The sequence below is a fragment of the Numenius arquata genome, chromosome 22, assembly GCF_964106895.1.
Source record: "Numenius arquata chromosome 22, bNumArq3.hap1.1, whole genome shotgun sequence".
Taxonomy (NCBI): Eukaryota; Metazoa; Chordata; class Aves; order Charadriiformes; family Scolopacidae; genus Numenius; species Numenius arquata.
Window position 1 is genome coordinate 3,269,159 of NC_133597.1, and position 262,325 is coordinate 3,531,483.

Sequence of the window (262,325 nt, forward strand, 5' to 3'; positions counted from 1 at the left end):
GTTTTGAACTGTTTAACGAACCCAAACTGAACTGCATGCCAAACCTGTAAATCCCATTCACACGTCGGAACGGCTATAGCGTGGTTTGCATCACTGCATGCTTCGTGAAATGCTGAGAATCTGTCTTTGGTCAGCTTAAAAATCATACTCCCTGCTCCTTGTAAAACAAACGTTTTCTTTTTAGCTGCTGGCAAGAAATCAGATCTGTCCTTTGTCTACTCATGTAGGAAAAAAAAAACAACAGTTCTTGTTCTTCCCTTTAGAAATATACAAGGGATAAGTTCATGTAAAGATTGACAGAGGTTGAGCAGAGATGATTTTGGGCCTGATGTCAGAGTTGGAGCCATGAGCCCTTACAGAGTAGGGAGGAGTTGCTCTTGTTTTAAGAGCCAATTGCACAAAGTACCATTTTTCACCGGCAGAGCGTTGCACTGCCAGCACAAGCCAAAGTGTTCTCTTCCAGGCTGGCAGGAGCTTCCCCTTGGGACACACGGAGGCCTGTCCTGGTGCACCTGTATGAGTATACTGTCAGTATTAGCTTCTTTCTTCCATTCTTACATGGGTGGGATCTCCCCTCCTCACCCTCAGCCGTACGGTTCCTTTGGTTATAAACACCTAGATTTCCTCTGATGAACTCCCAAACTAGAACGCTGCCTCACACCGATGTGGCATCTCTTACCTGATCCAGCCAGAAAGAGAACTGGGCTATAGCCGGAGCTTGGTTGTTGAAGGCCCTTCTTCCCTTCAATAAATAATAAAAAGAAAGATGCACAGTTTTTATCAGGCTAATGATGACGCAGAGAAGCCTTTATGCTGGATGAAAGGAACGGTTTCCAGAGCAGGAGATTGCAGGGAGCTCCGAGGGATGTTAGAGAAGACCCAACCCATTTGAACCCAGTTTTATGGGCAGTACGAACAACACGCTGTGCTCTGTCCTGTTTGGGTTTTGTTTCAGCTGGCCACCTGATGCTACGTTGATCATCCTCACAACTAGGGCATTACTCCTCTAGAAAAATCATGGTGGGGTCAGGGATCCATTATCTTCTGAGAGCAGTAACCTGAAATACCAGGGGATTCCTTTTTTCCTCGCTAGCACACCTACTGTATGGCAGACCTCAGGCCACGTCTTGCTGCGTGGAAGGAGCTGGAACTCAAATGCACTATTCAGGAGTCTCACTTTCTCCTCCCCCTCCCCCCCTTTAAGCCATAAGATTACCCTTTTTTAATTTCCAGTTTCCAGTGTAAGGATGCATTTTAATTTTCCCCTGGCTGGTGATTGATTGATTGTACATTCCCTTATTCAAACTGGACAGCAGAGCAAGACAAGGTTCTCTGGTTTGTTTGCCCCAGCCCCTCCTCCCCAGTGTTTTGTTGGGGTTGTTGGTTTTTCCACCCCCCCTCCCACGTACAAGATGAGCAAGGGTTTCTTATCTTGGGTACAAAGACGTAGCGTAGCAAGCATTCTTTCATATCCTCCTGAGAAGTGATTTCTCTTCTGCTGTTACAGGGTATAGTTCATGGACAAGCAGAAAAGTCAGGTATCTGGGTACTTCCTGGGAAGGGGAATTCCCTTCTTCTGTAGAAGGGCAAATGCTAAGCTGGTGTTTGGTCACTCTGGTTTCTTGAACATACCTTGACTGTAGGGAGGGGAGATATCTTTACCATCCTGTAGGTGGGATCAGAAAGATGGAATGTAAACCTCAAGAACTAAGAAGTCTAGATGGTTTTGGTCGGCTTGCAGACAGCACGATGCCCATTTCCAGTGTTTTCATAAAACTTAGATATTCTGATTTATTGCTACTGTCCCTGTTATGAGAAGGGGGGTCTGAAGCCCAGCAGCTGACCCTTGATTATAATCTCAGTGCTTGATGGTATCTGGTATTGTTTTCTCCCCCTGTTCCCCAAAGAAATCCCTTAATTCCTCCCCTCTCCCCCAAAGGTGCCAACTGACAAGCAGATGTACTGCAAAAGGGATACTGCAGCCAAAACACTGCTGTTTTATTTTGAATTGTCTTGTGGAGCTCTCTTCATACTAGAATATTTTTATTTTCTTTGTACAACATACAATCATGTACTCTTAACAGAGATTTACTTTAAAGAGAAGAAAAAATCTGGAAGTATTCTTTAAAAAATACACAAAAATCTTTATTAATAATCCTGTATTTTTACTGATCATGTTTGAATGTCTAAAAAGACTTTATTGTTCTAATTATCCAGATGTATGTTTGTAAAATAGCTCTTTTATGACTTAGCTGATAAGGTTGTATGTTTCTGGAATTAAATATTGGTCACTTAAAAAAAAAAATCTGTTTTCAGGATCTGGGAAATAGAAAATTTAAGCGTTTCAAATATCATTAAATAAGCTTAAAGGAAATACATTTTGTCTGCTGGATTTTTTTTGGAGATTGTTTTGCTTTAATTGCTGCGAGCGTTTGGCAGGACAGGCTGTCCTGATAGGCAAAGGGAGCTTTCGTTTGGTACAAATGACCTTTCAGAATCTGTTGCGAAGATGTGGGACCCCCAGTTCTCCCAGTTCACGCGATTCTTATTGATCTCTGCCCTGAGGAGGGAGCGAGAGGCTCCTGCCAGGGGCACTGGAGATGCCCTGCTGTGCCGAGCTCTCCTGTGGGCACTGCCCGGGCCCCGCTGATGGGCAAAGGGAGCCAAAATGCCGCTTTCCTGCTCTGGTTGAGGTAAAAGGGTCCTGTAGTTCCCACACGCTGACTGTTTTCCCCCCTGCTGGGCTGTCTCCCGCTAGTTTCAGAGGATATGCTTGGGCCACTCGAGCAACTTTGGTGCCGGTTGATGAGTTCACTCTAACCATCCGCATCTCATCCCCGTGCCAACCTCCTGAACAAACACTGCAAGGAAGGGATGCTTCTGGACGGGATGGTCCCTGCTTAAAGAGCTTCTTCTAGCAGCGTATCTCATTTTGTGTGTTTTCTCCAAAGGAGATCCTTTAAAAAAGAAAAACACCCACAGCAAAAAAAAAAAAACTCAGAACCTACTGAATCTCAAGAGTTTTTAATCAAGTCTTTAAAATTCCGACGTTGAAGGCATCGTGACTTTCACAGATGCTTAAGCGCCTTGACCGAATTCCTGCTGATTGGAGCGGGATAGTGAATATCTAGTCTTTTTCCAAGGTCAGACGAGCCTCCTGGAAGAACTGAAGTTCCAGCTCGGTAAGTAACCGATGTGTCTGTGCCCATGGCACTCTGGACTGGTGCTGCTTTGCTTCTCTGCGTTGATCTCAACAGCAGTCTTATGTGAAGGCTGTCATCGACCAGGGGGGTCTGCACATGGTATATAATATAGTGAGTATCGTGCTAAAGCAGGGCAAAAGACAGCTTATGAAATAAAATAACAGCGGAAAAGTGCTTGTTTGGGAGCTGCCTTTCAGAGGATGCTGGTGGTCGGTTCCTCGGCGAACGCGATCTTTATTGTACAGGGAAGAACGTCCCCGTGTCTGCCCTTTAGCGTTGACCAATAAGGAGGAATTAGCACAAAATAGCAAGAAAGCAAACAAACCTGCCGCTTGATCTACGCTGCGGATGACACTTCGGGACGTCCCCCGCGGTAAGTGACGCCTTGGTTGAGTTCTGCAGAGCTCGTCGTGCGCCTGTGGCCCTTCTGTTTGGTTCTGCGATCGCTACGTATGAGCTGGAAGTGGAATTTTGCCCTTTGGAGTGAATTTCCTCCTTGGGTGCAGCACCCACCGGAACGGTTTTTGTTCCCTGGGACTTCACTCGTCGTGTGGCTAACAGCAATGTAATGAACGCTTGAAAGAGTCTGTCTGTGTCCCTGTGCTCCAGCACTTTACCTGCTGTAGGGGCTGCTTTTTAAGTTTCTACCATTGTTATAGTCCTAAATCCAACCAGAACCGTTATCCGATGAAATTAAATTCAAGTTGATTTTATTAATTTATAAGCTCATTCTTATTTTTGAAATGGAACCTGTTGTGGCAGTTAGGAGCTGTCAGTGTGTGGCCTTTCAACATGACACTAAGCTTGCAAATTTTTATCATTTAAGCCTTGCTGGACTAATTTTTCCCCTGAAGCGTAACCGCAAGCGTTGGCTCTTCAACTAGAAGGCTGCGGCTTCATATCAAACGTTCACCAGAGTCCACGGGGCTTAAACCATAGTTTCCTCGCGTTCTGTAAAGTGAACCTTCTTCCTTATATATGTCTTTTGGTTTTTAAACTTTATACCTTTTGAAGAAGTTTGGTTTCTCCCAGCAAGCTCTTTCTGAGGCTGCCTTCTCTGGGCTGTTCAGGGACGGTGCCTGCGCGTGCAGCAGGAGGAGACGCTTGTTTTTCCCTCTCCAGGCTGCTCTGGTTTGCCACACGGGAGTTTCTAGAAGGTGAAGCTTCCCCCCTGCGCTGGGCAGCCCTTGCCGTGCCTTCACAAGCCGTGGGGCGAGCGCCGGTGGGGACAGTGACAGCAGCTGCGTTCCACCGCTTTGTGAGGCTTGTCGTTTCCACGCTTTTGCTGGAGACTTTCCCCTCCACCAGGACCAAATAGGAATTTGAAAGAGAAGTGGAATGGAAACTTGCTGTTGAGGGAACTTGCAAATTTTTTAATAGGGAACATCTGTGCTGCGAGTTTTGTGCCAAGGCCTCGGTTTTGTTGTATTATCTGCAGAGGATGCTTTACATGAATCCCATCATTTAGTGAGATTCCTGTCTTTAGCTTTTGACTTCCCTGGAAAATGATGCTGGTAAAAAATAAGGGAATTAAGAACAAGCACCAAAACAGAAAACAAACTGAATCAGGTATATTTCTGAATGATGAGAGTCCTCTTTTTTTTTTTTTTTTTTCCTTCTGCAGTATGTACGTGAAGCTTCTTGAGAGATTACTTTATTATAATTGGTAATCTGAGCGCCATTATGCTTTCCTAATGATGCTGCTCGTGTTTTGCCTATTTAAATATTATTTTATATATTCCCTTTACTGCGCTGCTGTAAATAAATGATTCAAAATAAACAGCCCAGAGAAATCTGAGCTTTGTGTCTTCTCCTGCAGCCTGTGCCCTTGAATCCCAGGTAGTGATGGGAGAGAACCGTGCCACATCTTCTAGGGCTCTTTGGCGTACGCGATCATGGAATTAATCTCTCCTTGCTGCCTGCCACAGATAGGGAAGGCAGACACAAGAGAGGATTCAGAGAGTATTATTTCTGATGGGTTTGTGTCGTTTCTGGGTTATGTTATTTAAAGTATTGTGGTCATGCAGCACAGCTCCCGGGAGCCTTGACGTGTTGGGTGATGCTTGTCCGTGACTGTATCTGATGTGGTGGTGCCTGGCAGCTCTACCTGGGACTGAGGATTCTGCCGTGCTGCCAACTTTACGAGACCCATTTATGGGCTGGAGAGCTTGGAGTCTAAGGGAAATTGCAGCATCTTTGGGGTTGCTAAGATGCAGCAGCGCTACCTTGTTAATGCATCTCCTGTGCCATTCACCCGCCAGGCTTTTTTGAGAAGTGTCTCCCCATGTCTTTACCTCGCTCCAGGGGTGTTCACCCAGAGGTATGTGTGACTGTTGCTCGCACACCAAGCAATTCCTGCGTCTTCTTGAGCAATGAGAATGGCAGTTCCATCCACCCACCACCACCACTCCACAAATGGCAAAAGATGACTATTTACTCCATTTTGTTCCACCTTGGTGTTTGCCGAAGACCGTCTATAATTTACCCTTTCTTTTTATCAACTGGTCAAGGCATTTTCGGTTGTTGTTGCTGCTGTTTTTCTTCCTCCAAAATATTTACCAAGGTTGGCATAACATGGCAGTTGTCCGGTCCCTGGCACGTATTCTTTGCCAGTTGGTCTGATTATCATGAGGGTGAACGTTATCGCCAGAGAAACGGACCCGGGCAGGGCACAGCTCACACACAGAGAAAAGCGGGATGCCTTTGCTTTACGCATGATCCGACGTCTAGATGGTAAGTGCGTGAGTGTAATTCTGCAGCCTGGGGTTGATACCTAGCGGATGTCTGTGTTAAGGCGCTGCCTCGATAAATCTGCAAAAGTTTTTAGACACCTGTGATTTAAAAAGGTGGGAGAGAGACTTCAGAGCCTTTCTGCAGAGCTGGACATGCTGCAGATTGGTTTCCAGCCCCATCAACTGACTTTACCGCTTCTTGGGAAGTAGTTCGAGGAGAAGGGTGTTCCTTGAGATGACGGCGCAGATCCCTCCTGCGTTTCTCCGTATCGCGAGCCAATAAAGGGGCTTCCTTCTGCTTCTGCAGTCAGCGAGCATCTCCCTCTCCCCCTCTTCCTCACCAGATGGGAGTTTACAGCTGCAAATCATCAGTTGGGCTTCTGGCAGAATGAAATGCCCAAAATATCTCTGCCGCTTTCTTGCACCAGTTTGTTTGTTTCCAGATGTCTGCAGCTTATTCAGCGTGAAGTATTTTCCCTGATCAATATTTTAACCTTCTTGTTGATATTTACTCAGTGCTGCTAAATAAACTGTATTAAGTGGCGCTCCATGGATGGGAGAGTAAATCTACATTTCTATCAGCTCTCTGGGGGTTTTGCAATAATTCATATTATCTGAGGTTATTGTTAAACTAGGATATTAATGAGCACATCTTCCTTCCTTCTGTCTCTTGAAGCTTCAATTCAGGTCCCACTTCTGGTGCTAAAACATCATCTCAGTTCTGAATTGGCCTGGAAAGGAGAAAGCTTTGTTTCGGGCTCTTGTCAGCTCCAGTTTGAAAGAAAATTTTCTCTGTAGTTTTATAAAGATGTATTTGATAGAACTCCATCTGTTTCCCTTTGACCTTTGTGATGAGAAGGAAATTAAACCCTTCTCTGTGGGCCTTCATTGCATCTTTAAATCCTGCTGGAGGTGTCTGCTTCTCCTACTTCTACCCTCTCCTCTTAAAACTCCAAAGTCCACTTAGACAGCACTGAGCAGAAGCGATGCCCTCCCTTTTCTCCAGCAGTTCTGCTGTTTGTTTACTATTCAACACAAGAACTTGATTATAGAACTGCCTACTCGATGTTCTGCTGTGCGTGCCCTTTACCTAGTATTTCACCTCCAAAAAATTACTTTTTTTAGCTTTTTTTTTTTTTTTTTCTTTTGGCAACTTCTGCCCTGGAAGAAACGGGTTCACGATGTTTCGAAAGCCCCTCTGACACATTCATCATCATCATTTTAGCGGATGCACGCAGCCGAAGTCAAATAGCCTCAGTTGTAGCTTATATTGAACTCATCCTTTTTCCTCTGCAATTTCTTTATTCCGCCATAATAAAACTACCCCTGTCACTGCTGAGCTATTGCTCATCTGTCTCTCTCCATAAGAGGGGCTCTGCATCTGGCCTGGAGTTGGCGAAAAGAAAATGCTGATGTGAGGTAGGACAGTATCAGTCCACCTTAGAAACAAACAAACAAAAAAATACAAGGGAAAAAAAAACCCCAAACCGAAAGCATTTGTTCTCTGCTGCTGGTGGTGTTGCAGGTGGCAGCTGCAGCACACCTGGAACGGCAGTGGCTGTGGGTCTCCCCCCTGGGTCACGCACACAGGAGAGCTCGGTAGCTTTGCCGGTGTTAGCGAAGGAGCAGGGAAAGACCCCAGTCTCGGCTTCCCTTTCCTCTCAGTAAAGCAGATCCTCCAACAGCACGTGTCCCTGCGCCAGCCTTCCACATCAGAGGCGTGTTTGGGTGGCCGCCTGGCTACAGCTGCTCCTCTGGGACTCTGCTCCGCACCTGGAACACGCTTCAGAGTCGGGGGGGTTGGATTCTCAGCGGGTCCAAGTCTTGCTCTTCAGGTGACCGTGCTGATCCATGCCATCCTGTGCCTGAGCCGTTGTCTTCTCTGCCTTCCTCCCTTAACTCTCCAGGCAAGTACCAGCGCTGGGAAATGTCGTGCACTGTGACAAGGGGAAAAATCAGAACAGGATGCCCGGAGCTCAGCTCAGAAAAGCATTCCCTGGCTCGAGACAGCCTGGAACAAGGACTGGCCAGCCCTGAGAGACAAGTGAGTCCAGGCATCTACAGTTCCTTCGGTACCTGGAGAGAGAAGAGGTGACCCTCTGCACGCTATCTCCCTGAAGACCGGAGGTTTTATGAATTGGTGGGGATTTAAGGGCAGACTAATTTGCCCCAGAGTGAGTCACAGCCTGAGCAGAGTCTCCAGGGCTGGAGTTCCCTGAATCCATCTCAAAGTCGGGGAAGGCCAACACTCCTCCTGGGTTTAGAAGGTCTGTCAGTCCCTCTCAGAGCCCAGAGCAGCTAAACCAGCCCCTGCTCCTCTCCGGGCTGTGTCCTTAGTCCTTGGATGAACCTGCTGGTGAGACCTCTGAAATCAGTTTCCTTCTTCATTTCTTCCTTTTCTTAATTATTTCTCACCTGAAAGTCTCTTAATCTTTTGCTTTCACCAGATTTCAAAGAGAGGTGGGGTTTGGGGGTTTTTTTTCGGTTGGTTTTTTTTTTTTTTTTGTGCCTTGCTTTTTAAATGACTGCTTTTATTTTTCTCTAGTGTGTGAATGGAATAGAGACAGGAGAAAACATCCTTTGATGGCAGTAATTACAAGGAAGAGAACACCAGAAAGCAAGGAAAACTGAGATGCAAGTGAAGATAAGCCCTTTGCAAACAATCAGTCCAGTATTTATTATTGTCTGAAGAGGACAGATCGTGTGAAAGCACGGGGCTCTGACCAAAGGTGGTCTGGGTTTAGCTCTGAGATTTGCCACGCGAGCCTCGTGGCCGCACTGGAACCGTGCCATTGCTCCAGCCCTCTGGTTCCCGTCTCTAAAACGGCAAGGCACAGGCTTTTTCGAACCGTAATTTAAATGCTCCCATCTTTCAGGATCATCTCACTTGTGTGTACAGCACCTCATCTGAGAGGGCATGTCATCAATCTCTTCTGGAAGCGTTGGGCACTAACTATACGCATATATTTATGAGATTAAATGGTAGTTAATGGAATGGGTTGCTTTCAAAATCGGGGATAAGCAGAAGAGTGAGGATGGAGGCTGTTAATAGGTACAATATGGCACAGAAAGGACCTGAGACTGAGTGACCCAGCTGCTGGCTGGACCCTAACGGTGCTAGCCAGGAATTTTGGTAAATGGGGACACATCACTGTGTTTCAATCGAAAACGATCACTGCGATTGTGGCAGTAGCTGTTTAAAGGTCAGTCACGCCGGTGCGACATCTCTGGGGAACAGGGCTGTGAGGCAAGTCCTCTCTCCCCCGGAGCACCCGGGACATCTGCTTTCCTGGCTGCAGAACAATAAACCAACGGAACGCCGGTGGCGGCCTCCACGACTCTTTGATTTCACATAGGCTGGAGCAGGGGCACATCCTCACCCCGTGAAAAGCCTCGGATCTTCACGTGCAGCGGGGAGGGAGTTACACAACACGGGCTGTGGACCAGCCTCCTCGGATGGGATTACGAGTTATCCCCCTAAATTTTGCATCAGGATGGCAGATGCCATTTCTGACTTCAGCTCTTTTAAATTCACACACATTTTCTTTTGCATAAAAAAGAAAGCAAACAAACTGTTCCGCAAAATGTTCCTTATTTATCTAACTCATCCTACTAACTTCTTTGAGCCATCTAAATATATATATATAATTAGATGGGCTTTTTTATGTAACTACCACACGATACTTATTCCGCTAACTGGTTCTTTCAAAGCTGTTCTTATCTATAAAATTATCTAATTTGGACATTTTCTATTACCAATAGAAAGTTGTTATGAACCTGAAGAAAAAAATCTGGCACGTATAGAATAGATTTCTTTATATTTCAATCAAATGAGAAAACTTGCCTTTTGCAATGTCTTTTATCCCCAGAAATCTCTCAGTACTTCCTGCATTTGACTGACTCTTTTTTACAGTGGTACTGTTATTTACTCTTCTGCTGAAACATAGCCACCTATGGAGACAAACGTAGCAGTTGTTTAAATGATTCACGACTCGACTTCACGTCAGTTTGAGATCAGAGCCCCTCTTAGTGCAACTGGGAGGGAAAAGATAATTTAATTGCTTAGATATATAATATGCCGTGAGGTAAGCAGTGTGATTACTGATGGTGGCTATTTCCCCCAGATGTTTGGCCCTGTCGACGTTGGGTTATTCCATGGAACAAACAGCCTGTTGTTGGTGAGAATAGGGGCAGAGTGATCCTGCAGTGTTTTGAGCTCCCGTTTTGGACAATTAACTCATTTTCTAAGACCATCTGATTTCCCCCCTTAAGGGGTGACCTTAGGGAGCGTTTTAGCAGTGACTCCCAGAGAAGCAGCTTTCAGGTGCAGGGGGGACCGGTGCTCGGCTCTGAACACCCCCGAGGGTCCCCTGAGCCCCCAGGACAGACACTGTCTCTCTGGCTTTGAAGTATCTGTACTTTCCTGAAGTATCTGCCTGAAGTATCGCTATCTCTGTGCCCCCGAGCGTAAACGGGATCCCGAACCCTCTGTAATCTTTACATTTATAGTCTTAACAACAATAACAACAACAGTTCCTTCCATAAACGGGATTTTCTAGGTCATCAAACTCCCTTGCTTTTTCAGGCACCTGTGTCAGATAACCTCATTCATAAAATGACCAAACTCTATTTTAAAACCAGTCGGGTGGTTTCCCTCCTCTCCCCACACACACTTCGTAGCAGAAGGCGGTTTGGAAACCTCTCTCCTATGGGCAGAGTCCTTTTTATTTCCAAACCAAACCAGATTTATTTGCCGACAGCTTCTACCCCATTTGTTCCCTCGCTGAATTATTTCAAGCACAAGGATCCCAAAAGGTTTTAAATAAAACACAACTGTCTCAGAAACCGGAGAGAGCAAATGAAGTTGGAAATAATTGGAATCCAGCTATCTTTGCTCCAACTTAGTGGTGAGACTTGCAGCGGAAGAGCCTGAGCTTTGCAAGAGCAAGGGAGGAGGAAAGAAGTGGGGGGAATGGGAGCAGGAGTGGGCTCAGCCACGCCGTCCTTCGCTCTGTCTTGCAAGACTCAGGGGATGGGACTGGTCCTGGTGACGTGGTGGGAGAGGCTGTGCAGCCACGCTGTGCCGCCGTACCTTGGGCTGGAGGTTTGCCCGTCACAGGTGAGGTGAAAGGAAGGCTTCTTTGAGTACTACAAAGCTCCACTAATTGCACGGAGGATTAAGGGCCCTGCAGAGGTATACCTGAGCTGTGGAAAAGATGTGTAAAAAAGCAGTGTGGGCTGTGCAAGTGAAGCCCTCCGAAGGCAGGAGATGGTGGGAGAGACGAGGAGGATGTACAGAGGATGCCCTGCCTGGCTCGGGTGTGCTCAGCTGAGGTAAGAGGGGGGGCTCTGCCTGTCTCCCACATCTGGAGTTTGCACAGAGGCAGCTCTCGGTCCAGAAGAAATCACAGAATCACATGGGGTTGGAAGGGACCTCTGGAGATCATCCAGTCCAACCCCCTGCCAAAGCAGGTCCACCCAGAGCAGGTTGCACAGGAACTTGTCCAGGCGGGTTTTGAACGTCTCCAGAGAAGGAGACTCCACCACCTCTCTGGGCAGCCTCTTCCAGGGCTCTGCCACCCTCACAGGAAAGAAGTTCCTCCTCATGTTTAGGTGGAACTTCTTATGTTCAAGTTTTTGCCCATTTCCTCTTGTCCTGTCCCTGGGCACCACTGAAAAAAGACCGGCCCCATCCTCCTGACACCCTCCCTTTAAGTATTTATAAGCATTGATCAGATCCCCCCTCAGCCTTCTCTTCTCTAAAATAAAAAGACCCAAGTCCCTCAGCCTCTCCTCGTAAGGGAGAGGCTCCAGGCCCCTCATCATCTTTGTAGCCCTCTGCTGTACCCTCTCCAGCAGTTCCCTGACCTTCTTGAACTGGGGAGCCCAGAACTGGACACAGTGCTCCAGGTGTGGCCTCCCCAGGGCAGAGCAGAGGGGGAGGATGACCTCCCTCCACCTGCTGGCCACACTCTTCCTGATGCCCCCCAGGATGCCATTGGCCTTCGTGGCCACAAGGGCACATTGTCTGCTCATGGGCATCCTATTGTCCACCAGGACTCCTAGGTCTTTCTCCTCAGAGGCGCTCCCCGGCAAGTCAGCCCCCAACCTGTCCTGGTGCAGGGGGTTATTTCTCCCCAGGTGCAGCGCCCTACACTTGCCTTTGTTGAAGTTCATCAGGTTCCTCTCTGCCCAATCCCAGCTCTGTCAGCCAGACCTACACATTCCCGTCCCCCCCCCTCAGGTCCTCGGCTGCCACCCGCTCTGCCCGTACTGGGACACCAGCAGAAAGCACGGCTCCCCGCGGCACTCAGCTGCGGCCCATGCGGCTGCCAAGCTGGACCTCGAGGGCCACAATCTTAAATTAAAAGCCAGTGCAGCCCAGGCGTAGGGAAACGCTCTTCTATTCTGAGCAAATAATAAACGCTCGGAATGGCCTGTTGGGCAGGGTCGGTGGTGTAAAGGCACGGGGATCAGTCACAAAGCGGTTGACTTGTAGCTGTTGTCCTAAGGGAAATGATGTGTAAAAGGGATGAGCTCAAAGCACCCTGTGCCTGTTACCTATGTATCTTATGAGTAATTTGTCTCTGAAGCAGAGGCGGGGTGGGGTTTTTTTTTGTTGTTGTTGTTGGGTTTTGGTTTTTTTTTTTTATTCCTCCTGTGAAGCTGATTCTTTTCCTCCAGCTTATTTCATCTCAGCAGGAGGGGAGGATGAATTTCTGACAAAGAATAGTTCATCGCTCCTAATGCAAGAGTCCAGTTAATTGATGGTTTTAATGCTTTGCTTTTTCGCGCTATTAAAAACAAACAAACAAAGAAACAAACAGACAAATAAACGGGAAAACAAAACAGCAGCGTGGCAGAGCAGGCTGGAGCGTTCCAGCCTTCAGGGAATGCGGGGCTCAGGGAACCGAGTGCCTGGCGCTGCATTTCTCAGCCCTGCACCGTAGGAGAGGTCCTGCCTGTCCCACTCCTGCCCAGGTGTTTCCAGGTTTCCCAGCGCCAGGTGATGTCTCTTGCCGAGCATGCGTTCCCCTTCAGGCAGCAAGGAGGAGGTTGACGTTTAACGTGAAGATTTCGGGAGCTGTGGGCAGAAGTCGCTCGCCCTGCGTCCTTCTCAGGCAGCGCAGGAGGGGAGGACGCACGGGGAGAGCCAGGGCCCTGGCGAACAGCAGGGAGTCCCAAAGCACTTAAGGATTTGGGGAGAAAGATCCCCCCCAGGAGCGCTCAGTCCGGGCTTAGGAAACTGGTCACTTTTGGAAGCAATAGTTGCAGTGACCCACTCCTCAGCCCCCTGCACCCCAGCTCCCTCCATCCCCGCTTCAGCCCTCCCTCTATCCCCAGCCTCCTGCCGTTCTGCCATCCTCCTCCTCTCCATCCTCCTCCTCCTCCTCCTCCTGCCTTCCCTCCATCCCCCTGCCCTCCCCGCATCCCGGCTCCCTCCATCCCACCCCTCCGCCCTTCTCTCTCCGCCTTACCCCTCTCCTCCCTCCCTTCTCTCCCTGCCCCCGCACCCCCCACCCCCGGCAGCCCCTTCCCGCGGCGCCGTGCCCCGGCAGCCCCCCCCCCCATTTCGTGTGTCCCCCCCCCGCCCCCTGCAGTTCCCCCTCTCGCCGCCGGGGACCCGCCGCCGCCGGAGCGGGGCCGGAGCAGCCGCGGGCAGAGCCGCCGAGCCCAGCCCAGGTAGGAGCCGCCCGGGGGCCGCGGCGGGGACGGGGATGGGGATGGGGATGGGGACGGGGGGGGGGGGGGGTTGTCGACCGTTCGTCCCCGCGTCCTGGACCGAGGGAGGGGGTAGCAGCGTGTCCTCCGGTCGCTCGGAGGCAGCGTCCCCCCCGCCCCGGGGAGGGGAGCGCCGGCCGGGGTCCCCCGCGGGATGCTCGCCCCGGCCCCGGCTCCGCCGCCCGCTCCGGCCCCCGGGGAGAACCGCTGCGGAACCGGGGGGGTCGGGAGAGGCTGGGAGCCCCGGGCAGGCTCGGCCCCCGGGGGGGTTGGAGGGGGGGTGGTGGGGGTGGTGGTGGTGGGGGATGTCGAACCGGAGCCGAAATGTGCCGGCCTGCGGGTGGTTGGCGGCGGCGGATATGCTCCATCGAGCGCTCTCAGGGCAAGCACTTGCCAAAGGACTTTCTTACTAGCCCTTCGCCGGGGTGTGTGTGTGTGTGGTGTGTTGTTGGCGGCCGCAGTGGTTTTGGCGTAGGGGGAGAGTTGCAAAATGTCACGCTGGGGGTTTCGGGGAGCTGAAGTTCAAAGAGTGTGGGGAGACGGGGGATGGTGTGCGTGCGTGTGTGACTCTGGATGGGTATAACTCCTAGGGATAACCTGGAAGCGATTCCCGGGATGTCTCCGGTGTGGGGAAGCGTGTGGTGGACCATCTGTACGGGGGAAGGGGAGCGGGGCTGGCTGGAAGGGATGTTTCCCCCCCGCCCCCCCCCCGGTACTTGTGTGTTGCCTGTGAGCTGGAGTCATCGGCAGCGGGGAAAACGCTGTTTAGCAGATATTTTTCTCAAGCTTTCGATTGGAAAGAAAAGGTTCATTGTTCTGGAATGCGTTTCGGTGGAGTTGTGCTTGTGAATAATTTGTCTCAGAATATAGGAGGCACCTCGGTGTGTGCGCAGACGTGCAGGTTTGACGCTGACACGCTCTCCCCTTTAATGAACAAGCAGCGGTGTTTCTGGGCAGCGGGGGGAACGCTCCACGCAGAAACCTCTTCCTAGGCCCAACTTTATTCCGTGTTATTTATGCATAAACTATGGCATAGCCTGCAGCTCTCTGCCCGGGAGCCCTGCATAGGTGAGAGATGCTGCAAGTGCTAGTCAGCTCTCGCCATCTCCCGGGTTTCTTTCTTTCCCAGCCCGCTGGGCTTGAGACCTCAAGGTTGTGACCCTCGGGAAAGTTAACCTAACACGCAGGAGGTTTGCCTTCTCTCCCACGCGAGCCTCCTTTGCGGCGAGGTGCTGCTCGCTGGAGGATCCAGAGCTGCACCCTGCCTCCCTGGGGGCCTTCCCTTAGCCAGAGGTGCTGAGGGAGATGCTCGCTCTGCCACTGCATCCCGAGCGGCGCTCCTCTGTTCCTGGGCACCGGCTGCCCCACGCCGTGGCAGCAGGAGATTCGCCCCCCTCTCCCCCCCAGCAGGAACTGCTCCTTTTGCCTCTCTGAGGCGAGACAGCCTTCTCTCTCGGAGAAGACGTTCGGCAGCCGCATCCCGGCGGGATGTGCCCACTGCGGTTAGACCGGAGCGGAGCCTTCCCCGGCCAGGCAGCCGAGGGGCTACGGCATCGGGGAGCCCGCATCCCCATGGAGTTGCTGGCGCTCCTGTAGAGCTGCCGGCAGCAACCAGCGGCTGCTCCTGCGACCAGCGCCCGGCTGTTTAGGACGTGTGTGCTGGCAGGTAGGAGGTGGATGTTAACTGTGCTGGCTGCTTCCCTGCCACGGCTTGCTTCAGTCTTCGTTTCGTAGCGGGGTAGAAGCGTGCTCTCTGCAAGCAGTCTGCAGTGAGGCTCCTACCGTGCCAAGGCGTTTTTAAAGTCTCTTGATGCGAGTCTGCGTTCGTATTTATGCATATTAGGCTGTGTATTTGAAGGGAACCATCTGGGTAGAGAAATAGATGGGAAGCGGCTGAACCTTTCCCCGTTGGTTTCCATTTCGGGGTTGGGCCTGATTAGCAGAGCCAGAAGTTGGGAAAGTTGCTGTGTGGCTCTTTCTGGTTTGCAGGTGCTTCTTTCCCCAAGGCTGGTATGAATTAACACCCTGAGAGGAGAGACTGGTACCCAGGATGTGGGGAAGAGGGAGCTGACAGGCTGTGCTGAGCAGAAAGAGGGCTTTAGAGTGTCAGCACAGCAAAGGAGAATGTTCTTTTTTTTTCCCTCCTTTAAATGGCCATTTCTCTTAACCCTTCGTGGGCTGGCTCCTGTGGGGAGGGAGAGCAAGGCTGAGAAGGCATCAGCATCTCCCTGAGAGGGGTCACCTGTGAAAGGTTGGCTCTAAATGGGAGGTTTAGAGCAGTTGCCCGTGGCTCGGAGAGAGACACAGAGGCAGTGCTGCTGCTGCTGCCGCCTGCAAGTTTCTTGCTGGAGATTTCTTTTGCAAGCTGTGCAAGGAAAATAAGCCAAGGAGCCGTGTGGGCTGGCAAAGGCCTAAATGCCCAGATGCCAAGGAGCGTGCAGTAATCTGCGGGTGAATGGCAAACGATTCGAGGGAGCTGGTCTTCAGAGAGCTCATCAAAGGAGCAGCAAGGCAGGTATGTGCAGCGCTGCCTCCGAACTCTCTATTCTGAAAGCTAAAGTGTGTCAGGAAATCCCATCTCCGCTGTTGCGTGTGTGCGCTCACGCTGATTTCTTTGCTTGATGGAAAAGCAGGGAGTGAACTTAAAAACTCACCCGGGACTCGGGGGAAGCTCCCCAGCTCGATGCTGGCCGATTGCACGAGCTCTGGTGGGAAGGCATCTGGCTGCAATGTAGGATCTCTGCTTTCTGCCGCAGCAGCTGCTTTGGCCACGTTGGTTTAGATTCCTCTTTCTCTGGGAGAAGCAGCTGGTTCCGCGTGTGCCACAGATGCCAGAGGAGACCCAGGAAAGGCCTTGGGCCCCTTTGGCTGGTAGGAGAAGCTGTGTGTGTTTTTACTGGGTGTGCTTGAGCCTGCCCGGGGAGCGAGTGCCCGCCTGGGTGGGTGGAAGGATGGGCTTTGGTCTCAGTGGAGGAAGAGGAAGGAGGGAGAAGCAGGGGAGAGGAGGAACACGGGGTGACAGAAGTGATAAAGGACTGGGAAGGAGCAGATGCGTGCTTAGAATCGGATATTGCTGGGCCATATGGACAGAGGAGAACTCCCTCGTCCAAGAAATTTCATTTGCTCCGAAGATGGTTTAAGCTTTATTCTGTATTCAGTCGGGACTAAGCACGTGCAGGTGGTCAGTGTCTTGCCCTTTTTAAAGGCTTGCTGATGTGCCTGGTTTGGGGATATTGATTCTTGCTGACTTGGGAAGGGGGGAGATGCTCACGCGCAGCACTTGTTAGGGTCAGAATTTAGTTATTTTTCATGCTTGCAGGCAGGCAGGCAGAAGGCGAGGCAAAAGTTTCTGGAAGTCTTCTCAGAAATGTTTTTCTGCTCCGGGCAAGAGGCTTCCAAGGCAGCGTATACAAGGCGGAGGTATCTATTAATACAAGGAACCTCTTGCTCTGCGTGAATAGGAGGAACACGCTGAAAATGTGGTCTAACAAGATGGGAACAGCTTGAAGGGTGTCTCTTGGACTCGAAGGAATGACACAGAGGAATCGGTGTGATATTAGCGACTTCATGATGAAAGCTTTATACAGGAGCGGAAAACTGAGCTTTCAGCTGTGTGCAGCAAAGAGGCTGTGGTGGTACTGCAGAGCTGTCGCTGTGCACAGGAGACTACCAACTCCCGTTTGTCTGGCTGTACCCTCTCAGGGGAACTATTAACACAGTTGTGGGTTCTCTGACAAGAACAGTGGGGGACTTGGAGAGCTAGAAGAAGTTGTAAAACCTGTGAGGAGGAAACGGAGCAGTGTTAAGGATCCCCATAATAACTTTTCATCTTATCTGTGGGACGTGGCTTGGAAGGACAATTTGTGGTGTTAGTGTAACGGCGCTTTTCACGTTGTTTGTTCTGGTGCGTGTGGAAGACTCGGTGTGCGACGGTAGATGGGGGTGGCTGTGGCGGGTAATGAAGGTGGAGGAAAATGCAGTGAGGACCAGCTTGAACAGGGTGATTTCAACGTTGGTCAACAGTGAGCGTCTGATGAGTAGAACTCTTGGTAAGCTTTGGGCAGTTCAAAAGTTATCAAGGCAGTAAACCCCAAAATGTTTCCTGTACCTTAAAATGCTCAACTAGTGTTGATAGGAGCTGATGTAAATAAAGAAGTGGGATGCCTTGGGTACTTTTCAGCCATATGTCTGCAGGTGCCCTACAAGAGAGATGAGAAAGAAGGCTTAGCTGTGATTTACACAACCCTGTGGGAGACCTTATTGGGGCTGGGAAAAGTCTCCTGGTGTTCCTGGGTGACACAAGCAGCGCTGCGTGGGTGGTGTGTGACACGGCTAAGCGACTGCGGGATGCCGAGATGCCTCCAAGGGCAGTGGTGGTGAACGGAGGCTCCCTGAGCCCCGGGAGGTACGGGGGGAAAAGGGGAGTCATTTCCCCACACGGGGATGTTGAGGAAACCCCGATTGGCAGTGAATTAGCAGTGATTGAATTGTTTAAAGAGGAAGTAATGGACCAAAGGAAGAAACCTGGGTGTTGTAAATCAGCGGACTTGGGGATGGTTCTTCCAAGGGCCCTGAAGTAAACGAAGTGTGAAATAGCAGCAGGTGTTAACGTGGAAGGGATGACTCTTCCTCCTTGCTGGGAGGTTCCCAGGGCAGGAACCCGGGCACTCAAAGGGAACTGCCAAAGACCACAGGAGTGGTTTTGCCACACGATACCTTTACAGGAATCAAACCCGAGGAAGCGCTAGGATATCAGGCAGGTGAGTTCTGTTTCTGTTTTCTGCCAGCTGGGAGGGCCTAATTATCACTCAGATATTTGGATGGGTCTAACTTGGAGGTCAGGTGGCCGTAGCTTATATGAGAAAGACGGGTGTGCAGTAGGGAATCCTGCCTTCCTAATGCTGCTTGCAGTTTGGAAGGCTAATAGAATGGGAACTGAAAATGTACCAAGGGACCTAATTTATTTGGATTTTTCATTAGATCCACCCAAAAGGGACTATTTTAGGAAATAAATAGCAGAATGTGGGCAATAAGTAGCTGCAGGGTAAGGGGCAGAGTTCGGTGCCGGCTTTCCTAGTTAAGCCGTAGAAAATAGAAGTGTAATGGAGGAGTGCTGATTGGAGCACAGATAGGTGATTATGTGAAGGTGCCTCACACTGAGGCTAGGCTTATTTATTACCTTTAATGATTTGGAGGTGGAAATGGATCAGAGCTGGGTTACAGAGAGCGAGTGTGCCAACAAAAAGGGTTTGCTTTTGCTGCTGAACATGTGGAAGAATTAAGAGACAAGGCTGATGGATTTGAGCGTGCTGGTGGTTCAGGGTGTAACTCAGACTTGGGCGCTATAAGCACATGAAAAAGGAAAAAAAAAAAAACCTGAGTGAATTTTTCCCTGATTCTGTAGCCTGTGGAGCTTCTGTGGGATTCTAGCAGGAGAACGTGCAGGGGCGTGAAGTGATAACGTGGGGTTTGTGTGCGTAGCTGACAGTGCCCCGTGTCTGTGTGGGCACCCTGTGGGTGAAGGGGAGCCCCGGAAGATGCTCTGTGCTGGCAAACAGTGGTGTCCACCTTGGGCATGCTGTGGTCCGGGGGCTCCGTGGAGAGCGGTGTCTGCAGTGCCGCAGCAGTGACGGTCAGCTCTTCCCAAAGCTTCTCGTGGCTGCCGGAGCAGGGATTCGTGGCTGCCGGAGCAAGGGTTGAGGGCATCCAGGCTGTGTCAGCATCCAGCTGGACTGGCTGGCCTTAAAATGAGTGAAGGGGAACTTTCCTGAGTCCTAGTGAGCTCCTTCTTGACCGTCTGGTGGGACCTTCCCCTGAGTTTTCCAAGGGGGTAGGTACCAATGCTACTGACTTCTCAGGGAAGAAGGAGCCGGGATATAAACTGTCCATTGACTTGGGTGACTTCCTACCCGGATCCCACAGTGCCTCTTTTCCCAGAGACTGGGGAAGAGTTTACGGTGTTTGACAGGGAGTGTTCCTGTGAAGTGCAGTTTTCGAACGGTCTGTGGTCTCGCCGTGGTGGGAGGGAGATTAGAAAGCCCAGCGGGTTCGTATTCTGGCTTGATTGCAAATCCCCGAGCCGGGTCTCAGTCGGGTGGCAGGGTAACAATATTTATTCTGACCAGCTTTTGCGTGGAAGCGGCTGCATAATGCAATACCCCAGCGATGTCTCAACTGAGCACCCGGTGAGCCATCCAGCACAAGGGGATTTTCATCTCTGCTGAGATCTCCTGGCTTCAAAGTCTGCAGAATTTATTTGCATCCTTCATGAGAGAGAGAGAGAGAGCCAGGCACATGTGGGTTTTTTTTTTTTTTCCCCCGAGTCTCTCTGTTCCTTCCCCTTCTTCCCCGCTCGCTTTTCAGTTTGTTTATTTGGTTAGCTCAGCATCAGCACAATGATGTGGAAATAAAGCAAAGGAGCTTCGTGTTGGTCTTATTGCATATGCATAAATGAGAGAAATAGATCACACTGGCAATCCCTAGCTAGGCTACAGTTAATGGAAATTCTTCTGTGACCTTATAAACCCTGCTTTGTGAGGATTTATAATGAGTCTGCAAAAATTCATTCTGGGCGCAAACAAGTCATCTGAGGTCTTAGACCCTGTGAGCACAAAGTAATAATAATAATACTAATTTCCCACCCACTCAGGCATGTGCTCAGGTCCTTAAAGATTTTGCTGTTTTTAAAAAGCAGGTTTTTCCTTGCTGGGGCTGTCACGGTGTGTGTGTGTCGGGGGGAGGAGGAGGAGGATGAGGAGGATGGCGCTCTCTGTGCAGCGTAACGCCAGTTCCCCTGCATCGCCTCCCTTGGGAGAGTCGCTTTGGGTCCTTCCCGTGGCTCTCGCTGAAGCTGTTTGCGTCATTAACATTGCAGGCTGATGAACTGTGTGATGGCACCTCAGCTGTTTCAGCAGAAAATCGGCTCTTTCTACAGGATCGTGGCTCTGCACCCTTCTCCCCCTTCCTACACGGGCATCTGAGTCTGATATCAAAGATAGCCTGGGCCTGAGCAGGAGGGGATGGATCGTTAAAAACCCCTGCAACATTTTGTTCAGCCTTAACATTTTGGGTTTTTTGTTGTTTTTTTTTAACCTTCCACTGAAAACCAGAGAGATTTTGGTTCAATGACAGAAGTTGACATCTTTTCTGAAGAATGCCTTGCGTTTCGATGCTGAGGTCCTGGGTTTTTTTTAGCGGCCCTGCTCAGCGACAGAGGGATTGCAAGGCTGCTTGTCACTGATGTCTGAGTCCGTGCTGGGATTCGTGTTGGGCATCAGCCCTGTGCTTTCTCTGCGTGGGCTATGATGGAGCAGCGAATCGCTGTGTCTGATAGAGTTGTTCTTAATGTGGCTCGTCTTGGGTGAAGAAGTGGCAAGGCTGGGAAGTGACCGAGCCCGGCTGCAAACACGCTGGTGAGGTACAGGACATCTTGTAGGTTGTTCATGGAAGCCAGTGCTGATCTCCAAACTGTTACATGTGCCAAATCTGCTTTTTTTTTTTTTTTTTCACCCAAATGCTTCATTTAAATATATTTTACTCTACCCATACTCATTGTTTGCCCTTGCTCTTCCCTTGTTTGGTGTCTGCTTAGTCTCCGTTTCTGCTCCACCTTGTGAGTGCTCTGGTAACATCTGGTGTTAAACGATTGTATGTGTGCATGGACGGCTTTGGAAGCAGGCTATCACATCTCTTTTTAGACTGAAAAACATTTGGGGCAGAGACTGTGCTAATGTTCACAGAGCATCTGGTCCTCTCTAGGTCCAATTCATCACTGTCTTGCAGTTTGCGTTATTGTTCACACCAAGGAAAAGTGGGTGTGGAGCTGGAATAATAATGTTTCACACTCCCTTTGCATTGTTTTTGATACCCATTTTAACCTAGCAGAAAAGGCATAGAGAAATTGGGTAGTTGTCGACTGTGGTTTCGGCTTCCAAATAACATGTTAATTACCCTTACTGAGAAGATGACCACTGTGCTCCATCCTGTGTCAACGGCAGATTTAAAATCAAGGTGGGATTTGGAAATTCTGACTTAAGGGTTCAAATCATCGCGTGGGAATTAGTGGGTGAGGGCCCGTGTCAGGCGGCCCCAGGGCTCAGTGCAACGGTTCCCTCAACCTTCTCATGCTGTACAGATCTTCCAAACGCAACTCCAGCATGGCTGGAGCATCAGTGGTGTTTTCCTGAGGCTGCAGAGAACCCTGAACAATATCTCTGTATATTCCCCGGTTGTTTAAAAAGGGGAGGGTGGGAATACTAGTCATTAAATGTTGGATGTCAACGTTGTAGCTTCTTTAATGAAACCTAATGGCATAAACATAGGAAGCATTTAATGTTACATGGTATATCTGAAGTTTTGTGTTTGGGAAACAGGGCCTTTTGGTGTCATGGCAGTTTGACTTCCCAAGGGTCTTTGAAGAGATACGTCTTTCAGTGATTTGGACTGACGTGCCTTTTGTTCTGTTCCCGCTGAGTGTTAAATAAGATTTAAGTCTCCTCAGTCACTGTTTAGTTACTGAAGAACATCACAGCCAACACAAATGCAAACAAAACTGTCTGGATGTTTGTTTATGCAACAGATCATTAGAAAGTCTGTAGGAAAAAAAAATGTTCTGGTCTGTTAGATAATTAATCTGCATTTTAAGAATTGTCTAAAGACATATTTGCAAGCTAGTCCATTGAGCTGCTGCTCATCTAGTCAATAATCCCCATATTTAATGGTCCCTAAGAATGTATTTCCATAATGTGCTGTGAACAGTTGAGAAATCTGCATCTTTTTTGTCTTAAGATGTCAGTGCTTGCACATTTTCTGTGACAAATTTTTTTTTCTGGCTGTTGGTGAAAATTCCAGAGACATTAGCTTCCCACTGGTAGGGCTGGGGGATAAGGAGGGCGAAGGCTTCTTAAAGCGAACCCCTGGGTCCAGATCCCTTCGAAGGCTGGATGAGTTTGCAATTTCCATCTGGCGGCAGACGCCAGCGCCGAGGCGTGAGCCTGCAACGTGCTGGCAGCGTTGCCCAAAACGCCCCTCGTGGCTAGCGGCGTGGGAGAGGGGGCTTTGTTGGGCTCCTTGTCCCGTGGGTGTCGGAGAAGCAGGAGCGTGTCTCGGAAGGAGGATGTGAGCTATGCCCTGAGCAACACCCGTGTTGTAGCGCTGTTGGAAGGGGGGTGAAGCGCCGTGGTCCTTGCGTGGTAGATGGATCCTGGCAGGAGCCCCGAGCGCGGATGTTCTGGCACTGCTTGGCTTTGGCTGATGGAGCCGGTTTGGCTCCCGGGAGCTGGCTTAGCTGCAGTAGCACAAAGTGTGGCGTGGGACCTGCGGCTGTGGTTGGGCAACGCGTGCCCTCTTTCTGCCCGGCGTCCTGACAGCAGACGAGTTCACTCACGGATGGTGGACCGGGTTCTGGTTTTGGGGGAGTCTGCAGCATAACCAGCTACTCGTGTCTTCTGAGCCCAGGTGACCCCTCTCCCCGTATTGTGACAGATGAGAGGGTTTGAGAAAGGGCGTGAAGTTTAAGTCAAGTTAGCTTGTGTTTCTAGTGGAAAAAGGCTAAATGTGCAGACAGCTCTTGCAGCGTGGCTGGCGTGTGATAATTTACTAATCCACGTTAACGAGAGCGGGGAGTAAAACCCACACTTCTAGAGAGGAACCCCTGGGAGTCGCCGTGTCAAGGTGAGAAGTTGGAGCTTAATTTCATTATCTTATCAATAACTGGCTGGTCTTGTGCCGTGTTGTGAATTCTCAGGAGTGTTAATGCTATCTTTGGCTGTCTAAGCAAAGAACTAATGAATACAAGTAAGAAGAGCGTTGCGTGCAGTCATGGTATCTATACCTTAAAAATGATGTTGGCAAACTGGTGAGAGATAAGAGGAGCTACAAGGATGATGTGAGGTCTGGAAAGCATGCTGGAGAGAGAGAGAGAAGGAAGCTCAATCTGTTTCTTCTAACAGAGAGAAGGTGAAGGGGATTTGATCATTGTCTGCAAGTACTTAACTAGGGGAAGAGACTTCTGCTAGCCAAAGGTATGAAGGAAGGACATGGTTCTGTGGCTGGATGCTCAAGCTAGATAAATTCAGATGAGAAAAAGGTGTGTTTTATTTTTGTACAGCTTTATATTTAAGCACAGGAGCAATTACCCAGGACTCTTGGTACATTTGCTGTTTTTAAATTGAAATGATACATCTTGCAGAGTTCCTTTAGGTCAATTGCAGTCTGTGGAGGCTTGGTGCGGGAAAACTCAGCATGAGTCAGTAACAACTAAAACAGGATTTTCAAAATGGTCATTATCGTCCTTCAAATCGTTCATGATTTTGTTTTTCTTTTTTTTCCTCTTTTTTTTCTCTTTTTGGCAGGGGAAGCAAAATCCAGCAGGGCTTTGGGTTGTAGTTTAGAAGGGATTGGGTTGATGTCAGCTGAGCCCATCTCTAGGTCTTGTCCAGAAGCTCAGGCTGTAATAGCACAGTGCTGGGGGTCCTAGTATGTGCTGAGCTGTCACCCTGGCTGAGTTTTTGGCTTTGAGGATGAGTTCTTTGCCTGGACAACAATTAAAGAATCCCCTCTTCCCACTGTTGTTAGGAAAGGAACCGGCAGCACAAGCTTTGTCCAAAAACTGACCTGCTTCTACCATGACTTTGTAGCTGGGACTTGAAATGTCTTGGCCAGAATTGCTCCTTATGGAGGGCAGAAGGTGGCTAGAAACCTGCCGTTACCACTGCCAGGCACTTGGGATGAATGGAGTCGTGTATTTACTGTATGAGGTGGGGAAATTCTGTTCTTTGGCCAATGATGTAGAATCCTAGAGGTTCCTGTGCACTACATTTCAAAACAGTTTTTTTCACCCCTGGGTGGCCTGTCTTCTGTCCCTGACTGACTTCTCCAGCAAGCTTCCCCCTCTTCCCCTGGTTTCCTTCTGTCTGGGAAAGGTGGTGTTTGGACATACTCAGGGTGGCTGATGGGGTTCTGCTGTCATCAGACTCACTTTCCTCTTACTCTTCCACGGAACACACCAACCTTCAAAGCCTCCGGCGTGTGCCTGTACAGAAACAAAGGATGCTGCAACCACAAATCCCTTGTGCCACCACCTGAGACATGTTCAGCAAACTCAGGGAGAGAGATTAAGAGGCGTCATTACCATTCCGTCGGTGGCTGGCGTGTTAATTAGGGCGCACGGTACGCTCAGGAAGGTTACTTTCACCTAATACCTAGCTCCTCACCAACCGTAAAGCTGCAAAGCAAGGCAGAAGTGGAAAAGGAGCACTGGCAACAAAATGCAGTGACACATTGCACCTTGGAACAAAGTGTGTTTCACGAGTGATTGTGGCAGGGGGGTATCTCCAGGCTGTTGAGCCCGTGCCCTCTTGTAGGGCTCTGCTGCCTCTCCCTTCCAGGTGGAAGGAGTTGCCAGCTGGTCATCCTGCAGCCTTGTCTTCTCTCCTTCCACCCCTTTGGCTCATCTCTTTGCAGAATCAAAGGGTATTTCCTTCCGGATGGCGGCATCTGAATTTTTTTTTTTTTTTCTTTCAATGTTTGATGTTGGTGCGTTGAAGAAAATTAAATTAGGGTTGTATCAGTACGATGGAGAGATTACCATTTTGCAAAAACGCATTTTGCTTAAGTTAGTAATATTGTAACTGTTAATTGAGTGTTCATTGATTGTCTGTCGCTACCTTGATGTAATCTGTTATTCTCCTTTCAGGCGGATGGCCTACCACCGATTAAATAGTGTAGCTGCTCTTGCACCACTTAACTGTCTTGACTGTTTGGTTTTTTTCTCCCCCAGTGATACCATTTTACCAGCGGGAAAATTAGCATCATCATCTCCTCTTTGGAGTGATCTCAGCCTGCATGCTGTCCCTGTTCTCTCCCAAGTACCTTTAATGCACCTAATACTTCAGGGTCTTTAAGTGGCCTGAGACAGGAATTTAAGCAGGGGATGCGTTTGAGCTCGGTCCAAGAGCTGTTGTCTGCGCGGATTTAGGGTCTGAGTTTCCCCAGAAATTGCTTCATTCGTTAGAGTTTCTTTGCTGCTGAAGGTTCGATTATGGAAGTGAAAGGTGTTTTATGGGAACGGGGGCGGGGAAAAAAAAAACCCCCAAACCCGACTCTCTTATGGTGCCTGTCACGCAAATGGCTCCCCGCTCACTCAGGTAAGGGTGGGCAAGTGGTTCGGGGTAACGGCTGTGTAACAATGAGGCTGTGTGTGCTCATGGAATGCTTTTCCCTGGAGACTGGTCGCAGCCTTTTCCAGCGCTTCAAGGGAAGCTCTTCAGGCTCCCTGGGGAGGCTGTGAGCGTAGAGGTGAGGACAGATTCCCGTGGCGGGTACGATGCTGGTGAGCACGGGCAAAGGCTGGGGCAGCAGCTTGGCCAACGCCTTGGTAGCAGGTAGGAGAGAAGGGGTTTGATGTAGCCCCCGCATCCACAAGTCCTTGAGTCCTCTGAGTGCTTTCGTAGCACAAACTGGCAGCGCATTCCAGTAATCCCCTGCACTAAATGATGCTCCTTGCCCGTATCCACTGTGTGATCCAACATGTCCAACGTAATGGCAATTTTTTTTTCCTCAAAGGATGAGACTCGTGGCATCACTTGGTGTGGTTTTGCACATTCGATTATTTCTTCTCTGCCAGATTTTTGCAGGAAATCTTGTAAGATTTGCAGTGGGCTTTCCTGAAGCCATGGGGTGCTCTTTAAGATCTTTCCGCCGTGTGCTTGGTGGACTTGAGCACTTTTGAAAGATTAATTAACCCTAGGTGAGAGAGTATGATTGAGCATTTATATAGGGGGGAGGGAAATTAATATTCTTTTTGCCATTCTGAGTATGTTTAAACTTCTGCTTTTGGCTTGTCTGACTTTGGAATATCTTCTAACTGGTACAAATGATAGAACAATTTATTTTAGATGATGAGTTATGAGAATATTGCTCATACAGCCAGAACACGACATGTTCAATCACATCTTCATTGCACGGGTAAGAAAAAAAAATGATTTTTGTTTCTTGACATGTTTATCCTTTGGAGACTGAGTCAATTATCATATTGTATAAGAGTTCATGCTATAGCTCTTAGGTCTCTGGAAATATCATCATGTCAAAAGGAAAATCCTGCAGGGTTTATTCCAGTTGTTACCGAGTTGGGAGGACAGCACAAGTTAAGAGATATCTAGAGGTGGCATTCAGGCACAGGAAAAAGACTTAATAAAGGTGTGGTGTTATAATATGTAGGTTAGAGCCTGTTAAGTTCTATGGAAAAGCTGTCATGGGGAAGCAAATTTGTCCTCAAATACTTTTTTTTTTTTTTTTTTTTTTTGGTTTATCCTGCTGTGCCAGGGCTGTGGTGCGTGGGGCTCGGGTGGGCTGAGGGGGTGGCATGGGGAAGGCAGAAACAGCAGTGTGCATGCACAGCAAGCTTGGCAGGGCTGGGTGTATACCTGTGGCAGGGGGGTTAAAGCTCCAAAGAGAAATCAGTGATGTCTTTTTTTTTTTTTTTTTTATTTTATTATTAAATTTGCCTGTTCAGTTTTTGCCTATTTCACTGTGCAGCTTTAAACTTCTCTTCAGGGCCACAAGAACCAGAAACTTGCTTTCCCTTGGCCTGTTAAAATGAAGGTGGAGATTCAACTCTTGAGCTGGGGATCCGGGGCTTTTAGCCATATATCAGGAATCATGAGTTGAGTGATCAAATCAGCTTTGCCTTAAAGCTCGGTATAGCCCTTAGCTGAGGCAATTGATGGAATTTGTGTGTGGCTGGCAGTAGTCTGCAGGGTTCATCCTGCTGCGAATGACATGGGTTTGAATTGTTCTCCTCTCGGCGCTGGTAGATTTGCTGGTTGTTTGGTGGGGGGCAGTGTGCTGGAAAGCCTCTCCTCGCTTCTCTCTGCATGCAGAGCATGGACAAGACTGTGCTCCTGGAACGTGGCAGATAAAGATGGGTCGATGCTACCGGAGGTGGAAATGCAGTTCTGAAAGTACAACTCAAAGCAGTTTTCCTCCTTGAGTGTATGTCGAGCAAATTCCCAGCCACAGCAACAGAAATATCTGAGTCCCGTTTGCAGACACTGGCGTTAATACAGTGCAGCTGATATGCTCCATTTGCTTGCATAAATGCGGCTTTTAAAGCTGTCACATATGCTAGATAGAGCCACTACCCCTCACCTGCTTCTTCTTGGAATGGCCGTGCTTAGCAGGGATTCCCAAGACGGTGGAGAGGATGGTTGTATCTACGCGCTTGTGCATATGTCGGGACTAGAAACCCACCATTTCCAAGCTGGTGTGTGTGGCAGCACTTCAGATGAAACGCTCAAAATGCAGCTATACGGATGGAATTTTTGAGCTATATACCTTGGCTCAAGCGCTCCTGTTTCCGTAGCTTTGTTTACGTGGAGGTTTTGTGCTGGCTTTTGATTTCCCCATTATTGAGGTTGTTATGTTTTTATAGTGTTGCATTACTCATTGGTTCCTTTTATTCCTTTCAAGTTTGCCAGCCATGACTAACGAAGAGTTTTGCTGGATCCCTTTTATGGAGCGGGGACTCATGCTGGGTTAAGGTGCGCCTCTTCTTTTCCGTTCCTTTCCCACCACCAAAATTTAGCCCGGGAGGGGATGGTTCAGGAGTGCTGGTGTGGTGTCCAGTTTCACGGAATCACGGAATTGTCAGAATTGGAAGGGACCTCTAGAGATCCCCTACTCCAACTCCCCTGCTGAAGCAGGGTTGCCCAGAGCACATCACTCAGGACTGCATCCAGGCGGGGCTTGAAGATCTCCAGAGAAGGGGACTCCACCACCTCCCTGGGCAGCCTGTTCCAGGGCTCTGCCACCCTCACTGGAAAGAAGTTTCTCCTCATATTTAAATGGAACTTCCTGTGTTCCAGCTTGTGCCCGTTGTCCCTCGTCCTATTGCTGGAAACCACTGAAAAGAGTCCGGCTCCATCCTCCTTCAACCCACCCTTTAGGTACTTGTAAACATAGATAAGGTCTCCCCTCAGCCTTCTCTTCTCCAGGCTAAAGAGCCCCGGCTCTCTCAGCCTTTCCTCATAAGGGAGGTGCTCCAATCCATTAATCATCCTACGTAGTTGCCCTTCGCTGGACTCTCTCCAGTAGTTCCCTGTCTCTCTTGAACTGGGGAGCCCAGCACTGGACACAATATTCCAGTTGTGGCCTCACCAGTGCAGAGCAGAGGGGGAGAATGACCTCCCTTGCCCTACTGGCCACACTCTTCCCTACGCAGCCCAGGATTCCATTGGCCCTCTTGGCAACAAGGGCACATTGCTGTCTCATGGAAAGTTTGCTATCCACCAGGACTCCCAGGTCCTTCTCCTCAGTAGTGCTTTCCAGAAGGTCCACCCCTAACCTATATTGGTGCCTGGGGTTCTTCCTCCCCAGGTGCAGGACGCTACACTTGCCCTTGTTGAACCTCCTTAGGTTCTTCTCTGCCCAGCTCTCCAGCCTGTCCTGGTCACGCTGGATGGCGGCACAGCCCTCTGGAGTGTCAGCCAGCCCTCCCAGTTTGGTATCATCAGCGAACTTGCTGAGGATACACTCTGTCCCCTCGTCCAGGTCACTGATGAATATGTTGAGCTGGTCTTTAGTCAGAGTAGTGCACCCCCTGGTAAAGTAAAAAATGTCCTGCCTTGAGATGAGGGGATTGTCCTTATCCCTTCTCTTCACAAAGGCATTGCAGGAGGATGAAGTGAGCGGCCTGGGACAGAATGAAAGGACCCTGGGGCAGAGCTGGGAGTTGAACACGCATCTCCCGACCTGCCAAAATCAGCCCCGCTCATCCCACAGACCTGCAATGCCACCTCCCAAATGCCTGCTGTAAACATGAAGTCACCGCTCTGAAATTAAATCTTTGTGCACGTTTCTTCTGCCAGCCTTTGGCTAATTTTATTTCTTTTTTTTTTTTCTTTTCCCCCGTACCTCCTTCTCTCTCTGTCACATATAGCTTGTCTAGTAAGAACCGCATAATAGACTTTTAAAGGCCGCTTAATGATGCAAACTTAAAAGCGCAGAGAAGGCATGGTGAGACAAAGCAGAGGAGCTTGCACGGGGCCGGGGAAGATAGCAGGCTCCTATCTAATCTCCAAGAGCCTCCTGTCGTGCAGGTGAGTGTAGGAGGGCCCCCGCCAGAGCCGGTGATAAACGGTGCCTGGGAGGGCTGTGATTACCGCTTTGCATGTGTAGCGATGCTCGCCCCGGGTGGCCCCCTGTGCATCCATTCCGTATTCTGCCTTTTTAAACTTTTTTTTTTTTTTTTTTTTTGTAATGAAGAGGGCTGTGTTTGTCACAAGCATCCCGGAGACGAGGAGCTCTGCTGCTTTTCAAGGCCAAGGCATGCTGATAAATGTGGAGCCGAGGGTCCGTTTACGGGACAAAGCGGCTTGAGGGTGGGAAAAAGCAGGAATATCTGCAGGTAGGGCTTGGTCGTGTACAAAGGGCATGTTTAGTTTGGAGAAGAGGAGGCTGAGGGGGGACCTCATTGCCCTTTACAACTCCCTGAAAGGAGGGTGTAGAGAGGTGGGTGTTGGCCTCTTCTCCCAAGGGAATCATGACAGGACCAGAGGGAATGGTCTGAAGTTGCGGCAGGGGAGGTTTAGATTGGATATTAGGAAGAATGACTTTACTGAGAGAGTGGTCAGGCACTGGAACAGCCTGCCCAGGGAGGTGGTGGAGTCGCCATCCCTGGAGGTATTTAAGAAACGTGTAGACGTGGCACTTCAGGGCATGCTCTAGTGTCCGAGATTTTTGGTTTGGGTCTGTTTGTGGGGGGGTGTGTGTGTGGTTTTTTGTTTTTTGTTTTTTTTTGTGGTTGAACTCAGTGATCTCAAAGGTCCCTTCCAACCATGAAGATTCTGTGAAAGCTGGTTCCTGGGTGTCCTTGTGAAAACCTGGATCTAGGTAGAGAAGTGACATGCCAGGAAAAGCTTACTGGATCCCAGTGACCTTCTCAGCCGACTGTGAATGCCTTCTGTCTGTCTCACTAGCTGCTTCGTGAGCAGCCAAATTAAATGACCTAACCCTGAGTGAGATGGGCTGCGACAGCGCAGGGCTGAGCAAAGCCAGAGTCTCTCTACAGAAAGACTTTACCTGTGGTAGAGACCGGGAAGATCCCCTTCACTGCTTGGATTTTGCTTTACATCAGCTTGGTTGGAGATAGAGGTCAAGCATGATTGGGCTGGGGAACCTCTGAACCCTGCTGGTCCTCAGCAAGGAAACCCAGCCCCACTTCTTGCTCTTTCTCTCTTGTTTGTCCAAAGCAGTCCCCAAAGTCCCAATTCAGAAGAGTGCATGGGTGGGTGGGTTCAGGTGCTATGCTTTGGGTACCTCTTTGGGAAGCTCTTTTGAACTGGGACATGAATCCGTGAGCTTTTCTGGGCAGCAGCTGTCCTGAACCTGTAGAACACCTAAAACCAGAGTTCTGAGCACCAGCAGGGGATTCCGGTTGCATGGGATCCCAAGGAAGGGATTAAATGGTTGGAAAACACTGATTCCAGTTTAAAAAAAAAAGAATCTATGAAGTTCAGTTTTATAATGACAGACAAGCTGGGTTCACTAACGCTTGTGGTATGCTTTGGGGTCGTGGCATTTTGGGATCTTGACAGCGTTAGGAACAGCAAGTGCTGCAAGTGGATACCGTTTGAGAGGTCTTTCACTCCATCTTCAAAGAAAAATGGTTATATATATATATTCATAAAAGATGTTTTCTTTGTGACAATTTGGATCCTTATGAGCCTGTGTCTCCCTTCTTAACTGTGAATAATTTGGTGTGTGGAAACAGGTCACTTTGGACAAGCAGGTGTTACTTAATTTCTGTTAAAAATTTCAAATACACTTTCTATCCTTAAAAAAAAAAAAAAGGCAGTGGAAAACAGATTGAGATGACTCTTTTTTAATTAAAGGAAGTTGTTGACTTGTGTACTTGGATGTTCCCACTGAGATGACTAGCTTGTGAGTTTTAACTCACTGCATGTTTTTTGTTCACTTTTTTTTCCCCGATTCTCTTCCTGAACTTTGCCCTGTGGGTGGAACTAGTGTTAGTCTTGTTAGAGCATCTGAAACTTCTAATTACTGGAGAAACAGCTCTCAGTGGATGGGAATTATCAAGTCAGCTGCTGTGTACGTGTTGGCGCTTTGGTTTTGTGTTTTTTTTTTTTTTTTCCCTAGGTCTAGATGTATCTACTTAATTTAAACAACAGGGAGCATGTTAAGTGTGGCTTGATTGGTGTGTCTGCATTACCGGTCTGCTCTAACCCAACAAGGTGTGCTTGTGTGTGTGTGTGTGTGTCTTCACGTTGTGTACCCGCTCCTGTCCAAGGGAGCTCAAAATTGTTTTGTATTTGGGGTTTTGTTATTTTGCAGCCGGAATGAAGCAACATGGAATTTTATTTTAAAAAAGCAGAGAGTAACGTGGAGCCGCCGGGAGCCGTTACTCAGTGAATACGAAAAGGCACCAGTCCTAATGACGACAGGGAAAAGTTCTTTATGGGATCTGGGAGCAAAAGGCAGGGAACAAATGGATACAGCCTGAAGAGCATAGGATGGAATTCATCAGGGAAACAGGGCTTGCAAATAATTGCATATGCAGTTGTTAATGTCTCAGGTGATTAGTTAGGGCCTGCTGTCCCATCCTTCTTGGGCAAAGGGCCTGTAAGGAGTAAAAAGGAGGTTGTGTGAACTAAAGGGAGATAAAGAAGTGACACAAAGGGTGTAACGGCATTATAGAGCAGCCTGGAAGAATGAAAAAGAGGAGGAAAGTATTGTAATGGAGGCATCTATCTGGATTCTAGCTCTTTGCAGTCAAGCGGTTATTGGCGAGATGCTTAGTGTGTGTGTGTGAGATCAAGCCACGTGAAATGGGGAGGACAGTTTGCTGCCTTGTTTTCTTTTCCCATCTGTCTATGAGGAAGGTAAGGTGGTGAGTCCCGTGCTCCTTGCAGTACTGGGCATAGGATGGTGTGCTGGGGCCCTGAGACAGACAAACCACAGGACCCCGCAGTTCCTTGGAGTTATGGGGTCAAGGAAAATCTCCATGCGTAAGGAGGAGCTGGGTGCAAAGAGACTTTTCAGCAATTCTCCTGCAGCAACAGGCGTGAGATTGTGCCCGTCTCATTTGCGGTGTGGTTTCTCAGGGAGCTTTGCTTCTCTTTCATTCGCTTCTCCGATTTTTTTTTTTCTTTTTTTTTTTTTTCCCCCGTCTATTACTTTGTTGAAAAACTAGCCTGTGTGTGCCATGGCCCTGACTGCCGCGGTTGCTAGGTCCCAGCTATCTGGCACGGTGCTGCTCCCCTCTCCTTCTGGTTTCCCAAGGCCACAAGCCAGTGTTTCAAAGTTGGGAGCTTGAGGCTGAACTCCCAACGTCCGCGGTTAAAGCACAGAAATGACACTTTTGACTGTTGCATCTCTGATGATAACGAGCTGGTCTGAAACAGAAAGCGGTTCTTTGGGTGCCCAAATCTGAGTACTGGCCTCTGCCTTCTCTGTGGCCGGCACGCAAGGGAAAATCAGGCCAGAGCCTTTAAGAGAGTGGCTGTTTCTAACCATTGCCATTTTGGTTGCCGGTTTGAGACTCTAATACACAGAACTCCTATTTGTGCTGTTGCTTTAGCTCCGCCATATGCATAGGCTTGGATGGCGATGCGACGACAGCAAATTTCTGAGCTGGGCTTGCGGAGGGCAGTTAAAATAAGATAGCCCATCAATTCCGTCCTGTAATGTTTGATTTATTAAAGCATGGAAACCTGCGGCCATCTCGGCTCTGAGCACATGCCCACAGGAATCAAAGAGAAACACTCTCAAAGAAAGGGAATGAACTCTTCTCAACGGCATAAATTGCAGCAAGAAAAATTGAGGCTGGACATCAGGAAACATTGTTGAACAGTAAAAATAGTGAAGCACTAAAATAGATTGCGAGGGGAGTTTGCAAAGTATCTGTCACTGGAGATTTTAAAGAGCAGATTAGACAAATGGCTTGGAAGGATTGAGCTTGTTGGATAGACGGGGGGACTAACAGAGCTCTTCATTTACTCCCTGTTTCCCACGCTTCCTTCATCAGTGCCAGGGCTGTACCGAGAGCGCTTCGCTTAACCTCTGCGTGACACGGTCCAGTTCTGGGGCACGCAAACCCCTGGCGACAGGGAATTTGGGGTTCCCGTGCTCTTTCTTAGTAGCGTATTTTTACCTTTCTGACCACTGAGGCGCCCGTGCCAGGTATTGACAATAATACATGAGCAGTAGCCCCGGGCTGCTACAAACTTGTGTTTAATTCATAGCTCTGCCAGAGACCTGCCGTGTAGCCTTGGGCAAGTCATATTAACCTCTTGGGCATGGGCCAAACCAAGCACCATGTAGAGGCATCCATGTTAGGGGCTTGAGATGAGTGATGTTCTTTTACAGTCAAGGGATGATTGAGGTAGTGATGATAAAGTGGAAGAGATCTCGACTTGTATCCCATGATTCCTGAGAACAAAAGCCGGGCCAAACTTTACAGTAATAAACCCATTTTTGCTCTGTATCGAGACCTCTGCCACCCCTTCTTGTACCTGCTGGGAGTGGTTCTGCTCCCCGTGGCGTGCAGTTCTTTCTCTCAAGCAGGTTTTATGTAAATTGGGATGGGTGTTCTATGAAAACGTTATATCTCAAGACTTTCAGGGCCCCTGGAAGGAAAAAAAAAACCACCCATACATTTGGAAAATTAAGTATTTCTGTCAAGAGCATGATAAATCTTTTGCTGTTTAGAAGGGTGAGAGATTAAAATTGCAAAATAGGCAGCAAGGGAGCAAGTCGGTGTGCGTGGCAGGGTTGGCTGGGTCTCCCGACTGCAGAGGGGCCGTGAGAGGGAATCAGCAGAGAGACAGAGCTCGTTCATATTCAGAGGAGTCTGAGAGCCCTGGCGTGGCATGGCTGGGGTCCTCGTTTGCACGTTCAGGGTAACAGCAAGCCCTTCCCGTGCAATGCTGAGCCTGCTTGTGTCTGTAGGTATTTGACTGACTTAACGAGTGTTTTCCCGTGATAGGAGAGCGCTGAGAAGACTGGAGGGCATATATTTGTGTGCTTTCACCGTCTGTTTTCATCTACAAAATCTCTACGAAGATAAATTGCGGAGCAAGTTGAATAGTAGATTACAGATGAAAAAACCCCACCAGTTTACAAATATCTAAGCGTGGGGAGAGGGAAAGGAGAGAGATGCACGGGTCGCCTGGTGGTCTGCTGAGCGCTGGAGTTTACTGCGGAGCTGGAGGTTCAGATGTGCGGTGGGGTAACTTCTGACTTGTCCTCCCTTTAAAAGGAAAATCACAGGGTGTTTTATTTGATCTGGAGAGACTGCATTCTCTGTCTTAGCGGGCTGTGTTAGCCCTCTCAATGTACAAAGCACAAATTATATCCTCCCTGTCTTAAGAAAACCACTTCTGTTCAGCCTTTGCTGGTCTGCTGGATCCCTAAGGCCAGGTTTTTGCTATATAAAGCAGAAGACATCGTTGCATTTTATTTCAGGCTGAAGTACATTCTCGGAGAGATAGCTGACGCATTAACCTGTCAAGCATCCTTACTGTGGTCGCGTTCAGTTGTGTGCCCAGGCCCTCAGATGGGGAAAAACCTTTGGAAAACCTGGGTTATAATCTCTGGGACTGCGGCGAGGTGATTTTGGTCAGGTCAGAGGCTCTGGTCTGAGACGTGAAGCTGTGGCTGGGTCCAAAGGGTGGGCTCGGAGCAGGGTGGCAAAGTGGCAGCGTGGTATCCCCATTTCACAGGGGGGATGGAGCAGCCGGTCCGGAGTCACTTGAGGACAATCCCCAGCAGATGCCAGGAGCTGATTCTGCATCTTCAGGGGCCTCTCCCTTTTCCCACTCGGCGGGAGCTTTGGGGGCCGAGTTCACCCCACAGAGGGGCTGGGGGGACCCCATACCTGCCTTCCCAGCCCTCCGCAGGGTAGTGGCAAGCGGGGTGCCAGGCGGCAGCCCCCTTCCCTCCCCTCAAGCGTGGCCCTGGCAGCTCCAGCGCCTCCGTTACTCCGGCAACAAACTGCCATCAGACAGCACCAAGCAGCTGAATTCAGCCCCTTGTTCCGGGGGGGAAAAAATGCTCTCATTGAAGGCGAGCCAGAGCAAAACTCTCCTGCCTTCCTTCTGCTGAGTGACACCGACATCCATTCGTGGGCTCATTAGGTGGGGGGCGCGGGGGGGAGAGGCGTCCCACAGAGAGGGAGCCATCAGGGCCACCGAGTCGCTTGCTTTGTACCATGTCCCTGGTATTTGGAGGTGGCCGAGGGGATGTCGAAAGGAGATGAAGGCTGGGGGGGGGGTGTGTGTGTGAGAGTGCAAGGGAGCCCAGGGATGAACAGAGTGGGGAGACGCTGGGCAGAGGTAAGAGCAGGGAGAGCCGCCGGCAGCACCGAGGCAGAGGATTCGGCGCAGGAGGGAGGTGGAAATTGTGCCCTCATCCCACCAGAATAAAGTCTCGCAAAGTGCTTCTTTCTCTCTTTCTCTCTGCCTGTTTGTCGGCTTAGGGTGGTAACAAAGGCAGTTGTGGCACTGGGGATGTGCTGCTTCTCTGGGATCGAGGGAGCTGCCCAGAATGATAATTGGGTCCTTGTTAATTTTTTTTTTGTTTTGTTTTTTTTTTTTAAGACGCCAACAGGCTACTGCACAAAGTAATTAACTGGACAGATGGATACAGCAGAATTTGTAAACGTCGACAGCAACAATAAGGCACTTTTTTTTTTTTTTTTTTTTTTTTTTTAAAGGCCTTGTGTCAGCAGAAGGGCTCCAAGTTGGGGCTAGCTTTCAGGGAAGCAGCTAAAATGAATGAGACTTAAACAAATTAATAATCTTGATAGCTGCATATGATGCAGGTGCCTGGTGATGGCTGCGAGGATAGCCAAAAGATGGAGGGGAGAACAAAAAGGCCAGGATTTTAATATACCTCCTTGCCTGTGTGTATATTTTGTTTTGTCTATGCAGAGCATCCCCTCTTTGTGCGTGTCAAGCTGTAGTTTCTCACCGAACGTGTGAGAGGACTGAAAAAACACGGTTGCTGCAGTACCAAGCCCAACCGTGTGTTTTTCAGGTTGTTACCTGTACTCTGGGGCTGTCGGATCTATTTCGAGATGTCTGTAACCGGTGATCAAAACGCTTGTTTTGCTCCCGCCCGTAGAGTTTGGTTAAAGAGCGAAGGGCGTGTGTTTCTCCCACGCTTGCGAACCAGCCCTTTCAAACGTCTCAGTCTTTTCAATTCTTGCCCTTTTCTGGTGTCGTGGGGCACTGAGCTCCGCAGGTTTAATTACGTGTGGGGTGATTCTTTGTGTTGAAGAAATGCCGGTCGCTTCCTACAGCAGTAGCCTCCCAGTTGATGGCCTGTCAACGCCATACCGAAGGCATATAAAATACAAAGTGGAGGGCACGGCCGCAGGCAAGCACCTCAGGCGGAGCTTGGACCGTGCTGCATCGTGCAATTAGTCTGACCTAAACGAGAGCGAAGTACTGGCGTTGATTTGTGACGGGTTATTGTCTCTGTGTTCACGTCGGTCCATCCGGGAAGAGTTGGAGGATGCTGTCCTCCAGCATCATCGGCATCCCGGGAGATGTGTTAGAAGTTAGGCGAGAAGCCCATTTTCCCCTGACAGCTCAGCGTATATCATAAGAACATCCGTCCCCCAGATGAAATATTGTAGGCACAGGGAAAGAAACTTGTTGCAGACGTGTCCCTGTCAATACAGCCAGCAGACAGGTTTTCAGGCTTGTTGGCAGCTCCAGCCCTATTCCCAGCTTGATCCATGGTGCTGGGCTCCGCTGGCGACCAGGTCTGGGGGGAATGGTTTGTTTTGGAGGGGTTGTTTGCCCTTTTTCTTTGTTTGTTTTTAGCAGCATAAAAGCATAAATAAACCCTCCTGAGGGCTGGAATAGTGTGGTTTGTGGCATGGGATTATGGTAACGTCCCAGTAAGCGCAAAGTCGCCGCGCAGATTTTGATGCCGCAACCCAAGGAGGACATCTCCCTCATCGTCTACAGGCTCTTCCTTTGCTTTAATTAGCAGGCAGGAATTGGGACAAGTTGTACCGACGGCGTAAGTGGGGGGCATTATGGGGAAAGAAACTGCAAAAAACTGGCGTTGTTATTAGCGTGGCAAACTTTATCAGGGAGAGAGGGCGAGTGAAAGGCGAGAGGCGGGCGCTGTGCGGCGCCTCCTGAATTGGAACCGACCCTGCCTGGCCGAGACACCCTCCCGCAGCAAAGGGAATACGAAGCATTTGACAGATCAGACCCTGTCAGGGAAACAAGGGACAGTGGTGGGGGAAGCCTGCCTAAATCGTGCTTGGCTAATCAAGTTAGCTGTTTTATGGGATTGCGATTAGGGCTTTCGATACATTGATGATAGAAGAAACCTTTCCTATGGTTTTCCTTTCCTTTCCTTCTTCCTATGGAAGAAACCTTTCCATGGTTTGTGCTCCTGGTTTCCTTTTTCTTCTCCTTGTACGGTTATTCTGCTTTCCCTCCCCTGAGAATAATTTTTTTTGTTTTTTTTTAATTTTATCTTTTTTTTGAGGATGTTGCATTGGAAAAGGTTTGGTTTTCTTTTTTTTTTTTTTATTAGGAAAAAAATAAGAGTCCTGTGTTTCTCCCCTGGGGAAAAAAAAAAGAAAAAGAGGAAAAAGAGACACATCACGATTTCCTGGGTTTGGATGCAACAGTTTGAATTATTGTTGAAGGTTTGTTTTTGTTTTGGTCTTTTCCCCTGCCCTGCTGTAGGACTGGAGAACCTTATTCTGATTTAAATTGTGTCGTCTTCAGCAATTTTGGAGATGAATTGAGAGTTTCTCTGACTTTCCACTTTCATTAGCTTGAAAGTGCTGTTTGCAATGAGGCTGCGTGTTGGGCTGATGGGCCAGGGATTACACATCCTCTGCAGAAACAGGGCAGGTGAGTAGTGCCAGGGTCCCCCTCTTGTCCCCTCAGAGGATTTTGGCCGGGGGTCTCGTGGGCAGGGGGGCTCTGCCAGGGATTGTCCTCTGCTCCGTTCCCGAGTCTCCATGTGAGCAATGAATTCATCTTTTTTCACGTATCTCAGCATCTGCCTGCAGACCTGGTTGCCACAAGATATCCTTGAGTTCAAAGTCATCCAGATTGGGCACTCGCAGGGATAACAGGAGAATCCAAACGGAGAAGAGCAAGAATTATGCAGTCTGATGGTTTTTTGTTTTATTTTTGTGTTAAGTGGGTTGGTTTTGGTTTTTTTTTTTTAAAGGGTGGAGATCTTTCTGATGCTGGACATGGCAAAGGCTAGACATAATTCAGATTGGTTATTAGGAAAAATTTTTACACTGGAAGGGTTATTAAGCCTTGGAATGGGCTGCCCAGGGAAGTGGTTGAGGCACCATCCCTGGAGGTTTTCAAAAGGCGGGTTGACATAGTGCTTAGTGACACGGTTTAGTGACGTGGGGGCTTATTTTGTATGGTTTTCTTTTGGTGTGTGGTGGGGGTTTTTTTTTGGTTTTTTTTTTTTTTTTTAATCAGAGTTAGGTTGATGGTTGGACTAGATGATCTTAAAGGTCCCTTTCAACCTAGACGATTCTATGATTCTCCCTCAGGACAGGTTAATCCGGTTTTCCCTGCCACTTGTTCCAAATCTTCCAGTTTTGGTCAGAGACCACATCTAGGACTGGACGCGCCAGCACTTTCATCAGCAATTTGTGAATTTTGAGGGTGATCTCTTAATTTGTAGAAACTGAGATCCAGCAAACTCATGGCCCACTATACTTCATATAAACAGCAGGGAAGTGAAACAAGCTTGAACTCCTTTCCAGCTTTGGTAGCTGTAAAACCAGCTTTACAACAAACTCTGTGTCGTGGATGAATTGTCTCCAATTAGACTAACTGCTTGTATTCCTTTTACGGGAAGAGCCTCCGGCCATTCCTGGGTGACTTTACTCTTCAAAGCAAGATGATGTGAACAGGTGAAGTCCCATTTATCTGAGGGCTCTCTCATGAACAGTGGCATTGCTGGGAGCACAATACCAGTGTTGCATCCCTTGGATTTTTGTGCTCTACGCCAAAATGTTCAGGTCACTGGTTTGTAAGACAAAAGACTCCTGACTTGAACATAACAGCTCTGCTACAAACTGCTTTAGTTCATTACGGTTGGGTAATTAATAGATGCTCTTTCAAACCTACTGAAGCTCGGAGCTGTCAGGCAGGGAGCAGGGGTAGGCTGCGAGCCTGTCTGCGTAACAGGGACACAAACCACAGCTAAAAACTGTCCCTGTTCACGCCGAGGCCAAGCACGGCTGAGCTGGAGGCAGCCTGGGCTTGTGGCACTGCCTCGGTCTTGGCGTTGCCGGCGTTGAGTTGAAACTGGTCCTGGAGCTGAAGGAAGCGTGCGTCTGCCCAGGCTCTGCTCCGCAGCGCCGGGAGCAGGGGAGGGTGGTGGTTGGAGGAGCGGGGAATCAGGGGTCAGAGACACCAGCATATACGTACATAGCACCCTTGATGGGCTGCTGCTTGTGTAGCACTGGGCTCTTTCTTGCACTTCTGCAGTTCGCTGCACTTTTTTGCCCGTAAGTGAATAGATAGCAAAGGAATGGGAATATCCTAAGGAAAACACAACAAGTGGGGAAACATGTTTCCAGCATCTGGAATAAACCTGAGTCTGTCCATTGACACGTTTTCTGGGTGAAAATGTGGAGGTGTGTAGCCCAGTAGCAAAGAAGGGCCAGGCTGGGCATCAGCATCCAGGCAGAGGAGAGAGGTTCTGAGCGGTTATTACAGGAAACTTCTTCAAGCCATTAAAGTGGAAGGGAAAGCAGTAAAATTTTACGTGTAAAAATGTATGAATAGTATAATCAACTGGAGTATTAGCTCTTATTAGCGGGCTAGAAGTATTGCTGTGTCCCTGAATTGAGGCACTTGCCTTCTAGGTCGTGGGGACAATTGCCCTGGGGAGAGGAGGCAAGTGTGGATCGTGTCCCCACTGCTTGTTAGCCCTTTCCCTCTCTGTCTGCTCTGCCAATTTGTGTGCAAAACCAGGGCAGGGATAGCTGCTGACCATGAGCGTGTTTGCACCTTCTTTAGATGGGGCTCTCCTGTCTTGCCATGCTGGAAATGTGTATCCCCATCACCCTGCGGTCTCGTCCCTGTGGGCTGGGGAACCTCTTCTGCCCCAGCTTGGGGCTGACCCAGCCAGAGAGCACGCGTGACACAGAGGAACCCCAATTATCCCATCTCTGCCTCCTGCTCTGCGTGGGCTTGAGTAAATCCGTGAGAGTTGGAGGAGGCTCCAAAATGGCAAAAATACATACGTGGAAGAATACTTGCAGTTTTAGAGATGAAAAACAAAAGTCGCATTCCTCCTTCTCGTGGCCTCTTTTGCCTTCTGCTTTTTTTTTTTTTTTTCCCCCCCTTTTGGTAAGGCCTTTTTTTCTCCAGTAACCCCAAATAAAGGAGTTAGAAATTGAGTGTGTTACTTGAGGGGCTTGTGGGAAAAAGTGGAAACTTCTTCGTGAGGGGGCTGAATTGCAAAAATTATCAATTTTTGGAAGAAGGCCATTCTCTTGACAAAAACTATTTGAGAAATTTTCCCCAGCTCTAGCTGTAATGTGTTTTGGCCACCATCCTGTGTAATCACAGTTCATTATTTCTGAAGCACGGATGCTGCCTCATCTGAAATATTCCTCACGTGAGGAGCGATTATGCCTCTGTCGGGCGGCAGCTGAGACCTGCTCTCCCCCTTCTGACTCTGCTGGCAAGACGCGATGGCTCCCCTCTACCCCGGACATCTTGGCTCTGCAGGCAATCCGGGAACAATCTGCTGGTTCGATGGAACACAGCGTGCTTTGCCTGGTAAAGATGGGGCTTTGCAAGATTTCAGGGTCACGGGGATGCTATCAAACCCCCTTGGTCATACCTGCATCACGGTGTAGCAGAGCGGGGCTATTGAGCTTGTGCTTTGAAGCAACAAGGAGCTCTGGGCAGACCTGGCTCTGTTCCAGAGCCCGGCTACTGTCTTTCCTCACCTTGCTACCCCCATCCCTCCTTGTATGAAGCTGTGGAAAGGTTAAGGAGTCAATTAAAAGGGGAAAAAAAATTAAAGAATAAAAATTAAGGCACGTGGTTCTGCCCTGTTGCTCTGAAGGAGTGTTCCTGCCTCCCTCCCCTCTGCCCCTTTTCCTGCCACCACCTCCCTCTGTCCCAGAAAGGGCTCCAGTTCCTCTGCCATGCTCCTGTGTGTCCTCTGGTTCCCCAAACCCGACCAAAGGCACCTCTGCCGGGCTGGTGGAACGACTTGCGAGACCTCTGCCTCTGCAGCAGGGCCAGAGACAAGAGTTTTTCTTTGACTCTTGGTGGTGGGCTGGTTATACGATTTAAAGCTATTTCTTCTCCTTGAAGCAGACATGAGCATTTTGCAAATGTTTTGAAGTGCCAGTGACAGCAGTACAATACCGGTACCATTCTATTTAGTTGCTTACTCTACCTCTCCTGCCTTCCTCCTCCCCTCAGCCTCCGCTCCTCCCCGAACACCTGCCTTTTATCCAATTTAATTTTCACACCTCCTCCTGCTGCTGCTGTGTCCTTGCCAGTTATCTCTGTGGTTCTGCAGTGGGTGTCTCTTTCCTTTATTGGAGCGATTGCCGTGAAGTCTCCCATCCCATCCCAAACTGGCTTCCATGAGCCCGGCAGAGCTGACTCTGCCACATCGTCCCTCTGTCCTGGGGGAAGACACCTCAGATGCCCACCAAGAGAGCACTAAAGCATAAGGTTAACTTCAAATTTGTGCTTGAAGTCATGTTGATGTCCCTTCATCAGTTCGGTCACGTGTGTGTTATCGCCACACTGGTACCGTGGAGAGAATGGCACGTTCCTCCTCTGCGGACTTGTCTGGTGATTGCTGTGAGTGCAGCTCCTGTTGCAAAGGCATCAGTACCCACTACCTTGTTTGGGAAGGAGAAGAAACTTTATTGCTCAGACGTGTTTAACAGCTCTCTTTGAAGCTTTGATTATGAATGTGGGGAGAGTGGTTAGCGTGGGTTTTCTTAGTGGGGCATAGCCATTTCCATTTTGACCATGGTACCTAACGATTCTCTTACACACGTGCATCTCTTCTGGATGGCAGTGACCACCTCACGGTTGTTTTAGTATGGTTTCATCCTTAAGACACCTTGCCTGCTTATAGTCAGACCTCTCTGTGTTTATTCTCCTCCTCGCCCCTGCTAGCCCTGCGGAGCCAGCACAGCAGCTGGAGGAGAAGTCATCATCTGCTCTGGCTCGGGCATCACCAGAACTGCTAATGAGGTCTCAGCTGAAGGGCCAGGCAATTGCCCTTCTATATCCCCAAAAACAGAGCCAGATTCTCCTGGGCCCAGTGGCCTCACAGGCTGCATTTGGCTTGCCTGATCTTTATGACTCATAATGGCCAGAAAGGAAAAGACCCAGCATGAATCTCCAGCTCCCATCAGAGTTTGCAGGATTGGCAGTTCAGAAGAGGAGAGAGAGAGGGAGAATGATGTGCTCTTAACAGAGAAATCTGGGCTCATTTGGTCAGAGTAACTAATGTGCCACCAGGGATGCTTGCTCTACCATCCCATTTTTCAGGCTGCTGTTACCTTTTAAAGAGGGCTGGGAAGGCAGAGTCTGAACAGCAAGGCCCAGAAGGGCAGCCTCATCTAGCGAGGAGCATCCTGTTCGTGATTAACCTCTGGTGGAGGATTTCTGAGCACCTTGCTAAGGTAAAAGAAAGGTGCTCAGAAAACCTCAGCCAGAGGTATAATAGCAAACAGGATGCTCCTCGCTCAGAGGGACATTTTCCCTTTCAGTTCAGCGCCCAGTGCCTCACCAGAGAGGTTGCAGGCGCTTGTGGAGGACTCTGCCTTGCCTCCACAGAGGATTTTCCCAACGCAGCTGGACCGGGACTAGAAGAAATGTGAGGGAAGTGTTGGCACTACTCTGTGTAAATGTGCGGGACCTCATAACCGTTGACCTCGAGGCACAGGTGTGGTGCAGAAGAATGAAAAAGATTCAAAGCGTGACAGTTACATCCATGTATCCCCTTTTAAAATGGATAACTGTATCCCCCAGCTATTTTTCTGAGTACTGCTTTTCCTCTGTGCGTAATATTTAGCACTTGCATGAAATAGTGCGACCTGGCCATCACCCGGAGGTACCATTCTGGTAGAAATCCTCCAGGATTTGTAGTTTGCTGCTGAGGACACAGTGGCGTAGAGGGGTGGTGACACCTCCTGGGGTGGAGAGGCCCCGTGGAGGAGCATCCAGGGCTGAGGTCTCTCCAGCCCGCTGCCGCTGTACTAGCGATCTCTGTCATTGCCTTGTGTCTGCAGCCCCGTGCTGATTTATTCAATAAAGGACGCGGTCCGAGGTGATTATGAGGGACCTTGACCAAAACCACCGAGGTTATCCTAACGGGGAGGAAGAGAAGATGGCGGCAGCACAGCAGGGCTGTCTGCAGCTGGTAACCTGCTGTACATCTCCAGAGTGCCCTTTCTAACTGAGCAAGCAGGGGAAGGGGGGAAATTGCTGTCTTTTTGCTAGGATGAAAAGAAAACAAAGTATGGATGGTCATAATTTAGTGGGCTCCTGGGTAAATTTGTATTTCATTCCGATTATTGAGTGCATTCCCTAATTGCAGCAATAAAAAGGAATAGTCCATCTTCTAAATGCAAACGGTAGTGCTGATTGTTATTTAATTAGTTGATTCCAGTGGTCGAGGGGTGAGCTTGGAATTACAATTGCAGCTTGTATTATTTCACTGAGATTGCCGAATTAATTAGAACAACGGGATTCTTCATTGTTGACGTCTTAAGAACTTGTGACAATAACTTTTAAGCTGAAGGAATAATAAAAGGCCATAATGGGTTGTTCTCCTGACACACGCAGCACTGCAGGGACACGTGAGGGAACTGTAGCTCCCCCTGGCATCCCCTCTTTCCTGTTCCACTGCCCTTCCCTCTTGTAGAAGATGAGATGTTTACTCCGAAGTCTCTAGCCTTGCTATGGAGAGCATTGGAGTAGTGTTGTAGGAGAGAAGGAGCAGCTCTGCCACTCTGCAGCCATATGATCAGCTGTGCTTGGAAAACCAATAGCTACAGTGGGCTAAGGAACAGGTTCAGGAACCTTAAAGATCATCTAGTTCCACCCCCCCTGCCACAGGCAGTGACACCTCACATTAAACCAGGTTGCTCAAAGCCCCATCCAACCTGGCTTTGAACACCTCCAGGGATGGGGCAGCCACAGCTTCTCTGGGCAACCTGGGCCAGGGTCTCACCACCCTCACAGGAAAGGATTTCTAATCTCAATCTCCCCTCTTTCAGTTTAAAACTGTTCCCACTCATCCTATGGCTCCCCTCCCTGATCAAGAGTTCCTCTCCAGCTTTCCTGGAGCCCCTTGAGGGGCTGGAAGGGGCTCTAAGGCTCCCCAGAGCCTTCTCTTCTCCAGGCTGAACAGCCCCAACTCTCTCAGCCTGTGCTCACAGCAGAGGGGCTCCAGCCCTCGGAGCATCTGTGTGGCCTCCTCTTGCCCCACTGCAACAGGTCCATGTCCTTCTGATGTTGGTGGCCCCAGAGCTGGAGGCAGCACTGCAGGGTGGTCTCCCCAGAGCGGAGCAGAGGGGCAGAATCCCCCCCCTCGCACTGCTGGCCATGCTGCTGGGGGTACAGCCCAGGGTGTGGGGGGCTTTCTGGGCTGCCAGCACACATTGCCAGCTCATGTTGAGCTTCTGACCCACCAACACCCCTAAGTCCTTCTTGCCACGGCTGCTCCCAATCCATTCTCCACCCAGCCTGGATTTGTTCTTTGGATTGCCCTGACCCATGTGCAGGACCTTGTACTTGGCCTTGTTGAACTTCATGAGGTTTGCAGGACCCTACCTCTCAAGCCTGTCCAGGTCCCTCTGGATGGCATCTCTTCCCTCCAGCGTGTTGACTGCTCCACACAGCTTGGTGTGGTTGGCTGAGAGGAGCATTGCTCATCTTCACTTCATCATGCTTTCCTTCTCCTCTGTGGCTGTGGATTTAGGGAAGGTCTGGGGCAAGGAAACCTGGTGCGGGAGAGTGCTGGTGCTACTACAGGGGGTGACCTGGTTGCTGCATGAATTTGCCAGGCAGGCAGGAGACACGCTCTGCAACAACGTGCAGTGGCGTAGCATTTGTGCGGGGCGATTGTGTTAGCATCTGAGGAGGCTTGCTAATGGGATCCAGAGACCAAACCCTACATTGTTAGACAAGTTCACACAAAAAAAAATTAATCCTTTTGCTGCATTTGATGTGCAAGGTTTCCTCTATGATGAGCAGACAAAAATGTGTGGATGGATCATTGAGGCAAAACCATCAGGAAAGACAAGGTAATTTAAAGTCAAACTTGAGTTGCTGACGTGGGTTAATTCCTAAGTATCGTGGAAAAATAGCCCGTGGTATTCATTGTCACACAGTATAATTGAAGCTGAGAGTGGATATTTATGTGGCTTATCAGACATTTTACGGAGTTGTAAGTGTAAAAGCATAAATGAATAGAAAGTTATAAATTCTTATGCTTCAGGATATGACCTAACTTCTGCTTAATGAGAGCTGAGCAGAAACTTAACCTCGGGACAAGCTGTCTCTCCTCTGCCTTTGTGCTTTCTTCCCAAGTACTCGGTGCTGGCTGCTCTCAGGCCCTGACAACCACACCAGGGGGACCGCTAGTCTGTCCCAAGGGAGGCTGGGTCCCCGGTGGGAAGTGGGATGTTCACCTTAACGATCTGCTGGCCCTCTACCCCAGAAGGTGCTGCTTTTCAAAGCATCCCACTGTGGTGGTTTTATACCACTGAGGGGAAAAAAAAAAAAAAAAATCAGGAAAAGCGTGTGCCCCGTTCTCATTGCTGCACCGGTTGAGGATGGTTTACATCCATGTCAGAACGTTGGTCAAGAAAATAAGGTCGTGCCCTCTCTCAGCACCATCCAGACTCACTGCCTGGGAATGCAGGCTTGTGGGAAAGTGCATTTCCCTAAGGGCTGGTAATGACCTGCAAAAAACATTCCTGAAGTGAAAAACTGAGAACCCTTTAAAAACTGAGGCAATTTGCAAGTGTATCCGGGAAACTGATGGGCAAGAAGAGTTGAGGTTTTGCTCTGAAAAAGTTGGCTTTATTGTTTTTTCCTCTTTTTTTTTTAATATATTTTATTGAAAATGTGTTTCATATAATGGCCTTTCAGTTGGTTTATTGTGATGTAGCTTTTATTGTAGCTGACTGAGTATTTGTGGGGATATTACAGCCTTGCAGTAGAAGAAAACACAAGACAGGTTTTCTCAAAGTATACGGGGGGCATTATTATGTTAAAGTAATCATCTTTCCTGACCAAACTTGGCTTCCTCTTTCATGGGTGCTCTGCAGAGAGTTGTTCCTTTCTTGTGTATGTCTTTGTATTGTCAGGATTAATTTTTCGGAGGGACAAGTCTTCATAAACTGTTATCCACTTCTTCCTTTTTACAGGCAGGAGGTTAGATTTTTTTTTTTTTTTTTTTTTCCTCTCCCTGTAGAAATACTGTGGTTTGAATCTACTACATTGCTCGCTTTCTTCTCTTCCAGGGCCTGCTACCAACTTCTCTGTTTTCCTCTCTCCTTTTATATGAGTTTTCTGTGTTGACTGGAAGTATTTTGAGGTGGCCTCCTTTCCTCCTTCGTCGCTCCTTTGTGGGAATTTGTAGGGATGGAGGGGAGCTCGTGAGAGGCTGGTGTATCCAGAGTAAAGCAGCTGGTATGGCTGCAGTGGTCCTGGGACCTGTAGTGACAGCATCGGGGCTTTTGTGTCCCTCTCTGCTCCCTCAGGGCTGTCCAAGCACGGGGCTGGGAGCCCCTCTGCCCGGTCTGTAGGTGTTGAGATGGGCGATGCTGAACAGAGCGAGATGGAAAATGATACGTATGAACAGTATGGCAAATATTCAGGTATTTACCAGGGTGCTCCTTGGCAGGCATTTGTCTTCATCTACTTAACATCGGGCAGAAATGCATCCCCTGCTTTCACAACCGCCCATCCTTCTTTCCCTCCAGCATCCCCCTGCCCCTCTCTCTGGCATGGCTTCTCTCTCCTGCTCATCCCAGGGGCTGTATTTCACCTGCCGGCAAGACCTCTTCACTCTGGCTGTGCTTCAGCTGAGCTTTTAGCCAGGCATGAGTAAGTGCCTGGATCTCAGTTGTGGCCAGGAGCTTAATGAAGGAGAGCTGTGCCAGAGCAGGGCCTGAGCCGCTGGGAGATGGGGCAGCGTGTGCAGCCCCAGCCCCGCATCCTCCGGTACCCGTGGCAGCGAGCATCCCCTGTGAGAGAGGAGGAGGCTTTTTGGGGTGTGGGAGCTAGGAGGAGGTGAGTCTGTGGGCTGAGGAGGAGGGAATAACATTGGGGGCAGGAACAGGGTAGAAATCTGTGTGCGTCCCTGCAGGTTTCTTGGGAAGGGCTGAGGAATAGCGGGACTCTGGGGGAGCCTTTGGGAAGGACGGCGTGGAGAGGAGGCTGTTCAAGAGCCGGGTGGGTGGGTTTGGGCAGACCTGTCCCTGTCAGGTCTGCCACCCTCTCTTTTGGCAAGCTGCAAAATCTCCTGAGCCTAATCTTTAGTCCAGGAGCCAGGGAGAAAGTGTGCACCCGTGTGTGAATGTACAGGGAGAGGGTGGGCTGCGATGGATGGTTGGTGTGAGGGCATGGCAATGGGGAGTGCAAATGATAGAGAGAATACAGTTTCCCCCACCTCCCTCCAGTTTTGATGTTAGAGTGCTTCAAGCTCTGTTTGCTTGCATCAGAAGGAAAAAGCTTGTGGCATCGGTTTCTTCTCTTTAGTCAAAATTGGTTTGAAGTACAGGGCAGAAGGGTTTGCAGTATCTTCTCTTTGTAGTCTGGCTTCCCCCTTCTCCTGTCCCTTCTTCACTTCTTAATCCATTTTCTCCTCTTAGCTTCTACTTGTACCTGACAAGCAAATGTCTCTTCTCCTTCTCCACAAGTACCTTTTTTCTCTCCATTCACTGATTTTTCTCTTCAGACTCCAGAACATCTCTAATCTCTCTTCATGCACTGATAAGTAAAATGAGTTCTTTTTTTTTTCCCCAGCCAGCAACAGCTCAACTTGGACAGGGCTGAAGGGCAGTTTTGCTCAGGCTGTGATTGACAGGGGATCTTAGGGATACTGTGGGCTGTGGTGATATATTTCCTTCTTTCCCCCTCCCTTCCTCTGGGAGTTTGCCACCTGCAGAAGAAAGGGCAGCCGAGCTCCATTCCCGCAGTGCAAAGAGCAAGGGGAAGGAGACACCAACCCGACAGGGGCATGGGTGAGATCAGCCTTGCTGGGCATTGGTGGTCATGAGTCCATCAGCCCCGGGAGCTGTGGAGATAAAGAAACCTCAGGGGAGAGGGAGGTGAACTGGAGAGGTGAAGAAAAGAGAGCAGCAGCAAGGAGAGGAAAAAAAGAATGGCACCCTGGAGATCTGGAAAAGAGCCAGAAAGAACAGTGTACAAAATACCAGGGAACTGACAGTTAATTTGCAGTCTCCAGGAGATGAAAAGGAAAAGAAAAGGGGGGGAAAAATGTCTTTGTTGCAAAGAAGCAAGTGATATGGAAGAGAGTTGATAGTGGTGTGGAAATATGTGGCATCTTCCTGACTCCTAGGTTTTCTCCTTTTTCTGCTGCAGTAGTCCTAGGTGTCCTAGTCCTGGTCAATGCAAATTGCATCTTCCCAAGGATCTGAGGGAAACCCTTGTCCAGGAGCTCTCCCCTGCCACCACGGGGAGGTTCTAGGTTAGACAAAGATGATGGAAGAAATACAAGAGCTGAAGCTGGACCCTGAAGAGGAGGCTGTTTGCAGTTACAGGGCGAAGCTGGGACTTGGGGTGTGTGTTTTTGCTACAGGTTGGATTTGAAGGGGGTTGTGCCTCCCCCCGTGGTCACCTGCCCACTGAGATCAAAGATTACCTGTTTTGACCTGTGTTTACCTGTGGGGAAGCATGGTTTCTTGTTTCTGTGTCTGCTTCTGCCCCTGAGAGGGACAGCACTTTGCCCTCTGGTCTGGCTTCAAGCTTTTCTCCTACTGCCTTCCTGTACAATAGAGTTTCTGGATTTGCTGAGCTTTTGCCCAACTACACTCCAGGGTGTGTTCCTCAAAGAACCACTGGGAGTTGTGCTTGCTTACCTTAGAGCTAAGATTGACTTTCAACCTGTGCTACGAGTTCAGGTTTTGAGGGATAAAGTGGAGCTTGTCTATTCTGTGATGGCAAATTTTGTGTTCTTCCTGAAGGTGACACGTGTCCCCAGAAGCAAGAAGCCTAAAGACAAGATGTGCCGAGGGGGAGGAGGAGAGCAAGCTATGAGAAATGCTATTTCTTTTGTCCTTTGAGTTGAGAGTTTCCTACAACCCTAAGCTGGAGCTGTCGGAGCGAGCAAGTGGTGAGGCATATGGTGACACACCTCACATCACGCTGGTCCCTGCTGTTCCTACCAGGAAAGCATCGCTGGCAATTACGAACAACTGCTCCAGCACTGCCTGCCTCTCAAAAGGCTTCCTGGCAGCTGGATCTTTGTGGTCTCTGCTGCAGGACCGGTGCTCCCCGCTGGAACAGCAACTGTTCCAGCCTCCCTCCTCCTCCCAGGACCTGCTGTAGAGCTTGTGGGCACAGAATTGCTACCTGCCTCCTCAGCTCCCCATCTCCCAGCTCTCCGGGACTCCTCAGCTCCCCATCTCCTGGCTCTCCGGGACTCCTCAGCTCCCCAACTCCCGGCTCCCCGGGACTCCTCAGCTCCCCATCTCCCAGCTCTCCGGGACCACCAGCTGCTCTTCTGTTGATGTCAATGACCCTCCCAAGCCTGCATGTCCCCCTTCACTGTAATTGCCATTTGCAGAATAATTGACAGATTCCGTATTTTTGGCTTAGATGCAGTGCAATTTCCTGGAAGAATCCCCAGTTAGGTTAATGGGATGCCTTAGACTGGATGCAGCCGTGGTAGTAGGGAGAGACTGGGATGCAGTGGTGCTCCAGCTTGCTCAGTGCTGGAATTCGAGAGGAGCAGAGAGGATGTGTCCAGGTAGTTCATTCGCTGACCCATCAGCCACTGTCTCCTTTGACAGGAATATAGATGCAATGCTTCTTTCTCACTCTGTCTGAAATTGCTTTGTAATAACAGTAGGAGTTGGAGAGGCATTTTTATTGATTAGACAATTGAGGCTATTTGTCTTTACAAAACCAAAAAAATAGAGGTGTCTTTTGCTTCCTACGTATACATTATACATATTTATTATATGCAGCAGTCTCTGTAATCAAGCTGATGTTTATGATGGACTGGATTGAGATGGTATAATGTCAAGTGCTTAGGAAACCTGATGTAAATATGCAGAATAACAAGGACTGGAGTCCAGGCAGCCCATGGAGGGAGGGAGGCCAGGTGCTGGCTTCTTGCACGAGATGTGTGATGCGAGTGAAAAATTACTTTTGAAATGTCTGCTCCTCTGCTCTCTCCCAGGAATGCACCAGTGATTTCTAAGACGTTCCTTTGATCAAACACCATTTCAGCTATTGGAAAATGTGTAGCTGCATCTGTCTCTTGACCCTTTCTGCCAACGGTGCTGCATGATTGCATAGTGTCAGTGTTTCTCTGAGGCTAAGGCAGGAGGATTCTGTGGTGCGGGTATGTCTGTGCACAGGAGGAGCATCTCTGATGCACTCGTCTTAGTCTGCTCTGCCTTTGGCACTTAGGTCCTCTTGTTTTGTGGCTTTCTCTGCCCTCCCCCTTGTTTGGCTTTATCAGCTTCTAGGTGGTACCCGTGACGTGCCAGTCCCAGAGCGTTGATACGGATCTCATCTTTTTATTTGTGTGTCTGTACTAGCTCATGTGTAACTGAGTGCTTGGGAATTAATCTCTGACTGCGTTTACTCTGATAGATTTTCGTTTGGTTTTTTTTTTCTCCTTTTTTATTTTTTTTTTTTCATTTCTCCCCTCCTCCAAGTGGGCACACGAGCATTTCTCTGCAAACAGAAACACGTGTGTGATGGAGCTTGGATGCCTTTAGGCACGTATGGACTTTCTGAGGTCAGCCACTGAATACGGTTTGTGTAACCTTTTCCAGCAGTCAAATAGGAGAGCTCTCTTAGCTGTGCATCTGATTGAATCTCTAGCCTTGGGTTGGCAAAAGGGGCTTATTTTGGCAGGCATTGCACTGGAAATAGCACGTGTTCTTCAGGGGGCCATGTCTCCTTGGTTTCACACTTGCAAGCTCCCTTACCTGCCTTCCCAGGCAAGGAAATGCAGTCCGGGAAGAGACCCAAGCCTCCCCAAGAGTGGGGGAGTGAGTGGTTTGTCCAGATAGAAACGAAGCAGCTTGAATTTGACTGAATTATTAAGCGATCATTTAAATTTCAACACTTGATGCTGAGTTGTTTGTTCCGGTTCCGTAGGGCTTCTTTAGGAAGCTGTGGCATACAGATTGGAGAGGAACCAGTTCACCACGAAGTGCCTTTGTAGGTGTGTTTGTTTATATGGTATCTTAGGTGCACAATATGTCTGTGTACGCCACAGCCACCTTCGTCTTGAAGAAGAAGAGGGCTTGGTTGAAAACACTGTGTGTGTGGCACATATGTACGCGTTGCTCTGTTCTCTCTGTGTGATGTGTTGAAGGAATATTGGATGGAAGCCCGGACGGGGACCTTATGAGACATGCAGTCCCCGCAACCACCGGTACCTGCCTGGGTAAAACTTAGCCAAGCACCATCTCAAAGCTACTATTGTTTTTCTTCCCTCTTGTTAGTTTTTGGGAAGGCTATTCTAGATCCTTGCTGCTCTAATGGATGGGAACGCCTTCAGAATGCCAACCTAAATTAATTCAGAACTTGCTTAGCCCCATTAGTTTTTGTGTCATTATTATCCTTGGACATAAATAGTCATATGGAGGAGTTGTCCACTGAAGTAATCTTCATCTGTAATTGTGCAGTAACGTGCTCATCACAGTAGCATGTGTGTGCAAGCTTATTTGGGTTGGGTTTTGCTTGAGAGTCCCTTTCAGCATGAAGTACAAAAGGTGCCCTTGCCACTGCAGCTTTGCGGGGGGTGATTTACATTTCCACAGAGTCCCCCTTCAAAAGAACTCATCAAACTTTCCCAGGTTACAATGATAACGAAGAAAACCAATTGATGAGAAGGAGGTATCTTGTGAGAAACATTCTTTAATGGAAAATGTCTTTTTTTGATGTGACAAGCTTGTGTGTGTGTGAAGTAATGCCACAGCTTTGATTTCTGCATGGGTTCAAAACAATCAACTTTGTCATGTCCTAGAAGCGAGGAAAGGAAATGATACCAGTAGAAACGAAGTGGAATGTCTGCTGCTTTGGATGGAAGTTGTCTGACCTCTGTCAGAGGGCCAGAGGAGGGCCAGTCAGTCATGCACTTCACCTGCCTGCAGCTTTTAGACCGAGCCCGTAAAAAAAAAAAAAAAAAAAAAAAAAAGATGGCTGGAAAAATGTCATCTTCCTATATCTGAGAATCTTTTTCATTTGAAGGGTTGCATAAAACACCTTCGGCAAACAACAGGGTGGCGTGTGTGTGTGTGAGGTCGAGGGCCGGTGATAGAAATGGGCTGGTGGAGGGCTGAGCGGGGCCACCAGCAGCCACTTTGTGCAATGGGGAGAGGCAGAAGCCACCGTTTGGCTTTCTGCGGTGACTTGCAGAGATTGGAGCGCTGGCTGCCTTCTACCTGCGGTGGTTTAGGTCTTTATTCCTAAAATAGTCTTTATTCCGCTATGGTGTCCCTCGATTCTAGTCTTGCGATGTCTGCCTTAATTGGGTACTGCAGCAGTTATACATGTTAAAATAAATGAACTTTTTACTGCAAAAGGGGGAAAGAAGAAAGACAGATGATCCCTCAGCAACAGCTGTTTGGAGAAAGAATCCCACAGAAGGTGCTTCCTTCACTAATTAGAAATCTGCTTTCCTTTAGGAAGGATAACGTCTACATTCTTGACTCCTGTTCTTGCTTCTAATTACTTCTTGGAGAAACGAATAAAGACACGGTTTCGCATGTTTTACTTAGAGTTGCTGAGGCAGAGAATGTTGAGTGGAAATGTCTTCTGGAGATGGGGAAGAAGAAAAGAGAATGAAATAAAGATGTCAGGTGGCACTTTGCGTTTGAGGAAGGGGGAGCTGTGTTTATTCCAGCAAGAACTGCGTGAGCACTGGGTTAGAGGCAGTAGTGGAGCTGATGTGTGGGATCTTCTGGGTCTCTGGGGAGAGGATGCTGCTCCTTAGAGAGGACAAATCTGTGACAAACAGGTACTTGCGAAGATCACATTGTGAGATTGCCGACAGCCGAACGGGTCTGCTGTACAGCCAGATGGCAAAGATTTCCCTCTCCCCTTGGAAATTACAGCTTTCTTGCACACTGGCTTCCCTGTGTTATTTAAGTGAAAAAAAGAAAAAAAAAACAAAAAAAAAGGCTGCGGTTGTTGCAGTAGCTGTGTCCAGCCATGGGGGAATGAGTGATGCTGGGCCTGCTGCTGTCAGAAGGGATGGCGGGACAGAGGTTTGAGGAAGAGGAAGCAAATGCCGAGCCTATCTATGCGTGAGGTTGGGTTTAGGCTTACGGAGGTGCTACTGGAATCGGGAAGCGGCAGGGAGGTTTAAAAGGGCTGCTGAGAGGAGCCTGTTGCAGGCTGTGGTGGGTGGCGGGGAAGGGAAGGTGCAGCAGTTCTGCAAAACAGCCGCCGTGGGAGGGGAGGAAGGTGAGTCACGGCGAAGGCACCAGAACCTGCGGGTCTCAGCCTCCCCCCGGGCTGCTCAAGGGTCCTTCCCGAGGAAGGAAACAAACGGGAATAAGCCCGGATACATCCATAGCTGGTTACCATTGCCTATGGTGAGAATTAACTCTGTAAACCACTTTGGGGTTCTGATTTAGGCATTACAATACGGAGGGGCTCCACAAGCACTCTTTGATATCTGGTGAATAGAGCAACTTCTTGTCAGAAGTTTCCAGTAAATACATCACAAAACAAATGCTTAGAAAAATGGAAGGTTAAAGCTAAAACTCTAAAAACAAGTCAACATGCTAGTTTGCCGTCTTGTAAAAAACATGCTTTGAATGTTTTCCGTGAGGAAATAATATTGTTTTGAAAGGTGTTTAATCTCTTTATTAAGGTTATAAATATTAGAATTGGAACCAAACATTTTATTCAACCCGAAACAGGCAGTTGTGTGGTTTTCCCCGACAGCTGATGAGTGGTTTCAGTGCAGGGTGTCTCCTGCGGGCTGGAGGGGCTCCCAGGAGAGGCTGCTCGGGCTGCTCTCGGGTGGAAAAGGCACGCAGGGGTTTGTTGGCCTGCAATGGTGGCGATTTGAGCACAAGCCTCTCTCTGTCTCTGCTGAACTTTTTTCAAGCCTTGAGCAGGTGTTAGTTTTCAATCCAGCAATTCAATTACTCCGGGCAATAAATTTCAAGGTAAGTGTTGGAAGCTCCGTCACTTGAAGTACCAATGTTTTTCTTTTTTTCTCCTAGTCTTCGAGGTAGTATTATCAACCGTGGAAGTAATGAAGCCTGGTTTCCTATGGATTTCTTTCTCATGGTTGGATTCTTTGATAACTAAATAAGAGCGAGCTTTGAATGAATGCCCCAGCCATAGAAAAAGCTTCAGAAAAGCTGTATTGTGTGTAAATTCTCTAATAAGAAACGAGCTTGTATGGCATCCTGCCTGTCCCTGATGATGCTGAGAGGCTGCCTGTTGTCTGTCAGCGATTTTTGTGGAACTTTAGGTATTTGAGGGAGCTGGCTCTGTCAAACGTGGCTGCAGGTGGCCAGTGGGTTCAGTTATGGTAGTGGGAGGCTGATAGACTCAGCTCAGGGGAGCTGGTTTCTGTGGGAAAGCGGGTTAGAAATACAGGTGGGCAAAGAACAGTTTGGAAGACGTACCTTTGATATGACCCTGGTGGAGTCAGTGACACCGTTTCTGGACTCTGAGAGGAGGAAGGAGCGTTTTTTCCCTCTGGGAGCTGGTTTCTTCTGGGAGTGTGTGAATAAACATGTCCATTAACACGGCGACAAACAGGACTTGGCATGCAGGGTGGGTGAGCGTGGGACTTAAATTAAAACTGCTAGTTAACCATGACCAGTGGATGGGATTAAAATGCGACGGCTGTTGTGTTTGGCGAGTACCATATCCCCAGTTACCAGAGGGTTAGTTAAATGGCATGCAGTATATTAAAAAATGATCCATTTCTCTGCTGCAGACGCAATCTTCCTAAAATCACTTTACCTTTCCAGCGTTAGTCATTTTCAGGAGTGTGCTTAAACAAAAGCAGTAATGAAATGTGTATGTGTGTCTGGGCAATAAGAAGGAAGAGCAATGAAATACGGATTTCATCTCTCGCCCAGGAGCCCTACAGACGAGTTCCCGTCTGCAGAACCTGTGCTTTGCCAGGTGAATTCCCCCGGCTCTCAAGCTGATGGGGTGGTGCTGGCGTTCTCCAGCTTTGATCTTTAGCATCTTCCGTGGTTTAACCCCAGCCAGCGACTACGACCGTGCCCCCGATCACTCACTCCCCCCCTGCCTCCCCCCGGTTAAGGATAGGGAGAAGAGGGAGAAAAAGGAAAAAACACTCGTGGATTGAGATAAGGACAGTTTAATAAAGCAGTAATGGAAGAGAAAATAATAATAGTAAAAAAATATAGGAAATTTATGATGCAATACAGTTGCTCACCACCTGATGCCCGATTGCCCAGCCCGTCCCAAGCAGCGATTGTGAACTCCTGCCCCCTGGAAGCATAATGTCTATGGTATGGAATATTCATTTGGCTAGCTTGTCCTGCCTGTGCTCCCTGTCAGCTTCTATGGGAAGCTGAGAAAGTCCTTGACTTAATATAAGCATTACTTAGCAACAACTAAAACAATTTATGTTATCAACATTATTTTCATACTAAAGTCAAAACACAGCAGCTAGTAGGAAGAAAATTAACTCTATCCCAGCTGAAACCCAGGCAGCATCCAACGAAGGAGTAAAAATCAGGGGGCAAAATCGGTATGGGAGACCAGAGAGACAAACCTTTCTGTACAAATAACAAGTGATAAGCTGATAACTGGTAGCCAGGTATGCAATTAACACAATTGGTTAAATTAACTGATGGCAGAGATCCCCTTTATGTAGAGGTTTGCTTCAAGTCCTTGTGCCCTTTCTGAAGGCTTGCAGGGAATAGCTGTGGAGGATAGATAGACGTCTTCAGAAATTAACAGTGACTTTCAAGCAGAAGAGATGATTAATGAGAATTTATTGCTCTTGATGGACAAATGAAGCACCTCCAGTTTTCTTGTGAGTGATGTTCAGCTTTCTTTTCTCCAGTAAATGATTCAGCTGCTCAAACTTTTCTAAGAACAATTAGAGGTAAAGAGAGGGGAGAGAAGGGAAGAACTGGCCCTTCTCAGCTTGATTTATTATCTAACTCTTTTTTAACAAGATTTCCAGTGTTGTAAAATATTAAATACATCCTTATATTCAATATCACGTTTTGATACATTTCATGCCTCATTTGCTACCGGAGTCAAGGACAACTTCACATTTTTCATGGCACAAGGCCCAGATTTGTCTATTTATTTATTTTTAATCACTACATTTTTCTTTTTTTTTTTTTTTATTTTTACCTGTATCAATTTGGATTAAATCTTGGCAACCATAGCAACCTCTTCCACTGGGTGGTTTCAGGTTTCCAGAACGTGGGAACTTTTTGGCTTGGCTTATCCCCCACGGACTGCTGTGCAGTAAACATCTATAGAGGATCGTGGCTGGTAGGGAATGGGCGGGATGTGGTTTTGTGTCAAATGTCAGAGGGAGGCAGGCAGCTCTGTCTGTCACCAGCAATGTCACTTTTAAATAAAAGGCTATTTTGTTTAACAGCTCACGTGATATAATGAGGGGGATTAAGTGGAATTTGTTGCCACAGTTAAAGGAAGATGCATGTAACTCCTGTTAATTAGGAAAGGCTCAGTATTTGTCTTTGCCTTGATCTATGTGGGAGTTTTTTTTTTGATTATTGTTTCTCACATTGGGGAACAACAGCTGAATTCTGTTGCCTTCTATATCGAGTCAGCAGTACACAGTGACTCTGCAGGTAGGGATGGCAGCTTGGGATGCAGCAGAGCCAGCGCTGCATCTTTGTGATTGGAACATGGGCTCGATCCTATTTCAGTTGCCGGATCTTGGGTGCATCCTTTTAAATTCCCATAAGCCAAGGAGCTTACACTGGACTCCTTTAACAGCTGGGCTCTGTGGAGGCAGAGTGGTGGTGTGTCTGTTGGCTGGGGGTTAGATTTCTGGGGGGAGAGCTACACTCTCATACACATACCTCACCCCGGATCCATCCCACTTACCTTCACTGAGGTGTCTCGTCTCCTCCTTAAGGCAATGTAGAGGAATTGGACTGTGTTCCCTCTGGAGGTGATATCTCAGATGTGAGTCATCCTCCTGGGCTCAGGGTGTCTGACTTTCTCTTTACAAAATCCTGCTTTTTCTTCCTACTGGCAAGGTGACTCCAGTTTTTTGTCCAAGAAAGTACAGTAAGAGCCATTTGCAAGTAACTTTGGAGCTCAAGAAACTCTGCCTAGAAATAAGACAGACAATTTTGAACAGTGAGAGTAATTAGAAACTGTAATATCTCCCCAAAGGCTTGTGGTCAATTGTCCATGAACGGCAACTTTACATTGCAATTGGATGCTTTTCCTGAAAGATGTGTTGAAATTGGAATGAGCTCAACAAGGCCCATGGCTGGCTGTTTTGGAAGGGGGCCTGGACAACCACAGGGGTCCTTGCTGATCTGTAAGTGGGAACTGGTTTAGCAAAAGAGTCCAGTGTTCGCTGATTTTTGGTTTTTTTCATCAAGCTCTTTTGAACTGCTTCAGCTTTGCCATTGAAGCCGAGTTCCTGAAAGAATGGCCAAGAGTCACGGAAGAGTTTGGCTGCATGGAAAATTTTACAGCTAAGCTATTGGTGGTGTTGCCCTCCTAGTTCTCAGGAGTGCACTTCTCCTTTCAGAAGTGGTCAGCACCCAGAGACTAAATCCTCTCAAGTTGAAGTGATAACATCTCCCAATGGACAGGCATCTAGCTGCCTTTAGGGACGGGTGGTCACCAAGGCACAGCACCCTGAGCGAGTGACTTTGAACCTCGGGTGCATTGGCAAAAGAGTCTGTGAAAGACGAGTGTTTCACAAATGACAAACAAGCAGATTTTCTCCAGAGGAGAGCTTGTGTCTGTACTGGAGAACTTCTAAGACGTTGATCAAAAAAGCTTCAAAGCCCTTCTTTTTAAATGAAAGTATCAATAGGAGTCAGGGGCCTTATTAGTTTAGGGGCTCTTAAGAATCCCACTAGGTGCTCGTTTGCCTCTTTTGGTGGCTGATATCCTTTGAAAATCTGTCCCAAAGTGCTTGAATCACTCCTGAAAATGGAACTTGCACTTCTAAATTACGCAGTTGCTTGAAAGCATTATCCATAGCATTGGCTTTTTCTAATAGCCACATCAATTAAAAGCCTTTCTGCATCTTGCTGTCAGCAGGCCCTTGTGTATGGTCGGGAGTGCAGGAGTCTCACCCAGGCTGCTTTTTATGATCCCCATGCTTTGCAAATGAAACAAAATTTAGTGAGGGAACCTATCTTTGTTCCCCTCCTTCCCATACAGGAAACTAATTGAAAACAACATGAATGTTAATGATGCATTTCGCATTTGGAAGTTAGAGGGGTGATTAATACATTGTACGTTGTATATTAACACCTTCTCAGGGGCATAATGAAGACAAAATATATGCTCTGAGACGAGGTTGTTTATTTCGCGGTGTGTTTCCTGTGTTCCGCCATCCCTTTTCACATTGAAATACAAGCTTTCCAATCCAGAGGGTTTTGTTTCAAAGCATAATTTTAAATCAATCAATAAACTTTTATGTCTTAATCCTTTTTTTTTTTCCTTCCCCTTTTGATTGGGTAGCTGAAACAAAAGGCACAAAGTGAATGGAGATGTGAGGAAGGCAGGAAGAGGAAAGAAAAGCAAAGGGGACCATGTGAAGGGCCAGTGATGTGACAGGTTCCTGAAGCTGTCTCCTCTTGATGGTGGTGGAAACGATCTGTTATTGGAGAGAAGACTAACTAAAGGTAACCTGTTAGAGTCCAGGGAAAGCTTTTTCCTCTCCTCTGCTCCCTGACCGATGGCTGTCTCCAGAATCCTTGTAATGCTTTTTTTTAATTATTGTGATAGATTGCTCTTGTGAAGTCTCTGGCAATGGCTGGAGGCTGAAGCTTTTGATTAATCTGTAAGGGAGTTGGATGCACCGAGTGCATCCATGTGACAAGCAGAGATCCGTCTCTCCTCTGTCCCCGGTTGGTACTGGAATGACGACTGCTGTCTTAACTGGGCTGCTGTGACCCGTGACTTGTGGAGCACCCACGCATGTTTCCCTGTGCGTGTCCCCCGTGTCCATCCTTCGAAGGCACGTCTCCTTCCAGAGCTAAGCTGGGGCTTGGGCACTGTTGTGGCTAAGGGGATTTGGCCCAGCCTTGCTGTCCGTGTCCCCCTCCCCTTCTTCCCTGTGCCAATCTCAAATCCTCTTGGCTTCCAGGAGGGCTTTAAAGAGGGCAGGGCTCTCTCTGCGGCAGTGACCTGTCTTTGGCACGGGAATGCCCAGCGTCAGTGTAGCTGGCACCGAGCACCCCCCTTACAGCCCGCTTGCAGCCTTGGCGGAGGTTTCAGCTGAGCTGTGGCTCAGCAGCAATTTCCTGCTCGTTTTGCAACTTTGCAGTCTGGAAGAGGTCAGAAGTTGCCAACTGTCATGGGTTGCGTTGCAGATTTTTTGAATGGGCTTGTAATTTTAACAGAAAGTTGCAGTTCCCCGAGTCCTGCATCTTTCATGCTACGTCTGCTTTCCTTTTTCTAAACCGGAATAAGTCTCTTGTTTATGACAAACCTTAGGCACAACAAGCATGGTCAGAAACCAGAAGGAAATTAAAAATTCCAGATATATTGGTATTCATACATTACTTCATATAATATGGGTTTTGGGGATTGTTGCTTTTAGCATGATTTTGTGTAGGGACACTGGAATTGTTTGTTCTGCTTGTGTTTTGGCTGGGGTTGTTTATGCTGGAAAGGCTTTTTTTTTTCTTTTTTGATTGAAACGTGTCTAGTTCAGTGCTCACGTAGAAGCGTGGCATCTGCTGAACTTCTCATAGATCTGCAGGGTCAGTGAAGTTGTGACCTGTGAAAGCTTCTTAAGCCCTTCAGGTGGGAAGGCAGGACGTGGGTGTTGAAGGGCTTTGAGTATCAGACGATGCAAGAGAAGTCGGCGGGTCCACAACCACGTGATGGATCAAAACCTTAGCACCAGCTGGCAGCTGAAGCTGTGGCTGACGTCTCTTAGCCCTTCTGGCTAGCCCAGGGAGCAGAGCCTCACAACTCATGCGGATCACTTCAGCCACTCTCCGTGACCAGGCGTGGTGTCTGCCTCTTCCCGTGGTCTCACGGGTTTCCTGAGGACCACGGAAGGTGATGAGCATCTGCCTATTTGTGTCCCTCAGACTGCTCGCAGTATTAAGCTCTGGGAAATGACTCTTTAGCGAGATCTATCCCTTATGCTGTAATATGGTTGTCGTAGGTGGAAGCATGTGGTGGTGGCTGATTGTGTAACTCACTCTGGGAAGGGAAAGAGATCACGCGAGCTGTAACACGTCTATAATTAAGTACAATGAATAGCTATAAAACAACCAACACTTTAAAATGCCATTCTTGGCCACAACTGAATTATTTTTCTCCTTTGGCAAAGTCATTAAAGGGAAAGGTGGGGGGGAGAAGGAGGGAGGAGAACCATGTATGTATCAATCCACTCTGTGTGTTTGCAACCTTAATTTATTATTTTTTTTGATGAATGAAAATTAAAATCTGAGAATGGGTAAAAAAGTCCTGGTGAGAATGGCTGAGTTCCTCCAGGCTGTTGGCAGCTTCTTATTAATAGCACCTGGCACTGCTATTCCCACCGGTTTGGCGATAAAGAACCCCGATTCTGATGTGTTTCTCAAAAGGGGAGGGGGGAATCAACCCACAGTAATTACTACTTTGCAAGTTCAGTATTTATTGACTTTCTGAATGGTGATGGAAATGTGCTTTATATATTATAACACGCAAAATGGCTTTTTTTCTTCAGAACTTGACATTTTTTTCCTGTTCTTGCTACCCCCTAACCCTTTTTATCTGCCATTAAGCCATGTGTTTGCATGAAACCAGCTCCGTCTCTCTGCTTTGTCTGAAATGAGAGCAGGCTCAAATTAAGGCCCTCGAGCTTCTTGAGGGCACGTTCTACCTGATTTGCTTGGCTCTGTCTCCCTACCTTAGGAGCAGTATCCTGTGGCTGTGTATATGATCTTAACCTACCGTGGCCTGGCTGTATCTTAAAGGGCTTCCTTGTTTGGGTCTAATTAATCTTCCATTAGTAACACAGCCCAAAAGATACAGTTAAAGATTTCAGTAGCCCCATATAGAAAGATCTGAAATTTAGAGTGATGGTACCAAGAAAAACCGTGTCATCTTTCAGAATGGTGTAATAGAACAATTTTATCCTCCTTCTGTAATTTCCAGGCCAGCTGTGGTAGGAGGCAGGATTTACTGCTCCTCCTCTCTGGCAGGCAGGGTTGTTCCCTTGACCTTCTGCTCCAGCAGACAGTCGAACCTGGACATAAATCTGGGGCTATTGCTTCTCCCAGTCATCTTGGTGATCTCACTGCTCACTGTTGCATATCTGTCTGTCTGCCTCCCTCTCCTCTTGTGCTCAGGTCCCAGATTTTTGGGGGTCATGGAGCTGTGTCCTTGCTTATCTATGGCTTGCAGGGTGCGGGAGAGACACATGAAGGGGAGGGTTATACTTTCACAGCTTGAGCAGCATATTTTGTGGGTAACCTGGTGTGGCCTGAGCAAAACTTGCTGGACCTGAGAACATGGATGAGGGATAACTGGCTGAGGCTGGGTTACAGTGGACTGGAAAAAGGAAATGGGTGCAGGAGCCTCCAGGAGATGGTGCAGGAGCTGCCAAGGCTTGGGTACCATCTATATTCTTGAAGTTAATGATAATTTCCTGTATAGTGATTATTAGTTAATGATTAATGTAAGGGAAACCATTTTAAAGGAGGGGATGTAAGGTCCTGAATTGCTCAGCTGCTTGTCACCAGAGATTTCTCAACCCTCTTCTTCTGGCACAACCGGAGGCCATCCTTCTCTGCTCTGGAAGTGTCTGTGTTGCATCGGCCTGGTGGCCAGCTCTCAAAAGCCTGTAAGGATTGCTGATGGCATTGCTCAATGATCTTGAGGACATCAGATGGGATGATCTGATGACTGCATCAGCAGTTCAGGTGTGCTGGAATGGTCAGGCAGGAGCCATAAGTGACTGCTCTTACAACTATTCACATACAGAAATTTCTCTTTGGCACCTTGATGCGGTAGCACAGAGTAACTCCAAACTCTCATAATCCATAAGCGTGAGTTCTCATGTACAGCCTCTTTAGCAGACTGCAAGAGCTGCCTCCAGAACAATAACTCAGGTAATAAGGAGTCCCTAGATTCAGTTAGTAATAGCTTGTAATGACTCCCAGAGAGTGGATTTCAGCCTCCATAATCCTCCCAGCCGTACCCCCCTTCTACAGCGGTGTCTGGGAGGAACCTCACCTGCGTCACGAGCAGCCTTGTTTTTTTTGTTGAAAAGCTGAATGCAGCGGTGCTGGTGGGGAGCAAAGGTACAAATTTGGGGGGGGTGGAGGGGAGAACATTCTGGGAGATGGAGCAGTGCATGGTTTTTGTGATGGAGTTGGGCATGGCGTGTGGGGAAACGGCACTGGGGCATGGAGGAGGCAAAGGGCAGTGGGCTGGCTGGCTGAGCAGGTAAGGGCACAGACCTGAATGCCTCTTTAGAAACCTTGATCAAAAAAAAGTTCAGGCTCGGAGACTGTTAAGACCAGGACGAAGGCTCAGATCAATAGGCTTTGAATGAATTCCTATAAAAAGGAAGAATTTGGTTTTGACTTTGTAGGCACACTGCAGGAGAATCTAATCCATTGTCCCCAAAGGAGTCGTTCCGGCCCTCCTCTCATCAAGATACAGAGGGGTTTTAAAACCTGCCAGGTTTTAGTGAGCTTGGAAAAGAAAAAAGGAGGGGGGGGGAAGGAGGCGGAAATTAAACCACAAATGTTCACAATAAAATGGTGATAGAAATGGAGGTGGACGGGGAAGACGAGAGCGTCTCAATTTAGCCTCAGGAGACCAGTAACTTCCCGGGGCATTTTGGGCCGTTCTCAAAAGTCTTTTTGCCTGTCTGCCGCAAAAGCCCGGGCAGCCTGAAGTCAACCCAGTGGTGCGGTTTCAGCGTATTTTGGTGTCAAGCCCTGCGAATCCCACCCAGGCAAATGGCCGGGGGGGTCCACCCCCCCCATCTTTTGAAATCAGAGTTGTCGGAGCCTAGAGGCCAGGCACAGAAGCGAGCTCTCTGTTGGTGAGCATAGGACTAACTGTTTCACGGGAGCAGGGCCTTGCATCTCCTCCAGTCAAGCTTCTACAAGCTCGTGTTCTGCAAACAAGTAGGTTTTCCACCTTGAAGCTGAGCTCTGTGTGTGTGTGTATGTGTGTGTGTATGTATGTAAGAGCAACTCGGTTTATTGTTGTTTTTTTTTTTTTTTTTTTTAATAGTGATGTTTCATTTTTCTGTGGTGCCTCTCGGCTGTAGCTCCCGAATCTCCTTACAAAGAGAGGTTTGACCTTGTCAGGGTGTGCATACTTTGCTGGGTTCTCTGAGAAAGAGTTGAAGGCATCTTCTCTCCATGTAGTTGGTAAGAAGTCTTTACAAGCATGTCTTCGTGCCTCCGTACTCAGCACTGGTGAGGCCTCACCTCGAGTGCTGTGTTCATTTCTGGGCCCCTCACTACAAGAAGGACATTGAAGTGCTGGAGCGTGTCCAGAGGAGAGCCACCAAGCTGGTGAGGGGTCTAGAGAATAAGTCATATTTTGGAGAAGTTAGGAGAAGAGGAGGCTGAGGGGGGACCTCATTGCCCTCTACAGCTACCTGAAAGGAGGGTGTAGAGAGGTGGGTGTTGGCCTCTTCTCCCAAGGGAATCATGACAGGATCAGAGGGAATGGTCTGAAGTTGTGGCAGGGGAGGATTAGATTAGATATTAGGAAGAATGACTTTACTGAGAGAGTGTTCAGGCACTGGAACAGCCTGCCCAGGGAGGTGGTGGAGTCACCATCCCTGGAGGTATTCAAGAAACGTGTAGACGTGGCACTTCAGGGCATGCTCTAGTGCTCGAGATTGTTGGGTTGGGTGTTTTGTTTTGTGTGGGGTTTTTTGGGGTTTTGGTTTTTTTTTGTGTGTGTGTGTATGGTTGGACTTGATGATCTCAAAGGTCCCTTCCAACTGTGAAGATTCTGTGATTCTGTCTTTGAATCCATGTTGGGACTTCCAGGCAAGCATATGGCGTAACCGAAAAGACCTTTTTGAAGCTCATTTGGGTAGGTCCATGCAGTACCAAGGCAAGAAGAACTAATAGGGAATGATTCCACTTTTATAGAGGGGGAAACAGTGGGAAGACAAGACAGTGAGTTATTTAAGGATAGGGAACAGGGCAGTTGCAGAGCTAAAATTGGATTTCTGGAGTTCCGATTCAATAGACCAAACTATCACGCTTGTGCGTGTTATCTTTTACAGGCTCACTAGCAGGCACAAACATGTACCCACCCACACAGTTTTAATCTCAGTTGCTGTGTCAGACATTGCTGATGGGTGAACCCTGAAAACTCCATGAGGCAATTTTAGAGGCATTGCCAGAATTTCCCTGGCTGTTAGTCTAAGAATGTCCCCCCCTTGGGTCTACCAAACTGAGCTGGGAACCCTTGGAGAAGCATCTGTTAGTTCTAGCTGCGGATTTCCTGGGAAGTGGATTCCCCCACAGACTGTTGAGCTGTAACTTTGTCCCTTCCGGTCCCATACAGAGCTGAAAATGGGAATGAAACCGTGAAACTCGTGCCTCTTCCCTGTGAGCATGCAAAAATCTGGGTCACGTTTTGATGGGGCATCTAGAGTACACAGGTGAGACTAGATCCCCGTTGAACTTGCCCAAACCTACCTTGTTGGCAGGTGGATCAGGTACTGCCAAACCTAAATCATGTTGAAATGCACATTGATTATTTGTGGTTGTTTTTTTTTTTTTCTTGAACCTTCTGGACTCCCACAGAGTCCAGATACCGGGAGGTCCAAAACTGAAAGAAGTTTGCTAGCTATGTTTCATGAAATCTTGTCTGTAGTGTTATTTGCTGGTTTTAGTGGGAGGACGGGATGTTTCAGGGCTTGCAGTGTTATCCAGTGATTTCAGTTCAACGTCCTGTCGACCGTGGGCTCCCTCTGTGATTTCCGGACAAATTGTTTTATCTCTTTGGGTCTCAGTTTTCCCATCTGCGAAGTGAGGATGGATAATTGTACCGGGGATGGGTAATTGTGAGGAGCAGCAGTACGTGAAGCTGGGCTGAGAAGGGCTCCTTGCATCTGTCACCTTCTAACTCCTCCTGGTGGGGAGTAGTATTGGGTTTATTTGGACATGGCTCTTCAGAGAAGGGCGAACTTGGACTCCTCTCTGAACCCCAGCAAATCTGCTGTGGGATAGCAGCCATTACCGCCAAGCTTTGATACTCTTATTTACACATGGCAGAAATGAATTGTAGACACAGCGGATGACTAAACAGATTAGTTACCACGTCGTTAATTACCTTCATCCCAGCACTGTTCTGGACGATGCTCTGAGGCAGAGCAGTGACCTGACGATACCAGTGCCATGTCGCCTGTCCTGTGCCATCAGCGGGAGAATTATTAGAATCGCTTGAACTGGTAAATCACTGGTGACTGCTTTTGTTAAGTGAGAGAGAGAGCGTCTCCATAGAAGAAAATTTCCTTGCTAAGCTGTTTGGTTTGTGTTTACAATGAAGTATTCGCGTTATTGGTTTCGGAGTGACTTTCGTACGTCCTGCCCCACTGTGGAGGGGAATAGGAATGGCTGAGCCGACTGCACCCAGGACAGAAAGCCCTATGAAATTTGATGGAGTTGAGGATGTTGTTAAAAGACGCTATCTTCTCATTTTAGTAAATATTAGTCTTTTCTGTGAGTGCTGGCTGAAAACTTAAATTGTGGAATCTTAATGGCAGCACCTTCTAGTGGGCCCAGCACTGTTGAGAGGGCTGGGCTGTATTTCGGGTTCCCCTCCAGGCTTTGGTTTGCTGTGAGGAGCAGGGCTTGTCTTGGTTTGGATGACAGGAGCATAGTATCCGGGGACAAGGATTTTGTCTGCAGCCTCAAGGATCTCATTTGGAGTGCTGCTGTAGTTCAAATAAATGACCAAGTCCAACGAGGCAGGGGATCGGGGTGTGGGTTTATTGAGGGTGGGTGGAGGGAAACACATTCCAAATGCAGCTGGAAAAACGCTGCTCCAGGTTTCCAGCCTCCGGGTTATTCCTGGCCAGAGCTAATGATGATATATGAGTCTTACAGAACACTCTTCATCCTGAGACCTCAAAAGCCCTTCACTGAAGAGGTCTGCAACATTATTCTCACTAGGTACAGGAGGTAAAATTAATGCATTAAGTGATAAAGTAGTTTAGCCAAGCAGCAGAACTGGGGATGAAACCTGGGTGTCCTGGAACAGCGTCATGCTTTGCCTCGTAGGAACCGTTGCCTTTGCCAGCTCTTGGACTTCTCTGGTGCTTTGATTACTAAGTCAAGCCCTGCTGGTTTGAAGGGTCAGCAAACTTACACCTCTTGTTCATGCATGCGTCCCTGTAAAGTGCTCTTAACCCTATCTCCCAGCATCTGCGATGTGCTTACAGTGACAAAATTAAACACAAATTTATCATCATCATCTTCCTTCTGCTGAGCAGCTGCTGGGGATACCACACGCTAGTGCTTTATCTCTTGTAAATTGCTCGCAAAGCCTGGGCAGGGGTGTTGCAAATTTTTAGACTTTCTTTTTTTTTTGGGGGTGGGGTGGGGGGGTGGGCTGGGTGTGTGAGAGCTTCTGCAGCACTCTAAAGAGCCCTGTGGCTGTTTTGAGACATGGCCCCGTGCTCCCCATAGGGTCCCATATCTCTGTGCAGTGCTGTCTTGTCTCGTTCTTTGCCGGGAAGTGACTGCAGGCACAGAGACATCCCTTTTCTTGTTTCTGGCTCTGGGGTAATCTAGGTTATAATCCTCAAATTAACATGGTCAAACCAAGTTTAAGGGTTGAATTATATCAGTGAGAGAGTCCAACACGCTGGCTGCTCCTGAAATGCATCTGTATTCCTTTCTCCCTCTCCGGCTCCTCTCCTAGGGTGCAGAGCAGCTTTGTGACCCTCAGCCTTTTCTCTGTTCCCTGCCCTGTGGCTCTCAACTATTAACAGTTAAAGCCTGTTTCTTGCAGCTTGTGGGTTTTTTCTATTTTTTTTTTTTTTTTCCCCCTGCGTGGATCTTGATAAGCTGTTTCACATGAACCCAGATATCTGCCAAGTGCATACCTGGCTCTCTCCCTCCTCTTTGGCTGCAGCTAAGGCTGTGCCACCCTCGCTCAAGCACATGTGTTAACTGTGGGCATTTTTCTCATCCCCCAGGCTGGTTTCGGTTCCCTCAGTCCTTTCCTCTGCCGTGTGCTGTGCAGGCGGGCTGTAGGCATCTCCCTTGGTTTGATTTTTAAGGTCCCTTCCAACCTAAACCATTCTATGATTCTATCCTGGTCTAGTGGGAGGTGTCCCTGCTTATGGCAGGCTGGTTGGAATGAGGTGATCTTTGAGGTCCCTTCCAACCCAAGCCATTCTGTGATTCTATCCTGGTCTAGTGGGCCGTGGCAGGGTGGTTGGAATGAGGTGATCTTTGAGGTCCCTTCCAACCCAAGCCATTCTGTGATTCTATCCTTGTCTAGTGGGAGGTGTCCCTGCTTATGGCAGGGTGGTTGGAATGAGGTGATCTTTGAGGTCCCTTCCAACCCAAACCATTCTATGATTTGGGCCTCAGATTCTCTCCTCTGTATAAGGCCACTGCTACCCTAGTGCCAGGGCAAATGTGTTGGGCCATGAGGCAGCCAGGTACCCAGCAAGGAGGGGGTGGATCAGCACCGGTGGGAGCAGGACCCTGCAGAAAGCCAAAAAAATTGGGAAACTCCTGCTGCATTGGAGAGGAGCTGGCGCTGCCGTCCCTCCGGGAGCAGCCCCTCCTGATCCTCCTCTTTTCCTTGGCTTCCCCTCGGTCGCCTGGTGCGATTCAAAGGTGTTGGCTCTTCTGCCTCAGCTTCTTCCTCGCCCCGGGGAGGAGTGGTGTCTCTCGGTTGCGCAGGCAGTCTGCCACCGCTGCGGAGAGCCCGGGCTGTGTAGGTGGCTGCCTCTTGCCTCCGCCGGAGCGCAGAAGCCGGCGGCGCGTGGGAGAGAGCGGGCTCCGCATCCCTCCTGTGCGCTCCCCTGTGCTTAGCGCCGGTGAGCTCACCCTCCCGAGATGCTAATGTGCCACACACAGATGGCCTGAACAGTTTGGGGAGCAGACTCTCTTCGTTTGTGTAAAGGCAAATAGGCCTTGAAGTGACTAAACTGCTACAGCAATAGTGATGGCGGGGAGGGGGGCGGATTCAGATTTTTTTTTTTTTTGGGTTCGTTCTTAGGCTTGGTTCCTTCAGTTGGGGCTCCAGAGGCTTCGGCACACGTGAGGAAATCCTTTGCGTGTTTGCGCTTCCCCGGTGGCATCCTGAGCTGCTCAGCTCCTGCGGTTTTGCTCTGAACTGTGGCATCATGTCACAGTTCGTCCGACGTCTGCTGATAGTCACTTGGAAGGGGATATTGCCTCTCTGTTGGGGAAACTTCTTGTTCATTAAGGAGTTTATCAGTTGAAAAAGTCACCGGGGTGGAAAGAGCTATTTCTGCCCGGGTGGAAAATCCCTGCCGTTTATTTTGTGAGCTAAAGGTCAACTTGGCAATCTCCCTTATTTAGATAAAATATGAAACCTTCACTTCTCTGCTGTAAGCCTGCGCTTGCTGGACCGCTTTTTGGTATTTCAGCCTGCCTGTAGGAGGGAGCAATGGATTGGGGAGACTCTGGTGCTCCCTAGGTTTCTTGCTCACTCGGAGGCTTTACTCCCACGTCGACCCTACGCGCAGAGGTGGCTGCAGCCGACCATGAGCTGATTAAACGCGATGCATCGAAGTTAAAGAGAGCTTGAGACTACCACTGCAGCTGTGATCGGCTGACAGGATGCGGCACTGCCCAAAATTCTAGTCAGGCTAAAATCAAATTAAACTTTCCCAGCATGATATTTTTAGGAGGGGGGAAAAAAAATTTCAAAAAGAGACGGAAAAAGAAAAACCCAAAACAAAAAAGCCCCCCACGGAGTTCATCTGGTGGATGGAGTTACATTAAGCAAATGGAAATTAAAGGCTTTTCATAGAGATCTTCAGTATAATTTGATGGAAGACTTTAATTATTTCAAAGTGCCTAAGAAAAGGAGCTTGGAAAGATTTGGAGGGGGTGAGCGCTCATAAAAATATCTCTCTTCACAAGCATTTTGAGCTGTTGTTGGACTGAAAGGCTGCTGTCAGCTCAAAAAGAGGGATTTGAAAATCCTGTGCCCCCCATCCTCCCCAGAGACCAATTCCTGCATGAGTGGCAGTCGGTCTCGTAAGAGAAGGCCAGGGAGCTGCGAGGAGGCGGCTGAAGGAAGAGCAAAGACTTCAGTGCTGCCGAGCAGCTTTCTTTATCAGCCTTCACAAGGCACGTAGGATGAAGAGGGCTCCTGGCCGTTAACGTGAGGACGGCGGGCTGGGGTTGATTTGGATCTCTCGTGGCGTTTCGGACGGTAGAGCCAGAAAGAGCATCTTCTCCCTGGCACCCCGGGGAGATGGTCCATTGAAGTCATAATGCTAAAGTTGTCACTCATCCAATTCTTGCTTGGACAGCCCAGGAATTAATGGGTCTTTGTCTAGTGTCCAGGTTGACATAAATTCAAGTATCTGGAGACCAGCCATTCTTTCCCCGGGACTTGGATGCTCTTCTGTCTCCAGCCTGCTCACTTTTAGGCAGAAATGTGGCCTCCTCAAGCTCTGAATGCTCAGTGTTTTCAACAGATTCTCTTCCCCAGACGTGCCATTTTGAGATACCCCTCTCCACCTCCATACGAACCTCTCCAGGAGGGTTGGCTGATGGTGTTGCAGGAAGCTGCAGTCATCATGGGGGCAGGACCGTGCCAGCTTGTACATGGGATAATAGCACTGCCCTCCTCTGCAGGGATGCTCTGAGGATAAACAAGGCCAAGGAAGTTCATAGCAAAGGAGTGGGAAAAACATAACCAACTTAGTTAAATAGGTGAGATGGGGAGAAGAGTGGGATCCAGTCCCGGGGACTGCATTATCTAGCAGTAGAGGGCAGGTACTCATTTCTCCTGCCTGTGGTGGTGGGTGTTTGGCAGATAACTGGCAAAAAGGCAGCCTCGGTAGCCATGGGGATGGGAGAAGGGGGATGCTCAGATGCAGGCAAGGAGCCAGGGCAGGAAAGGAGGACAGGCACACATTGAGCTTGCATGGCTTGTGGGTGAAATGGTCCCAAAGTGGGGAGCCCTTGGGATAAATGTCCACACCAACTATCTAGAAAAATGAACTCCGTTTCTAGGAGGCTTGAGTGACAACAGTCATACATCCTGCTTGTGGGGAGAGAGGGAGAAGGCACCACAACTTAAGAGTGAAGCTTGGTCTGAAGGGGCATTGCCTTTGTCTAGCCCTTAATGAGCAGCTCCCTGGGAGTGCTGTTGGGCAAGATCCTGTAGGATGGTAGGTCTGAGGCTGTTCAGGGACCAGGGTTAATCCAGCACTTCAGTAATAGGAAATTATGCACTGTTTATTGCTGAGAATGTTGGTTGGTTGTTTTTTTTTGTTTTTTTTTTTTTTTTTTTCCTTGACGTGTCAAAGGCTTTCTGCACCGCTCGTTCTTTGCTGCATTTTCATCCCTAAAGCTGCTCCTGGAAGAGTTTGTGCTTGGCCAGGCTCCTGCCTGGTGCCGCTGCAGAAGTTTGAGCGGTTAACCCTTTCTGTCTTGTTCTGCCAGCACCAAACCCCCCCTCCTCCCACATCCCATCTCCTTGTGCCGACGGGCACTTGCGTCACTGGGCGAAATTAGAGTCCCTCAGGAACCCCGTGGGCCCCCGCCGCCAACGTTCAGATCGGTGGCTGAAATCCAGGTGTGAAATAGCCTTCCCGAGGTGCGTGTCGTCTCGGCAGAGATGCTGCTTTGGTAGAACAGCCGTTTGAGCGCAGACAGCGCAGCGGTGGATGCAGAGAGCTTCCGACGCGACATGTCTTCAGGGCAGGGACTGTTCCTATATAACAGGCAGCAACCGCGAGGTGATGGCAGTTGGTTGTGCTTTTAATTTAAGGGTTTATTGGCGCACACCAGGCTTGTCCTTGTTCCGTTAATAACGGCGTCTGCACGCTGGGGTCACTGTCTCACCACGCTCTTTGAGGATTTGTTGTTTAAGCAACGGCGTTTGAGGGGGGTGGCAGAGAGAAAACGGGCCCCCTAATGTTAGCGATTGAAATTCTGGCAAAGCAGGCTGAGAGGTGGAGGGGAAGGAAGATCTGCTGCGCGTGGGGCTGGGGGAAGAGCTCAGGCTGGAGGTCTGACGAGTGACTGCCCCCATTCACCTTCAAAATGCTCGGTGTTATCTCTCCCTCTGGGTATTTGTCCCTCTTCCACCAGCAGTATCTAAGCTACTTTTGGAAAGGAGTAATGTGGAGTTTAGCATTAATAGCTTTTCTTTTGGGGGCAGGAGGAGATGCAGAGGCTGCCAGGCTGCCATTTGATGGCAGTTAGCAACAATCAGCTGGGCTGATGGCTACTGGGCAGCTGGAATAGTTGGAAGCCTGCTGGGCTCAAAACTGGTTCAAAACGAGTTGCTGCTGAATCACAGCCGCTCAAAACTTCTTCTGCTTGGAGAAAATCCGAGCTGAAGTGAGTCCCAGAGGGTGGAGGGAGAAAACCCAAGTGGTTCCTGTAAGCTGGGGAGTTAAGGCAGCCTGCCGTACAGTTTATGCCTCACGGCTGAGTTCACTAAGCTCTAATTGATGATTTTCCCTATATTTGGGGCATGCATAGCATCTTTCCCTTGTGGATTCCTTGGTGCCTAGTGGGAGTTGAGTTAAGCTTGCAGTCCTTCCCTCTGTGAGGAAATCTTTCTCTCCTCTACTAGACTGCTATTGCATGAAACTCATAGAAACCGATAGGTTTATGAGGCTCCATCCCCATGAAATTTGGTTGGAAACTGGCCGTCATGGTCCAGGTTGATTAGGGGGTGGGCACATTGAAGGGTCTTGAAATCACAGCTGTCTAAACCTCTCTTTCTCCGGTGCTGAGACCAAACCAGAAGTGTCCGGATCAGAAAGAGCAAACTCAGGATGTTGGATGACTGAGTCCTGTTGGGTCATCTGGCCAGACGGGCTGTGAATTCGAGCTTAAGGATAACAGCTGCATTAGAATACGGTGCTGGATTTTGGATGGATTATAGGTCAAGATGCAAACACTGAAGCTGGGCTAAGGCTGGTTAATGAGGACAATTTATGCTTCTAGCTGGAAGAGAATGATGTGATCAGGGTTTTCAGAGTGCTCAGCATGGGCATAACTTAGTCCCTTTGTACTTTCCTCATTTAACTGGAATTGATGTTAAGCCAGTGATGAGAACAACTGAAAAGCCAACCCTGGAAAGGGTTGTTCTTGCTTGGTTTGGAAATTGGATATTGCTGATGAGGATGAGCACTTTGGGAGCAGTTTTGAGAATGCTGCTAAGTCAGGAGCACAGACAGCCTGATTATAGCTAACTTGGAGCAATGGAAAGGCAAGGTGGTCAGAATGAATTTGTTCTGTGAACAAATCTGTTTTTCACACCGAGGCAATGTCCTGTGCCTTTGTAGGCCTGTGTGTTATGCTTTGTTAATGAAGCCAAGTGCCCTTTGCTTGCTCCACATCAAACCCCTGGATGAAATCCACAACTGCGGTGTTATTTTTCTGCTTGTATATAGGAAGGGAATTCTTGCGCTGAAGTAAGAACGAAGTGAAGGTCCGTTAAGTGTCTGAGATTTATCCCATGCTTAACTCTTCACAGTGATGGTAAAATGGAGGCTCCGTTTGAATCAGTGGTGAAATGTTTTGCTGGGTGTGGGGTTTTACTCTGGGCTTTCCTAAGGCTAGTTCTCACGGCAATTCAGGAGCGCAAGTCCCATCAGGACTTTTATGTATCTCTGCTGGCCTTGAGCGTAGAAGAGCTTAGATCTCTTGCAGGAGTGACTCTGCCTGGGCAAGGTCTCTGTAAGTGAGGAGGGCCGATGGCATTTGGCTGGCTGAAGGGAGGGATGGTAAATAACTTATGCGAAACCACATGTGAAGTCTGGAGTTGTCCAGGAACTGTGTATGCTATGGCCATACCTGAAGCGAGGTGGCCAGATATTTGAGAAGCAAAGGATAAGCTGGACACAGAGCAGTTATCTTGAGGTTTATGAAACTTGAGTGGTGCTTTGTTCGAAAGCACTTCTTCCATCGTCAGACAAGCTGCTCTGTGCCTGTAATTCCCTGTGAGGCAAAACACTCCCAAGCCTTAGAATAAATACATTAAAGGCCGTGAGACAGGGAGAAGAGCATGGTAAGAAACTGAGAGATGCCAGAGCGAAGACTGTGGAGAGCCATGTCTCTTACTGAATTTTCTGCACTTCCATGAGAGGGAAACCTGAGCAGCTTTTCGCCAAGGCTGTGTGTGTGAAGATTTCTCTGGTCTTTTGCCTAGTAATGTATCGACAGGCCTAATAAGAAATTTCCTGTTGTCGGCAAACATTGCCTCTCTTCTGTCCTTCACCGTCACGGCTCTGAGGGTGCTCCTCCTGCTGAGCCAGGGAGGTGAGGGCTCATTTCCCAGTGAGCTCTTTTTAAAAAATCTCCATCAGATTAAATGAAAAGCCTATTCCCTCAGGCTCACATCCTCTGCAGTGACCCAGTGAGGGAGTTTAGTGATTTTAAAAAATTTTTTTCTTCCTCCTGCCCCCCTAAAACATTATATACTTGCACTTGTCTGGGTGGTATTTCTCATGTGGCCAGGACTCCCCTCACTTCTCTGCTGCTGCCTGGTGTGGGGTTTGGCCCGTTGTTGCAACAAATAAGGGAAAAATGCCAGAGCTGCCCATTCTCCTCTGTCCCTCTGGGACCTGGACGTTTCATCTCAGTAGCACAGTAGCACTGCACCTCTAATTGGATGCTTTTTAGCGTTAAACTGTTAATCAAACACTCAGGTTGCTGGTTTGAAATCGGTTTTGTGCCGCTTATGCTACAAGCAGGATTAAAAGCTTCTCTCATGCAAATTAATTCCTTTTAAATGCAACATCACTTACCAGTTTGGACTCTGGTTCTGCTTTCTGGTGCAAGACTATTGCTACAAGGCAGTCCATTACTCCAGCAGCTCTATTTTGCGCCTGGATGTTGTGTGCAGCTCTACTGGCGCGTGTATGTGCTTCTCCCAGCTCCTGTGTTTTCCTGCTTTAGTTTGGCAGGTTTCCTTGCTCTCTTGTGCAGGCTTCTCTCCTCTGCCCCTTCTCTGTCTGCTCTCAAGCCTATCACCCCTGTGCTTTCTTGTGCATGTTCTTAGCTTGGCATCTGTCCTCTTTCCCACCTCCTTTCAAATGCATATGCTTAACTGTCTTCCAAATGCACACCCAAAGAGCCTTGCTCCATTAAAATATACAAACCAAGTCTTACAAACATCATCTCCAGCCATTCATAAATTACCTCCTCCTTGCCTCAAAGTACAGGCTTTTTGAGCTTGCATGTATCAAAATGTTCTTTGGGTGATAGATGGGAGATTAATCTATTTATTTCACTTACAGTTTTGGCAGCTATAAAAAGAAGCAAAACTAGCTTTTTGGCCATAAACCACTTCTTGCAGGTTGATTTGGTAGAGGCTTCTTTGTTTTCCTTTCTTTTCCCTCTTGAATCTGCCAGAGACTTTAAAGTGAAATAAATAGATTAATCTTCTTTCTGTAGCCCAGAGATCAGGTTGATGCGTTTAAGAGCTTTCTCTCCCCTTAGACTTCTGATATGTTCATGGATCCGGTTCATATTTTAGAACTTCCTTCATGTGTAAAGAGACTCAGTGGTAGCAGTAATTCTTCACTAACAGCAAATAGGGGTTAGTGCTTGTTGGATTTCTTTTCTTCTGAGAGCGCTGAAAATTTTCCATCAAAGTGTTTTTGATAAAAGGAAATTTTGTGGAAAAATATCAGTCTTTGTGTTGGGGTGGAAAAAAACACCCCAAACCTGAAGATCTTCAAAAGAAAAAATTGGTATTTTGCAAGACCATGTGTCTTCAAGGTTCAAATGCTGTGAGCCAAATGGCTGAAAGCAGGTTTCCAAAAGTGTATATACTTATCAAAACAGAACTGTGAGGAAGAGTGGCAGAACTGGAAAAATCACCAGTTCTGAGGAGGGGAAAATGGTTTTCTGAGCAGCTCAGTTTTCTGTGGTGAAAGGGCATACACTGAGTGTGAGGAGATCTCGTGGAAAGGGTTTCTTAAAGCAGTTTATTCTGGACACAGTCCTCGGCACATTATAGAGCTGGGTTTTTTTTCTTCCAGTGTGTGCATGTACACGACCCAAGAGAAAGCAGTATTCGGGCTGAGCTTGTGTCCTGCCACCTGCTTTCGAGGAACACATTGACATGGGGCTGTGTGTACCCTGCAGTGAATGGAGCTGCTTTGCTTTGCGTTTCCATGTGTGCTGTAGGACAGGGATGTTGCAGGTGGGTGAGCTGATGTCCCCAATTTCACAGGGTGGCTTGTGCCCGGGTCACACGTTTGCGTTGGGTTTGTTCTCTGTTGGAACAAAACTGAAACTTCAAAACTCCATTTTTATCCATTTCTTGGTGTAAAACAATTGTTGGTTTAAAGGCTTTTTCTTTTTCCTGGTTAAGCTTTTTACGAAGCCAAGGCTCTGACTGTTTTTATTTATTCGGAGTCCCCCACAGGCCTCTTTGCAAGGAGAGGGATGTTGAGCGATTGAGATTCTGCTCACCTAGGAGTTTCCCCGTGCCACCTCAGCTGGAGGGAGCGGTTTGTATTCCCCCTTCCGAAAACACTGGCTGGTAGTGGGGCTGTGTGTGTATAGCCGTGCAAGCGAGCCGCTCTCGCCCGCACCGGAGGAGGTTTAATGGAAGTGATGACCTGCAGAGTGGGTTGGAGTCTTCTGCTGAATAAATGTGGCGTAATGTTTGAGACGAGAGCCCTGGCCCCTTTTTATACGGGAGAAAGGGCTGGTGCAAAGCTGTAACGCTGGTGCAAGGCTGTAACGCTGAGGCTTTGGCGAGTGCCAGGTGTGGGGAGGCAAACAAAGCTTCTCTTGCTGCTTTTTGTAGATGATTTGGCATCAAACCTCCCCAGCAACTTTATCCAAGGCAAACAGCCCTCGGCCTTGTAATTACCGTTATGCTTAAAACGGTTAAAAAAAATTGAGGTGATGTCACAACATCCAGCTCCTGGGGTGGGAGGAGCGGTGCTGGTGTCACAGCTCTGGCCCCTCTTGAATGGCAGCTTGCTGTCCTTCTCAGCTGGAAGAAAATCTGCCTTTCTCCTTCCACCTACAGACACTCCCTTTCCCCCAGGCTTGTCGCGATTTTTCCTTTAAGATAACAGCTTCAAGCCAATTAAGAGTGTCTGAAGTGGGTAGGGCAGACATCGCTGTGTGAGACCACAGTGCTTTTAACTGCTATTGTTTGTTAATAAAAATAAATTGTGGGCACCAGGGAGGAAGAAAATCCCACATGATCTTAGTTTTCTCTGCTCGTTGTCTTTTTTTTTTTTCCCAGTGAGAAGAAAATTGTCACAGCCAAGGGAGGCTTTTTGGGAGATGATGTCGGGGTCGTGCTGGGATGGTTTGGAAGGATACCGGTCCCATAGTCCCCTCGCACGTGTGCCCCCCATCTCCTCGGCTCAGCCGCTCTGTGTGCAGTGTAAATCATCGCCTAGAAGCTCCGATGCCAGGCTGTGATGCCAGGGGCCGAGGCACGGGAAAAAACGGCATTTTTGATGCCGGGAGCAGTGACTTCTGGCAGAGGGATGGCTAAAAGGCAGCATCCTCCTCTTTGTCACGCTGGGGCTCATCCCTCACAGCTCCCCGCTGTGGCAACGCGGCTCAGGGGGCTCTGCCGGGGAGGCTGAGGCAGGGTAGCACTAAACAGCCCTGTCTAATGGTCCCAGAGCTGCCCTGTATTGGGATGGTTTTGCTTGTGGTGCTGCGCACATCCATCACGTTAAGCGCCTTGGTGTTTTTTCCTCTCAAAAACCGTGGGGCTTTCTTCATTGGTGCATTGGGGGCTGGATGGCTTTGCTGTGCCCGGCGAAGCAGGGCAGAAAGACAGGGGACAGGAGCACGCAGATTTGCCCCCTTCTGCGTGCCCGATGGGTTTTGCCGGTGTGGTTGTACTGGCAAAACCTCCTAGAGAGAATCAGCTGGAACCCCTTCCTAGAATAAACTAAGCTGCCCCGACAAATGAGTGTTAATGCTATCAAGTCGATGCCTGTAACGGGACTTTTGTCAGCACTGACTTGGCTGTGCCAATAAAGCTGTCAAGTATTGACCAACTCGGGGGGGGACGGGACCTGGGAGGTCGTGTGATGGGGCTGCGGAGGAGCGGAGAATTGAATGGAGAGCCCTGCGACTCAGCCTGAAACTGTGGCTGCTGGAGTCTCCCTGCGTTCCCAGGTCTGTGGTTGATAATGCTGGGGGAAATCTAACTTTGAGATAGCTGAGCCTATATGCGGCTTGTATGAGGAATTAGGGTGGGTACACATTGCTTTTATCTCTGAGCAATGATAGGAAAAGTTGATCAGGCTTTGCTAATACTGGGGAGGATTGAGAAGGGTGAGACAAGAGAGAACTCAGGATTGTGGAGAGAGAAAGTTAAAGAAAATAATCCACAGGAATGAGAAATGTCAGGAATACGTTCGTCCTTCTGCTTCACTGCCTCCAGAATTCTTTTCTCCTTGAAGTTTCTTGCTTCTTTTTCTGGAAGTCACGAAGGGGGGAGGGAGAAGAGAAAAAAGAGAGAGATAAAAGAACACAGCCAGGAGAATAATAATAAAAAAATATCCATTTTATATATCAGCTGAGCAGGTGTTTATCACTAATATCACCTTCCCTTGAATATCATCTACTCCGCTGCTAACTGACTGACCCTTGCTGGAGCCGGGCTGTCACTGTGGTGTGATGGGGAGTCAGAGGTCCTTTTATCCCCTTGACACCTGGGCAAGAAAGATACCGCTGGTCCGTCTCTCACCTCAGATGAGTTCATCCCTGGCAAGCCACGGCGTGAATATTGCGAGGGCAATGCGCGAAGAGGAAAGGCATGGCGGGCTGCAAGCAAAGCAGGCTCTTTAAAGCTGATGAAATCTAAAAGGAGACATAGTTTTTATAGGAACATAGAAATTGCTAGACTGGAACAGAACTGTGCTTCATATTGTTAAGTATCCTTTTTTAGTGCGAGCTGCTTCCAGAAGCAGCGTAAGGAGGCTTGCCCCAAGGGGGGATTCTTCTAACCCTCAAACATCAGGAGTTAACCAGTGCCTTGCAGCGTGAAGGGTTTACGTGTCATCCAAAAAATCTTATTTTCTCTTTTTTAAAACAACTTTACTATTGTAATCCTAGCTACTCATTCTCTTTATAAATGCCTGATCCTTTTCTGAATCTTACTGAGGTTTTGACTGCAACAATACCTAGTGGTAATGATTTACCCATGCTAATTATGCGTTTTGCAGAGGAAAACATATTGTTCGTAGCTTTAAATGGAGTGATTTTTCAGTTTAATTGAACTTACATCTCTGTGTCCCTGGGGCAGGCTTGCAATTTAGTTCCTCCTCTCCCCCTGAGACACACAGGCACTTTCTCAAGCCCAGCAACAGTCACCTGTTGGAATGTTTTTCAGGTTTTTTCCCTCTTGTCAGTTCCATTTAAATTTGAGCCTCTCTGCAGATGAAGCCTTGCAAAAGGAAATAGCTCTCTTTGCTTGTCGAAAAGGCTCTGTTAAGTTGTTTGTTGATATTTCCTGACAGTTTTTCAGAATTCCTTGCTGCTCTGCAGCTGTTAAATTTGTTGTCTCAGCTGTGAGGATTACTCTAGCTTTGCTCGAGCTGCATTTTCTCACCATTCATCAAGCTTCTGGTGATGCACAGAAAGATCCATCAACACCAAAGCCACCTCCGAAGTAGCATTTGGGTAGAAGTCTGCCTCCCGATTGCCTGGATAAGATTGCAGTTGCTGCCAATTCTCAAAGGGTGTTTGCGGTTTCTCGGTGAGCTTGCAGACGCTGGCGTAGGGGTTTTGCAGTAGAAGTGAATGGAGGTTGCGTGAGGATAAAGCGCGCGATGGGGTCCTTGAAAGCCCGCTCCTGGCACTGCTTTCCAGGACCGTGGAGCCAAGTGCCGGTGCAGCTGGAGATGCTGTGCTCTGCCTCGCTGGGATGCAGCCCATCTCCAGGGCTACCCAGCTTGCTGGGGCCAGATGGGGCAGGGCAGGTGGCAAACAGATTTTGCGGGATGGTGGTATCTTTGGAAGCGTGAACAGAAATAGCAACGCACCTGGATTTCTTGAGTGTCCTTGGCAGGTTGGGCAGAGGGAACAAGAGGGAGAGCAGAGAGGTGGCTGGTGTTCAGGGGTATCTTCGCTATTGGTGTGGCAATAGTGAGAGTTCTATTCTGTGATTTAACATTTTATTCTGCCTTTTGGCTTTTGCTGTATTGTCGCAGATTTTTTTTTTTTCTGCAAAAATCTCAAAATATCAGGATGATGCAGCGATAGCAACGAAGAAGAGTAGCATCTCACACAGTCATTAAAAATGTATAAGTAGTTTCAGAAGCAAGTTGCTTCCTCTGAGAAGCAAATCGTCCATAATTCTGCTTGGTATTTGGAGACTTTTATCTCTAGAGAGAACTCAAAACTATTCAGTATAGTCTTGATTTATTTTATTCTCTTGAATTTCCAGAGCTGAAGATGAAAAAGGGCTTAACAGAAAAAGAATTTCATATTTGTGCTGTATGGAGGAGAGAAGCCAGGGACCAGTCCATGATCCAGCAATTCCCATACCACCCTGAAGGACCCTAGGAAACTCTTTTCTAGCCAGCCCAGTCCTTTTGGGGGTGGCAGATTCAGAGTGCTTTATGAACAGCTGCCCATCAACCAGGCTCACTTGCTACCCTAGCACACCGCCAGTGCGATAAAGAGGAATCATTAATGCAAGAGCTGTAAATATACAGGCTGACAAAAGTTCTCATGTTCTTGGTGGAAACGGTAGTAAAAGGTGGTGGTTTGATTTATTTCCCGCAAGCTGTGGTGAGGGTGAGCTGGGATAAGTCATCTTCACATGCACAAGAATTAGTGCAGCAAGTTGCTAAATATCCTTGTTCTCTTAAGTGTTTTCTTGGCTTCTAAGGCTTCCTGCTTTGTCTTGCATGAAAGAAGGATGTCATCTTCCTTCCCTCTCTGTGTGGAATTTTTGGGCCGCAGTGGAGTCGATACCCCAGTCGTACCCGTGATTCATTACTGCACTTGGGCAGAAGCATGTTTTATGGCTTCTCATGGGGAGATGAGGGAGAGACAGATGCATCTTGCAGCTGTAAAGAAGCAAAAGCTGTTGGGAGGATGGCTAGCTCAGCAAGGCAAAAATTACTTTACAATGAAGGGTAAGGAGTTTGAATTGTTTTTATCACCCTTTCGTGCCTGAATTCAGAGAGTAGGAGGCAGGAGGAACTTGGGGACTGGGGAGATGAAGAGAGCCGTGACGACTGAAATACCTTTGTTCCTTTGAGAGTGGAAACCTTGATGTTAGGCTAGGAATAAAAATCCTCTCTCTCTTTTTCCCTCTCATCCTACGTCTTGAATTCTGGGGTCTGTTCCCACTGCTTGGCGGGGCAGGTGTGATGGTGGGGAAGCGTCCTTGTGTCGCACTCCCTGGGTATTTTGCAAGCACCTCCATCAACCAGATGGTCTACGGGTATGGGTTGCGAGGAGCCTGTGTAGCTCTGCTGTTTGGCGAACCCCGAGGTGTATTTCTATTGCTGACAGCTGTTCCTTGGGTTCATGCTCAAAAATCAAAGTACTGGGAAGCCTTTCTTAGCGATGGGTAATGCGTTAGGTGAACGCAGCATCCCTCTGTGCTCCATGTTCTAGGTAATTACAACCCTGCCGCTCACGTAGCAGAGCACAGCAGGTGCCCTGTACTTATTATTTAGCTTTGCTATTAACTCTAAGCTGGTGATGCAAAGGCAGCTGCTTCTCTGGGAATCTCGTAATTTGCCTCTTCACCGAACCAGGCTGCAAACAGGAGAGGTGGCTTTGAGGTCTGTCCCTCGGAGCTGAGAGTCGTGGGACCCTTTCCCAGACCTTGGTCGTTTGCCTGCAGTTGGTCACCCTCGTGCAGTTTGTCTTTGCAGAGTCTAAAATGAGAACCACTCATTTTAGCCTGGTGATCCCATAGTGCTTTGGCAGAGAACGACGGGGATGTTAACTCTGGCATCCTCCTCAAATGGCAGGCAGGCATTTCCCTCCACTGCTTTGGCTGGAAAATAGGGGCTTTTTATCTGCCTTTGCTTGCCATAATCCAGAAGCACAGTTATGCTGCTGCCCTGCTTTTCCCTCACAGTGGCTGCCTTTTAGATGCAGATACAGAGGCTTTGCTGCAGGTGGGATCGTTGTATTTATCTGCACAAAGGCATGATCTTAAAACTCCTTGCCAGATGATATTAGATGGATGTGGCCAGTGTTATGGAGGAGAAGCGCACACTGGTGGAGGAGGAGAGGGGAGTGGGGAGTGTAGCCAAGGGCTGTCATCTCTCACTGTCTCTACCAGAGGAACGAGCTCGGTGCTGTAGCAGGGAAACCTGCTTTTAGCACTGGCATCTTCTCAGGCCTGGCTCTTTTGGCATCTCTGACCCCTCTGTGTGTGGTTGGTTCTCTTACTCCTCCTCATTTTGTGGGAGAAATGCTGACAAGTCTTTGTTTGTCCCACCTTTCCCTGGGATCAAGCCATACTCCATGGGCTGTTGGTCCCTACGCCCTCCTTGGCAGAGAGAGGAAACACATCTGAGGTCCTATATCAGATGCTTTCCTAGTTGAGAAGTAGCTGTTAATTGCCACCAGCTGACAAGGGATGCTCAGGATGCGCACTGAAAGGACCCTTAGGGTAGCGGTGCAAGAAGTGGGACCTAAAGTTGGAAAACAAGACTTGGGGAGCGGCTTTGGAGCTGATCCTGAGAGCGACGCAGCTCCTGGGGGTGCAGACCTCCTCTTGAGGTCCCCCCCAAGCCAGCTCCATCTCTGGCTCCGCAGGGGAGGGCTGGGAGGAGATGGCTGTGTGCCACTTCAGCGCTGCAAGCGCTGGTTCCACAGCCTGGGCTGTAATACTGGTGTGAGTAAATTTGACGTGATCCTGCTGTTTTGTCAATAACTTGGAAAGTTTTGAAATAACTGCTTCAAAGTGCTCAAATGATACGTTGCTCCACAATCCGTCTCTGCTGCTGCCAACGCTTCTAAGTAACCAATTTACCATGTCCTTAACCTTTTAGGGCTTCTCCTCCCTAGGCATTACTCTGTAACTCCCACTAAAAAAAAGGGAAAGTCACCATTGCCCTTCTCAGAGGTGGCTAATGATTTCCAGGTGGTTTTTGGCAGCTTCTGCTTTTTAAAAATGTGTTGAACGTGCAACTTCTGAAATCAGGATGCTCTTCAAATGTCCGGCTGACATTCGGGCATGGGATTCCTTGATTTTTCTCAAAACGGAGAGAATTGGGAGGCAGAAGGCAGGGCTGCTGGTGGGAACTTCCCAAGAGAGACGTGATCCAGAAAGAGATCAAGCCCTGGGGAGTGGAGATGTGCAAGGGCTCCCTGCTCAGCCCCTGCCTTGCCTTCGTTTCTATGGCCACGTCTCAATATTTCTTCTGCCTCCCTTCCCTGCCTGTAAAAAGGGGATAGCCCCTCTGGGGAGTGCTGAGATGAGATGGAGGAAGTCTAAATGTAATCTCAAAATAGATGAATTGAAAAATTACAAGTAAAAAGCAACGTCTTTCTTGAACAAAACTCCTGGTAGCTTCAAAGGCAGAGTAAAGACTTTGCCTGTGTCAGGACTTCAGTATTTGGCCCAAGAATTAGACAAATGGAAGAGTGTGGGAATGTTTGCCAGCAAATTGGAGAAGGGAAAGATAAGGTAACAGATGAAATACTCAAAATCAGCCTTTAAGGACATTGCTGCCTGTGGAGATAATTTTATCAACTTGAGGGACAACCATTTCTCCTATAAAGTAAAATCTAGCCTCTGTGCAGCTGTTTAAAATGGTGTTTGTTAAAAATCCGTTTAACTGTTCTGTGGGACAACCAGGGCCAATATCTGTACTAGTAATGGGTTTGTGGATTCTCCACCTACTGCTCTTCATTTTGACAGTGTTTCAACTTGGAAAGTTAAATCTCTTGTGTGTGGGGGTGGTGTTACCTTGTAAGAGGAGAGGAAAAAAAAAAAGGCCTTGCTCTTGGTCCTGTCCTGAATCCTCTTGTGCGTGAAAGGGAGGGAAGGAGGTGGTGACTGTCGTTGTGGCTGGAGCAATACTAAGAAACGGTTTCTAGTTTGGTGGCCAAAGTGCCTCTCTTGTCTCTGACTCCCATCCCTCAAATTGTGTTTTGGTATGAAAATGTTTTGTTCTATCCTAAAGCCAGAAGTCAGTATTATCTTTTAAGTTGCATGCTGCTTTGAGTAAAAAATAAATAAATAAAAAATATATATAAAAAGGAGGAAGGGGAAAAAAAGAAAAATTAGAGATGTGACTCAGTATTGATTTTCACTTGTTTTTGTGGAAATGCTAAAAATGCCAAGATGAAATATTTGGAGTTTTCCTTGTGTTTCTTTTCCTTTTTTTTTTTTTTTTTGTTAGAAGCTCTTTGCCCAGCTTGACTCCAATTCCTGAATAATTCATAGTCTGTAAATAGCTTCCTCCTCCTCCTCCTTTGGTAAATAGACTCTTTGTCCCAAGTGTTTGGCAAGCTTGAAGCAGTGTCATCCTGCTGAGTCGCTGGCTCGAGAGCTGAGGTGCTCACGGCGGCCTGTGTTCTCTCTCTGCAGAGTTATGTCATGCCCAGACCACCAAAGGGCTCCATGAGGATTTATAGAAGATGCCCCGTGTCTTGGCGCCTCTGGTGCTCCTTCTGCTGTGGCTGATGAAGATCGCTGCCAGCCCCCATTCCCTGAGGATCGGTGAGTACCAACCTTGCTCTGACCTGCGTTGAACCATCCTTCTACTTGGTGTTTGGACCACTCTGTGGTAGAAACGCTTGGAGAAGGGACGCCAAGCCTCGCCTGTGGTGGCTGGGCTCCCTGCCTTGGTGGTGTGAGGCTGAAGTTCTTCCTGAGCTACAGTGTCCCACCTGCATTGTGGAAACGTTCTCTCCTTCATCTTGTCAATGAAATGCAGTTTATATTGAGTGTACGTATTTGCATTGATTTTTGCGGTGGTAATGTTACCCGATGGGAATCTCTTTCTGTATAAATTTGAAGTCAAAGGCACTCCTCAAAGAGTCACTGAGGAATGAAACTTGCTCCCCCCCGCTATGCCCTACTCCCCTTGATGCTCTCCTAAGCTCCATGCAAAAGGAAATAGTTTTTTTGTCACAAATTTATTTGTCCCCACAGTGATGAGCAAGGAGTGTTTGAGCCCAAACTGAATCTAGTTAAGCAGTGCCACAAGAACATTAATAACTCCAAAATGCTCCATTTGTAAGAGAGTCCTATGCATTTGGTCTCCTCTGGGCTTTATTAAAAAGTGTTTAGGAAGAGGCACCATCATCTTTGCTCTCTGCCTGTGTGGATTAGGGAAAAGAAATGCATCCAGAAACCTTGTAAGGGAGCTTGTTTCATAGTATTGACACTTTGCTCTGTTGTTTAGAAAGGAAACTGCTTTTCCTGACTATTCTCTCTGGAGCTACTAGCTGGTTTTATTAACTATTTGTTGCAGATAAGAAGCAAATCTATTCCTGTCCCCATTTGCAACTTTCGCAGGTGACACTTGAAGTAAAATTACTTCTCCCCTCTGCTAGTGGAGCATGGAGCGGCTCAGAAATATGGCAAGGGAGCATCTGTGCTGGCAGGAGCCTGGGAAGGGTGGCTGGGTGTTTTATATCCCCAGCATCCGTGATTCATGTGGAGCACTCATGCTGCATAGACTCGGCTCCGCAGACTGCATTTCACGTTGATCGGCAGATCCTCCACTTGAGCCAGCGGATGTGCTGGGGGTGGATGGTATATTATCAGGATGCTGAAGGTGAAAGATCCTTCGTTACACCTTGTGCCCCAGCCATACCCCCCTGTGGGGAAAGTACTGCGGGTGCCTGGGAGCGTGAGGGGAAGGGAACCTCCCTCAGCAGTGCACGGAGCAGCACCAGTCTGGGAGCTGGTGTGGTTTTCCACCTCCACAGCGCGACCCAGGGTGAAATGCGAAGGTGTTCGAGAGGGATGGTACACGACCGTATGCCTCTGTGCTTAGCGGAGACGCGTGGTGGGGAATAGCTGAGTGCGGGGTGGTTAAACGTGAGCCTCTCCTCCTTAGCATCGTGTACCTGCAGAGGTGGTTTGACTGCTGTGCGATGCTCTGCCAGTGCTTTGGTCTCCATCCCAGACACTGCTCCACTGGTGGTTTTCAGCTCTCTCACTCTGAGGTCATGCTCTCTTGGACCCGTCTCTCCAGTTTTAAAATCCTTGTGCATTTAGGGATTGTTTGCTTTTGACTTCCCTTTGCAAAGATAATGGACCTGCTCCAGACACAGTTGCTCTTAAAGCTTACACCACTGCTGCCTAGTCCAGGGTGGAAACGCTGGATTTCCTTAGCCTGCACAGGGCAAGGCAGGGGAAGTCTGTCTGTTGAATCCTCCTAGGACTGGAAAATGTGTATTAGGATGTCACAAAGACAATGTAGAAGTCAAGATTTCAGAGGAGTAATGGTGTTGAGGGAATGGGAAGGAACTTCGCCGATTCTTCTAAAAGGCGCTGGAGGTCGTGGCTTCTGTGCCAGATAGTATTAAATGTAAGAGTGGCCAGAGACCCTGCAGTCAAGTCACAGGTGTCTCCAGTCACCTCCTGCCTCCTGACAATAGGACACCAGCAGTCCTGACCTTGGACCATGCTGATTCCCCCACATGAGCCTAAAGCAAGAATTTACCGAGGGAGAGGAAGCTCGGGTAGGTATGTTAGTACATACCTACTGCTTTTGCTTTGCTCGTGGCCACAGAGCTAACTTCTCTGAAAATGCTGTCTGAAGCAGATGGGCAAAGAGCTGAGGAGGGGTTTGGGGGTTTGGTTTTGTTTCTTCAAGACACAGTTTTATTTTAACAATATATCCAGCAAAAAAAGTTAATAAAAATAAAGTAGAAAATAAAAGGAGAGAAAAAATATTACTAGAAGCTCTGAAATCATTCCCAAATGCATGCTTTTGGCAAGGCTGGGGGATATGGTATCTAGCAACATAAATCAATGCACTGCATAGGAAAGGAAAACAGACCAGCATGAACATTTAAATATTCAAAGGAAACGCAAGCTAACATTTAAAATAATTCTGAAAGCCATCTGGTAGTGGACTGCTCAAATGCACAGTTAGATGATCAGTAATGTGAGGTGAACGTAGGCAATGCCATGTCTGGTTTCTTCACCAAGTTGTTAGAAGAGATTATTGCCTGCGGCGCTTGGCTTCCAGGGTGGAAGGAGGCTCGGTGGTGCTGAGTCAGGGGCACTTGGCTTTTAAACTAAGCACTGAGCTTCCCTGCTGATGCTTTCTTGGGGTTTCGGGTGGATCTTGGCCCTGGTATTTCTCGGTGGAGTTTCTAGGCAGCAGATCGCTTAATCTTTGAGCACACAGTGCCAGGGAGCTTTGCTAGCCTGGATGGGACCAGCAGCGAGTGTTGCATTGCAGTGAGCTTTAGAGGCATCATCTATGCAAAAAAAAAAGTGAGCAGAATGTGGGATACAGGGTGACCTTCCCTGTGCCTTTGGCATGCATAGGAACAATCTGTAGACTATCGTATGCTCTATTTCTGTCCTTGATACACAGCAAAAAACAATGGTACAAACCTTTTTTTCAGCCTTTTTCTTCAGCCTTAAACTCCGTGTATTCCCTTCTGCTCTGATCCTGGAGAAAGTCTCATAGTTCACAATGTTCTGGAGACCTTTGTGGGGAAAAACACCGACCCACATGCTTCATCCAAAGAGGGTCTTTTTTCCAAGAGTGGTGTTTTGTTTATCGGTCAGCTTGCTTGGTCTGCCTTGGTGAGGTATTATCTCCCTAGATGCTCAAAAGTCAATTGTGCTCGGGGATGAAGAAGCAGACAGGAATGGGCATGTTCTCGGAAGTTTTCAAGAGTTCCAGGAGGTATGTAACGAATTGCCTCGAGACATCCTGTAGCCCTTGAAAGAGCCAACATACGTCCTACCAAGATGTCCTGGGAGCAAAACCCAGCCATTGGTGCTCGCACAACGTGTGCCCTTGCACATGCTGTCCTGCATCCAACCCCACCAAAAGCACCAAAACATCAGCTCCCTCCTGCCCAGCCCCATGGCGGGCAAGGGGAATAGCTACAGTGCTCTCCAGGCCAGCATCTCCCCTAGCTCTGGTTTCCTGCAGCATATGCTGGCTGTAGAAGTAATTCTGGGTTTGTTTTTTGTTTGTTCACTCGTGCTCAATAAAGTGTCAGGAAATTTACTTGAGTTATTTACCGAGTTATTTACTTGGTCTTATAGAGCAGACCGTCAGAGCCCTAAATTGGTATTCTCTCTCTAGATTCATTGGCTGTACTAACAGCTCGTTTAAAATTCATATATAAGCCAAAGTTGTAGTTTATACATGGCATTGTCCTAACCAGCGATAGGCTCAGTAGCACTGACATGCAATCTACTGACAAACTCCTTGCAAGGCCTCCTTCAGCTCTGCAGCTCTTTAAAGTGCTCTTTTCTGTCTGTCCAAATCCCTTCCCTCCCTCCGCCTCCCAACTCTGCCAACTTTTTACAAAAGGTGCATCTGTAGCATTAGGGGTATTTTGTTTGGTGAAACTTGGTGGTCTTCTATCCTATACCCAGTGAACATCCATCCATTACTTGCCCAGCTGCTAATTGAAGCAATCTGCACTGCTGTCCCAGTGCTTGTGGTAGGGTTTCATCCACCAGAGAAGCAATGAGCGGTCAAAGTCTCCACGAGTCCAAACTGATGGTGGGGTGTCACTAAAAGTGCCAGCCTGGGACATTTGTCCTTGTGTCTGGGCATGTTTCCAAAATTCTGGAATACCTAAAGGGCTGTGAATCTCCTACATCTGCTCTGACCGTGGAACTATAATGTCAAGAAAATGTTCTTGGGATCCCCCAGAGCACGTGGGAAAGCAGTGGCATTTAGCTGTGCGCGCTGAAGTAGGTGGGAAGAAGCAGGCTGGAGACATGCATCCAGCTTTTTCTGCATCACGCAATCGTATAGTGCCCCTCTATTTCCTACCTGTCGCTCTGTCACAGACGTATTGAGCAGAGCATCATTTGTGTGGCCTTGCACCCCTGCGTAATTACCCTCCCGAGGTGCTTATCATACTTGTGTAGTGAGCTGAAGGCCCCGTAGCTGCACGGTGTGCTTCTGCCCTGTGCAGTGCGGTTTGTATACTGGTGTACACTGGTGTGTCTGAGCACTGGTGTGCCTGAAGCGAGGAAGCAGCGCTGAGCATTAAAAATGCGTAAGGCAAAAAATGAATGATAATGGCAGTGGAACAGAATTGTGGACCGGTTAGTTCAGTTTCCCCAACTCCCAGAGGATATGCATAATTCTCCTAAAGGCACAGCAGAGAAGATCCCACAAGGCAGCGTGTTATTTAACATTAAGATTTGAAAGGGTGATGGAGCCGCTGCTGATGACGGTGCAGTCAGTCCCCTGGATGCTGTAGATGAAAAATGGGGATGTCAGCCCCCATGGGCAAGTAGAAAAGCTTCCACCCAGGTGTGCGGTCCGAGATGGGGAGAAACACGACTGCGACCATTACGGCAGGTGGGGAGAGCTGTGGCTTTGTGGTGGCTTGGCTTGTGCCAGCCCCAGCCCCCTGACTGCAGTGAGCTGGCACGGCTTGAAACTCCCCTTCTCTCGCCTGCGCGGAGGCGGAGGAGTGTGTTTAACACAGACAGACAAAGCACAAACTCCTTTCCTGGCATATCCGAGGCCTTTGTGGATGATACCCATGCAACCACAATTAACTGCTGTCCACCATTTGGCTCTTCCCCAGCAGAGAGATGGCCTTACCCTGGCTTTGAACCCGGCAAGGCTGCTGCGATCAGCTTAAAGCAGAGAAACGATCTGCGAGTCTCACATGGTGGTGCTGTTGCTGGAAAACCTTTCCGCTTGTAATAGCGATTGGTGTTTAAGAAAACAAAGCTTCTGGTGGGGGTTAGGTGACTCTCTCCCTGGCCAGCTGTCCCGCCGGTGGTGGGAGCAGAGGTTTTAGGTACTGCCTGTGCGGGAGGGGGCACAGCTAATGACTCCTCGCCAGAAGGCAGCGGAGTGGAGCGGAAGAATTGGGCTGGAAACAAAGCAGGTTGCTGAGAACACGTGTGGTTAGCTGGCTCCTCTGCGCGTGGACCTTACTGTTTTTAAAGGATTAAAAGTAATCCTTAAAAATCCTTGAAAAGAAACCACTGCGAGCTGCGGGGCCCCAGCGCCCGAGGCTGTTCCCGCATGCCTGGTGGCGGCAGCACTCGTTGGAATAATGCTTTCAAGTCCCGCCGTGTTTGGACTGCGATAATACCAGCCTGGCTTGAGGAGTGGGGTGGGAGGAGGATGGATGTTGGGGTCAGGTCGAGGGGTACCTTCTGAGCACGAGGGATGGTGGAGGAGTTAACTGTAAACTGTTCACCAAGTTGCATCTGGAGAAACAAGGCATGAACGGAGGGCTGTCCCCATCCTGCGGTGCCAGGAGCAGGTGTGGGCTGCAGTTTGGTTGACATTAAATGTGGGCAAATAGTTTTCTGTGTGTATCTTGGGTGTCTTAGTCCCTAGGAACCCAAGCTAGAGGCTTTCCCGGGGTGCTCCATGGCTCCCCTCGTGTCCACACAGTAGTTGCTCGTCTCCTGGAGACCTGCCCACTGGTGTATCCAGCCCTTGGAGCTCGGAAGTGCTACTGGCTGCCTGAGTTCAGTTCCATCCCCTGCTCCATTCATGCCTCACTGGGCTCATTTGAGCACTCATATCTAGGGTTTGGCCTATATTGATTTTTATCTTATTTTTTTTAAAAGACTTTCACATTTCGTTCAGGACTTTCCTAGAATCTGAGTGCCTAAAGAAACGGAGAACTGTGGAGGAGGAGAGGTATCCACATCTTTGTTGATGCATGACTTATTAAATTTGTCTGGCTGAAACATTGTAAATGTTTAATGTTCCCCAATATTAAAAAGGCCCAGTTGAGTTCATTAAGGTGAAGTAGATTCATAGTTATTTGTCATTTGCTGCTGAAGAGTAGTGAGAAACAGAGAAAACTACAATATTCATTTATTAACTATTTGCCCTTTTAATTTTGTTTTCATTATTCTTCTAGGAGAGTGATATTTTATTTATGTTTTCTGATTTACGTGCATAAATCTTTATTTTTAAAAAGGTCACCGGTGTAGATGTCAGGCCCTTTCGAGCAATGCCTTGTCTAGACTTGCCCTTTGGTTCTTTCCAATTCTCCCAGGTACTGCTGTTTTACGGTGCTGGGAAGAGCGGCCAACAGTTCCCCATCTCCTTGCCATACCTTCCCTGTCTTGAGCGGTCTTGTAAAGGCAACTCATCCATGGAGGCTACTTCCAGGCTAAAAGGAGCCTGTTTTTCCAGAAAAAGGCAACTTAAGCTGTTCAAAGAGGGGTTGCACGCTGCCGTGGTCTTTAATCTAACCCCTTCTTTGAAATGATCAGGTGAAAAGTGGTTTTCTTGAATGCTTTTGCTGTTGGATGCTAGGGCAGGGCGTTCAGGCTCCTTGCAAATGTTGGTATTTGAGGAGGTGGTGGTGGCTGGGTGGTCACCTTGTGTGGGTTGGGTTTTGCGGGCTGTTCCTGCTGGATCTGTGAATGGGTGTTTTCCTGGGGATGCGCCGGGCAGGTTCTCATTAGCACCATGGAAGTGGGGAGGGAAGCAAGGGCTTCTGAGCGAGGAGCCCTGGGAGAAAGTGAGCGGGAATTGGGTTGAGCTGCAAGCGAGTTCTTGAGCAGTACTTGAGGGATGCAGAAGTCCTGCCTCCCTGCTTCGTTTTGCTTTGATTTTAAACAGCAAGTGGCTTGTTTGGCATACTGACTGAGGACTGGATACCAAAGAGGGAGGGACTGATGGGTTCCTCCACCACAGAGGTTTCTACGTGAATTGCATGTGGACAATGTTGAATACGTTTGGCTTAAAACCGACCGAGCTGCCTGCTCCAGGGAGCCTTCATGGAAGAGAGAGGGGCTTGGGGCAAAGCGGGGTGACCCGACTTGTGTGACTTGGGCATCTTGCCTTCCGTTGATGGCCCTGTGGGGGAGAGGTGTCCATGGCATGTGGCAGGCAGTCTGTTGCCCACGGGGGTTGTCCTGCTTGCCCGGACCCTAGGGCAGGTAGTGCCCCTCGCCTTGCCTGGGAGATCCGTGTGGTGGGGCTGAGTGTCTCTCCAGGCTGCCATTTGGCCACATAAAGCATAATGAGCTCCTGGTCTCTAGCTAAAGGAATCCTGCACTGTAATAATATGAATAATAAATGATAAGCAGATTTATATCTTAGATCAATGCTACAGGGCATGGAGTGAGGAGAGGTGTGGATTCAGCCAGACAGGCCATCTCTTTATGTGTTTTGTACCTCTGTGGCAGAGTTATTTTTACTGATCTGCTCCTGTTAATTAATGTCTGGGAGGCAGGCTACATCGTACATCCCAAGAGGCCTTAAGCTTTGTTTTGATTCATTATATATCCACATACATATCATGTAGGTATAGATCTCTGTGTGCAGAGCATGTCGATGGCAAAGTCAGCTGGTAGTTATGGAACAGAGCCATGTTGCTCAAGTAGCAAATCGGCATAGTGCTCTCCTTTTTTTTTTTTTTTTTTTTTTTTTTTCCATTTGCTTGTTTAATGAAAGTTATTTGCTCGCTAGCACGGGTAGAGCTGTGGTGTGCCTGGGCACAGCGGCCGGCTGCTGCCCCGTGCACTGCTGCTTCGTAGATCTGGAAGGTGACTGGGTTCGAAGTAGATGCTAATTCAGCGAGAAGAGGAAAATTTGCTTTAAGGAGGGGAGCCAGGGAGAGAGGGACTGGTCGCTGGAAAGGTCATATATATATATACGAGATATAGATATGTATTTCACAGGCACAGTGCTGTGCAATCACAGGGGAGCGACACAGGGCAGACACGGGCAGGGGCACGTACAGAGTTTTGCTGCAGAGGTCTCATTTTTGACTTTTGTTCCTGAATGTTGAAGATTCTCCCTGAGCCAAGGATCAGGATCTGAGCACCTTATAACCTTTTTTATATCTAAATACTCTTACTGCCCCTGGGCAGCACTTTGTGTGTTTGCCGCTGAGCCATTTTTAATACACATCATTTTGTTTCATGGAGTGAAAGCTAGTCGTAGCAAGAAGTACTCTTTCATTTCCTTCATTATTTTTTCATATATATATATATATATGAATAAAAAAGTCAATTACATGAATGAAAGATGCTTGGTTCCCTGCCTAAACAGCTGCCAAAATTAATTCCAACTCTGAGCCAAACTCGGCAAAGCTGGAATTTCTGCAGAGAGCTCCGGTGCGGCGTGAGATAGGCTTGTGCATTAGTCTGCATTACAGATTACTGCTGCCCAGCCCCGCGCCCTTGGCTATCTGTGTGGGCAGTTGAGGAAGGATGGATTTCACACGCTCTGGGGTGAGCTTGACTCCCCTGCAGAATAAGCCTGAATTAAACAGCCTTAGCAGCCCTTTGCTGGAGTGGGTGCCATCACGCTGCAAAGCAGTGCTCGCTAGATAGGGAGCAGCTGTCTTGGCAGCTCAGAGCACCTGAAAACTTAGTGCCAGCGTCAGCAATACTTTGAGCTTCAAATTTGTTCCTCCCCGTGGACCAATTAACTTGCATTTAAAGAACTACCTGAACTGGAGATTTTTTTTTTTGGGGGGGGATGTGGACAGGAGCTGGGTTGAGTTTCAAAATGTGAATAAGCACGCAGGGGAAGGAAGCCCTCTGTGCTTCCTCCGTCCAGGCAGCCTTTGGGAGGGCAGGGAGCAGTTATAAGGCTGATCACTGGGGATGGGGCACCTGTGGATATATGGCTGAAGAACATGGTGGCTTGCTTTTAGGGAGATGCATATCTGTAGAGACTATAACCAGTGGTTTGGAGGTCGTTTTCAGGAGGTGAGGTGCAGGGTAGCCTTGCAGACTAAGGCAGTGGCCCAGGTTTCTAAAGGTGAGGTGAGATAAAGCCAAAGTCATTGCCTGTGAGCTGTTATAACCTTTTGGAGAAGACAAGCTGGAGGATGGCAGATGGGAGGAGGAAGACAGCAAGGCAACTCCAGCTTGTAACAGTCTGTTGGAGCAGAGCTGAGATCCTCACACTGAGTCTAAGGTAGGGTTTCTTTCTGTTTGAAGCGATATGCCTTGTGCTCAGAGGTTTATTCCTCGTTCTCCCGCTGTGTAGCTCTTGGCAAGTTCACCTGTCCTTGCTCTGTAGGTGGCTGGACTGCAAGCTCAGGGGCCAGCTCTCCTGGATGTAAGGTGTGCAGCTCTCAGCTCCCCGAGGTGTTAAAGCCCTCCTGCTAGCATTAGGCACTGCCGGGCTGCTGGGCAGCCTTCCCAGAAAAGGTGCTTTTGACCTGAAAGGGCACTTATCTCAAGTGCCCCTCTGCAGCTAATTGCTTGTGGCTCAGTTTAAGATAAACACATTCCTGTAAAGCTAAAAAGCCCAAATTGTCCTGGCTTGGATTCAGAAGCTCTAGCTCTTGATATCCAGGTGTTTTGAACCTTATAGCATTTTAAAAAGCCCCAACCCCAGAAGTAGAGACCAACCTGCTGACAAAGCGGGTGAGACAGATCCTGGCTCTGGCATCTGCGAGGGGTAGGTCCTGCCCTTCCCTGCAAAGCCTTGCTCCTGGCTTTGTGCTCCTCTTCCTCTTCTTCTCCCTCACAAAGAGCTCACAGTGATGAGATTGCTGGAAAAAATGCTGAGGAAAAAGGGAAGGATGGAAGAACTTCAAAGAACGAGTTTTGCTTTTCTGTAGGATGTCAGCTATGAAAAGCACCAAGCTGTAGGCTGTGCTGGTGGGCAGGGGAAGCAGGGTGCGTGTGGGAAAGAAGGGGGCAACACCCAGGGCATGATCTGTACCTAAAATATCTGGGAACAGGCAGGAGAAATGGGTGCCCTAAGTCCGCATGTTGTTTGTTGCTGGGAAAGCTGTCCAACAGGATGATGTCGCGTTAGGGTAGCATCGTTCCCCAGAGCCCTTCTTTGGGGTGTTACCTCTGGAGGAGAGATGAGTGTGGGAGGCCTGAGAGGCAGAAGGTGAAGATCCTGGCTGGAGGAGAGCTCCTGAAATGAGGAAGACCCAGGAGATGGATGGAGACAAGTGCTCATAACCATTGCTGGTTATGCCTGAGAGTGGTAACCTGGGGCAGTGGCAGGGCATGGACCACAGGGCTCTCGGGGTTGGCAGAGACCTCCCTGCGGGGAGGGACGTGCAGACCTGGTGCTCGTAGGGATGGGGGGAGCGAGGGAGCTCCATGGGCCATAGATAAAAATGAAATGCTAAGCTCAGCGGGCAGAAAAGCAAAGGAAGCAGATGCTCGTGTGTCAGCAAAGAGGTGGACTTGAGCACGGATTTAGAGGGGAGCAACAGGGGTGATTTGCACTGGAGGAGCAGCTCTTAGCCCGTTGCCAGCTCTGACTCGACCTCTGCCAAATGAGGACGGTGAATGTAAGAAGGCTGCAGGGAGGGATGGCTCATTTTCCCAAAGACACCACTAATGAATTCCTCTTGCACCTCCAGACGCTGTAGGGGTTTGAAGAGGCTAAATGGAACTTTATGTGAAAATGATGGCTGAATGTCAATTCTGCTGTCGAAGCCAATTTGGGAGCTGGAAAGTGCTAAAAGAATTAAGATTGTTAAATGGAAATAAGTCTACTTGGTTGAGATGAAATAGGGTTTAAATGAGTGAAATTATCTGTGGATTACCCTTGTTGGAGTACTGCCTTATTTAATAAACTGAGTTTTAATCTGCTGCAGGGATTCCTGAAGGCAAAGCTTAGCCTACGTGGGGGTACATGTATGTCATGAAGGGGAAGGACCAGCTGTGCTGTCATCCTCCGGAATGGAGACACAAGACTAAAGGGTGATTATAGTTTGCCCGTGAGCGCTTTGCCCTTTCACGATGGGCTTGTTTGCTGCTTCGTAAGGGGTTTGGTCTTTGTGCAAGCTTCTTGGGTAGTTCTCTTTTGCTGCAGAAAAGGTTAGGCGATACCTGTTCTGGATACTGCGTGTCCCTGGGGAGCACTTCTAGCACAGGGCCATGCAGCACTTCATGCTTCCCAGGGTAAATGTAGTCAGACCTTGAGGGCTGGAAAGGGGTCCTGCAAGGGGACCATCTCTTGCTGTGTTTAGGAGGGAAAGAGAAAGTGCTGGAAATCATCTCAAGGGCTGCAATTTCATTGCAAAGTGCGAGTCTACTAATTATTAATGGGCACTGATTATCTGCTTCTGCAAGAGCAGATCTGTTGCAGAAGAGCACCTAGGTGCTTTTAGCTAACTTTTAGCTGGCCACCTCACTTAGTGCAGATGTCACCTGTCTTGTCGCATGTGTTTCTGACCCATCTCTCTTTAGTGATGTTCATGAAAGCATAACTGCTCCAGATGCTTCTAAAATTGTCCACGGAGGGAAGGACCTGATCTTAGTGCTGAGCACTTTGATCTTTCAGCGCTGTGGGACTCTGCTCTTGGTTGCTGGAGCTTACGGTGTGCAGGAGGGACACATGGCTTAGAGGGGAAGGTCTGAATGTGGGGTACAAAAGGCTAATGCACAAGGAGGGATGCGGCTTGATTTTCCTCTTAGTTGTGGAACTCTGAGTTTTCAGAATATCTTATGTTCTGTACTTGGAAGATTCAAGGATTTTCAAGCTGTCTTCAAGTAGTTCTTGGAGAGAAATCAACTCCAAAGTCATTGGTGGGTTAGGAGTCTCAGAGGGGATGCAGGAGAACCAGGATCAAACTTCAGCCCCCATAGGAGTCCATGGCTAACCTGTCTGGGTTATACTCCTATCTGTTTAAAGACTGTGTTCTGTAAATATTACATCTTTGGTAGCCCTTGTTGTCGTCGTTGTCAGGAGAGCTAAGAGAACTGGGTAGCAGGCAGCACTGAGCCATTGCTTGCCAGAGCCTTCCCATCCTATGTTTTTGCCCCTTTTCCTGGGACTGTCCTGATAAGCTGATCTCTATAAATGCTGAAAGCTCTTGCATCTCATGCTGCTAAAATTGTGTTCGAGGAGGAATTTAGAGCTGTGATAGGAGGAAGAAGGCAAGGAAGGAGCCCTGTTTGCCCATATTTTTTTCTCTTGCTGAGGGGATTGCTGTTCACTACCTCATATTGTAGAACAGAACAGACTCAGAATGTGCTGTGTTCTCTGGAATTATTCCTGGTTTCATATCGTAGAGGTGCAGGCCAGGATGAATGCCTGAGATCTAGCCTGAGGCTCATCCTACATGAGCTTTAAGACTTCTGTGATCTTCTTGCCAAGCCCACGGGATAATGAAGTCTAAAAAGTCATAATGTGGTTTCAGCTTGTGTTTGTCTGAGGATCTCCACATTCATTACGGTTTCCACCCCCTTCCCAACCCTGATTTGTGGTTCTTCTGCTTGGAAAGAAGAATCTGCTAGCCTGTATCCAATGGGATCAGCTGCCCCATCTCTCTGCTAGAGGGTTTTGTAGTCTCCAGCACCTTACAGAATTTGTGCCTATGGAGGCACGTGTGTTCATGCCATAACATTTGACAGTACATTTGGTGGCTTCTATCTAATTTTACCATGGCAGGATGCCCCTAATCATACTCCTTCATTCACCTCACGGAGTGGTTTCTGGTTGTGTTCAGCTGCCCCACACACCTTCCCATTTGACCAGCGGCAGAAGTCCGTTCTGTCGCTTGGCTTCGGCACTTCAGAACGTTTTGTTCTGCATCCCTTGCACAGAAGATAGCTTGGCAGTTGCAGACCTTTAGCATTTATTATCTGTTGTGTTTCTGTCCGTTTCAGCGGCACGTGGAATTTTTTGGCCTGCTTGTTTCACTGGGGGCCCTGGTACAGTGGGAAAAAATACTTCATTATTCCAGGCATGCTCAGAAATATCACGATCTTAGCGATCGCACAAGACAAAGCAAAAGAACGGCTGAGTTGGCAACGAAATATCTCGCAGTACTTGTGCAAAGGCTTGGGTATCCCGTGCAATGGCCACCCCAGATGCCTCACCAGCCCCAGTTGTGCTGCTTCGCTGCAGAAGCTGGTGTTGGGCTTTTGGGGCCAGGTGAGGCTGCAGTGGCTTTGCCCCGGCAGAAAGCAGTGCCCCAGTTCTCAGAGCTTGCCTCAAAGTCTCCAGCATGACCAGTCATTAAGAGGTAATGCTATGGGATAGCTGCCTGCTGGGTCTGGCAGACAGCAAGCACTGCGGTTGTCCAGTTTGGCATGGCTGAGGAGCGTCACCAGGGTAGGACAGGGGTCTGAGCACTCGGGTTTTGGAGCAGAAAGCTTGTTTTCATTGTATTGGCTGTGGTTGAAAAGCCGGTGCTTCTCTCATGCGTTTAAATCCCATGGAGCATCTCATTAGGAACAAATGATGCCTCAGGCTAGCGGAGCTATAGAAATGTAATCTTTATTAAGCACCCTCAGTGGTCAGAGTTACTTGATGAGCTCCAGAGTTTTATTTGCAGGCAGCTTGGGTTGTCGTTTAGGAGGAAAGCGCTTTGAACTCCCTCCCTTCGCCGTCTCTAGGTTACTGTTTTCTATTTCTGTGTGTTTTCAGTCCCTACAGCCCTGCAAATACTGCTGGTAAAATTGTTGACACTGGGAACAAAATGAATGGAAGGGACTGGGTGTGTATAGGCCAGGACCACGCAGCCATGCTTGGGGAAGGGGGATACAAGGTGCCTGCAGGGCATCCTGAGTTGCCCTGAGCAGGACGCAGGCACAGCTGTTTCCATGGGAAATGGTGTACGGAACCCACAAACTGGTGCGGGAACATCTATGGGAAGTTCTGTCTCCGAGTGCTTCATTGCTGCAGATTTGGGGCAGGAATGGCCACCGGGAGAGCAGCACCTCCTCTTGGAGCCATCCTCTCTGCCCCTCCGTGCTGGAACATAGAGTAACCCGCACGGCTGGTTGTCTTTCATCTCTGGACTTCTCAAGTTCTCCACAGGTGACAGAAAATGAGCTATAAACTATAAGCGCAAAGACCAGTGAAAACCAAAACAAATTTAAAACAGCATCCTGCCAGATGTTTTGCTTTTTTGCCGGCTAGCTGGAGGGAGAAGGAATAAACAGCTTGGAAAAATAAAGCAAGACGTGGGGTGTGAGCGTGAAGGTGTTGCACACCTCAGCTGCACAGCTAACCCCGATGGTTGTTTGAGGCTGTGCTGCTGCACAGGGCTGTACGGGATAGTGCCAGATTGACGTGGAGGCAGCCCCAGCCTCACCCTCTGCTTGAGTGATATCAGGGCATCTCAAGGTAAGTCCAGGAAGAAAAAGGGAGAGAGGGAAAATTAATTTGTGGCCACTGTAGTTGGCTTTATGAAAAGGAAATGAAGTGAAGGCAGGAGACTCGGGAGTTCGCCTGCATCTGTCTTGTCAGGCATGTGAAGCTGACACAACGACGGAGACATTACAGACTCCTGTGTAAATACAGGCTCTTCTTTTTTCTTTTTTCTTTTTTTTTTTTCCCCATAACATGTCTCATTTACTTAATAGCCTGTAATTGCTCTGGAGGAGCAGTCACTGTTTATCAAGGAAGAGCCACTTGGTCGTTTCAGCCAGTTCTAGCATTCATGGGTTTGGAGTTTTTTGGCGTCGGGGTAGGTACAAAGTGCGGCAGCAAGAAGGGCTCAGTCCCCCAAGCTCTGCGCTGCGACGGGGACCTTTTAGGAGGAATGCATTTGCCACGGCAGTGAGGGCAGCTGTGCATTGCTAGAGATGGCTGTGAGCTGGTCGTGGTCCCTCTGCTGCCTTCGCTTCTCCTCCTCCTCGTTGCCTGGCTCCTGCCCTGCTGGAGGGCAAACTGCAAGGGGTGGGTGGCTGCTTGTTTGTCCTGGGACTGTCAAGTTTATTGCAAGGAAATGGGAAGCACTTTCAGGCATTTGCTAGCAGCACAGAGAGTCTTTGAGCAGAAGTTCTTGCCACTAGGCATGCCTTTGAGAGACGTGTCCTGACGCTTAGGGAATCAATTAGCCTCGAAAAGATTTGGTGGCTTGGTTTACAAGAGCACTGGCTTTGAGAGTTTCATTTCCTGCTGCTGAAAGCAGCCACCTCTAGCATGAAGCATAGATGCTTTCTAACACCAAAAGATGAAGTGAGAACAAAAATGAAATAAAATAAAATAAAAAAAAAAACAGAGCAAAACTCTGGGAGAAACGCAAGAAAGAGCATCTGTGTGACTAACACCCGAAGCCCTTCTGAAAAACAGTCATTTGCTGAATATAGCCGTACGCTTTTGTTTTAAATGTCCTGGCTCTATTCTTTGCTCTCCCCCCACCTCCCATCTGGAACCAATCCAGCATTATTCATGCTTGGAAAGGCAGAACTGGCTCTCAGTGCTGAGCTGCCCGAGCTACAGCCAGCACCTGCAGGGAAATGTGCAACAGGTTCCTGGGCTGCTTGTTTCTCCCCAGCCTTCGGAAGGGAGAGCAGAGGGATGCTGTACGGGGGTGCAGGTGATGGGGATGTGCGTCCCCGCCTGCTCCGCTCCCACGGGTCGGCGCAACCTTTCAGGGCGAAAGCTCCCCGCTCTTCTGGGAGCTGCCGGGGCTCAGGCTCCGCTGTGAAACGTGATAGTTCATGGTAGTTTTCTCCTGGTACTTGGAATATCATTGCTTCTCTGCTGGTTTTATAGATCTCTCTGCTACAGGTGAATTAAGCAGGTTCTGCAGTGCCGTGGGGAAAGGTGTCTTTAGCTTCCTGACCAGCAGTTTCTAACCACCAGGAACACGCTTCCCAGTTTTGCAGTGGGCTTGAGGTGGGGGGGATTTTGCTTTCAGTTGCAGAAACGGAAAACACAGTGAAATTACCTGCAGGCATTACTTTTTCTTGCACCTCTCCTCTTTTGCCCTCCTGCTTCTGGCAACAAGCTTCAGCCAAGCGTATACCTGGGTGGGTTTTGAGACATCTGGCCTGTCTTGTAAGATATAGCCATTTCCAGGAGAAATCCCAAACTCTGCCTTTCCCTTCTCGGAAAATCTCTCCCCACGTAGTGAATCTGAATGTGTTCAGATAAAAGCTGAGAATCTGGAAACGTAAAAAATATTAGCATTGTTTTCGTGTCTTTTTCTAGGCAAGGTATCGGTGCCTGAGTGGTAAGACCAAGTGGATTTCTTGTTGTGCAGAAGAGTCTGTCTCGCAGAGCAGCAGGGGCCGATAGCTGCGGTTGTGATACAGGGTTCTGCTCCTGCCTGGCTTTTTTTTTCTTTCTCTCCTTTTCTTCTTTTTGTAAGCCTGGGCACGACACACACATGCTTTAGATTTCAGTCTCAGCTAGCTAATCTGCTTTCTGACCTACAGAAGAAAATAGCCAGTAATTATTTGTTTACTTTGTGCATTTCAACTGTGCAAGGGCTTCCTTAGAAGAGCTAGGTGATTAGTAGAGGAGGTTTATTTTGTTTTCCCTCTCACATTGTCTTTTAATTTGGTAGGACTGGATTTCTTGGTTTCTCTTTCCCCACGTTGTTCCTCAAAGTCAATCTGACCCTGCTTTGCACTGTATTTCCGTGAAAGCTGGAAGGCGCTGAGCATCTTGCAGATGACAAAAACTCTCTTTTGGGCTGGGATTATTCAACTAATCTCGTGATTATGGTGATAATCCCTTTTGCAATGGTGTCCCTCTCCAAGGAGCTCTTTCCTCGGGGACTTCCAAGTCCCAAATCACATTTTCTCCTAATGCGGAAGTGCTCTGTATTAAATTAAGGCTCTCTCAAGGATCAGAGGTGTGCGAGTCCTCTGGTATTTATATCTTTGGAGTCTCTGGTGTATCATCTGTTGCTTTATTGACCCTCTTAGGGCTTGGGGTAGGGATGGAGGCTCCTGTTGGAGAGGAGATGGCTTTTCAAGCTTGACCCCCGTGTCCTTGCAGTAAAGAGAGCGAGCCAGAGCTGACCCACCAGCCCTGGTCACCATCAAAGCCCGGTCAGTACTGCCTGGGGGTCTGCCAGCTTGCTGGCTTCAGAGGTTGGATGCTTTTTGGTTGGGTTTTGCTGCTGCCTCCGAGGGCAGGCAGGGAGGCAGGGAGAGCGGTGCTGCTCTCCGAGCCGTAATCCCTTCCCGCTCCTGCTGCCAGGTACTTGGCGGCAAATAAATATTTTGCTCACAACTCATTGGAGGTGGCACCTAACCAGATGTGCTCTCACTTGGTACGGGAGGAGATTTATTTGGTTGTCCATTTATAGCTTATTATTTTCTTCTATCTCCCCCCCCCAAACTTAATAGCAGTTTGCTATCCACCAGGGTATACATTTTCTTCTGATTAAGTGCCATTTAGCCGTTGGCTGCTTGCTCATTTTACTTTTATAGACACATTTACAGCAGCACAGACAGAGGCACAAGCGCCTAGGAGCAAGGGTAAGGAGAATGGAGAGTCGCAACAGCTTGATTAGATTGGATTTTAATAAAGTTTCCAGCTAAGCTGCATCACAACTATTCCTCGCGGTGGAGATGCTGGGGGTGCGGGGCTTGCACAACTTCTCACTTGGTGGGACAGCCAGCAGGAGGCTTCTCATGAAATCCTTGACCATCAGGGATGTCTGAGTTCTGCGTAGCTTGGAGCTAATCTCTCTAGGGTGAAGAGCGATTTCCCAGCGTTTGGCAGCTGCTAATTAGTTGCAGATGATGAGATAATTTATAAAAATTAGGAGCGATTTTCTTCATTGTGCTAATATCGCTTGGCAATAAAACCGCTCTTTTAAAAGGGTGACTTTTCTCTAATGTAGGGATCAAGGCTAAAAATATACATGTGTGTATATCGGGAGAGCAAGAGACCATGATTCTTAACCACACGCGAAGAGGTATTTCAGAAGTTCATTTGAACCATAAGAATGAATTCAAATTGAAATGCAAATTTCAGCGTCGCTTAGAGCACTGTTTGGAAAAAAATGTTTGATCGTGTCACCTTGGTGGCAGGGCAATAGGAAAAAAAAAAAAAACAAACACCAAAACCTCTCCAGCATGCTGTGGAAGGAGGCTTTAGCGTGGAGCAGACAGCTTGCATTACGTGGGGGGTTTTGGCAGTGAATCAGCAAAAGGAAGGTCGCTTTTCTCCCCCTTCCCCGGGAGTGACAGTGAGTCACTGCCAGTTCATAACGTCAGGCAGGAGTAGCACTTGCAGGGAGCAGTGGGGAGGGTTGCAAGAGGAATAACGATTTGTGAGGAGTGCCCGGGGGAAACAACATGCGTGAACCAGGGGAAAACATGGAAGCAGAGCAGCAGGGAAAGGCTCAGCCTTATCCGGGGGCTTCCTGTGGCTGTTGGAGTTGAGATGCAGTGGTGGGATCCATTCCTCGTGGAGGTGGGGTTAAGACGCAGTGGTGGGATTTCTTCCCCGTGCCACGTCGGTGTTTGAAGGGGAGCTCCTCGCTTCTGAGTGTCAGGTGATCTTTGCCTCTTTAGCTGCCCCTTAAGCCTGTGTGTGCGTTTTCTGGCTGGGAACTGAGAACAGGGCTGTTGCTGTTGATGTAGTTGTTTGGAAAAAGGCGTTCATTAGGCTGAGGAATGAATTTTCTGCAAACTCAGGTGGCCTCCAGGACTCCATCGGGTTTCAGATGATTTTGTCACAGCACTAATCATAGAATCACAGAATCTTCATGGTTGGAAGGGACCTTTGAGATCATCGAGTCCAACCACAAAAAAAAACCCCCAAAAAACCCCAAAAATTGAACCACCACAAACAGACACAAACCAACAATCCCGGGCACTAGAACATGCCCTGAAGTGCCATGTCTACACGTTTCTTAAATACCTCCAGGGATGACGACTCCACCACCTCCCTGGGCAGGCTGTTCCAGTGCCTGACCACTCTCTCCGTAAAGTCATTCTTCCTAATATCTAATCTAATCCTCCCCTGCCACAACTTCAGACCATTCCCTCTGGTCCTGTCATTATTCCCTTGGGAGAAGAGGCCAACACCCACCTCTCTACACCCTCCTTTCAGGGAGTTGTAGAGGGCAATGAGGTCCCCCCTCAGCCTCCTCTTCTCCAAATTAAACATGCCCAATTCCCTCAGCCTCTCCTCGTACGACTTGCTCTCCAGACCCCTCACCAGCTTGGTGGCTCTCCTCTGGACACGCTCCAGCACTTAATCCCTCAGGTGAGCGGCGGCATTTCGATATCGGCAAACAAACTGCATTTCTGCAGAGATAACCCGATTTGGAGTCAGGCACGAGAGCAGGAAACAATTCATCGGCTCCTAATGGTGCCTGCAGGTTTCAGGTGGGGCTGGATCCAGCCGTGGTGTGGAAGGGAGCCCGTGCCCGGGGTAGGACTCCGCAAGCCCTGGGTGTCCAGAGGAGATGCATGTACAAGCCACACAGGTTCCCAGGTTTGGCCTGTGATGATGGCCAGGGTTTCCAGCTGAGATGGAGCACCCTCAGCACCCTGTGCTGTACGCTGTTATTTACAGCGAGAGGCAGCGTCTGTGCCGGTTGGTTTACGGGAAGGCAGATCATGAGCAGAATGGAGAAGGTGGAGAAGGTCGGTTCCTCCGTGTCTCTCCTGGGAGGAGAAGCAGAGGACGCTGAATGAGCCTCCCATAGGAGCCACGTCCAGGACAAGCAGCAGGATCATAGAATGGTTAGAGTTGGAAGGGCCCTTAAAGATCATTGAGTTCCAACCCCCCTGCCATGGACAGGGACACCTCCCACTAGAGCAGGTTGCTCAAAGCTCCATCCAGCCTGGCCTTAAACACTTCCAGGGATGGGGCATCCACAACTTCTCTGGGCAACCTGTTCCAGTGCCTCACCACCCTCACAGGAAAGAATGTCGGGTTTGTGCAACAGGTGATTGATGTGTTGAGCTCAAAGGGTGTTTTGAGTACAGAAAGTTTTCATAGATTTAAGGGGAAACTAGGCAAGCACAGGGAAGAGAAAAACACTTCAGAGTTATTAAATATATAAACAACATCAGTTTCAGAAGTTTCCTAACCTGAGAGTAGCTGAAGGCTGGGAGGCTATTAGTAGGAATTATTGGATGGACTTCTGGTTTGACAGTAACATTTGTTCCTGCGATCTAGATCTGAAGCGGAGGCACAGAGAAAATGAAAGGAATTGCCTGTAGCAAGCTCTCGAATTAGCACCTACGTCTCCCAGGTCTCGCGCTGGTGTACTGTCCATCAAGACTGAAAGGTGTTGGAATCCGGCTGGGCTCTTAGCAACACGCACGGGGAACTGGTGGCAGCGCTGAGCCGTGTCTGTGAATGCGGGTGCTGGGGGCCAAGCGGTGGGTGCCAGGGGATGGGGGTCGGTTTGGGGGTGTGCAGTAAGAGGACAGGGGGAGAGGTTTGCTGTGTGCCGAAAATGTTGATGGTGTCCGTGTGCCGAGCCATTGCCGCTCCGACCATCTGATGGTAATTGCGTGGGAGCCTGCGTGCACACATTTAGGACAGAAGACACAGAACTTCGTGAGCATGAAATTGCCTTCCAAGATGGGGGGGGACGATGCCGGAGGGCAAGAGTGTGTGAATGGAGCAGAGCCCCGAGAGTGCATCAGCGTGACGAAGAGGAGGATAGGCAGCCGTGTGTGCAGGATAGCGGTGAGCCGGCGCTGGGTGTCCATGTGTGAAATAAAGCTGCGATGGAGCAGGCAGGAGCAGGAGATGCGCAGGAGGAGCGGGACTGGCGGCAGCTGCTTGCTGGCAGGAGCCAGGTGCCAGAAATGCCTGTCTGCTCTAGGGGTAGCAGGAATTGCCAGGGGAACCGTGCTGCTGGGGTATGTCTTGGTGCAAAGCAGGGCTCAACGTCCCTTGGGATCTCAAGGTTGGAACGAAATGGAGACGCCATATACCACCAAGGTTCAGCCAGTGCACGCTGCGCCTCTGTCCTCGGCCACAGAGCCACATGGGCTGTTACAAACTGATCAGCAAAGCCTTTTGGAGGAGGTATTTGCACAAGCCTAGCACTGGAAGCTGCTGCTTGAACTTGGGTTTGTGGAAGCAGAATTAGTTTAAACCTGAGTTTGTTTTTTTCTTACGTGAAACAAAACACCCTTCTTCCATTTCCGTAGCTGTATGTTCATTTCTGCTTTTTAATGCCATCCTTAAATATCTGCTTCATCTCTAAGTGATTCGCTCTTGCGCTTTATGGTGGAGCTATCTTGCTCTCCCAATCTCTCTTACCCTCTCCATGCATCAGTTTTAGTTGCCACTTTTCTAGGAAAGCATGTTATGTTCCTTCCACCTCTATGTAGATGTTGATACGTAATTCTTTCCAGCATTTTATTATCCTCCCTTGGAACCCTTCTAATTTAAACTTCTTTGGTTTTATAGTTTTGGGTGCCTTGCTTTATCTCTCTGTATATACACATAGAGCTGTGAGCGCAACCTCATTTAGACCCCATTAGGAGGACTTATATCCTGGCCTAATCTTATCTGTGAAATGCCTTTGAATCTTTCCTTACTGCAAGTCCTTTTCTAATTCCGTCTGTCATACATCTTTTCTTCAGCCTTGTTTTTCAAACCAGAGGTCTTTGGATGGTGTTGCCTAAAGCTGCATGGCCTCAGGCTGTGGTCTTGTCCAACATGATGTGCTGTGTGAGGTCAGCTGGGGCAAGACGTGGACAGGAGACCACCACAGCAGAGCTACAGTGCTGGTGGGAGGTCGTTCAGCATGGTCTGTAGTTGAACCAATGCATGGTGTGCTGGGGAGCTGCTGTTACCTGTTTGTGGATGCTTCACATGCATCCTGATGCCAAAGGCCCAGGAAACAGGTGATAGGTGCACTTAGGAACTTTCCTACCTGGTGCTGGGAGGAAGCATGTCCTTTTCTCTTCTCTGGAGTTTTTTTGGTGTCTGTCTTCTTGTGTCCACCCTGTTGTTGGATACCTCATAGTTGCTGGAGACAGTATGGAGTCTTGTCTCTTGTAGTCCAAATGAATGATCTAAGTAATGGTCATTAACCTAAAAGTCAACGGCAAAGCCATTAGCCAGGTTGCCCTGGGATTGCCATCAAAAGGACCTGGTTTTAATTTTCTGGCAAAGGCTTCGTGAGCTCCTGCCCTAAGTATGTAGCTCTGCCATGTGTTGGTAACCAGCTTATGCAATAGGTGGAATCATCCCCTTTATACATAACGAGCTCAGGAGGATCATACCGCCTGTCTGCTGGCTAATGGGGATCTTTCTCAGGATAAATTCATCTCGCTGCATGTACCAATCCTTTTGCTGCCGTGATGCTTTGTATAAGGTAAAAGGCTGCTCCGCTGTAACTCATCACAACACAGTGACAAGGGTCCATTTTTGCAGCACGGTTTGAGTGCTGGAGCCTTCATTGCTTTGCAGAGAAAGCGTGGACCAAATTCAGGCCAAAGGCGTTGGAGGTTGTTTTCTTTATCGCTGTACATTGTGAATCCTGGCATCCCTGCTCACAGACCTGCTAGCTGAGCGTTATGTTGTGTGGTCACTGAAGTCGGAGAAGGGAGCTTCTCTCCCCAGTACTGTCTCCTTTGAAAACCTTTTTCCAGCTCCTCCATGGGCTTGTTATCCCAAGCAGAGGAGCTGTCGGTGATGCCTGCTCTAGGAAGTTTGTGGGTAGCAGGGAGGTGTGTATTTGAAGCACAAAGAGGCTAGAAGCTGGCACGAGTCCTTTCCTCGCTTTCCAATTTGACAACTGAGCAGGAAAGCGGCTTTGTTCATCACTTCTGCAAAAAGCCTGGATGGTGTCTGTCTCTGGCCTCGTTGAAATGAGGTGGATCTGAGTGACTCCTATGTGTTTAAAGGAACAAAATGGGGGGCAGGGGGACGTAGCTGACGCTTGTACAGGTCCACCTTTCCAAAGAAGGATTTTGCATCTGGCTTTTTCATGGAGGCAAGTCCATCTGGGCCAGGGAGGGAGACCTGCTGCGGGAAGGTTAGTAAAAACTCTGTGGCAAGGGAGGCGTGTGGATCTGAGAGCACGTGCCACCGGCGTTGGGATGTCTGTATGAAATGGGTCAAGCTGCTGGCTGTGGGTTTCGGCTGTGGCTGGACAAAGCACAGGAGGGAAAGGTGAAGCAGAGAGATAATGAGGAGGGAACCAGGCCATCTCTCGTTAGCAAATCATGCTTGCTTTTTAAAGGGAAAGAACAAAACATCTCAGTCCCCTTGCCCTTCAGGTCAATAAAATGAACACTTACTAATGGCTGAATCAGAGACTCAACAACTTCATTACACGAGTAAAATCAATCGCCATTATCTAGCTCTCTTCCTATTGATCCATGCTGCAGTATGTCAACATGCTCTGGCAGATGGCTACGAGCAGACGTTGGTCTGCTTAATATGTCTGCGTGCCGTTTGTGCTGAGGCCCATTAGAAGGCACGCTGAACAGGTCGGTCTCTTCCTGATGGGTCAGACTTTCCTTGGGTCTTCCATCTGGGGTCCCTGCAGGTGACTCCCCATGCCAGCACGCTGCTGAGCTGCTGGCCAGAAGGTGTGCTGGAGCAGCGGGGCCACAAGCTAAGCAGAAGGGTTAGCTCGCGATGGAAGAAGCCACACAGCCTTGTGAGAAGGGCTACTGAGGCGATTTTGTAGCTTCCGGACTGCTGCTGGGAGCCTTGGATGTAAATGACAACGTAGCTAATAAGGTCTAATTGGCTATTAAAGGAGGAAGCGGCCCCAGAGATGCTAAGGGCCAATTAACCCTGGGAGCTGGGAGCGTGACACTGTGTCGCTGTGCAGTGATGTGTGCACGAGCCTTTCATAAATGGATATAGAAAAGGAGCAGTGGAGGTCCTTACCAAAATCCCTTTGAAATGACTCGGGATATTTCAGGCGTCCAGCAAGCGAAGCGTTCGCTTGCTTTTTTAGCGGACTGGAGCCTGGATTAGCGGCTGACTAGCGTGGGCTCCCCCCCAGCGCAGATCTTACAGAAACCTGTGGGGGTCTGAGGGGCCGTAGTGAGACGAAACATCTCAGGTGCCTTTTTAAAAAAAAAAAAAAAGTCTGCTTAGCTCTGAGGAACTAAAAGCTGGGACAGATCCATGGGGAAGCCTTACTCCGGCACGTGCTGGCGGTGGGAGGATGCGGGATGCTGTGATTGAGGCTTAGTGTGTGGTTAAACCAGGGGATGGTCACGCAGCTGGGGACCAGGAGGGAGGCAGCTCAGCTCTGACAGGAGACGGGCCTTGGAAAGCTGAGATGGTTTCTTTAGCAGCCCAGTCCAAAGCTTGTTGAAGTCAACAGGGGACCGTGGGCGGCTCAATCAATCATTCTGCCTCAAAACCTCCTCTGAGATCAGGGCCCTGGGGAGCCGGTGTTTTGACACGGACTTGTCACTAATTTGAATAAACAAATTGCATCTAATGGCTTTGTCCTCTAATTGATGCCACTGCCTTCTTATTAAAGGATAATGGAGATACATAATGTTGCAAAACAAGCTACCTGTTTTCATAGTCTATTTTTCTGCTAGGAGCATGGAGACAAAAAATGGGATTGGGTGGATTTGACTAGGAATTGGGACCCGTCAGTCTCTGCGTAGTGTGGGCCATGTGGCATACATCGGGGTCTACTGCTTTCCAAATCTTTCTTGCATGAGGCTGACTTTGTGTATTGCTGTTGTGATGGTGGTCTTTCTCCTGTTCCTCTTCCTCCCATTGATTTTATTCCTTCTGATTCCTGCATTTTGGCTGCTCTGAACTTTGGCCATTCTGCACTGCAGTGAGTTCAGTCCAAGCTGAAGACAAGTTTTGACAGTAGGACTCGGCTCGTGGAGTCGGAGGAGTGGCAAGGATGATACTGTTTGTCTTCTGCTGGGCTTTTTGCAGAACAGAGAGAAGGGAACCGTGACTGTAGGGTCTGCCCTGCAGTAGCACACCATGTTCCAGAGGAAGAAATAAGACTGATATACTGCTAATAGCACAGTTCTCACCATAGTTTTCCATGAAAAGCAGAGCTGAGCAGAAGGGAAGTGCTGCTGTCCTCATTTCCTCATTTCCTGATGATCCCCAAGGACGTTTTTCTCTTGTTGTGTCCAGGAAGCAGATGAGAAGAAGATCTAGTGCTGACCTCAGCAGTATAGACAAAATCGATTAGCGTGTTTAAACCTGTCTAACCATCTTTTAGTCTTGTCTGGGTCACGAGACTGCTATTGATGATCTCTAGTTTATGCCCTTGCTGGTTTGGGAGTGAGCTGGCCTGAGCTGGAGTTACGGCTCCCAGGAGCCGGGCTGTCTGCTGGGTGCCGAGACCCACGGCAGTCGCTGGTGGGCAGGGGCCAGCCCGACAGGTGGGGTCTGCTGAGCCCCCACCACGGCCCTTGGCAGGGGCAGAAGGGGGTTCGGAGGCTGCTTTCCATCTTGACTCGGGTACGGAGGAGACAAAAGCTTCTTTTAGCCAGATAGCCTGAAGCGCTTTGCTGAAATAATTTCTGTTACCTTTTATCTGCCTCAAAGGAACACTTAAAAAAATCATCCTGCCCATAGCGGGTAGCCTGATGAGGCTAATTTGGTGGTATGAAAACACAGCCACTTGGAGCTTTCCGTTCCATGTTCTGGCTAATTGGATATACTTCCCCTGCTAGCTTTTGCCCGCTGTGCAGTGTTGCGTGTGTTCAAACACCCTATCAGGAGCAGGAGGTGTCTATATATGTGTGCATTTTGGCTAATACATTTGTGGAGGTAGGAGTCGATACTATTAATTGTCAGCCCAACAGAAAATAGGACGTACCATCTCCAGCTGTAAAGGCAGCATGGACCTCGCTGGCTCCTCCGCCTTCGACAGCCCACAAACACCGGCGTGCGGGGGTAACATCACAGTCTGCTCTTCTCCTTTGGCTTGCGGTTTTATTTATTTTAGTAACCCGTGTTTGCAGGCAACAGTGGAGAGGTTTCGAGGGGAGGAAGGAGAATGTTCTCCCAGGGGAGCAGGGGCTGGGAGTCGCTCGCCGTGGGTGGTAGCAGACGGCGGTGGCGGAGCGGGGATGTGAGAGTGGCAGGACTCCAGGGCTCGTGCAAACACACAGCAGCTCTGGGTCACTGCCACTTCCAATTAGTGGGCAGAGGGGATGATGGCATCCCAACCGGGGGAGATGAGGCCGTGCACTTGAGGGGACCGCTCTGGAAGGGTGGCCGTAACTGTGCAGCCGATGCCGCCAACCCTGCCCACGTGTGCATTTACAGCTGTCAGGGCGCATTGTGTTCCCCATAGAGATGGAGTTGATGGAACAGTTTGTGTGTGTCTGGACGTAGCATGGGCTGAACGAGACCTGGCCATGCACTGGGTACAGCTTGCAGGTCTAGGTGTCCAAGTAGAACTTCCATCCCTGCGGTTAACCCTTTGGTGTTGCCTTTCCACCAGCACTGAATTGCTTTTGAAAATAGACTTTGTTAGAGGCTTGCTTGAGGAGAAAGGTGGACCAGTTTTACTTAGGAGATGACAAAGCTTCTGGCCCAGGGATAGGACAAGAGGAAATGGGCACAAACTTGAATATAGGAAGTTCCACCTAAACATGAGGAGGAACTTCTTGACTTTGAGGGTGGCAGAGCCCTGGAACCGGCTGCCCAGAGAGGTGGTGGAGTCTCCTTCTCTGGAGACGTTCAAAACCCGCCTGAACACGTTCCTGTGCAACCTGCTCTGGCTGGACCTGCTTTGGCAGGGGGTTGGACTGGATGATCTCCAGAGGTCCCTTTCAACCCCATGTGATTCTGTGGTTTGCCTTCAGGATGGAAAATGTTCTCTGTGGCTCAATGCTAGAGGGACAAGACAGGACCTCAGAGCACCAAGGAAAGTTTACTCCCCCACGAACAGATTGGTTTGTGTCCACTCACGGATGCTGCCACTGAGTGTCCTGTCAGCACACACACCTTCTAGCACAGACGTCAGCTGTGGGGAAAAGGCAGAGAAATTCAACAGGCTCTGGCTGAGGTTTTCACCTAGGCAGCAAATAAATTGGCTGGTGATGCTATTCTCTTTTCTAAATTGGCCGTACCTGGAATACAGCCAACTTTCTCTTTCTTTCCCTGGGAGACACCTATTGCTTCTCCAGGGAAATCTCCGAGGGGACCTGGGGAACAAGCTTGGCTTGTGGTTGTAGCAAGCAGCGGGATGTTGCAAAGGTTAATTGCGTCCAGCTGATGTGCTACTGAAAACCAGCATTTTAGGCTGAAAAATTACTGCAAAACTGAATCCCTGGTGTTGCCGTAGCCTCTGCCCGAGACACGATCGCCTTCCCGCCTCTCCCTCTCTGTAGGGGTAAATGGGCACATCATTTAGGTGCCTGGGCAGCAGTTGACAACAACAATCTCATACATGCTCATACCCAAGCCCTCCTACGGGTAAAAATTCATTCGCTGATGAGCCTAAGAATATTATCGGTTGCGCCTCTAATGGCCAAGCACATGTTGCAGATTTTTGCTTAAATGAAATCCGATGTATTCAAAAGCTGCACAAATCTCTTAAAGAAAATGAGGTCTTAGCAGGAAGTCTAAAACCAAACAGAAGGCTCTTTATTGACCATCGGATGCTGTTTTCGAAAGGATACTGCAGGTGGCTGTTTCTGTGTAGTAAAACATGTAGGGTTGATCTGTATGTGGTTTTTCAGACAGTTAAGAAAGCAATAAAGTTAAATTGGTAGAACTGTCTAATGTGATTACAGCAAGATGGGGATAAATGTGGCTTCATTAGATCTTGTTTTGAAGTAGGAGACTGTCATTTTCTGATGGAAGACTGAGATGACAGGGAGTACTGGTATTTGAAGTGCCTTTTTTAAGAATGACCTGCTCTGTCTTTTTGACATCAAACATATGTATGCAGAAAGAGAGCACTGGTTTATTTTTTTCTGGTGCAGCAAAAAATTGAAAGCTCCATTTTTAGTCTTAAGTTTTCTATCAAAGGGTTTCATGAGGGAGGCGGGGGAAAAAAAACCCCACCTTGGGTAGAAATGCTTGAACATGTTGTTTATTATGGGGTTGTGTGCAGAACCTGGGCTTGAGCTGAGACCACAGTTAGGTGCAGGCATCCCCCACGTAGTGGCTGCTGTGACCCCAGGCATAGCCTGCACATTCCAGCTGTGGAAGGATGAGGTACTGCTCTGTGAGGTGCTCCTCAAGGGAGGAGCGTGAGTCCACTGGTGAAGGCGGCTGCTTCTTACAAGCTCATGCATTCAGGGTATCCCAAGTCACATACCATTAATGGTAGGTTTTAGTTTTGGTGGAAGCTCCTGAGTTGGTGGCATGTGCAGGACAAGCCACAAACTTAGATCTGATGTTCCTGTCTTTGAGGTTTCAGGTTTTGGGGAGATACGGGCTATGTCTCAGGATAAGTCCAGTCCTTAACCACCCTGGAACAAGGAGGCTTGAGTTGTAAAGATGGTTTTCTCTAGTGCAGATGGTCTCCTTGCCATCAGCACTTCGTAAGAGGTCTTGAGCTTGCCCCGTTGGTGCCACACATACCTGCCTTGCCTCTTCTAGGGAAAGGGCTCAAGCTGATGCTCAGCTTGAGGCTGGTTTCTTTGCCTCCTGGCTCTAATCTCACTATTGGTTATGAATTGATTCACAGGGACTTCCCACTGTCCCTGGGATGTTAATTAAAAGATTTCTAGCCTTAAAAATTCCTTTGCGCTGTTGGTCTTCTGCAAGAAGCTACGAAGTAGATTGGTGTTTATGCTATTAATCCCCTGGTATCTCCAGGAGACCAGCACTGGCTGGAGCCATGCACAGATTGATTTTTCCTGGTGGTTGGGAAGAGGGAGAAATGCAATATCTGATGCCCCCTGGCCAGGAGATGAAATCTAGGAGGCTGTGGATAGAAAAGCACCAAGGAGGACAGGAGAGAAAAGGGATGGCTCAGATCCCGTTATAGCAAAGATGATATGCCATCAAATGAGTAATGCTGATGGAAAATGTAGCAAGTGACTAATGCTGCAGCCAGAGTAATTGTTTGGAGGACTGGCATTTCTAGTATGAAAAGATTTAGAGTGAGCTTTCAGTAAATAAAGGAGAAATTGGTCCTGAAGTTCAGGGCCAAGATCTGGCAGCTGAAATTGAAAAAGGAGGGGGGTTGTTTTATGTATTTTAAGGAAAGAAAATAATTTTTCGAACTGCATTTCACTTAATTGAATACCAACAAGAAGGGCTGGACTGAAAATATTTATTCCATAGAATAAACAGAACAAGTAACACCTCAGCTAGGCTGCTCATGGCAACCAGCCCTGGCCATCAAACTGTGCCCTGCAGAGCTAAAGGGGACCTTCCGCATCCCTGCAGATGTAATCCCATATAATTATAATTTCAGTCCCCCCTTTTTGTGCTGTTACGAACATTAACTAATTCACTCCTTGGGCAATCTCTGGTGTAACTGCTGGTGCGAGACTGCTTATGCGAGGTTTTCTGGAGTTCGCTGTGTGCGTGGTGAGAGCAATGGCAGCTTTTCTGGGCGGTGGATGCTTCCCTGCGAGCTGGGATTAGTTCATTTCCTTCACGGATGCTGGGTAGCCAGGGCAAGGTAGAAATCCCTTTGTGATGGGCCGGCTTTGTTGTAGTCCGTAACTGGGATTTGAGGCTGTCTAGAAGAGCATGTTTGTGTAAACTAATGAACCCATTTTCTTGCTCCCTTTATCCATCTCCTGATCTTTCTGCTCTCTTCTTCAGCAGTACCTTTTCCACTGGGTTAAATCAAAGTGCAAAGCTCTGGTTATCTGAGTGAGTTAGTGACCCTCAAGATACTTTATACCAGGGCAAATGGGATGCCATCAAACATCGGCTTTTGACCCTCGTTCTGTAAGGGGTTTACCTATTATGTGTGTGGATGGGTGCAGAAGAATGGATTCGTTAACGGAAGCAGAGCAAAGCCAAGCCATGTTCTAATGAGCCGCCATTTGGAGCTTTTATAAAGGTCTGTGGCGCTGCTTGTGGCTTCCAGATGGGCAAGGGTCACCCTTTTGTCTTCCTCATTTCTCCCCAGTCTCCTCTGGTCAGGATCAAGAGAGCAGTTTAATGGTGAGGACAAGGTCTGGGCCTGGATGCTCAGGTCCATGATGTCCCAGCTGTGCCTCAGGCTTGTGCGGGGACCGGATTGGGAATGGGGCTGTCTCCTCCCAGCCACGCAAAGACCAAAGCCATTGGGGGCCTGATACCAGGAGCTCAGGGGGTACCTTGGGTATGCAGGAGCCGGCAGGACGAGAGCAGATGGTGGTTTCCATTCAAAGCACATACTCTCTTGCACCCTTTGTCCCTTTCTGCCCGCAGCGGGAAGGACGGCGTTTCCAGCGGAGAGGAGCTGGCAGGATGCCTGTCCCCCTCTGCCTTTGGCAGCCCATGGGTTAGGAGCGTGTCACGGGAACCCGCGAGCGCGGAGCTGAGCTCCGGGCTGCTGACGCTCTGATTAATACTGCAGCAGGGCTTGTTATGCTGGAGAGGAACCTTTACTCCAGAGACATTAAATATTAATAGCAGCAATAGAGACACGGATAAACAAGAGCGAGTTATAAACTGTTCATTTTGAGGGCATCGGTGTTAACTCTGGCAAACTTGTGTTACAGCCAGCTCGGGAACATGGGCCAAAGGCTGGTGCTGCATTTAAATCCCTGGATTTCCACCTGTCCTTAGAGTTCCTGACTGTTTGCCCAGCTCTGCCATGCAGAGAAAACCCTTCCTGCCCACGATCAAGCCCCCGCAGCGAAGTGGCAAGGTCTTTAACCTGACACCGACGCTCTTGCTTGGTCTGAGCTGGGTCCGTGCAGTGTGTTTGCTCATTCCGCTTCAGCGCCGCTGCTCTGCTCAGGAGTTAGTTCCCCAGGTTCCTAGACAGCTGAAAACTTACCTTCAAAAAAATCAGGCATCTTTCAGCCTTGTATCCTGGATATTATAAAGTATCCAGGTGGGATCATGTCAGCGCATCAGGGATGCTTTGGCAGGACGAGATGGGCTGGTCTCAACTGGTGCTGAGAAGCTCTGCGTTGCTGGAGCTGTAGGTCTTCAATTCTCTCAATGGGACCTCTATATCCTGTGCCCAACACAGACCACCTTATTTATTCGAAAATCCTCCTGACGCACGGTGGTACTTTAAGAATCAGACAGGGTTTTGCGTGTTTAAAACTTACCACTTAATGGTGGAAATGTCTAAGGCTTTTGTGATAATAATACCAGGTGTGTGGGCTGGGCAATCATCGCATAACTCGAGGAGCTGGGCATATAGGAAAAACACTAAATATTTCCAGTGCAAAGTGAGAATCAGTAAAAAGCATTGTGTTTACTACTTAGATTAACCAGCTTTCAGATGAGAAATGATTGTAAACCCATATTTTAGTAATGCAAAGTATTATTGACTGAATTCAAAGTGCAATCATTTATAACATGTCATGTCAACGTTTTTACTGTAATTTCTAATACATTCTTCTTCCCAAGGGGGGGAACAGGGGAGACTGCTGCTGGCTGATGTGACTCACTGCAAGCAGCTGCATTTTGGTGTTTTGTATGTTTTTTGGGTGCGCTTTTTGGCAGCACCCCCATTATTTAGGGAGGAGCACTGGGACCCAGAATATATAGGGAGATTCAGAGGTGCATGAGCCTTTGGGCCAACCTGCCAGTCTTTAAGATGCCTCTTTGAACAAGCAGGTCCAGAAACTGCTTCTTGTTGAAGAATGCGAGGCTGGAGGGAGAGTTCCAGCTCCTCCTGCAAAGTAAGATGATGAAGGACTGATTGTGCAAAAACCACCTGGGCAATGACGTGATCATCTCGCTAGGTGACTTGGGAAACTCCAGTGAAGCAGAACCATGGAGCTGACCAGCTGTTGGCACGCAGAGCAAAAATAATAATAATTAATGTAAAAGTAAACAAAACCCAACCAATGGCTGCGGAGGGAAAAGAGCAATAAAATGAGCATCGCTCTGCCATCCAAAAGCTGACCAGTGGGGTTTAAAATCCCCTCTTAATAATGTATGCAGCAGCAAGGAAAATCAGACTGGGAATCTAAAAGTTTAATATTGGGAAAAAACTAGTCAAATAAATCTTTGTTTAAAAATTTGCTCCCCTTGTAAGAGAATTATATTAAGTTTCTTTTTTTTTTAATGCCATTGGGACAAATGCATAATTTAATCATTGGATTTTAGCATGGCCAGACTCAATATATTAAGGTGGCATTTGTACAGACCTTTTCAAGCATTAACAGATGGTGAAGAGAAGATACGGAGTTTTTTGGCTCAAGATGTAATTAGTCCATATACACGCGGTCCTTATACTGCTCGACTGGGTGGCACCACATGCTAAAGCACTGGTGAGATTTCTACATGCTCCTGGAGAATAAGTTAAAGGTGCTAGTTCCCTCCCTGGGTAGTCTATACAGTAAGTGGCTATAAACACATTGCTAATCAAACCACGCTTAAAAGTAACCGGCAGAACTCCATCACAATAGATTATTTGTCTTCAAAGCCTGTGTCTGTCTTTTATTGACCTTGGTATTTACACGGAATATGAAGGATACTTTCTAGCCCTTTTTTACACATGGTTGATAACCCATATTGATGAATCTTACCCTAGGCATCTAGCATTTTTATAAAAGTTTCAGTAATTAGCTTGGTAAAGCAATACTTCATCTTCTGTTTGGTGGAGCTAGTAGCTGGTATGAAATGGAGTCGCTCTGCACGCTCAGCCTTTGCTGAGGACAGCTTTGGCCGTTGGAACAAACTATAGAAAGCCTGTGTAGTCTCCCTCTTTCTGTGTCCTCAGATCAAGAGTTGGTTCCTTTCTATGAGGTCCATCTCAGCGGGTTGTAGGATGTTGGGTGTCCTGCACGTACAATCTGACAGGATGGTGCTTCTGGCCGACTACATAGTAATGCCATCTTCTCATGGTGTCTAAACCCAAGAGATGTGACTCGTAGGACTCCGATGCGTGGTCAGACTATAGCAGCAACTCTCTTCCCATCGCATAGACATGCTTACTGCTTGCTTGGTTGGGTTAAAGGTCTGCCATTAATTAATTGCTGATGGTTCAGTCGTGTTGCTTGCAGCTGGAGAGAGCTAGGTTGCATTAGGTGATGGTAACGCAAAGCTGGGAGGCAGTGAGCTCCCCAGGTTCATTCCCTGCTGGTGCCATTGGTTGGGTGGCAGCAGATCCACTGGTCTGACGTCTCACCATCCTTCCTGCCTGAGCTGTTCTTGGCCCCTGGCAGCTTCCTCCACCTTTCCATGCACGCCATTGCAGGTCATGGAGTCCCACTTTATGGCTGATGGAGAGAGACAAGTGTTTTACAAAATTGGATGGCATACTTAGAAAATGGCCCTCGTCACTTATATTTATGTTATTAATTCACTCTTCTGTGATAATTGGCGATTGTACAAGGCCCCTGTCATCTGTTCTGGTTAGAACACTTGAATGTAGTTTGTCTTAACATAATTTATGGCAGTGGCACTTTAAGGGTAATTGAGATTGCTGCAGCAGTTTCTTGAAGAAATTCTGAAGGGTATTTTGGGTGATGGTGGGGAATGAAGGGTGCAAGCAGGCTGCAGTTAAATATCTGACTTGTTTTTCCCTTGCTACTTGCGATGCTGGCAGAAACATCTGGAGGTCGCCTGTGCAGAACATCTGCCTCCACCCCAGAGAGACACATAACCACCTCCTTCTGCACAGTATAAAACTTACTGTCTTCTCTCGAATGAGACAGCTTAAAAGGGGAAGAAAAATATGGAGCAAAGTGTTTGGCTAATGCTCGCTTTCAGTGCACCAAGACTTGCTATCATTATTTCTTCCAGGATGGCTTTTGGTGGCATGGTTTGGAGATGGATGGAGCTATTGTGAACATCGTGATGGGAGTTCAGCAGTGTGGAGTCAGAGGGAGAGGGCTGTGAATCTCTTGGAAGTGTATTTCAGCCAAGAGCCTACATAGGCAACAGATGTTGTATTGGTTTAATGGTTGATTTTTATAAATCCATTTCACCCTTGTTTGAATCTGTTGGTAAATTGCTGCTGTTTATAGCCACCGTGGTAACACGTGAATAGCCCCATTTACTGTTCGGTGCTGTACAAATCCAGGCAGGGAGGGAAACAGAAGTTCTTGCTGTCAGATGGTGAGGCACCAAAATAAACCAACCCAATTAGAGTCAGATCAGGTAGAGCGTTCGTGTTAGCTCATGGCTTGAGATGTTCGTTTCAATTCTGACCATTACAGTGGAGATTTACGGACAGAGCCCTCTGCCCACGGAGCTGAAGAAGTCATTGACATCTCCAGGCTCCCTTGAGAGCTCCGGCATCACCTTTCTGTATACTTGGTGTTAGCTGGCTAAAGATATTTGTGCTCTAGTTTATTTTTTCCAGGAGCTTAATCTGCCCAACCTTTTCTATTTGGAGCTGAGCTATCTGTGCCCCTTGCATCGTGTCCACCCAAGCAGGGCTGAGTTGGGGCTGCGCCTCATGTGCCCCACGCTGCCAGGGAGCCTGGGGGCTGCTCTGCTCTGTCCCAGGAAGGTGGTGGGACAGCTGCTCTTCTTTTTCCTCCTGCGAGGCTGATGGTGATGCCACCGAGCAATGAATTTGAGCACACAAATTGCACAGGGTTTGGGGATTTTTTTTTGTGACCCAGCAGATTCAAAGGGGGAAGAAGCAGTCCGGAGTGAAAAGTTGTAAGTTGGGGAAATTGATGAAAAAATTAGATCTGAGAGATAGAATCACAGAATGATACAGGGTTGGAAGGGACGTCTGGAGATCATCTAGTCCAACCCCCTGCCAGAGCAGGGTCACCCAGAGCAGGTTGCACAGGAACGAGTCCTGGCGGGTTTTGAATGTCTCCAGAGAAGGAGACTCCACCACCTCTCTGGGCAGCCTGTGAAGTTTCTGGGCAGACCAGAAACTCTCTCTGTGTGTTTTGTGACGAATCCACAAACTGAGGAAGCAGAACAAGGAGAAAACTGAGCTAGAGAAACCTCTGTTGTTCTCTCCTTTCCCGCTCAGGAATCAAAGTCAGGAAGGCTCCATTGGCTGACAGAGCAGGCTTTTTAAAAATCATGGTGTGAATGTTGCACGCTTGCAATAAAAGCAAGAACATCAACAATAGCCATGCCTGGAGTCTGAATTATTGTAATGCCATTTGTCTTGGTTATTGCAAAATATAACCTGGTGCAGAGCTTAGCTGAAGGGATCATAAAGTTTGTGTGGAAAGAGCTGGAAACAAAACGGAAGAGAGTTTTACAAAAAAATAAATAACTAAATTGGCCCTGGCTGAGAAGGGGGCCATGTGAGAGGGACGCTGTGATTGTGTGCCCAAATTGAGGTGCTGTCATCCAGAGTCCTGGGCCACTGTCTAGTTCCTGTGGGGCACAGAGAGTGGGCATGTGTCTGGGCTGTGGAGGAAGCCACGCGTGTGTAGGGCCAGCAGCCCTCGTGCCACGTCTTTAGTGCCGACTGAGGGACTTAATCCATGTCTTCCGTGGGCTCCTGTGAGCAGCCCGTGAGCCTCTGCCCTTCCGGCATCCCCTTCCTTTCTCGCCCTCCTCATCTCAGGATCTGGGCGGCTTCTGGCAGCCCCTTGGTCCTGCTGGAGCTGCACGGGGAGGCAGCAGGCGAGGTGTGGAGGAGGAGGAGGGGACCGAGAGGCAGGGCTGAGCGCTGGCATCTGCGAAGCGGCTTTCATTCAGTCGGTGATGCCAAGGGACAGGGTCGCTGCTGCCGAGCCTCCCTGGCCCTGATGCTCGCTGGGCTGGTGGGTGAGATGGAGGAGCAGGTTTTCAACGATGGCATCAGCGGGATGGAGAGCTGGAAGCCACAGCCATCCTCCCCGCTCCGCTTGCCCAGGGAGCGGCCAGCGCTCTCGGAAGGCTGCCTGCAAACGGGCTGCAACTGTGCCAGGGCCCAGAGCATATGGAGGAGCCGTCGAGTGCTACCCAGCAGCAGAGGAAATTAAAAATGTGTGGCAGGCAGTCAGGGAGCAATGGCTCTGGAGTGGGGGACAGCCAGGCTCGCGCTGATGCCACCTGATGTCCTGTACAAGGTCCGTGCCTTGGTGGCTGTGCCAGCCCTTCCCCTGGCAGTGCCCCTTTTATTTGTTAATTTTTTACTTTTTTTTCTCTTTTTTTTAACCCACCTCCAAGCTTGCACGTTGAACTCCCATGCTTCAGGTTAAACCGTAGGCAGACCCATTGCGATGGAGTTATTTTAAAGGGGAAATCATTTCCTCACTCGGAGTGTTCTTTCCGAAAGCGGCGTACAGAAAGTTCCCGCACAAAAGCATGGTTTGGTTGATGTTGAATGAGAGTCAACCTTCGCTCATGAGTTTGTGCGTCTTATTTTGCCTCCAGTGGAAACAAGAGGCACCCTAAGCAGCTGGTCCAGGTTCTATGTGAGGTGACTTTGGGTTAAAGGGGTGCATTTGTAAGAAGAGGGGCAGCCTTAAAAAGGCCTCAGAGACAGAAGATCTGGGCTTCTCATCTATGGCATAGGAGTCTCTAATATTTGTACCCCAAAATGGAAAGGAGGAGGTGATTGCCATGCTGCTTCCTAGGTTGAAATGCTTCAAAGAATCATCCCAAAATGAAATTTATCTCATGGAGAAAACCTGTTCTCCCCTGTTCCCCTCCACATTTATTTATATTTAATAACAGCGTGTGCTCCTCTTTGGATCTGTCCCAGGCTGAAACCAGGCTATAGATTTTGTAGTACTTTGTAATGGGAAGCCTCAAATGAAATTAAATATATTTATTTCAAGCATCTATGTAGACAGGCTACCTGGTAGCAGGGATGAAAGAGGAGATATCATTTATTTTTGGCTTTAAAAAAGGGGTAATAAAAGAGATGTTAGGTGATGTTACTCTTGTGGTTGCCTCAGACTGTTCTTTGCTGCGCAGTGGCATGCTGTGATATGTAATGTATATATTACTTTTTCTGCTTATACACAGAAAGCCGCAGCTACGCTGTAGGGTCCTTTTTCTCTGGCATCTTGTCCCGCGTTAGCTGGCTCAACTGACTGGGCTCCTTTGAAAAATCATAGGTTTAAATTCACCGCTTGCCCACCTCCCTGAGTCTCTGCTTTCAGGAGTTGCTTTTAATGGAAGCCAGGGTGGCTTTTCACAGCAAGAAAAAGATTTCAGTGGTGTCAGCAGTGGATGTGCGGATACAGGCAGCATTAATCCTCTAGTGACAGCACCTCCAGTTAGGCTGTTGGTCCCACGTAAGTCTTAATGTGTGCATAAGCCTGAGACCGCTTCCCTGGTGAAGTCCTAGGGTCGGCACCGTGCTTTGGCTGGTTGGCATTCAGAGGTGGAGATCAGGTCCAGGTCAAGTACAGAGCCGTGTCCGTAATTGCATCTGTAAGGAAAAGTATTTTCTATTCGTCGTTGTTGAGCTAATTATTTACCGATTGTAGTCCCGCTCCAAAATTCAATAAAGAATGAAGCTTTCTTTGGCTGTTTTCTGAGAGAAGGTGCATTTTGACAGCTTTCCCTTGGCCCTGCAGCAAATAATAGCAATAACAAATCTATAGTTCTGCTCGTCGTGTTTTCTGTTATCTGGATCTCTTTACTGAGATAACACGGGGAGCAAGAAATGTAGTGTTCTCTCTTTTTTCCTTCTGTCTATGCGTTTCCATATTTTTAAATTAACCTTATCGACTCAAGTATTGCAAACACTGCTGTGCGAGCTTGGGGATGCCAGGTCGCGGAGGGGGGGCTGGGAGGCTGCCCAAGCCTCGTGGGGGGAGCAGAGCCCTCATGCTCTGCTCTGCCAGGAGCCTCTTCTCTGGATGGGTTTTTGCACCTATAACCTCCAGCTTCATGCATTTTCATATAGGGGGGCAAAGTCTGTTTACCACCATTTTGAAGATTTTTGTCCTTTTGCAATCAAAATGCCCAATTGGGTCATTGGGCAATTGCCCAATTATGGGCTGATAGCGGGTGGCCGTGTCTTTGCCCTCTCTGCTCCCCAGGGCCAGTGCTGGCCCACACTGTCAGGGGGACATCCCGTGGGCTCTCAGGGCAGGCATGTAGTGGATGAAGCTGGGAGGGATCAGGGATCATCCCGTGCTGTCCCCTGTGCCCAGGAGTCACCTCCCTGGGGCATGAGAGCACTTTCTCCTGTTTCTGTCACCAGCGCAGGTCCATCTCTTGCAAACTTTTACCCGTCCCCACTGGAGAGTTGAAGCTGTGCTGAGGCTTTGTAAGGCACGTGATTCTTTTTTTTTTTCTTTTTTTTTTTTTCGTTTTTTACCTTTAAATAAGCAATATATATTCAAGACTAAAATTAAAGATACGCAGGAAATGAAATTGCTAGCATTGCTTCTGCTTGGTGGGAGACTATTTCCGTCCCTGCTAATGGAGGGAGGGGTCCTGCTCTCAGCTCCGGAGTGTCTGATGTGGGGGCACAGAATTAGCAGCAGCCACAAAAAGAAGAGAGGAGGAGAAGGAATAACTAAACAAGGCCAGGGAAAGCCTCTGAAGGTGCTTGCGTATTGGCCGTGTTCAGGCTGTGCTCCATCCCGTGGGGTTTTCCTAACATCTGGAACAGCTGGACACACGCCCAGCCCCTGGATGTAGGATTATCACCAGGAAAACTGCTGAGGAAGACCCCACCACCCCGCCAAAGGCTCTGCGTGGCTGATGGATTAACTGTGGCAAGGGATAAACCTCCTTGCAAGCTTTCCAGAGGAGCAACTGATGCTACTGTAGGCCCATGTAAGCTGACAGGCTCTTAATAGAGGGAGAACCCTGCCGTTCCCCTGATACTGAGTCCATGTTCTTCAGCTGCCAGAAAAGGGTCAGGGCACAGAGGAAGGAGGTGAAATCCCAAACAGGTTATGAGTCCTCCATCCTCTCCACGGGAGAGCAGTGGGTTTTGTTGGCTTCCCCTGCAGAGAGACTGCTGGAGCCCTGGCAGATCCCTGCCAGAGCTGTGCCAATCTCTGTCTCCTGGGGTGGGAGGAATTAAGAACATCAGGTTAAATAAGCTTTTTTGGAAAGGAAAATCCTAAGAGTGAACGAGCTCAGAAACTTAAAGGCAGGGATTCAAGTTTCTACTGCTCTTGATTAATTTAATGTGAAATACAAAGAGCGGGGCTGGGAGGGAGTTCTGGAGGGACTTCAGGATTGTCTCTAAAGGAAGCCCACTGCAATAGCCTGAAGGCGACACAGAGGCAAGCAAGCTCTGTGAGGTCTATATAAGAGTGGAAAACTGGCAGATTTCTGGCCAGCTACTGAAAAATCACCTCGGGCAGCTGATGCTACATGAGAAGGAAAAGCAAGGAAGGACCCTGAAATACTTGCTGGCTGCAGGCTGGCTTGGGGGATAGTCAGGTTGATGCTTCAGACCCTGCCTTTGCTCATCTTCTAAAAACTCTCATCCCTGGGCTCATCACCTGGCTGTGACCAACCCACGGTGGGACACCAGGCACTGCAGAGCCCCTGCTCCCAAGGGAGAGCTCTGGGTGCCCGCAGGTGTCCTGATCTCATGGAGAGTGGGTAAACCCCCTGGCAGTGGCTGGGAAGATTGCGTTATTGGTGTGAGCCACCGGAGCACAGCGCTGGGAAATGTAGAAGAGCTTTATGTTTTTTCTTGAAAACTACGTTAATGTGACAGTTTTAAAGAAAATAAAGAAATAGGGCTGGAGGTGAGAAAAAGCACATATATAATTTCTCAGTTACTGCTCCCATAGCTTTTTCAATTTGACTGTTTCCCCTCTGATGTGTGAAATCTGAATCTGAATCCAGGCTTTCTCTGCTCCCTCCCTGTTGACCTAGTCAGAAACACTGAATGCAAGAGAAAAAAAAAGAACAATAAATTGCTTTATGTAGCTCCAGACAGGAAAACCCTGCATTTACCCTCACAGGCAGTCTTTCCCATCTGTTACCTTGCTGTGCTGCCTCTGGGTTACCTCAATAAGAAAACTTAATTGAGGCAATGTCATGTCAGGAGAGAGTGATACATCCATTTTCACAGGCTCGCTTTTGTACCCTGCTTCACTCTTAGCAGAACTACACTGGGCTTCATGTCTTGCAAGATTTTTCCCATTGTCTTTCTAATAATAACCTCCTTTCATAATATTTTTCATTCATACACAGACAGACGTCTTTCAGTTTTAATAGCTGTGTTGCAGTAAGTGTCCTGTGCGAAACCTCGTGTGTTTAATGCATAGATGCATAATGAGGGAAAATCTCTGCTGCTCGCGGGTTGGACTAGATAAAGTGTGCGAGAACAGAAGGATTATCCCCCTGCTTTTTCAGACGGGGAGATGACATGAGGAGACTAATGGGAAGTTTTTAAAAGTAGTTAGGAGACTTTAACGGGCTGTGAGCGTTTCCTTCCTGTCGTTATAACCCAAAGGAGGGAGCTGGTGTGCATTCAAAAGTTATAGCTGAGCCTGTCCTGAATGCGTTCTGCTCATTGATGGCTGGGGCTGGACCTCCATCGTTTTTAAGCACCTTTGTAGCACAGGAAGCACAGCTATAGATAGTTAATTTAGCTGCCTTAAAGGCTCCCCTTCGCTCGTTCCCTTTTCAGGGGCTGCATCATCTAGGGAAGAGCGGTATGGACAGGCAGCCAGCAGCTCAGCAGTCTGTCTCTTGCCTTTAAAAAACACTATTTCCTTTAAAACTAGTGAACTTGCCTGAAGAATAGATCAGAGATGGTGACGGCGTGCAGATGAAACCCTCCTGGCTCCTCAGTGTTTGTAGGCTCATGACGAGGAGCAGAAAATGGGAGGGTTTGGCGCTATGGTTTTGGCTGGTGTTCCATTCATACCTTGCCCCTGTCAGCTCCTGAGAGCCCCCGGGCATCCCTTTGGAGCCAGGAGGGCGGCAAGGTGTGGGAAACTGGCTCTGGTGGGTAGCACAGCCCGGTCCAGCACCTCCCCGCGGCATCCTTCTGCGCCGAGAGGTTTCTTCAACTGCTTTTCAGGGACAAGTCTGTTCCTGTCACTCTCATCCCTTTTCGGAGTCAGTATTAATAAATGGCAGTTGAGCGAGTGGGGGGGCTGTGTTTATCCCGTGGATGCCAGGCAGACAACGAACCTTGCCTTGCCCAGATGGCACAGGCTCTCCTCCAAGCAGATAAACAGGGCTGGTGCCATTGAAACGGGCCCAAACGCGCCGAGTTACAGTGGTAGTATGGCAATTACAGCGCCTCCAGTGACCATCTGGACACACAAACTGGTTTTCTATTTGTAAAACCTCTCCTATGTCTCCGATATTAGCCATGTATGGGGATGCTAATTGATTTAATTGAAGCTCTCAGTGTTGAGCCGCGGGTATTGCCAGCCTTTTCAGTCTAGGTACGTGGTGGATTTTAATGTCTTTGTTTGAGGGAAGGAAACTGGAGTGTGCGTGCTCTGCTCTTGAGGTAGTTGGTCAAGGAAGGTCTGTTGGAGGTCTCAGAGTCCAGGACTCACGAGGTTCTGCTGCAGAGAGAGGGGAGACGAGGCTGCTGCTTCTGAGCTCCCCTGAGCACAGGGATGGAACTGTGGTGCTCCTGGTAGGGCTGGAGTCTCGTTAGCTTATCAGTTGATTTTAAACAAAAGTTGTCTTTCCATGGTTTCTTTATGCATATACACACAAACAAGTATTAGATTTTGGTTATATGAAATATAAAGTCACGGCAAAGTAGTTAATAAAGTACTTTACTTTGTACTTTAGTAGCATCTCGCAGCTCTGGTCATGAGCCACATAGAAGGTTCTGCACAAATGCCGAAAGACAAAAGAAAAACGTGTTTAGAGGCTTCCAATGTACTGAGAGCCCTCCCTGCACCTTTGAAAAAACTGTTTACTGGGCTTGTTTTCATGAGAATTTTTTTTCATGGTTTGAAAATCACCGGTTTTGGCCTAGAAGACATTGTCAGGGATTCTCGTGCCAAAAAATTATCCGAGTCTGTCTCTTTTTTTCTTTATATGACCTTTTTTTAGTAAACAAACAAAAACAACAAAAAAACCCCCACCAAACCCACAACCTTGCAGCAAAGTTATCCACCGAAAGAAATAGCAAAAAAGCAACCCCTTGCAGAAGTGACATAGTCAGAACCCGTTGTATTAGCAACTATTCTCAGATGACCTCGGGCTATGACTTAGCCCTGGGTAATATTCCTGTTCATTAATGTGCTTCATTGTGTTAAGGAAACGTAGTAATGTAGCATCTGTGGTATGTGTTCCCCAGGATAAGCAGTGTCCTTTGCGCTTTACCTCTTCCCCTGTAGCTTTTTGCCACTCTTCTTGAGGGAAATATTTTTCTTTTTTTTTTTTTCTATGCTTTCTCTTGTTAACAATAGGAGGGATGTAGCGGCTCATGTTGCCTTCATTTCCTGTTGATATTGCTCTATCCAGATTCCTCATTAAGTGTTTAATCAGGAACATGGGAAACACGGCCAAACGTTTTTTGTTTTTTTTTTTTTGTGGAAGGCATGTTGAGTTTGGAGGGAGTAAAACAGCTCAGAGGAGGCACCTGCAAACAGCCAAATTATCGGCCTGAAATCTTTTTATCCCAGTAGGCAGCTGGTGGGAAAGGGGGGGATGGTCTTGGTTCTGCAGAAGCAGGGGTGGGACTTTGGCAAAAGGTAGGAGCATGTGGTTCTTCTCGCCTGGGAAACTGATGGCCTTCTTTTGGCCATCGGAACAGCAGGAGCTGGGGGAAACCGAAGGATGGAGAGCGTCTCACTCTTGAGGTTTGATGGCATCTGGTGTGAGCGGAGCCCAGGCTCGCTGGTATGGCTGGGGTTAGTCCCTCCGGGTGTGCCAAGGAGGCACCGCAGCACCCGCTGCCCTGGGGGAGTGTGGAGGGAAAGCAGCGGTGTAAAGCCAGCAGCTGGTCGGAACAAGAGTTGGGGAAAATAGTCACCATACCCCTCAGGCGCCTGTGCAACTTGTTCCCATTGAGCCCTATTTGAAGACACGGTGAGACACAGATGTCATGTTGACCTCTCCGCATAGGGCTTAATCCAGAACGAAGGGACGTGGCAATCCCAGGCACAAATACAGGTTGGGCGGAGAATGGCTGGAGAGCAGCCCTGAGGAGAAGGACTTGGGGGTGTTGGTGGATGAGAAGCTCAACATGAGCCGGCAGTGCGCACTGGCAGCCCAGAGAAATAACCCCATCCTGGGCTGCATCAAGAGAAGTGTGGCCAGCAGGGTGCGGGAGGAGATTCTACCCCTCTACTCTGCCCTCGTGAGACCCCACCTGCAATACTGTGTCCAGCTTTGGAGTCCTCAACACAAGAAGGACATGGCCCTGTTGGAACGGGTCCAGCGGAGGGCCACAAAGATGATCAGAGGGATGGAGCACCTCCCCTGTGAAACCAGGCTGAGAGAGCTGGGGTTGTTCAGCCTGGAGAAGAGAAGGCTCCGGGGAGACCTCAGAGCAGCCTTCCAATATCTGAAGGAGCCTCCAGGAGAGCCGGAGAGGGACTCTTTGTCAGGAGATGTAGTGACAGAACAAGGGGTAATGGTTTTAAATTGGGAGAGGGGAGATTGAGATTAGATATTAGGAGGAAATTCTTTCCTGTGAGGGTGGTGAGACACTGGAACAGGTTGCCCAGGGAAGTTGTGGCTGCCCCATCCCTGGAAGTGTTTAAGGCCAGGCTGGATGGGGCTTTGAGCAACCTGCTCTGGTAGAGGTGTCCCTGCCCATGGCAGGGGGATTGGAACTCGATGATCTTTAAGGTCCCTTCCAACTCTAACCATTCTATGATTCTATGATCTTGCTCTTCCCACACCGAATAACCCTCAAGATTGCTGAAAAGCTGATCGACTGGTTGGTGTCTAGTCAATATATCTTTAGAGAGATCCTGGGCTTCCAGGATCAAAAAGCAGTGACATGCTGATGTTCTCCAGTGTGCAGAATGTCCTCTTTTTCCACCAAAGGCAAATGCTGCAAGATGAGCGTTGTGTGCTCTGGGGCTCCCTGGGGAGGACCGTGTGAGGAGCGATGGCTGGGGAGCTTACTCGCACTTCTCAAGGGTGGAGGCTCCTGTCAACTGCCTCTCACAGGAGACTTCAGAAATAATCTTCCCTGATGTCAGTGCACATGTTAATTGGACTTGACAGATGATAATGAAGATGAGTCTGTAGCTGAGAAAGGGTAGAGGGAATGTCATAACTCTCGGGGGAGGAGGAGAAAACAGAAAAGTCCAGATGTCCAGAAGTTACATGAGGTAACTCAAAATATTAATCTCTGCTGTTTCTGGTCCCTGAGGTGGTAGATGCAGAGGAAAATCAGTAACTATGGTGGCTAGCCTGCAAAGGTGGTTTTCTTTATCTCCAGTTCACATTCATGGCTTGGTCTGGCTGTTAACCCATTTAAGGAAATGTGTTTTTTGGTGAGAGATCTTCCTCCGTTGAGAACGTCACAGCAAATGTACCTGTGTGTGGTATGGGGGGGACCGCACACCCAAGGGACTGAGTTACCAGTTTTTCCTGACAAATAAGGGTGGGCAAAGGGGGATGGCCCCATGGGTGCTGCGTCTTCAAGCACAGAGCTTATAAGCAGAATGTAGCACTGTTTCCCGGAACTGTGGTTTCCATACCCATGGCTTATGTGTAATTAGCCTTAATTAGCTGAATTAGTCTGGAAAACTTTTTTTTTTTTTTTTTTTTTTTGGCCTTTGCTAGAAGGTCAGCTTGTCCTCCCCTGGCTGGCTGGACGTTCTGGCCTGATGCTGTTGGCAGCGTGAGCAGGACCCTGGTGGTGCCGGCAGAGCCATGCTGGCTTGGTGCATGGTGTCCTGTGTGGCACAGCCCGGGGTCCTGTGGCATCGGAGGGGGTCTGCCAGCCCGGGGCTGGGGCAGGGCTGTATACTCTAGGATTTGGAAGGTGCATGTGCAGTTCCCTCTCCCAAATGACAGGCAGGTCCTTCAGACCCTTGAGACTTCTTAAGGGCATTGACTCCCGTTATGATAACACTGCTGCAGAGGCTAGCTCCTCGAAATAGGTGGGATTTTGCCTCCCTTAGGGCAGGGGTGGGGTCTAAATGCCACTGCAGAATTGGGTTGTGCTCGTTGTCTGCCTCTGCTCCCCATGAAATGGAGGTGACAGCACTTCTCACCGCTGAGAAATGGTGGCAGAGGGGCTTGCCTGGGGCACTGCAGGCAGGGGCACAGGCTGTTTCAAGAGAGTCCTGTGCAAACAGTTGATAGCTGCAGACTCGGTTGCCCCGTGATTGTGCAATGAAAAGAGCAGCCTTGTTTGTCGTCATCAAATCAGATAAAAGTGGCATCTGGCAGTCGCGTTTGTAGTGTGCTCAAAAGAGGGTGCCGTGTGCCAGAGGCAATGTTTTCCCTGTGGTAAGAGCCAGCACAAGGACCCTGCTCTGCTGAGGTGACTGTCACCCTACGATTAGTTTAGAATAGCATCTTCAGCAAAGTCATCCTCTGATCCTTGCTGCAAGGTTTCCGGGAGGACAGAAATCCTCCCATTACAGCTCCTTCTGATGTGTGTTTCCTGATTGTGGGCTCTCGTATTTTTCTTGTAATTACCAGCAAACTGCCTGAACAAGAGCTGAAACGCTGTTCCCTGACTGGCAGGAGCACAACACCCACTGATGAGTCAGGGGAGGAAGAGCTCCTGCTTCACAGGAGGAAGGGTATTGGGGGAAAGGGAGGGGAGAAGACAGGGAAGAATAGCTGCCAGAGAGTTGTGGAATAAATGACATTTGTTTAAAGACACATTAGAAGATTAATGATGGGAGTTAAAGTATGAAAGCAACAGGGCCTGAGTGTGGTATTAATGGAACCCATTTTCTTTGCCATCTCCAGCAGGAACTCTTTGTAAGTACAGAAGGGGGAAAATCACTTTACAGTAATAACTGTTATTTATATAAGAGAACAACATTGGATGTATCAAAATGTGAGGTTTCAAGGTAATAACTGGACCCTCACAATCATTGTTATCCATTTAAAAGGCAATTTCTGTGATGGTGAATAGATGGAAGAAATAGCCCCAGTCCTGCAACTGATCATAAACGAGGTTTATTTTATTATTATTGTTATTAGTCAGTTCCCAGTCTGATAAGATTGTGTTAAGAAACAGGGAAAAGACCAGAAGAGATGAAGGAGCTCATAATCATCCTTGCAGAATCTTTTGGGACCGTTTGATGGACTCGTTAGTGACTTAGGGCCTCATCGTGGCTTCCTGCAGTCGGTCAATGCCCCATTGCAGCATCATTGACTCGCATCCCATAAAGAGCAGCAAGCAAACGGATGACTTGCTCTTGTAGCCTGAGAGAACTGCTCCTCTTCTCCACCTGTACTTCACACTGGTGACTACGGTGTTGTTGCAAGTACAGGGTGAATTCATAGTGCAAGCCGAGAGGATAACGCTGGCTGTACTCGGTGACCGTCTCTCTCTCCCGATGTTAGCTGTGTGCACATCCTATAACCATCAAACACACGAATTATTCACGAGGAGGGGTTTGGGGTAGCAGGGAAGGATGATAGTAACATTCTCCATGTGGCCAAAATAGAACAATTAATTTGACCAGCTCTAATTTTTAATAACCACTGGGTTTGTGAGCAGATGTGATAGATGAGCCTGAGCAAACCATAGCCTCCCAAGCTGGCATTTCACTTCAGAGCAGCTAGGCCACTCTCTAAAGAGCTAGAGCTGTGTAAACCTTCTCAGATTGTGGGAGGAAGGAGCAGAAAGTTGAAAAAGAGGGGAGAAAGGATCCCTAATACTCCGGTTTCCCTAGTACTCTGATTAGAATGTTAGACATGAGCCTCAATTCATCCCAGTTCAGAGCAGTGCTTGGATGGGAATTTTGTCTTTAAACCTCAAGTCCCATGGGGTGAAGTGTTTCATAAGGGCCAGGGTTTTACTCCTTTAGCTCTGCATGTGTGGTGTTAGCTTGAGTGTGGAGACTCAGACTGCGATGCACAAAGTAAGAGGGGTGGCAAGGAGGGGGGTGACGGGGAGGAGGTCTGGGTGTTTGATGGTGACATAGCAGTTTGCTGTCCTGGGAGGTGGCCCTGGACGTCTCTCGCATTGGAAGAGGATGGGGAGGATGATAAAGCAGCCCTGTTTCTGCAGGCAAGTTCTGCTAGCTGGGATAATGAAAAAGAATTGGATCCGTGAGGGCAGCTGACACAGCTCGCTGTCTCAAAGATGTTTTCAGTGTTGTGTTAAGGCGCCTTTTACAGACTTTGAGAACTACAGGGAATGCGGTGCCGCCTGCGGCTGGCAACCGTAACTCTTCATGTGACAGCAGCAAGAGCAAACCCCACGCAGAGGACCCTGGACCACCCACTGAAATGCAGGCTGGTCCCAGATTTCTCACGGTGGGAGGGCGCCTTGGCAAGAGCCCCCGTCCTGCCCTCCCCCCCCGGTGTGTGCTTGGGCTCACGGGCGTCGATATGTCTGTGGCTGTGTTCAGCTCTTGCAGGTATCCTCATTAAGGTAGTTGAAAGTAGGAGGATTTAATGATCTGAACCATGACTTTAATTAATCAGCATAAATGTTGCTTATTTATAACATAAACCGCAGCCTATGGATAAGTCTGTTGTTTAATTAAGCTTATCACTGTGAACCTGATCCAGTTCTTTGCTGCATTAATGTAACTAATTCAGTATCCGCTCTAAGAAGCATCATAACAAACTACAAGGGATGTAATTCACTCCACTTGTCCTCTGCTTTACGAGTGTGTGGCTGGTTCTGCCGTGTCTCATTCGTGACCCAGTGTGGGTACCGATTCCTCTCTGGTCCCACCAGCCCCTCCTGCCTCAGCGTGCTGCTGCTTCCATAACGCCTAGCAGCTGGGAGTCTGGAGTAGCTTTTCCTTTGGGTTTCTTTCACCTTTTTAATGAAGGATTTTTTGTGTGTTGATTTAATTTAGTCTGTGAAGCCGAGCCTTTTGCTTTCCTTTCTTCCTCTTCTCTCACTCTTTCCTGTTTCTGTGTAGCATGTTTAAAACTTTTCCACGTTGCACAGATGTAGGGGAATCTGTAATGAGCTCCCAAGCTGGAAGCAAAAGCTGTTTGCCTAAAAGTTGTTCTTTACCTACCTTGAAGAGCATCGTACTAGAAACCTCAGAGATTCTTTGGGAAAAGTTTGAGTAACGTTTAAGGATTTTGTGGTTATTTTCTGTTGTGCCAAGGATTCTCCAGGCAATGTTTGTCACCCCACATAGGGATGGTCTCCAGAAGATGGCAAGACAAATTGCCTCGAGTGGGGATGTTACTGTGCATCACTTCAGTCTCTGTAGATCCCTTCTCTCAAAAAGTAATCTAACAACAAAGTGGGGCTGGTTTGTGGGTTGTTTTTTTTTTTTTTTTCAAACGAGCGTCCACCTGCGAGTTTTATGTGCTGTAACTGGTGCATATTACCTTCAGATCTTAATACATTTCAACTTTGCTGAGCATCCACGTGTTTCTCGACCTCTTCAAAATAGGTATGGTAGTGTTTCTTTCCTTCATGGAGGTATCGTGAGGATGAATAGTCGCGAAACTCACAGGTTATATTAGAGATGGTGGAGTTTGCAGGAGGTGCCAGAAGGCTCAGTGCTCAAGGCGGAAGGTGGGCCTCTGGAAATCTCTGTGGTGTGGCTGAGCCGGTTCAGCTTGAAGTCTCAGAAGTGACTGTTTGGCTTGGATGTTGAAGTTCCATGGTCATGCGTTCGGCCGCAGTGCGGATTCAGCGCAGGGCAGGTGGGCACGGGTGCTGATTTGGGGTTGAACAGGGGCCTCTCTGTACACAAGCAAAGAAGGAAAAAGCAGATCTTTTCCAGTAACACATCATCATTTTCTTAGCAAACAAATATACAAACTGGGATTAGATGAAGTAGTGGCTTGCTGCTAAGATGGATGGAAATGGAGGGAAAGCCATGTCAGAGTCCAGGGAAAATAAAATTCCCATCCAGAAGCCAGGGGAAGAAGTCATCAGGGGGAAAAAAAAAAAGGCAGTGAGCAGAGAACACTAAAGAGGAAAGGCAGGAAGACATTAAAGTAACCTATTAAATTGCTGAAGGCTGAGTGGCAAAAAATAAATAAATAGAGGCTGTGTAGATTGATGGATATTGGATCTGAAGGGCTTCCACATCTGGTGCGGCAGCTCTTTAGCATCTAATTTCAGTGTGACTCAGCAGGAAAAGTTGTTTGTTCTAACAGTAAAGCAAAGAGAAGAAAACAATCCCGAGGCACGTCAGTGAAGGGCTCGCATGTCATTGTTTTATAATTGGATCAAACTCTTTCATGTAGGTTAGTACGTCTGCGGTAGGGGTGAGGTTTCCAATGTCACCTTTTCCCACCCTTGTTCATCTTCTACTCAGCTTCTCTGTCATCACCTCCTACTCTTAGGCCACGCTCTCTTCTCTTGGAGAGGGACCATTGCAGGATCCCAGGCAGTGATGTTTCCTATGGAGCAGGTGCATAGAGAGCAGTGACTCTAAAGTCCAACTTGTTAGGGAGAAATTATTCCCTGGTTTAGGTGCTCTGAATTGCCCTGTAGGACCTGACCCTCTCTACTGACTATAAAAGCTTCAAACGTCGTTTGAATCTTCCATCCATGCTGTGCTCAGCCTTGTAGCATTGACACTGGTCTTCATTTATCTTCATACATGTTTCTTTTAATATGCTTCTGCTTCTGAAGGTTCCTGTCTCCCAAAAGCTCTGTTAATAGTGCTCGCTTGGCTTTTGCGATGCTCTTGGATGCCTATAGATAGAACCAGAAGTTACAAGTTTCCGTGTCGCTAAGTAAAAAGGCTAAGGTGCTAAACAAGAGTTTCTGAAGTCTCCTGGCGTGATGACTTTGTTTATTTACCATGTGGTTGTGCAAAACCTTGAGGAGTCACTTTATCTCTTTGTGCCTCTGTTCTTCATCCATCATAAGAGAATGAAAGTCATTCCACCTATCATTTGTCTGTCTTATATCTTTAAAGGAGTTGTCATATCTGGTATCTACACCCAGCATGGTAGGTCCCTTGTCCTTGGATCCATCTTTTAGAGATTTGTAACAGCAGCAACGGCTAATGCCTTGTTACAAGAATAGAACTGGCGCAAAATATCTGTAAGCTCTCCATGTTAGTGAAAGCAAACCCCTAGATCCTGTTGCTGCTGCAATTTTTTTCCCCTTCTCACCTTGACATTGGGGATATGTCCAAGGCTATTTGCTATCTCTGTGTAGGCAATTAATCAGCTGGCGGGGGCAAAGCCTGGAACTGGGGCCTGGCACTGGTGTACTCCATCATTTGGCCGAAGCTGTGCATCCTCTGCAGTGCACTGGTGTGTGCCAGCCTGGGAAGGATCGGCAAGTGGTGCCAAAGCCCTTAACATCCTCGGAATAGGGAGATGCTGAAAGAAGAGCAAATGCACTGTAACTGCCGAGATCCCACGAAGGGTTAATAGGAAAATGGTCACTAAAGGCTCCGCTTACATAAATGGAAATCCACTGGCTTTAGAGGAGACCCAAATTCCTTTAATCCTGACGCGTGCTGGAGGTTCAAGGAATGGCTCCCTCTGCAAGAGGCAAAGTGTCAGTTCTGGAAATACTGCTCTCCTTACATCATTGTCAATCAGTAAATCCCAAAGTATTGCAGAGAGTTGTGCGTGTGCTGCAATAGCCTCGGCTGCCAGTGAAATACAGCCACCCCCAGGGATGGAGCTCTGGGCTTTTGTGGTCATCTGTCTTGTAGGTACCGAAGGTGCTTGTTGTGGGTGGGACACCAGGAAAGCGTTCTGTGTTGTCTGGAGCTCTGCAGCAGTTTTCTCTCCTGCCTCCCCATACTGTGGCAGGCTCTCTCCCACGCCGGTGGCTGCTGCCTGCTCTCAAACGCAGAGTCCCACCGCTGCGATGCGCATTGCCGTCTCTCAAATCTATGATTATAACTATAAATCCTCGTGGACTTCCCCCATTTGTTTTTTGGCTCTGGTGTGTTTTTTTTTTTTTGTTTGTTTGTTTGTTTGGTTGGTTTTTTTTTTAGCTTAGAATTTTACACATTGTTTCTTCCTTCCTCATTCTTCTTGTTTGCCTGGAAGTGGCACTTGGGGTTTGTGTGGTTATTTTTCTTGTACTTATACTCTCCACTGACTTAATTAAGTTCTTGCTTGTTTCCTGGTCTTGCCAACTTTACTGGCCCCACTAGGGCTTCCCAGTGCTCTCCTCCTAAAATCCACAGCTGCTGCCAGTCCGGCTGCCACCTGAGACCATGAAAATGGGCAGAAAAACTTCTTCTTGAAACTCACCTTGACATTATTGAAACAAAAGACAGGCAAGAAAACGATGTTGCCGACTTTGGTCAGTGTTTTTAGGCTGGTTTCCTAAGAAAATAAGATTTAGGCTTTTAGAGTGATCTTGTGGGTAAGTGTCCATCCAGTAGCTTGAATTTTGTGGCAAACTGCAGTCCAGCTTGACAGACAGGCTTTTCGGAGATGGAGACAATGTGCGCTAGAGAGCAGTGTTATGAGTAGCTCCTGCTGTGAGCAAAGCTTCGGGGAAACAAAACTGCATCCCTCCACACCACGTACACACATGCAGAAACAGGCTCTTGGGGGCTGGAATTGCCTGTTCTCTTGCTGAAAGATTTCTGACACCCCCAGAAGGCTTTTCCCTCCTGGCACCCATTTGCTTACGTGTGCCTTTGGCAGCAACATGCCTGGATGGTGTCTGCGGCTCTTGGGATGCCTTGAGTGAAAGGTGTCCCACTATGCCTTTCTGTTATTCCATTTTTAGTGTTAGACTTTCACCTCCTTCCCTTTTTTTTTTCCGGAAAACCCTGTCCACACGAGATGGAGAGCCCTTCTTGTTCATTCTTCCAGCCTATCCTGCTGGAAGCCTCGCACGTCCCTTTCTTTCAGAGCCATAATCATTTATTCCCTGCCTCAGCCCTGACCTTGCACCTCAGGAAGGTTAAAAGAGTCATTCCTCCTCCTCCCTGCTTTTCTCTCCTCGCTTTTGGGAAATCTCTTGTCAGTCTTTTCAGAGGATTAAGTAGGACCTGCCTGGTGGCAAACACACCACTTGACTTCACAGATCAGGACTGTACCCAGAGCTGCAGCGTGTCTCAAGTCTGCGGCTGTGGGAACCCGTAGGAGTTTCCCTGTTAGCTTTGAAGGACCTCAGTTTGCTGCCCTGCTCTCGTACGAGGGGATGGCTTCAGATTGCATTAGCCAGCTCTGGTCGGGGCATTTCCAATTTCAGGCCCTTCCCGTATCCCTTTGTGCTCTTTTGCTTCTGTCCTCGCGCAAAGAGTGTTTGCTGGCTGCCCCGTGGCGAGATTTGTATTCGGAAAAGCGGGTGATCTTTATCGGAAGAGCAGGACCTTGTCTCATTAGTGTGTTTTCCTCCCCGCACGCGAAGCGAGGGAGCGAGAGGCAAGATGAGACCCGTCTTGCAGCTGCCTGCTGTGAGAATGGCAGCTGGCGGGTGGTCCCCCCCTCCCGCCCCATTTTGGACATGGAACAGCCACCTCCGTTTCACATTGGGGTGTGCGGATGAAGGAAAGAGGGGTCTTGGCAGTGCTTTTACCTGCCTGGACCTGAGGGACAACGTTTACTGGGGCACAAAGATGAGCTGCACAAAGATGAGGCGTTGCATCCCAGCACTGTGACGGGTCCAGCACGACTGACAGGTCGTCACCTTCACAGGCGCAGGGAGAACAGCAGGGGCAGTGTGACAGCATTCTCTGTCTTCCCAGAAACTCCCGGTCTCGGAGAATATTACTCTGATTTTATGTACACAAAGCAATTATTAAAGAAGAGGAAAGGGAGGTTGCGTTTCAAGCAGTAGAAACTAAAACCCTCAGCTGTTTGTATCATGTCTCCCCTTTTCTCTCCCTCTCTCTCCCCTGAATTCTCTCTCTCCGGATAGCAGAAATGAGAGGGAAGCTCCATTTAAATGCAGATTTCAAATGTTGGCCAAGAGCAATAAATAGCCCTCTGCTACGCTGATCAGACAAACATTATCAAGTCTCTTTGTGAAGGAGAGTTTATGTTTTTAGATTCTCTTTTTCCTTGATGAGATCCTCTTTCCTCTCAGAGCAATAGCATATTGACGACTTGTTATTTTATTTTTAAGCAGCACTTCAGAGATTATAATGGAAACACAATCCCACCTGTTTCTCCACTGGAGCTATACTTGACAGCCCTGTAATGAGGAAGTCTGCAAATTTCTTATCGTTTACTGTATAGACAGCCTGAAGGGCTGATACTGTATTCGGCAGAGGGGAAATGTGCAAAAAGTAAGACAATCCCGCAACCGGTTTTAATCAACTTCCCCCTCAAATGAAGCTGGAGCCTGGTGGGTTTGGAGCCAGTTTTGGGGTTGAAGAAGCCAGGAGCAGCTGGCTCAGGTGGGTCTCTGCTGACAAGGGTCGCGCTGGTGGTCGGGGAGCAGCAAGCAGGAGCAGGAGCAAGGGGAGATGTGGAGGCCTGGGGTGGTTCCCCCACGTCCCAGGGCATCTCCCGAGGCTGGAATTCACAAGCAGGACGTCGATGTTAAGGAGCGGTATGTTTTTCTGGTGTGCCTTTGATGGGAAGGGTTCCTGGTTTTGAGACTAAGGTTTTGAGACTAAGATCGGCTCCAGTGGTGGGTGTTGCATCTTCTATGTGTCTAAACCTGGTTGAACTGAGGTTGTGGTTCTCAATTTGAGAGTCCGTTCATCACAGGAACATAGGGGATCTGAGGACTGTGTTTACAGTATAAATAAGAAGAGGTTGAGGTGTGATCTTAACCTGTCATGGCAGACACTGGAGAAATATTGTGGATGGCTTTGTATCTTTTTAACTTGGAGGGACAGGTTATGAACAGTGAAATATCATCTTTACTAAGCCCATGCTTTGCTAACTCTCCATCATCAAGAGGTGACTTGAGATGGCAATTGTGTTTCTGAGTAAGGCTTTACATCTCAACGCTATGGAAAAGCATCAGAGAGAATGCAACGCATCTTAATAAAGTTAACAGGGAAAGGTCAGCTGAACACTCTTTGTTGTAGCAGTGTATAAACCTCCCAGTAACATCTGTTCCCTGTTATTGTTATAAAAATGCTACTTCATTAGATCTTGGTTGGATCATGAATTAGGCAGTGATATGTAGTAAAACTTGCAGTTGTATTAGGCCTGTCAGAGTGCATATGTTGTGAGTCTGGCGGGTAGCACTCTGGGGAGCCGTGTGGCTTGGGGGAACGGGAGAACGGAGGCTTTCTGCTTTTTTAGCTCTGGTTGAAACCCAACTGAGGGTGGAAAGGATTAAATCTCAGTCTTGTCTGTAAGCTGGCTGGTGCACTTCATAGGGTGAGTTGCCGTGTCTCAGCCCAGCTCCAGGAAGACAGCTGTCTCCGTCGCTGAAAGCACACAAGCTGACAGCGCTGCCTGTCCCCCCCCGTTCACTGTTTGGGCAAAAAGAAGTAGGACTGAAATGTTCAGGGTGAGAAATGAATGTCCTTCCTCTTCCTGGAGAAGTTTCTCCAGGGTAAGAGGAGAAAACACAAAAGAGTTTGAGCATCTGCCTTTCATACTGCTGTGGCTGTGCTGGAGTGGGGTGAAAGATTCCCTGCCCAGGGCAGGGGCATTGGAAGTCGATGATCTTTAACGTCCCTTCCAACCCAACCATTCTATGAGTCTATGAAAATGCTGTGGCCAGATGCCACCACCCCCAGCCGTCCCTCTGTATGGGGCAGCCACGTGTGCATGTGCTGTGGGGCCGATGGAGCCCAAGGAAGTGGTGTCTCTGGGGTTCCCCTTGTCTGGACAGGGCACCATTAAATCGTTAACTTTTGAGTGTTGCATTTGAAATGTGTGTTTGATGGAAACCTACAACTGAAGTCACTTTTTGCTCCAATCCTGAGCAACTGTAACCCAAACTATTTTCATTGCATACCCAAAGCAGTAAACTCTTCTGGTTTGTAGCCTCTTGGGTTTGTGGGTTTTGTGTTAAGTGTAAGGAAAACCTGGGCATATTGAACAAAAAAAAGATTTATTACTGTATAAAGGATGTTTATTGGAATATCCCATGGGAAAAGATGTTCCAACCAGTTCTTCCTGGGAAAAGCTCAGCATCTGCCAGTCCTCGCTGGCTTCTCTTGAAGCTGTTTGACTCTCAGTCCCTGTGAAATCCTCAGAAGCCCTGAACTGGGAATCACATACCCAGGTGCTCCTGAATTCCTCTGAAATACTTTTCTCATAATTCATAGAGAAGGCAGTTCTAGATTGGGGACATTTATTATGATGGGGAAGATAGAAGTGATTTTTGAGGCCAACAAAGTTCAAAGACTGCTGTAAGTTTTCAGGATTAAAGATTTACTTGATGCAGCTTCCCATATTTAATAGACAGGAATAGATGAAAGGGAATTTCTATAAAGATTTTCGTTCATACTTAATGATACCGCTATTAGATGAGCTTTGGCACAGTGTCCCAAGACATGAAGTTTTAAAACCAACCTTTTTTAAACATTAAATGACCTTTTTCATCCGCTAGCTTTAATAAATAAAGATTAGTTCAGCCTCATTACCTAGTCTGTTCTGGGGGCTGGTTGAATATTTGGTAAAACTAACTAGTCTCCCAAAATGCAAGTGAACAAATTCGGCTGCTTTTCTATCGCAAGCCCTGCGGGGAGATAGGAAGCAGTAAAGTAGTTTGATTAGTGGCTGGGCTCTGGGGGTGCCACCGCCACTTCCATCCCGGGATTGAGGCTGTCCGGCTCCGTTCCTTTCTTTTCCCAAACTTACCACTTGCTGTGGGCACTTTCCCCTTCCTCATGCATTTGCTCCCAAGGTGGACTGCGAAGTTCAAATTCAATCAGAGCTGAGTAGGGAAGAGGGTTTTTTGTTTGGGTTTTTGTTGGTGGTGTTTGTTTTTTTTTCCTCAGCTGTAGGGAAGATTTCCTTTTGCAAAAGTACAAATGGAAAATGCCATCCCAAACAGACACAAAATATGTTTGTGCAAACATTTGTGCTGAGATGGCCTGAGGAAAATATTTGAAATGCTTTGGGTTTGATTCTTCTAAAATGGGTTTAACTATACATTAGTGGAAATGACTTTTGTTTGAAAACACAATTGAAGAATATACTGGAGAAAGTTGTCCAGTTTAGTTATTTTGAAGCTTTAAAGTAGAAAATAATGAATCTAAGAATGCTGACATACACTTCGCCACCACTGATCTTTAATTTTGCTGTGTCAGCACCTGGAACGTAAGAAGCATTTTGTGATGTTGATCAGATTCAGTACATTGCTTTACCCTTTCCTGGAAACAGGGCAACAGTGAAAAGTTTACACACAACACATCAAACAGTTTGGTGTATGAGAAAGTGGGGTCTCTTCAGAACTGTCTTCTCTGTCTCCTAGAGAAGTGGGGAGTTGAGCAAGCTGCTTGTTGGGGCACTTGAGTCTCTCAGCTTCTTTTTAATTAAGAGCAGTCACCAGCCACGTCGATGTCTTAAAAAGCTGTGATCCGTGCTCCTGGCCTTAGAGGAAAGCACAACCTTTTTTTTTCTTGCATAATGAGATTAAGATTAACTGCCCTAGCTTTGCAGATAATGATGGTGCTTGCATGTTAGCGGAGCAGAGGAGATGGTGTCGCCTGAAGGACTGGGAATGTTCGCCAAGACATCTGTGCATATCGTACAAGAAGTATTGCTGTGTGTTTCTTTATCAGTACTTAGTTCAGTTTAGCTCCCATAAAACTTGGGGAAAAAGTAGGAAGAGAAGGAGTTTTCAGTGGATATCATCGGGATACAAAGTAAAGCAGGACCACCTTTGCTTCACCACTGGATTTGGTGTCTGGGTACCTTCCACAGCTGGGCTTAGGGCAGGACTGGGAAGCAGAGATGCTCTGCAGTTTTGTCATGAGAGAAGAGATCCCACTGGGACAAGCATAGCAAGGCTGAGAAAAGAGCCCTGGAACGCCATGCAAGTTGCTGAAACTGGGCTATGCTTTGAGGTTTGGGTTGGTTCAAAGCAAGGCTCAGGGGTGGGAAAGTCAAAGTAAAAGGAGTCTGAACCCGAAATAGGTTTATTCATTGGGCTGGGCTGTGTCAGGGGCTCTGTGTGTTGGTGGCAATGAAGTGTGGTCTATGCCCGTGCACTGGGGGAGCAATGGAGACCTCCAAGGCACAAACTGATCTTCTGAGGAACATGTTCTCAGTCCCACCTACGGCACAGCATCACCATGCTTCTTTAACAGTGGTCCCGGTTAGCTTTGTCTTCAAAACGTGTGTATCCTTGGACTCTGCTCTTGCTCTTAGGGAGGCAGGATACCTCTCGTTTAGAGCTGATGTGCTTTACTTCAGCGGCCAGCTGATTTACATGCTTCGCTCTGGTTTTCCCTATCTAAAAAAAAAAAAAACACAACCAAACCAACCTGCCACAGCGCAATTATATGTTTCAGAGCTTCAACAAGGCACCCAGCTGCCGTAGTTAGTTCCGTGTTTCCCTGACACACGGACCAGCAGAGCCCCGCTAATCCCCGCTTTGCGAACCTACGCGGTGCGGGGCCCGATTCGGCGCTGAGCTGCGCCTCCGTCTACACCCGAGCAGTTCTGAATGGCATCGCTCCCTTCGGAGAGTTTTTTTTTGGAAAGGGAAGATAAGCATTGGTGCCTTTCTAATACGCACAACAAAACCCAACGCTGCTCTTCCCCAGGTACGACCGAATAGCTGCAGTCTGGGAGGAGACCTCCTCTTAGCCAGGATAAACCCACCGGGCTGCAGACGTTGTGCCAGCTCATAATGAAACGCTGTGATTAACGTTCAACTCCAATTTCTTCTCGCCTTCCGTCAAGAAAATAAAAATAATACCCCACACTATCTCCCTCTGCCTAACACAGATTTGAGTGGGCAGGCCCAGGAGCTGAGTTCAAGAGTCAAGTGCTTTCTGTTTGAAAAATATTTGTCCCTTCCCACCCACGGCTGCCCACGTGCTTCCTGAAATATTCCAGCTATCAGCACCCTTACCAACGCTTTCTCAAAGGAGCGAACCGAGGCCGTCTGGGGACGTTCTTCCTCTGTCGGGATGTGAGGCAGTGCCCGGATCCGGGATGCTTGGGGGCTGGCTGCGCAGCTGGATGTCCCTCTCTGGGAGCCACCCAGCGGATGCGGGTGCTGCCGGGGGGCGCTGCCAGAACACCCCCACCACCACCACCACCCTCCCCAAGCTGCCGTGGGCGGCCGTGTCGTGCTGCAGCGTGCCGGCAGGTAAAGCAGCCGCTGCTGCGAAGATTTCACCGCCCACGTGTCTGGCAAGACCCGGGAGGTGGGCGAAGCGGCGGGAAAGGCCGCGCGTGGGAGGGGAGGCAGGCTGGGTGCGCTAACAATAGCGGTGGCAGGAGCAGAAGTGCCAACGCGGCGGCCGCTTGCGTGGCAGCGTACATCCCGATGTAGGGATGGGGAAGGTGGGGGGGGGGAAAGGGGTCGCATGGAGCCTCGCCGAGTCCCTGCCAAGCCTAACCTCTGCCAACGCCTTTGTTCCCGCAGCTGCCATCCTGGATGACCCCATGGAGTGCAGCAGAGGGGAGAGGCTCTCCATCACCCTGGCCAAGAACCGCATCAACCGCGCGCCCGAACGGGTGGGGAAAGCCAAAGTGGAGGTGGACATTTTTGAGCTGCTGCGAGACAGCGAGTATGAGACGGCAGAAACCAGTAAGTACCCCTCCACGTAGCCGGTTCTTCCCCAGTTCTTCCCTCCGGCGGCTCGGAGGAGGTGTCTGGCACGCCGCGCTCGCTGCAGAGGATAATTGTGCGATAGTCGAGGTGGGCGCACAGGGTAAAAAGCACCTCTCGGCTCTTCTGTCAGCACTTTGAAAGATCAACACGTGCTTCCATGAAAGCGGGTCTCTGAAAGGTCCAGGCCTGCCCTGGCTGCCCGTGGCAGTCAGGTTTGGTGCAGGGGTTTGGTACGGTCTGGGTGTGGGCACAGCATCCCCTGGGGAGGTGGCACGTAAGAGGGGAGGTTGGGCTTGGAAGGGCGAGTGCTGGGACCAGTTTTCATTTGAGGGTTTAGCGTGGTGTTGTGAGGTGAGCACTGGCGTGGACTGAGAGGATCTGGGTCCCCGGTAAGCTTTGCCACCACTCAGCTCAGCGACCTGGTGCAAATTATTTTCTTTAATCTGTGCGTCAATAAGCGGAAGTAATGATACAGGAGGTGGTGCTCCTTTCTAAAGTACTTAATAGCGTGCAAATAAGAGACTCTGGGCAAGTTCAGCGCAATTAAGTTATTTTTAAAACCCCACGGAACACAGTTTGTCAGCAAACATGATAGCTCTTTCAGTGCTTTAGATTGGCAGTGGATTTGTTTACACAAAGTGAAGTTTTCAAGTGATGTTTATAATCATGTGGATTAAAAAGAGCTAATTTTGAAAGAGCAGTATACTTTCCGTGTTGTTTTAAAGTCCCTTAATGCAAACTGGTCTCTGCTACAGGTGTTCCTCTAGATGCCCAACATGTCAAGCCCGTGCTCATGAATAAAAAAGGAATTGATGGTCAGTGTCCCACAGACCTCTCAGGAGCCTGAGTGAAAGAAACCAAAAAGATCTATAATAGCTTCTTCTTGTAAGGGGGAAAATCCTTTGGAATAGGATAGCTTCCCTTTAGAATAATTTTTAAGATGACCTCTTAGAGTTCAGGGGAGGACTGTAATTTTTTATTACAAGCTGGCTTGAAAAAGCTAGAGAAATCATTTTTGAATAATAGGGATTTTGACTCCGTTCCCTGTGGTTCTCCATTCCAAGCGTGTGTAATCTGCAGGGTATCCTGAAATGGTGTGATGGTACGTTGTGGTCTAGAGCAGGCTGTTTTTTTTTAACATGGGTCTTTATTCTGCCGAGCGCTGAGCATCCCTGGGCCTGGGAGGCACCGGGCGCTGCTGAGGAGCAGGTCTGTGGGTAACTGGCTCCAATAGGCCTGTGAGATCAGCAGATCGCTCCTTCATTTCCTGAATTAGCGTTTGCATTATTTATAGAAGCGTTCAGTTAATAAAGTGCATTTCAGCGAGTACCTGTATGTCTATTTATAGAGCCTGTCGCCCATGAGGCAGTCTAGATTAAGATCATCACATGCGGCACCACAGGGAGCCTTTAGAACTGCAGTTCTCTGCCTTTTTGGACCCCTCGTATCTTCTAACTTTTTCTTGGTCTTTCCCATCTGTTCAGGGTTGCGTGAATCCTGCTTTACCCTCATTTGGCACAGCAACAGGGCAAATCCAGTCTCACCAGCTGGGTCACACAGAAGGGATGGGGGCTGCCAGCGTTTCCAAGCGCATTCCCAGTTTGCCCCCAAAAGTATCCCGAACCTTCCACCCAGCCTCCTAGGAAATGAGGAAACACCTTGCTTGCTTGAGCTTTCAGTGTCTTTGAAAGAACCAGTAGCGCTTTTAGTTCCATTCTTTCCCCTTCCTCATAAATCTTCCGCGGGTAGCGGTGTTTGTGGTGTTTAACTTCGCTCGATGGCCAGGTGACCCCCGAGCCGCGGCGGAGATCGCGAGCGGGTTTTCTTTCTCACTTGCACCTCCGTAACACGGGCTCAGAAATTTTTCTGGTGGGATGTTTTTCAAGCAGGAGAATACTAATTTGCCGAGAACGAAGCATTATGCAAGAAATTGTTGATTTCAGCAAGCGTAGTGTTTGGGGAGAACATGGAAATGGGATCAGTGAGGAAGAGGCAATCTTCCATTTCAAATTTTTACCTCAGGGTGATTTTCTTTGTTTTCTTTACTTTGACTTACAGAAAGTAAAAAGCAGAAATCAGAGCAGACTGATTTGATTTTGGCGACGTGAATATTCACATAATCTTGCAATATGTTATTTGCTTTTTCTTCAGAGGGAAAAATCTCTTGAAGCGTTTCTTATAAAAGGAAAAATCTGGATTCTGCATGGCTCCGCTATTAACGTCCCTGAAGTTATTCTTCATATATAATGGTAGCAGAGGAGAATCAGATCCTTTAACTCAGATTTCAAGGCTTTCATGGCTTTCAGATGTCTGACTTCTCAGCTTTAATATGGCACTGATATTTGTTATCACACGTAATATTAATAAAAGCAGTTTAGATGTTCTAACCTATGACTGCAAAGCTGCTATACATCTGTTTAATACTGTTCTCAAATTTCACGCCCTTTGAATCACCCATAAATATCACAGCTAGCATGGGTGGCCGACTGATCTAGGAATGCTGTGATTACACCCCATCAGTGATATTCCGCGTACAATTAGTGCTTCAAGAGAAGAAAGTCTTTTGGAGAGTTAGTTTTTATGTTAGTTGTTGAGCTAGTTTTCTTTCTTTTTTTCCTCCTGACTGACTCGGGTATCTTACTATTAGGGGGCCACAAAAATCACAATTGCTGTAGCAGATAAAATATGAGTCAGTCTTAATGACATTCATGCTTGATTTGCCATTTCAGCTTTATATATGAATGAAGACAAACACTGGCTGTTCCTGTATGCAACATCGGTAAAGTCCTGTGTTTTGAAATGAGTTTGCAGTGAAAGGTTATGGATAGAGCTTTTTTTTTTTTTTGCCGTTATAAGTAAAGCCTGTTCTCTCTTTGTGTTTGATGTTTAAACTCCTTTTATGGAGATCCAAAATGACTTGTTTAATCATGTCTTTATCTAAAACACCTTATTCCTTTTGATGTCCAGGGAGGGACAGATTTTCTACTTGTCACCCTGTCCCCTGTCATCTCATCAGTCTTTTAAGCATCTTTCTGTTGTTAATCCAAACATCTCAGGGCAAGTCTGCAGTCAGAGTGAGCAAGCAACTGGAGGATTATTAATTTTTATTTATTCACACCAGTGTTTCAGTGTGCCTGATAAGTCCATTCGGTGACACTGGCAGTCTTGGAGCCTCCGTGACACCGTCTGCTTATGCACTTGGCGCTTTCTGTATGAGAATCCCGTCCTGGCCAGTCCCTGTCATTCAAGATCCTCTGATATGTTTTGCAATCATGGAATTGTTGAGGTAATTGCAGACCTTCCCTGCTCGTTTATTTTCAATTAGAGGCAGGAATCTTCTTTGCGTGCTGTTTGAAAGCCTTGTATCGGGTATCTGTATGCGGTGAAAGAGGTGCTGTGTTCTGCACCGTGGGTGGGTGCTCTCACCGGAGCACTTTGAGCGTGCTTTGAAGTGGGAGAGTTCGCAGAAATGCTTGCCAAGTGCCCTGAGATCCCAGGAGGTGAAAGGCACTGTCTGCCCATGACTAAGTGGATGTAGATACCTACATAATGCTAGAGCTACTTATTTGTTGTGCCTTTGCGTGTTCAAAACTAAGCACCGATTTCTGTCTTCTTTTAAAACATATTGTGCTGTTCCCTGAGTGTCCAGACCTGTACTTAAATCCCAAATATACTTGTGGAAACTACTAAACGCTGCCCTTTCTCTCTCACGAGGCAGGACAGAGTAGTATGAAAGGAGAGCCACCGTTTTGCATTGCACGTTGAATGCACACCTGAGCTTGCGTGGGGACCACCTCCTCGCTCCGTAGCCTGTGCTGGGAGGGGGACAGAAGACTCTGACCCCCCCCTCCAGCTTCTGGGCAAAGCCGGTAATTGCGCAGACCATAACAGGACCTCTGAGCCACACAAGCAGCAGAGGCAGAGAGGTCCCACATACAAGTAGAAAGGCAGCAATCAACCGTTCACGTTTCCAAGGAGCTGCCCCCGAGTGATGGCAGGAAGGGATCCTGTCCTGCCTCTAAACCAGCAGAGAATGGTGTACCCTGGGATGTTTCCTTTTCAAAGGATACGTATTTTAAGAGTTTTCTTAAGAAATCTGTTTGCTCAGCCTGCTGCTTGTTTTTCTGTCCCACTGTCCTCAAGGATGTTAACTTAGAACAGCTGAGTGCAGGCAGTCCATAAAAATGGCTGGAAGAGGAGGTCTGGGACATCTCAGGCCTTCAGATCAAGGAAGATCAGTAGCACCCACATCCCATCTCGTGATAAAGAGGTTTTTAACATGATGCCACTTCAGTGTCCTGTATTTCTTGAGGTACTGAATTCTAAAAGACATAAAAAGTGGACACGATCTTGGGCAGAGGTACCTGGGTCTGCAGCAGTCAAAAATGTGTCCTGCACAGTATATCGCTTACGTGGTACCCATGTGTTGAAGTATGAAGAGACGTGAGTGCCTGGGGCTACGCCAGCATCTGTAATTATAGTTTGTACAGTTATTTGGGGTGAATTTTTGGTACTGGTCTGACATTTCTACATCCCTTACGTGCTTGTCTGAATCCTCAGTGGCCACCATGGTAGCAAGATTGAGCCTTTTCTCCCTGTGGAGACTATAACAGCATCAGGTAATGTTCTGCAATAGGAAATGTGCTTGGATTACAAGAGAAGAAGCTTTCCAAATGTGGTCAAAACCTTTGCCTCAGGCACCTCCACTTTGTTTCCATTCATTTTCCTTAATTTTACTGGATGTTTCACCCTTGGCGTGATAAGCCAGGTCTCTTTCTTCTGACGGTTGTTGCAACTCTGTTGCTATGACTACTTAACCCACTTTTGTTCTCGATACCAGAGATAAGAAGAAGAGTGCTGGCCAAACTTTCCCCTGCGTGCACAGCGAAATTCCCCCCAGGACTTTTGGCCCTAATAACCTGTGGATAAAAGGGGACTTGGAGCAGCTCCTTCCTCCTCGGTACCGAATTGCAGAGCTCTGCTGCAGCTCAGAGGGACTGATGAGGGCCACGGAGATAGCACGGAGGGGGTTTTCAAATTGCTGGTGCTCTTATTTAAAAGGATCTTCTGAAGAGGTGTAAGTGCCTGTAAATTTTTAAGCACAGAGGAAAAGCAAGTGCTGGATTCCTTTGAAGACGGTGCAGAAAAATATCACTCGTTCTGTAGCAGACTGAGATGGTGGAGGATGAGAGAGCATGGAAGGAAGGAAAACCCTAGAGAAGATGTTTGCATATCATCTGCACTTCCTATAAGAAGTCAGAGCGATCAGTATGTGTAGGGAATTAGTAGTACGAAGAGTTTTTCCTTCAGATAGCACTTGGAGAGAAGGGAAACCAATTCCCTGAAGCGACAAATTAAGTCCTCAGCTTTTGGCCTCATATTGCAGTCATGAGGCTGTGGAGACTTAGGAAGTCTAAGGCCAGAGATGACCGCCTTGACTAGCTGATCTTATCTTCTGCAGAAAATGAACTGTAGACGTTCACTTGGTGAATGCTAAACTCAGCCCCATAGCTCACTGTTTTCTAAAAAAATCCCAAGCGTGGGCTCTCATTTCTCGTCCAGTCTTGATTTAAAGACTTGAAGTTGGTAGAAAACCTTCTCTGATCTGTTGTACGACACTTTTGATGATGAATTCCCTTCGCTGGTTTGAATTTTTCTAGTTGTTTTGTTTTGGGTTATTTTTTTTGTTTCCAGCCGCTGAATCTAGATAACTTTTTACAACCGGCACAAAAGCTTGTCTGACGTGTAAGGCAGGGACCTGCAGTGAGGATGGTGCTCTGAAACAGACCAGCCATTTGAGACTGAAGAGGCACTATCTTTCAAATCTCAACTTTGCGATACGGTGGTTTAGTTTTTACATATGAAAACGTTGGGAGCTTGCTCTTGCCAGAACTGATAAGTGATTTCGGTGCCTCCTTTCCTCCCCGTGGTATCCTCTTTCTTCAGAGAGCAGTCTCTTGACGCCAGTTGAGCAAATGGGGCTTTGTCTGTCCGGGGAGCGAGGAGCCGAGTGCGTGGCGATGCTGGGGCAGGTCTGGTATTTTAGAATAAGCTGTGGCCAGCACATGTTGAGATGAGCCTTTCGGAATCCGGGGATTCAGGCGTGAGGGGCTCTCACCTTCTGTTCCTGAGGCTTTGCCTGCGTGAGCTGCTCTGGAGGAGCGTTTCTGAGCGACGTGGCTGATTGGGGTGGCAGCGGGGAGGTGATGCCAGCTGGGGTAGTCCTTGGAGTGCCATTCAGCTAAATTTGTGCTGTGAATTAAAAGGACAAAAGGTTGCAGTTTAACCCGGGAACCTTGAGGGAAGAGATTTAACTTCTTCATTTTGTCAGGGTCTTTTTATTGTTCTGCTAACCTTGGTGGCATGGAGCCAGATGATTAACTACTGCCAGAAAAAAAACACAAATGAAAAACAGTAATAGCATCCTTATTACTACCACTGAGCTCTGCAGAGCATGAGGGAAGAAATTCATAAAAGTTTGTTTGCTGCTAGATGATGCTTTGAAGCTAGGTCACTGCTGGTGTTTAGCATCTTCCATAAACTTTGGGTAATGTCTTATCTTGGAGAATAGCAGATGGGGCCAAAATGGGGTGTTATAAGGGAAAAACCCCAGTTCTGACTCAGAGATGAGGAAACCAGGGCTCTGGGAAGAGTTCAGATGGGATTTAGAGAGGCTGGGGAAAGATGGAGAGGAGGGTGCCACAGGCAGGGTGACAGTGCTCCAGAGGGAATAGAGGGATTTGGGGGGGGGAGATAAATGGCAGGGAGAGTGTTGTGTGAAGGAGATGATACTGTGTCTGTAGTAAGGTGCAGCAGGTAGCGTAAGTAGGAAATTGAGGTCAGGAAATTGAGTGTCAGCTGGAAATTGAGGATGAAGTCTAACGCATGTTTCCTCTCTCTGGTGTCCACAGTGTGCCAGATTCTCCCCAAAGGGGTGGTAGGCGTCCTGGGACCTTCCTCAAGCCCAGCCTCGAGCTCTATTATCAGCAATATCTGTGGGGAGAAAGAGGTAAGTGGAAACATTCCATGCTATGTCCTTGCGCCGACTGACTTGACCCCAATGCCCTGGTGCCTGGTGGCTGCCCAAGGCTGGCAGGGTGATGCGGGAGCCTTGGCTCCTTCCTCCTGGTGTTTCACGTCAGGTCTGGGGTGAGAGCAGAGTCACCGGCTGTGGGTAAGGGGCTCTGCAGAGATCCTGACCTGTTCCACAGTCTCTCCACCTTCTGCATGGTGTCCTTCAAACTGAAGATGCTCTCGGTGGGCTCCGGTCGCAGCGGTGCTTCCCGCTGGCTGCTGCCTGGTGCCCAGGCTCCCAAGCGTTTTGCTGGTGATTTAGTAAGTATGGATTAGGTTTTTAATTTACCACTATACCAAGCAGCACTGCCTCCTGTGCAGATCCCATGCAGGAGGGCTTTCCTGCAGCCTTGAAAGCTTTCATTTGAGACTGTCACATCTATGCCAAGTCCCAGCTGCAGCTGCACAGCTCGCTGCAGCCTCCGGCTCTGCCATACGCTGCCTTCTCCCTCTCTGCCTCTTGCAGCTCTTGTTCAAGTCTGGTGCTCTGTTTCTCTGTCATCATTTCGGTGTACACACATCTCTCCTTTCCACCCGGCTCCCCAAACCCTCTCCAGCTGGTGTCCGTGTGCCTCCTGATCCCCAGTGTATTCTGTCCTCGTGTCCCAGTGGCAAGGCAGAGCAGGGATGTCACCTCCATTAGACGGAGCAGTGAGGTACCTGCCTGTAGTACTCCAGGACATCCTTGGCAAAAGATAACTTGCTGTGGTCTTACCTTCCTGTGATCTGCCTTGGCTTCTAATCATCAGAGTTGAGAACTTGGTTTTTAACCTAATGCACATATTCTTGCAGCTTCTTCCTTTCCCATTTCCTCTCTCTTTTCTGCCCACCTTGTCCTTGTTTTCATCTGTATCACCTTTTACTTCAGCTTCCTTCATGTGCCACACCGATGTGAGCCGTATCCCCACTGACTGAGGGGTGGAAAAACCTCAGTTTGCCCTGGTGGATACCCATCCCGGCCAAAGCTGCTGTGACATGACTTTGTCACATACTTGGCAAGCTGCACCCCTTTCTGTTTGCTGCTGTTCCATCAATGCAAACCCTTTTTATCTGTGTCCGGACTATGTGCCTGATTTAATATTTTATAAACCTCGAACCATCTTACACTGATCTGGCTCTGCTCTCGGGAAAAGAAATTGAGTTCTCTTCTCATAGTTCATCCCTTTAAAGCCAGATAACATCTCTCAGCCATTTAGTGGTCTCTCTCTGGAGCCCAGCCTCCAAGGAGGGGAGTGCCTGGAACTGAGCACTGTAAATAACTTGCATTCACAAATGGCTGCTGTTCTTTGTTCCCCGAGAATCAGAAGTGTTGAAGAGATGGAAGAAATCTTTTAGACCTAGTGCTCTGGGATACAGCAGGATGGGTCTCTTGAGAGTATTTTGTAGTGCTTTCTCCAGTTAAACGTCCCAGGCATGTGCTCCATCCCAGGCAAAGACAACTCTGCAGTAACAGATTGCAAGTGTTTTCCCCCTGAATTTCGTATTCAGTCTGAGTCTCTGATCTAAGTCTCTTCAGGTTTTTTTTTCAGAAATGAAAGGTGAGTGCTGGTGCACTTCTAAGGTATTTGATTCTCAAGCTTGATCTCGGCTGCCCTCCTAGTGATGTAAACCTGCAGTAACTCCCCGTGATTTATATCACAGTAGCATCAGTTGGTGCCGCTGTGTTAAACGTGATACAGCAGCCCAGCCAGAGCCATTGTACTTACAGCCGTCCATCAGGTGAAGGAAAAAGTGTCCCCGTTTTACCAGCGAGGCACCAGATGGTGGAGTGACCGGCCTGATGCTCACCAGGAGCCTGCAGTAAATCTGGGGGATGAACCTGTGTCTCCTGCATTACCTGTCTAGTATCTTTAGCCCAAAGATTTCCTTCCCCCCTGTCCAGAAAGGGGTGTCGCAGTGGGGCAGAGCTCTTGGAAAGGAGAGGAGGACTCCGGGAGTGAAGGTGAGATCTGAGCCAGGGCTGTGATCAGCTCTGGGCGCTGGCAGGAGCTGCCGTGGTGGTGGCTGCCTTCACCTCTGTCTCCATCTCTTTCTTCTCTGTCAGCGGTTGTTGCTGCAAGGCTCAGACTCCACCTGGCTCCCCAGAGTGATCAGCACGCTTGTACTGGAGCTGCCCTGTCTGCTCTGGTTAAAGGAATTTGCCTTCCGCTTACAGTCTGCTTCTCTCCCTGTTAACAGAGCCCGCGGTGAGGGCTGCAGAGTGAAATCAAGGCAGATAGGAGCTTATTACTCTTTAACTTTCCTATTGCTAACCAAACAGCTTATGCTGTCAATAAAGCAGCCGTCACAAGCTACTAATAGCCTTTCCCAAGAGGAGAGAGATGGGAGGCATAGGATGATAGCTTCCGGAAGGACTAATAATGGAGGAAAAGAGGACTTGACACTCCTCTAATGAAGGCGAAGCAGATGTTTCCCTTTCTCTCTCTTCTATTTCTTCCAAATAATTCACTCAGCAAAAGGAAAACAATATTCCTTCTCCTTATTTGGCTGAACCTCCGGTGTCTCAGCTTGGTCTGTCTGCCCACCCGTTCCCTGTTCTGCCTCGCAGGGAGCCCTCGGGCTGTCCCCCCATGCAGCTTCCCCGCTCCTCCTTCCCCGAATTCCCCGGGAAACAGCATCCCACTCCCGCCTCCTGCTCCGCTCCATTAATGACAAGCGCAGCGTTATTAGTACTCGTGGTTACGGTCCCGTTGGAGCTTGCCCGCCGTATGGCCACCTGTTACCTCTCTGCTGATCAAAAAAGCCCAGAGCTTCTGGCTGCGGCATCTGTTCCTCTCTCTCTCCTGAGCCTTGCCAGCGCGGGGTCATCTTGTTCTTCCCTTCATCTCTCCTAATTACCTGACGACACGTCGGTACTGCAGGCAGAGGTGGATTTGCAGCACTTCATCCATCTCGCACACGGCAAAGGTCTGGGGGTCTCCGGCATGGGCTGTGTGACTCCCTGCCTGCCTGCGAAGCAGCCTCCGTATTTACCCAGGCAGCAAGCCCGAAATGAAGTGTGGGCCTGGCTACAATTAGTGCCCAATCTAATTAGGTTGCACTCATCCGGAATGGTTTCCTGTGCTGTAATCACAGCCCCCGTTGCCTTTCTCTGAGTGGCTCAGCAAGACTTTTCCTGATCCACTCCTTCCAGTGGCTTCTTGTTGCTGCGATAATTATTTCTCTCTGCTGTTGCACAAATCCCACCCTCCTGTCCTCACTCCGGTGATGCTTCTGCAGTTTTATTGGGATATTTCGCTTTCTGCCTGCTGTGCATTTCACACCAAAGGTCCTTTATGGTAGATTTACTTGTTTTTATTTCTTTTTCCTCTTTAATTATGTTTTCTTTCCCCCTCCTCCCCTCTTAGGTTCCTCACTTCAAAGTGGCGCCGGAGGAGTTCCTGAAGCTGCAGCTCCAGCGCTTCACCACCCTCAACCTCCACCCCAGCAACACCGACATCAGCGTGGCCGTGGCGGGAATCCTCAACTTCTTTAACTGCACCACTGCCTGCCTCATCTGCGCCAAAGCCGAATGTAAGTCATTGCCAGGTTGGCTTCGGCAGCCCCTCTGCTCCCGGTGCCTTCTGTTCGAGCTCCTGTTTGGTGCCTGTTGGAGAAGGTCCCACAGGCAGCCTGCGAGAGCTGCCTGGCTTGTAGCATCCCAGGGCGTTCGTCTCGCCTGGTTTGGGGTGGCAGGGTCTCTTCTGGTGGCAGCAGGGTGGGCATTCAGGCAGAGCAGCCCGAAACAGCGGGGACCTGTGGGGCAGGTTTTTTCCACCCTGTTGCCCCGTGGAGGTGTCTGTGGTGTTTGTGAGAGGAGGAAAGGCGATGGGGGAGACTTGCCTGCCTTCTGTTTGACAATCTGAAGAGTGTTTTGCTTGCACAGATGGGTTTTTGAAGTGAAAAAAAAAAAAAAAAAAAAGGCTTAGCCTTGTTTTTAGCCTTGTTTCTGGAGATTATTTTAGGCAAGTAAAGCTTTTTGAAATATGTCTTTCCCAAACCCACGTGCAGTTTGCGGCCTAAAAGCAGGACTTGATTAATAGTCAATACACTGCACACCCTCTTGTGCTCTGCAGCCATACATCTGTTGGTAATTGTGCATCTGGATGCTGGAGCATTCACCTCAGCAAGTCCATATTCATCTCTGCATAACTCTGCTAACGTGGCAGGAGCGGGCTCTGCATCGCAGTGGATGGAGAGAGTAAAGTGTGTCCTGTGCTTTCTAAGGTGTAGCTGGTGTGTAGTAGCCACGTCTATTTTGCTTTCATTATCCCGTATCCAGAGTTTACCATACAAACGAGCCTAGGAGAGGGCTTTGAAAAGGCACATGGATCCAGTGAGAGCTTTGGGGCTACTGGCAAGAGATTCGCAGTCTGTGACCGTGGGGCCAGGTAGAAAGGCAAGGCAGCATCCTTTCCAGCTAGCCCTGGGCAAACTTCACACCACCAGCTGTGCGAGTAACACAGCATTGTGGCAGGCTGGTACACAGGAATAATAGTGTCTTTGCCTTTTCTTTTTGCTGTATGTACCCTGAGGAGACCACGTCCTCAGCTGTTGTCGGTCAGTCCATTGCCTTCAGTGAGCACGCTCAGATTTACCCCAGCAGAGAACCTGACCCAAAATTACGCAATTAAAATCATGCACATGGTCTCCTGCGTTACTTCTCGTGCTGGAATTTTTCATTGTCTTAACCTTAACAAGCCAAAATGAAAAGAAAGAAAGAAATTAAAAAAAAAAAAAAAAAAAGAGGAAGAAAAGATAATTAGATTTTCTCACCTGCCGTGCAGCACGCTCCCAGCTCTGGCCTGGCACGGGGCACAAACACACACACACACACACACACACACCAACAACTGCCCTACACCCCTGCCCTGCTCCACAGCGACGGGCCAAAACATGCAAGTGTCTCCCGTTGAATGCCGCCTGGTATTAATATAGGCTTCGTTTAACTGGATCAAAACCTTGGGAACCAAATAGCTCGCATTAAAACAACACCCTTTGAATTGAATGAATGCAGTTTATTTAACTCCGGTATTCCTGGATAACTCCGTATTTAGGATGTGCTGCACAACCCGAGTCCTTCCCAGGCCCAAGGAAGCAGTGGGATGGGTGCCTTTCGTGCATCCTGCTCTTTGTGCTCAGTAAGGACCTGAGCTGGCCTTGAAGCACATCATGCTCTGACTAGAACGAAGTCCGAAAGACATAATCCAGCTTCGTGTAGGAGCACAAGTCCTCATTTTCCCTTAGGACAAGCAGTGCTCCTAAGCACAGTCCTTAAACAACTAACTTGAGGCACTTTGGGCTTTCGGAAGGTTCCCTGGAGGCAAATAAGGGGAGCATATGAGCTGTCTGCTCATCAGGAAGGAAATGCTGTTTTGAGGGATGTTATTATTTAGATCCCAGGAGGAAAAGTCATAGCTGGTTTTGGTTTAAATACAAGGCTCCATGATGGGACTCCCGGGTCCTATCCCGTCACGCTCGTACTATCACTGTAAGGAGTCACGTCCTCTGGGGACTGATGGTAATTTCTTCTGGCAGAAACAGAAAATGACCCTCAAAGTCAATGGACTTAGGCCAGCCTAAGTGTAATGCAGTGGTGGATAGAATAAGATTATGTGACTCAGTTTCTCTGCAGGCCTTTCCTGCCTCCCAGGGCCGTTCCCCGGCAGCGGGCTGTAAACGTCCCAGGTGCTCTGGAGGAGAGGCCATATCTGCAGAGAACTGGGGGTGACTGCTCCTGCCAGCTCCAAATGTTTGCATAAGAAAAGGAAAAATAAATTAAGCAAGATCAGGACTGGCCAGCTCGAACCACTGACCTCCCTCTGCGCGTACCTGTGGTCCCCATAGGACTGTTCAAACATGTGCCTGATGCGGGTTCTGCACATGGTGGTCCTCGCTTTGGTACTTCAAAGTTGCCAGGAGGTGTCTACCAGCCCTTGCTCATGTTCGGCCTGCCGAGCAGCCTTCTGAAGTGCCAGTCTGTCAGCGGCAGCAGCAGCATCTCACATCCTCTCCTCATCAAACAAAGGGGAGTCTCTTCAGATAACAGAGACATCCCTCCACACGACAAGAGGAGCTGCAAGCAGGAGGCCTGATGAAGCTACAGGTAGGATCTGACATGCTGGAAATGATAATTTCCTCCAGTCAGAGGAGGAGATCAAACGCTTCCTTTCTTCCTTGGTCCCACTTCCTCCTCTCTGTGCCTGATGTGCTTTAGAAAGTTAGCAGCTGGGCTCTGCCTTCCTCACCAAGGAGACCAGGGTGGCTCCCTGAGCCATGGGCTGGAGGACAAGGTGACAGCAGAGGTGCAGATGTGGTCACAGAATGATATGGGGTTGGAAGGGACCTCTGGAGATCATCTAGTCCAACCCCCCTGCCAAAGCAGGTCCACCGAGAGCAGGTTGCACAGGAACGTGTCCAGGCGGGTTTTGAATGTCCCCAGAGACGGAGACTCCACAAAGAAAAGGATGAAGAGGAAGCTGAGGGTCTGCTGTGAATCACAAACTCATAGAAGTCGGCAGAGGGGTGCCCTCCAGTTTGCAAGATTAACTGCAGCGCAAGCACTGCCTGCTGCCAGCCCCTGCTTCACCCCAGTGTTTGCCTGGGGATGCTCTCCAAGGGCAGAAGCATCTCAAGTTCAGTGATGGTCCTGGGCTGTAGTGCCAGCCATGGTGGCTCCTGGCGTGGGTGGCCAGGTGTGCTCAGCCCTCATCACCCACTGAAATTGGGTGCAGGTTTGGTAGTGAGGGCTTGGGGAGCTGCAGCTCCTGCTGCCTCCCCTCCTCCTAAACATCCACTTCTTACACAGTACAGAGTTAAATGCCAGGAAATTTCCACTGTGGAAAAAAGGGTAAGTTCCCATGTCTTTTTTTTTAATGCAAGACTTTTATAAAGTTCATAAAATGCTCTTAAAATCTTCCTCAGTTTTGCAGCAGCAGATTTTGCTGGGGTGAGCTGTAAGTAAACTTGGAATTCTCAGGACTGTTAACTTGCAGCAACCTGTCTGGTCCCTTGCAGAGGTGGAATAAGGTGAAAATAAACCTCACAAGCATCAAATGGAGGGCTTAGGTAAAATTTACTGTTCGCTTGAGCTAGCACACAAAAAAAGTCTCCAGGTGAGGTCTAGTCCATGTGTCCTGTACACAGAGTGAATTCACTGGCTACTGAGAAAGAAAAAGAAGCTGATGTGATCCGGAGAAATCCTGGCCGTGGCTGTTTTTGTAGTCCCTTGCTGAGCTCCTGCCTGTGCTCAGAGGAGAAGGTAAGAGGCGAATGCATTGTAAAGAGCTGGGTGTGAACTTCGAGTGCTGAAAAACTCTCACTGTGACTGAGAGGCTCCTCGTCTTGGATGTATCCCTTTTAATGCACTGCTTTGTTACCTCTGTGAAGTGCTGGGAGCCCTTGAAAGCAGCGCTCTCTAACACTAATCAGGTCGCATTGTATGGCTTCCCCGGCCCCTGACCTTCTGGTGAATGAGCGGTTTCCTGCAGTCAAAAGTACAGTTGAGTTAAGAGTAAGGCTCTGACTTGAGGAGGGGTTTTTCCCCCCCACACCAGCTGGGACGTGGTTCTGCTGATAGTTCTGTTCTTTTCAGTTTCCTTCAGCTTTCCCCCCACTTCTTCTTGGGTTGTCTTCCTGCAGGGATGGGATGTGTGGCCATGCTGCCTGTCTCTGCCTTGCTAATGATTGCATCTGGCGGTCTCTCTGGTCAATCAAACTTGACAGGAGGTTATTTCCTGATGGAACCCAGCAGCTGGATAGAAGAGACAGACCCTATCAAATATGCTTTCTTGACTAAGAAGAGCTGCGGCAGGAGCTTTGATGTCTTATTAGACATCAAGGAAGCTGTGTTGGAAGGAGCCCTTGCAATGGCCTAGCTGCAGGAAGAATCTTCAGTCAGAAGTGCCGAAGGCAATAGGGCACGAGTCTGGGGAAGTCGGGACTCATCCATGTGGGTGCTCACTAATTATTACTTCTTTTCCTCAGCTCCCGTCTAAAGGGAGAGCCCGGCCCTGCGGGCTGCGTGGGGAGTGCCGGAGTAGCAAGAGTCCTGGCTCTTTCCCATGGCTGCCCGAGGAGGCGGAGGGCTGTGCTGTGCTGGGGCACTTGGGGGGCTCAGTGGGGCACGCAGGGGGCAGAAACACAGATGGAAAGGCAGAAAGAGGAAGGAGGGCTTTGATGCGGAGGTGGAAGGTGGATCTCCAGAGACCTCACCAAGTGATGGAGCTGCAGGACTGGGAATATTGTTGTACTTTACTCTCATTTCTCCATCAAGCACAAAATATCCTGGTTGGTTGGTTTGTTTTATTATTGTTTTCTGTGCTGCTTTAGGAATCCCCAGTCCACAAGTAATTCTGGGCTGTGCTAGGACCATGCTCACAATTCTTTTTCACAATGCAGACCTGATGTATTTTTTCAGTGATCTCTGCTTTGTCTGAGTCTCAGCAGAGCTTTCCATCCCCAGGGACATATGCCCTTGGAAGATAACAGCTCCCCATCAGAGTGTTCCAAGATCTCCGAAGTGTTTCAAGTCGTGCCTTGCAGGGCACGTAGTTTGGGAGCTAGTAATGCAAAGGCACCATCCTCCAGCAACCGGCAAGGACCAGAACAATCCCGCATGCAGGAAGATAACGGAGAACTTGTCTGGACTCTGGGGTCCTGAGCAAATTTATATCAGCAATCTTATCTCTTCCCAAGAGATAAGACTAAGAAAAGTCTCCCTTTTTGACTGGAGAACGGCAGGTGTAGCTTGGTTTCCCATTCCCTGCTAGCCCAAGCGCTGCAGCCCCAGATCCTTTCCTTTGCAGCAGAGACACAGAACTGCAGGACTGCTTCCTACCAGGGATGACTATGGGCCACAGGAGAATTCCTTTTTGAACAAGCATAAGATTTAAAGCTGTCTGTTTTGTTTTGTTTTGTTTTTTTTACCTCCCTTTTATTTGAAGGCCTTTTAAACCTAGAGAAGTTGCTCCGGCAGTTCCTCATTTCTAAGGACACGCTCTCAGTCCGGATGCTGGATGACAGCCGGGATCCTACCCCTCTCCTAAAAGAGATCCGCGATGACAAAACAGCCACCATCATTGTACACGCCAACGCTTCCATGTCTCACACCATTTTGCAGAAGGTAAGTGTCTATTAGGTGTCACGGCTGTAAATGCTGCTGCTCCCACTGAACGAGATACTGCGTGCCGTACATGAGCACGCACGTGCAGGTGCTGTGTGATAATGGAGTGTAAAAATTCCTGCAGCAACACTGGAAGTGGTCTCTGCTGAGAGGGGAATTGCCACTGATGGCATTTCTGGGGAAAATTATTTGCTCTCTCTTTCCAGGACTGCATCTGTGGAAGCAATGGTTTTAATTGCTCCGAGCTGATGCGTTTGCTTTCTAGAAGTGGTGTGTGCTTGTGGCTCCTGTTGCCGTCAAACAGCCATGGAGGGCTGCTTAGCCCTCTGAAATTAGTCAATCAGTGCAATAGGTTTTTTTCTTTTTCTCTCCAAGTATATTTCTAACGTTTTGCTTCCTTTTTTTTTATTGTCTTATTAACCAAGATTTTATTTTAATCGTGTTTATTTTTAAATGGTCTCTTGCTGCAGTTTTTAGCACTTGTTTTGATAGCCTGCTTCAAAATTGAGCAGTGGCTCCAGATGGAGTCTAAAGTTGTGTAGAGTTTCCCACATCCTGGAAGGAACGAGTACTTTCCTCGATGGAGGCAGGATCTGAGCAGTGGGGTCCCCCCTTTGGCTGTTGGTGGAGGCGTTACACAGGGTGTCCTGCCTGCGGTATCAGGGAGTCAGCCATCCAAACCCCTTGACTGTATCGGATTTATCCCTGATGACAGCCAGCAGAAACCATTAGAGCTGTTTTTATTATTCCCCACCCACCACCCCCTAAGATTTTTGTTCCACTGCTTGCAACTTTGCATTTTTAATAGGCGGGTTTGGGGGGTTTTTGGGTCCCCTCTGTGCAGGAAGAGGGGTGGGGTTGTGGTCTTTTTTCAATTTTTTTTTTTTATTTTTTTTTGTCTCCTGGTCCCTGTTGCTGCCTGGCTGCTGAGGGCTGTCCCCCTCCTCTGTTGCTATAGTGACTTCCCACAGGCACACAGCAGCACTCTTCGGGCACCCGCAGCCTCCCTTCCCGGCTCGAGCATCCTTCTGCCACAACTGATAAAGATGTCAGAGATTGCCACGATTTTTCAGCAGTTCAGTAAAGCCTAATGTAGTCTTCCCGGCTAGAGGATTGTAGCAATGGAAGGTAATAAACAATGAGCTTCTGATCTGGCAACTTCATGCACCTTGGGAGGCTGGAAAGTATTTTCTTTATAGAGGTGCAACCGCAGCAGGGGGCGAGGTTGTGGTGAGCAAGTAGGTACCTCCTTGGCCCTTGCCCACGGGTCAGCAAAAGCGAGAAAAAAGCACTATTGCTTTTAAAGTGCCTTGCGTCAGACCTGTCTCGGGAGACCGCTCCTGGCCTCGGACAATGAGAGAAATTGCTATTTCTCATCTCTTACCCTCCACATATGGTCTGGAGACACATGGTTGCTTCCTCGATTACCAGCCTGTCCCGGCCGCCCACCTGCCAGCGGGCACGTTAAATGGATGGGAGCGATGCTCGCAGGAAGGGCTTTGTTGCTCGCTTTGATTTTCTGCCCTTGAAATCAAACGCACTGACTTCAAAGTGGGTCAGAGGGAGAGCTGACATTATCGCTGTCCCCAGGAAGGGAAAAGGGAGGGCAACGGGTGCCAGGTTTTATTGTGTAGGGGCTTAAAAACGTGGCAGCTGTCTGGAGAGCTGGCTGAAAGGCAGGTCGGCAGCCACCTCTGGAGTCGTGCTGCTCTTTTGGTCAAATGACTTTGCTGTGTCCGTTTTGCCACCTGTGCGAGGGACAGGGTGACAATGTGCAACCGAAAGGCCGGACACAGCCAGACCTAAGCCACCGTCAGTCCTCTGTGGGCAGCCAAAGCTTTCCCTGCTGCCCGTGTCCACTCCCGCTGCAATGGGTAGTGGCTTTGGTTTTGTGCAGAAATAGATGAATAACAGGGAGATGGAGAGGGGCTAAAACCAGTTTAAGGAGGTGCTGCCTTTGGTCCTTCCCTCCCTGCCTCCAGCTCCTCTGTGTGGTCTGGGGTGATGGGAGAACCTCTTTGCCAAGGTCCGGAAGCATGATTTGAGACCAGCTGTGCTTGGCAGTGAAACATAGGCTTTCAGGAGGATCTGCAGATTAATCCCTCACTTTCCTGAGCATCTGTTCCCACAACCAACTCCTTGTTTACTGAGAATTTTGAATTTTGAGAAAGGACTTCAATGGTCTCATCTGTGATCTCTAGAACATACCATCCTGTGGAAAAATCTGTGACCTTCTCTCTGCATATCTGTACACTTTTACCCTCTTTTTTTTTTTTGATTTCTGTGGCCATCGAAACCCTGTCTAAATTCTGGAGAATGGGCTGAGTTACTAGGTTTCATTCATGCTAATTAATTTGTGGGACTGGAGCCCAAATCTGACTGATACATGTGGGAAAACCACCGCTGGGATGACTGTCCTTTTTCTCTAACTCCAGAAGAGCTTTTTTCTGCCTTGCTCTCTGCCTCACGGTGTTTGGGGTCAAAGGAGACAAGCCCTGAGCTCTCTCAACTGCTGCTTCTCCTTGTTACGTTCAAGAAGATGTTGGTAGTTGAACGGGAGAAAAGCAGAATCTATTTACAAAGCAGGAAACCTCGCTTTCCTCCAAAACATGCAGTAACACCCAAGGAACTCTTCATCCCGAGGGGCTCTGGAGGCCTTGGGCTGGGGCTGCAGGACCATTGCTGTTGGGGATGCAGAAGCTTCCAGATTGTCTTCCTTCCAGGTTGTCCTTGGCTGGATACACTCGCAGGATGGGGCCGCATGCAGAAATCCTCAATGTCACCTTGCACCGTGCCGCAGAGGGAGCGGGGATGATCCCGGGGGTCCGGAGCTGCAGCCCGTGCAGGGTTGGGTGGTTTCTCTCTGCCAGGCAGCCCCCGCGCAGGTCCTTTGTCGGTGCTGTGGCGGAGAGGAGACCTCAGAGGTAGGCTCAGTCCTGCTGAAAAATTGGTTCCCCAGACTTTAATTTCACAGGTCAAATTGTGTTGCCGTGTCCCGCCTGTCCCTGCCTGCAGGAAGACAGCAACGCTTGCAGGGAGCGATAAGGATGAAAAAGCAAATGTGGCCCAGTCTCTGCCTTGCCGGAGTGGAGATTGAAGATTGTCAGGCGCTGGTCTAATCTCCTTTCCTCTCCTTCACAGGCAGCTGAACTGGGAATGGCGTCTGCCTATTACACGTATATCTTCACTAATCTGGTAAGACGTTTTTCTCGGCTTTTCTCCCGTGTGCGTGTAGAGTCTTGTTAATGGGAGCTGATCTCCCTGGCCTGGGGGGAGCGCTGGGGAGAGCCACGTGCTTCGGGGGAGCAGGGAAGTCACGACAGAGAAGCGGGGGAGGCAAAGAGGAGTATCCCCTGCGTCCATCAGGGCAAGTCTTGCCCTGCTCTTCGGGGGATGGAAGCCCACGGCAGCACCGATCGATCCCATGCAGCTGCCAAAGGCTGGATTTGTAGACATTGTGGCCGGAGCTGGTGCGATGAAATGTGTGGGTCCTTGAGAAGCATCAGCAGATGGTGTGACTCCTGACTGAGGGCTCAGGAGGGTGACGCCAGGGGTGTCAGCCCCCGAGCCCATTCCCTGTGCCGGGAGAAGGGCAGGCTGTGCTGGGGCGGGAGTGCGAGGGCTCTGCAGCCCCGTGCTTTTCTGCTGTGGCTTTGAGAGCGGCTGTGCGAGACAAAGGAAGGATGATACCATAAATGTTGAGAGGCAGAGCGGGGTATATCTTCAGCATGGCCCCTGGTGATTTGGCTTTATAGCTACTAATAACATTAATGGGGGGATCGTGCGGCTAAATCCCTGAGTACTGTGCTAAACAAGGAGTAATGGGCTTAGGCAGCAGCAGGGGGAAACCCAAAATAAACATCAGAGAAACTTCTCTTGCTGCAGCAGCTCCAAGGCTCTTGAACAGGCTGCCAAGTGGCGTGGTGGAAATGCTACCGCCGGGGAGACCAGATACCCTCCTATTAATGCTGGTGTGGGGATGATGGAAACCTGAGTGCGGCAGGATGGGCTGGATGATTAAGCGGAGGTGCCTTCCAACCCCAAATGATACTCATATTCTCTAATTTCTATTAATATTTATGCCAGGGTGTGCGTGTGCCAGGAAAGCCGAGAGCTGAATCACGCTTTGTGTTTGGGTGGGAGACAGACGGGAACGGATGGAGCCAAATGTGTAGGCAGGAGAGCTGGAGTGGAGAGGAGGAGGGGGAAGGAGTGAAATGGAGGGGTTGAAAGCCAAGAGAGCAATTGGGACAGAGAATGGAAAAAGGGATGAGGAAAGGCGATGTCAGAAAAAAAAAAAAAAAAAAGAAAAATGCAAAAAGAAAGAAAAAACTACAGCCTTCCTGCCTGAACTAGTAGCATTGTTTCCTGCTTAGCGCTTGATCCATAGGTCCCAACCTTGCTCAATATCAGTCCAGCCAGAACAAACTTCGCTGCTCCTGATTATCCCCCTGCAAATGGTCGGTGCTGGGCAGGAAAGCCAAGGGAAGGGGTGTCCCTGGAGGGGAGCAGCCAGTGATGGACGCTGAGGGAAGAGCTGTGCCCTCGGGAGGTGAAGGTCACTTGTTTTAAGGCAGTGGGTGGCCGCTTTGTGATTTGTCACCCCCCGTCAGAGCATAGCTGTGCTGGTGCTGCTGGCAGAGCTAAGGGACCGTGGCCATCCCTATCAGATCCTGCTCACAGTGCTAAATCACTTCCCAGTCATTTCCCAGTACCAGCAAGTAGTGTTCTTCTTGCCCTCTGGTCCCAACGACCGTGTTCGTTCTTCCACTTGCCCATCCCGGTCCCGGCAGCCGCTGTGCACCCCACGGACCGGGACTATGCACGTAGTAAGGGGTTTCTGGTTGCACATCACCAGCACAGCGGGGTCCATGTTCCTGGGTGGTGCTGGGGCAACAGAAATAACTATAAAAACTAAGTTCCCCGCTGCCGCCGCCACCACCACCACCAGACTGGTTTTGAGCCATGGGTTGTGATTAAGCGTTTGCTCGAGGTCAAGAGGTGAAATTTGTCTTTGAAACCCATTCGTCTAGTGTAATGCAGTTATGGCGGGTGAGAAAGAAATGAATTTTGTTGCCATTCACTCTCCCGGGATATTAATCTGTTTACCCAGGCTATTTTACCACTTTGTCCAAAAAACCAGCCCTCAGCAGAACTAACTGGATTTTTGGCAGGGACCATTAAAGAAAGGTGACATCGGGCAAAACCTGGGCAGATGGAAGAGATGTTTAAGGAAATTAGTAATATTTAAATGGGGATGAGAGATGGGAGTGAGCAATTTAGACTAATAAATCTGGAGGGATTATCAAGCTTCTAATGAACCCTCTGAGGTTTCGCAATCACTGCCTAATAGAAAAGATAAAATCATAGTGAACCGCTGTCAAGGAGAGCAAGCAAAAAGATGGCTTTCAATGGAGGGAGAACCCATCAGGAGGGGAACAGTCAGTCTGTATAGCATTAAGCTGCTTGGAGAAGGAAAAAATATTTCAGGAAAAAAAAAAAAAAAGAAGAGAAAAGGGGATAAAATGCTGAATTAAACACCTGCCCTGCGGCACTAGAGGGGAATTCTGTTTCTGTCTTCTAGCATTAATTTTATTTAATAAGCACATCCCAGCCGACAGCCAGTGGTGTGTCGCAGCTCCTCTCTCTGCGGAGGGTTAGATGGAGGCGAGTTGCTGCGACTCCCCTGGCGCCGGTCCATGGGGAGAGGGATTTGGGGGTGCTGGCTCTTCCGTTGCCAGCCCGATGACTGCAGATAGCCTCGGCGGGGAGGCAGAGCGGCGCGGGAAAGCAGATGCCAGCCTTTGGCAGGAGATTGCGGGAGCAAAGGAGGAGGAAGTCCTCGGCCCCCAATGCGTTTTCATCCGAGCCGAGGCCGAGGCGAGCTGCCTGATGTAAAAATATCCACAGGCTAATTTACTGTGTGCGAATTCATTATCAGCCTCCTTCAGCCAGCTCAAGGGACCCTTTTTGTCAGCAACAGAAGCTCAACAAATTGTCCAGGAGTCCTAATGAAACTCGTACAACAGAGCAGGTCTGTTACATTTTCCTTCCCCCCCTCCCATCCATTATCTGCAAACGGGGTACTGGTGGCAGCCGAGCACCCTTCTGGCCTCAGTCCCCTTGCAGAAAATCTCTAATTTGACCCAGGTTTCTCCACGGCATCTCCACGTGGAGACAAACTCCCTTGCTGAGGGGCTTACCCTTCTGGGAGGGCTGAGATGTCCCCATGATTAATGGCAAACGCCGAGCCGGTGGCCAGCTGTCCCCTGCGTCGTGGTTTGTGCGACGCCGAGATGAGCTCCGTGCTGTTCCTCGTCCCCGCTTCCCGGCAGGGCATGGCATTCCGTGTGTCCTCACAGCTTATCACCATGTCAGGGTCGATGGTATGCTCCATAATAATAATAATAATAATAGTACTGATAATACTAATAATGCCGGTGTATAAATAGAGCATTGCAAGCAGGCTGTTGTGCATAGAAAAACTGTTCCTCCTAGTGCTGGAAATCCTTGAAGTCAACACGCAGAGCAACTACAATTAATTCTTTTAGCCTTGTTAATTCTGTGTAGCTTGTTGGTTTTGGCTTGGGGTTTTTTTCCCCTCTTTTTTTTTTTTTTTTTTGAATATAACGTATGGACCTCAGGCTGGGTTTAAATTTAAAAACATTTATCAAGGAGATTAGATGGAAATAATTGAAACAATTAAAATTATTACTGTGAGAAGGAAGGTGTAAAGGAGTTTTACTGGTGCCTTGAGTCAGACGCTCCATTCATGGGACGCGGTTTTGTTCCCCGACAATATTGTGCGGAGGTGTTGTTGCTGATGAAACAGCTGCTGTATTCAATTTCCAGAGACCAGATAAATCACTTTTGGTTTGGTGGGGGTTTTGTTTTGTTTCCTGTTTCTTCTGCTTTGTTAGTGATTTGTTAAAGAGCTTGGTCGCTCTTCATATAGGATGAGGTTTTCAAAGCTGAATTGTCGCTCTCGATGCCCCATTGGAACTGGAGGGGAAAGTAGCGTCCAAATCACCCAGGCAGCATCACACGTTTCAGCGGTAGCTTGTCATTCCGGTGACATCCTTTGAGAGGAGGGGATGATGTGAAGTAAAGCAGAGGGAAAGTGGACTGCAGATTAGTTTGTGGCTGGGGCTGTGGAGCTTAGGTTTTTAGCCCTGCCTTGCAAAATTACCTTCTTTTGGTGAAATGACCTTCTCTTCCTGTGGCTGGTTGTGTGGTGTGAGCTCCAGCACGGGCCGTGGGGTTTAACCCAGCTGCACCAGGTTCTCTCCCTTGTGCTCTAGAACAAGCAAAGAACATGGATTCTCTTGTTACACCTTGAAAAATTTTACCTTGCAGTCCAGCCAACCTTCCTGATTCCCAGTAGCTGATGCAAACCTTTTTGTAGAGCCCCGATCGTTCTCTGGATTTATGGTTCATATTTTCAGTGGCATGTGGTGGCAGGGCAAACAAATCAGGTTCTTGCAAGGATGCCAAAGCAATTTCTCCTCGTTCTAGTTAGCGTGAGGAAAAGGAGGATTTAGACGAAGCAGTAACTGTGCCTCCCTGTGTTTTGCTGCCTGTGTTACCTTACCTGTCTTGGGTCTTCTTTATGCGTCATTCAGAGTCCATCCCGTGCTTGATTTCCAGGTGTTGAGTAAATCATTCTCTCAGATACAGCCCAGGACCTCTGCCGTGAGGGCAAACCTCTCTCTTTTCCTCTGCCCTCGTGGTGTCTTGTCCCATTTGTCTTTCAGACTTTCCAGCCCTTGTTTTCCAAGAGCTGTACTGTTCAGATCCCAATATTAGCACTTGACCTCTTTGCTCTTTGAGGATTTGTCACTCTTCAAACTGCAGGCTCCCTGCAGGTAAGTTGAAGTAAATTGCTTTTACTAAGGAAGCGGGCAATGTATTCTCCTAAATTGCTCTTGTTTGAAGAACAGCCTCCAAAATTTAGTAGCTCTCCTTGCATGAGGAGCTAAAAGACCCATCCGTACTAGCATATGGCACCCTCTGATGCTTTTGTGATGCGTCAGCTTTGTAAGAGCAACCGGATTATATAGGGACAGGTCCCCTAAATTGTCCCAAAGTTCATTGAGATCACAGTTCCTCTTTAACTACCTGAATGGCTGACTAACAGTGCTTTGGGTAGATCTCCCACATCCACGTACCTATTCAAAAGGCCACAATTTGTTGCTGTGATGACTTTTTTTCTTCCAGAGAAATTGATTTTCACATGTGGCCCATTATAAACTTATTGACTCTGTCAATACGTTATAAATAAACGGAGCCTTTCAAGCAAACCATAAAGCACTTAACATAATATTGTCCACTTGAGTAAATAAATAAATGTGTTGTTAGTGGAGCTTAGAAATGATTAACAGACTCGGTAGCTCAGCCCTGAGGGCAACAGGATCCTGAGAGGCAAAGGCAGTTATTTTCTCCGCTGCTACATCTAGCAGAGGAGGTCCGATGATCTCAGGGGAGAAACTGGTCACTGGTGATGGATTGTGAAGAACTGACCATTGCATGGGCCAAACGTTCCAGTTGTGTAAGGAGCATGTAGTCATACACAAGGCTGGTAGGGATACTCGGGGGGCAGGGGGCAGTCCCTGGTGTGCCTCTGTTATGGAGGAGGATGGGAGGGACCACCATTCTCCTGGGAAAGTCATTCACTTTAATCTGTGTTTTGTGTCCTGTGTTGATTTGCACATTTTTCTTGTACTCTTGCTGCTGTTAATGATCTCCATCAGTACGAGAGCGCTGTAGGGGACCTCAGTGACACAGGAGCCTCAAAGTCTTTTCAAGCTTCTTGTGCAGAATCCATGGTTTTGCTGTATGTTTGGGTGTCCCTGGAAGAAGAGTAGTCCTTCTGCTTCCCTCTCTGTGGGTGAGTCTTGCTCAGGACTCAACGTGGTGTTGGTGCCTGAGCTGTGAAAACTGGAGTAACTGCAGAGCCAGTTGTATCAGATCCATTCAGTGTAAATGGGACCAGGATGGTACCTTCTGCCCCTTCGGACTAAGGGTACTGGTCCTGCCACCCATGGCCTGAGCAGAGACTCCCTGGGGAGAGTTTTGTTTGCCCAAAGAACCAAGAGCTGAGATACTTGATCTCTGATTGACCCTAAAATGGTGAATAATGATGCACACTGGCATCCAGTGATGTCAGCAGTGAGGTCACTACAGCTGCGCTGACTTTGCACTAGCTGAAGGTTTGGCTCTTGCAATAAAAGCTGCCAGACAATCTCGGGCTGGGAATTGGAAGCCTGTGTTTGGAGGGTGACAGCTTTTCGAAGCACCAAATACTCTTGAAATGGAAGTTTTTGCCAGGGTGAGGGCTTAATAGAGAAATGGAAGCCTTGGCCCAGCATTCTCCTTCCCATCCCACATTAAAGTAGAGAAGGAACAGTACAGTGTGTTCTGGAGCCACAGCCTGGTGTAAATCAGCCTTCGCCGCCATCTGAGGACCGGATCCTTGGCTGGTACCGGGGGGAATGAGATCAGTGCAGGCTGCTGAGCTTACAGCACCAGGGGTTTCTCCTGTCGAGCAGTGGGCAATGACAACATCAGAGGGTGTTTTGGAGGCTGCTAATCAGCAGAGCCAAAAATCCAATAAAGCCCTTGCGGTGATTAAGAGAGGAAGATACCACGTGTGTGTGTGAGCAAGAAAGAGGAGGGAAGAAGAGGGACATCTTGCTGTCGGTGTAGATTGAATTGAGCAAATCCTGTGTCTTCCAGGGGCTTGGGATGGAGTGAGGTCAAGGAGGGTGTGGGAAGGTCTTGGGAGTCACTAAAAATGAAAGGAGCCCATCTTTGTACTTGTTTCCAGCGTGCAGGTAGTGGTTGCCATCCCCCTGCTTCCCGGGTGATCTAGGTTATTAAAAATGTGATAAGAATCGAGTCAGGGAGCCAGGTTCTGCGCGCATAAATGGGATGCAGAACAATATCACCAGCTAAATCGATAAAGCTGGAAGGAGCTCAATAGCTGGTGCAGAGGGCTTGAATAGCAAACTGGCCGTCGCACCGCTGCGGGGAGAGCAATTACCAGCAGCCACTCGCCGAAGTGAGACCACAGCGTGGCAGTGCAGGGGAGTCTCCAGGGTTCGCAGCTCCACACTTTAAAAACCATTTGCTTATCGGGCAGCCTGTTATGACACTAATAATCAATCCCCTGCTTGACTACTGGCCCTTTCCCCGCAGAAGTCTCCAGCCTCTTCCCAGGGTGCGATCGGTGGCAGTAGTGAGGGAAGACCTGGCCGTCGTTCGTGGGGTCTACTTTAGTCCGGTGGATCACTTAGGTGCAGGTTTGAGAGGATATTTCGTTAGTTACACACTTAAATACAAATCCTGGCTTTTGATGCTTTGTGTCGTAAGGCATGTTGTTAATCCATGTCTCTCTCAGGCTGATCCGTGCTGTCAGGTTTTTAATTACTTGTGGGTTTTTGGTTTTTTGGTTTTTTTTTTTGTTGTTGTTGTTGTTTTGGGTTTTTTTGTGGGGTTTTTTGTTTGGTTTTTTTTTGTTTGTTTGGTTTGATTTGGTTTGGTTTTTTTTTGTTTTTTTTCTCCGTGCCTCAGTTTACCCCTCTGTATCGTGGGCAGAATGATTTCCCGGCAGGAGTCCCCACGGGGCAAGGCGGCAGTGATTTCATACGTTCCCACAGTGCTGTGCTGTGACAATACCAGGAGCTGCGTGTTGCTGCCCTTGTGTTACAGAGCCTGAGTGAAAGGGGCAGGGCAGGAGGGGGATTTCCATCAGAAAAATTGAATTGCGGGAGCCCCGTGGCCGGCGGAGGCTGAGGTGGGAGCCGGGTTCCCGTGGGGATCGGCTGGCACGCGATCCGAATGTGTGAGCCGAGAGACTGGCACCGAGTAATACCATCGCACCTTATGGGTTTGTGTTCCTCGTGGTGTGGAGACTACAGCCTGTAAATCTCCCCGTCGTAACTCACCGCTAGCGAGGCCGGAAAAATCCAAGCTCGCGGCTTTAAAATCATGAGTTACAGAGCTTGGCCGTGTGGCTTTTATTAGCCAGGTTCTCCCCGTGATCTAAACGTTCGGGTCACTCCGTGGGTTTTGTCTGCTGCTGTAAAGTGAGAATGCAGGTCGAGCGCTGCATGAAGCACAGAAACCCAAGAGTGACTTCATCCTCTAATAACTCCTCCAGTGCCGTCTCCCAGGGAACCCCTTTGTATTCAATTAGCTAATGTGTGCCTTGCACTTGGAAAATATGGAGTGCCATAGAATTGCTAAGTGTTGTTATTTAATAGCACATATTTAGTGGTTGCGGCCCTGTAGTAGAAGTCAGAAAATCTACTACTGTAATTGCCTGGTGCTGCTGCAGAATTTGCGGTGATTCGAGCAAAGCCTGGGGATTTTTCCTCTGTAAAAGTTCATTAATTTTGGCTGCAGACCCCCAGGGCCTACCTTTTTCCGAGATCTCATCAGACAGGATATTGACTATTGGTGGGTGCTTTAAAGAGCAGACTGAGAAGAGGGGGAAGGATTCAGGCAGTCAGGGTACCTGAAATTAGCCTCGGCATGATTTTTGATCGCTTTTTCCGTGCCTCAGGTTGCACTGGGTGGCATAAAGGAGCTGGACTGAGACTGAGGGCAAAGTGCTGGTCAACTATTCCGATTGTTCCGGTGTAAGGAGGGGGAAAAAAAAAAAAAAAAAATCATTGGCAGTGGAATAGGAGGTTTGCACCCATCTCTTTGATTCGCACCCTGTTGTGCTCACAAGGAACCCTAATCTTGCCTCAGAGTATGTGGTTACAAAGCTGTATTTGCACAGGAGAAGGAGGCCAGGGCAAGGCACGCCAGGGCTGGGAAGTCCCCCTTTAAACAGAATCCGCTGACAGGTGTGAGTTATTTTCCTAATGGCCCCTTGCTCTTATTGCATTGGAAAGCTATCTTCTAGCCTGCGAAAGCACCAGCCAGCACTGCAGATAAGGAAGAGTAACTACAGGAGGAGAGAAGAGCAAAGGCGGCTGTGAAACTGCTCTCTGTAAGCCCTAGCCCCACCAGCTTTGTCTAGCAGCCAAGGCAAGGTCAGGTATGTATGCCATAGTTGTGCTCGGACCGCTTAAAATTTTTCCCAGCTTAGGCAAAAAGTCAGCTTCGCTACGTCTCTGTGAGAAATCCTTGGATCTGACACCAAATCCCTGTGCACCCTCTACAGAGCCGTTCCCGGGTCTGAGTCTCTCTTCTCAAACACAAACAGTGTCTCTCTGCCTCAGTCTGCTCTTTGGAAAGGGAAACGTGCCTGCAAACGCGTGGCGAGAGGAGCCGTCGTCTCCAGGAGCAGGGTTTTCCACCCCTTTTCCTGCCTTGCCGGGAGGCTCGGCCGTCGGAAGGGCAGGACGGGGAGGTGGGAGCGGGGCTGACGGATGGGGCGTCAAGCCCTGGGAATCAGCTGCGTGGCGCAGGCCTTGAATGGCAAATGAGTTTGTGTTTGCAAAACGTGGGTTTGGAAATGTCAAGCGTGGTGAATGACCGTGTAGGAACGGTAAAAAAAAAAAACAACAAACCAAACCAAATAGGGACAGAAACTGCGCCGGCAGCTACTGGAGTATCCGGATGCTCTCACCCCTTTGCCCCCTGCAGTAAGCCTGACCTTACCAAATCTCTCTTATCCCGTTGCAAACGGAGTGTGTCCCCCAAGGACGCTTTGTCTCCATCTCATTGCGTAGGCAGCTCGTGGCTCATTTACTTGTTTCTGACCTGGGTCCGCGGAACGCTCTTGCGCGCATCTGATGGAAAAACAGTTAAAGGCGGAGGGTTGGAGCTGGGGCGGAGGGAAGGGACAGGGAACGGGTCGTGTCCGGGCCGTGCAATCCCCGCGTGTCACAGAGACGGATGCTTTACCAGCATGACAGCAACAGAAATGGGTTTTTCTCCGCAGCTGGAGGCTTGCCTAGGAAAAGACAGATACGGAGAGCGTTGGCTGCAGAAAAAGACCAAAGCTTGCAATGCCCAGCCACCACTAATGGGAACTGGGAAAAAGCTGCTGTTAACATTTGAACCAGAGCAAATCGTTGACGCCGGGGGAAGCATGTCCAGGTCTGCCTGCCACTTTGTCAGGCAGCGAGCGCTGGCAACTGCCTCCATCCTTGTCGGGGCGCTGGAATTTCCCCAGGGAAATAAGGGTGATGTGAGCAGGGATCCCTCCCAAAGCTGCACAGGGAGCTGAGCTGGGGGCTGGGACTGACCCCACCACCCAGCCAGACCAAGCGGACCGTGCCTGTGGGTTCAGCTTTGAGATTGCTGCATGACCAGGGCAGATCGCACCTCTGCCTCAGTTTCCCCCACGTGTATTGAGACCAGCGGGGCTCCTTCCCTCACCCAGTGATTGCTGATTTAAGGAGTGGAGCGTAACAAACCTGCCAGGGCCTGAGCAGCCTCAAAAGCTTAGAAATGTTTTCAGGGGAGAAAAGGCGTAATAAATAAAGGCACTAATTTCAGCTGCCTTGAGATTGGGGCGGTCTGACCCGAGACTGAAGCCTTGGACTCTGTGGCTGTTTTGGAACATAACATCTCATTTGCCTTCTGCGTATAACGAAGCCAAGAGGGCAGTCGGGCAGCTGCTCACGTTGTGCCCCATGCAATTTTCCTCCCAGCTCTGGCTTGGGGGCAGGTAGTATTTTGTAGGGGCTCAACATATCTCCTGCTGCTCGGCTGGCATCCGGGATCTCCTCGGGCCCAGGTCCTCATTAGCCATCTGCCCTTGTTGCGCAGGTTGACAGGATGCTGTGGGTAAATGGATAACCTGTCAGGAAGGCAGGAGGATAATATCATTCAAATGAATCAATAGTTCACAGGCAATTTCATGTTACCTAACGTTAATGCGGTTGTGTCCAAAATGCACTTAATCCTGTGTCTGATCACATTCTCGTGGGAGTTTGCCATGCTGGAATAGTCTTGTAACTCCATGTTTCAGAGATTTACAGACATTGTTCCTACGTGCACGCATACGCAGGAAAGATAAAAAATTACTTGACTTGCTGAAATCTCATAGTCCATGGAGCCAAAAGACATTCATATTAGTGATGGAAGAGAATGGGTACCCAGCAGTTTCTGAAACTATTACTCCCACCTTCTCACTCCATTTTAGCAATTAGCAAAAGAGAAATTAGTGAGGAAGGCACCATTATTTCCTGCTAATAGGACAGGGAGGGATGGACTCTTCTCCAGGAAACTGGCTTTGTCGTGTAACTGCTTCCATTGATGCAAGTAGCAAAATAGAGCTCTCTCTTTTTGCTTTTATTTTTTTTTATGCAGTCATTTTTATACACCTCACCACTTTACTCATCAGAAATGCAAGAGGATGGGCCTGACTCCAAAGCCCACAGTCAAAGCACCTTCCTACCCTCCACAGGGCATTAGGATGTCCCGTGAGTGGCATCTCCTCCTGGGACCTGATGGCAGAAAGGAGCAGTGCAGGATTGCCCTGTGGGGAGGAACTGATTTAATTTAACAGTTTAAACTTGGTGTCACCGAATTGGATATGGTGGTGGGTAGAGCAGCTTCTCTCAGCAGATGATGTTTGCTGCCCAGGCTCGGGTCCAGTTCAGCGCGCTCTCAGAGGAAATTAAGAATAGTAGAAGAAAGGACATTAGTTTCTCTCCAGACGTGGGTCTTTGCAATCTGGTGGTCTCAGTGACCTGGGGATCCCTCCTGCCCCAGGTTTGGATGAACAACCATTGCCCATGTGCTTGCACTGTCTGGGGCTCTGAGCCGTCGCAATACCTGGGCACAGCAGTGTTTTCATGGTGAACAAAGTAGAGATCTTTTTCTGGGAGTGCCCTGGAGAGAACCTTGCTTGGGAAGTGTAAGTGTGCTAAGGAGCTCTGTGCTCTGGACCTTCCACAACAGAGCTGACCTCCTCTGGCCAGTTATAGCAGGTTACTGGCTTCATCTGAAAAATATCATCCACCTCCCTCCTCTGCTGTAACCTCTGCGTTACAGGGAACCTCCTGTCAGAAGAGCTGGTTTATAAGCTGTGAAGAATCACACCACGCTCAGGTGTGGTTGACAGGAACCACAGCTCAGAAGTTAAAAGTTCCCAGAACCCGCTTTGGAGGTTTTTTTGGTCTTTTTTGTGGAACTTGGCCAATAAAGTACTGGACTTGCTTGAGATCTTCATTAAAGGCCTGAGACAGGCAGCACGCTGAGTCGAATCGTGGTTAGGACCCAGCTCTTCCTTACTGGCCAGGGGGTGGATTTCAGCCCCAGCTTGGAGGTAGGTGGTAGGTTCCACATGCAGGTTCTTGTAGCTGCACGGTCCTATCTTCCCTTCAGAGGTATTGAGTGGTTCTGAAGCTTTTGGTGCCCGTTTTCTTCCTAATCCTGTTTTCTGTTTTGGGCTGTTTTAGGAGTTTTCCCTCCAGCGCCTGGACAGCCTGCTGGACGACAGAGTCAACATCCTGGGATTTTCCATTTTCAACCAGTCTCATGCTTTCTTCCAAGAGTTTGTCCAGAGCCTCAACCAGTCCTGGCAGGAGAACTGCGATCACGCTCCTTTTACTGGGCCAGCAGTAAGTAAAATTCAGTCCCATTGTCCGCATCCTCCGTGAGTCAGAAGGTGCATTAGTCCATCAGGAAAACCTTGTGAGAAGAGCTGTGAGCTGGTTCTGAACAGACACCGAACAGTGTGAAGACCATACAGAGGTGGAAACTCTGGTTTCAAATGTATGGGTGCATGGTATTGACTAATTATTTAATCCAGGTAACCCCTGTGCTAAAGAGCTCGGGCACATCTCCGGACTGTGAAAGCCGATCTTGGGGAGATGGTGGTCCAGGAGTGGGAAGGATGATCCAGGCAGAGCACCTCAGTTGAGTTAAGTAGGTAGGAGAGGACTTGGGGTGTCGAGCTGTGACTTACAGGGGAGCCTCCTGTTCTGGAGAGTACAAAAGCAATCCTGAAAGCCTGTGGTTGCCCAAAGGGACCTTGGGGAGCCACGTGGGTGTAGAGCTTTAGAGGGCTTGTCTGTGCTTGAATGGCTCTGCAGCTTTAAATTCAAGCCTAATCTTAATTTGAATTATATTTATATGTGAGTGCAGGGGATGATGCAGCCCTGATTCAGTGTTTCCCTTGTGAAATTTGTGCCTGTTTATTTACCTGTAGAAAAACGGCTTGTGGAAGAGGGAGTCTGGATGCAAATAGCACAGAAAGGGGTGGGCTTAAGCAGATGCCAAAGGGCCTGTGTTGTGTGCTCTGACACCTCACTGTTGAGAGTGCAGATCAGCACCGAAATCTTCCCCAGGGACTCTTCATAACTGGGAAGGTTTGCAAAGCAGATTTGCCAAATGGGGGGCGCAGGGGGCTGCGGCTGGAGCTGGGGGAGGAGAGAGAAAGAGAGAGAGAAAATGCCATCAGTGGAACCCTTTGCCTCATTTTTAATGAACTCAGAGTCCCCTTGAGAAGCTGAGGCAGCTGTGTACTGCTGAAAACCTCCTTATTGTCACTACAAAGCGATCTTAAGCAGGCAAAATAAGGAGCTTTCTGCCCTTTGTGTCCACATCCTATCGGCTTGACACGGAGCTCAGCCCGTGGTTGTTGTGTGCCTGGGACCATCCTGCTGTCCCTCCTCCCAGCCCTGCCGCGCAGAGGCGGCTGCAGTGAGCTTGCTGTCTGCCCTGCTAAATCTCTCCAGGGTCGCTACCAGGAAGCTGCCTGTTTGGATGGACAGTTGCAGAGACTGTTCAGAGTCATTAAAAAATAAATTTCCTCCTAATAGTAGAAATGGAAGACAGTAGGAACAGGAGCGTAGCAGGTGTGATGGGGAAATAACTGATCTCACTGTGGCTTCTTACCCTGTGTTGTCTTAAACAACCAGCAAAATCTGTAGGTGGGAGGATGCAAGAGTGTGCCCTATTGCAGCACTTTTTTTTCTTTCTTTTTTAAGAGTGAGGGAGTTCAGAGCTGAATGGAGCTGTTTGGTTTGTGAGCCTGAGCCCAAATCACCCATCGGTGTAATATTAAGCCAGCTGGATGCTCCTTTCATTCATTCATAAAGCACAATACAGCAAGCTTCCTCCTGGGCCAGGGAGGACACGTCTGGAGGGAGGGTGCTCAGCCACCCTGCATCGCCCTGGTCTGAACCTCTCCAGCCTTGCTGTCGTTAGGGGACCTGCCCGGGGGCTGCAGTGCCTGCCCAAGCTCCTGCTGTGCTGAGAAGTTCCCCTTGTGCTAGCTGGTGGTCAGCTGCTCAGGTTGGACTGTTATTACAGAATCACAGAATCTTCATGGTTGGAAGGGACCTTTGAGATCATCGAGTCCAACCACAAAAAAAACCCAACAAAACAAAAAAACCCCACCCCACACCCACCCACAAACAGACACAAACCAACAGTCTCGGGCACTAGAGCATGCCCTGAAGTGCCACGTCTACACATTTCTTAAATACCTCCAGGGATGGCGACTCCACCACCTCCCTGGGCAGGCTGTTCCAGTGCCTGACCACCCTCTCAGTAAAGTCATTCTTCCTAATATCTAATCTAAACCTCCCCTGCTGCAACTTCAGACCATTTCCTCTGGTCCTGTCATGATTCCCTTGGGAGAAGAGGCCAACACCCACCTCTCTACACCCTCCTTTCAGGGAGTTGTAGAGGGCAATGAGGTCCCCCCTCAGCCTCCTCTTCTCCAAACTAAACATGCCCAGTTCCCTCAGCCTCTCCTCATAGGACTTGTTCTCCAGACCCCTCACCAGCTTGGTGGCTCTCCTCTGGACACGCTCCAGCAGCTCAATGTCCTTAACACATTCTTGGTGTTCAAATGGGAAATTGAGGCATGGAAGGGAGGTGACTTTTCCCGTTATATCAGAGTCAGGGAGTTTACAGCACGAGTGGAAAAAATGGGTTCGGTTCTTCCGAACCCTAGTGTAGAGTCTTAACCAAAAGATGAGTTCTTTCTGATGATGCAAATGTTCGCTCTGTGTTCGTAGCAAGGCTCCATCACCAATATGCCGTGTCCCAGGTGATGAGAAAAGTGCATTGCCCTGGGTGGTGAAGAGCAAAGGTGAAGGGAAATATTCCCAGGCAGCGCATGTGTTTCTTGTCCTGTGTCTGCAAGGGAAATCCAGTGCCATTTTGCCATGCATTGTCTCTGCCGTTGGAAATCTGGCAGGTCTCATCTCCCAGAGAGCATCTCTCTGTGTAAGAGCTTCCCTTTTTAGTGCTGGGAAGCAGATATCTCGTGGGATAACTCATACTAAAAAGAGAAAAGGAAGCTCAACAGCTGGAAGTGACAGGAGGGAGGTTTCCTGTGAGCTGCAAAATCCCAGGGCTTTCTTGCTGGCACTGAGAAAGCGTCTGAGGAAGGAGGAGGGAGATGCTTGCTCTAATGCCATTCTCATTAATCACATTGCAAAGAAAGGAAATCAGAGAAAATCATTCAAATTACAGATGGCTAGATTAGGTAATTAGAATTTAGGCTAAAACAGATGTTTGTAATTAAGTGTTTATGTCATTGAATAAAATCCAGATTGTAAAGTCTATTCCAGAGAATTTTAATGGCTTTAATTCTCCGTGTTATGTTTGGGGGCAAAGATACAGAGGATAATGTTTTGGGAAGAAAAGGGAAAAAAAACACATGGCAAAACACAGACTAGCCAAACCTGTTCATATTTCCCTGGGTATCAGCTTACCTTTAAACGTGGTCTTTATGTGGGAAATTTCCATAAATATAAAAAAAAAATGGAATCTTCCACTCAGGTATGCTTAACCTGCTGATAATTTCTAGAAGGGCCGATGAGGTGTTGGAGGAAGGTGTGCTGCATCCCGCAAGGAGCTGTAGTTACCAGGGTAGAGCTCAGGCACCATCCCTGCTCCCGAGGCACAGGGCATCCCATAGCGCTAGTTGTCTTCAAGACCCTGGTGGGAATGGTCCTGTGCAAGGGCTGGAGATCTGTCTCTTCACCCTTTCTAGTTGGCGAGTTGTTCCCAGGGCTTTGTGTCACGGTTGTACCCTGCAACACCTTCTTAATTCTTGGTTACAGCCTCTCCTCGTGCTGCCCGCTGTGCCGAGGGGATTGGAGCAGTCGGCTCCCTTTCCTGGAGCCTTGTCGTAATTTTTATCAGCCACTTTCGTTGTCAAAAATTGGGCTTTAGGGATAGAGGGAAGTCCCCCACGAGTTGGGGGGACCGGCGCTGAGCTTAGCAAGTCTCTCAGGTGCAGGTGCCTGTCACGGAGCTCTTACATTGCAGAGACGGTACAAAAACAACAGGGATCTGCACAAATCGGATGATGCGCGCAAGGAAGAGAATCAATTTGTTAACAGGCAAATTGGCTTTTTTTGTGACAGAGTGACAAAGCTGTGGTTCAAAATAAGAACATAAAAGGTAGCGAGAGATTTTATAGGCGGCATGAAGGAAGTTGAGGCGACATGCACGAGAGCAGTGACAGATCCCGCTTGCTGAATATGCACGGAGGAAGTTAAAAAGGTGCTGCCTCCAGCTCTCTGCTGAAGGTTACGGCCCCAAGAGACTGTGGGGCTGCTCTGCATCTCTGCATCTCTTCCAGTGCAAAGCCAAGCAGCTTCACTTAACGCACCAGTAACTTACTGGAGCCTGCTGGGAAGTGGAGTGGCTCATCCAGTGCTCATCCAAACTTTCTGGGCCACAGGAGGTAGCTGGAAGCAGGGAGCTTGTGTTAACCTCCCCCCAGTTAACCTTGCGAGAAGACACTTGTCTACCCACGAAAGCCAGAGAGACCAAAGAACCCAGAGGAGCTGCTGCACTGCAACGCTACGTATCTGTGAACTGTTCCTTCCACAGAGCCTGCATCCCTAATTACCTTGCTGCTGTGTCGGATATGATTTATTAGCGTTACCGAGTGAATGGGGGCAGAGGGAGGTGGCCATTGGGTAGGTGGTTCAGGGCAACAGCGCAAATGCTGCCTTGGGTGGAGGTGGGAGACACACGACAGCGCTGCTGCGGGGGCTGCAGGTGGCGGTGGAGCAGGACCATCCCACACCAGTGACCACGGGAAGATGTGGAGTGCCTTAGAGGATTTTGATACCAGAGGAGTGACGAGAGTGAAGGCCCTGAACCTCCCCAGGTCTGAGTCCTGGTGGCTGCTCAAGAGAGACTGAAGGGGGAATCGGGGTAGGTAGGGATTTAAAAGGAGGGGTGTGGGTCTGTTTACTGGCATGTTGTTGTGTTGCCAGGCTCCCATGTGCCATGCTCCGGGGCCCACAGTATTGAGGGGCTGGCATAGGAGCCTGGTTTTGAGCCCCATGGGGCAGAGAAGGGCCAGCAAAAATGATAAGCAGGATCAGGAATGGAAATGTGGTGCTTCTGAGGAAAGTTGTGATTTTTTAATTTTTTTTTTTTTTTTTTTTAAAAAGCAAGAGGTATGTTGAGAGTATGGGAGGGACTCCCATTCCATACTGAGATGACTGATTCCATGCATCACATCTCTCTCCCCAATCCCTAAATTGCTTGAAATCATACGGGGGCTGCCAGAAATCCTAACAAATTGTTCGAAGCTGAGGAGTAAAATATTCCAATCAATAATGTCAAATGCTTCACTAAGATCTACAAGTCTCTTGCTCACCAGCTAATAAGAGATCATTAACTGCTCAGGGAAAATGGAAACGAAAACCCGACAGGAGAAAATTAAAAATGCTGGGCCAATATTCTGATTTGGTACGAGATGGTGAAACTTTGGGGTCACAGGGGTTGCGTCTGCTCTCGTAACATTTTCATTTGGCCAACTGGTTCCGAATTCAGGAAAGCAGCTGCTAATTGTGTATTGTATTCTGTAACCTGAATGGGATTCGGTCCACAGTTAAAATTAAGTATGTGCTAAAGAGCTTCATGGAACAGGGGACAAGGACAGGACAGGCTGGAGGGGTCCTACTAGGAAAGGAACTTGTATTGAGGGTAAAAAAGGAAGGTAGGGAGAAGGATATATCAGCTCCTTTAAGAAGCTCTGAAAAATGCTTCCCAGGAGGGGGAATGTTTAGGTCAGATGGGAATACTAAGCAAAACAACAGTAGCAGACTTATCCCTGAACTGAAGGGATGAACTGCAGGAGGGAGGCTTGTTGCTGTTGCAAAGGGAACTGTGGTATCTCATCGCTGAGGCAGGACAGGACCAGGATGCCCGATTTCTGTTCCCACTCTGCCACCAGTTCCTTGTGTGTCCTCCGGCCGCTCAGCTCCTCCGGTGTTACAGTTTACCTCCTGCAAAACAGCTGTAATAAAACTTCATAGCTCTGGAGCCAGTCAATCCTTATTACTAGCAGAAAGCTCTCAAGATAGATGGCCAAAGGTGCTGCCTGTTGCACGGGAGAAGTATCAGATGTGAGACTGACAGTTGCCAGTTAAGTTGCTCGGTGCTCACTGGGAAGTCCCTGGATGCTATTTGTGTAAAACAGATTAAACTGGAGGAATGTGACAGAGCAAATGTGAGTCTGGAGCAGGGTTGGGAAAGTGAGGGGTTACTGGTGCCGTTAGAGCTGGTGTTTGGGGTTTTCAGCATTAAGCTAGAATCATGCCTTTTAACTTGTGCCAGCTTGTACGTTTTAAGGTTTCGTGCTGCTTGTTAACTGCCGAATCCCGGGCTGGTGTGGTCAATGAGGTCTTACCACTGATCTGAGTGAGATCAAGCAGGGTTAAGTCTGGCTCGCTCTGTTCCAATTAGTGACGCGACTGAAGCCAAAGGTTCGTTGGGATGATTGAACTGGGCGAGATTGTCCCTGCAGGGCCACAGGCAGAATTGAATAAACCTAATGGGGCTTGGGGAGGAATAGGGGATGCAGCCGCTGCTGAAGTGCCGTACGTCACAAGCAGGGAAAGGAGCCCTGGGCTGGAGACTGACCCTCTTGCCAGGAGCTGGGGTGGTAAGAGGATGGTCTCGGAAGTAGCCATGAGGAAAATGTAGCCTTGATAGTAATGAGCTGCAACGGCTTAATTCCAGCAGAGTCGGGAGGTGACAATAATTAAAAGTGAAATCTTAGTCACAACAGTGAGCACGAGAGAGCAAATGGCTGATTATTAACTAGATCAAAAACATCAAAACGGTTGTGCATGGGCGAAAAACATGGTTTGCGACGCTTGATGGACAAAGAAATCTGATTAAAGGCAAACAAAGCAAAGATGAGGAGGAGAGGGGACGAGCTCTGTGATTCTGGACACTCCTTCAGCAATGCCATTACAGAGCAGGTAACAGCCAGCAGGAAACTGGAGGTAGTAGCAAGGGGCTAGATGGTCTCTACGAGGTCTGAAAGCCAGGACTCAGCTGCTTAAAAAACAGATGTAGCAAAACCTCACTTCTTGTGGATCTGCCTTTCAAAACAGTGGTCAAAGAAGGACTCCCTGGTGCCTAACGAAGGCCGAAGCAGCATCTTTCCTTCTGTGGGTGCAGGCACAGGATCTTTATTCTGCCCAGCTGCCTATTTTAAGAACTTCACAAACCTGACGCTCTCATTAGTGATGCCCCGGCCAGCAGATTGATCAGAGGTCACCAAGGCACCAAAAAGACCCCACACCTTGATTAGAAAGGGTTAGTTAGTTTAGGAAACTGAGATAGAAAAGAATGGGAAGGGACAGGGATAGAATCACAGAATCACAGAAACGTCATGGTTGGAAGGGACCTTTGAGATCATTGAGTCCAACCACAAAAAAACCCCAACAAAACAAAACAAAAAAACCCCCACAAACAGACACAACCCAACAATCTCGGACACTAGAGCATGCCCTGAAGTGCCATGTCTACACGTTTCTTAAATACCTCCAGGGATGGCGACTCCACCACCTCCCTGGGCAGGCTGTTCCAGTGCCTGACCACCCTCTCAGTAAAGTCATTCTTCCTAATTTCTAATCTAATCCTCCCCTGCCGCAACTTCAGACCATTTCCTCTGGTCCTGTCATGATTCCCTTGGGAGAAGAAGCCAACACCCACCTCTCTACACCCTCCTTTCAGGGAGTTGTAGAGGGCAATGAGGTCCCCCCTCAGCCTCCTCTTCTCCAAACTAAACAAGCCCAGACAAATAGGATGGTAGCGATGGAAGAAACGCTAAGGACCAAACAAGCAGAGACATAAAAGGTAAGGAAGCAAGCAAGAAGAGAAGGAGAAATGTAGCAGAGTGGGAGTGGGACTGGGGCTGGCAATGGGATTGCACTTGCCCCAGTGGTGTGCCTGGACAGCCACAGGGATACCATTGCTTTTGTCTTCCTGTCCCTGGGTGGATGCAGACGGGGTGTTTGCTGGAGCACCTTGCTCGTAGGCAAGGAGGAAGCCAAGGATTTTGCTCCTTTCTGACCCCCACTGAGGCTGTGGATAGAGCCACTTCCCTGCTTTTGCTGCAAGGTCCTGAAGGCGCAACGGGAAGCCCCGGTGTTGTCTTCCCATCTCAATTTTTTTTTTTTTCCTTCCTTTTCCCCACAGCTCTCCTCCGCCCTGCTCTTTGATGCCGTGTACGCCGTGGTGACTGCCGTGCAGGAGCTCAACCGGAGCCAGGAGATCGGCGTGAAGCCCCTGTCCTGTGGGTCCGCCCAGATCTGGCAACACGGCACCAGCCTGATGAACTACCTGAGAATGGTGAGAAGGGACTGAAGTTTGCTGGTGTGTTAGGAGCTAGTGCTCGTCACTGCTGGGAGCAAAAGACGTGGATGTACATGCCGGTGCTGGCACAGTTTTCAAGCGCAGAGTGTCGATCTGTTTGAAGGTAGCAGTGGGAATGAAAAGAGAGGAGATCTGAGGGTTGGTTTGTCACTGGCCTTGGAACGACACGAAACTTTCCGCTTTTCAGGCTTTGCTGCAGAAAAACTGGAGTTCAATGGAGTTTTTTTAAAAAGTATGAACGTTTCTAAGTGATTTAAGCTCTGTTTGGAGTGAACTTGAGTTGATACGGGGTCATGCAGTACAATTGCTTAGAGCTCAGTGGCAAGATGTGAGTTTCCCTGTGAAGGGGTTTGGGCTCCTTTGAACCCAAAAGTGTGGTTGCTGGAACCGATCAAGCCTAGTTCTGGCATGAGAGCAGACCCTGAAACTTCAGCCTTGTGACATAGTTTGTCAGAGTTTGTCAATGTGATTCCTCAGAGCTGAGCTTGACCGTGCCAGAGGAGTGTGTTTTCTGAGTCTTTTTGGGGGTGCAACTGAAATGTCTTGAGGCTTTCCCCCCCACCAAAGGAAGGCTCAGCTGAAGCTGAACCTCGTATCGCTTTGGTCCATGCGTGTCAACCCCTCTTTAAATCTCACCCTTAGTCAGAGGCAACAAAATCCTTCAGCTTCCCTTGGCTTTGCTCCTAGGAGACCCAGTAGCCTGCCCTTGCTGCTGAAGAGGTGCTCCAGCAGCCGGTGAGCGGTGGTTAATCCGCACAGCGAGGCCAGGCACTCATCCTGGCTCTGTTGCAACCATGCTCTTGTGTTGAACGCTGTGAAACTAGCACACGACGGTTTGGGGAGGAATCCCCAGATAAGGATTTGGTGTGACTCGGCGAACAGCTCGTGCCAGCCCCAGAGCAGCGCGGTGATTGCCCAGGGATGGAAGGAGGCGACGAGGGGCTGCGGAGGGGGTTGCTCCAAAGCAGCTGGAGCAAAGAAATTTGGGAATCCCTGTGTTTCATTCTGCTGATTCTCCTGCTCCCCTCCACGTCTCTTTGCTACCCCAGCCAGACTCTAAAAGCAATTAGGACTGAGACACGAGGGTGGCAGTGCTGTACCTGCTGGGAGGGTGGCTGGCTGGTGCATGGGGTGAGTGGCCACCACCCTTGGCACCTCGATGGGCGCTGTAACTCATTCTCTCTTGGACAGGTAGAATTGGAAGGTCTCACCGGCCACATTGAATTCAACAGCAAAGGCCAGCGGTCCAACTACGCCCTGAAAATCCTGCAGCACACGCGCAGCGGCTTTCGGCAGGTAAGAATGGTCACGGTGCCTGGGGACGGTCTCGGGCTACTGCTGCGGGGGCCAAAGAGGGTTGCAGACACCCCCCCCCTCCGCTTTTGCAAGACAAGCATGGTGTGGATGTCACCGTAGCTCTCGCTGGGCCTGGGTTGGCGAGCACACGGCGTTTCGCTTCATCAAGAACGTGTCTCGAGATAATTTAGATTTGTCTTAATGTATCAGGCCGCTGAGGTGGTGATGTTAGAGCCAATATCCGTCCTGTCACAGTAACCCTCCTTTGCAGGAGATAATTCAGGGCATAAATTGAGTGTGCTAGATATAAGCTCGCCCTCCAGACACTTTTGTTCTTAAGCATGTGGAGACCCATTGTACTCAAAATTATTTGCATGGGGGAAAAATGGAGAATTTCCCATGAAAAGGGCAAAAAAAAAAAAGGTACTATGAACCTTTCCAAATAACTGCTTCTGCGAGGGAAAGCGAAGGGGGCGATCCCATGTCAGGAGCTCCCCACCATCTCTCCCCAGCGTGGCGTGTGGGAGGATGTTCAGGATAATTTACCTCTCGGTTTACGGTGCGTGTTCCTCTGTAAGGGCTTCACTTAGCTCAGACTCTCATTTGATTTTTGTCTCAGTGTTTGGGGGTCCCTCACAGCACTGGTCCTTTGTCTGCTTGTTACCCTCTTTCTGTCCAAGGGATGTTTTCTGGCTTCAGCTAAGGTTAAGAATAACCGTGTCGGGCCACAGATATCAAACTGTGAGATTACATGACACAAACCCAAGGAATTAAGGTTTTTCTGGTAAATCCAAACCTCCTTCAGGAAAAAAAAAACGGGAGAGCCAGAAAAAAAGGGGTTTTCATCTGTCTTATTTCCCTGCTGACAGCTCCACACCTGCCCTTTTCTCAGAGATTGCCACTTCTCCGGAGATGCTGGCAGAAAACAAAAGCTATTGTATCCTACCCCATACCGACAGAGCATTTGGGCATTAGGAAATCTCTCTCCTGGTCTGGCAGCAGTGAATCGTAGCCTTGGCAAGGATGTTGCCTGCCAGTTCTTACCTGTCAAGTGACAGCTCAGCTTTGATGCTGCCTTTCGCTGAGTGAGCGGGGGATCAGGATGGCATTTTCCCCACAGTAAGATCTCTCATAGCACCAATGCCCTTTTAATCATTTCCCAAACCCATCATCCTCTGAGCAAAAGTGACAGATCCAAGCCCATCTGCATTAATAAGAGCGTGCATTCAGCTGGAGCAAAAGAAGCAAAACGCTGTAAACCTCAGTACGACAGCTACGGTTTTGATGTGTTTGAATGTGGCAGGGAGTTCACATTAAATGCACAGGTCCTCTTGGAGCTCCACAGCGAGCTCTGACTGCAGCCTAATCTGCCCCGAGACAAAAGTCCTGGCTCTTCTCCACAAACCCGCTCTGACAGGAGAGAACCCTTTTTTTTTGACCTGTTGCAACAGCTGGGTAAATAAGCAGCTTCACGTTCTTGGAGGTACCCAGGAAAGCTGCCCTGGGACTAAGCTTTTCCAGTTTCCCATGGGAGCGCGGTGGTGATAAAGCACTTCCAGTCACGGCGATGCGATGCTGGAAGGACGGGGCAGTCCCTGGGTGTGCGCAGCTCCCTGCTTTCTGAGAGCCCGTGGCGGCTGCGAGCCCTCTCCTGCCAGCAACCCACCACGTAAAACTGCTCCGTGTGCCTGCGGCAGCCTTTCTGCCCTCTGCTCTCCCCTTCTCAGGCAGCCCCCTCTCTGGGGGGGGGGGCCTATCATTGCCTGACTGATAGCCATGCCTGGGGAAGGGGGTGTTAGGTGATGTGCCAGGCTGGGAAGGGAATCCCTGGACAGAGATGTGAAACCTGGGTAGGATGAGACAGGATCCTGCCCGCCACTCTACTCTGCTATAGATGGTTATTTTCTTCTCACCAGCCCAGCTTCGTGTAATAAAAATGACTAAATAAATCATTAGAAATCGTTTAATTAAACCCACCATGAGGGGTCGGGGTAAGGAACAAATATTCACATCCTGAAGACAATCTTGTTCCCAAGGGTTATATTAACCCATTTGCTCAGGCTCTTGTTTGAAACACTCCTATTCCCTCCTTATTTTTAATCAAGCTCACGCTCTCTGCCCATTCCTCTCTTTCTCTCTTTCCCTCTCACTCTTTCTCTGCCCTCCCTGCTTCCATCTATCGAAGCCACAGGGACTTCCAGCTCATCAGCTTTGATAGAGAATTCACTGAATTTTGAAGCTGATCCAGCCAGCAAACAAATTAGAGACACTTAGATTTTCTAACTTGCTGTTGCTTTTGGGCAAGGAGAGACAGGGCTTTTTGACATCCAATTTTTAATACATTTATGTAACACGCCAAACGTGTCTTTTCCTGATTTAGCTTAACTAGTGGAAATTTTTCCCCAGCCATATGAGAGCTGCTCTCTGTTCATGGGATGCGCGATAAAGCACAGACTCATTAATGTGTTGGTGAGCCATAGATCTGACAAGGGCTGAGTCTGTAAATGTCATCTTTTTTATTTTTTCCCTTTCTTTGCCCCTTTGAAAAAACATTGCAGCACACCCCTCCGGTTTCAGCGTAGTGATTTGCAGCAAACCAAGAGCTAGGGTTTGGCAGCTTCACAGGAGAAGGGAATGAAGAGGGGCTGTGATTTATACGGCCCCAGGGAAGGCAAGTGCGCGGGGCAGAGGCAGGGGAAGCCGCTGTCAGGGCTGGAGCCCCGCCGTGGGCACGTTGTCCACATTGTCCCCAGCTCTCTTTGTGACCCCCTGCTCTCGCCCAGGCCTAGGTGCAGCCGATTAGTCGCCGTTTAGACAGAGCGGTGGAAGTACCGGGGATGTCTAATTGGTATGTTGATGAGATACAGATGAGTTACCAGCCGATAGCTCTGAGACCCTCCGCAATCCCCGCCACATCAAACCTTTTTAACTTAGAAGTGGCTAATCAGTCTCGATGGGACTTGTTCCTCTTTAGCCGTTACCCCCAGCAAGAGTTTAGGGATAGATCCTGCCAAGAGCTGAGCGTCTCTTGTCCCCCAGGACCCGGTGAACTCGGTGTGTGCCACCATCAGGTCCTGCCTGGGCTCCGCCAGTGCCAATCGTGTCATCTCAAGGGGACGTCTGGGGAGGAAAAGGATTGTGAGGGTTGCTGCGTGGCCTCAGGGGTGGGTGCGTGCCCCGTCCGTGTACAGGTTTTAATACTTGGTGCTAGCTCCTGTGGGCGAAGCTTTTGCCTGCTTGGCTTGCAGGCATCAGTCTTGCAGTAGTGTCCTTCAGACATGTGCAGTGTCCCCTGGGGGCTTTCCTTCCTTTGTTTGTTTTATCCCCTTTCCCGTCCCTCAGACACCCCTAATTTCCCTCCTCTTTGGGCCAATGAAGGCGTCACGTAGCAAGTACCTAGTTAATTGTACCTCCCCTGGCACAGGCTCTTTCCCCTTGGTGCTGACAGGGCTCTCCAAACGCAGACCAGAGAGATGGCAGCATTTTGCTCTCCTCCTTTTTCCCGGGCACACGGAGGAAGCGGGGGTGATGAATGCAATCTGTCGGACGGTGCTTGCTAATCAGAGCCCAGAAGGTGTCCGGGTTTGTTGCAGTGGTTGTCCCCTGCTGGTTTTAAGACACTTGTATTCAGGACTGGCTTTACCTTAATTTTCAGCTGGGGAGTGGGGGTGGTAAGTACCTGTGGTGCCTCTGAAGCTTATAGAGAGGTCTTGCCATGTCGTATCTCCCTGCCATCAGCCGCAGTGATGCGGGCCTGCGGGGCACTGAGCTGAAGACTTCATTAAAGTCATTAGCCTGAGTGGTATTTTGTCATCTCGCGCCACAAGGAGGTTTAAAGCCCAGGCGTCGTTAACGTGGCTGCGTCTGAGCGGAGGGGCCGAGGGACTGAAGGAGCAATCTGGGAATGCCCCACTTACACCCCGTTAACCGCCGGTGATTCTCCACAGAGATGAGAAGTCTTTCAGTGTCACCGATCCAAATAACGCCCTTTGCAGAGGAGCTGATCTGAGGGACCTTGGTGGCCTGTGGGGATGGGGTAGCGTCACGAGCAATGGCACCTCCTGCTTATTCCAGGCTCCGGGCTCTTTGGGGCTGGTTCGCACTGAAAAAATGTATGTTTGCTCCCTGCCTGTGACAAGGACATACAGCAAGACAGACCTCGAGACGCCTGCCAGCAGGACGGGCAGAGCGGGGTTGGCTCTCCTTATAGCAGAGGCAGAGGGCTGAGCCCAGGGAGGTGCAGAGACGATGCCGCGGGGGTCTGCAATGGGGCCACACAGCATGAGGGCACGGAGGGAACTTTCTCCATCCAGGCCATGGGCTGTCACCTGCCACCAGGTCGTATAATCCCTCTCGCAAAGGTATTGAGCTCCAGCTTGCACCCAGGTGGCTGTGTTGCCCTCGCTGCTCTTCTGGGAAAGGTATGCCATCGCTTCGGCTCCTCTGATCATTAGAAACCCTCCTCTGATTTTCAGCCTGTTTATTTCTGGCTGCTTTGTATCTATTTATTTTTGTGCCAACGCTATCATTTTAGCTTCAAAAGCTGTTCTACCTCTTTGCTTATGGACCTCCTCCACCTGGTGTATTTATACAGACCAATCATATCCTCTACTGAGAACTCCCAAGTCCTAAAAAACTCTTTAAGTCCTAGTTCAGAGCCTTAACAACAGGATCATCTTATCCATGTCCGTGTAGAGCACTTGATTGTTTTCTAACACATTTTGCAGATGAATATGTTTTCTATTTTTCAGAGGCTCTTTATACGTAGATAGAGATGATTAAAATCACCTTGACATCCATCTTGCAAGAGAGGGAGAGATCTGATGATCCCAGCCATCTTCTGACACATTACACTTCAGAAACGGCGAACAGCGTGAGGAGTCAATTAGTGGCTTTATCACGCTGCGAGGGGGACAGTGGTGAGCTGGAACAAGCCAGGATGGGATGGAAGTACCTCGGCACATGGGAGCGTTTGGCTTTGGTGCTGTGTTAAAAGCAAGGTCAAACCCACTGCGCTGTCAGAGGAGGAGGCAGTCAATTAGTCTCAGTATGCCAGCAGGGGAGGGACAAATCTGAGAACAGCGAGGGCTGTTAAAATTAAAGTTAATCTGTCACTAATCTCTGGTTGTGAAATCTGGGAGGAAAAAAAAAATTAGGCAATGTTTATGAGTGATTACTGGCTCCGAGAGGCAATTGCGGCAGAGGGTCTGCCATTCAGCAATCACAGCGAGAGGCAAGCACCTTTGGGCAGAGCTGAGGAATACCGCTGGGATAAATCCATCCCGTCACGCCAATGCAGACCCTGCGCAGGCCACTTACAGCTGGGCTTCAAGGACTCCCCGTCCATGAAGTACATGGTAAATCTCCCAATTTGAGACCGTTGTTCCCAGAGGTGAGCCCTGCACTATAGTGTCACCGTGATGTTACGAGCCTGATGGTAGTTAAAGCCACAACAAGCTGTCAAGGGAACAGGATGCCCAAGATCTGTTCCCAGCCTGCTCTGACGCACTGTGTCTGTGCCTCCATCTCCCCGGCTGCCAGGTGAGGATAATGACCCCCCAGTGCCTCTCCTCTTGGTGGGGAGCCTTCAAGAGCTAATGCTGCCAACGCGTTCAGAGGTCCTTGCCATGATGGGTGCTTTTAGCGGAGCGCTGTTGATGTTGGAGAAGGGGCTGGGCTGACAGCTCAGAGGAATAATCTCTGTTGTGGAAACAAGCCCCCCCGGGGACTCAGCTGGCTCTGATGCCCGCGCTGCCGCATCCCAGTGCCTCCACTCCAGCCAGGGAGGAGAGCAGAAGACATGGCTGTCCTTTGCTTTCCCTGCCCGCTCTCCTTCTGCAGAGCCGTCGAGTGTAAGCTCTTTCCACTTCCCACTGCTCCTCGTGCCTAGCGATGGGGCAAACCGGATTTGGGACTCCTCGCAGACGGCCGCTTTTGTCATGGCTTGTCGGTCGCTGGGGCTGGATTTGCACCCGCAGCCAGGAGGAGAAGGGACTTGGTCCTTTCCTCAGCATCCGGAGCGATTCGGTCTGCCGACCAGCGTAGCGGCGTGGCTGCAGTTTCAGGTGGCGTTTGGCTTGGATGCAGGAGCTGGGAAGTGGCTCTGAAGCCCTGGAGCCATCAGTCATGCCGGGGGCGAAGCGCCACCAAGAAAAGCGCCTGGGTGCAGGGAGTCAGTCCTGGGGCAGTGTAAATCAGCCCGTGGCTCTGCGTCACCTTCCACCCACCTCTTTGAACATAGTAAGATTACTCTTTGACGGAAGAGGAATCGGTTTGTTCCTACCACCCTGACAACCATGGCACAGCGAAAAGATAACCTGCCTTAGACCGACAGCGCCTGAGATGGCTTGTGTCAGCGGGAGGGAACTGGGAATGGATTTGCTCTGGCATCATGGATACAGAGGAGTCGTGAAGACACCCCTGCGTTTTGGGGTGACCCGCTACCTCTTGAGGTCGCAGCAGCTCGCTTCAGTGGTGTCGGAGGACTTAGGCTGTGGCCAGCAAGCCAGCATGCAGAGGGCTGAGACCTGGTGGGGGCAGAGAGGCTTTGCAGGAGAAAAGGGAGAGAGAAGGGGATCTGGCCTTCCTCAGCCACTGGTCTATCCATGCGAAAAACCTCTTTTAGGACTCTTTTAGGGAGCACAGGAGAGCGAGAGCTTGATTTGTATGCTCTAACAAGCTGCTGGAGGTGCTGATCTCCCTGCCCAGAGCTCTGAGGGAGGGAGATTAGGCTCTTGAAGTTAAAATTAGGTTTTGTTGAATATTCCTCCCCCTGGCTGAAGGCAGCGGCTGGTTGCGTTGCCGTCACAGCTGAGTCACGATGTTCTCCCAAGCTCTGGGGGACTGGTCCCTGCCACCAGCGGTGGGAATTAGGTTTGCTGCAGCAACGCTGATGCTTGGATGGGTGAATTAGGCTGTCCACGGAGCTGTTGGGTGTGATGAGCCTGAAGCAAAGGGTTTGGAGGTACTTTACCATAGTAGTTAGTGAGGAGGTGAAGGGGTGCACCAAAATGCACCAGGTTGAGAGCGAGGACCAAACATTCACCCTGTGGCCATGACCGTGCTGCCATGTCTTAGTGTGAGGGGCGGCAGAAGCTCCCAGCTGCACCACGCAGGGAGGGACGAGCTTGCAGATTTGGCTGGTGGAGGCTGCTGGGTACGATGGACCCATCTTGGTGGCATCTTGGGGACAAAGCAGAAGGCTGCTTGGCCTCCGCAAGCCCCAGGATGCTGCCCACTGCACAGCTTTCTCCTGGTGCAGGGCTTTGCCGCGGCTGCAGGGAGGATGCGTGGGAAGGCAGTGCCCGCCGTGAGCAGGGGACAGGTTTTTGGCATTGTCACCTCGGTGGGGGTGTGCCGGAGCCGTGCACCAGCGGGTTAATCTCTCTGCTGGCCCGTTGTGGGGGGTGCATTGTAAAGGTAATGGAGCATTCATAAACACCTCTTCCAGGGCCAGCTCGATGGTTGTCAGTCACCGGAGCCATATGGCGGGTGCGTACAGTAATTTGCCCTGTAAATTCCCTTATTGTACTGTTTATCTCTCCAGATCGGCCACTGGCACGTTTCTGAAGGACTCAGCATGGACAACAGGATCTTCTCCTCCAACATATCAGACAGTCTGTTCAACACCACGCTCATTGTCACCACCATCCTGGTAAGTGAGGGGGGTCACCTACAGTTCCCATTAGCTCTTTGCCAGCCCAATGCTTAGGGGTGTCAATCAGCTAGAATATTATTCCCTCTTCCTACCCCCCTTGGCCCCCAGCATGCAGCATCGCACGCTGATTTCATAAAGAACAGACGATCAAATCTCTAATTACAGCACTGAGGACAATTCACGACAGTGTAATTAAACTCAAGTTGATGTTTCATATGGAAATGATATTTGATGAGTTCAGAAGCAGCTGGGGAGAGGGCTGGGATGGGGATAAGTTGCCATTTAACATTCATCTCTGAATGATGTTCTTGTTTTGCGTACAGCTGGTAAGTTGGAAAGGACAGTTGTCCCTTCTACCCATAAAATTACTGAAATTGGCCAAGATAGGTACAACTTTTATCAACCAAGACTTTACATCTACAGCCGCCACTGTCCTTATCCAACAGATTCCCCTTCCAGGTCCTGCCTGTCCCATGATTTTTTTCCAGTGCCTCTGCTCCTTCCTTAAAGATGCTCAAAATCCTGAAGAACTCTGGGCACTATTTCTTCCTGTCCTACAAAATTTGTTGGAAAGGGGGACAAACTGGAGAAATGGCTATATGCTAAAAGAGGCTGAGATCTATATGTCTTGCCATAACTCGGAGCAGTTACTGGGCTGCTCTGGCATATGCCGGTTGGAAACAGCCCCCAGAGCATGATCCCTTAGCTCTGCTTCATATCCGAAGTTGGGATTTATCTGCTGCACCTCAAGGACATCCTTGACACAGCAGGGGCTAATGAATACCAGTGGAGAAACAGCTCTGCTAGCTTTACACCACTTTAGGTTTCAAAGTGATCAAACCAGCTTTCCCTACCCTTATCCCCTGTCGGAGAGGGATATGTCATGACAGGAGGTTGGCCTGGGTGCCCCTTATCCAGAGCTGCTGCCAGGGATGCCTCTCTGCCCCACGCTTGGCGCCGTGCTGCTGGGATGCCTTGGCTAAGATGGGAATGACAGCTGCCCAGTTTCAATGCAGGAAAACCCTTACTTGATGCTGAAGTGGAACCATCAGGAGCTGGAAGGGAATGACCGCTACGAGGGCTTCTGCGTGGACATGCTGAAGGAGCTGGCAGAGATCCTGCGTTTCAACTATAAGATCCACCTCGTTGGCGATGGCGTGTATGGAGTCCCTGAGGCAAACGGCACGTGGACAGGGATGGTCGGGGAGCTCATTGCTCGGGTAAGTGAATTAGCTGCTCTTTTTAACTGTGCTCTAGTGGGACTTGGCAATGAAAAGCCCTGGTGCTTTATTAAGTGCTCCGGGATGATAAGGATGGATGGGGGTTTTAGTCCATTTGCGAGACTTTGACCAGAGAATCTCCATTTAATGTGTTCTCCCGGTGGCAAATGTGTTTGTTGTGTTGATGTGACAGCATGGGAAGTAGAGAAGTCAGGGCCCCTGGGGTGCTCGCTTTGTTGGAAGGGAGGCCTGGACTCCGGGGTTCCTGGAGCTCGATACAGAATGGATTTTTTTTTTTTTTTTCCCAGTGGAAAAATTAATGAAAACTTGAAACAGGAAAATATGTGGGCTCTGGCAGGGGTTGGTAGAAGCTGAAGAAAACTTAGAAAACCACACTGTTTGGGAGGGAAGAAAGTAAAAATCACATTTCCACCCAGAAAAGTTTTGGCAGATTCATTTCAGCTCCTTGAGTATTGTTTTTGGAGAGGAACATTTTTTTGTTTGCTTGAAGTGTGTGGATTTGAGGTCTTTTTGTGGTGTTGCTGCACAGCAGCTAGAGCGAAAGCTGAATGCTTTTGTTGGGTTTGACAACACTTCTGCGTACGTGTGTGCTCAGTCAGCCTGCACCCCCTTCCCTTCTCTTTGTTTTCCTCCACAGCTAAAGGTAGTCCTTCCCCAGGGATCCTGAAGCTTAAATGCAGTTCATGAAATGCTCTGAGATCCTTAGCAAAGTAGGCTTAGCCAAAGCTAACATTAAGACTGGTGTTATTTAAACCAATACTTCCTCGCTCACCGATTTCTGTCTGCCTTGTTATTACCGAAGCGCCTGTGAGAACCCAGGGACAGTTTCTCGGCTGGTGGGAAACCCGCAGTGAGGTGTATTTATGGTGATCCACACCACTGTGGGAGAGGAGCCCCTGAGCCACCCCATCATTATCCTCACAACAGGGGCACGTCCTCCTGCAAAGCAGAGGAATGAGGGCCTGAATCCATCCCCTGTGGCTCCAGGGCTCCTGCCACAGCTTTTCTCCTGGCTGCAGGAGGTGAGTGAGCATCTCTAGGTGTCCTCCAGCGTCTGTCTGCTGCTTCCCCAGATGGTGGAGGGGACCCGGGTGACGCTTGTCCAATCTTAGGAGCTTCAATTGAGTGTCTCAAGTCAGGTGGGACAACTCTTAGGTCTAAAAGACTTGCTGAGGACTGGGGACAGGGCAAGGTACAGATTGGAGATCCCTCCTGAACTAGCACACCCTGTCTCCTGGGTCGCCCTTCTCTAGCAGAGCGATAGCTCTCGACGCCAGCTGAGATCCCACCTCCGTCTGCTTCTTCTAAAGAGCCTTCTGTACGGTTGTTTGCAAATGCTCTGGGCTATTGGCATAGTTTTTGTACATATCTGTATGTGTGTGTGTATATACACACACACACAATTACAGTTCTGCAAGGTTTCTTTTGGGAGGCAAGAAGGAAGGCGCAGAGAGCAGCGTGTGATCTGTGCAAACAAAGGAAGGGAACAGCCATCAGATTTTTGGCCTACTAACCTTGGCAGTGCCTCTCCATTAAATGGGAGCTTCTGGAGGGTTGTTTTTCTTTAGTGGTAAGTGTTTTAACTTCATCTTCATGTAGAAACCATTTGCTTCTTCTGCAGCCGGAGCCTTATTTAGGAGGATTTTTTACTTTTGCTTCAGCAGGGCAGAGCTGGCAAAGCCTGTGTGAGACTGAATCAAAAAAATGGAGAAGAGAGAAAGCTTTCTCTGCTTTGTTCTTCCTAGACCCTTTAGAGTCTGTATAATGGTTTCTGCGGGTTTTTGATCAGTCCCAGGGACTGGCACTTTGGATCAGGTCAGCCAGGACGGAGCTGGCCGTGTGCCTGCTGTTGTGTTTATTCAGGGCTGCTTGGGACATCGCTTTCTGGGGCTATTTCACCACCCAAGGGGTTCCTCTCCTCCCTTGACCATCAGCCCCCAAGGGGGCTTTGTCCTCGGGGCCAGCCCCTTGTTCATCCCCTATCCCACTTCAGGACCACTCGAAGCAGAAGAGCCAGCAGATCCTATGTTGGGCGCACACATTCCTCTTTCGCTGGAGTTATCCCTGGAGCACTCTTCTCCGTACAGCTTTTAGCGCAGAGAGGGCATCACTTGGGGGACAAAACTCCCTCAGGGGTCAAAACTTCCCAAATCCTACACAAAATAAAAGCACTGCACCTATCTCTTCATGCAGTTGCCGTATAATTGTAGGAAAGTGATTCCTCCTTGACCCCAATCAGCTGTCAGAAAGTAAAATTTGACTCACATGCACTTAACGTGCAGGACCAGAAGGTCAGGAAATTATCCAGCTCCATGCAATACCTTTCCAGTATTTTTTTTATTTTTTTTTTTTAAATCTGTAATCTCCCCGTGGCACTGAATCTCCTCAGAGCAACTATAAGCTATATGGGAAAAGCGTTTCATTTTATTGCTTCTAAATTAACCAGCTATTGATTTATTCTTAAGTGCTGAGAATGCTGTTACAGCTAATTGTGCACTATGATATGAGGGAGAAGGATGGTATATAAACATGAATTTGTTGTTGACCCAAATTCACCAGTACATATCTTATCGACCTGCTCCCAAAACTAATTAAGAGCTAAGGAAGAGGGGGACCGGGATGGCTTGGGGGATTAGTGGAAGAGCCGTGGAGACTCCTGTGTCTAGGTCAGCGGGCTGACTCCTCGTCAGATGAGGAAACCTCTACGCTCTGTGATCAGCCGATGGAGATTTGGCTTGGGAGAAATCACTTAGAAGGACTCGAGCCCGTTCTTTAGTGAAAGATGTCACCAACTCACAGAACGCCGAGCTAATTGGTCCCTCCGTGCATGCGGGGCAGGGAGGCTGAACACCCTGCTCGTTCCTGGAGTGAGCAGGGGAGTGAAGCCGCTCTCTGGCCAGGGCAGATTCCCCCCGTTAGCCTTGTGGGCTCTGGCACAGATGACCGCAGTCGCCAGCAGTTCGGCTGACACCGTCCGCGTGTGCTACCCGTAACAAGCGGAAAAAAAAAGGGGGAACAGCAAATCTTCCTGTCTCCTGTTTTTTGGCGTCAGAGCCTTAGGGGATAGTAGGACTGGAAGAATTACATCTTGCTGCTTCCCGCTGCAGTAGAGCCTCTGGCTCAGAGTCCTTGCTGGTTGTCTGGTCTTCCCTTTCCCTCTCTCTCCAGTGCATCCTTGAGCTGAAATGAATTTGCTAGCCTGATACAAGCCAACAAATATATTTTCACAGCAACATGACAGCCTTCCCCTTGTTCCATCATGCCTGCATGTGCTGTCTTGGTAGCGTAGTGCCGTGGTGGCTGTGCTCGGTGCCTCGACAGGCACTTGGCTCCCTTGCTCCTCGCCAAAGAGATGGGCTTGTGTCTGAGACATCCCTCAGCAACAGTTTCTGAATGTACCCATTTCAGGAATGCCCCTGGAGAATCGAGCTGAGCTAACAGGAGATGGTGTGGTTTGGTTTTGCCAGGAAGCTTTGTTGGCAGGAATCTGCTGCTGCAGTTTTGCTGTCAGACCTCCCAGAAACCTCCCTCTGATGCAGCCGAGAGGTACCAGCGCTAGGTAATGGTCCCCTCTGCAGAGGACCTGTGTCGCTCACCTGTGGCAGGCTGAGCAGGCAAGCTCCTGCTCTTCCCTTCTGCCCAGGACCATTTTGGGAGTGAGATGTTGTGGCGTAACGCTGGACCTTCTGGTGTCTGTGTCAGTGGTTTGAACCTGGCTGGGATCAGTGGTGATCAAAGCTCTTTTCCAAGTGAGGGAGATGAAGTTGTCCATCTCATGGAAGGGTCTGGCCTCAGGAGCAGCAACACAAAGAACCGAAAGGACCTTAAAACTGTGGGGTGATGGTTTTCCCAGCTTCCTTGCTGGTGTCCAAGTGGTGCTTCACAATCAGAGGCCCTCTTCCTAGAACTGCTCCAAAGACAGAGAATGGCAGGAAGGGGAAAGGAGGGAGAAGATATTTCAAAATTGGCAGAGTCCTGCTCTCCGCTCGGCAGTGGGTGTTGGTGTTCGGTGAGAAAAGCTGTGTGTGGGTGAGGGGAGGTGGGGGGGAGTCTGTTTGCACGCTATCGCGCTGGCAAGTGTGACATGGGGGGGGGCTCGAGAGGGTGGGGAGCGAGGGGGAGTGGGGAAGCGAGGGAGTAGGGGACGTTGAGCAAACACAGCGAGGGTATGGGCAGAGAGGTTTGCATCACGCTGCTGATTTTGCCAAAATCCCGTACGAGATGCTGGGGGTGGTGGGAACTGCTTAGGTCTCACTGCTGTTTCCCACGGGCTTAGGGTCCCCATTCCCAGTGCTTCACCTTAACTGGCTTTGCTGTGGCATGGAGAACATCTGGCACAGAGTTTTTCCTCCCAGCCCTAGAGATAGTCCAGGGGAAGAAACACGAGTGAAGGCAGACTTGAGGCTGCCATCTGCACTGATTGCTGGTCATCCCATCCCTGTCTGCGGCTTAAATGGAGGGCAGCAGCCTCCGGGGCTTTCAGGCTGTCGCTTTTCATACGGCAGAATTCGTGCACGTCCTTAAAAAAAAAACAACCCAAACCACCAGTTTTGAGTGACCCCCATCCGGCCCTGCTTTTAAATGCAAGAATATGCATCCGAGCGCACAACCTGGCTGCCGCTCAGCCCGAAATAGCTGCTGTCAGCTCAGATGGGCAGCTGGAGCAGAAGCAATGGGGACATTGATCCAGCGGCCCCAGCCGTACCCGTGGTGCCGTGGGACAGATCTGGGGATGCAGAGAGATGGCTCCGGCGCTGCCGCGGCGCTGCGGGAGCCGCTTGCCCCAGGCGAGCAGGTTGCAGCCAAACTGCCCTGCGCTGGCTGCTGCTCGTTTGGCAGGGTCGCACGGAATAGCAGAGGTTGGAAGGGACCTCAGGAGGCCGTCCAGTCTGACCTCCCCCCTATGTGAAGCAGGGTCACCTCCAGTTGGGTGCTCAGTACCGCACCTGGATGGGTTTCCAGCAGGACAAGCATCTGCTGATGCCGATGGGTCTGCAGTGTGGGGGTAAGAGTTGGTGGTCCGATGGGTCCTGAAGGTTGAACACTGATTTCAACTTCTGGAAGGCCCTCTAAGTACAAGGGCAGTGTAAGAAATCGCTTTCCCTGACCTTGGCCTTGCTGTCAGTGCTGATGAGAAGGGTGCTCTCATTTGCACCCAGGGGATGGAGCATCCAAGGTGCTGCTCGAGGCAGGGACTCCTACTCCTGGAAGAAATCCCAGCCTTGCGCTCCCAGAGCTGTCCTTCAGGCTTCTTTGCCCTGTGTTTGACACACAGGCAGCCCAAAAGCCTTAACGCCGCTTGGACTTTCTCGCTGTGTTTTCTTTCAGTGCCTTGACAGGAGGTTGTGAATCACTGCGGGGCCGGTCCCCGGTGCCGCGGGAGGCTTTGGCGGGATCCTCTCTGCCGGGGCTGGGGGCTGACGTCAGGCCCCATTCATCACCATTAGCGCCGAGATGAGCCTTGTCAGCATCCGCAGCGAGGAGGCGGCCGCCTCCTCCGGACTGGCAGTCCCTGCAATTTGCTTCTTAAGGCTGCTTAATTGTTGTTCCTCTTCAGGAGCCCGGCTCAGCCCCCGTGTTTAACATCCTTTCCAGTGGCAGCGCGAGCCTGTCTGCTAAGGCGGGCAGATCCCACCGTTAATGCCAGGTATGGTGGTGGCAGCTCAGGCTTTTATCTCAGACACCAGCCCACCTGGGCTTCCTCTCGCCTAGCGAGAGTTTGGCCTTGTCTAAGCAGTGTTTTGTTAAAGAAGCGGCTGCCTCTACTCGCAAAATGCTCTGGGTCTTTTCCTAAGCCTATTTCACGCTGACATTTATAGCTGCGACTGTGCTGGGAGGATGAAAATCAAGCAGTGTTTGCCCCCTTTTCCCTCCGTCCTTTGCCTCCCGTTTTCCCTTTCCCCAGGGCCCGGTTGCAGACAGTGTGCGGAAACACAAAGCAAAATCCATTTCTTCCCCCGGTGCATTGTGTAGCCTGTAAAATGCCAACTCCCACCCTTGCTCAGGTGGGGAGGGCTGGAGAGCTCGTGGTTTTGCAGAGAGCTCCTCCGTAACCAAGATACGCTGACCTCAGTGAATCACGAGAAGTTTGGCGAACATCAGGAAGCCGAGCCGAAAGCATGAAATGGCTGATATTCAGGCGGAGAACACGTTGCCTGCCGTTCCCAGATCAAAGTTTACTGCTGCCAGAAATCAGCTCTTAACTTGCGTGACTTCTGGGGCTGCGGAGAGAGGGAGTCGTTGACAGAGCAGAGCCCCAGCTAAAGTGGCGAGGAGCCGGGTCTCCGCTGGGAGCTCTGGCCCAGGAGAAGGCAGATGAACGAGTGGAAGGGAATCAACTCTAACGGAATGGCAGGGACCCTCTGAAGGCGAGAGAAGGGGCCTGGGCACAGAACCTGGGTGCCCGGGGAAGGCAGCTCTGCTGCGCCGAGTTTCTGCTCCGTGGGCAAAGGGAGGGGGATGGATTTGCATTACTTTTTGTGTAGGGAAGAGCAGCTTTCAGGATGTTGCTGCCTACATGATCTGGAAAGGTCCCAAAGGATGATAGTTGGGGGGAATAACCGGAGTGCACAGGTTCCCTGAGGGCACCCGCATCCCACCCCTGAGGAGGTGGGGGCAGGCGAGGGATGGTGACTTAGCTGGGTAAACCTGGGGGCTGCGCCTTTGTTATCAGCCCCTGGATGGGAATGGAAATGTCCTTAGAGCTTTTGCACGAAACACCTTTGATGCGGTGTATTTACGGTCTATTTAGTCTACGACACTGCTGGTAGAACGGTGTTCAGTTTGGAGAGCTGGGAGAGAAGAAATCCGTTGTTAGAATAAGCTGTATCTTCATGAGGGACTTTGCTGAGAGAGCTCTCCCCAGGACAATAGTACCTGCAAACCCTTTTAAGTATAGACAAGGGAGGTTTAGGAAGCTTTAGGCTTTTCTTGCGGATAAAATTCCTCACATGCCATGTTCGACAGATGAACTGATCCCATTTTAGTAATCTGCTGGTGTTTACATAGGGCTCAACTGCTCACACACCACGTTGTGATTATTGGTGCCTTTTAAAAACCCTGTGGGTAAGTGTCTGGCTAGGCAGAAATTCTCCCTAGCTCATAATTCATTCCAGCCTCAACCTCCTAGGAATCTGTAATAGCTGCTTGGAAACAATTGCAAAGATCTGGCACTGGGCTTGTCCAATAAAGCAGTTCTGCATGGACTGTGAAATATCACCTTCTGTGTGCCCCCCTCCCCTCCCTTACTGGGCAGGTTTGCAGATTCACCTTATCTTTCTTTTTCCTTCTCCTTCTTCCTGCTGGCTCCAGCAGTGCTCCCCTTTGCTCCTGCAGCCCCAGCCTTTCGCTGGCTCTCCCTGCCTGCCTTTAAGTGGGCGAGTCTGTTGGGGGCAGAGGAGGGGGAAAGACCCCACAGAAAAGCTCTGCCAGGATGTGATTAGTCCTCTTTTAAGGAAAACGATGCACGAGCAGCAGGGTCAGAGAGCATGCTAAGAGTGATGCACCCACAAATTTGCTTTTTTTTTGTGCTGCATTTGCAACCAGCGCATGGATCCAGGGAGATAAGCTCCATATTTTACTGGGTCTTCAGGCCTGATGGTGCCTTGGCTTCTGCCCAGACCTTATGAAACTTAGAGACAACAAGTGCAAATACCTTTTCTTTTCCCCCCCTTCTCTTTTTCCACTTGCATAATCATCATCCTGCAAAGCAGGCAAACAAATGTATAAGGGAATGGAGGAGGTTTCATTTTTACAGAAAGCAATTACAGACATTAAAAGAGCTATAGTAATAAAAATAATATTTAAAATTCAAATCCCTTATCTATATTACAAGGGTATTAACATTGGAAGAAATTCTTTTTATTTTTTTTCCCCTTAATCTCATTTGCTTTGCAAGTCAATCTGGAAATTTTTATGGCAGTCCTCTGAATTTTTTGGAGCAATTTTGGAAGTCTGGGGTTGGCAGGCTTGCGAACTTCGTGACTGGAGGTACGGGGGGTAATGGTGCTGCTTTGTTATGCTTTCCTGCCCGCGGCGCTTGCAAGTAACACCTTTGTCTGGAAGGGGGCAGCTGAGTTCTGCAGGGGCTTTGGAAGGGGAAGGTTGTATCTTATTTAGATTAGTAGAATATTTATTGCCTCGATGGCTCCTGTTTTGCCAGGTCTTAAAGCATTCAAGGAGTAGAGATGGCAGTCAGGCTGTGAGCACGTGGGGACGGGGGCTGCTGTGTTTTCGCTGTTGCACCGTGAGCTTTGTGCTTTTCCAACCTGCAATTATGGAGATAAAAACGCCCAGGGGAGGGAAGGACAAATGGGGAGAATGGTCCAGAGCACGAGGTGGGTTAAATTTTGGAGTGTGTTTGAGCAGGGCTTATGCGAAACCCACCTGGGGAGAGAGGGATGGGGGAGCACGGTCTGAACTAGTGGGTGTCACCGGCAAAACTGGTGGCACATCCATCCTCCAGGATGTCCTGTGTGGCCCTGACCATGGCTCTGTTGCCTTCCCTGCCCGGCGCCTTTCCCGGGCTCAGGGTCCTGATCTTCTCTGCTCTCCTTTCTCTCCAGAAAGCCGATTTGGCCGTGGCGGGGCTGACGATTACCGCGGAGCGGGAGAAGGTGATTGATTTCTCTAAGCCGTTCATGACTTTGGGAATTAGCATTCTCTACCGAGTTCATATGGTAAGAGACTTATTTTATAACCGTTTATGTCCCTCCATTATTTGCATGCAAACGTGCCTAGTTATAGAAGAAAAATGAATGACTCGTAAAAATATTTTGGTTTCTTATTTAAACGCAAATGTGCTCGACCTTTATTTCTGTCTTTCTGCCTTGTGGATTCGATTCCCGTTGTTCAACACCCCCAGCCCTGTTGGCTCCCCTTCCCCATCCTCCCCGGGCACACAGCACTTCCAGGCATGGTGGGGGGCCATGAGCAGAGCCCTGTCACCAGGGGAAGTGTGAGTAGATGTCAGCTTGTCTGGTTCTGCTTCAGGCCCAGCAAAAGCCGCAGGATGGCTTTAGGGTGGCTTTGAGCCCGCTGTGGTAAGGTGAGCGAAGGGTTGGATGGGTGCAGCAGCCCAGCAGCGTGGCTGGGTGGCTCCATCACTGCAGCAAACCTGGCTTGGAGCCACCATCCACGTGCACTTAGTGGGGAGACCGCCTGGGAGGCTGAGCTAGGGGCTCACAAATGCCCTACTCTCAGCCCTGTTCCCGGCCCCTGCGGTGCGCAGCCTTGCTGCCTTCTCATATCTGAGAAGATGATCAGGCTTGGAAGATCACTGGGAACCTACAGGGCGCTGTGTCATGTCTTTGCTTGGACAACACTTGTCTTAAATTCTCGTAGATTCTCTTGCGTTCCCATTTTCCGTTGTTCTGGCTTCTTGCTGAAGCTCAGGAGAGGACAGGCTTTCCATATGGGCCAGGCAAAGCCCCCCGGTTGCCCGGTGTCACAGGAGGCGAGCTCTGGCAGGCAGCTCCCTTTGCAACAGGATGTCATGTTATTCCCAATCTGCATTTTGGAAATGTGCTCTGTGTGGTGCCGAGCGCGATGCGAATCACAGTCTTGGTTTCCCGTCAGCTCAACAATAGCAGCCAAAAGGCTAGAACAATTAAAGCTGCCTCTCCCAGCCCCCCCTCTCCCTTCGCAAGGCTGTTAAGGATGCAGCGTTCGGCACGAACATAAACAAACTTGCGCATACAACTCTCTGTGCTGAGTGGCTCCTGCCAAGAACAAACAAGTAATTAAAATCTAGTTAAAATTCTGTTTCCTCTGGTACGTGCAGAATTTAGGATCAATGGCTTAACTGATCAAATTGGGTCAGACTCTTCAGGCTCCGGGAAATCAAATGGAACTGTCCCTTCCCTGTTACTCTTGCTTTTTCACACCACCAGCGGCCCGTGGATCCGGGAGGTGTTTCTGCCAGCGTCCCTCGGCTGGGGCTATAATTGAGTTTCTTGCTTTCTCGCATGCATTTTAGAAGTTTGGGGATTGAATACCATGCGTGCTCTGCCTCCGATTTACACCATAACCTTCAGCAGGTCCCTTAACGAGGCATCATTCCCTGAACAGCGCGAGGCTGATGTCGCTCCCTCCAGAGGAAACACAGGAATATTGGTGCGGGGTTTTGCATGTGATCTGCTCTATAAGCGCAAGGCATTTGCTGCTGCCTCTGTGCGAGCTCGGTAGAAATGTGTCTGACACATCCACTCAGAGTGTAGGTTCTTCAGGGCAGGGACCATCTGCTGCTCGTGCTGGTACCAGAGTAACGCAACGCAGCCATGTCCCAGCCTGCCCTTTGGGCGTTTACCAAACCGAACAGGATTAATAATTACAGTCTTTGAAAGTGTTGGGCAAATAGATCCCAGCCGTCGGTCAGGACTTTGGTCTTCAGCTGCCTGATGGAAGGACCCAGTTAGGACTTTGAGTAGAGGAGAGCTGCCCAGTGGCCCAGGTGGGCTTGCAAGGGAGACGTGGGGCATCTCCCAGGTCAGGTCACCCTGCGGCGAGCCCTGCTCTGCTGCATCCAGGCCACAGGAGCGATGGCAGGGGCAGGCTGGGCTCGTGCCCTCCTCAGGAGCAGGGAGGTCTCCCCAGCAGGGAAGCTCGGAGCCCCCTCTTCCCTCCGCAGAACTCGGCCCCTCTTTGGGCAGACCTCTCCTGCTTAGCTTGAGGAGAGTTTCTGAGTGCTGTGTGGCAATTAACTAATTAAACTGGTAAATATTTATTTAAGAAGGACAGGCAAGGTAGCTAATTGCTCCGGTTTTCCTTTACGGATGTTGGTTTGCAGAGCAGCGGAAGGCGGCCACGCAGCCCCATCTGCTCCTGTCCCCTCCTGTCCCTTCCCCACCCCAACAAACATCTCTGCGATGTCAAAAATTGCGGCTGACGTTATGTTAATCACAGTGCAGGTCAGACGTCACCTAATAAATAACCACAAATAAATCTCTTGCTGAGGAGTTGCCTCCACACCCTGGTCTCCTCCCAGTGTGATATTTTATTTTAATTTCCATGTAACTCCAGTGGAAAATGATTTCTCCCCCCACCTTTCTCCTCCCCACCCCGCCAACCCAGCCACCACAGTGCCTCTCTCTTATCACGCATAACCAAATATGGCAGCTTTAAATGGAACTGTCATTTTTCTCAATTTCACTTGTTGTGATATAATCAAGTATGGATTTCTGACACGGCGACTCTAATAGGCATTCTGACTTGCAGGCTGCTAAGAGAAAAGGCTTGTTTTGTTTTATTACGTTCCCGTTCTGGCCAGCTGGTGGGACCTGTGGAAGGCAGGAGATGGATGACGAGTCCTGAGCAGTCGTTCTGCTTGGCAGGGGGCTGAAATCAGGTGCCCGGTGCCATTTCTGCACAGAGGGATGTTGTAAGTCAGGCTTATTTGTAGCAGGCACGTGCTTTTGTTCACATACCTGCCTCTATGGCAGGCAACAAGGGACTAGCTAGCACATGATTCTGGCTCATCAGCCCTGAAAGTCCTTACTGTGCTCTACTTCAAGATGAGAAAATGTAGATTTGGCGAGTACGCTGGAATAGCTGAGTTTAGGCCAAGTGAACTGAGGCTTAAAGTGTTTCTACTTGGTTGCTGCAGAAGAGACATGAAATGGGAAGGACCGAATGAATAGCTCCTTCGTTCCTGCCAGAGGAGGCTTGACGGCCGAGGCAGAGGAGCTGAGCACCCTCCTGACAACTTCTGCTGCTCTGCCAGCGATACTCCCTCTTCCTTGGCACAGGGATGCAGCAACCACTGGCCCAGGCATGCCCGGGACCATGGTACGCGTTGGTCTGTCCATTGTGGACCATCTGGTGACCCCAAACTAGGCTCAGGATGCTTGGGTTTTTCTTATTGACTCCAGAGAAAGGACGCTGGAGAGGGGAGGGATCTGGATCTGCCTCTGGATCAGACGTGGTCATCCTACGATATACACGCTTTGTTTTGGTGAGACCAAAAGTCATTTGGTGAGACTGCAGTTGTACCTAGCACACATCAACATTTCTGCCTTGCCAGGCTGAGTTTTCTTGCTTTCCTTCTGACTTACAGGGACAGAAGAGAGTTCTCTTGCTTGCCTTTTTTTAGGGACAAACCCCTGTGAGAAATGACATTGGTAGGGCTGACTGTTTCTGCAAGAGGGAGCAGGTGAGCACTGGGGTCCCATCAGACTCTGTTTGTCCAGGGTGTAAGGTGTCTTACGGACCGGGACACAGATGGATCCAGGACCATGCCATATAGCTCTGCTTCTCCTCCTCTTCCCGAGTGTCCTGCACATTCAGGCTCTTCCGTCATGCGTACCTGCCCAGAAAACTGCTTCTCTCCGGCTGAAAATGAAGACTTCCAAGAACGACTGAGGAGGGTAAATGACTCTCTCCTGCTTCCATCTGAGGATTTGCAGGAGGCCTTCATCAATTATTGGACATTTTGAACATTTCTATTCCAGGAAAAATAGCTCTTCCAATTAACAAAGCTGTATTGGGACCGGCTAAAAATATCTGACAGACTCCAGATATTGTCATTCCCATCTTCAAAACAGACAGATAAGAGAGAGTTTGTGCCCTCCGTGGGAACAGAATATCTTTATTCTTATCCACAACTGTGAATGAAAATAATATGTAGCAGCAGTCTGAAAATGACTGTAGCTGAAGAGAACCAGAACTACTACTACTGTAAAGTCACAGGAGAGAGTCATTGCCAAGCCTGATGCAATTTCCTTAATGAGCCTAATTTATTGACAAACTGCCCCAGAAAAATAGAGAAGACATCCAGGCCTAAATTACAGAGAGGAACTTTGATACAGGAGCATCTCACGAGGGAGCCCGAGCCGAGGCACTGTCCGTGTCTGGGAGTTTCCTGGCAGCTCTGGGATGCTGGGCAGGGATAAGCTGCCCGGAATGGTCTTCTGCTTGAGAAGCTCCAGTTTGCTTGGCTGAGGGCAGATGGTGCCCTTCACACCTTGCAGGTTCCTATTGCCTCATTTCATTCTTGAGCATGTAAACACCTGTTGGAAGAAGAGAAGCAGTTGAGCCAATTTAGTTCTAGATGATAAAGGGAACCAGGGGCCTGTGGGGCATTCGGGAAAGCCATGCGGTCGCTGAAGAGCTTTGAGATCACCTATCTCTGCCTTCCTGTTGGCATCGCGAAGTCCACGATCCTCTGGGTGGGATCAGCAAGAAGTGCAGAGGGGAGTGCACCTCGGATCCTGCAGACTCGTGAGACGGTCTCACCTCTCTGAACTAGAGAGGGGAGCTCCAGCAAGGTGAGCAAAGGACGTTACTGGAGATGTGAGTCCCTCCAGGATGCTGGCGGTGTAGTCTCCAGCAGCGTCTGTGTCTCTGAACGCCCTTGATTTGGGGCCAGATGCTGGCTGTAGCAGTCATTTGTCTCTCTCTCTCTGGGTTTCTGGGAGAAATATAAGGAAGAGCAGAACACGGCAGCAAATGACCAAAAAAAAGGGAAAGGACAAAAGAAGGAGGTAGTTTCTTTCACTGTTTGTACCTCACCTGCTTATACCAAGCACAGTACCATAACCTGGCACAGAAGAGAGACCTTGTCTTAAAGAGAGACTCTGGAATTGCACCCAGGAGAACCTGAACCTTTGCTTGGGAAGTGACTTTAAATTCATCTGAAAACGGACACATTAACTCATCTGTTTGTTAAAAGGCTTAATAAGCCAGAGTCTCTAAAAATGTTAATGTAGATCCCAAGCTCAATCTCGCCTTGTCCTTAAGGATACAGGGATAGGATGTTATGGTGCGGTGGTTCTTCACTTCATGAAGGACAGACTTTGCTGTAGAAGGTTTCTGAGATTTTACGGTCCCAGCTGGTGACTGGAGCTGAGAATATCACAGTATCCTAGATATTTTTAGTAGAGGAAGATTTTTGTGCAACAACTATTGCCTTTTCTAGCGACAATTTAGTCTTCAGAAGAACTACCAAGACCTTGTGAAATTCAGGTTTTGCATACAATTAGGTATATTTCAGTAGTAAAACTGTTTTTTAATGGAAATGGAATTTAAAGTGCTGCTCTGAGTCTGGAGATGGAGGGAAAAAAAAAAAAAGCAGCTCTGTTTCGTGGGGACAGAAAATTATTCACCGCCTTTGGATTAAGCACAGCTCTAAAATATCAGGACTCTGGTCTTTGATGTTCTGGGTTGCCTATGGCAATTGAGGTTAGGTGTTATTTATTGCTAGCTGTTATTAGTTTATGGGGTGTCACAGACGGGGCAGGGTGAGGCGGTGGACTAGGGGAGAATGAGGCCTCTGTGTGTCAAAGCTGATCCCCGGCAGCAGATTTTGTGTAAAGCGAGGGAACTACAGCAGAGCAGCCGCCGTGCTGGGAAACGGCTGCCGGAGTGAGCCGCATGGAGCAGACAGCGATAGGGGTTTTCGGCACACAAGGGAGCAAGGTGCCAGGAAGAAATACACTGACAGCCCGGCCGAGTGTGATAAAAGGCTGTTTCCACTCTTGACTTTACAGTAAAAGCCTTCGCAGGAGCTGTGGCTTGTGGGCAGCTTCCCCGCTTACAGGTGCTTGGGGAAACCGTGGAGCTGGAGGTTTTGCGGTGCCAGGGATGACTTGGTGGTTCGGGGCAGAAGATACAGGCTCCCGTGGGCAAAAGGCTCGTGTTGCTGCGGGGTTAATGCAGCCCTTTAGCCCTGCGTTGGGAGTCCGTGCTTTTCACAGGACTACGGAATTGTCAGAGTTGGAAGGGACCTCTAGAGATCCCCTAGTCCAACTCCCCTGCTGAAGCAGGGTTGCCCAGAGCACATCACTCAGGACTGCATCCAGGCGGGGCTTGAAGATCTCCAGAGAGGGGGACTGTTCCAGGGCTCTGGCACCCTCACCAGAAAGAAGTTTCTCCTCATATTTAAATGGAACTTCCTGTGTTCCAGCTTGTGCCCGTTGTCCCTCGTCCTATTGCTGGAAACCACTGAAAAGAGTCTGGCTCCATCCTCCTTCAACCCACCCTTTAGGTACTTGTAAACATAGATAAGGTCTCCCTTCAGCCTTCTCTTCTCCAGGCTAAAGAGCCCCAGGCTCTTTGAGCTTTTCCTCATCAGGGAGATGCTCCAATCCCTTAATCATCTTAGTTGTCCTACGCTGGACTCTCTCCAGTAGTTCCCTGTCTCTCTTGAACTGGGGAGCCCAGCACTGGACACAATATTCCAGTTGTGGCCTCACCAGTGCAGAGCAGAGGGGGAGAATGACCTCCCTTGCCCTACTGGCCACACTCTTCCCTATGTAGCCCAGGATCCCATTGGCCCTCTTGGCAACAAGGGCACATTGCTGGCTCATGGAAAGTTTGCTATCCACCAGGACTCCCAGGTCCTTCTCCTCAGTAGTGCTTTCCAGAAGATCCACCCCTAACCTATATTGGTGCCTGGGGTTCTTCCTCCCCAGGTGCAGGACGCTACACTTGCCCTTGTTGAACCTCCTTAGGTTCTTCTCTGCCCAGCTCTCCAGCCTGTCCTGGTCACGCTGGATGGCGGCACAGCCCTCTGGAGTGTCAGCCAGCCCTCCCAGTTTGGTATCATCAGCCAACTTGCGGAGGATACACTCTGTCTCCTCATCCAGGTTTTGCTGGGAGTCTTTCAGAGGAGAGGGTAAGGAAAGAAGATGCCTGAGGTAGATAAGCATTGCAGCATTCAGGGTGGGAGCAGTGTGTCGGTGGTGCACAGGGCTGAAACAAAGTGCTTTCTGCTCCACACAGCTGTTAAAAATTGCCCAGGGAGCAAAAAGAGCACTTCTAGTGGCTTGTGCCATATTTTCACCTCTCCCCCTGCCCCCAGATATTTTCCCTGGCAAATAGTGGCTGCCCTTTCCAGCCTGTGTTGCAGAGGGGCTGCAAACGCAGGACTGGTGGTGGTGGGGAAAATACCCTCACCAGAACAGCAGGTGTTCAGCTTTTCAGGTACTTCTTGAAATTAATCCTCCCTTTGCACAAATTTTGCTACATTTGGCACAATTTCAGCGCTAGCAGTGTCCTTGTGAAAATTTAAGGTAGTTTGAGAGAAGATCAGCCTGGTTGGTTTTTTTTCAAGCAGTCTGGCCCTACTTTTCAAGGAAAGGTGGTTTGCTGAGAAAAAAACCCAGGAAATTCTGACGCATCCTGGAGATAAAAATACCGTGTTCCCTGAGATAAAAGTAATAATTTTATTGAGTTTTGTAGAGAAGGGACGTTTCAAGGCTGAAGAAAGAAAAGCAGAATTATTGCAAACTTTTTTTTTTCCCCCCCTTTTCTGCACAAATATATTTTTTTTCCCCCCACTCTGCTTCGTGCTCAGGGGTGCTCTCCCAGGGGAGCCCCCTCCTGCCCAGCAAGGATGGTGTGCAGCCTGCTTGGGTGGCCAAGGGCTCCAGAGGGGGGGCAGGCGAGGGGTGCAGCACATCCCGCCATGGGGAGGGCAGAGCCCTGCTGTTATCTCAATTTTTCTATCAATTCACCTCTGTGTTTGCCTGGAGGAACAAAAGTGATGGAGATGGGGAGAAGAATAGTTTTAGGAGATGAATGCCAGTGGGGAGATGCTGCTGGACTTAGTCATTTGTGGCATTTGCTGCCACTTGTATCCCCTGCAAGGCTTTTGCTTTATTTCTCCTCTGTTGCTCCCATCCGTTGCCAGCATCAGGGCAGGTGTGTTTCTTTGTGTCGTGTTCAGAATGGACCATTTAATTTGTAGAAATACAAGCAGCTCAAACTCCTTTTCGTTTCCCTTCCAGGGCCGCAAACCTGGCTACTTCTCGTTCCTGGATCCCTTCTCCCCTGGCGTCTGGCTCTTCATGCTGCTCGCCTACCTGGCTGTCAGCTGCGTCCTCTTCTTGGTTGCTCGGTAATGTGGCTGGCGATGCCTTTTCCTTCCTCGAGGTGCCACCTAGCGTCATGCTCCCACACCCGTGGGGGGATGCGTGGTGAGGGGCTGGGCAGGGGGACATCCCCCAGGCCGCCAGTTTGGAGGGTGCAGTAAGGGGGGCAGAAGCATCCCAAGCTCCGCTCCGTGCCAGCTGGGGACTGGGGCTTTGCTGCTGAGTGTCCATGCAGGCACGTCAGCGATGCATATGGCAGCCCAGGGATGGTCAGGTTAATGGTTGGACTTGATGATCTTTAAGGTCTTTTCCAACCAAAACGATTCTATGATTCCATGGCTGTGATTCTAGGCAGGAGCAGCGTGCCGTGATTTGGGAGGGTGGGTGCCAGCACCAAGAGCTGGGTGGAAAGGGGTTTGGGAGTGGGGCTGGTGCTGTGTAAATGGTGCTGCTCCCTGTAGATGCTTGATCTGCAACGGATAAACCAACCCCTTGCCTCGAACAGGAAGGATGGAGGTTGGCAGGTGCTGGCAAATGCATTCAGAGATATTAAGGCAAATTCCGGTAGTGGTGTTTTGGTTCCTCTGGCCCTGTATAACCCAGTGTGTACAGAAAAAGAAAGTTCATTAATAGCTTTCAGCAGCCTCTTGGTTGACGTGCAGAGCCTCACTTTGACGGCTCTCAGTTCCGCTTCCCTCTGACTAATTTAAATCGGCCTTAAAATACATCACCGAGTGCTTGTCTGCAGCGGGTCTCCCGTTGAGGCCCAGGGTCCGTGCCCCGTTGCTGGTTTTCCTGACCCTCCTCACAAACTGCTTATCGTTGGTGGCGTAGTCGGGTCTTTTCAGACGGAGCTGAGCTGTGTCCTGGCAATGCGTGCCGAAGACGCGCACGGGGCTTGAAGGCTGTTTCGGGACACGGTTAATACCCAATTCTCATTACAAAAATGGGAACTGTGCTGTCACTTGGTCCCTTAGCGTGGCTAAAGTTGTCATCCTGACAGGGCTTTAGCGGCTCCTTCGAATGCTGTTACAGCCTCAGAAACGCAGCTCGGAGGAAACCGCTGAATAATGCAGTCCGGTGCTCTCTGCAGACTGAGATTTTTGGTGCCCCTTTAGCCCCCCTCCTCATGTTTTAAACATGAACCTCCAAAAAGGTGCCCTCACACGGCTTCCCGCTGGAGATGGAGGTTTGGACGCTGCTCTCTGCCTTGCTCAGCAATAAGGAGCATTTGACCCTGTGAGTTGCAGAAGACTCTCCCAGAGCAGGGTTTTTTGGTTTTTTTTTTACTGCCAGGGTTTGATCCAACTGTAGAAAGTCTTCAGGAAATAACCTCCGCTTCGCTGGCATCGCAGTGAGGTAGGAGAGGCAGAAAGGAAAATAAACACCTCATTTTGGTTAAATGCTGTGTAAGCTGGCAGAGCCCTGCAGCTGTATTGGCAGTATCCCTGAAATGACCCTCCCAGGCACCAGCTTTGTTAACCGTTAGCGATATAATGAACTGCAGAGTAGGAATTTAGGAATTAGAAGGCTTTCTTAGCAACCGCGGAACTGAGGATTGGGAACAGCAGAAAACGAGAGCTGGGCCACAGTCCCTTCAGTGACAGGCTGGCGGTTAGTTCAGATTCCCACCTCCCTCCTGGCCCCGTGAGCGCTGAAAGCGTGTGATGCTTTGAAACACCAGCACTTGGCTTCAAACTAGATCTGGGACCTAGACCATGGCGGGGCAATCAGACCTTCTCAGAGCAACCGTTTACAGTTACTTCTTTCCTTGACGGTGTCACGCAGTCAGGTCTCACGCGCTTCCCTTTTGAAACCTTCCCATTGATGCTCATTCTCCAGCAGGGAACAGAACCCGAGGTGTTTGTTTCCAGTTTCACATCAAGTCTGTGCACACCTGGAGTTACCGTCGTTGTTGCCTGCGGTACGAATCTGCGCACAGGGCTCTGGTCTCCCCGCAGCCCGTGCCCAGGTTTTCAGCAGAGCCTCTCAAAACTTTTGCAAATCTTTACAAGAAAGCCTCTGGCTTCTGAGCCTTAGAGCAAGCATTTCACAGAGCTCTGAGCCCTGGGCATCAATTGACAGCAAAGAGTTTCCTCCTCAGAAAAATCCATCTCCGGGAGAGTTAGGGCTTCACAGCTTTGCTTTTTTTTTTACTTCTTTTCTCCAAAGTTTCCCAGTGAATTACCCGATCTACCTGCTTCTTGTCACTTTAGATTGACACCGTACGAGTGGTACAGCCCCCACCCCTGCTCGCAAGGCCGATGCAATCTTCTGGTGAACCAGTACTCTCTCGGCAACAGCTTGTGGTTTCCAGTCGGGGGATTCATGCAGCAAGGCTCCACCATTGCCCCCCAGGCATTATCCACGCGCTGTGTCAGCGGAGTCTGGTAAGGAGGGGAGCCCTCTCCCGAAGGGAGGCTTCTCTGTGGGTCTTTTCTGGGCAGGAGCAGATGGAGAGGGTGGAGGGGTGGGGATGGCGATCGGATTCAGTCTGTGGGTAAATCTCAGGTCCCCGTTTTCACTTCCCCTTTCCTTAGGTGGGCGTTCACCCTGATCATCATCTCCTCCTACACGGCCAATCTGGCAGCCTTCCTCACCGTGCAGCGGATGGACGTCCCCATCGAATCCGTAGATGACCTGGCTGACCAGACAGCCATCGAGTACGGCACCATTCACGGCGGCTCCAGCATGACCTTCTTCCAAGTAAACCCCATTCTTTTGCTAACTGGGGCAGGGGGTGCCAAGGGCACCCTCTATTCAGATTTGGCCTGTCATGCCCGTTTCATTCCAGTTTCTGGCACGGAGGGGACCTTTGGAGAGACTCCTGGCTGCTTGGTTGCACACGACCGGGCAGATCTGCAGTGGGTGACGATGGGATGAGTGGTGGGGGAGGACAGGGGAGGCAGGATTTTGTAACACAGCGGCTGGCGTGCTCTTGTGATGCTGGAGGTCCAGGGTCAGGAGATCTGCGCTGGACCCTGAGGGAGCAGACTTTCCTGCAACTTAACACTCGGAGTGTCACCACGTGGGTGGGAAAGTGGTGCACATCCCTGTGTCACAGCGATGACACAATACGGTCTTCAGGAGAGGAGCATTTGCAGTCAAATTTCCATGGGTCTCTATGCGGTTTTGATGCGATTTTAGCTCTTACAGGAGAGTCCCTCGGGTTGGGTAAGCAAAGAAAAGTTTGCAGACCCCAGGTAGGCTGGTGTATGTCAAAGTGCTGGTCAGTGGCACTGAAAACAGATAAGTCAAGTGAATGCAAACTTACGTGTGCCACTTAGCCTGATTTAATTTTTATCTTCCCTGCTCTATTCAGAAGGGAAATAAATGAGTGAATCTTTTCTGCAGTGCTCTGAAAGCACAAAGAACTGCTTGAGGATTATTTATTTATTACTTGTTGAAATCCTGAGAGGAGAGAAAGCTTTTCTCACTTTTTCCCACCTCTGAGTCTGAACTGATTTGGGAAGGCTGAGAAATCTCTCGAGGGAGCCTGAGCTTTTCAGCCTGACTTTACACCCTTCAGGGTTTGGCATAAAGCTACTTTTAAGCAGAGCATTATATCTAAAATGAGCCGAACAGTGCCCAAGTGACTAAGGTGGTTGTGTATGAGGCATTCACTCAGTTCTTTTCAGGAAGGCTTTCAAGTTTAAAATCCCGACTGTGGCTGTGTGCTGCCTGGCTGGTGCTGGAGTCGCTGGTATCAGAGAAGGAATTAGCAAAAGATGTACCTGCTGCCTTGGCCAGGAGGGGAGGTGGTGTAAGGGATTCCGTGTGCTGCAGAAATACAAGCGTGAAGGGAAAGGGGGCAAATCCAGAAACTCCAGAGTGTGTTTATCTTCAGTCTTTGAGCGAGCAGGTTTCACTCTTTGCTCGTTGCAGGCAAGAGGGATGAACTGTAGGCAGCTTTTCTCTCAGTCAAACCAAGGTGGGTTCAACCACCAACAAAGTCTGAGGATTTGGGGCTGGTTCAGCCTTAGTTTACTGGAGTCAGTGGAAAGACTCCAGTTCTCTTAAGCAGGTTTTTGCCTTTTTTTGAAGCAAAATCTGGATTCAGGGAGCAACAAACTTCAAAGAGCTTTGGCAGTGCCCCCAGCGCCCTTCTCAGGGTGATGGTGTTTGGCTGTAATGCTGGTGAACTGATAAGCACAAGGTTACAGTGACAGATGATAGGGTGTGAGCTCTACAGGGAGCATTCAGTGGCTTAAATCAGCCATGCACGAGCTATTTGTTCTGGCTTTTTTTTGTGTGTTTTTTTGATACACTGTTACGGAAAATCTGTATTTTTCTAAAATTGAATTTATGCAAAGAGCTTTGCTGGAACCTATTGGAATTAGGTATGCATTTCATGCCCAGCTTTGCCAACAAAGTCTCAAATCCACCAAGATATTTGGGCCTCTAAGTCCCGTTGGAATAAATGGAGGCTGGGCACCTAAACCCTTCTTGAGTCTGGCACCAAATCTGCTTTGACTCCTTTCCCCGTTGTGGCCTTTTCGTAGCCGTGTCTAATTTGGGGTTTAGGTTACAGCAGGATGGGTGGCTCCCACCTTAGCTGTGCTTTGCCATCCTTTTCCCTGCAGAACTCCCGTTACCAGACGTACCAGCGGATGTGGAACTACATGTACTCCAAGCAGCCAAGCGTCTTCGTGAAGAGCACGGAGGAAGGGATCGCGCGGGTGCTGAACTCCAATTACGCCTTCCTGCTGGAATCCACCATGAACGAGTATTACCGTCAGCGCAATTGCAACCTCACGCAGGTCGGGGGCCTTCTGGACACCAAGGGCTACGGGATTGGCATGCCCGTCGGTAGGCAGTGAAGAAAAATTCTAGTCCTTCTCAGCTGTCGGCAGAGGACCGGAGCATTTGAAAGGCTGAACCGGCTCTAAAGCCCATGTCACGTTTCACAGCTCTGCCCAGGGTCGTGGGTTTTTTTGTTTGTTTGTTTGTTTGTTTTTTAATCTCAGGAGGAAAATCAAAACACATTTGAATTGCCCGAGGTGCACGCTCAGAGCCAGATGTGCGAGACCCTGCTCTGGTCCAGAGCCATGTGACACGCGACTGCGGCTCTTTAAATAATTCATGTGAAAGATGTTTCAAAATTGCTGCTCATTTTCTGCATATATGCTCTTTGCTGACTGTTCCCCTTTTGAACCAGTGTTTTTGAATCACTTTGCGCTCCTTGCTTTATCTCTAAAGTGCTGTAAAAGTAATGCTGTTTCAACTCTTGTAGTCTTTAGCACGAGTTTCTTAACAGCTGGTGGTTCTTAAAACTGCAGGACAGAGAATTGGGCAATTCAGTGACTATCTCAGCTAATAATCAGGTTTAACAAATGGAGGGTTTTTGTCTTTCAAATATGAGAGCTAGCAACAGAACATCATCTCCCAGGGCGGCACAGAAAAAGGATGTAGTATTTGTTATTCCAAGCAATCGGCTGATCTTTCGGCCAGTCTCGGGAAGCCTTGTTCCTGACCTTTAAGCACCTGTACTTAGCAATACAAAGTTAAGCTGAATTGCTTAAGACCCGTCACACAGACAGTCACTATAGTTTAGTGAACATGCGTCAGCTTGTAAAGTCACTGGAACCTGATCGGGAGTACAAATCCTTACTTTCAGGACGAAATTTGTTCTGGCATTGTCTTGTTAAACAGTGAAACCGTAGCAGATAAGGAGAGCAGAAAGCTGCTCGCTGGGACAATGGTGCAGAGTTACCGGGAGAGCTGAGGTCTTTCCCACGGCCCTGCTTCGGGATCTCCGATCGCAGACACCATGAAAACTGCAGTAGAGCTCGGTACCGAGCCCCCACCATGAACTTTTGGGCTTGTGTGTCGGTTGAACTTGCTGCTGTGGCAGTGCACCAGTTTGAGGGAAGGAGCATTAGAGCAAGGTTGAAGTTGGAGGTGGAATGACAGGAGAAGGGACCTCAGTGGCCTGGAAGAGCAGCGGGGTGATACTGAACTGCCTGTTCAGACCCTGCCTGTGAAGCCAAAGCTCTCTCTTGCCATGGACCTCTTTAAATGCCCTATGTGGGACTTGTTGGACAGGCAAAATGACCCTCTGCAAGTGACGTTAAGTAGTTGGCAGTCCCAGTTGACAGTCCCAGCAGGGAGGCTGCAGGTTTCAAGGGCTTAACATGGACTGAAGTCCCTTCCAAACCATGTACAGACAACCTCCTGTAGTTGGGCACACTGGCAGGGCACCGTGGCGGGGAGGAAGGCTGGCCGAGGCGGTGCCTTACCACCTGCCTCTTGGTGTTGCAGGCTCTGTGTTTCGTGACGAGTTCGACCTGGCCATTCTCCAGTTGCAAGAGAACAACCGCCTGGAGATCCTGAAGAGGAAGTGGTGGGAAGGAGGAAAATGCCCCAAAGAGGAGGACCACAGAGCCAAAGGTAAGCCACACTGCTCTCCGGTAGCGTGCTGAAGGGACCAGGCAGTAGAAGCATCCTTGCCAGCAGTGCAAGGATGAACGTCCATCTGCACATGAGCGCTGCCAGGTTTTCTGCCTGAGAATTACTTTTTCCCCTTCTTCTGACCTGAGATTCCTTCCTTCGCAATTCAAGGAGAAAGCCAAACAGCTCTGCTGTGCCTCATGCTGTGTGTTTTTGCCTGGGGCAAAGATAGCGGGAACAACCAAATGACAAATATTGGAGGCATATGGAGGGTAAATTAGCTTCTAATGAATGTCTGCAGCATTACATAGGAAAATGGATGGCTAAAGGGATCAGACCAAAATCCTGAGTTCCTTCAAGGGAGATGGATCTCCACCACAGGCCCGCTGGTTAATGGCTCCAAGTGAAAGCGCCTTTTAAACAGCCGAGGGAAGGGACACAAGGACTTTATTAGTACATCTGTAAACTGAGGAGCAAATTCTTTTGGGTAATGCTATGCAAATTGCCGTAAAAGCTACCACATTAGGCTGATGTCCCAGCGTGAGAGCGGTTGCCAGCTTAACGCAGTTTACTGCATTTTTTAGTTTTGGCAGTCTCCCTTTCCTCAGCGAGGGCTTTCTGGGGGGGGGGCACAGGTCCCCCCCAGTTGAAAGGACAGTCTTCTGATCTTCCTGAGCGCGGAGAGGGAGAGCCAAGCTGGGTTCATGGAGGCTCTCTTGTTTCCCTGGGGTCACAGCGGGTGTAGGTGTGTGTCTGGGCAGTTCGTGAGCCAGGCTGGATGCCACCCGGCGGGGGACACGAGCCCTGCTCCCCCCTGGGCAGTGCTGGTAGTCTCGAGGCAGGAGGTGTTGGCCCTATGTCAGACATGAGGCCTCAAGGCAAGGTGATAAGCTGTTAAAGAAGTTACTTTTGAAGGCGAGCAGGCGTATGTGAGTCATTTCCTCCATGGACTGTGCAAAAAGCAGCTCTGAAGTGGAATCTAGTCTGTGGGCTGGTTGGAGATGGCTTGGGAATGGGGCGGCTGGGAAGCAGGGTCCTGGGTTGTTCCTGGCACTACCCACCAGAAGTAGCGCTTTGTGACCCTGCACAATTTCTTCTGCTGTTTTGTGCCCTCTATCATGGTTCACTTTCTCAGTTTGGGAAATGAAGAAGGCTGTAGCTTGCTGGCATGTGTGTTTGGAGGAAGGAAATATCTCTCAGGTGAGCTTGGGAATGGATGTCTAATGTGGCACCCAGATAGAATGGTAGAAGGATGTAGAGAGAGGTACCGGCCCTACATTCAAAATTGAGAGCTGCTGGGAGGAAAGGATGGCCTTTATCTTGGGTCTAAACTGTGATCATGGGCTGTGTTTTCTGCCCTGCAATTGCTGTTTTAGCAGAAGCATCTCTCTGCAAAGGGCTGATTTACAGAGTCACTAGATTGCTCCAGAGGCAGTGCCAAAAGAATGACGGAGGAGGGAGAAATGTGACCTCCTAAGTTTTAGGACAAAACAGGTCAGCAATTTACAAGGATTTTGGTGAGATTTTATGTCTAAAAGCCACGCAGAGATTAAGTCAATAAATCATTGATTCTTACACTTTGATTTAATGTTACAGAGGGGAGAGGAAGATTTTTATAGATGTTCTTGTTGAGTAATGGCCTCATACAGTCACCTCAGTGCGAAGCACCACGTGCTTTTTAGTAATCAATCCACTCGGTGGCCCAGTCCACTTGAGACCCCAAACCCAACACGCACAGGAGAGAAGAGCCGTTTCTCGGACAGAAGGTGCCGAGGCCGGTGCTGCTCCCCGCCTCCTCTTGGGGTCCTCTTCTGCAGGGGTTGGAGGGCTGGACCTCCGGGTCGGAGGCACCGGCTGCGGTTTTGGGGGCACGGGGCACGGTGGGAAGCGGGGTGACAGCCTCGGCACACAAAAAGCTCGGGCCAGGTTCTTGAGGGGTGGATTTTCCTTCCAACTGGGGAGCTTTCTCGAGTGAAAACTGCGTAGGACAGGGCTGGCAGCTGCTGTGCGTGGGATTTAGTCCCTCCCCTACGTGAAGCTGTCTGCACGTGGGGCATTTGTGGGGTGAATGAATGTGGGGTGGCTGAATGGTTCCTACCATCAGCAGAGATGGCAGTCACACCGTTGTAAGCAGTATGTCCAAGGGAGGTGAGATAAGTTGTGGCATGGAAGGGGCTGGTTCCACCTCAAGGGCCAGAAGGTGCTGGGCAGAGAACACCCAACCCGTAACCAGGTACCCCTCGGTGACAGGGACCCCGCTTGGTCACTGTATAATGTCAGACAGCATTGGGTCCTGGTTTTGTTTGGAGCCTCTCCTTGCTACTGCAGTACAAGCAGCTGTAATCATTTTTCACCAGCGCTTTGTAATACAATCAAAGGAGCTTTTCTTGGTGCCAGCTTCCTTTAAAGCCCTTCCTTGTCTTCTTCATCTCTGCTTCTTTAACAACACTGCTCATCTGCCTCTGCGAAGTTCAAAGCAACTAGAACTGGGTGAATAATTTGCAGGGATTAATGTGCCCGATTGATCTCTCATTTTTTTCCCCCTGTTTTCAGTTTGTCCACAAATTGCTTTGTACTTCCCTCCAATGTACTTGCTGTTTATCTGCAAAATCATCATTTCTGAGAACGCGTCTTCGATCGTGCAGTTATTGCAAGTCATCCCGTTTGCCATCCGAGTCATGCGGTTAGCTATTAATAGGAGAGTGCTGGCTATGTGTTGGGTTTTTTTTGGTCCCTGGCTGGGTATATGCAATGCCAACTCAACAGCAAAGAGTTGGGTTTTCTACACAGCGACGCTTGCAATTTATGTCGTGTCTGCCCCATCCACAGCACTGTCTCTTCTGCTTTATTGTAGGCCTGGGGATGGAGAATATTGGTGGGATCTTCGTGGTGCTCATCTGTGGCTTAATCGTAGCAATTTTTATGGCAATGCTGGAATTTTTGTGGAGCCTTCGACACTCTGAGCAGTCAGAGGTAGGACCTGAAAGTGTCCCGAGGGGATAGTGTGTGTGGGTGTGCTCAGCAGTGCGGTGCTCGGGAGCAAATAGTGCACCCAGGCTGAGATGAGCATTCCTAGTAACGAGAAGGTGCATTGGGCAGGGTCTGACAGGCACGAGCTTCTCAGGCTCTCCTACTAAGATCGAGGCTGTAGGGATGCTCGAAGGGCTTTTGAAGGGATCAAGGATGTGTGCGATGTCCAGGTACCTTTCCTGGGGACGGGATCATCTGAGGATTTCTCCCTGCCGTGGGTTTGGGTATCATGTGGATTTGGGGATGCAGAAAACAGGAGGGTCTCTGACAAGAGGTGGAATCTGTCGTGCTAAATCGAGCATGAATGTCCCAGCATTGTTTTTGAAATCCGGTGGCCAGATTAACGACCGACTCCCTAACACCTTGGCATCAGAATCCAGAGCAGATGCAGCGCTGCTGGGCTCATGGCTTACTTAGGTGAGCAGTATGTCTCGGGTCTGCCTTCCAGGTGTCGGTGTGCCAAGAAATGGTGACGGAGCTGCGCAACATCATTCTCTGCAAGGACAGTTTCCACCCTCGTCGGAGGCGAGGGGGGATGATACGGACTCGCCCCGTTATCCCGGAGGAACGCCGAGCCCGCAGCACAACCACGCTCAGCAACGGGAAGCTGTGCAGCGGGGGCGAGCCAGATCCCCTGGCACAAAGACTGGCCCAAGAAGCCGCCCTGGTCGCCCGAGGGTGCACGCACATCCGAGTGTGCCCCGAGTGCCGCAGGTTTCAGGGGCTGCGGGCACGGCCGGCTGCGGGCTCACCCGCGCAGAGCGAGGAGAGCTTGGAGTGGGAGAAGACCACCAACAGCAGCGAGCCCGAGTAACGCTGGGGCAGGGGTGGGGGGCGCGTCGGGGTGGGCCGAGAGGGTCCTGTTCCATTTTACAGAACACGGACTTGTACAATGTCAACTCGTTTTTAAATTAAAAGCAGTTACCCAGCTTCTCCAGAGCAAGGCGGACCTTTGGGCTGACCTGGCCGGAGGGATGGCTTTGGTTTCGGCGTCCCAGAGGAGCCGACGCAGCGGGAGCGAGCTCCTCCGGCTGGCCTGGCTCCAGAGGTTGTCCACGTGCCACCGTGCGGCTCCGAGGTGGGAAGGAGGGGACGTGGTGGGTGACTGGGGTACCAGATATTGCCCACCCAGGGGAACTTGGAACTTCTCCACCCCAGGCCAGGAGAAAAGGACGCTGGCTCCGTCTCCCCATCGCATAGACTTAACTGGGGGATGTTCTCAAAGGGTGTGGGGGGTGGGTGGGTGTCGTCGTTTTATTTGACGTGGATAAGGGACGGGAAGGGAGGAGTCATTATTTTGTTTTGGTTTATTTTGGGTATGTCAGGACCTAGTCTCCAAGGCACCGGGTTTCAGGTGCTGAATTCTTCTTCCTTTTGAGAGTGTGGCAGGTGGATGGAGGGATGGGACACGCTCCCCGTGAGAAGCAGCATTTGCTGAAAGTCCATTTGAGGAGTTGTTAAAATACATATATATATAGATATATATATATACATAGATATATATATATTGCAATGCCAAAAACCAACCAACGAACACAGTGAACTCAAAGAGGCCTTGAAACGCCTGGAATTTCAGGGGTTCTGTGTCTTTTGTTTAGTTCTGGGGTTATCTTTTGCTTTTTTTTTTTTTCCTTTCTGTTTTCGGGGTGAGGGTGGGGGAGCCTTTTGAGGAAGGTGGGGTGGGAGCAGGCGAGAGCGGGGAGGGCTGGGGAGGGCTGCCCTGTCCCCGCCAGCCGAGGGAGGTGGTATTTGCTGCCCACTGTCGCTCCCCAACGCGTCCATGGCCCGTGCTCCGCACGTTCCCGAACAAGCGACTCCAAGCTCTGCCCCAGGCTCTCGAGCTCCCCTTCTCCGTGACCCACGGAGCATCCTCAGCTTGGAGGGTGACTTACAGCCCGTGTCTGGCAGCGACGATGCCGCACAGCGTCGGAGAAAACCCTTAGCCCAGGGTCTGGTGTGAGGAAAATATTTACCTCCCTAGCAACAGCAGCAGCTCACCCTCTGCTTGGTACAGACATGGGTTTTACACTGATGAGTTTAATTTTCTGATTGAAAAACAAATTCTATGCAATTTCTGATTGTAAAAGGAAAGAGACGACAATGGAGAGGGGCAGGGGAGATAAAGCCTTGAGTGAAGGTACATCCTGTTCTTGAATTGTTTTCTTTTCTTTTTGTCTTGAATGTACTGAAATAAAAGATGTCCTTGTATAATCATGCTTTTTTTTATTTTTTTTTTCCTCTTTCCTTCCCTATCCACACTCACAAAAGTCGTGAGACAGTTCAAGACCCATCTGCTCAGGGCGAAACCCAGCAACTCCCCTGCTGAAAAGGGAAGAGGTGCTTTGGCTGTAGCAGGGCTCTGCTGCCTGAGCGTCTCCGCACCCGTTATGTGTAGCTGAATGGAAACAGGAGAAAAACAGAAAAGGCCAAAAAAAAAAAAAGAAAGCCCAAGATAGGTGGTGGTAAGGGGGGAAAGAACCCATAACCTCCAGCAGTGCAGTCGGGGGGGGGCAGGTTTCTGTGTGATGAGGGCCACGGCAGCTTTCCTGGGAGCCCAGTTGACCAGGGGCTGAGGGTTGGGTACAGCGGGTCAGACCCACCTCCTTATCTCAGGCAGGAGCCCACCTCCAGCAGATGTTTCTGAGGAGGACGTGCAGGGAAGGGGATGCCATGCCACGGCGATGGGCACGTTAGGGTCGTTCCGGTGTTTCCAGTGCGAAAAGAAGCATCTGCCACACACGGCGACGGTAAAATGTGCACGTTCAGAGAGCCCTCGTGCAACGAGGAGGAGAGGATTTAGAGCTTGTTGTGGAGGATGTCATATGAGGTGTCCATTAAGGTCCTATCTGGCTTTCGTATCTGTAAATCTGCGGGATGTTACCCTCTCCCTGACTAAACAGAGCAGCCAAGGTGCGAGGTGCGAGCAGGAGGATGAGGTAAGGCTTCGCCAGAGCCCAGGAATCCGGTGCCATGGGATCGGAGGGGCAGACCCTCAGCTGAGGTAAGTCAGCAAAACCTCCATCCCTGGGCTCCGCGGGGAGCCAGGCTGGGGCTTTCAAAGTACTGACAGCAACGCTGGAGATACGAGCGTGCCTGTGTCGTGTTTAAAGGCTGACATGTTTTTACGAGCAGCAGAATATATTCATCAAAAAGAAGCTGCTTTTTAAAATTTATTTACAGATTAGCAGAAGAAAAGGCTCCATGAATCATTTATCAGACCTGATGTTTTTTCACCTCTTCACCGCAGTGAATAAAGAGGGATCTTGACAGAGCCAGACATTATTCCTCTGCCTCTCCAAAGATCTTGCAGTCATCTGCTCAGACAGAGGATGTCAGAAAGAAAAAATGGTGAGAAACCACCGGGTTTCTCACTGTCTTTGCTTTTTATCTCTCCTGTTAACCCTGCTCCACCCATGTGGTATTTTGTATCTGGGTCTGTATTTCGAGGAGATTATTTTTCATGTCCCTCTTGCCCTCTCTCTCTTTTTAATTTTTTTTTTTATTTATTTATTTTTTTTTTTAAAAACTGATCAGGGCGTTTGCACTCAGAGCAGAAATGGACCTCAGGAGTGGATGGATAAAAGCGGCTGTCGTTTGGATGTCTTTTCTGGTGTCCCTGTAGGTCCTGTGTTTTCTGCTGACCGGTAAATACCTGCAGGTTTGACACTGGAGGGACCCCACAGCAAACAGTGTATTATGCATCTGCCTGGGTGTGCGCTCGTACGCATCTGTGTGCCCAGGTGGGTTTACATCTCACATGTTCTCTTCCCCCCCACCACCCCAATTTTGCTCTCATCTTCGAGACTGTTGTGGGGGCTCTCTTGCTCAGCCGGTCCCAATGCTAATGCAGTTCGAGATCTGAAGTGGTTTGCCATCCAAAAGGCGCTTTCCCAGTATTGCCGTCTCCTGATAAAACCCGAGTAATTCTAGTAAGATATCTCTGTGAATTCCACCGGGAGCCAAAGATTAGATCAATTAAAATGTAATGCTTTGCTTTATCCCCTCTAACTGTTTTGTTTGATCCTCCTGCTGTTCGGGGAGCCTGGCAGTGGGACCGAGGGCTCGTGTCTCTCCCTGCGGTGACAGCCACTTCTCCAGCCCCGGCTGCGTCGACAGCAGTCTGGCAGGTTCCTAACTAAAAGGCCTGGGATCTCTCCTCGTGCGCTAAACCCCACGTTTGTGTTGTTATTCCAGGCAGTTCCATTTTCACCTAATGATAAAAAGCTTTTTTTTTTTTTCCCCCCCCGGAGGTTGCGCAGGTGAAGGTTTTAACAAGGCTTGGACTAGCCTGGGGACACTGGCTGAACTGAGTGGCGTAAGTAACATAGAAAAGGGTTGTTCTGTCAACTGTGAGAGCCCACAGGACTCTGGGAGGAAAGACAGTGAGCTATAAATTATAAAATAGAGACTGAACCCTTTGGACCTTAGTGGTCCTGAGGCAGGAATCTTTTTAGCCGTTTCAGATCCACAGAAATCTTCCTGGCTTCTGCCCTGCCAAGTGCGCTTCTCTCCTTGAACCCTAAGTGCCTCGCCAGGTAAGCGACCCAAAAGGTGGAGGAAGAGGCAAAAGGGACTAGTTATTGTTTTGCTTTGCTTTTTTTTTTTTTTTTTTTTGTGGAGATCCTGAGTTACAGAAAGGGTCTGGAGGGGATGTGAGTCCCAGCAGTTACATGTAAGCTGGGGGAGATACCTACAGCACTGGTGATTACAGCACCGGGTAGCTGGGAATGTAGGTAACTGGTTTTGATGGTTCTTGGGTGATGACTCTCTCGGAATGGTAGAGGCATCCCATGGGAAAGCGGAGGGAACAGTAGGTGAGGTCTGCTTAGTGGAGGTTGGATGTTGACTGCTTTCTAAGCTTATGAAAGGGTAAAGAAGCAAAGATGGGCTGCTTTGGTGGTGTGTTTGGGGTGGTGCTGTCACGATTTGGCTGTGAAAAAGCTATGAGCCAGTATTTGGCTATGAGTAGCCAAAGTCCTCTCCATCAGGTTTTGCTTCATTTAGCTCTGAGATTAATTTCTTGCAAGATAGGTATTTCTCTTCCCCGCTTCACTTGCGTATCCAGTGAAGGCGATGAAGTTTCTCGTAGTTTTATCGTGGCTTTGACTTGAGGGGAAAAAGTAGCTTGGCCCATCAGGTGGAGAGCCAGTCTCTGGAGGTCAGACCATAAAGCCTTCCAGGCGCTGCTCCAAAGCAAGGGACGAGCCCTGGTGACCTAGAGACATAAGTTGGAGGCAGAACCAGGCCGGCGATCTGCAGACTGCCATCAGAAACGGTAAAAAGTAAGTCGGGGCTCACACTTGGCACTCACAAGCCTGCTGAGATTTGTCCCTCCTGGCAGGATATCTGGCCGTGGAGGGGACAGCACGAAGCGCGGAGCTGCACCTTGAACGGAGCCGGCAGAGCCACGGCTCGGCGTGCCCAAACGCCCGCTGCACAGGGGGATAAAGCACCCACGGTTCCAGAAACCCCATTAGAGTTTGATGGCCGCTAACTGATTGAAAATACAGAGCTGAACTCTTCTGGCTACAGAGGAGCTCTGATGAATTCAGGATAAATAGGCTCCTCTGGAACTTGACACCAGGCTGGGAAAATCAGCCCTGTGTCAGCGGGATGGGACAATGGGCAGGTTTATGCATCCTTTGGAGAGGTTTTGTTGGTTGTTTTGTTTTTTTTTTTTTTTCTCTCCAAGGAGGGAATCTGCCGCGCTCCAGTTGAGTTAATCGTCTGATTTGTGGCAGGGCTGCAACGTTTCATCCCAGAAGGCATTCCAGCCGGCAGATGAGGAGGGCCTGCCTGAGATGCCACCAGTATGCAGCTCCGTGGGGGGAGGCATCCGGTGGTCCATCACCAGCACAAAGAGCCACACAGCAGACCGGCTCCCCCCCCACCCCCAACCCCGGCTCTGCCGAGGCCAGAGCAGTAAGAAAACGAAGGAAGCTAGCTTAATTAACAAGGGCTTTCTCCTCCGTTGTGTGTAGGTCTGCAGTTATCAGCGTCGCTGGCAGTTCTCAAAGACTGAAATGACAGTAGTCGGCTGTAAAAGAGATAACTGCCAGATTAGCCGGTACATATCTTCTGCCTGGGTTTTCTATATCATACCTATCTTGAAGCATCTCCATGTATCAAAGGGACTAGTTGGCCATTTGCCTTTAAAAACTACCCTCTCCGATGTGATAAATAAAGGTCTATTACAGTGGAGAGACCTAACAATTCTTGTCTCTTGACTTAAGGCTGCTTTGGAATAGTGTTTTTTCACGCCTTGATCAATTTGTACAGACGAATCCTTTCTGTTGTTTTTATTGCGGTGCTTGTGTTTTCGGTTTCTCGTGCGCTGAGCTTCGGGCGCGAGGGGGAGAAAATGTCTTGTTGGAGTGTAAAGGTGGTGAGAAGGGCCGTTCCTGGCAGACGGAGGCTCTTCCCGTGGGGACTCCTGCGGAGGCACATCCTCGGCTCCTCTGAGTCATCTGGGAGCTGTGCTGGGCTGTGCCTGTCCAAAGCAGCTCCTAAAAATCCAGATTGGTGTGCAGCATGGAGAACAGAGGGAACTTTGCTGCTTTGTTTGGGACAAAATGGTAACCAAGGTAAGGGGGAATTTCACTGACATCGGTGAGGAGAAGGCAATTTAGACCAATATGGGTGAGCCCCCTGCTTTTTCAAACCCGTTATCTTCCGTCTTTTCTCTGCCTCTGCCTTCCAAGCACCTTTCTTTTTCCTATTCATCCCCCAAATACTCCTCCTCGTGTTGCTCAGTCTCGGAAAAAAAGGGTCTCACATTGGCTTTTGCCTGAACTCCCCGGAAACGTTCATGAATGTAGTCGTCTGGCTTTTCAGGCTTAGCCCTTGCTGAGCTGAGATTTAAAGCAATTTATTTCCAAGCCAAAAGTGAATGTAAATGAGGGGAAAGAATTAGGGGAGGAAAAAAAAAAAAAAAAAAAAAGACCTCTTATTCCCTCTTATTCCCAGGTGAGCACTAAGATGTCTGATCTGCCTGCCTAAAACTGATTGTTCTTCCAGAGTCTACAGTAAATACCCTCGCGCGTTAGCACCGCTGTAGAGGATGCTCTGATTATTGCTTGCTGAACTAAACTGGGACAAGGAGGTGAACACACAGCCTCTGGTTTTATTCCCGAGCCATTGATCAGCCCCAACATCTTTAGCCCTCAGACAGCTGAAATGGAGGTCAGGACGCGGTAGGGGGCCAGACATTAGCAGGAGGCTACCGAGTGTCCTCGCTCTGAGGTCTTGGGAGCCAGATTGCTCTCTTCTGCGAGGAAGGATTGTTTGCTGGCTGTTTCAAATGGCCTTGGGACGCTGCTGGCCGTCTGACCAGGTCGAATGGTCGAGAGTATTTCTGTTTGAAGCTAGACCTGGAACGTAAAACCGGACTTTTGTAAGGGAGCGTCTTTGTGGGGGAAGTCTGCTGGTTTAGCTATCGCTCTCCCAGCTCGCCTCAGACTTTGGGCTAAGCCTGCATCCCTTTCCTGCTGGGGCTTTCTTGACCCTGTGATAGGGAGGAAGACCTGCCAGGCAGAGGAAGGCTGGTGCAGGGTCTGAGGCGCAGGGTGGGAAACCACAACCGCTCACTAGTGCTGCTCTGTCGGCGCTCGCTGGGGCTTCGGGAACGTCCCTTTGCCACCCTGGGCCCCTACTCTGCCTCCTAATTATGGGAATGACCCCAGTACTTTCCCAACCTCCCCATGTTTCCTAAATACCCTGTCAGAGAAGAGAAGTGGAAGAAATTCTTTGGATTAATACGTAGAACTGGAGGGGGTCTGGCAAGGTTTAATCTGTTCGTGTTTGCAGAGGACTCTGAGAGCGGATGAAAGCGGGTGGAGATTTGCCAAGTGTTTGCTAACATTAATGGTTAATTATTATGAATGCTGGCAGCCTATATACCCAGCCAGCATCGTTCTCCGAGTGGGATCCAGACCTGTAATGGAGTTGTTACACACACAAGACAGGAAGAGACAGCTCCTCACCCTGCTTTGTCCTGTTTTCCCAGCCAAAATCCCGTTCCAAAACCAGAGAGCAGCGGCACTTTTCTGCCTCATCTGAACAACGAGTTAGGGATCCAGAGCATTTGGCAGAGGAAGACCTAGCCATTTTCATGTCTGGACTCATTTCTGTCTGCTGGTGCCCTTGTTGTCTGACTGAACGGGATGGAAATCGTGGTCCAAAAGGAGATGTGTCTGGAACGGGGCAGCAGATGGGTGCTGGGCTGTGCTGCGTGGCAGGGACAGATCTGGAGTCGGCTGGAGAAGGGCACGGGGCATAACCCGTGCCCAGGTTTGCCCTTCTTGCTGCTCAGGCTGGGTCAGCGAGCGCCTGGCACGTCCCAAGGGGTGAGACACCACGCCGGGGTGGGTTTGGGGAGTCTCCCGAGTGCGGCAGGTCGGCTGAAGGAGAGCGAGCCTGGTCAGCTTCGCCCCGCACCAGGTGCCCGAGTTTGGGAGAGGAGCTGTGTCGTGATGGAGAGGGTGAGACAGCAGCCAGCTTAAGTGAACCTGGCCCCGAGTGTGTGAGATTTGATTTGCCAGGCTTAATTTGATGGCCAGTACCTTTGCAGCGGCACCTGAGAAAGCGACCTTTATCTTACAGTCGTCATCCAGAAAATGAAATCAAATGAATAAAAGGCTCAAGGTCCATTTGGTCCTATGAACATGCCCAGCAATGGCCAAATTATGAAAATCCAATAGATCTTCAGACTGCACCAGTACTGATTTATTTTTTCTTTCTACCTTTGACTGTGCAGTCTGAATTTCTGAAGTTGATAGCTGCACCGTTCCTATCTTTTGGCTACTGATAATATTTTAGAATTATGACCGTGGAATAACGTTTGCTCTAAAAGGTAGCTTCAAGGTGCATTAGTCTCAGATAATTGACAGAGACGGAAGAAGTGATTTGGGAAGCATTTATGCGGAACCAAAGATCTGAGTGAATTGTTACCTTAAATTAATAGTGTAGTGAGAAGCTGCTTGGAGTTGATCAGCCGGTGGTAGCATTAAATGAAGTCGGGCTTTAGAGTTATTAGCGAAATATCTGTGAGACAGCGCTGTTGTGAATTTATAGGCTAGCGTTGTGTCTTAAGGGGTCCGAATCTGCAATGTGCTCTGTGTCCACTGGACTTCCCCAGCTGCGATGGGAGCAGGGAGCGCTCAGAATCTCTCAGGACTGGGCTCGTCAGCGCGCTGGAGCTGGGGTTAGGCCAGCGTGGCTAACAGGATTCACACCTTTAGCTCCCTTCTTAATCCCCAGATGAAATGAAAGGTCTTCTCTCAACACTTAGTAAATCTCCAATTTTATTTCTCATTATTAAATCATGAAATTGGCCAAAAATGTTTAAATTAAGTGAAAGGAAGAGAGATTTGCGAGAAAATTGAAGTCTCTTTGAGGAATTGAAGAATAATCTCCAAGGATGGAGAAAGTTGCGGTTGCCAAACCCGTAAGCGAAAGGATCAAAAAGCCACAGAAAAGATGTAGAAAATTGCGTATGTTTCAAATCCTCTCCCTCCCCCTCCCCCTAAAAACTCTGGTGATTTAAATATAGAGAAAATTATTCTGATAAGCAGCCGAGTCTACTAGGTGCTCCTTCCTCCACCGCTGCCATGATCTCCACGTGCAACCCAGAGAAATTGCGTGATCTCGGTGGGTCCGTGTCCCCGTGTGTGACAGTGATGCTGCTTCCCGGGGCACAGCCAGATGTGTCGAATATTATTAGTATGGCTTGGGAATTAATTTGGATTAGGTACCTCACTCTGACTAGAATGAGACCCCTCCTTTTTTTTTTTTTTTTTTTTTTTGATTAATGTAGTGAGTAATTAACTGTTTGGTTTTTCACAGGCTGTGTTTGATTCTTCATCTCAGCTAATTTTTCAGGAGTACATATATTTTTTTTTTTAAATTTTTTTTTTTTGCCTGAAAGACCTGCTCCAGATCAGATGAGAGTGAAATTTAGGGGAGTCTGTGGCTTGTATTCCTGGGCATTGAGTGTTTCCCTTCTGGCCTCAGTATGTGCAAACTCACGAAGCTCCTTGGACCCTGGTAAGTGCCCCCCTTCACAGTGGGTGATATTTATTTGTGGTGCGTTAGAGTAAAGAGAATTTTTTCAGATATTGAGGATGTTTTTTCCTGCTGAGGTTGATCAGGTCTGGCTCGAAAAGTATGAAACTAATGAACTTGGATTTGGGCTGCTCTGTCACCTAACAAGGACGTGTCACTGAGGTGAATGCCTCTTAGGTGGCACTTGTTCTGTGGGCACAAACCAGCTCCAGCATTGCTGAGTACCACTGTGGGTGTCCTCTGTGAGACCAGACAGGGAGGACACAAGTAAAGAGGTGACTCCGGTTCCCATGGCCTTTTTAATCCCAGGGGAGGTGGCAGTGGGAAAGAGGGGAGCCTGCCAGCGAGGGGTCACCCAGCACGGCCAACCCCAGTATAAGCTTTGGCAAGCAGATACTTATCTGCCCGGGAGGAGTAGATTGAGACCCATCAAACTTATTCCACTTGGACAATGAGGCAGCCAACAGACGATAAGCGCATTCAATCAGCGCTGGCTTGGGCTGAATTTAACCCGGCCCCTGGAAGTGAAAGACTATATTGTGTTAACAATTCCCCGACCTGTCCCGTCTCCCTTGAAATGGGCTTTAATTCAGGCCAGGGGATACACCGGTCACTTTCTCACACTTGCGGCACTGACCCGGCGGAGGTTAACACGGACATCTGTTATATCCAGTTGATCTGTAACTATAGAAAGCAGCAACCGAAATGTATTTAAAATCAAAACGTAGCCTGCTGGTGCCAGTTACCAGCTACAGTGTGCTCTGTCTGCTTTCCAACAACTAAATAGCACAGGTAAGCTGTGCAAAAAAAACCCAAACCATGAGGATTGTAAGTAAAAGAGCGTAGCCTCTGAATGCAATGGAGTTCTTTATCTCACTGAAACAGATACGAGAAGTAGGGAGGGGGAAGGAAAACCAAGCGGAGACAAAGCTCTCTCCGGAATGTATTAAAAGAACCAAATAAGCCATTCAGAGCATGTGGGTAGATGTTTTTTTTTTATGGAGTGTTAGCAAGGCAACGTTCATCTGTGCTGGCCCGCACAGGAACAAAATAAAACCAATGTTGTGTCAACAGGGTAATAAGAAAGAACACCAAAGTGTTTTTCTCTCAGTTAAAAGGGAAATCAGGCCCGTGAAAGCATATATTTCAGTGCTGACAGCTTTGGCTGCCAGTGCTCGACTGTAAGGAGCCCAGGGGATGACAGAGGGGACCCACAGCAGAATTACAAGGAGACGGTGCCTGTGACTTGGACCGTGCCACCTGAAAACCTGAACCCTGGTAGAATTTGCCCCAGGATGTACAACAGTAATGGGAATCTTTCATAATCCTGCATCAGGCACGGCTGGGAAGTCAGTCAGTCTTTCTCCACCAGTCTCTTGAACGTATGTACCCAAAACCCCCAGTTTTTTTTGTTTAAAAAGCTGCCGTGTGTGAACCAAGTCCCAGCACCATGGGGAACGGGAGCCGGAGCAGCTCAATTTTAGGAGCAGTAATAGGTTGGGGCAGTTCTTATTAAGCCTATAGTACAGCTTTTAGCTTTGCAGTTGGGGCTTAGGTAATGTGCTGAGGGCTCTAACTCTGCCTATGGTCTGCCTCAGGCTTGCTTTGTTTTGTGGGATGGACATTTTCTGCCGAGATATCCTCAGTCAGAATGGTTGAGTGCCAAGGGTCCCAGAAGAATTGTCTCCTTATCCTGGAATGAGTTATCTGCCTCCTGCCCTGTGGGTGCCATCACTCCGAAGTGAGGCAGGAAATAATACATGGGAAGAGCAGGAGTTAAACCAGTCTCTTCTCCCCCCTCCCCGGGGCTGTTGCTGAACACATTTTCTTGCCCTCCACCTGAGGAGCACCCACAATGCCACCATTGTGTTCCGTGGAGCGTGCATAAATCAGGGCGAGTAACAGGATAAAGTTGTCCCGGTGATGTTACAGGCTGGGGGGTAGGGGGGGGAGCGTGTAGATGTGCTGTGGCTATTCGGCCATGACGAACACAGCTCTCCCCCAAACCTCCCTACCTAAGGAGAGGCCACGTTTCAGGCTGTTTCTGATTCTTATCGTGTAAGGCCGGCAAGGCTGGAGATGGGGAGCCGGGCAGGCTCGTTGCTAGGCAGATTTGTCCGCCACGGCCTTACTTCCCTGCGTTATTTATCATCCTTCCTTCTAGGGCCGTGACCAGCCGCCGCTGAGGGCATGGTGCCACCCCTGAGCCAGTCAACGGGAGAAAAACAGGTAAAATGGTAAAGAACGCCCGGGGAACTGCCAGCGAAGTGGGGCAGCGGCCCGACAGGTCCGTGCAGGGTGCGTGTCACTGACACCACACGCCAAGGACGCACAATATTTACCGATTTGCAGCTTTTTACCTAGTGCTGTGGGGCCTGGGCCACCCCTCAGGCCCCTCCAGGGCGGGATTGTGGGGGCGCTGGGCCGGCCTGGGGCTGACCCCCGGCCCCACGGAAGGCCCCAGCACTCGGTCCCGGGGCTGGGGGAGGATTTTTGCCTCCTGTCTCTCTCCCTGCCTGACGTCACTGATGAGGTGAGGTGACATCACAGGACGGGGCGCGGTGCGTCGGGCCGCGGGAAGGCCATGCCGCCCGGGGGGTGGGGGGGGAGAGGGCGTCGGCGTCTCCATGGCAACCGGGGGGGCGCCTCCGCCGGCCAGGCCCCCTCCGCTCCCTCACGTGATCGGAGAGGCCCGGTCACGTGATGTTTGGCTGCCGCGGAGCTGCTTCCGGGTCAATGCGGGACGCGGCCGGCGGGCCTGGGTGAGCGGGGCCGGGGGCGACGGGGAGGGGGACGGGGGGGACGGGACACACGCCATTGTCACCTCCTGTCACCGACCGCCACCGGCCTCCTGCGCGGCGGGGGCGGCGGTGGCGGCGCGGGGCAGGCCGCCGTCACCCGGGGGCGAGCCAGGCCGGGCGGGCCGTGTGAGGGACGGTTTAACGGTTGTGGCGGGGGCCGCGGCGCTCGGGAGGCGGGGGCCGGGGTCCCTGACTTGTCGTACCCGGCCGTGGGGCCCGGCAGCAGAGGCAGGGACCGGCAGGGATGGGCTCCTCTGCGGCTGAGATGGTTTCATCCCCCCCCGAGGGGGGTGCTGGTTCAGTAGCACAGAGTCGGGGTCCCGGCCAAAAGCACGCCAAGTGACACGGCTGGTGTCTCTTCCTGCAGCGTCTGTTCTCCTCGCCACAGTCCCTGATACTGGCGGTGGCCGCTTCCAGAAGTGTGGTACCCTGGAGGGTGAGCAAATAGCTGTGCTTGCTTTGGCCGAGCCCCCGACGGCCCTTCGAGTACTGGGGTAGCTTGCCTTGGTGGCTCAGGGGGTCACTCTGACTACCCTGGTGGCATTCGTTCATCTCTCATCTCCAGACCACTTCAAAAATAATTTCCCTTAATCATGTCTTAGGAGGAGGACACACCGGCATCTTTTAGACAGATGTTTGTCCTGATGCCTCCTTTCCTCACGTTTTGTTTTTCATGCGTACAGACACGTCAAAGCGTATTAGGTGCGTGACGGGTTAGGACCTGCTCTGAAGGCACTGGAATTCATTAGAATGTCATCAGTGATGTAATTCCCCTGAAGGGTCTCTTATTCTCCTTGTAGGCTTGTAGCACAGCGCTAGAAATATTTTTCCTGCCATTTCTAGTGTCCTCCTTTCACTTCACTCATCAGCTGCAGCAGCCTGCTGGGTGTCCCTTGGATCTCAAGTCATAGAATCACAGAATCATAGAATGGTTAGAGTTGGAAGGGACCTTAAAGATCATGGAGTTCCAACCCCCCTGCCCTGGGCAGGGACACCTCCACTAGAGCAGGTTGCTCAAAGCCCCATCCAGCCTGGCCTTAAACACTTCCAGGGATGGGGCAGCCACAACTTCCCTGGGCAACCTGTTCCAGTGCTTCACCACCCTCACAGGAAAGAATTTCCTCCTAGTATCTAATCTCAATCCCCCCTCTTCTAATTTAAAACCATTACCCCTTGTCCTGTCACTACACTTCCTGACAAAGAGTCCCTCTCCAGCTCTCCTGTGGGCTCCCTTCAGATATTGGAAGGCTGCTCTGAGGTGTCCCCAGAGCCTTCTCTTCTCCAGGCTGAACAACCCCAGCTCTCTCAGCCTGTCTTCACAGGGGAGGTGCTCCATCCCTCTGATCATCTTTGTGGCCCTCCGCTGGACCCGTTCCAACAGGTCCATGTCCTTCCTGTGTTGAGGACTCCAAAGCTGGACACAGTATTCCAGGTGGGGCCTCATGAGCGCAGGGTCAGGGTCATGCTCTTTTTTGCGGACAACTTGCCATGTTGCGTGTCACCGGGGCCACAGCCTTTGAGCCGAGCGTTTAAACGTAGACAACGAAGACTGTTTTTGTTGACACCTTTCAAAGACCGAGCGCGTCTTTTGCGACCTGCGCTGTCATTTAGAAACCCCCCACGGTTATTTGAGGGCGGGAATTGCTGCTTGTGCCGTCGGTAGGAAAACACGCGGAAAGACGCACCTTGCAAAATCATCCCGTCCTGCCCTCGTAGAGACAACATTCGCTTGGAATGTGTCACACTTCCTTTGCATACTCTGTCGCTCCTTGCTCCCGAGCAATTGCAGTGATTCAGAGAAGCCACGCGCACGTAAAGCTTGAGAAAGAAAATGCTTGTGATTCAAAACTGGTGATTGGGGATGTCATGAGGGTTTTGTCTCGGTTCTGGATTGCTCTCATACTGAAGCTGAACACTCGATTTTTTGCCTCTACTGTGATGTTGAGTTGACCTTCTATTGTGGAGTTTCCAGTTGATGTTTGCTCAGTGGATAAAGAGGAATGGAGTTGATAGAAAAGCAATGAGAAGGACAAAAAGCTTTATTCGTGGGGGAGTTCCGGATTTTCCAGACCAGGAGGTCTGAATCTGCATTTAGAAAGCAGTGTCTGTCTGTCCTACGGTGCTGAGCTCCCAAATCACTCTTTCAGCCTAAAGCCTTGGCTGTCAGTGCAAATTGTCCCTGTAGCATGTGGAATGTTTTAGCATAAAATTAAATGGCGTCTTCCTAACACAGGCTTCAATTTGAGGGTTTTTTTTTTTTTTTGATTCTAGATGGACTAGTGACATGAAGTTAAGTTTGAGATATGAATCAGCTAAGTTGGGCTGAGAAAGGTGTGGTGGTGTTTTTTTTAAGACAGACCAATCCTTTAAGTCTGTATTTGTGACGTGTAAACTTTATATATGATATAAAAATTATAACAGGCTTCAGTCAACTTGCTACTTATTATAGTGGAGTCCTTTGTGATAGAGGTGTTCTAGACAGTCTGTTCATGAAGAAGTAAAGTCGAGCTTGTTACAGGTGATTTCCAGCAAAGGGAACCTGAATTAATTAGTTAATTAATTAGTTAATTAATTAATTAGTTAATTCACTTTTGGTCAGGATTTTCCATCTATCTATCTATCTTCACCTGTAATAGATCTAAAGGAAAATTGATGACAGCAGACAGAAACTGTAGTTTGATATTGGTTGACAACATCGCTTCCAGTATCTGTGTGGCCCCACCATGAAGTCAAAAGTCTGGATTTCCACCAGGAGTGTTGGAGGTGCAGGTTCATGTGCAGAATATACATATTTGGGTGAGCTGGGTTTTTTTTTTTTTTAGTGTACTAAAAATATAATTTTGTGGTACTTAGTGAAAATGCTGCTCCGTGACTGATTGTACCCTGTAGGAAACCTGCAGTTGATTCCTGCAAGTTTGTGCCTTGTGTTGTTAGAACGGGCGGCTGTGGATCTCTCCTCCGTGTCCATGACGGGTAGCAGGCCCTGCTTTGGAGGACAGGACCTCTGTAAAACCTGGGAACAAGGTGGTTCCATTTCTTTGTGCGTTTACCAAGCTCGACTCCTTTATTATCCAGGAAACCATAAAATACCAAGGGCAGAGGACGTGCAGGAAAGTAGGACAGATGAGCTTAGTTCCACCTAGGGTACAGCAGAACGCCCATCATCGGGATGTCTTTGTGCCAAATATACTTCCAGCTGACACTCGGTATCTTTCTAGGCAGGTCAGCAGCCCGCGATGTGGCGAGTCCTTTTTCCTGTGCTGCTCTGTTCTGTGACATGTGTAGATACGAAGGGCATGTTTATCTTCCAGATGCATTAAGCAGCTGCAAAATTGAATTGGCAAAACTTGCTTTTTGGACTGGCCAAACGATGTGCTCATGCGTGCTCACGAGTGTTTCGTGACACAGCAGTTGTCTTCTAATTAGAAGCCCAGGTTTGCAAGCGGGAGGGAAGAATTGTAGTTCTTTGCAAACTCCAGAGGAGAAAATGATGATGCTCCTTTTGAGGCCGAAGCTTGCTTTGAGTGAGCCACTGCTGTCAGCGAAGATGAGAGCCCCGTGATACCCTGAGTGAGCTATCAAACTCGAGTATTTCCATGGTACCCAGTGGGCCAACTGATAGAAGTCTTCTTTCAGAGGCTGTTGAGCTCCGGGCTGTTTACAGCATTGGCCTGATTTTAAAAAAACAAACCATAACCTGCTTTGCATGATGTTCCTTTATAACCAGTTAGGGAGCTGTGGATCCTTATTCTGATTCTTTTCCCCACCCAAAAAGCTGATCTGGACTGAAAGTCTTTAGAGAAAAAGGAAGTTACGGTGTGAAAACACCTGTTTGAGCAATCTCTTATTTGTAACCTGCTCTTTGGACTGCTTGCTTCCCTGGAAATGCGTTTGAGAATATTTACGAATATCTCTCAATCCTCTCGTGAGGGACAGAGGTCACCTTTGCAGCCTGGGGCATGTTAGGAACTGTCCTGTAAGAGCATGTGGGGCGAGGAGGTGCTGTACTTGGCCTGTAACGGTATAACTGGAAGCGCGTTTGTGCAGCTCGGGCCCTCTGTTTGCTTTTTTGGTTTCTTTCCAGGTAATGTTTTACTGTAATCTTGAGTTTGAAATATGACCCGTTGCCCTAATCTGCAGTTCAGAAGAAGTAAAACCCATGACGCAGCTGGTCACTTTCTGTCCTCTGTTCCCAAGGACTGCTGCTGGAGATGATTGTTAGTTGCTGGCTGTTTATTTGCTCTTTTTTCTGCCTTAACTAGAAGTCCAAGAAGGGAGCATGGACCAGCCCAGCGGAAGGAGTTTCATGCAAGTTCTTTGTGAGAAATACAGCCCCGAGAACTTCCCGTATCGGCGTGGACCTGGCATGGGGGTGCACGTCCCAGCAACTCCACAGGGTTCACCTATGAAAGGTAGGGGTCTGGTCTTCCTGAGCATCTGTGGGGGTTCTGGGTGAGATCTGTTTCGTGGTGGTTGTTGCTTATGTTGAAAGAAGAATTGACCAGAAAAAGAAATGTCACAAGGTATTATAATGTGTTTCTTACTGAAGAGCTGAGAGACTGGAATCTAACAAAGACAGAAAGTTGACCTAGTGACTGAACTAGTCGCTGTTAAAAACAAGTGTGTTTTCCTACCTCTGTCGTTGCCAGCATAACAGAAGCAGGATCCTGGCAATGAAAGATGGAAATAAGGCCCTGTGCAGTGCTGAGTTTTGAGGGTTCAGCAGTCCCTGGAGCTTGTTTTCTTCAGACTGATGGTAATAACTATTTTATAAGTGGCTGCAACAACGTGGTTTTTTGACAGAGACGGCTTAACAAATACACAGCACCTTGATGAAAATTCGAGGTTGGTCCACGTGCTAGTGGTGTCACGCAGTGCCATCAACCTGCATCGATGGCTGCAGGTGCAGGAGGAGTCCAGTGTTCCACAGGAGCGGACCATATTTCAGACCGAGTGATAAGTCATTGAATCTCCAGGTGGCTTCTTTTGTGACAAGCGACTCATGAATTTGTGGTTTACTTTGGCTCTGTTCTCAAGGCATCAAATGCTCTCTGGCCGTGCTTATGCTCACGTAGTGGAGAAATCCCCTCTCTCCTTTGCCTCTGACCTTGCTGCCTTGAGGGAGTTGCAGCCAAATGTGTGTCTGAAGCTCTGTGCTCCTCATGTATGTCCTTGATCCTCCTTGACTGCGCAATCTGTGTCGCTCTTCCCTGCTCTTTGAACTGGATCCGTTTGACACCCTGTAGTCTTCCCTCACGCTCTGATGTTAGCATTTGGTTCGTGGTTTTCACAGATGAGCCTGAGATTCGCATTTATCCCACCAGAACTGCCCCTAGTTTTTGTAACCTCTTGCCCATCTTGATATGTAAGAGTAGTTTAAATTCCCGTCAGGTCAATTTGTATCATCACCAGCCCCAAAGGGGAAAATAGCCACGGAAATCAGCTGGATGAAGTTTACAGTAACTGAGTTTGACAGAGGAGAAAAAAGCGTCTGAGTTCAGTTGAGGATAAAACTACCGCGTGTCGCTCAAAATTAACGCGAATGGAATGGCCTGATGGAATATTCAGTTAATGCCCTCTCTCCTGTGTGCGAGCCCCCGCTTACCTGAGCTGTTTGGATGCTGAAAAGAGGGCACAGGTTTCTAAGTCTTCCAATGTGACAGAGATGTGACTTAAAAGCACGTCATGACTAATTCCCAAAGTACAACGCTATCCTGTAAAGAAGCTGCTAATGAGCCAGGAAACTTGAAAACTCAGATCGCTCCAGATAATTGACTGCTGCTAGAATCCCTTTCTAGTTGTGGAGCTGTCAAATATGAAGGAGAAAGAAAAAGGGGCACCTTCTCAGGAAAAAGCTTGTTAAATTTTAACAGATTTTGATACTCCGCTGAGGTGGGAGAGCCATATTGGATGTGAAAGAGCGTAAGACTGATGGCTTGCCTTCCCTACGTGTGGATTTCTTGTGTTGAAATGGTTTCCTGTTGCAAATCCACAGCTTTAACTTTGTCATGTTTTGTCCATAGCGAATCAGGCTGTGATTGAGAGCCAAGTCCTTGTCTGTGAAATAGCTGCGAGAATATTTACCTAAATGAGAAGGAACTAGAGCAAAACTGAAGCAGAAATGTAAAAGACAGAGTAGAGACTTAAGTTTTTCCAGGATGTAAGAATGCTGAACGTTCTATAGTGTTTAAAAGGGTAAGCTTAGAAAAGAAATGTTTAAATACATCCTTGCTTTCCTAACCCCGAGTGGGCTTAGTACAAGAGGATAAAGGAGTTTAACTCCGTACAACTAGCGCCCTACCTAGTCCTGTACCCTATCGGCAGTAGCAGCTGCCTGGGGAAGACCATAAGTTCTGGCAAGAACTGATATGAGACATACTGTAAACTAGAAAGCACTGGCCCATCCTCACTACGGGGTGGCCAGAAATACATGTAGTAACTGAAGAGTGCTGATAGTGAGTGGTACTTCGTGTTTAGACACCAGAAGACTTCTTGATTGATGACAGTCACTTGTCATAAAGTCCAGGTTTATCCTGAAATCCTTAACTACGTGTGAATTGTGGAATAACTGGTAGATCTTTTCTTTTGCTGAACGTCATGCCTGTTTGTGGTCGTTGTTACCTTCTGTAACTAAGCAATGCCATGCTGACCAGAGGGCATCTTTTCTTTTTTCCCCGTTTCAGATCGCCTCAACCTTCCGAGCGTGCTCGTACTGAACAGCTGTGGCATAACCTGTGCGGGGGATGAGAACGAAATCGCCGCCTTCTGTGCTCATGTGTCTGAGCTAGATCTTTCTGACAATAAACTGGAAGACTGGCACGAGGTAAAATGGTTACATGTGCATTTTTCTGAATATCTTTCATGGCTATTACTGTGACGGCAAATGCATTGCATGTTATGAGAGTACTTTATTCGTTTAAAGGAGAGAGGTTTCAATTTTTTTGTGGCTTCTTTCTCATCTTTGAAGCTGATGCTTATTTACTTTGACAACAACTGAGCAATAAATATGATTAATTTAATCCATTTGGGCACTTCATTTACTTCATGACTTATGATCTTGGCCTGTGGGTGACAAATATATATATTTTTTTTTATTGTACAAAACACCAGAACCGGCATTTCTAATGTCAAGAGGTTAATGGTCAGTGCAGTTCTTGACAGAGTCAGAACCGAGGAGGTCTGTGTAATGGGAGTTGACTCCCAGCTTTGGCACTGATTGTGTGAATGGTGGGCAAGGTGTTTATTCTCTCTCCGCTTTTGTTGCCCTATCTGCAGAGCAGGTTTAATAACATTTACCTCAAAGGATATTTCTGGGACCTCATTAATTAATGCTAAATGCTATTGTAAAATCCACTGAAGTGCTTGGATGAAATACGCTAGAGAAGTGCCATGTAATACAAGCGAAACAATTGCAATCTGTTCAAGGGTTGTTAGCAGTTCCTCACTGGCTTATGCTCTGCTTTTATGTTAGTGCTTATTGTTGGAAATACGTGGGAAAAAAACGGATGAGCAACATAAAAATGATCATGTGTTTGTGTTGCATCAAGCTCCTGTGTCTTTAAACAGGTAGTTAGCATGGTGTTAGCAGAAATGTTTCAGCTCTGGCACTGGGGGGGGTGCAAAGTCAGAAGAGGGATACGTTTGCCTGTTGCTGTTATTTCCTTCTTAGCCTACGAGGTATCAGCTCTGCGGGTGGGAGAGAGGTTTTAGGCTTCTCTGTTGAGATGAGAGCTAGGGAAGGTGGTTCTGTACTGAGGGCACATCTGTTAAGATCTGGGATCTCTCCGCTCCCTGTCTGGCCTCCCGCTCTCGGTGGGGCTGCCCTCATATCTGGTACACAGCTGGGGGAGCTCCCCATACACTTGTTGCTCGCAAGCTGCTTGCCTCGCACCCTGCTCTTTGTTCAGACTCTTCAGCCTACCCTGGATGGCAATTTTGCCTGCTTCTGCATGAGCTGCAGTAAAGCAGGAAATGAAAAGCTTTCCATGTAATTTGGCCCCTTCCTCCGAGACGGGATTAAGTTTTCCTAGCCCATCCGCGACAGATAAATATCTACCCACCTCTTAAAAACTGCCAGTGATGGGGATTCCGGGTCCCTGGGTAGCCTGTTCCCATGCTTAGCTAATAACCTCATAGCCTAAACTATGTAACTTAAGTCTCCCGTGCTGCAATTTAAGCCAATTGCTCCCTGCCCTCTTCTCAGCAGGGATGGAGGAGAATTCATTGCTGTTCCTTATGAGACAGCCTTTTATATCCACGAAGAAGAGCTTTCATGTCTCCTTTTGCTATTTTAGTATAATACTGAAAAAATCCTGTTCTTCTAATAGTTCATTGTAGGCCATTTTTTCTAAATCCAGTGTTCTTTTTGTTGCCGTGATGTCATTCCACTTTGTCGACTTCATTCCTAAGGCGCAGTGCCCAAGGCATGATGTCACCTAGGCTGAGGCTTCCTCAGTGCGAAGCGAGGCAGACTAATTACCTCCGGCATCGCGTATGCAACACTTGAATTCAGCCTCCGCGTGAGATGATTGCCCTTTCCTGGCAAGTGGGCCCTGTTACCTATGTATGTCATGGTCTGCCCCATCTCCTCCCATCCCAATCTCTCCCTAGCCAGGTGTTTTCTGACCCATAATAATGTTCTGGATGAGTATCTTTTTCCCCAAGTGTTAGTGCTTTGATTGTCCTTGAACTGAACTTCCATCTTATGGGTTTTAAGATGGCTTCGCTTTGGTCTCTAGGCTTGTACCGCACTACAATGCAGCCTTTCCCCACCTGAGTGTCATCCACAGGTTAAGAAAACCCAGAGTGTTCAATTATTTTGGTCATGGAAAACATAACGAGTAGTATTCTGCTAGAACACTCTCTTGTTGCATGTCTGCTGACTTCGTACTGAATTCACTTACAGTGATATCCCAGGCACTGTAAGTCCCCAGTTTGCCAGTGCGACTGGTGTGAGATGGTGTCAGAAGCTGTCATTCCCTTCTACTACTTCCCACTGAATCAGTTACCCAGTCGAAGAGGAAAATTGGTTTGGCGTGATGTGTTCTTTACGAATTGATGCTGCCTGGCTTCTCTGTTCACTCAATCGTTAGTAGGTGACTACAAATTGATCATCTAAATAACCTGTGTCTTTCTGTGTATTGGCAGCATGGAGGTCAGCACCTATCCCCATCACACAGCCCATTCCAGAGCTGGACAGTCATCATCGTCTCTGGTTTTCCTTACTCTTTCTCCATCTTTTTTCCTTCCCTCTCTGCTGCTTTGCCCTCAGGTGCACATCTCTACGCACAAAAAGAGAAAGCAGCCCCAAGCAAAATTACCTGAACGCTTGGATTGATTGTAAGAAAGCTGCTGTTTTCAGACTAACGGAATGGAATCAGAAATTCATTGCATGTGTACAGCGAGCTTCTGTCTGTCTTTTATGCTGGGGAGCAGTGGAAAGCTGAGCAAGCGGTCAGAGAGTTGGCCATAAACTCAAGAGATGTGCCTGTTGCCTCCCTGCTAAACGAGGGGCAGGACATGCTGGGTCCTGAGACGTGCTGCTGCTGAAGCTTGGTCTTGAGGTGGATTTTGTGACCTCTCCCAAGAGACCGGCTTTTTCTTATCAAGCTGCTCAGAGAGTGTAATTAAATGAACTGTTGAGGTGAATGAGCAATTAACCAATCAATCTAGATCAGTGAATACTGGAGTATGAATTACAGGTAGTTATTCAGAAGCCTTATTTTTTTTCTTTTTCCCTATATCATTTCTTTGGCTTGTGGTGATTCCGAAGGGCCCCCTTTTAGGAGATGGGATATTATTGCATGAAGTCCAATTACTGCCTGATACGCATTTCTTTCTTTCTCTTTTTTTTTTTTTTTTTTTTCCCTCCCCACTTAGGTCAGTAAAATTGTGTCCAACGTTCCCCACTTGGAGTTTCTAAACTTGAGTTCCAACCCTCTCAGTTTGTCCGTTTTAGAGAGAAGGTGCGCTGGGTCTTTCGCTGGTGTTCGCAAACTTGTGCTCAACAACAGCAAAGCTTCCTGGGAAACAGTCCACACAATCCTGCAGGAATTACCAGAGTAAGCAACGGGGAGTTGGGCATAGAACGGGGTGCTCGCTGCAGGCAGGTCAAGCCTCACGTGGTGAGGGCCGGAAGGGGTGCGAGATTGCAAACACAATTGGTAGAGAAAAAGAAAAAGGGAATTTTTTAATTTGGGAGCTTGGGAACTGGCCAGGGGAATGCTTTACATGGTCTTGAAAGCTGAACTTCTGGGCTACAAAGCCCAGGGCTTCTGGTACAAATCGAAATACCAGAGATGGCTGATCACCCCGACAATGTAGGAGGTGACACGCTTCCCTCTGAGTCACTGCAGAAGGAATGGTGCAGTGCATACCTGTACTAATTGCTTTTGAATGGGATGTGAGTCTGAGGGCCTGGCCACTTGTCAAGTAATATTTCATCATGCTTTTCTGTGCAAAAGTGCTGATTTCTGTGGCTTGGCCACGGTCCACCTTGGCAGTGGCATTCTGCTTCCCCAAATGTTCTTGGTGGCTTCATTTTGATAACAGATTCCTCTTCGTAGGGGTTTGTAAGTGGAGATGATGACAGCAGTATTTCCTGCGTGGCTGGCTGGGAGCAGGGGAGCTGGTTTATCATCTGAAAACTTAGTGGGACCTGTTCTTTCTTTAATGGGAATCTTTGGCAGAACCAGCCATGTGGAGAAAAAAGGGTCATTTGCGTTGTATAAAACCACCTTTTTAAGTAGTAAGCATTGAGAGCAGGTACCAGCCACCATTGGAGTTGGGTTGGTGGCTTGTTGGGCACAGATGTGGAACACCACCCCGAGCAATTTGTTAATACTGGGAGCCCCGGGCAACACTTAGAGTGTTTTTCACCTGTGGAGGAAGTTTACAGATGGGAGCAGAGGCATAGTTGAAACACTCTGTTTGGAGTGTTCAAAGGTCTTCTCTACACCGAGGTTTCAAATCACATAAGAGCTGTTACAGAAAGTCGTGTTAAAATCACATATGCATGTCCCCGTGCCTGAGATGGTACGTTGAGATGATGGTATGGTCTTTCTTCCCCTGTGCAGCTTGGAGGAGCTTTTCCTGTGCCTTAATGACTACGAAACAGTGTCTTGTTCTCCAGTTTGCTGTCAGTCTCTCAAATTACTCCACATAACTGACAATAACCTTCAAGACTGGACTGAAATTCGAAAGTTGGGAATTATGTTTCCATCACTGGACACGCTTATACTGGCTAACAACAACCTCACGACCATCGAAGAGTCAGAAGATTCCCTAGCGAGGCTGTTCCCCAACCTGCGGTCCATCAATTTGCACAAATCAGGTGAGAGCCTGGCAGCAGCACGCTTTTTGTTCTCGGCATAAAGTGACAGCGGTTGCTCGGTCTGTCCTCCTGAGTAGGTGAAAAAAACAGACTTGCTTTGTGCTCTCTGAAACTTTGGCCTTGGGGTGGTTGGTTCTTAGGCTCGTGTTAGCAGTCAGTAGCCTGCGGTCAGCGTTGCTTCCTGGAAAATCTGAGAGAGGGCAGGTGAAGGTGAGAGCCTAAACCTTTGGGATGGTTCTGTTGCTGTAGCGGAGGTGAAAACACCCCATGACCTCGAAAAGCTGTGGATAAATGTAATCCCAGCAGACCCATCATCTTGAAGTCCAGTTTCCTAACGCTGGTAACGCCGGGCCACGCAAGCAGATGTACTGAAGCTCGCTGACCTGGGGAATGTAGCGTTAGGAGAGGAAAACAGGCAAGAAGGCGACTCGCCCGTCTCTGTGGGCTCTACCTGCTGCTTTTGGTAGTTAGTCGTTATCTAAAAGATGTGTCAGAGTAGCGTGGACTGGCTGTTATTCAAAATGAGCTGGAAAAGGGTTTTTACATTAGTAGTTTCCCTCTCTTTCGTCTCCCTGCCTCAGGTGCTCCTGGCTGGAGAAGGATAAATAAATGTCTGGCAGTGGAGGGGATGAAAGGATCCCATTTGCCTTTCATTCCATGTTTTATCCTGGGTAAAATGAGTGGTTTTGTAGGTATGTGGTGTGGGTGGGCTGAGCAAAAGCTGTCTGTCGTCTCTGCTCGGTTAGTAGAAGCTCACCACAAGTTTTCTCGAGGCTGTTGTTACGTTTCAGCCCCAGAGAATTTTCAGCCAGGGCTCCAGAGAGAGAATAAGCATTTGGCGTATCGGGAAGGGCACCCCGCGCCCAGCGAGAGGGACCCGCAGGGCAGCTGTGAGGGCTGCGACATGTTTTTGAGGTGACACGTACACCAGGAGTTCTGCAGGAGTACTTCATGCATCATCATCCTTTGTTCTTTACAGCTTTATATGCCGTGCAAGTGATAGTTAAGTGTAGCCAAGGTAGAAGGTACTTTATTAACATGCTCTGCAATGTAGGCGTCAAGGAATCCCTATAATAAAAGCTTAAAGCTAACTAGAGGAAGAAAAGCCTGTTAAGCTGGATTTGAAAGCGCTGTCTCACTGAGGAGTAAATGCTCCTGTGGTAAGTAGTTTTGCAATTTTGATGCCAGGTATTTAAGAACTCTGGATTTTGTATTGCATTTTGATGTTTTGGGAGCTGAAAATCAAAACAGAAATCCCAAGGAGCATGTTAAATATTTTTTTTTTTTCTTAGGGAAAGCTGCTGCACTCCAGTTTCTGTCACGTGAAGACTCCAAACTGGCAGCACTTTTTGCAGCCTCTTTTAGCTTCGTGGAGATCAGGGATGAGCTAAAGATCATGGGTTTTAGTGAAGTTATAGCACAAGGGGGTCACGAGGGACTGAACGGATTTTGCTGCCGAGGTGGATGACAGCAGTTTCTCCTCCAGAGATGGTTGTGTGTCTGCGTTAGCTCCCTCCCAGCCTCCAGAGCTTTTGGCCCTTTCAGAGCGGCGTGATTGGGAGAGGTACTGGTGTTCTCTGGTGATGTTGCTCCCCAGAGAGCAGGTGGGAGAGTTCTCCTCCTGTCGCAAGCGTCCACTCAGTTTATCTGTGAATGTGGCTGATGCCGATAGCTGGTAGGATGGCTTTAGGTGTAGGTGACCCTGGCAGAGGTGTTTGGAGTGCCGTGGGGAAAGGAAATTCTCTGCCCGCCCCACACCCAGTGTGATACAGGAGTTTTGTTTCTGCTCTGAAAAGAGTCCCTTCTTCTGAATTGTGGTGGTGACACACGCTTTGGGCTTAAACTTGGCATATCATAGAATCATAGAATTGTAGAATGGTTAGAGTTGGAAGGGACCTTAAAGATCATCGAGTTCCAACCCCCCTGCCATGGGCAGGGACACCTCCACTAGAGCAGGTTGCTCGAAGCCCCATCCAGCCTGGCCTTAAACACTTCCAGGGATGGGGCATCCACGACTTCCTGGGCAACCTGTTCCAGTGCTTCACTACCCTCACAGTAAAGAATTTCCTCCTAATGTCTAATCTCAATCTCCCCTCTTCCAATTTAAAACCATTACCCCTTGTCCTGTCACTACATCTCCTGACAAAGAGTCCCTCTCCGGCTCTCCTGTAGGCTCCCTTCAGATATTGGAAGGCTGCTCTGAGGTGTCCCCGGAGCCTTCTCTTCTCCAGGCTGAACAACCCCAGCTCTCTCAGCCTGGTTTCACAGGGGAGGTGCTCCATCCCTCTGATCATCTTTGTGGCCCTCAGCTGGACCCGTTCCAACAGGGCCATGTCCTTCCTGTGTTGAGGACTCCAAAGCTGGACACAGTATTCCAGGTGGGGTCTCACGAGGGCAGAGTAGAAGGGTAGAATCTCCTCCCGCACCCTGCTGGCCACACTTCTCTTGATGCAGCCCAGGATGGGGTTGGCTTTCTGGGCTGCCAGCGCACACTGCCGGCTCATGTTGAGCTTCTCATCCACCAACACCCCCAAGTCCTTCTCCTCAGGGCTGCTCTCCAGCCATTCTCTGCCCAACCTGTATTTGTGCCTGGGATTGCCACGTCCCAGGTGCAGGACCCTGCACTTGGCCTGGTTGAACTTCATGCAATTTGCACGAACCCATCTCTCCAGCCTGTCCAGGTCCCTCTGGATGGCATCACTTCCCTCCAGCGTGTTGACTGCACCACACAGCTTGGTGTCGTCGGCAAACTTGCTGAGGATGCACTCTATCCCACTGTCCATGTCTCCGACAAAAATTTCCTGACAGGCTTAGCTCAAATGAGATCCCTGATTTTGTTTGAACCGACAATTTTTCTGGGTTTTGGGTTTGTTTTTTTTTTTTCACATTTTCTGTGCTGTGTGGGTGAAGCTGTTGAATGTTGTTCGGAGAAACCAGTTTTCTAACTCGTGTTGCCAGTATAAGCTTCTGGAAGAGTCATCGGAAAAGGATTGGGGTAAACGTTTCCGCAGTCACAGCAAAGGGAAGTGAAGACGAGTGGTGTTGATCTCGCCCCATAATCAGGGCTGCACCGTTGCTGGATCCTCAGCTTTTTTTTATTTTACCCTCTCTGCTTGCCTTGTTATCCCAAACCTCAGGTCTTGAGGGGGCTGAAATGGAGTTAAAGCCTTTTTCATTAAGTGGCCGGACGGCTTCTGGGACTGTTTTACCGTTGGGTTGTGAGCGGAAATAGGACCCAAGGTGGTCATGTGTGCAAGGTAAAGCCATTTGATGGCTATTTAGTGCCACCTAGAATGACAGAAGTCCTGATGACTTTAACGCTACTTAAGGCAGCATCCCTTTATAGATGCAGCCATCTTAACTGATGCCAGTCAGTCCTCGGCAGTGAGGCCAAAGACTGAATGGTCCATAAAAAACCTAAGCTCCCTAATCAGCCATGGAGATCATCCTTCTAGACTTACAAAACAGCATGAGAGAATTTAAACTACCCTGTCTTGTAAGCAAATGAAGGAGAATTTTTGCAGCACGTCGTGAGCAAAAAGCCGACTTCTCAAAGAAAACAGCAGCTGACGCTCGCCTGTCACGTATGTCTGATTATCTTGGATGCGTGGTGTATTATCTGTGTTTGTTTAAGCAAGTCTTTTCTTCTGAGCAGGTCTGCATTGCTGGGAAGACATTGACAAGTTAAATTCTTTTCCCAAGCTTGAGGAAGTGAAATTGCTAGGAATCCCTTTGCTGCAGTCCTACACCACCGAGGAACGCAGGAAGCTGCTAATAGCCAGGTCTGTTGCTGGTTTCTTCTGCTCCTCAGGAACGTTACATGGCCATGGATGGCTGGGAGCGGGCAATTGGAGGAAGAGGCCGTTAGGAGATGGGGTTTTGTACGAATTCACCGCTCAGAAAAAATTGAGCTTTATTTGTTGTTGCGTGGGAAGGTGGGAGTAGTGGAAATGTTAAGTCCAACTTCTCTGAGAATTTTTTGAGTCTCATACGTGCGTATATGTGGCAAAATGAAAATGAGTAGTTTTGAATGTGCTCAGAGAAACTGTGTGGAACTTGCCCTCGCTCTCTCTCTCTTGGGGACTGAGGCATGAGCTACCTGGCAGGATTCTCCTGGTGTTAATGTCGTGGCACATAGCTTTTGATGGTGGCTGTCTTGTTGGTCACCCTGTCTGGGTTTCTCTTCTCTCTGACTGCATTTCTTGCTGTCTCTATGCAGGTTGCCATCTATCGTCAAGCTCAACGGAAGCATCGTTGCCGATGGGGAGCGAGAGGACTCCGAGCGATTCTTCATCCGATATTACATGGAGTTCCCGGAGGAGGAAGTTCCATTCAGGTACGAGTTCTTTGTCGTAGAATGGCGAGCAGGGGCAGAAGGGCGGCGAGGCAAAAGGAGAGATGACTGAACAGATGATGTTACAGAGGAAATCCGGGCTAGCCGTTCCATGAAAAAACCATCCCTCGCCTTCCATCCGTCTTGCCGTCCTCAATCTGTTTTAGTTAATGTCGTTATATTAGAATGTTGTCTGATGACTTGTAGAATCACTTCTGAGTCAAATTTGCTCTTAAAGTGTCCGCGTCAAGTGCCATTAAACAACATGACTGTTCAGTTCATGATCTTCATCGCTTCCCGGCCTCCCCCATGGCTCGCTTCATAATCCACCTGTGTTTGGGATTGCCCAAAAGCTGGTAGAGATCGTGCTCTCTGGTGCCAGGCCGGGGCATCTAATTCTCTTGACCATCTGGTGTGTGGAATGTGACTGGCGATGGGAAGCTGTCCCCTCACTTTCCGGCCTGCAAATCGCAAGTCTGATGGTTTTTCTTTGCCAAAAAAGTATGCCCAATGATCCGTTAATCTTGGTAAACTAATGAACTTTGACAGATGCTGTTCAGTCGGTATCTTCTCTGTGCCAGCATCTACTTACTGCTTCTTAATGGGCTGAGGAAGGATCATGGATAATCGAGCCACTGCATTTACGTGCCTTTTGCCCTAGGACCCTCATGCAGACAACAAAGCTTCACAAAAAAGGGGTAGGACAAAAGTGTGTGTGCGTCCAAGGGGACAGACAGAGGTGGGGACCAAGTGAGATGGAGAACGTCAAAGGTATGGATGACAGAGGTGCAAACAGAATCTGGTCAGCGTGTACGTTGCCTGCTCAGTGTTTCCCCCAGCTTAACCCTTAGGTGAAATGTCTCTTGTTTTTTGAAAGCACTGTGTATGTGACCTGCCAGTACAGTAAGGGCATGGGAAGACTGGAATGGGAAATGAGAGCACGGTGTTTTGTAGGAATACTAATAGGTCCAGCGGGTCAGTTCAGAGGCAACGGGTACTAATGTAGTCAGGGAGACAAGACAGCTGGTGATCCCTCTTGTGCCTTTTTCTGAGGACAAAGTCCTGGCTTGTAATTTTAGAAGCCCTTGAAGCGGAAAAATTGTAACAAATTTTGGAAGGGATAGCAGCAGAGGCGGAAAATGCCGGGGAAAGCAAGGGGAAGGAGAGACGGGCACTGCAAGGTCGTGTGCTTTTAGCTGCTCCTAAAATGGATTATTTTCCGTAACATTTTATTTCTGAGAAAACATGTCTCTGCGTTCGTGGCTCCAGAAGGGGAGAATGGCAGGGTGGCTGAGCCCAAAAGCTGCAGCGGTGTCCTGCCCTTTGGCGAACAGGGCTTGGGCTGACCTGGAAAACCAGATGGGAGAAGGCAAGGCAGGAGGAAAAACAGTGTATTGGGTTGCAGGCTGGGAGAGGAACTAAGGTGCCAGTAGCCCTTTGATGCTGGTGGAAGGGGTGTGCCACCCCGATCTTGGGAGGAAGGGTTTGTGCACGAGAGGGAAGGTAAATAAATACCTGGCTGGCTCTGAATCTTTTCCTGCTGGGCTTGCGCCTCTGGATATTGCGGTGACAGTTACCTTTTTGTGTTCAGGACCCATATATTGCTGAGTAGGGTATAGCTTTAGACACGTGTGATGTTACTGGTAGGACATGGACTTTGGGAACAGGCTGTGTGCATCCATACTACACACAGCTGGGGTCGCTTTCCAGCTGAGAGCTCAGGCAAGAAACTACTAATATCTCAACCATCCAAAAAGAAAAGCTGGGCTGATCTTGACCAATGTGCTACCTTTATGCTATTTTGGTAAGGTACAGGAGAATTGCCTCCCCCTCTGATCTTTTAACTTTTAAACACTGTTACTGCCCTTTTTGTGGTCAATGGGCTCTTTGTCTGAATCCTTTCATCTGTGCGGCCTTTCCAAGAGACTTGTGCAGCTACTGAAGAGGGTTGTTCTGTTCTGGAGGAGTTGTGTGCCGCTACAGATGAGGTTCTAACGAGGCTGCAGATGGCTGAGAGTGTCCCTAGTGCCGAGGGCTGGGTTTCAGTTCCTGCATCCGTACACAGCATCCCTTGTAGGAAGGGAAACCTGGCATTCTTTGCAGAGGGATTTTGTGTGTCGTTTGTTGCTAAAGCTTCTTTTTCTCTCCTCCAAAATCCGGTGTGGTCTGTCCGAAGGTGGTTTGTAATTAGAATCTAATCAGGACACGCGGGTGTTGTTGCTGGGGGTACGGCATCTGCATTGCAGTGCTGCCTCAAGGGGAGGGAGAAGACACACTTGGGCACGGAAAACTTATGAGTGTGAGCAGCCCCCCTCAAGCCTGTTGCGGTGTAGCGTGCGGTAAGCCAGCAGCACGCTCTCCCATGGCAAACCCCCCCACCCCGGGCTTGCTTTCCATGTCTCCGTGAGCTGCAGCTCGAAGGGATCAGAAAGGGAGGGAAACGGACAGCATAATTCCTCTCTCTGGATGTCATGGGTTAGAAAGAGCGCTGAGCGTACAATCCAATATTGGCTGTCTTCTGGAGTGACGTCTCTGTGTCTGTGGGTTTTTAATGAGTCCTCTGCTTGTCTGCTCCGCTGTTTATCTGCAGGGTATCGGAGACACTTTTAGCCAGGCTCCGTTCTTCAGCATCCTCTGCTCTGGCAGGCAGCGTCTGCCAGGCTGCGAGGGGTGATTATAAAAGTCTCCAGGGTGCCTGTTATCAGGGTACAAAAGAACCATGTGAGCAGTGTGCCCTCGTCCTTATTGATTTGAGGGAAGCCAGATATTCAGACTCCTAACTTTCTGTGGAGGCTGCAGCTGGCATATAAGGAGCAGGCTGCGAAGCTTGTTCTGCCTTTCCTCCACATGAGGAAATTTAAGGCAATGTTGCCCAAACCTCCGCATCTTTACAGCACGCGTTTGGGTAGTCTCAGCTCCCTCATGGTACTTCTCTCTCTCAACTTGCTTGAAATTTGTCCCCCTCTTTATACTCTTACCACTGTCAGCCCTGTTTGCTGCAGTTTCCCTTAGTACATGAGTTGGGGCAGTACTTCTGGTCGGCATGTAGAAATTAATGCTGGTGTGCAGCGGAAACTGCTGCAAAGAAACCCTCCCCATCGGCAGCACGTTGGCCCACGCTCACTCTTACTGCAGACAGCAGCCCGGTGGGTAAAATATGGGGAGCGCGGTGTCTCCTCTCAGCACCAATGGCTTTTCCAAATAAATAGACCTGATGGTATCGCCCAGGTGACTGTGAGAGCAGGGCACGGGCCTGCCTTTGGATGCTCTGCCCCGGCGAAGACTCATTTTGTCCGTGAGACTGGGGAAATCCTAGTGCCTTGCAGCCCTTACCTCATTTCCCGGCAGACAGAGGGTCTGCTGTTCTCCAGGAACATTCCTGCCTTGGGCAGGACTCCCTGGGGTCACACAGCCTGCCAGGTCCCATCATCTCTCGACAGGGGCTGTGGCACAGCACCGATCGCATTCAGCTCGGGCTCGGGTGGGGAACAAAAAGAGCTTTCTGTACGGCCTCTGAAATGGTACCTTTTCCCGGCAGCTCCCGGTCTTTGTCATTTCAGTCCCATTGTGTTCTGTGTTGCCGTTTTGCCGCTTTCCCAGCCAGGCCGGGGGAGACACAGCCGTGCCCGATGGGAGCGGTACCCGCTGAAGGCGGCGGGAGGGTGAGACAGGCTTTCCATTGCAGGGGATGGATCCCCGAGGATGGACCTTGTGAAGGACGGTCAGAGAACTTGTCCCCAAGGAGAAGGTGATGGTGGAGTGTGCGATTCTGCTAGTAAAATTCCCATGTTGTTTTAGAGTAGGTGTGACAAACAGTTGGCAAGAAGTCCCCTGCTTGTTTTCAGCTTCTGAACCGTGCGGCGGCTCACCTTGATTCGGTGATCTTGGTGATCCCATGCTCGGTGGAGTGTAACGTCTGGGAGCCAGCTGGCCTCTTGGAAAACAGCAGGAATGGCTGAAAATCAGTCAGGCTGTGAAGCCACAGGAACTGGGAATCCCAGGCTGAGGGCTGTGTCATTTGTGTGGGCGCTAGCTTGGTTCTGGCACTCTTTAATCAAGTGTTTTCACTGGAGCAGGAGGTGCAGAGTCTTGTGTGTGTAACGTCCTCTCTTTCTTCCAAATCCCACTGCAGCTATGGCTGGGGTTTCTGAAATTGTAGGAGCCCAGTCTCTACTGGGATAGAATCATAGAATCATAGAATTGTCTAGGTTGGAAGAGACCCTTGGGATCATCGAGTCCAACCATCTACCCTACTCTACAAAGTTCTCCCCTATATCATATCCCCCAACACCACATCTAAACAGCTCTTAAACACATCCAGGGATGGTGACTCAACCCCCTCCCTGGGCAGCCTGTTCCAATGCCCGACCACTCTTTCTGTGAAAAATTCTTTCCTAATGTTCAGTCTAAACCTACCCTGTTGGAGCTTGAAGCCGTTCCCTCTCGTTCTGTCATTAATTACCTGTGAGAAGAGACCAGCACCAACCTCTCTACAGTGTCCTTTCAAGCAGTTGTAGAGAGTGATGAGGTCTCCCCTCAGCCTCCTCTTCCTCATACTGAACAGTCCCAGCTCCTTCAACTGCTCTTCATAGGATTTGTTTTCCAGGCCCTTCCCCAGCTTCGTTGCCCTCCTCTGCACTCGCTCCAGCACCTCGATATCTCTCTTGGATTGAGGTGCCCAAAACTGGACACAATACTCCAGGTGTGGCCTCACCAGTGCTGAGTACAGGGGGACAATCACCTCCCTACTTCTGCTGGTCACACTATTTCTAATACAAGCCAGGATGCCGTTGGCTTTCTTGGCCACCTGGGCACACTGCCGACTCACGTTCAGCCGCTTGTCAATTAGAACCCCCAGGTCTCTTTCTTCCAGGCAGCTTTCCAGCCACACTTCCCCAAGCCTGTAGCGCTGCTTGGGGTTATTGTGGCCCAAGCGCAGAACCTGGCACTTGCCCTTGTTGAAACTTATACCATTGATGTTGGCCCAATGATCCAATCTATCTAAGTCTCTCAATACATACACTGCTTAGTTTTGTTCAGGAAACTGTTTTGAGACCAGTCAGCTTGAATGCCTCAGGTCAGTGATAACTTGGACCTCAGCGTCCTCTTCCCTAGTCGGATGCTCACTCGGGCTCACGTCGGTGCCACAGTGCAGCTCGGGGACTGTGAGACAAGGTGACTGGAGTGGATGGACTTTCTGGGCTTCATTTTCTCCTTTTAAGCATCTTGTCTGAGAAACACCATGTGCTCTGTGAAGCGTCACGCTGTCAGGGGAGAAAACAGGACTCCTGCCATCCAGATTATATTCCTAATGGATGTCTGTTCAGGTCACCAGACTTTAATCGGGGTGAACGTTGTCTCATGTGAGGAACGTTCACCTTCCCAGACTGTGAGAGATTTGGTGGCAAATGGAGAAATGGAGAAGAAAGCTGGGGTTTCCTTTAGTCACTGCTGGGCAGGAGACTTGTATGGAGGGAAGCATTTACTTATGGGCTTTGAGTGCTCACTTGGCAACATTCCTTACTCGTGAGGGCCTCATTCATCCTTCCCACCTTGAGCAAAGTGCCGGTTAAACTGCGAGACGTTTCGGAAGAGCCATATGCCAGCCAGTCACTGACACGGAGGATGAGGACAGCTCGTTGCTGTCTGGGTTCTGGTTTTAGCTCTCAGCAAAGAGTTGAATTGTGCCTTGGAATCTGCGCTTACCCTCTTGTCATCCCATCACTGTTCTCTCCGTGCAGATGTTCCTTTGTCCTCTGCAGCTCAGTAGCATCCTTGGATAAAGTGGGGTAGGATCATAATGTGAAACAAACTGACGTGTGAAACGTGCATTGGTGGCGCGAGCAACTGTATCCGTAACTCTGGACTTGTTGAATTTTCCAGGTATCACGAGCTGGTCACAAAGTATGGGAAGCTGGAGCCCTTGGCAGTCGTGGACCTTCGGCCACAGAGCAGCGTGAAGGTGGAGGTTCACTTCCAGGATAAGGTGGAAGAGATGTCGATCCGTCTCGATCAGACTGTGGCGGAGTTGAAGAAGCACTTAAAAACTGTAGTGCAGCTGTCGACGAGCAACATGCTGCTCTTCTACTTGGACCAGGAGGCTCCCTTTGGTCCCGAGGAGATGAAATACAGCTCGCGAGCGCTTCATTCTTACGGCATTCGGGATGGAGATAAAATTTATGTGGAGCCCAGAATGAAATAGCCTCTTTTGACTTTGTGAGTGCACGGCCGTGCACACACGCGCCCCCACACACCCACACACATGCATTAAGGAGTTTTTGCAAGGTTTTTCTTTCGGTCGGTTGGTTGAGGTTTGGTTGCGTTTCCGTAGCAGGTAATTTCATAGCCCGGAGGGAGTGCCCTGATGTGAGAACCATGCCCGCCACCCACTGCAGGTGACCTTGAGGTGACAATTGACTTCAGTGCGTGTGTTTCAGTGTGTGCGATACCTTGATGTTTTCTCCGATGCTCCGGTATACTCGTGATTTGGCATGAATGGTCAGTTGTTCAAGCTAAAGAATGCTAGGGCCTGTAAGGGAGAAGATAGCTCGGTGCAGAATTTGACTTGTTTTTTTTTTTTCTTTTTCTAAATTTTTGGGGTTTTGGTCCCACCAGAGCGCCCTTTGGCCTAGCTATCCGACTGCGGCTCGAGCTTGCTGAAGTGTTTTTTTGCAGCTAGGTGCTGTCTCAACCTTTTGTTGTGCTCGAGTTTACGGAAAAGATCGGTATTCCGCTTGATTCTGAGCTCAGGTATTTAGTGCATCCACTTAACTCCACTGGTCTGGTTTGTACGAGTGCACAAAATGGGGGAGAGAAAGAGAACCCCATTAGAAAGAAACTAATTTCAAAACGCACGCTCGACGTCCACGCTGTCCTGTGCTGGTTTTTTTGGGGGGAAAATGTTTTGATTTCTCAAACAGAGTGTCTGCAACCCGTAGCACGGGCAGTCTGGAGGCAAAGGGACCCTTGTCGTGCGTGTTGCAAGGTGAATTTTGGAAGGCGGTGGACGGGTGTTGCGTTGGAAGGGCTTCTAGAGGAACAGGTCAAAAAGGGGTTGAAGAGAGGATTCCCCCATTGGCCATGGTTGATTCCCCGGACGCTGAAGAGATCCTCCAGTATGCACTTAACCTTGTACCAGTTTGTGCTGAAAGTGGAATGGCTAAAATTGCTCTCCTGGGAGAGAGCAAGAGTAAAGTTGAAGTTTGTGTTTGTTGTTGTTGCACCAGAAATGAAACCTAGCACTTTCCCCTGGGGCCCCTGGTGCGGGGTCCCTGCTTAGGTCCGAACTAGGAGAATGCGTTGGCTCGGACCGGTTTCTAGAAGATGAGTGACAAAGCAACTAGACTCACGTTTAGTGTAAGGCAGGTTTTCACTATCTATATTGGCTTCCCCCCCCCCACGCACCTCGTAGGCATCGCGTGCTGCTGCTTAAATTAGCCCCCGTTTTCTCCTGCAGAGCAGATTTTCTTTCCTGGGCGATGAAACCCTCCGTCCTTTCTATCTTGTTTCGCGTTCCTGTGTCCTCCCTTGTTCCTCTGCCCCTCTGACAAGTCGAAGACTTTTCAAATTACCTACTTATAAGCAGCTGCATAAAAGTTTTTTGAAGCTGTGCAGTGAGGGCTCTAGTTACACATGAACTTCTGACCGTAATTTTGCATTGCTCCCTTATCCCCACGTGCACTTTCTTTCCCATGATGCTTTTCTCCACATCACCGAGCTCCTTTTATAATCTTGGAGTTGTGTATTTCTCTTCATATTTTACCTAGATCCTGGGGTGGGGTAGTATGGGGAGGGGATGAAGTATTATCTCATAGTCTTCAGGTTGAGGGTGTGGGGACCGTTGGGAGGGGAGTAGTTCCGCATCCAGGGTAGTGATTCAAAATGGGAGGATTTAAGACAAGTTTATGATTTGTGCCTCATCCCCCTGCCAAAAATGTCAATCCACTGGCCCCGTTGAGATGAGCAATAGGAAACGGAGCAAGACTCGCCGTAGGTAGCGTTAGAGGCCATGGCACGGAGCTGCAAGGCTGTGGCGGTAGCCGTGAAACAAAAGAGCGGGGAGATGGTGGCAGTGTAACATAAGATGATGCTTTTATAAGCTAGAGCTTTACTGAAGATGTATTTTCCATTTGGGCAGAGAAAGGCATTTCCTGCCTTATCGCAGAACTCTGAAGCCAACACTTCTGTATGATATATACATACATACGCATAGGAAAAGTTGTGTTTAATAAGATATTTTGTTATATAAAAAAAGAAAAAAAAGTTTTATGAGAATATGGTTGTTTAATATTAGAAGCCTATTTCTCCCCTTGACCTCCAGATGAAGTGGGTGATCCCTCGGTCGCTGCGGTGTCGGAGGTAGGCGACCGACGGGGATGCGAAAGTACCTCTCACCTAATTCTGGTGAGCAGTAATTGCCTCCGTGGGTATATTTATGGCATTGTAACTGGTATTAATGAGATGCTGTAACTATTGACCAACTTCCTCAGCACAATTTAATGTCTCGGTTTCAGAGAAGGAAATAAACCAAGCCCATTAAAGAACTGAGTGGGATGTTAAAGAGGACCCAAGTATGTGCCTGTAAGTTTGTTCGCCCACAAAAGGTTAGTCTGTCCGCGCAGGGAGCGGTGCCGTCACCGCGCCGGCTCGGAGCTGGCAGCAAATCGTGCTTTTATCAACAGCGGACCTTGTGGGAACTGGAAGATGGGGAAAAAGAGACCACCTGCTGGCATACGGGGCGGACAAGCGCCATCCGTGTAGCTGCCAGGGATTTGGTGCTACCACCCAAAGCGGCTCCCCTGGTCCGTTGGGGTCAGCAAAAGTCACAATATGAATATCACCCCTTACCAATTCTTCAGGGGAAGGTGGTTTCTGGATGACATTCTCAAGCCATCCACTTCCTGCGCAGCGAGCAGAACGCTGGGGGGGAGGGGGGTGGAAACCCAAAATCTTGGTTGACTTTCCAAGGAGAAAGAGCCACCTTTAAATCCTGGGGACAGTTTGTGCGTCCAGATGATTGTCTTTGAAAAGTGGGGCCAAATGGTGTGCAACCGACGGGGCAAAATATCCCAAATGGGCTCATTTTCCTTTTGTAATACTTTTTGGGAAGGGTCTTGTGTGTCTGCCCTGTTACCGCTGAACAAGAGACCTTGTCTTGGGGAGAGAGGGGAGGGCTCTGAGCAAGGAAGGAGGTTTGGGACCAATGGTGGGTGCTGAGAATTCGGCGGGGGGGGTGTGTGTGTGTGTGTGTGTTCCTGAGAGGGTGGGAGGTTTGATTGAAATCGGTGCAACGTCACCAGGGGCTGTGTCCCGGTGTTTGTTAGCGTGTACCCGCTTTAGCAAAAAAAGTCCCTGGGTCTGTCGAGGTCCTTTGGGAAAACAGAATAGGTTTGGAAGCTTCTGGAGTTTTTTGTGTCCTTCTCGTCCCAGGGCTACTGTTGTCGAGAGCTGTTTTGTTGTTCGTGCATAAAGGTCTGCCGGGGGCAGTCTATGCAGTGGGAAAAGCACCTGGTTCGGGAGGAATTAGGTGACAGCTATATACCAAAGTGTCGCATGGCTCCGTCTACGGAGATTAGATGCCGTGCTGTTGTGTTTTTGGGTACGTTCCTATCGAATATCCATGTTTTGAGCGGATGTTTCAGGCGGATCATCCAACAGGCGGTGTTAGGAGTACGTGTGGCGTGGCGACTGTCCTCTGCTCCCTCGCTGGGGTTTGTAGCCCCCTTTTGTTGGGAGCTGCATACGTCCCGGTGGCAGATGATGGTGGGACCCATGGTGGCTCAGAGCAGCTCGGAGGAACTGTGCCTGCTTGCTTTGGGGAGAGGCTCTGGCTTTGGTCCCCCTCCATCGTCGCCAGTTTTGCTTGTAAATGAGATTCCGTTAGGTTCTGTTCGTGTGCGGATTTGGAAATGCAAACGAGGGTGCTGAAAGCAGCCCCGGAGGCTAAAATATGTATTCCTGGCAGCTGGGCCTCCCTCCTTGGAATGTGGCACTTTTGGAGGCGGCAGAGAGACGCCTTCCCCAGAGCAACGTTAAGAGGGGCTGTAGCCATCTCGGGCCTTCGCCTCTGTGATTGCTTTTCTGCAGTTACTGGAAGCTTCAAATATAATTTAAACATGAAGGTCTATTCTTGCTCCCTATTAATGATGCATCTATATGTAATTTTAAAGAAAAAGGAAAAACTGTGAGTCCATCTTGTTTTATATTCTGGGTTCTCTCACGGGGAATATACTTCCCGCTCCCACAATTTGCCTTTGGTTTGCTCGCAGACTTAGCGATGGAATTCAGGCCAAATAGGTCGTCGGTTTGGATCAGTTCAATAAACTTATGTAAGTTTTTACACAAAAAAAAAAAAAAAAAAAAGTGTCCTGAGTTTTGCACTCTTGTGTTCCCTGAAATACAACATGTCCCTCCGTCTCACCCCCGTGTTTAACACGCGCCTTTGGGAGAGTGAAAGCTGCTGAGAAATTTTTGTGGTGCTGAGCTCGGGCATCACGAGGTGCCACGTGTTGAAAGGAGAAATGGCAGTGCCTGAAGCCCCTGCTCCTCTTCTGGCCTGTGTTTCTCTGTGGTGGTGACTTATCTCCACTTCTAGGTAAGGAACGAGGCTCGAGCTTGCCGTTCTCTGCTCTGTGTCCTCGGTGGGACCGGCATCAGGGTTAAAACGAGTTTCACCCTTGAGAAAAAGGCTTGTAGTTGCTGATGGGGAGGGCAGTGCAGCCACTAAAGCAGTAGAAATGGGCTTAGCCCGTGCTGGCCTGCACCGACTGACCCTGGGGAGATCCAGGAGGAGGGAGATGCCCCTCAGATGGGACACAGCTCCTGGGCAAACCCCTCTCCAGGGCGTCTGCCCCGGGCTGGACCTGCTGAATGGTCCTGCCATTTCCACCTGCATTGGAGGCTGCGACAAGGGTCGTCGCTGCCTGCGGCGGCTCTGCTGAGGTCAAGCAGACGCAGCCCCCCTGCTCTCATCTTTTAGTGCATGTTTTTTCGGTTGTTCAGCTCCGACGTGCTCAGCGCTGCACGAGGGCAGCATCCCCTGCCACAAGAAAATAGCTAAGAAGACAGAGTCTTCCCCAAAGAGACAGTGAAACCTAATCAAACTTCATCAGTGTAGCCTTGCCCGGGACAGACAGGACCAGAATATTAAATTGACAAAGGAGCAGAGGGAAACCTATTTTCACCAGTTTTTCTGTGTCTTACAAAACAGGATGAGAAGAGTCAATTGATTTTTCCTGGGGCTGGCAAGGTTGAAAATTCGTATGGGAGGGAAAGGAAGAGCCAGGGTGCATGGAGTGGCAGGCGGGAAGTAACGTGCCTTGGGAATATCAGCCACTGCTTGAGAAGGCCCCTGTCCTCCTAAAATAGCTCTTGGTTGAGAAAAGGGGGAAAAAATAAATTATTAAAAGAAAAAAGAAAGTTTTCTGCTCGCAAGGCCACGCTTGGAGGATGAAGAGAGAGCAGACTCCGGGATGTGCTGCGGAGGCGGTGTGCTGCCTGCTGCCCTGGTGTATGAAAAGAAACTGCTGAGGTAAGATCCGGCACTTCGGGGGTGAACTTACGGAACAGGCTTCCAGGAGCACCCGGGGGCCTGGGAAAAAAAAAAAAAAAGCCTGGGCTTTTAGGTGTTTCTTATTTGGCTGCTGGGATTCCTATCCCCTCTCTGTTGCGGATGGATGGGGAGCGCAGGAGGGATACCTACCTCCTAGCAGGGAAATAGGTCGTAAAAGGCCCCCACCCAAGGAGTCAGAAGGGAAAAATCCTCCTTCTGCCAAGGTTGGGCCCTGGTGGGTCTGTCCCTGAGAAGACGGCTGTTTTCCCACAAAGGACTGCTGGGGCTGGAGCACCGCCTGCCTTAACTGAGCCTCAATGCAGGCTGCGAAAGGGGTTCTGCTAATTGCATCCTTCACCCCTGGGCTGCTGTTCTGCCTCTCCCATCTCGCACCGACAGGGGTGGAATCAAAGCAGAGATCTTTTCTGGGGCTCGGATGAAGAGCTTTGCTCTCTCTAAGGCATTTTGAGGCTTACAAAGCCTCAAACTTCGGTGGTTTGCAACAAACTCTGTCTGGCAGGTCCCGCTCTCCGGGGCTCACGGTGGCCCCACGGGGCGTGCGAGAGCCTTGCTGCTCAGCACAAGTGGAAACGCTCATCGAGTGGCCACCGAGTGCCCGGGAACGATAAGCATCCCTGGGAGGTGCTCACCTCAGGGAGCTGCGTATCTAGCAAAACCCCTGGGTTGCATGGAGGAGAGGGGAGATGGAGTCAGAGACAAGGCTGGGATGTTGGGGGAATAGTTCCGAGAGAGGATTTCAGCAGTGAACTTGCCCGGCTGCTGCTGCGGGCACTCGCAGGTATGCCACGGAGCCCAGAGGCAGGGAAAATCCCTGTGGAAGCTGCAGGTTGTACGGGTGACAACAGTGACATCGGTCGCAGCAGTCCCCCAGTGAAACTCCCCACTGGCTTGAGTGAAAAAGCCAGTCAGCCCTTACGGAGGCTGGAAACAGCACTGGTGCCTCCCGGGGATTCGGAGAGAGCGCGCTGCGCTGGGTAAGTTTTTCCTTTTCCACCTGGAAAAGCAGGAGTAAGTTGTGGTGCAGCAAGTAAAGCCAGGCTTGGATGGAAAAGTAACTCCGTTGAAACTTTGGGGCACTGCCTTTGAACGGTGCTTTAAGCCTAGCACTGTTTAATGCTAATGCTGTAACATTATATAGATGGGGCTTTTTTTTTTTTTTTTCCACTTACACAAAGGAGGAAGGGGCTCAATTCTTCTGAGTTAAGTTGTTTTTTTTTTTTCCTTTCCCCTTTTTCAGCGAAAAGCGATGCTGAGCAGCTCAGCCGCGAGCCCAGCCCCGGCTCGCTGGCATTTCCATCTGAATCCACCTGAAGGGGGGTGAGCTTTTGAGGAAGAAAGAGGCTTCTCTCCCTCTCCAGGCCAGAATCTGATCTCCAGATTAGCTTGCTGGTTATCAATAGAGGCAACAGTTGCGATTGCAACTCAACACTCCTGCAGCCCCGGGGACAGCATTGGAGAAAACGGACCTTTTTCAATTGCGAGAGCAAAGGGACTGAGACATCGTGGTTTCAGTCGTCAGCAAGAGTTGGCAAAGGAGGACGGGGATGCATTCTCCATTGACATAGGATTTCTCCCTGGTCTACCAAGATCGGTCTAAAATTTCAGACCTGATTGCTCCTCCAGTCTACGGAACAGGTTGGTAATTTTCTTTCCATACCTGAAAAATTGTATTTTTGAATGTGGTGTGTTAAGTAACGTATTTTTTATTGTCATGTTTCCCAAGCGGTGCTGGTCTCGCTCTTGTTTGTGGACTGCCACAGTCTCCACTAGTCATTGCCTGCCTGGTCTCTGCTAACGAATCCGCGGTGACTCAGATTTACCATCTATATAAAATTCTGTCATCCTCCTTTCATCTTTCCGAGATGGGGAATGTGGTGAAGCTTTTCCTCGGGGGAATGAATTTCTCTCAATGCAGAACGCGGTCGCTGGGAGCAGACCGTGGCCAGCCTTTGTGCCAGTGGCACACGCTGAGGAGCAGGGAGGAACTTTCCTTCCACCCTAATTCTGTGCTTTCCGAGCTCCCGGTAACGGATGTGGGACAGAGGGTGGCTTGTTCCCTGTGCATGTGGATGTGTTTAGGAGGAGGTGGATGTGTTGGTCCCCGTACAGTATAGAAAGAGAACTATAGAATCACAGAATGGTCCCATCCAGAATGGAAGGGACCTTAAAGATCATCGAGTTCCAACCGGCAGGGACACCTCCACTAGAGCAGGTTGCTCAAAGCCCCATCCAGCCTGGCCTTAAACACTTCCAGGGATGGGGCAGCCACAACTTCCCTGGGCAACCTGTTCCAGTGCTTCACCCACCCTCACAAGAAAGAATTTCCTCCTAATACCTAATCTCAATTTCCCCTCTTCCAATTTAAAACCGTTACCCCTTGTCCTGTTGCTACACTTCCTGACAAAGAGTCCCT

At 49.1% G+C, this 262,325-nt stretch overlaps 2 protein-coding genes across 5 annotated transcripts; both read left to right on the forward strand.

Annotated features, from left to right (window-relative positions):
* Window positions 1-84,875: 84,875 nt before the first annotated feature.
* On the forward strand, window positions 84,876-220,626 carry GRIK4 (glutamate ionotropic receptor kainate type subunit 4). 4 transcript variants are annotated; one of them, XM_074162327.1, is made up of 19 exons: window positions 84,876-84,957; window positions 143,460-143,624; window positions 150,560-150,657; window positions 154,070-154,235; window positions 159,647-159,825; window positions 162,967-163,020; window positions 175,194-175,355; window positions 183,214-183,366; window positions 184,582-184,686; window positions 192,233-192,340; window positions 193,360-193,563; window positions 202,149-202,262; window positions 210,309-210,418; window positions 212,609-212,782; window positions 212,933-213,098; window positions 214,976-215,201; window positions 216,654-216,782; window positions 219,637-219,755; window positions 220,261-220,626. In XM_074162327.1, exons 1-19 carry the CDS (start codon window positions 84,876-84,878, stop codon window positions 220,624-220,626), a joined length of 2,880 nt encoding a protein of 959 aa, XP_074018428.1. The 4 variants fall into 4 exon arrangements, with proteins under 4 accessions (XP_074018428.1, XP_074018430.1, XP_074018429.1 ...); XM_074162329.1 differs by lacking the exon at window positions 212,609-212,782; XM_074162328.1 differs by lacking the exon at window positions 175,194-175,355.
* A 16,319-nt stretch (window positions 220,627-236,945) lies between these two features.
* TBCEL (tubulin folding cofactor E like) lies at window positions 236,946-256,586 on the forward strand. Its single transcript, XM_074162294.1, has 7 exons — window positions 236,946-237,087; window positions 239,359-239,498; window positions 242,555-242,736; window positions 243,751-244,007; window positions 247,663-247,789; window positions 248,227-248,343; window positions 254,224-256,586. The coding sequence occupies exons 1-7, from the start codon at window positions 236,955-236,957 to the stop codon at window positions 254,540-254,542; spliced, it is 1,275 nt and encodes a 424-aa protein (XP_074018395.1). The 5' UTR covers window positions 236,946-236,954; the 3' UTR covers window positions 254,543-256,586.
* Window positions 256,587-262,325: the final 5,739 nt, after the last annotated feature.

Coding starts and splice junctions, on each gene's coding strand:
- TBCEL (XM_074162294.1), top strand. CDS start 236,955: ATGGACCAGCCCAGCGGAAGGAGTTTCATGCAAGTTCTTTGTGAGAAA. Junction 239,499..242,554: donor AACTGGAAGACTGGCACGAG/GTAAAATGGTTA, acceptor CTCCCCACTTAG/GTCAGTAAAATTGTGTCCAA. Junction 244,008..247,662: donor CATCAATTTGCACAAATCAG/GTGAGAGCCTGG, acceptor TCTTCTGAGCAG/GTCTGCATTGCTGGGAAGAC.
- GRIK4 (XM_074162327.1), top strand. CDS start 84,876: ATGCCCCGTGTCTTGGCGCCTCTGGTGCTCCTTCTGCTGTGGCTGATG. Junction 192,341..193,359: donor TCATTGTCACCACCATCCTG/GTAAGTGAGGGG, acceptor GTTTCAATGCAG/GAAAACCCTTACTTGATGCT. Junction 202,263..210,308: donor TTCTCTACCGAGTTCATATG/GTAAGAGACTTA, acceptor TTTCCCTTCCAG/GGCCGCAAACCTGGCTACTT.